At 38.2% G+C, this 288,358-nt stretch overlaps 1 protein-coding gene across 8 annotated transcripts; it reads left to right on the forward strand.

Moving 5' to 3' along the window:
* Positions 1–36,934: 36,934 nt before the first annotated feature.
* MAN2A1 (mannosidase alpha class 2A member 1) lies at positions 36,935–184,803 on the forward strand. Of its 8 annotated transcripts, none has more exons than XM_065661427.1 (23): positions 36,935–37,563; positions 47,982–48,242; positions 58,824–58,968; positions 63,474–63,645; positions 65,283–65,410; positions 66,412–66,585; positions 68,321–68,507; positions 73,279–73,456; positions 77,306–77,508; positions 83,482–83,667; positions 85,019–85,133; positions 88,070–88,137; positions 103,068–103,233; positions 105,276–105,506; positions 105,618–105,740; positions 110,982–111,096; positions 117,839–117,972; positions 119,021–119,162; positions 126,134–126,267; positions 143,940–144,134; positions 149,354–149,464; positions 150,387–150,479; positions 183,642–184,803. In XM_065661427.1, exons 1-23 carry the CDS (start codon positions 37,423–37,425, stop codon positions 183,687–183,689), a joined length of 3,450 nt encoding a protein of 1,149 aa, XP_065517499.1. In that variant the 5' UTR covers positions 36,935–37,422; the 3' UTR covers positions 183,690–184,803. The 8 variants fall into 8 exon arrangements, with proteins under 8 accessions (XP_065517499.1, XP_065517501.1, XP_065517500.1 ...); XM_065661429.1 differs by lacking the exon at positions 183,642–184,803 and adding an exon at positions 173,284–173,409; XM_065661428.1 differs by lacking the exon at positions 183,642–184,803 and adding an exon at positions 165,522–166,037.
* Positions 184,804–288,358: the final 103,555 nt, after the last annotated feature.

The following is a 288,358-nucleotide window of genomic DNA, read 5'->3' on the forward strand; positions in this document are numbered from 1 at the left end:
GAAAGCTGGAAAACATTCAAAATTTTAAGTAAGCTCTAGCTTTATGAGTATGTCCTAGTGTAATATATTCATAGAATCATAAAACAGTTAGGGTTGGAAAAGACCTCAAGATCATCTCGCTCCAACCCCCCTGCCATAGGCAGGGACACCTCACACTAAACCATCCCACACAAGGCTTCATCCGACCTGGCCTTGAACACCGCCAGGGATGGAGCACTCACAACCTCCCTGGGCAACCCATTCCAGTGCCTCACCACTCTCACAGGAAAGAATTTCCTCCTTATATCCAATCTAAATTTCCCCTGTTTTAAGTTTTAACCCATTACCTCTTGTCCTGTCACTACAGTCCCTGATGAAGAGACCCTCCCCAGCATCTCTATAGGCCCCCTTCAGATACTGGAAGGCTGCTATTAGGTCCCCACACGGCCTTCTCTTCTCCAGGATGAACAGACCCAACTTTATCAGCCTATCTTCATTCGGGAGGTGCTCCAGTCCCCTGATCATCCTCATGGCCCTCCTCTGGACTTGTTCCAGCAGTTCCATGTCCTTTTTATGTTGAGGACACCAGAACTGCACACAATGCTCCAGGTGAGGTCTCACAAGAGCAGAGTAGAGGGGCAGGATCACCTCCTTTGACCTGCTGGTCACGCTCCTTTTGATGCAGCCCAGGATACGGTTGGCTTTCTGAGCTGCGAGCGCACACTGCCGGCTCATGTTCATTTTCTCATCGACCAGCACCCCCAACTCCTTCTCTGCAGGGCCGCTCTGAATCTCTTCTTTGCCCAGTCTGTAGCCGTGCCTGGGATTGCTCTGACCCAGGTGTAGGACCTTGCACTTGGCATGGTTGAACTTCATAAGGTTGGCATCAGCCCACCTCACAAACGTGTCAAGGTCCCTCTGGATGGCATCCCTTCCCTCCAGCGTATCAACCAGACCACACAGCTTGGTGTCATCAGCAAACTTGCTGAGGGCGCACTCAATCCCATTGTCCATGTCAGCGACGAAGATGTTAAACAAGACCGGTCCCAACACCGATCCCTGAGGGACGCCACTCGTTACTGATCTCCAGCCGGACATGGAGCCATTGACCACAACTCTTTGTGTGCGGCCATCCAGCCAGTTCTTTATCCACCGAGTGGTCCATCCATCAAATTGATATCTCTCCAATTTAGAGAGAAGGATGTTGTGTGGGACAGTGTCAAACGCTTAGTTTAGCTTTATCAGTTTCAGTATTTCCAGTGCATCAAATCTGTATATGTTTTACACAAAATATCAAATATTTTTCAATCCTCATGTGTCGACAATATTTTGCTGCAGTAAACTATTTCAGGGTTTGTTTTGGTTTGGTTTTGTTTTGTTTTTTTTTTTTTTTCATTAAAAGCAGTTATTCAAAAGCCTGGAATCTGAAGAATCCAGAATTCTGTTTTTCTCTTTCCAGATGATGTATGAAAAAATAGGGTGTCTGTGCTCTCACTGCAAGGGCACTCTGCTGACTCTTGTTCAGTTTGCCCACCAGCACCTCCAGCTCTTTTTCTGCAGATCTGCTCCCTAGCCAGCCAGTCCCCTGCACATATTGTTGTATTGGGCTATTATATCCAAAGTGTAAAACTTGGTGTTTCTTTGTTGATCTTCATGAGCTTCCCTTTGGCCCTCACAACCTACAGTCTGTTTAGCAGAATACTATAGGCGACTGTATAGGAAATCAAGATAAATGACATCTGTGACAGAAGCAAACCAGGTTTGTAAAGCACAAGTTCCCCTTCATAAATCCACACCGGCTGTGCCCAGCAACTTTTCTGTCCTTCCCATGTTTTGAAATGGTTTCCAGAGTGAACTACCGCATAAGGACACCCATGTACTAAGGTGAGTTCTGACTGTCCTGTGCTTTTTCAGATTTTCCTGCTTGCCTTTAGAAGTGTTTTAACGTTTGCCTTTTCCCAGTTATTAATCCTTTTTCAATCTTTTGTTTTAAAGATGTATCAATTTCCACAATCTTTCCTTAGAATAATTTAAAATACTTTTTTTTACATTTCAGTTGGATTCCTATTATAATCCAAACACAGTTTGAAACAAACTTGGACTAAATAACTGAATGCAACTAAAAAAAAAAGAAATTCTAAATAATATTAAAATCTAATAAACATGGATGAATTGTTGAACACTTTATAGAATAATGAAAAGAAAAAATTAATAATGTTAATAAATATCTATGAAACTGTAGAATTATTTATTGAAATAATTATAGATATAAGGTGTAACAATGTTCAGCAAAGAAAGCAACTAAACAAGTGCGAAGTTTCCATGTTTTAATGATTATGTTAGTCAATGGGAATGGACAACTATTCAGGAAAAATTAGTAAAAGTACAAATGCAGAACTTGGTTAAACAAAAATTTCTTGTTTCTTGTTATCAATCTGTTTACAAGAAATAATTTCTTTTTTCTTTTTTTATTTGCCAGCTGTACTCCAAACATCTGCCCCAATCTTTTTAGCAGAATATAATTTCTCTATAGTCCTCCTTATTGCCACTTCTCATATTTGTTTCTATCTTTTCAATTCAGCATCTGCAGCTTTTTGTTGTTGTGCAGTTCAGAGTAATGCTCATGTCCCGGTTAGTATATATAATTTGGATTACATACATACAAGTAGCTCCTTTTTACCCTTCAGTGTGCATTACTCCTGTATTTATCTTCATTGAATTCCCTCTGTCATTTCCAGTCCCTGTGCCCTTTCCATGACCCCCTGGGAAAATCCTTGCGCTTGGGACTTTTTGTTTGTTTGGGGTTTTTTGTTATTTTTAATCCTAACATAGTTAATGTAATGACCTTGCTCTCTGTATACTAAACAAAACTGGCATTTAATGTAGACCTTCTTTTTATCTTTCTGTTATGATAAAGTGTACCCTTTCATATCTTTTGCTTATCTTTTTCCTTCCTAGCTTTTGCCCAAGGCAGTAATTTGTCTTCTATGTTTCTATCTCCTGACTTTCTTTAATATGTGCTTGTGAGAGACTTTGTTAATTTACTTGAAAAAAGTTAACTACATTACCTGGCTTCTTTTTTACTAATTTTTAACACATTTCTGTGGTTGCAATAGATTACCGAAAAATCTCTGCCAGTATTGGGTTAATTAGTAATGCTCCAGAAATTCTGATTCTTTTTTAAAAGTATATTAAAGCTGTTTACCTGGTGGCTATATGCTATGTACATATGCACGAGCATGATTTTTTATATCTTGAGCAGAAGACTAACTTTGCTACTACCATTAATTCATATTTATTCATATATCTGAGATTAAAATGACTCATCACTATTCCTTTGTGGAGAAATTTTGTTTGGGATCATGACCAGTCTGTGCATTTTAGCACCAGTGGTTTATGTAGGTAACGGTCTGGGAAGGGCTGTGATGGCCTGATCCGATGTCCCTACCTGTACTGAGTCTGGTCAACCTGCTGCACTAGCCTTGGTAGTGAAGGCCAGGTTGGATGAAGCCTTGGGTGGGATGGTTTAGTGTGAGATGTCCCTGCCTATGGCAGGGGGGTTGGAATTAGATGATCTTGAGGTCCTTTCCAACCCTAAGTATTCTATGATTCTATGATTCTATGACACAGAAGAATTACTTGCATAAGTGTTAATTTTTTTACAACACACTTTCAGGTTTTCTAAAATTTTTGATCTGCTGTATTTTAAATAAATTCTAAAATGTAGAGCAATACTGCTACAAAGAGTTTTAAATATAATATTGCAATAATTTATAATCAGAATCTGACATGAGCATGTTACTTGACCTGTCTAATAATTCCAGATGAATGTGGGTCCTAAATTTATACAACTTTATATTGTCAAATTGGCATAAATTTATATACATACAGAACCAGTTCTTATGTAAAAGCTCACAAAATTTTAAATAATACATAATGCCAAAGTCTTTATTATTTTTGCATCCTTTCATATAGCCAAAACTAGCTACATGTCAAAAAAGACAAAACTTTTATGGACCAGATACTCATCATTAGGATAGGCTTTTCTGTCTATAAAAATAAAATAACATGGTCTTATTTCTGCTACATCTAGGAAACAGATTGCTGGCTGTTGAGAGCTTTTTAACAAACAATGGGCATGTGAGCGATCCAGGACTCTTGTTATTGGTTAGAGTTTGTAGTAAGGATTAACGGCCTAGGTTACAGGTTACTTCAGGGCAAAGTTGTGGCTATGTATGCGGAAGTTCTGCAGGAGGGAAACAACTACCGAATGCTGAAGAAGGAACCAATCATCTGTCTTTGCATTATGTGTAGAAACCAATCATTGTAAAGCTTAAGTACGTGACCAAGCTTGGAAGCTATAAAAGGCAGTGCTCTGAAGTGAGTAAACGTCAGTTTCTGATTACATTAATCAGCGTGCTGTCCATTGATCTTCTGCAGCCGGCTGCTGTTGTTCTTCCTATGATCTGATGAGTGCTAACATGGTATCTATACTTAGAATACTAGCCTTTAAATAATCATTTTGTGAGTACACAGCACTTCAGGTAAATTGAAAACTAAATGCCAAGTGCTAATAGGCAGATATTCAGAATGGCCTTATGTGTAGTGCGTATGTCAAACTGATAACTGGCAGGGCAAAAACATAACAGCATGCATGGCCATTGAATATCAGTCATCCTCTGAAGTGCGTGGAATTTAATTGTTTCTCTCATAAGAGAGGTGTGTACCTGCCAAAAATATCAACTCTGAGATCTGCTATGATTAGAAACTCAGTAACTGGTATTTGAACCATCTACTTTATTGACTTAAAGATTTGTTTAGCGTGTGTTTGTTTTTTAATATATGTAATTTCTTTGATTCTTCTTAAATGTGGCCCGAGAAGGAGAATCAGTTATGCAAATCAGATATTTCTTTGATGTGTTTTATTCTTTTTCATATTGAATGTACCTGAAATCTCCTTTCCCTGAACATAGTATAGGCAAACAGCCACACAAGAAAAAGCCCATCTCCACAGTCTTCCCTTCATGCTTGCTTTTGTTGCCTGCCTCATGTTCATGTGCATTTGGACAATCAATATCCCTAGAAAGGGCCACTATATGTAGTTTCTAGGTGGGAGCTTATCTTTATACTGATAGTTTAATGATATCCAGAATGACATTATGACATCATGTGGGACTAAGTTTCATGCAGCTTCAGCTTGCAGCAGATGTGGTTTCACCTGAACACTACTGCCTGAATTGCTTTGGCTGTAATTCTCCCGAAGCATTCCCTATCACATGCTGTACATCTCATCAGGTTTCCCATATGACCTAGTGGTTATCACTGAATAGAAAGGCATTTTTGCTTTTTCTGCTATAATTCAATCTACCCGTATGCTGTATCCAGCTCTGTGACTGATGGTAGCAATTAACGTTTTTCTATATAAAAAAAAAGTAGCATGCCACATGACTTTATATACATTTTATGTATATGATTTTATGCTTAGACAGCTGACCTCTTGAAAAAAAAAATCCATGATTCTGTCCAGATTGGTTCCTGAAAATATAGTAAAAGGAATATATCTTTTGACCGTCATGTATGCCTTCAGCTTTACTGAATACATAGCATGCAGGGACAAATGCCAGTCAGCCTAAAGCAGGATTATTGTGACTTGCTCACTCAGTTCAAGAACACACAACAGTGAGACAGGCCAAACTAGGAACTCCTGCAGCTAGATTTACCTGTGCCTTTGTAAAGTGATAGCTGAGGAAGGAAGTACACCAAATTCCTAACTGGCGCAATTACACAAAGGAGAATAGAAACTCTGCAAGGGGGCTTGAAGGTCCCTGATCCTCATCAGTGAACTTTTTAAATAGTGCAGCATTCCCCATGCCGTTGTCTGCTAAGAATGATTTCCCCATTTCTCATTATGTATGAATGCCAATACACTGTGCAGCTCCAGTGCACAGTTGATTAATAAGGTCAGAATTAGAAACTGAGAGCTTTCCTTTTCTTAGCATCTACTGCAGTTTTACCTCAACAGGATTTTCTTTGCAGTTTTTCTATGATCTAAAAAATAGAACTTACTGGAACAGAACTTACACATTCTATCATGGGATGCCCTGAATACTGTGTGGTATTCTACAGTGTTTTACAAGTATTATATGTTAGTTTTTTAATAGGCTACATTAAAATCTCCTGAACAGCATAAAACATTTCTGCAAAATACATTACTTCTCTGAGGAGTCCTTAATTTCTGGGGTTTTTTTATTTGTTTTTTTTAATAGATAATCACTGTATATTCAGACACCATTTTGGTTTGTTTCAGAAGAATTAAGTCTTGGCTTTATCTGATTTATGAGTAAAGCTACTCAATGTCTTTCAACTGTCACAATGCTATTAAATCCAGTGTGACTGAATTTCTCTTCCATACAGTGATTAAAGCTGTGGTTTTCAATTTCAAATTATTTTAGCTGGTTACAAAATACACAACCTTCTTCCCACTACTGCAGCCAAGATTATGCATGTGCAGCTAGCTAACCCTTTATCCAACTGTATTTTTGAGTCTATTTTACAAGTGTATTACCAGGTATTCAATAGCTTTTCCAAATAGGAAATTTGCCACCTGTGCAAGGGTGGCAAATGTGGGGTTTACGTGGCAGGGGGGAGTAGGGTAGTGAGTTTTTGATTGATTGGTTGGTTTTGGGGTGTTTGTTTGGGTTTGGGTTTGTTCTGTTTTTTTGGTTTTGTGTTTTTTGGTTTTTGTTTTTTTTTTAATTCCTCCTTCTTTTCCTTGAGATAATGCGGTTTTTATTTCTGTGACATTAGCTATAGCAGCTGGTCTGACACTTCCACTTCCATCTTCAACCACCTAAGATTTTTGGTTTGGAAACCTTAATGGAAAATGAACAGAAAAGTGTATTGTTTGCCATCAGCCTGGCACATAAAAGGAAAGAAAGATATATGAAGCTTTTCAGGGTCCATTTGGACTGAAGCACTCCTGTTGGGTGTGCCAGCAACTCCTTCTGGTTTAGTTTTGTCCACAGATCTGATGGTGATGTGTTCTGTCTTGTCATCCAGGTCACTGATGAAGCTGTTGAACAATACAGATCTCAGTACAGGTGCCTGGCTAAACAGGTATTCCATCCAGATGTCAAACTATTGATTACTTGACTGTGATTCTGGTTGTCCAGAATTACAGTGCATTTAACAGTCTGTTTGTCCTGCCTATCTCAGCTCAGCTTCCAAATGAGAATGCTATGGAAAGCAGAGTACAAAGCCTTACTAATTTCAAGCTATTTTACATCCCCCACCCTCTCCTTATCCACATAGCCAGTCATTTCATTGTAGAAAGCAGTCAGGCTGATCAAGCTCAATTTTCCCTTGGAAAGTCCATATTGACTTTTTCAGATTAATTTCTTGCCATCGACAAACTAAATTCACAGGATATATGTTCTTACTTTTTTGAGAAACAGTGACTCAAGAAGACATTTGCAGATGACCAAGTCAGCTTTCAGTTTCTGGCAGATAAAAATAGAACCCACTTTGCAGTGAAAAACTGCTGTTATCAGCTGTATATCAGCTGTTCCCACAGATAAGAGTTACTACTGTAGTTTGGAAGCTGGCCATGGAGACTGGCTACTGAACCTTGCAACTGATCTTTGGGCTGTATGAGGGCACATTACATTAATAATATAGCAAAATAAGTGCTAGTCAAAGCAGTCGAATCACCACGCACTTAAAATAATAAACTGGTAGGAGTGAGCTGCAGGGACACTTTACCAAAACTGTGTCTTGCACAAAGACTGTAGCACAGCTTTGGATATAGGCCTCTGTTCAACTCCTTGAATAATTTTCTTTGCTACTTCATCTATTATGGATTTAAAGTACATAATTCGTTTTAATGCTTTCTATATGCTATAGCCACAGCTATATATTCCCTGGTTGCCTCTAAAATTAACTAGTCAAAACAGGTCATCTACAGTTTTTATTAAAGTAAAACATATGGGAACAGGAAATAGTTTTACACTATCACCATCTTACAGGCTTTCAGGTTGATATACAGTATTAGAGCAAAAGGGGCACGGTGGAGAACATATTCTGCATTATAATAGAAGAAGCCTCATGGCCTATGAGCCATCATTTTCTGTAACCTCAATGAGAATATCTCTAGATTTTCAGAATAGTGGGAGAACAGACCTCTATGCTGTTGAATAATCCAATCCAGGTTTCCAATATACTTACATCCTGTCTGCAGAATCTGACATAGATTAGTTTAGCAGAAAAAGGTAAGATAGAGCGCTGTTTCTGAAATTACACACCAAGTTAAACAAAACTCTGGGTAAAAATCCTTTCCACTGTACCTAAGTTGAAAGACACATAATATATAAATGGACCAAGAATTTTCTGGTTATCAACAGCTTCTTTTGATAATGCTAAGAAAATACTTTTCTCATTTTACCTTGTTCATATAGTTCAGTCCAAAGGCTAGTTTCATAATTATGAAGCTACAGTGGATTTAAGAAGGAGATAAGACTTCTCTTTTTTTCATTTTCCTCACCTACACAATGAAAGGGTGAAAAGATAGGACTTGCTCATTTTAAAAACCTTCATGTGAATATTAATTCCTTCAGTCTACTATCTGTATGTAATAATTTCTTTTCATTACATCAGATGAAAATGAAAACTATTAGCACATTAGATATCTATATCATTTAGATTACTTAAAGGTATCTTTCCAATCATGTACAAAATTACCTATAATATTGCTTTAATGTTAGGAGTTTTTTTGTTGGTGCTTTTTTTTTTTTTTTTTTTAAATTCCATTTCGTTTTCTGCATTCTATAATTTGTACAGATAGAGACATAACCAAAGAAAAGTTAAAAACTCTTTCTAAGAAAAGTAGAGGAGAATGGTTATCTAATAATACAAGAACACTTAAATGCAGATAAAATTTATTTTAAATTGTATAGGTGCTTAGACAAATATTATAGATCCTTCTGTAAAGCAAGAAAGTCATACTTACTATAAATTCTGTATTTGTCATAAACAAGCTGTACAACAGTTTAACCATCTAATGAGAATCAACCTTCCTTTGTGAAAGTAACTAAAAATTACTCATGAAAACAAGATAATAAGGTTCATGAAAGCAAAATTTCCTGCTTACTGATTTAAATTATGATTAAAATTACCCAAGTTCCTCCACCCTGCTTCTTTCCTTGTCAGATTCTGCTCTTGCCATTATAAGTATGGGGAGTAATAAATGCTCAAAGCAAACGGTTTTTGTCCTGGAGTAGACACATGTTGAAGACATTTTCTGCTTTCAGAAGGGAACTCTTAGAGTAAGGTAAAGGCCAGGAGTACAGAGTAGCTTGGATGTGTTACCAACTCCTGCTCTTTTTCTGTCTATGTCACTTTGGCAAACAGTTGAAAAGACACTGAGCAATGATGAAATTTCACCATTTCTTTCTGTTCTTTTCCTTTTTGCCTTTGTTCATTTCAGTCAAACTTTTTGCTGTTTATTAAGATGACTTACATTTTGGCTGACAGCTCTATCCTGCTCTTCAAAAGAAGGCTAGGTTTTCTGCTGGTATTACAGATATTCATAAAATATTTCATTCTACTATAAGGAAAATTCAAAGGCTATTTTTCTTTTCTGTTGTAAGCAGTCTACTAAACTTTCCCACTCACAAGGTGATTGGATCACTTCAAAGGAGATTATGATTGCATTTGTCAGAATTAAACTCACCTTGGATGTACTTTTCATTCCAGGTAGGTCTCAGCTTTCCCTCAGGGTAAACATATTGTCCTGACTTCTATTCAGCTAAGAGATACGGGATACAATTTTTCACCTTGCAGTGGCTAACGACTTACTGAAGAATGTAAACGGGGTAAAACAAAATGCAGACTTTTTAATAGGGGTTTTTTTGTGCAGATGCACAGCATGGTGAACAACATCTCTAGGAACTAGCAACAACAAACACATATTGCTCAGAGAGCTGGACACATTTCAGGTACTAGTAATTAATTATTCAGATGTGGGACTAAAAAGAAGCAGACATTTTCCAAAGAATGACTGAGAAGGGAAGAGTTGCAAATACCACAGACTCTGGTTAAGTGGAGACATTTGGAGATGTAGCAGGTCCCAAAAAAGCTCTGGAAAACACATTGGCTGTGATCTTCATGTCCCTAGTCTGACACATACTCCCTGCAGTCCAGTCCCAAGATATACTTGAATGAACCTTTTTCTTTGGGTCAGGTGTGCACTTTTGAAGTGAATCTCCTGTGCATCCCCACATGCTCCAGTTCATTATTCCTGGAGGGCACATGCTTTTTTTAGATGATGCTAAACCAGAAAGGTAGCCCAGGGTAGCAGCTTTGGTACTGCAAGACTATCAGGCACTAAGACCAGTGCTAGTCCGAAGTAAACCCCCTATGAAATGACGGTAGCACAGGTGCTGGGCAATGTGGCATAAGACCCTCTCCAACTTCCCCTTCCATTTCACAGTAAGGTGAAAATACCAGTGGGTATTTGATCTCAGATGACTTTTCAGAGATGTTTTACTTTTCCCCTGCATTGATTCAGTAAGTACATGTTGCAGCAGGCATTTAATTTCTCAGAGTAAACATACTATACACTATTATTAACTGTGTGCTATTTGGGCATTTTGCATTTAGCTAGCTATTTCTTTACTGGACTAGAGACTCATTGAAAACCTTCACTGTAGTTAGGGAATGGTGCTAACCCATTACATTTACTTCATACCCACTGGTTTACAATGGTTGATGTGTAACTGAGCACAAACAAAGCACAACTGTTAATCTACATCTGTGATATCATGTTGTGAGTGGTGAGAACAATTAATGTTGTCATTCCTTTCATTCTAATGTCCAGTCTTATCCTCTTCATTTGACATTTATTTACATCTACCTCACATATGGATTTAAAAAATTATAAAGTAATGTGTATTTATAGCTATTCTAACATAGCTCCTCTGTAGAGCAAAGAGAAGACTGGGAAATATTTTTCAATTTTCTTAAACATACTAAAAGTCATGATGCAAATTCTGTGTCACTGACACTCTCGGATGTCTTCACATTTACTTTTTTCTCTTAAATCAAAGGTTACCAACTACAAAAGACGACAAGTGCTGATTTAAATTTTAAGCTCTGGTTACATTAAAAATACATCACCCACCCAAATTGTCATCTACTCTTACATACAGCCATGTAGATTTCATTAGTTTGGCTACAAAATACACCAAAGAAGCACTTGTTTCTATTTGCCCTTTTCTTTTAGTGCCCAGAGGATTTCTTGGTATTTTCATTATGTCCAGTTTGTCATGTCCCTTGTGTATCTGATTAGTCAGAATGTTTTAGCTATACAGTGCTCTTAGCTGTGGATATTCATTATCAATATGTTAAACATTCGATTGTGTTGCCATTATGCATTCAGTAGACCCATAGTACAACACAAAAAGCTATTATAAAGCACATTATTCTAGATAAGTCCAACTGAGTTAGCAGTGCAGGCAGTCCTTGAATCACACCCACTCAAGTTCACTTATCTATAACATTACTTTAAATTAATGTTTAAATACAGAATGGGTATTTAGGTGGACAACCTGATGAACAACTGTTCCATTTCATTAAATCTGTACTTTCATTTGAGAAATATAGCAAAGGGAATTGCAAAATAATGATGTATATGGTTTTACTTTTTAAAAAGAATTGCTGAAACAATAAATCACTGCATCCAGTAAGAAGAGTGACATAAAACATAAAGAAAGGTACATTGATTTTTCAAGATTACAATATTATTTCTGTTCTAAATTTCAATGTTGTCATATGTTAAAAATCAAAACTGAAAAGTAGATGATTGCTTTATATTGCGATGTAATACCTTTTATGTATTTAGAAACAAATGCAACAAATATTTTTTTTTCAGTAGAGACAGTGGATAAGACTGTCCACAAACATTATGGGTTTTATCTTAATCTTCTGTTTGATTTTATTTGCTTCCACATTTTTGGTTTTCTAGAGCAATTTTCTGGCTTAAAGATAATAGATTTTGCATTGGGGTAATACAATTCAACAGCTTTGTCTCAAATTTTGTACAGAAATTTATTGAATATTATGTTAGATTTTATCTAATAGTCCTTCAGGTTTTTTTCTAGTAAACCGTTCTAGTTTCAAATGCTTTGGTTTTAATTTATATAATTAAAAAGATCTGAATATTTCATCATAATATCCACATAAAGAATGCTTAAAAAGAAGTAAAAGCAATTCTGTGAAAGTTATTCGTGCACGTTCAAAATTAAATCAAGACTGCTTATGAAGAAATCAATTTTTCATGTCTTAAGTTAAAAATCAGACATAATGCATACATCTGCTGCCATAAAATTGAAAAGTTCATGAGAATAACAGACAGACCCATGTGTGTTTCCCAAGCAGAAAACAAGTGTGGGGTCCTAATCTGAGATATTGGTGTAAATAATATTGTTTAGTTCTTTGACCAATTTATCGTCCTTAGAAGTGATTTGAAGTATAAAAATGAACACACCTGTGTACATGGATTTTACCTAAGGCTATGGCATCTAATTAGTAATATCATTAGTAGTCGAGGATCTTATTAGTAAATTTTTAAGAAACAAATATACAAGTTTTTACTCTTCATGTTATCTCTCTAGATCCAAATTTAGATTTATGTCCTTATTTATGTCAGTATCTGTATCCATATCTGTACCTAGCAATCACGCTGTGTATTTTACTGATAGTGTTAATTAGATATTTTTATTAATGAATGTTGTTCACACTTCAGAATGTATTAGGTAAAGGGAAGAAGACTAAGAAGTTCTCATTTAAGTTTCTATTTAGCATAGCTGAATTTCAGTGCAGAAAAACTATATTAAAAGTTAATTGAGTCAGAGAAATTATTTCATGCTTGTTTTACATCAGTCATTTAAATACTTTTAATTTAGGCTTATTTTAAGTCTTTCCATTTTCTATGATCAGTCATGTCTTCAGCTAGTATATGCAGAAAAAATCGGAAGTGCTGTCAGAGAATCACAGAATGGTTTGGGTTAGAATGGACCTTAAGGATCATCCAGTTCCAACCCCCCTGCCATGGGCAGGGGCATATTCCACTAGACCAGGCTGCTTCAAGCCCCATCCAGCCTGGGCTTGAACACTGTCACAGATGGGGTAGCCACAGCTTCTCTGGGCAACTTGTGCCAGAACCTCACCACTCTCACAGTAAAGAACTTCTTTCTTATATCTAACCTGAACTTCCCCTGTTTAAGTTTGAAACCATAACCCCTTGTCCTATCACTACAGTCCCTGATGAAGAGTCCCTCTAAGGCATCCTTGTAGGCACCCCCTACACATATTATCAAATATTCAAGTACTAGATTTTAATTCAAACAACAACACATGGCATATGTGGGCAATGTATATGCATACATGAAAAACAGGCAAGTCAGCCTGATTTTTTTAATATACAGTAATATAGTGACATTTTATAAAAGATGGATCATGTGATATGTTGGGTACATTCTTACTCTGTATGTCATATACCAAAATATGTTACAGTACTTAGCTAATTTACTGAGTGTGTTGATTCCTCAGCTTTAGAAATTAAAAGAGATCCTCTCTGAAATTGGCTGACCTGATAATCCTGCTGTGAAATGAAGCTTGGTTAATCAGCTGTACATCAGTCATGGAGGTGATGTCTCTGCAGGGTGGTGCTAACACCACCAGAAACTCACGCGTCCTCATGAGGTCCTTGACGATTTTTAAAAGCATAGATAGCTCTCAAACAGTGTAATGCAAATTTGCAAGCATGTATTTAGTCATGAAGTAGTTGTATGACACCACTAAAACAAAACCAATAAGCAAGAGGGATATCCACTAGAAGTACTTTTTACTTGACCATGTCTCAAGAGTACATTGATTGCATGCTGTATACACTCTCCTTTATCAGGTTGTTTTCTTCTCCAAGCAGTATTTCTTACAATAAACAGTAGTGTGAAAACATCTACTGACAGCCCCTGTTAAGCTGTGACTAAGTAATCAACCCTGCAGCCAACATTCATTTCACAGGTTTTATAAACCTGCCCAGAGTGGAAATAAGCACATGATAATAAGCTTGATAGGTGATTGACATCCTGAATAGCAGCAGAGAGGCTGGGAGGGCAAGGAAACACAGTCATAATGGGAGGCTGCAATTACTACCATGTCACTTGAACAGATGCCCTATCTGGTGGTCATAAAGCTGAGACTGAATCCTCAGATACGATAAACAGCTGCTTTGTGGAGCAGTTAGAAAAAACACCTCAATAAGAGAAGCAACATCTCAGCTGGTCCTAAGTACAAGATCTTGTTCATAACATTACTGTACGAAGTCACAGATATCACTGGGTACTGGCACTTAGTATTCCTCACAGAATCTACAAAGGCAAAAAAATCCCACACATATTTCAAAGGTGCATAAAAATGAAATCTGTTAAGAGAGGACAGACAAAAAATCTTAATGACACAGACAATTAAAACTCACTCTAAGAGAGGACAGAGGAAACATTTACCACTCCTCACAAAAAAACCCAAACATTTAAGAATCCCATAAGAAAGCCTGCAAGCCTGAACAGCAGAGAAGCAGAGGTAATGTTGTACTGAAATGCACAAAATAGAAAGAATCATGAGTTCTTTTAAGTTCAGGATAGAAACATAAAACTTGAGAAACACGCAAAACTAGTCATAGGCAGAGGGCTGGTAGACAAGATCACAGAACAAATTGGTTAAATGCACTAAACTAAACAGTAACAGATTGCGAGGATCGGCTAGTATTGACCCATCAGGTTCCAAAGGGAACACTAGGAATTGCCAGCCAGTGTAATATCTTACTAAAAACTGTCTGTATACCAGAGGACTGGTAAATAGTTAATGGGATACTAATCTAAAGATTCTAGAGGGGTCTGGGAAGCCATAGACCTGAACTGTGTTACCCATATAGGACAAAGGAGCAGAAATATTTTTAAAGAATAGAATTAATTGGCACATCAGATGTTGGCACATATCAGACACATCAAGGAAGAGTCAACCCAAATTTGTAGAGAAGTCACACCTCACACAATACTGGGGTTCTTTGAAGGAACCAAAGTTCATAAGCATGCCAAAGTCAAGCACTTAAAGGAAGTAAACTGTTATAAATAAGAAAGTCAGATTGCACACAGTTAAAATTTAGAAAACTAAAGGTCAGAATGCATGTTCAGTTTTCACACATACAGAAAAAATGTTTGGACGCCCTCCTTCATGCAACATGAGCTTATTTAAACAAAATATTGTGCAAAACAAAAATCTCCATGGCTCAAAAGTGATTAGAAAAATCTGTTATACTTAGATGTGCTTGTGGTTTGAACAAAATTTTTCTTGGTTTTAGAAATACAAATAAAAATATACTGTATCAAAAATTCCTGTCTTCACATGGATAGGACTTCTGATTTTCTGTATATATGAAGTGAGTCTATATATTTCAGGGAAGTGCAGTATATGAAGATCCCTTACCTACTGTTTATACAGCACTTAGAGGATTTAAAATACTCAATTATAAAAAGAAGAAACAAAAGCTTATAATGATCTTTCACTTAATAAGTTTATGAATTCTTTATCTGCTTCAATCAGTGCTCACCTTTACCTAGCAGTCAAACTCCAGATACAATTAAGGTCTTACCTTCCTTGAGCCATCAAAACCACCAACTACATTTTTGAATGTCTGTGAAGTCAGAAGCAGAGTCTGACTTTTCAAAAAATAATAATTTTTTCTTGAGAACTTGTACACAACTACTTCTTAAGATCACTGATATTCTATGCTCTTCAAAAGAAACAACAGAGGAAAAGTATGAACTCACGAAAAAGCAAATTAAAGCTTCAGATAATTGGCAAGGTGTTGTCAAGCAGAATCAATCCTTGTCAGCTTGAATTCACTCTTTCTTTCTCACTCTATGCCCTGAACCATATAAGGGTCAAGACTAAGGCTTGGTGAAAGAAGAAGGAGGTATTAGATACAGAAAAGTTTGGATGGATTCCATCTACAAAAGGCTGCCATCAAGCTCCTGGTATTCTTAAAGAAGATGATTTAGGCAGCACAGTCTGCATTGGTAGTTTAATGTCTCTTCCTGTACACTCACATGGTGATATGGTCATACTGGGCATCTCACAACTGTCTCTGAGGAGAGCCATGAAGATGCTCTAAGGAATGGAGCTCCTCTCCTATGGAGACAGGCTGAGAGTTGGGCTTGTTCAGCCTGGAGAAAAGAAGGCTCAGGGGAGGCTTCAGAGCAGCTTCCAGTCCCTGAAGGGGGCCCACAAGAAATCTGGAAAGGGACTTTCTACAAGGGCCTGTAGGGACAAGACAAGGGGAATGGCTTTAAACTGACAGAGGGGAGATTGAGATGAGATATCAGGAAAAAAAATCTTCCCTGTGAGGATGCTGAGGCACTGGCACAGGGTGCCCAGAGAAGCTGTGGCTGCCCCATCCCTGGCAGTGCTAAAGGCCAGGTTGGAAGGAGTTTGGAGCAGCCTGGTCTAATGGAAGGTGTCCCTGCCCACGACAAGGGGGGGTTGAACTAGATGATCTTTAAAGTCCCTTCAACCCTAACCATTCCATGATTCTATGACACATAACTGTAGCCAGCACCTGTAGACTATAGCTCTTGACTGACAGAATCCACAGGACTGATTCTTGCAACTCTGATGATTCTATCAGCCTCCAAAGGATGCTACTTCTGTCGTCACAGATTTTTGCACAGGGAGCAGCATCCAACCAAAGGAAAAAAGTGTGGACTTTCAGGCAAACTGCCTGAAATTCAAGAGATCAGGAAACAGTCTGTATTTAAGGATTAAAATGTTCTCTCCCTTCTTTTCATAGTCCATCAAGATGGAAGATCAACAATATTCAACTGTACAATAAAAAGATTAAAAAAATGGCTTTCTCACTATTTTTTTACTGAGAGGAAAATGAGTATATGAAAAGCAACACAAGTGTGGCATGCTATACTGAGAACAATGAGTTTCATGTTTTCTCACTTGTTTGAAGTGCCTGAATCAGCTGCATCAATATTTGAAACAAAAGAAATACTCTGAGCCTAAATAGGTTATTGCCTATATTTCAAGTCTCAGAAATAAGGATCTGAGGGAAAAATTTTAATCATGTTTAAAGTGATGAATATTGAAAAATGTCTAAAGCCCCTAAATTGTTTGTATAGAGTCAATATCACTCAGGCAACGCAGCACATAGAATATTTATGTGACTGTAATAGAAAATTAATCCTAAATTGATTCAACAAATTACTGCACATAAGAACAAGCTGAATAATTTAAAAAATCAATATGAATAATTTCAGTAACTGGGGAGAACCTGAAGTGTTGCACAGGTTAATGTTTATTGCACATCTATTTAGTGACAATACTGAAGCAACAGTTGTTGAATAAAAACATGAATATTAGATATTAAGTGTATGAGAGGAGGAAGGGTAAGAAAGAGAGGCAGATAGTTCCTAACTGAGAACTGTGCAATACAGTGCTAATATCTACATACACTTTTGCAGAGTTAATTTGCAAAATTAAAGACCCTAACTACTTTTCATGATACTTCTGTGCAATAAGAGAGTCATTGTAGATACAAACTTATAAATGTCTCAGTATGTAAGGTCATTTGAATTTTAAAATTATCAGCCTCAATACAAGTACTAGCATCATTCCAGTAGCAAAAATGTACAAAGACTGATTGATTGATTGACTGATTGATTCATTTAATATCTTTCATTTATTCATTTACTTCTTTTAAAACATGGCAATTACTCTTACTTCAGGATTCAACTGAAGAATGGAAAAAGGAACAGAATAAGATCCATTTTTAAAATTTATTAAAAAAAAAAAAGTGCCTTTGTTTCCTGAAAAGATAGTTATAATGCCTTGAAAAACTAATTTGAGATTGTTTTGGATTTTAGAAAAAATATGAAACCTATGGTTCAATATCATGAAATGAACTTTGCACTGTGAACTGGGTTCAAACTTCACATTAACAAATGATTGCTTCTATTTTCTAATATTATTCTAGGACTAGCAAAGGGCCGTGGGGGAAGAAGTGCTGTAACATGTACACATACTGACTGACTTAAATAATTTTGGTTGCGTTTTTTTGGTTTTTTTTTTTGTTGTTGTTGTTGTTGTTGTACTCAAACAGCTATTTCAGGGTTTTTTGTATCTCCTGAACTTAAAAGCTTAAATCTTCTCTGCACTCTCCAGAGAGAAGGGAAAATTAAGTCAAATCATCATTCCCAGTTTTCTATTATTCTGAAATTTGTATGCACTGTGGTGTTAATTTTAGGCAAAAGACAAATAATTAAGAAGTTTTATAATACTTTACTATCGAGCATGTCTTATAAATCCCTGAAAATAAAAAGAAAGGTGATCCACTGTTGTGCTTGAATTCTTTAATTATGTTACCAATGTAGTAAAAAAAGTCTATCCATATTTCCTTAAAGTGTTTAATTCTGTACCTGAGAAAAGCATCACATTCAAAAAAAATCAGAACACCACACAGAAAGGTAGAACAAAAGATAGGACTGAGAGACACCATAAACATGAATCATTTGATCTGACATGTTCCTTCTGACAAGAATAGCTAGCACTCATGTAACTCACTGTTTGATCTCAGGGCACTTTATACATGAGGGGATTTGAGGTAAAATTTATACTCAGTGAAGAATTTTTCAACATTTTTTTTAGTTTTTTTTTTTCCTCTCCTAAAGAGCTTACACCAAATAAGAGATCTACAGCCCAAACAGGCCAGTCACTTCAAGAGTGAAATGTTACATCCGTTTCCCTGGGCACCTGTCCCCTGCCTAGAAACCTTCTTCTTCCGTAGAAACATAGCTCAGTTTGGGATCCATTATAAGATGCTCCATGCACATGGTGGCACACCATGGAGCTGGCAAAGATATCCATCTTTAATAAAATTTATTGCCCTGAATGTCCACTCATTTTGACCTTTCCTCTCTGCAGCTTCTCCAATTTCCACTCAATTTTCCCTTTCAGGTCTAGCATGCAGAAAAAAAAAAAAAAAAAGAACTGTATTGAGTAGGTGGATACAGTAATTTTTTTTTTTTTTTTAATTGAAGCTTTTGATGTTATTATACAAAAGTTAAATAATTAGATTCTCCCACTGGCATGTTGTTATGAGAAGATGGCTTTCTTGCTTCAAAATCATCCTGGAAAGGACATGAATTTATTATTGCTTTACTAAGGCTAGGTTAGCAGTCAAAAAAGGAATAAAAAGAAAGAAACTCACAAACAAGACTGAAATGCACCATATGGCATTTTAAATTAACCACAATAAGGTGCCACCTGAGCAGCTTTATGAAGTGCCTCATTGTACTTCTGTTTTGTAGGACATTTTAGCTGTAAGAGAATTTCATTGCTTTTAATCTATCTTCTTAATATTCTTTTATTGCAGGTTTCTTTTTGGACATAAATGATCTTGAAGGGAGTATGCAATTTCAAATATACCTAAATTTGTCGATAATGCTAAATAGGGCTGGACCAATAAATAAAGGAGAGCCAGCCATTTGAAAATTATCAGTTTGGATAAGGCTAGGCTTGGAGGCTGATAAAGTAGCTCATTTAGACTGCATGGAGAAGTGTAAGAAAGATAATGTAACAGGGTTAGAAACAATAACAGATTATTTGGGCTAAAATAATATAAGTTTTGGAATTCAGACAATTTAAGAGAGATTGATGGTAATTAAGACTGTACTTTCACAATTTTACATGCTTACAGTCAAGTCTGTTCTGAAAACAAATGAGGAACATAGGTCAAACTCATCTTTCATGAGTGAGATTGAAGGTGATGTACAAACAGTAGACATCAGGTCTAAGAGCTTAGTTACCTGCTTTTTTTTTTCTTTTACTGGTTGAAGCAATTTCCAGACTCATTTGAAACTGAGAAATCTCCTCCAGCAATACCAAGAGACTGGTTTGCTCTCAAATCAGTGTAAAGGGCTTGAACCTGCAAAGACGGCTAAATGCCTTGATCTGGCAAAAAGAATGAATATTTTTGGTTTCCTCACCATAATTTCGGATTAGTTCCTGATTCTGCAAGACGCATGTTTAGCAGTGAGGTAAAAGAAATCTACCAAACCCAGCAATAGCTGTTATTCATGTTGTAACCCTTTGGAGTACTAGTCATGAACAGGCTCTCAATTTGCCATTCACAAAATAAGCACCTATGTCAAAGACAAACGACCTATTAAAGAATATTTTATTTACATGTGTACCTTTTGATGACAAAGAAGGTCTGAGGGTAATTTATTTGCTTAACAAACATGATGGTGTGCTGCTGCCATGCAGCCAGTTTGATGTTCCAGGTTGAAGTTACACAAGATAGTTGAAACAATTTAAAAAGGAGGAGATCCTGCTTCCTCTGCCTCCTCTTGCCCTTGCATTCCATCTCCATTCTCCCAGCCACAGGATTTCCCTCCCTGCCTTGCTTGGGCTCTGGCCCCTCTCCCAGACTGCTTCAACTCATCAGCCTTGCAGGAAAGTATTCGGTTCACCATTAGGTTTGTTTTCTCTCAGCTTAGGTAACTGAATCAGCATCACTCAGGGCTGATGACTGCTGGAGGTGGCAGAAGGCAGGTGTGGGTAAGGAAGCCTGCAGCCAGGACCAGGCTGCCGGTGAATACTCATTCCATTGCCCTGCTCCACAGAGTATAACTGTGCTCCCTGCCCGTCATCCAGCTTCCCTGGGCAAGAGTTTGTGTGCACCAAAAGAAATGGGGTTTACACAGTATCAGAGAATATATGGCAGTGCTGCATTTCCCGATAACAAAGTAGATCTTTTCTAGAAAAAGAGAGTCAACTATTAGTAACCCTGCCGGGCTGCATACAAGTCATTCTTAAATTGTCAAGTAAAACCAAACAGTTGACCCACTTCTTTCCATCTATAAAAGAAATATGAAGTCTGCCCTTCATATCTCCCAGCTTTTCATCAAAGAAAATATTTTTATATTGTCTAACTTGGGTATTTTTTAATATTAGAAATGTTCTGCATATTTTTAAATATTAGACATGTTATGTGTCAACCAATACTTCTTAATTTAATTGGAAGAGTGGCAGGGATTTAAACAAATAAAAATACAAGCTTAGTTTCACTTAAATAATACCTTTAGGTATTTTTACTTTTAGTTTATAATCAGCCATAATCTTTAAAATATTAGATGTTATTAATTCTTTTAAATAATGTGAATTAAATCCTGTCATATTTCAATTAAATCAAGAAAATGAAGTAAGTTTTTGTTTGCTTCTAGTGTGAATTGAAGACATTCTAGAATATTTTGGTTTATTCAGAGGCAATGAAATGTATTAAAAATAATACATGAAGAAAATGGATGATTATTTGGAGAGGTATAGGAATAAATCAAAATGAACTTTTTCTAAAAAGAAAAACCAAGCCAAAACCAAAATAAAAAACAAACAACAAGCAAGTGTTTTCATTATCTTTGTGTTTTCTTTTTGTATCTTATCTAACAGAATTGCTGTTTGTTTGGCTAAGATCAAAAGAATTTATGTCTAGATATTGCTCCCCCCCACCCTGCTGTAAAACATAATGAATACAACTGACAACATAAGCCTAAAAAGAGATAAAAAGATAAGTTCTATGAAGTCCAAGAAATTCCCATTTTCCAAATGATACTACACCTGAAGCACATTCAGGTTCTCATAGAGATTTACTTCATGCATGTGGTTGCCTCAAAAGTTAGCGCTAATAGTAGGTAGGAATGTACCTGCAACATTTTTTCTGTCAGGTTTTTGATGCTGGACAGCACACTAGAGGTGAGCAGGTTTTGGTGCATGTGTACAGCATTCTTTGATTCAGTCCTGAAAATAACTGACCCAGCACATCGTGTCTAAGGGAATTGGCTGTAAATCTGTACAACAGGAAGAGTCAAAGCTTTAACTCTGTTGCTTCATGGAGAAAATTGCTTTTCATCCTCAGGGCTGAGAGTAACATTTATAGCCCAACCAGTCTACCTGAAATTGCAGGAGTTTCTGCACCCACAGAGGTGGCTGATGCCCTGGGCTGGAGCAGCCCCCAGCTGCCCCTATGGCAGCCCTGCTCCCCACCTGTCCCAGAGGAGTGACCACCAGCCCTTGGGAAGCATCCCGATGCTATCTATGTGGCCAGAAGGGATGGGAGAATTTTCAGTAGTGATAGCCATAAACAGAAAGTAGAAGTAAGGAAGAGGTAAAAGGGTGAATTTTAGCAGGGTTCCATTTTCAGGATCCATTTTTTATTAGTTTTACCATGCACATTGATATTTATTAGATGAACACAGGAGACCAGGATGCAGATTTATCGTGGCAGGTGTTTATGACATGCAAATCTAAGTGAAGTCTTCTATAACTTTGTATTTTGCTTGAATGCACAACTTAGCTAAACTTACCCAATGTCACTTTCCAAGAGTGCTACAATGTCCTGTTTTGGGAGGGGGCAGAGTAGAGGAAGACTGGATCGTTGGTATGTGCGCACACACAGAGCCATATAAAAGTGCTTGCCAGGGCTGTTCTTGTTTGCTAGACAAGTATGCTTGGCTGTTTTTACAGCACCAGGTGAGCTGTAGTGGCAGGACCCTACAGCGTGCTCCAGCTGGCAGCTAAGGAGGTATCTTTCAGCAGCTGGCCCTTCTCATCCTCCCTCATTGGGAGGCAATGAGCAGAAGAGCTCTCAGACTCTCACTTGTGAAGACCCAGTTTTCATTGGTCATAGGAATCCCTGAACTGAAATTCACCTCTTGGTCTGATGATATTAGCAATGATGGCAGCAACAATTCCTCCATCCATTGCTGGTGTGATCTCACTGGAAGATGGTACCTGGTATGAGAAGAGATTCCTGAAGTGCAGTCAGTCCTTTGATTTCCATGCCTTGCTTATCATTTGGGAGAGTCTTCAGTACCTCCCTCTGAAGGTTCGGTTCACCTTCTGGAGATTCAGTTCAGCACAGCTCAGTGCAGATACTTACACTGAGCTGTGATGGGTATACAGTCTTGACCCTGAAACTTGTCATAGGCCATATGGAGTTCCTTTAGTATGTCTATGCATGCTTTGAAACTTTATCACTTCCACTCATCAGAAACTGCCCAGTAAACAGAGAACTCAGAGCTGAATATCCTTGATCTTGGCCTTAGGAATGCAAACAACCTATCTTCCCATGTCCTTCTATGGTCTACAGCCCTTGTCATATCTGTCTTTGAGAAAGTGACTGCTTTGCAGTGGACTATAAATACCAAGCTGCTAAAGCACAGCCTGCATGATGTGAAATGATAGAAGGAATGTGGGGGGCAGAGGACAGTGAAGATCAAAAATTACAAAATGGTACTGTCTTATCTGAAATACTGATAGGAAACATCCCCTGGAAGTTTCTCAATTATGCCAGCAAATTATTAGAAAGTGTATTACTAGAAATATGCTAAATCTGAGCAGAAAAAAAAATAATAGTAGTTTATTACCATAGACTACATCATCCAGCTTCTGGGAAATGTTCCTAAAAATACTGGACATGTCTCAAAGAAAGGGCAAGATAAACCCAACTGGATACTGAATGATATCAAGGGGTATAAAGCAGCTCTGCGGGTAACCTGAAGTGTAGTAATACAGGAGCCTCAGACTAATAAGTTACTTTAGTGTACTTTAGATTGCTAATACATTTATGAAAATACAGAGCAGATTAACTAAGGCTATCTTAAAATAATCTGAAATTCACAGCTTTATAATGAGATCTCTACATAAATAGGTAAAAACTAAGCACAAAACTTAAATAAGACAAGGGCTAAATCAGAGCACAGGGCTCTGGATGAAGAGGCATTCAGACTTCAGGGAAGAGGAAGAAATAGGCATTCTGCCTTTCCGAAGAACCTTCTCTCCTGCAGACTCTTTTCCCCTCAATTGAAACTTCATACTTGCGAGAGTTGGATCATGATCCAAATAAATTTGTAATAAATTCTAGAATATAATGATTTTTTTTTAATTTAAGTTGGGGTTTAATAAAGGTTTAAGTGTATTTTGTTGTCTCCTCCACATTTCATAGTATTGTAACATTTATGACAATTATAGATATAACAACAACTGTTGCTTTTGCTATACCTCAAAAAAATAAGCCACTGACAGGGAAAAGAAAGTGTTAAGCATCACTGTTCATGCACTCCTAATTGGATCCATCCTAATTTTATATGTCTTTTATTGCTTGATAAGTGTTGTTCCATGATTGTTCCATTAGGTTTAAAGAGCATTTCTCTTTCCTATACAGGAAAGAACAGGCCTAACCAGAACTGAAACTCTTATATACATGCTAGATGTCTGACTTGGCCTGCATAACTCATAGCTTGTTTAGTGATAAAGTGGGGCACAGCCAAAGAAAGAACAAGCCAACTAACGGAACAAAGATCAGAAAAAAATTCCTCTGAAAAATTCCCATGCTCTTGTTTTCATGTTGAATCAGACCCTGGAAAAAACATGTGGTACTGAAGATACATCTGACAGAATTGACTTCTAAGAGGGGAAAAAAATTCAGAATACTTTATTTTGTCCTCTACTAGGCTAATTTCTGCATGAGCAACTTGCTGATCACATCCTCATAGGACTGATGCAAAAGGACCCTAGGAATGGTCTCAGTGACCCAAGCTAGACAAATTAGTACAGCCAGCTTTGGGAGTAATGATATATACAAGAGGCTTACTCTAGTAAAATTACAGTAACTCATACTTTTAGTATCCAGTTTAATGTTCTTGATTATTTCCATATCATGAGCACTTATATTAAATATGTCACACATTTAAAAAATGACATAATTAATTCTTTAAATGGACCAGGTATTATACAAACTGCTAACATTTATAAAAACAAGAGCAAAAAATGTAGCCTTCTGTTTAAATTCACATAATAAGTATTCATTTTTTATGTTACCCATAAAAAATCCAGTGTGAAGAAAATATATTCAACATTAGCAACACTATAAGGACTGTTAGCAGGAATGTATTGTAAAGAAAACCATAGCTAAATACTTTCCTGTTTTAATTTCAGTATTCAGTGGACAAGATCAAAACAGGAAGCAAAGAGTAGTTTTCTATGTTCAGTGGATCAGTTACTCAAACACCTCTATTATTTAGCTCCGACCTATAAGATCAGGAGGGAGGTTACACCTTTCTTTTATGTCTCAGCCTGTAGAAGTCCAGCTTATTAAGAAGTACTGAATGGGCCTTTATTATCTACTTTCTTAGTAAATGGTACCTGAGAACTGAACAAACAGGAGAACAGATGGGAAAGATAAAGGCAGTTCATTAAGTATGAGCTACAAAATGTAAAAAAGTAACCCAAGTTAATGCAGTATGTAAAATATTATTTATCATGTTATAAAGTTAGTGCATCTGGATAACATCCAAAAGTCTAAACTGCAAGACAGTGCCATTTCTGTTGACCTTTTGAAGCACAGCTTAGTTTTCAGAATTCAGAGGTACAAAAACATAGCTTAATTTTCAGAATTCAGTTTTAGTTAGTTTTACAAAAAGCTGCTTAGTTTTCAGAAGCACAGCTTAGTTTTCAGAATTCAGAGGTACAAAAATTCGGAGGTACAAAGAGGTACAAAAATAGTGAATTATAGTGCTGCATCAATAGTGAATTATTGTGCTGCAGTGGAGGTAAAGGCATATTGGATTGTGGTTAGTCTCTGAATGCAAATGTGATATGGTTCATTTCTACAGCATCTCCAAACATTTCTTACTATATCAATTTCCCCAAATGACACTTTTGCTGATTCAGAACACCAACCTTTTAGAAAAATACTTATGCTAATGGATACCTCCTTGGAAATTTTCTTAGGCAATAAGTAAATAGTTAAATAAGCTTGCTTTTGACAGAAGGATTTTTATCAAGGTAAACTCGCTACCTGCTTAGGTTCGTCAGATAATACAGTTTAACTGTCATGCTCCCAGAATGAATGTTGCAAAATGTGAAGAAGCTAAGGAAAGTTGTCAATATCCTTACAGTCACGCCTTTTCCCTTCTGTCAGTATTTCCACCAGTATTTTTCACCAGCATTTTTAATACCAGTAATTTTAATACTGGTGAAAAGTTGAAAGAATATTGAAGAATCATATTCTTTTCCCCAGAGATGTTCCTTTTCCAGTGCTGCTTGGACCATACAGTTCAGTCTAAGAAATGCTTGTCTACTGTCTAGGAGGTTTTACTAGCAGACACAGTGAAGCTAGTATGGTTCTTCTGCTAGGGTGTAATCAGATCTGGCTGCCTTTCCCAGATTCATCAAGCCCTGGTAGAAAAAGACTATGGAAAAAGATACACGGCTTCAGGCAAGGGTGTCCTTGTGTCTTACAGGAGAGTATATGATGCAGTGTCCTGCGGGTTGTCTTTTCTCTGTATTTTAGTCTTGGTATAACATATAGCATGGCTCCACAATATCTGCCACACTACATCAGCAAAGTTCCAAGAAATCCATCTGTTTCTATTCTTTTTAGTGTCATTTATCTTCCTTAACATGTCTTGCTGCTAGCAACATGAATGCTGTATTGATGAGTGGAACTATCTTATACTGAAAGGGTGAGAGGTACTATTCTATTTGCAGAATGACAGCATCAGAAAAGATAATCAGCATTTTCAGAGTAAATTTCAACACTCATTTCAGCACAGGTTGTGACATGTCTCTTTGGAAGAGGGAAGGCTAAAAATGCCTTACACTTAGGACAGTTATTATTACAGAAAATATCCCTCATGCTATTGTGGCATGATCACATTTCAGAACATTTGTGAGGCCCAGAGGACATTCTAGCTCCAAGGATGATAATAAGATATTCAGTTTGCCTGCTGACTTCAAGCAATTGAAGATATGCCAATATTTTGCTATGTGGCCAAGGTAAGATTTAAAAGAATGTTTTGACAGGACATGAAATTGTATAAAGTAAAAATGTGAAAAGGTATAATTGCTTTGGAAAATGTTGACATCTGTGTGTATCTCAGGGCAAAGAAAATAGATTCCTTTTCTCTTGAACTAGAATTGTCAAGAAAATGCTACTTAAAAAGTGAAAGTATTAATATACAGTCTATGCAGTATATGTTAAAAGATCATAAGCAAAACATGGGCTGTCACAGTAATTGCTCTGACTAGGCCAATACAAGGACTGGAAGTAAGGACTGTAATCACAAAAAAACAATGTCAAGAAGTAAAAGCCAGACCAAAGGCAAGACAAGAGCATGCCCAGCATACAGTTTAGCTACCAGTTTAATATCGCAAGGCAGGTCCTGAGACATCTGGTGGGGCAGACATGAAAAAAGCTGAAGGCAGATCTGTGCAACAGTCACGATTTGTCAGTTAGGAGCCCCAACAGGGCCCCAGAAAAGGGCTGCAACATTTATGGTCCTGATGCAAAATAGCATACCGAGTAACACAGCAACAGTGGAACTAGCATGGATACGTATCACTCCTTTAGGGTTAATGGCCAGCCTTAATTTCTTACAAAATTTGGTCAGGTTATCAAGATGTGGGAGAATGGCTTCTGCCAGAATGCTATCTGCCATTTAACAGTGCACACAGAGCATAATTGCCGCTGACAGTATGTTTATTCATAGCAGTTCTTATTATTTTCTGCCAGAGTGAGATTACAAGTATACTTCTAGGAAGACCGAAAACCTGGTTTTATGTTACCTGGACAGAAGTGATTTTTTTTCTGTTTTGTCAAGCCTGCTGATATTTTGATCAATAGTGCACTCTTCACACTTAAGTCTTTCGGTCTGAAAGATGCAAGATCCTTTGAGTACTAAAGATCACTCTTTCCTACTCAGTTTTACAGTAAAACTACTTAGCAAACAACTCTGCAAACTATGTCTCATATTTGACTGCTATCAAGAATCATGTTATAATGATAGTAAATGTCCAAGTTCAAACAAAGAATTATATACAGCTATCATTTTGAGAAGAAGGTGGAGAAAGGATTTTGGAGAAAATCTGTCTGTATTCATGAAGCAGTCACTTCTGCATCACATGTACTCAAATACCTTTTTTACTGTATCCACAGACATTTCCAAACATCTAACTCTTGCTCTCAACACCATCTGCATTTACAGCTTTAACATTCTCTTCTGAAAGCACCATTTTAAGGGTGTCTTACAGTTCAGATCGGATCACTGGCCATTATCACTAACAGAAGGTACCATGGTTCCAATTTAATGTGTCAGTGGTGAATATTTAAAAAAGTACCTTAATAGGAATGTTCAAGTTTATATTGTAGCTCCTTAATCTTCGTAAATCTGGTGCACTTCATTCCTCTTTAGTTGGCTGTACTTCTGGGCTTTGCTGCCTCCCATTTCAACAAAAAAATCCTCACTCATCCTGATACAATATGTCTATAACAATGTTTTAAGATACTAGAAGATATTTTTCTAAAGCACATAACAGCATAAAAGTGAAGTGGAACAAGTACCATTACCAGAAAGCTGTCTTGGAATTTCACAGTAAGGCTTTCAATCACATTTTGTCCTGTGAAGCATAATTAAAAAATTGGACTAGTGAAGTTTCTTCTGCAGTAATAGCTGTGATGCTGGCTTGCTGGGGGAGAACTGTTTAAACTGCAGTATCATTTTGTCTGCTTAGGCACAGCTCAAATGCAAATATACTAACAGAGCTCTTACTTTATTTGACAAACAGGTTCATATTCACCAGTAAATGCTTAAGAATTATTTAGAGAACTGTATGCAAAGAGACAGATTGTGCTGAAGGAAGTCAAGTATCATTGATAGATCTTTGTAGTAATGACCAGGCTGATGATAACACTAGGAAATATAATTTGGATTCCATAGTGCTTGTGTTAAGACTTCAAGCGAGCGCGCCAACTATGATAAGTAAATTGTTTTGTTTTGTTTTAATCATAGGCAAGCTGTAAGATTACACATTTAAAATAATTCACTTCAGAAATGTAATTTAACTGTGACATTTTGTCTTACTGACCAGCGATGGGTCAAGACTGACTGTGATGCAGAAAAAGAACCTATACAGTGATAACAAAATAATGATTTAAAATAACTACTGATGATCTTTTTATCTATTCAGGTTTTCTTTTCAACTTGTTGATATTCCTTAAAATATCTCCCTTATACTACACTTGCCATTATCAATGTTAAAAAACATGGAATTGTAAAGCTATTCTAAACTATTAGAATGCATAGCTTTCTAATTGCCACATATCCTGGTATACACTATTTTGTTGTCTTATCTTTGCTAACATTTACAGATACATATTTAAATATTTCTGGATGCATATGAAGCTCTTTTTGTAACTGACAAGTTTATTTTACAAGACTAAAAATATGTCTATTCCCAAACTGTTGTTAGATGAAAAATAATGTTTCAGTTAGAAAATAGTACAAGAGTAACATGCCCTCTGCTTTGTCTAATCAAATATAAACCTTCTGTTCGGAAAAAAAAAAAAAAAAGGAATCAAGAAAAGATGATGGAACTTACTAACTTCTACTTATTTTAAGTTCCACTTATTTACAAAGAAAGCACAGTCTTTTTTTCAGAGCTTGGGAATAACAAATTGAAAACTGCTTTGGTCACAGCTCTACTCCATCTGGGGTCAAATATAGCTCAAAGGTTTTATCTTTCAAATTCTTTTTTCTTCCTTTGAAGAAAGACTAGTATTTGGTAGCTGTTGATTCATTTGGATACTGAAAGAAACCTAAGTAAGCCTAAGAGCACGAGACTCTATAGACTTGTAGATGATACTTAAGTCTGTGTTTTCAACAGTTATTGTTGTCCAGCTATTTTTTTTTTTTAATAGAAAGAGTTTAACAGCTTATTTAATTCAACAAATTAAAGGTGACTGCTCCATGCACCCAACTGTATTAAGGCTTTATCTCATCCCTGAACAGAGGTAGCAGTAATACAACTTCAGTATTTTACTCTTTCATTCTTTTATTGACAGGTAACTCTGAGAGCAGGGACAAAATATAAGTTTTCCTAAGATTTGTCAGATTTGTCTCTTTTTATTGCAAGTTGGATAGTTTCAGAACAAATATTGTACATAACTTTTCAGACACCTGGCCTAGGGTCAAGGTTAGGAACTGGTCTTTCAACTGCCAGGTAAAAAGACAAATAGTCTGTTTCTATTTCTTCTACCAGACTTTTGTGGTTTTCAAATGTGTTTTAACTAATTAATTCATTCCATTCCAGAATTCAAGCTGTTTTAAGATAGCAAGATTCACAGGACTAGTTTCACTTATTTTCACTAATTTCTATACGTTCTGGAGAGTCAGGCAAGTGATTTCTAAACTGCATAAACGCAAAAATCCTGTGTGATCAGAACAATTCTGTTGTCCAGTATAATACTCAGCTTCCTTCAACTTATTCTGGATGCCTTGTAAGATATTGTATTTCTTTCAAAGAAATAACAGAACTCCAGAAATATAATCCTATGTCCATCCATGATGACAGTCTGAATTCAAAATTCACAGTTTTCTTTCTTGGCCTTGGAAATCTTGGCTTTAGCTGCCCTGAGAGTATCTTTGCTCTGCAGAGGCAGGGTACATCAGAACAGAATTATCAATAGCTTTTCATTAGTCATAGTAAGAAAACAAATCCAGGACCCAGTAATGAATTTTAGTCTTGTGCATTTGACTGTTACACAGAATTCAGACACACCCAAAATTCAGATCATTGCACCCCTCGGTTAAACTTGTAAGTGAATTTATCTTTATTGCCAGTTAAACTGCTTTACAATTAAAGGTGTGGTTTAACATTCAGCTTGAACTAATATAAACCTATGTTGTCTTGCTTAAGCCACCAAAAGTATTTCTGCAATCAAAGAAAGAGTTGAATTCAGGAACCCAGCTGTCTCAAAACAAATTATTTTTTGTTTCCTTAGGTATCAGCTTCATTGTTTTGCCTGACTGCACTGACCATGCACCATCATGATCTTTAATGCTGCAGCACAAGATAGGTGATGTGAATTCAGGAATGCGCCAAACATTAAGACTGACTGTTAGCATTAGTGACTACTTAAGTAAACTTAAACTGTACCATTAAAGGCCTGACTTCCCACTCTGTGTGAGCTGTGATTCAGTAAATTTAATTATAACTCTTTTGAAATTATGTAAACATTGAAAGGCTAGCCCTTAAATATCAGCTAAAATATAGGTTAGCATTAGCACAGTAGAAATAAAATACACAGAAAGAAAGCAGGATGTCTTAAAAAACAGGGAAAGAGAATTGTTCAGTCAAGAAATATATTATCTAGTCAAAGATTTGCTGCCTCAGCTTAACGGTGAAATCAGTTCTGGAATAAAGCTATACTTTTCCTTGTAAGAAACTTTTTTGAAGCAGTATCCCTAACTGTTTTGTAATGACAATGAAAGAGAGGTTCTTCTTGTTAGGTGATAAGAAATTAAAAACCACTAATTCATTAGTATTTTAGATTCACCACTTTTCTTCCTCTTAAATTTAAAAAAGGTTCAGTAAATGTCACAACTCCCCCTCTATGTTATTAAGTAAATGATAGCGGTAGATCGTTTGTGGTTTCTAAAAACAGAAACTAGTATCACTTGATTTTCTAACTACAGAGAAGTTTTCAAATGTTTACCTTCTTGTTTAGTGTTTATGTAACTGAAGCAACAGCTTAAACCGACTTTGAATCCTAATAAAGATCTTGATTTAAATCAAAATTGAATCCGAAGATTACCTCTATGTACTACAAAATGCGCATATTAATTAGTGAATAGTCTGCTGTATCTGCTGTATTTGACACACATCAAAATAAAGTTTCATCTGAAGGGCAGCAATGTTTTGTTTCAGTTTTTCTGAAAGCACAGCAGGCATGAACCACTAGAACCACTACACCAACTAGAATTTTCTAGCACCTGTCTGAAGTCTCATTTGCCAGTATACACTAAGCAGGGGCTTCAAGAGCATTACCATGCATGTATGAGCATACTGGCATTTAACCACTGATCATCTTAAATTTCTGTCATTAAGTAATTCCACCTGTTGCTGAGGTCCCAGTTTTTATAGGGATCTTGTACCTGGCATGTATACATATGCATGCTCATATACTCCTTTGCAGTTGTTATACCACTCCAAAAGACAAGTTTTTGCATCTCCATTTTCTCTGTCTCTTAAGCTAGCTTTGAAATTTCTGCTATTTCCTTCTAGCAACAAAATGAACAAAACCAAAACAAACTTCTCAAGACTGATTTCCCTTCTGAAAAACAGATCTTTGTCCTAGTAATTACAAAGGCAAAGATTCATAACTGCAGCATCAATGAAGTGATGTTTGTTGACTAAGATGGTTTCCTTCTATGATGATAAGCATAAGCATGCAAATTAATCTAGCCCTTACAAATGCAAGAATAAAATGACACAGTGTGAATTTCTGAATGCAGATCAGACACCTGTATTACTTGTCATCACCACAGAGAGTGCCAATTTAGTCTTGTATCTTGCTGACATTGGCAGTGTGGTTACGGAGCAGACATGGTCATGTTGACAAGCATGTGACTGCTTGTGATGCAGTCAGCATGCTGTGAAGAAAAAGCTATAGAAGTCAATCCTCTCCTTGTTGCCTCCAGCAGAGAGGAGACTGGGAAATATCTTCTGCATCATTCACACATTTTTCCTCACAGCAGAAAGAAAGAGAAGAAAGAGCTAAGGAGCTAATTAATAATTGACTGTAGGAATGCAACATCATTAACAGACAAGCCAAGATACAATGACAGGATGTTATCACAGCTACTTAGTGATTCCTGTTTAATGGCATTTGACAGATGTCTGAGGACCAGTGGCACTGAGTCTGAGGACCAGTTGCAATATTTGATAGCACACATTTCTATCAGTGCTAGTTTCCAATCTTCTGTGCTGTGGTTGTGGAGGACACTGCATTTATTATTTAATGTTTATATGTCAAAGAACAATATTTTATCAAAAATCTCAGCACTGTTCCTTATTTAATGAGGAAAAAACAATTCTTTAATAAGAAGGCTCATGTGTCCTCTCTCTTCTGTAAGTTTTAAAGGCATATCAATCAAACATTACAGAAAAACAATGGTAACAAAGATGTTAAAGAGTCTTACAGAATTAGTAAAAATAGGCACTCATCTAGAAGACAGACATCTAATTCCTAAATGGAGAAGTTTCACAATTAGCTTAACTCCTATTTAAACCTAAATAAGGTTTCCTGAGGGGAAGATAAGCCAATAAATGCCACCACTGAGGAAAATGGTGCTTGTCCTTTATTGAATTACAACAAAGTAAAGAAAAGGGAGCAAAATGATAGGAAACTGAGTCTTATTTTTCTGTTGCCAATAGAAGAGCTTCTTCCTGCCTTTCTAATATGCTGTAACTGTAAGACACCATGTCACAAAATTTTCTTTCATGCATCTCCCACAGGAATTGCAGGGCCATCCTCACCAGAACGGTATAAATAGTGATATTTCTTTGTTTTGCTTTCTAAATTGTGCCATGAAGTAGCGTAACCAAGTAGGCAACCAAGTATAGCGCCTCTCTACATTGTAGGTCGTGTTCTGCAAGGTTCATGCAAGCTTGTTGCAACATGTTTCAGCATGTAAATATCTTCCCTTTTTTTTCCTGGGTTTTTTGGTTGGTTGGTTAGTTTTTTGGTTTTTGTGGGTCTTTTTTAGTTCAAAATCCCTTACAGTTCTTGCACAGGATATTGCTGCCCAGGAGGCCTTAGTAAGGCATCTATCTCCTTGCTGATAGAGTTGGATATGGGGCACATCAGTAAAAGCACAGAAATGAACTGGTGGAAGTTCAAAGGTACTTGACAAGGTAATGGGCATTCTCTCTGCTTTCCAATATGTAACAAAGTTCTCATCTTGTTCATTTTTTCCCCCTACATTATTGTTGATTAGGTGTCAACTCCTTCATACTGCACACATATTTACTGCAAAAGTTTCTGTTGAAGTCTCAACCAGCTGAGCAGCTGCCACTACCTCCTTCAACACCAAACAGCCCAGGCTGTTTGGCTTTTCCCAGCCAGGGAACACACTCCTCTTCCGCAGGGCATGGCTGGGACAGCTGAGACATACTGTCCATCACTTTGGGAAGTGTAATATTGTTAGCTTTGTGCAGTCACAATTAATCTTTAGCACGTGTGAGATACATGTGTGGACAGCATAAAAGCTAGCTATTTTAGGGTTTCTTAGGGAAATTTAGAAAAGCCAAAAGGGTTAGGTTTGATTAAAGAAATGTAACTAGTGAATCTGTACTCCTGTGATGATTGTTACCCTATCAATTTTTGTCTTCTGCTTTTAATAACTTATAGGCTTTTTAAAATTGGGCTGCCTGCGCAGGTTTTTGGTTGCTTTTTACAGAGCCTCACACATTAAGGACAATTTTTCACAAACTTCTTGCCAATAGTCAATTGCATCAATCAACAGAAAAAGGAATTTTTCAAAAGATGATTTGTAATATTCTTTTCATGCTTTACTTTTCATCTGAATTGAAAAGGGATGAAACGAAAAAAATAAGAACCAGAATACCATCTGAAAATACAGCACACTTTGTGCCTGCAATTTCAAAGCTTTATATTTAAAAGGCAGTAAGCAACAATAGACATATGCAAATTTTGTTGCACATTGTCAACATTTTTCCAAGAAAAGGAAAATTGCAAATATATGCTGTGATTTAATTAGTTTTTACACCAAACATTAAAAATATCCAAAAAAATATCCAATATTGTTAGGGATGTTTGCATTTGAAGCTACAGTGAGCTACCTCTTCAAATAAAGATTTAGAACTTCTGTAGAAATGAATAGTTATTTTCTGTCAACTTGGGACATGAAATAACACATTCCCATATACTCACAAACACTCTGAGGCATTGCTCCAAAGCATAGCAAAAAATTCACTACCAAATGTCCTTTTGACCATCATGGCTGCTTAGGCCATTACTGCATAATGTGAGCGCATTAGTAGATGTGCTCAGCTTCTTCCTTATAGCACACAGTTTAAAACTTGTGGATTCAAAACATGTAATGCATAAGAGCACTAGTGATGTTCCATAATAATAAGTTTTTTGCCCCTAATAAAAGTTCAGAAAGAATGAAACATGACTCTAATACATTTAATCTTTGTATGAATATAGATGATTGATATTTGACCCATTTTTTGTACTTTACAGGCTAAGTCATATGGTCAAGGTAATATTTTATAGAAATGCATCACAGCAAAACATAAGCTAAGCTTGGTTTACATTTATTTCTGTTACTAAACTTATAATGATAAAACAGACTTTCTGAAGTAGTACTAATTTTACACTTGTAAAAGGCCTTTTTAACAAGTATAACATTTGCTGCTCTGATGAAGACTTTACTGTTTACTTTTTAATATTCTTTAGATACTAATTAAAAATCTAAACTGATATTACTCTGTGACGTCTTACAACATATCTGAGACATTGCTTTTTACTTTCATGTCACTAATGCAGAACCTTATCTCCACCCATTAGTTTATTCCCCTTAAACTGTATTTGCATTTAAAGATTTGCATTTCCAAGAATGGTTTCCCAGTTGTGAATAACTCTAAGAATAACTAGGATAATACCATATTTTTTAATTAAATACTGCCTTCCTGTTATGCTTCCTAGAGATAGTATTCCCTGTATAGTCCCCACTGCTCAGATGATTTTCAACTGCTCTTTCTCATTCCTCTGTGTTAAAACTGAATTAGAGGCAGTCAGTATGTACAGCAGCGCACCACGTACGAGAGGCAGTTTCTCAGCTGTCAGCAATGCCCTCCATAGTAGCTCCTAACGTCCATCCCCAGTAACTGTAGTCCTGCAACGTCTTTCCAAGGCCGAATTAGACAAGTGAAAGTTTTTGCCCAGTGGGAGAAACGGAGGGAGAAGTTACAAATAATCAAGCCCTCAAGTAGGCTCTGTAAGATACTGGAACGAGTAGGTTCTGCAAGATAATGGGAAAAGCTCCAAAGATGGAAAATCTTTGCAATGATCTTGGCTCCTGCAACAGCCTACCGTACTTCATTGGCCAAATTTTTGTGTGTTATTACAGTCTTAACAACTTTTTTGGGGATTTCATGTGAGAAGAAAAGAAAGTAGTGATGCTAACACATACACGCTGACTTCAAGTCGTAGGGGTGTGTCTCAATGACACGCTTTAAGAAAGAAGCACACAAACAGTGGTAAAAGATGAGTTCAGCATGTGTCTAGCTCTCAGCAGCACTCAATGCATCTGAAGTAAGATATTAGGAATGACCATTTTCAAACCTGGGCAGACTCAATCTCTGAAAACTAGAAGGGGCTAAACTGCCGTGGAGCATGAGGGAAACCAAATGGCAGGACCTCTGTCAGCCTGCTACAGCCATGACTTACTCCTGCGGGCAGACACGGTGCTTCTGTGTTAGAACAGCCAGACCCAAGCTAGGGCTTGACAGCACCCAGCCACTGCATCTGATGCTGCTAGCAGAGACACAGAGCTGGCACGGAAAGGTGCGACGGCTCTTTGACACACGCCACGGGAACACTGGGCCTCACTCAGGGCCGGAGGTCTCTTCACACCTCCCTTCTCCTCTCCCCACTCCGCCGTAGGGAACGACAAGGGCCGGGAAGGCAGGCGGAAGCCCACCTCAGCCATCTCACCTCCCCCCGAGCCGCATCGTTTCCCGGCGGAGACTGTCACACACCGCCGCCAGGCGGAGCGGCGACAGCCTCGGGAAGACCGCTACGCGGCACCGCTAGACAGCAGGCTCTCTCCGCCGCCGAAAGGTACTCCTCGTCCCAGCAGCCACGACAGCAACAACCACCCCCCTCAGAACACTGCGGCTGCGCGGGCCGTTTTGGGAGGAAGGGGCTGAGGCGTGGCCGGGTGCCGATGACAAGCGTTCGGCACCGCCCCTCAGTCCGGGCGCGGGGGCGGGGCACGGCGGTCCGGTCGGCTGCGAGGCCCGGTGGTGGCGCGTGGAGGCTTGTTAGGCGCGCAGCGGTCCGCGGTGCATCAAGGACGGCAGCAGCGTGTGCGCGGGTGGGGCGGCCGCTGGAGGAGAACGGGAAGCAAGAAGGGAGCACGGAACCGGGAGCCGAGGTGCTCGGTCGGTCCCGCAGCGCTGCTGCCTCTCGCCGCCGCCAGTTCCCCGCTGGGCGTCAGCCTACCCGCGAACCTGATTCTCTGCCGGAAACTGTGCTCGTCTCTCGGCGCGGGGGCGAGGTCTCGGAGGGGCGGTGGGGGCAACTTCTCGCACTTCTCAGGAGAAGACTCGGGGCCGCTCCGTGCCGCGGGCCGCCGCAGCGGGAGAAGTTCCACCCCCTTCTCCCCCAGCTTCCAGTCCTCGAGCGCGGAGAGGCGACTGTGGCCCGGGAGCGGCTGGGGCGGGCGGGCGGCCATGGCGATGAAGCTGAGCCGGCAGTTCACGGTGTTCGGCAGCGCAGTTTTCTGCGTGGTGATCTTCTCCCTCTACCTGATGTTGGACCGCGGCCACTTCGACCACCCGAAGAGCCCGCGGCGGGAGGGCACCTTCCCGAAGGTGAGCAGGGCGTGCTATTGGCAGAGGGGAGGGCGGCAGTGCCGTCGCGGGCTCCCACAGCTCTCTACGGCTCGGTGCCGGGGCGCGGGGCTGCGGTGGGGGGGGTGACAGGGCTTCTGGGCCGGTGGGGCGGCGGGCGAGCGGTGCCGCCTCTGGGCGGCGCTGTCGCCGGCATGGCCCGGCTTGACGCGGGCTCGGGGCCCCGAGCTGGGGACTGGTGGGGATTCCGGCGCAGGAGCGGAGAGGGAGTGTGGGGCTTGCCGGTGCTGAGGTCGGGTAGGAAGTGACGGGACTTCGAGGGCAGACCTCAACGGTGGCATCAACAGGTAGACTTGGAGGAACGCTGATTTTATGTTGTGGCGTTCCCTTTTGTTAAGCCTTGCTTTGGGACTCTTAACTGGCTGATACCTGACGGCACCCTATGGTCAAACGAAGTTCTTCAGTTTTTCCTTTCCCCTCGTTGACTGCGTGGGAGAGAAATTTAAATGCTGTGTATCATGTTAGTGGGCCAATAAGGAACGTTCAACCACGATGATAATAAAATAGTTCGGAGAGCACATGGCATGCTGCGTCGAGGAGCAGAATTCTGCTGTGTGTAGGTAGCTTTTGTTTTCTTATAGTAGCAGATCACACGCACAGAATTACAGGAAGTAAAATTATGGCTTATCTGTGCTTGAACTGTGGTTATTTTGGGGGAAACTAAAGAAATGAAACTGTCTTTTTAGTACAGCAGTAAGACTTCAGGTAAATGGAAGAACTCAGCTGATACTAAAAGTTAGTTATCTCTCTGATAGAATCACTGGTTTTTTTCGTTTAAATCAAAAGTAATAGTTGCTATCCTTTTGTTAACAAAAAAGATTAAAACCTTGCTTAAATGTAAAGGAAGAATGCAGATCTGTTTTGCCTTTATTCCTTCAAGTTACAGTTCAGAGGTTAGCCGCTAGTTTTTGCAGGAGCTAACGCAATGGGAAACCAGAGCAGAAGAAGAAAGAAAAAAAGACAAGGGTGCCTGCAGCAGCTGTGCCTGTTCAGTACGTAGCTGCAGCAGGAGGGTAGTGGCATGTGTTACGTACGTAACAGCTAAGTGCTGCTTTGGTGATGTGGGCAGTATTTTATCTGAGGAAATTACTTCCTGTGTCTTTATGCTACCAGTTGGGTTTAATCCAGGTGAAGTACAGAACAGGAAAGCTTGTACATACGTGGGTAAGCATTTTTTGGGTTTTGGGGTTTTTTTTTTTTTGTTGTGTTTTTGTTTTTTGGGTTTTTTTTCCTTCTTGTGTGTGAGTATGTTTTTGGTTTTGCTTTTTGTGGCTTTTTTTTAATGTTCGATTTGGATTTGAAATACTTGAGTAAACAGGAAAGATGTGTTATACATGTTTTGTCTTCTGCTGTCAGTGTCTGCAGTTGAAATTTCTGTTTGTGTCCTCAGTGTAACACTGCTCTGTGGTGTAACACGGTTTTATCTCGTGACCAAGGGTTTAGTAGCTTAATCTGTTGTTGCACCTTTTCCTCCTATGTGATCCGATCAGCTGGAAATAGTAATTTCTCCTTCCACCCTCTTCCCTTCCCTCTGTCTTCTAGAACAGTCTGTCAGTGTTTACTCTTTTTGCCTTTTCCCTATCTAAATTTTTTTGAGGTTGCTGACTCTCACTGGAGAATTCTCTGCCTATCAGCATTGTTTTGGTCCTTCCTTATTGGGTGAACAGTTACCTTTTCCTTCTTTACTACTTTATTTTTTGAGTAAGTTATGGGTGAAATTGATTTGATTTTTGTCATTTCCTTTTGCTGCCCATAGGTTAAAAACTTTTTCCACTTTGTTACAACTGGAAACCTCTGACACCTAGCAAATGCTTTCAGAGCCCTGACAACATCAGTTTTGAGCAAACACAAAAGATGAACTGTGGAATAGAAGCCACCAAAATTTTGAAAAGAAACAGCTTTAATCTTACCTCAGTAACGTTGTGTCAGTGTAGTGTTGCCAGAACTCCCTGAAACTAGCTGGTCACAGATGTAGAAACTTCAAGATGTTTTTGTTTGTGGAAAAACTAGGGCAGCAGTAGATGGTCTATCTGTAAACTTAAGCAGTCATTCTCTTTCCTGATGAAAAAAGTCAGAACATTTTTTGCTTAGAAAAAGGAATTGAGACTTTTTCACAATTTTTTTCATTGATTCACTTCATAGCTCTTTCTGTTCTGATAGTGTTCTAATTTTTCAGCTTTTCGGTTCTTCTGTGTTGTTCTGGTAACAGCATATGTCACCTTTCATGTCTTGAAAGTTGCATATTGATTAGTTTCTTCTTCCTGACCAATGTCGCATGTTTGCAAGCATTTGTCAATCTAGGGTTCTTGTTTAATTTCTGTTAGGATTAGTGTTGGAATTTTTCGGCTGATAGTGCCTGCTGGTCTGCATTCACCTAAAGTGTTACTGTACCTAATACCAGTAGTAAGATAAATGATCAGGACTGTTGCTCCACTTTCACTTCCACTTTTTCTTCTAGACAAGCAGCTTGTCTTTACATGGTCTTGGGGTAGATTGCATCAGATTCAGTCTTGTAAACCTGTCTTCTTTCAGGTTTATCTGCCAGTATAGTCAAGAGTTGTCTTTCTGGAGCGTGCTTTCTGGTTTGAGTGTTTGGGTGGTGGTGTTCAAGGATGCCAGCAGAAATTTCTTGCAGAAATGATTTTTGGACAAGATCTCCTTCCCAAGACAGGCGAATATCCCTGGGCAGACACCTTTATGTACTTTAACCAAATATTTGTAAATAACAAATATTTGTAAATATGTAAATAACCAAATATTTGTAAATAGCTCTGTTAAACAGCACTTGTTAGCGGATGTCAACACAGATGAGGCAGTGGGGACATTGTGTCTTTTTAGGTGTTGAGTTTGCCAAAGCTGGCAAGAGTAATCAGTTTTATGGTGAATGTTATCCGCAGCTGTCCATGGTAAGGTAGCATTGTAGCAACCTCAGCTTGAGCTGAGGTAATTTATAGCTTTGCTGTCACTGGCGGTGCATTTAAATCATGGTATTAGAAGATCTGTATGTTGCCATAGAACTGAAATCTCTGTTAATTTGGGGAAGATTAGGTACCCATAAATTCATGGAGATCAAGACTTACTGGCCTCTTCTCTGTAATTCCTGCCTGTATCTTTACGGATCCTGCTTGGTTGTCAGGTGTATATTATTCTTACTATGGCCATATCACAAGCTCTGTCTTTCTCTCTGAGCCTGTTACTAGCCCTAGGATGCTTTTGTCGCAGGACAAGTCTCGGGTACAGTGTGTTCCAGTGTCCTGTTTCAGCCTAGGAACAATGTTATGACATTGTACAGGGACAAGCTCAAGGTGGAGGAATAGCCTTGAGTCCATTTTTAAATTATTATTTTACTGGTGTCAGTTGTGTAAGAGTCTTCTAGTGGAATATAGTGGAAAATGGCTGAGTATATTGGTTTTGTCAGTAATAACACTGAATTCTCTGAGAAATCTTGTGTGACTGCAGAGCAGAGGGAGGGAGGTTCAGAGTGGTGGCGAGTCCTATGCAATCTCTTGTGCAGCAGGTATTGGGTGCAAGTGGCTTGTGGGCTAAACTGATAACTAGTAATTGAGAGCTACATTCATATCAAGTCTAAAGTAGAGTGAGTCCATATGCAGCTTGCCTTGAAGAACCTTTGTTACTGCATGCAGATGAATACTGATAAGCCCATATCAATCTATGCTGTATTTTGGACCCAAATAGGGGAAAAAAATAATCATTAGCCTAACACAGCTTTCCTCAACTAATTTTGCATTGACTTATAATAGATCCATAAAACCTGTTCAATGACAGAAACTTGTGGAATATTTCTCTCAATTCTAAATTGTGCTAGTTTCACATGTGTGTGTGGTAAACATTAAAAATCCAATTTAAAAATAAATATGTGGAGGATTAATTTGTAATAGCATCTTGCTTCAGAACTGTATGGCCTTTGTGTAGAGAGTTCATTTTTTAGTGAATTTTATGCCTCAGCAAGGCAAAACAGTAACACAATGTGGCGTTGTCTGTCACTACCTGATAGGTGATGCTTTGGACATGAGCTCTTTCCTCTAGCCACTTTTGTGTAGCTTGGTTTGCCTTTTATGGGACGTATGTCCCCACTGTGTTCAAGGTTATTTCTAGAATTGCATTTTATAAACTCAAGTCTGCCATGATTCTGGTTGATAATTTGAATGGCACCAAGTGATAGCTCCTTTTTATCTTTGGTCTTTAACTTAAACTGTATTAAAAGGCAGAGCTTTTTCTAAACAACTGTTTCTTGAATAAGATCTCTTTTGTTCTCATCCTGCTCCCCCTCCCCTCCCTGCCTTTGACCATCATTATTACATGAATCTTCTCATGTGTTACCTGCTTTTATGAACAGGTAGTTGCATTGCATTGCGTTGAGGAGAGGTGATCAGGTACTGTTCTTCTAAAAGCAGCTGGCTTGTTCTTTTGTTTCCGGTGTCTTTCCAGCAAAGCATTAGTTGGCCTGGCTGTATGTGGTATTGCTAAGGCTTCTTTACTGGATTCTTTACTGGATTCATGCTTTCAAGGCATCAAATACTTCTGCACAGATGCCACAAGTAGAGATTGTTGCAGTATGGAGTGTTTTTATCTGAGCTTGCCAGTAATTTGATAGTAGTACCACCTGGCCAAAGTATGAATCATGGTAGCATGGAGCAGTCATAGCAGGCAGTTGGGACCAAATGTGTGGCAGAAACACCAGCAGTTCGCTGAATCTGTGTGTTGAACAAAGGCACCTTGTGAACGTGACTGGAGTACTTCTGAGGTACTACTTCCCCTACTGTATGGAAGCACTACTTGCAGTCAGCCCTGAGTCTCCATTAGGTGCCTGTAACTGCAGCGAATCAGCTCATGGTTGGTAGTTACCATGCCCCAGTTCTGTGCAGGGCAGACCTCAGCTCCCTCCCATGTCAGTGAGTCTGTTGACTTCCTGTTTTGAAATAGCTCCTGATAACAGTGTAAACACATTTTCCAGCTAGAATTTTGCTAGGTGCCTTGCTGTAGTGAAGTAGCTGCAGTCAGTGGCTTACATGTGCATGTTTTGTTGTGGCATGTTCTTGGTAATGAGTGTAGTTTTATGAGCTTGTTTGGGAGCTTTCAGACCTATGTTGTGTAAGAAGGAACAGGACTTCTGTTCTGCAGAAGTACTGGAAGCAGCATGATCCAGTATTTAGGAGATGTGTGTTTTACTCTAAAATGTGAGTAGTGACAGTTAAGGTTGTACATAATTTTTAAGTTGTAATTTTCTGACTTCTGATAACTGAAAAATTGTGAACTCAGTGAGTTTTAGTAGCATTCTTGAGAATTTTACAGCAGAGAAGATTGAATGTTGAGAGAAGAAACCCACAGAAAGAATAATAATTTTCCTGGTTTTGAAACACGTTGACTTTAAAAAAAAAAAAAAAAAAACCAGCCAAACAAAGCCCTGTTAACAATAACAGTGTGTTCACAATCAAAAAGCCTTTGACTGTCACAAGAATGATTTTGAGTGCAGGCTAATGAAAGCTTAGGATTTCTTCTGCTGAGCTTTTAGTACATTGTAAGGGAGGAGGAACTGTCTCTGCAAACATAATTACAGGTCAGTAACAATTCTTTGTACTTTCTAACGCTCACAGAATGTATCTGCCTTTGTTGCTTGCGCATTTTGTTCAAAGTTTTGGCTAAGCAGCAGTCAGGCAGAAGCTAATAACCCCTCCTGCTTTTGTACTTTAAATCCGGGGCAAAATGTTGAGCAACATGTATTTTTCAGAAAAATAGTACCTCTACCTATAAATGAGCTTCTGCTACCTATAGTCCATGCCTCAAACTGTATAAACTAAATGTAGAGAGGTTTCCTCGTTTGCTCTTACTTGACGTTTTCTGTGTCTGACACATGATTTTGTTATTTCAAATTTTGATTTGTTCAGGTAAAACTAAATATTAGCAGAATGCTCATACTCCTAATGCCTTGCGTCAGCTTTGTACTGCTAGCCGTTTACATAAAGATTCAGTACAAGGCAGGGAAGGGAATCAAAAGGAAATGAGCCTGAAACATATCAGCCAGAGCAGTAGTGGACATTTTTCAGATTAATTGACTTTAAACAGGGAGTATTTCTAGTTTTGTCTCCATCTCCCTTTCCTTTCTCCTTGCCTTCAGATCACTGATTGTGGTGTCAAATCAGTCCCTAGAAGCATGCCTTACGCTTACCTCTGTAAATTGCATGTAGCTTAAAGCTAGGATAACAGTATGTTAAACATTCCCATTTTTCCTGCTTCTGGTAAAGCAGAATATGGAAGTTCCATTGGCTTCTTAGAATTGGCCTCTTAGGCTACTCCATCTTTGTAGTAAACTTCCTTATGTTTTAGGAGAACAGACTTTTGTAGTTCAGCTAATTCAGAAGAATTCCAGTGTCTTCATAAAGTGAGCTAGTTTTGAATGGTACTTTAAAGGTAGGAAATTTTTGACAAGGTGGCTTACGTAATCTTCATCATCACAAATGCACATAAACCTTCCGCCCAGATTAATAAAGGCTTTAAACCTTGATTTGTCCTTTTGACTGGTGCATTGTGTATTTGACTTTTTGTTCTATGTCCTAACTTGCAGTGTAAATACATGCTGATACAGTGTGTTTAGATATTAAACTTTGATGCAACATCATATTGTGTTTTTAACTTTTACCTGCTTGCTTTTTCTGTACAGCAGGTGACCATTTAATTCTACATTTAATAGGTTCTGTTCACTATACAGTGCTTTAACGGTGAACAAAGAGAATGCTTTCTGGGCTTAACTGTATTAGTATGTTGGCATCTGTTTAGAGGTTTGTCTCAGGATTTTAGTGAAGTTAGTATGTGATTTGTGAAGATGTACCTGGAAATAGTTATTGACAAGACAGGTGCAGAAAAATTACTAAGATGACGGCCATTCAGTACAGCCAGAAAATAAGACTTTTTGAGTCCAGTTTCCTCACTGCTTATTGCAGTAACTGTATAAGCAATGATCTTAAGTTTCACATTAACTGGAGAGCTCTGTTCATTGTGGTACTCTGCTTCCTTCATCACAGCTCACTGGTGCACAAGAGCCTTGTATGCAGAACACCTGCTTATCATGTAGGTGAGAAGGAGGATAGGCTCTGGCTGGTTTTGAACTAAGCACTTGGTGGTTGTTGGCTAAGTCTGGATGCAAATAATAGAGTTCCATGTGACTGAACCTCATAAGTCTCTAATGTGAGTTTCTCTTCTGCCTGCCTGTTTCCATGAGATTTCTTCATCTGTGGGCCTGTCATACTCCCACTTTATTTGAGCTAGCTGTCTTTTTCCTGGTGAAGTGATCAGTAGTGGTCTGTTGAAAGTGCCTACATTTAAGGAATGAGTGAATGTTCAGAGAGAGCCCTTGCTACAGATCAGACTGGTGTTGGAAGCAGAGAAGGACAGGCAGAGGGCTGTGGGAAAGCAGGCTTCTTTAGAGTATGTGGGGCATGAAAGCTGCTGAATAGTTCAGACTGACTGAAACATAAGGAACTATTTATGTAGCTGGTTCATGTGGTGGTAGTGGCAGGATGCTCAGTGCAGCTAGTAGGTATGGACAGTTTTTGTTCCAAATCCAAATGGGAAGAGGGTCTGCTAATCTTCGCATGGGAAGATTTTATTCATTAAGTCCAACCCTATGTAACCATGGGGATGGTGAACAGATGCACTGCTCATGTGATGCCATTCTTCTACCAGTGCAGCTGTAGCTACTTTTGATACTGTTGGATTTGTCAGTACATTGCAGTTCTTGTAGAAATAGTTCCTTTACTGTGGAGTAACAGCACTGGTGCTTTTCAATAAAATTCTTATGTGCACATTCATCAACATACAGAAAGGCACTGCGAAGCGGAACAATAAGGTTTATACCAAAACTGTTCTAAATTTGTTAATTGGTGATTCATATAACTTTACATTGCATTTCCTTACCTTAAAACAAGTATGTAGATTAACAGAGTATCTTTTAATGATGATTGTTTAGACTAAGATGTACTTAATTGGACAGTGTACCTCCCATGTTCTGATGAGTATGAACAATGTTTAAGCCGCATACACACTTGGTAACTTTGGTGAACTGTAGTCATGTGCTTTGAAGCAGAGAATAATTTGTACAGATGGCAGCTATACTTTAGCTTCATAGGAATCTAAAGGTCAGAGCCTATACTGAGCAGCCTGAAAAACCCCAATCAGTATTAGTTTATATATGTTATTTTTAGAGTGAGTAGCATAGTAGGCGGTTAGTTTTTGGAGTAAAACATTATTATTATTTTTTTTAATGTCACAGGCATTGAAAGAGAAAATACTAATTTTACACAAATGTGTACGTGCTATCTTTAATGTAGCACTTGGAAGATTTCGTCTGATTGTTGGGGTTTTTTTTTTGTGCCACCAGGGGGCATGGGAAGACAGATTTTTTCCTTTCTAGTGTCCTATCATCTGCATATTTGTTTCCTTTTGTTTTCGGTTAATCTATTTTATAAGTTTCTAGTATTTGTCTTTAAGATATTGAGATTCTAGGATGTTGGCTCTACGTCTCAATTAGCTTAATCCGGTTTTGTTGTTAAAATACATTCATGTCCTTTGGAAAGCAACAACTGTTTATGTGTGTTGTATTTTAAAACCTGTTACTGTTTTCAGGATGTATCAATCTAAGAAAAAAACCCAAAGCAGTGGATTAGCATTTTACACAGAGCAGAAAATGAGGGGTCAAACTTACCAACAGCTTAAAAAAAAACCCCTAAAACATATCTTTTGAAGAATTACAAAGAGCTCCCATAAAGATAGAATTATGGGGATGACGATTTAGTAGAACTGAAAAAGGTTATCCTAAAGGCTATTTTATGTGTCTTAGTAAAGGGTATTCTGTTTTTCATTCCTGGAGACTTCTGGGTTTGCATAGAATTTAGAGAAAAGTGCACATCACAATTTAGAAAGGAGGCTTAATCCTTTGCAAACTACAGCCTAGCTACAGAAGTTGGAATTAACTTGGTGTTTGAGGAAAGCAGTTTGTCCCTTAAAAGGGAAATGCAAAGCCATGAAGCGAATTATTGTTAAAGGGGAAAAAATTGTATTGCTTAGAAAATAAGACATTGGTGCTAGGAAAAAGTTTTTTACTTGTAATTAAAATCATTGGTCACGGAGTAGATGCCTACTGAATCAGTTATTTGTGTTGAATTTAATGGGTAAAATGTAAATGCCTGAATCCACAGCGGGTTTCGTTGTAGTGACAACTTCCTAAGAAAAACTTAATCATATATTATGTATTTTGGGGTCTGTCCACAACTTTAATAGTACGAAGTGGCTGGTTTTTTTTTGTTATTTATCTTCTGTTATTGTTAGGTTGAAGTCATTCTGAGGAAAGAAGTAAATTAACTGTTAAGATGAAATATCCCTAAAGCCATGTTAAATAATCTGGCATTAGTGATTCTGTAGGAGCTAACACATTCATGTCTAGAAAAAAGCATACCTCAAATCATTTGGAAGGAGTGGCTAGTACATGAGAGAGCAGTGGCATTTCCAGGCATCTTACTCTGCTATGCTCCCTCCAATAGTCTAACAATACTGTGATTAGATGCTATTAAATTGCTTTGTGGTGTCTGTCTCTCCTTTTAAGTTGCTTTGGGAGATATGATGACTTCTTTCAATTCACACTGATGTTATTCTGTATCCTTCCTCTTGCAGTGAACACTAGAATCATCAAAATCCTGTTGTTTGGCAGCTGAATATGACCTTCTGACTGAAAGTGCTATTAGTTTGAGCTGTCTTTTACAGGATTGTCTTGATGTTTGTAGTAGTGCAGTTGTACGAATTACTAGTACAGCAAGGCTATTAAGGCATATTTTACCTCCAGTAAGTGTTTTTGTTAATTTCTCTCTGAATTTCACTAAGAAGCTCAGTATTTATTGAGATACTATTCTACATGTACAGGAAAAAAAAAAAAAGTCTATCCATCCTGTTAAACCCGTCATGATGCGACTTCCTCCTAAAATAAAAAATGGTGTTCTCTTTGATGTTTTGATGTGTTGACAAATGATCAGTTTTTTGCAAATCTATGAAAGATATGAAAAAAGTTGATGTTTGCATAGTTGATACTTGAAACAGCGTGACCTTTTAAGATTATCTTTGTATCAGTGATTAAATATTGTGCTGCAATTTCAAGTTCATAGGGGAAAATACAACTTTTACTGTCTTCCTGTATTCTCAAGGGAAGAGCTTTCATATGTTGGCTCAATTTTTGGTTAGTTTGTCTTTACATAAAGAATAAAGATTTGTCTTTCTGTGTGATCATCTTGCTATGTTCTTTTAGTTCTGTCAGGAATTGGTCTGAGAAACAATTAAACTTTACTGGTTTTTGTTTGTGTTTTCTTTTTTTACAGGGTCAGCTTTCAATGTTACAAGAAAAAATTGATCACTTAGAACGCCTGTTGGCAGAAAATAATGAGATTATTTCAAACATACGAGATTCTGTGATCAATTTGAGTGAATCAGTAAAGGATGGGCAAAAAAATCCAGAGGCTATAAACTTCAGTCAAGGATCTTTATCTGAGCTCTTTCCTTCTGCCTCAGCTTTGTTTGCAGTTGATTCTGAGGATTGTTTGTTCGCTTCAAAAAGTGGAAGTCATGGTTCAGGTGTACAGGTAAGCAGTATGTATTTCTCTCCTCTTCTGCTGAAGTCCTCCCTGTCACTACTTTTTAATTCTGAAAACATCTGATTACCAGTAAAAGCTTGGTACTGAGCTCCTAATCTAAGACATAATTGTTTAGGTGACTGTTGTGTTTAACAGGTGCTTTGAAACTGTTCCTTTTTAACTTTTTTAAACTGTCTAGAAACTGAATAGTGATTATGAAGACCCAATGTTCCAGAAAGTGTAAGAGTTCTTGGAAGAAAAAAACAACCCACCAAAAAACCAAACACCCCTCAAAAAAAATCCACAACAAAAAAAACCTCCTAACAAAGCAGTGATTAATTATACTCAGATTATTGTCCAGTACTGTCAGAAGTCGTCTTCAGTTTCCCCAAATTGTTCTGTAATTGATGACAGATAAATTGGAAATAGTGGATGGCCTTGATTTAAATAGGTTTTACTAGAGATATGTGTGTAGGTGGGTCTTGATGGGGAGCTATAGAATGTTCAAGAACTAATAATTTTTAAAAATATCTCAGGTAGTGTGTTTCCTTTTGAATGCCATTTCTGTATTTGAGGATTCTTGTGTGTCTGCTGTTTGTTTAGGCACTTTGGTCAGAAGGGAGGAACATATACCATGTTGACTTGTTGGCATGAACTGGAGAGGTTGAAGATTTTAAGTTCAGACACTTCAAGTCGAATTTATTTTGCGTTCTGGTGATGTTTGAAAGTTTATGGACTCTTATATATTCAGTTTTAAATGGAGTGTTTCAGGAGCACTGAGAATATGGCCTGAAGTTTGTGATCTGTACTGTTTTGGGGAGTCTTGTGGGGGTACTATAAATATTCATAGTACTCTAAAGCGATGATTAGATTTTGAAGTCCAGCTTTCTCATCCTAGAAATGCAGGTATTTCTGTTGCAGGAGACAGTGGACTCAAGTTGAGTAAGTACACACATTAGAACAATTGTAACCTCTGATGTATAATTCATAATGCCTTTAGCTCTTTAGGGATAGGCACCCCCTTAATAGATCTTAAAGAGAAAGTAGGCCTTTTTTGTCCATGTTTCTAATATTCGTTAAGACTTCTCTGCTAGAAAGTTAAAGCACGTGAAACTATGATTGCGTGTTTTCAAATTACTGGATTGTTAGCAGGTATTCTTTGTACTGTCTGGTACCGTATTATGTGCCTTTCTAGGTGCATTAGAAATAAGTTAGAGTAAATGTGAATTGTGAATTTTGGGGAAATATGTTGGCTTAAATTCTTGGGCATGTTAACCTGTTATGATTGCTTAAAATGTTCTCATGTTTAGCTTCACATTTGCAGAATGTCAGAACAGACACTTACCTACCTAATGGCAGGCTGTAGTAGCTAAACTGGTTTTGCACAATTTTCTTTACTTTTAAGAGTATATGCATGTGCCTAAAGGTAACAAATGTAGCAGGGGATATTCTTAATACTGTTCCCCTAATCACACCTTCTTTCATTGCCTTGCTATAGGAAGGGAAGGTGGGCTTGTCTCATGCTTTTCATGTCATTGCATCAGTGCCTTGTACTCTGAAGGTTATCCACAATCATCATTAAATCACGTTAATACTGCTTCTGTATACAGTTTCTCAGCCCTCAAATCTGGCCTGCATTTCAGTTATGGAATCTAAGATGTTGATTTCAGTGGAATTCTTGTAATACCAAGTTGATCTAAATTACTATATTTGAATACAGTTTTACTATTTAATACTTTGCCAAGCCTGATAAATTACCTGAGCTCGCAGAATAAGTTTTCTTCTAGGTTTTTTTTTAGTTTGTTTTTTTTATGGAGATGAAGAAATTGAATAGATAATTCAGAGCATTGTTTTTTAAAATTACATTTTAAATTCTAAACGAGCTTATAAATATTAATTACGTGATGTTCATAAATGTTAACTTAAACCCACAGATATGGACCTTACTTTTGCCATGTTTATCTTTTAAGTGGGTGTATGAGTATGAAATGAGACTAGAAAGAAGTTAGAGCTGAGACATAGTGTATAGTTGAGACACAGTGTTTGGATAAAAATCACTTTAGAGATTTTTAAGAGGCTTTACTGGATAAATCATGGGAGTTCATTATAGTCTTTATAGTCAGAAATATTACCAGGACTTGTTACTCAGAGATGTTTTTGGTTTTTTTTTTTTTTTCATAAACTGGACAAAACAAATTATTAATAATATGAAAACCAAAGGATACTTGGATAAGATAGCTAAAGGATGTTTCTCATCAAGAAAACACCACCTTTACTGGCAGTGTTCGTAAGTAGTTAGGAAATTGTAATAGAGCTGGCTGCTAAAAATAACGCTGAATTGAGAATTGATATAATTCAAATTAAATAGAAGACTAATGTGTACATTTTTGAAAAGACGAATGTGGAGCTAGGTAATTAAACCAATAAAATGAAGAACTCTGAATTAGATATGGTTATGACCTGACACTTTTCTAGGTCAGTAGTTCAAGAAGTAACTGTAATTTGTGCTCAAAGAAGACAGAATTCTCAGCAGCCATCACACTGACATGGAAGGTCTTTTAACTGATCTAGTGAGATATCTCTTTTCTTGTTCCTTCCAAATACTGAAGCATCTAATATTGTTCTTAGTAATGTTGCTCCTTTTAAAATAAGGCATGAATCACTCTTTAAAAAGGTGGCCTGATGAGGCACAAGCTATGCTTTTATTTTTCCTCTGCAGGGCCTTAAGTTTCACTGGGGTAAATATTGTGATATTTGCCCAAGAGTTGCATTACTTCAGCAGTTTAAGTCCCTTGGTATAGAGAAAGAATGATCCCATATAGAGAAAAAGACCACTGATAAGTTTTTAAATGTTTTAATTGAACAGCTTTGTAACAATATGACTGTCTTCGGAAGCAGCCATAATTAAGACAGGCAGCATCCTTTTTGATTTTCTGTTTGTCTACTATTTTTACAAAGTCCTTGCTTATAAGTATTTTATCCTTAGAAATAAAAGGAAAAATACTGGAAAGTACTTGTATTTAACCTTTTCCTAATTCCAGTAGAAGTTTGAGTCCTTTTTTTTTTTTTTTTTTTCTTTTTTCCCTTCACTGCTTTTGATTAACATTCAAATCACAAAATGTTTGAATGGTTGAGGTTGGGAGGGACCTCTGAAGGTCATCTGGTCTAACTCCTTGCTCAAGAAGGGCCACTTACCCAGTTACCCAAGACTGTTCCCAGAAGGCTTTTCAGTATCTCCAAGGATGATGATTATACAGCCTTTCTGGGCACCCTGTGTCAGTGCTCAGTCACCCTTACGTGGACAGTGTTTCCTGATGTTCAGCAGGAGCTTCTTGTGTTAAAACACAGGAAGTTTGTGCCCATTGCCTCTTGTATTGTCATTGGGCACCACTGAAAAGAACGTGGCTCCTCCTTCTCTGCACTCTTAACTTCAGCTATTTGTACATATGGATAAGATCCCTGAAAGCCTTCTCTAAGGTAAACAGTTTAAGCTTTCTCAGCCTTTCCTCATGTGAGAGCTGCTCCAGTCTCTTCATCATCTTGGTGACCCTTTGTTGGACGCTGTCCAGTGTGTCCATGTCTGTTGTACTGGGGAGCTTGGAGCTGGTCACGGAGCTGCAGGTGTGGCCTCACCAGTGTTGAGTGAAGTGGAAGGACTCTGGCCTGCTGGTAGCACTTATCCTTAATGCAGCCCAGGATGCCACTGGCTTTTTTTGCTGCAAGGGCACATTGTTGTGTGTTTTCATGCTCAGTTTGGTGTCCACCAGGATTCTGAGGTCCTGTTCTGCCAAGCTGCTTCTCAGCTGGGCAGCCCCCAGCATGTCTGGTGCCTCGGGTTGTTCCTCCCTATCTGCAGTACTTTGCTCTTTGGCTTGATGAACTGCATGAGGTTCCTCTGGACCCCTTTCTCCAGCCTGTCCAGGTTCCTCTGGATGACAGCACAGCCCTCTGGTGTACCAGCCTCTCCTCTCAGTTTGGTGTGATCTGCAGGCTTGCTGACAGTGCACTCTGCCAATCATCCAGACCATTAATGAAGATGTTAAACAGTAATGAACCCATAGCACACCACTGGTTACTAGCCTTCGCCTAGACTTCATGCCGCTGATCACTATCCTCTGGGTCTGGCTCTTCAGCTGTTTTTGGTCCATCTCATTGTCTGCTCTGTGCTGAAGGCCTTACAGAAGTTATGATAGACAATATCCATTGCTCTCCATTCATCTGCCAGGCCAGCCATTTCATTGTAGAAGTTTCTCAAGTTGGTCAAGCATGATGTGCCCTTGCTGAATCCTTGGTGACTACTCCTGATGACTTTCTTGTCCTTCATGTGCTTAGAATTGGTTTCCAGGGTAAGCTGCTCCCTCATCTTCCTAGGAATGAAGATGAAGCTGACCAGGTGTAGTTCCCTGAGTCCTCCTCCTTCTTGCCATTCTTGAAGATAATGTCATTGCTTTCCTCCAGTCCTTGGGCAATTTTCCTAAACACTGTGGTTGTTCAAAGATTCTTCAGAGTGTCCTTGGAGTGACATCTGCCAGCTCCCTCAGTACTTGTGGGTGCATCCCATCAGGGCCCATGGCCTTGCACATACGTAATGTACAGTTTAAGTATTTCCTGACCTGACCCTTTTCCTCCAAGGGCACATCTTCCTTGCTCCATACTTTTCTCCCTGGGGCCTGGGATTCCTGAAGGCCAGTAAAGACTGAGGCAAAGGAGGCATTAAGTACTTCAGCCTCTTCCTCGTCCTTTGTCACTATGTTTCTCTCTGCATCCAAAAAACTTTGGAGATTGTCATTACCTCCCCTTGCTAATATAGTTACAGAAATAGTTTTTGTCTTTCACAATCTGCCAGTAGCCAGAATAAGTTCCAGTCAGGCCCTTATGATTTTCTCCCTGCAGAACGTCATGACATCTTTGTAGTCCTCCCGAGTTGCTTGTCCTTCTTCTAAAGGTCAGAAACTTGCCTGTTTCTCCTGAGTTCCAGCCAAAGCTCTCTGTTCAGCCAGGTCAGTGGCCTTCACTGCTTGCTCATCTTTGAGCACATGGGCATGACCTGCTCTTGCACCTCCAAGATTTCCTTCTTGAAGAATGTCCATCCTTCCTGGACTCCTTTGACCTTCAGGGCTGCCTCCCAAGGGACTCTGTCAACCAGTTTCCTAACCAGGCCAAGGTCTGCCCTTTGGAAGTCCAGGGTAGCAATTCTGCTGAGCCCCCTCCTTTGCCAAGAGTTGAAAACTATCATATGGTCATTGCTATGCCCAAGACAGCTGCCAGCCATCACATCACAATCAAGTCCTTCTGTGTTTAAAAACAACAGGTCCACTGGGACATCTCCCTTGATTGGTTTACTCATCAGGTGTGCAAGGATGTTATCTTCCACACATTCCAGGAACCTCTTAGGCTGTTTCCTCTCTCTGGTATTGTGTGCCCAGCAGATATCTGGTAAGGTGAAGTCATCTGTGAGAGCAGAGTCTAGTGACTGTGAGACTTCTCCCAGCTGCTTACAGAATATTTTGTCTGCCTCTTCATCATGGTTGGGTGGTCTATAAGACTCCCACCATGATATCTGCCTTGTGGACCTTTCCCATGACTCTTGCCCATGAACACTCAACCCTTTTACCACCATTGTCATGCTTTAGACAGTAAAAGCACTCTCTAACATACAGGGCTACCCCATTGCCTCTCATTCCTTGCTGATCCCTTCTGAAGAGTTTATAGCCATCTGCTGCAGCATTCAAGTTGTGTGAGTCATCTCACCATGTTTTTGTGGTTGCAGTTGCATCATAGTTTTCCAGCTGCACAGTTGCTTCCAATTCCTCCTCTGGTTTGTTGCTTATGCTGCCATGTTATTGGTGTAGATGCACTTCAGTTGGGCTGTTGATCCTATCCCCTTTTTTGGGGAAAACTGTCACCAAAAGTTGGGAGAATAAAACTCCTTAACACCAACGTAGTATTAAGAAGCAGACACTTCCCTATTGCAGTGCTGGATGCCAGGTGGAATTTCCACAAATTGGGCACACCCAATGCCAATTTCATCATTACATTTATCTGCAAAGGTTACAAGATAGTACACTCCCAATTACAATGATTGGTTAGTAATTTACATACAATTATAATACCTTCAGTGTCATTCTCTTCTGCTACTATGCTTGTGCAGGGGAAGGGTCTTCTTGATCTGTGAACGTGTCTTTTAGAATGAAGGCAGTTTACCGCAGGTCACAATAAAAGTAGGTTTTGTTGCCAAGTTGGCTGGCTAGATTTCTACCTTGCCAGGTTGTCAAATAACTTATCCTATATACGGTAGACCCGAGGTGCTTTGGTTATGCTCTAGAGAGTAAGGACTAAGGCTGGCATGTCTCAGGGAACAGGGAGTTCAAGCAACACAATGTCTAATTCCAAGTAACACAGCAACCTGTGCTAACAAAAAGGCTAACTTCTTAAATCAAGATGTTCCTGTAGGTAACTATTTCACAATCTGTCATGGTTCAAGCCCAGCCTGTAACTCAGAACCATGCAGCCACTCGCTCACTCCGCACACTTCTTCCTCCCCCTCTATTCCCAGAGGGATGGGGAGGAGAATCAAAAGAGTCTTAACTCCCATGGTTGAGATAAGAACAGTCCATAACTAAGGTAAAACACAAAACCACTACTGCTAACAGCATTAATAATAATAAGGGAAATAACAAGGGAAGAGAATACAACCGCTCACTACCTGCCGACCGATACCCAGCCCGACCTGAGCAGCGATCTAGCCCCTCCGGGTAACTGCCCTCAGTTTATATACTGGGCATGATGTGCTGTGGTATGGAATACCTCTTTAGCTAGTCTGGGTCCGGTGTCCTGTCTCTGCTTCCTCCCAGCTTCCCCTCCTCCCTGGGAGAGCATGAGACTGAGAAAGTCCTTGGTCAGAGTAGACATTACTGAGCAGTAACTACAAACATCAGTGTTATCAGCATTGTTCCCAGGCTGAAAGTGAAAAACACAGCACTGCACCAGCTACTAAGAGGGAGAAAGATGACTGCTACTGCTGAACCCAGAACACAATCAAACACAAAATATCGAAATACTCAGTAAAACTAAAGATAATCTGCGGCAGAGCACCTAATTCCCATATGACCATTCTTAGATGCTTCCATGGTTTCTAACACATGAATAACCCTTTGCTGCTGCATGGATCTGGGTCCTCTAATTCCATTGAGATGGCCGACTGAAGGACCTTTACAGCACACCCTTAATCAAATATTGGCGTGCTGCCCTCTGTTTACCTCTAGGAAGCTTTTTTTTATCCCTTTCTCCCTTCAGATCTACAGGCAGAGCTCCATGCACACTGGCTGCTGTTTTACATAAAGGCCAATGATCCCTCCTTGTCTTCCTAGCCTGTCTTTCCTTGAGACCTTGTATCCCTCCATTGCAATTGTACAGTCATTAGAATTATCCCAGCATGTCTTCATGATACTGACAAGATCATAGGCTTTCAACTGCACACAGATCTCTAGCTCAAAATGTTTATTCCCCAGGGTATGTGGATTAGTGTTCTTCTCAGATAGATTCCCAGAAGGGGTTTGGGTGACTTCTGTAATTGTGCCTTGTTGGCACTTCCTTGCTTAAATGCAAATGATGGATGTGACCCTGAATAAGCCCCGTTTTGTTAATTATTTTTTTTTATTACTATTTTTTTAATCCTTTGATGTCACATGATGCCTGTCCCTCACTTTGTCAAAGGGCTGCTGCTAATTCTCTTCTCCTCCCTTTATTTCTAGCTAAAAGCTCTTCTTAACAGGTGAGCCATCTTGGCCTGATACCTTTGCCCCAGTTAGTGAGTTGGATCCCATCTCTCCTAAGAAGACACTGGTGCATGGTCATAGAACTTGTTGCCAACACCAGCTCCAAGGCCAATTATTGACCTATGCTATCAATGTCCTCCTCTCATACCCCTGCCACTCACTGGTGGGATTGAAGAGGACAGCATGCAGGCTTCCACGACCTTGATCACTGTCCCCAGAGCTCTGTAGTCACTTTCAATGCAGTCTGGGTTGCCCCTGGAAGCATCACTGGAAGTACAACAAGGGGTAGTAGTCAGTGAGTTGGACAGGCTTTGATAGTTCCTTTACAATATCCTGGATCCGGGCCCCTGGGAGGCAGAAAACCTCTCTAGATGATGGCTTAGGTCATTGAGCCAGTTATTTCAGACAACTCTTGATTCAGATTCCAAGATTTTTCCTGAATTGCAGTTTTCAGCTCTAGAGCTCATAAACATGGAAGCATGGTTTGAGATAACTGTAAAGTAATAGATGTTTGAGGAAAAAATTGTATGTTATGGACTGTAAAAATTAATATCTTGTGGACTGCAGAAAGTTGCTTGTGAAATTCAGGCTCCATCCATAAGAAAAACTCATAGGTAATTCTATGGATTGTTGCTTCTGAAACAGATGTTTTAATGTTTGAAATGTCAAAAGAGTTTATCAGTCTTAAGGTCAATCATTGGTAGCTGCCAAATTTACGGAGTATGTACTTAATTTTCTTCAGAAGGTTGCATTTTCCAGAAAAAATACAGTTCCTCAAAATAAAATGTTAGAAAAGCAAGAAAATATGGTATTAGGCTGATTTCAGTGTAACTCTTGCTTGGTCCCTTTTGAGCTAGGCACACTGAATGCGTATATCTTCAAGTATTTGTATTTTCTATTCAGTGTTATTGTCCAAAGATTGAAGCAATTGTGATGAAGAAGTGCTGCGATAAGAAGATCTTGTACAGGCCATAGGTATCTACTGTATGGGCATTGTAGGCCCAGCTGAGGCTGGGTTACAGTGGCTTGCATTCCCAAATAACATGACTGAATGCTCTTTCTGTTTTTAAGATGAAGGCCTCTTGTGGGTTGATCTTGCTTGGTTGTGAGATGCCAACCCAGCCAGGGTCAACCCACTGTGGTCCTTTATGGCATCTCACGTTGGGCTTGCGGAATGAGATCAGGACAGTAATTGAGAGTGGTAATGGGCAAAACATGGAGTGGACATTGTCAGAGTTAAATAATGTGGGGATTCTTTTGTTGTTGAAATGAGGTGAAGGGAGAAGAGGTGGAGTTATATTGTTTAGTAGAATTTCCACTTTTTCAGTGTTAACGTAATTTTGATTTTGCTGTGGGATTTTTTTTCTTTTTGTGGATGTAAGTGGAGTGATGGACGAAGAACCGTTATGGACAGACCACAACCCCTATACCCATGCACCATTTGGGGTAGGGGTACATAGAAAAGTTGGGAACAAAGGAGTGAAGTTGAACTGGCCTAGCAAAGGGGTGAGGAAAAGGTGTTTTAGTTTTGTCTTTGTTTCTCACTATCCAACTCTGGTTTAATTGACAATAATTTAGTGTTCCCAAATTTGGGTCTTTTTTGCCTGTGATGGTACTTGGTAAGTGATCTTCCTTTCTTTATCTTGATCCGTGAGCTTTTAGTCTTATTTTTCCCCCTGTCCTGTTGAGGAAGAGAGAGCAGCTGACTGGGGGCTTTGTAGCCAGTCAAGGACAACCCATCACAAGGCTTTTACTTCTTGAGTCATATATTTGTTTCAGATGTCTGTATGTTTTCTGAAGTTTGCTAGCAAGACAGAAGCCAGCTTACCACTAGAAGATTTTAACTCTTGTGTTCATGTAGGAAATGACTCCTATAAGCTATTTCTGTGAAGTTGAAATGTGTGTTGAAGGTTTGTCAGGTGTGCAGTTGTATTCTGACATGGGTTTAGAACTAAACTGGAGTTTAGTTTAAGTTCTTCAAACTGTAATGCCAGTAAAAGGCTTGTCCAGATAATAGTTCATGTTCATAACGTTTGCCTTCTTTCCTGAAGCAGGCCAGATCTTTACAAAAAAAGAGCTAAAAGAAAGGAGAAAAAAAAAAAAAAAGAAAAAAGAGAAAGAAAAGTGGGTATGTAAACTTTGATCTGAACTCACATGAGAAGATTGTCTTTGCAGCTATCTGGTGGTATCTGAATTTCATAGGAATGTGTTAAAGCAACTGTAAAGTTACATCTGACCTTCTTACTTGCATTGACAAGTGAAATATGTCCTCATTGTATAATTAGTGTACTGGTTCAACAGTAAATATATAAGGAGCTTTGTTATATTAATTGGCTGTAGTTCTGAACATTTCTTTCAGTTTCCTTTTGCGAATTTGACTTTTGCCTAGATCTCTCATGTTGTTATCTCTTCTTACTGCTTGCTTAGCGTTTCCACTTCATTCTCATTCCCTTATTTAGTGTACTGTGCTATTCTGTATAATTCTCTCCCTACCCTCCTGCCCCAGTGCCATTGTGAGCTGTCATAATTTTTGTGACTTAAAGGTTTTATTCCTACCATTTATGTAATCGATTTAGTATCCTAAGAGCAGGGCCTGCCAAATGCTCCTTTTCCTGCCAGCTGTGTCTTGGGTTTCATAGTTGTGATTTGAAATGTGCTCTCATTCGACAGTTTTCTATTCATTTGACACTTTTCCCCGTGCAATGAACAAGCTGATCCATTTTTAGTGAAAGCAGCTTTAGTTTGTAATAGCAGAACTGTTTTTGGGAATTTGTGTTTTACATTCTTTTCACTCTTTTTAAATTTTTCTTAGATGTTGGATGTCTACGACATTCTTCCTTTCGATAATCCAGATGGTGGTGTGTGGAAACAAGGATTCGATATCACATACAGTGAAAATGAATGGGACAGTGAACCACTTCAAGTTTTTGTTGTGCCTCACTCACATAATGACCCAGGTAGTATTTTAACTGTACTGATTTGGATATCTGGAGGCTTTTGAATTAAAAATATGTTGTCATTTCTGTTAAGATTTGGTTTTTTTTCTAAGTATGCTATGTAATATGTTAGTTTTAGGTCTAGCAAGGCAGTTAAGTAGGTTATAATTAAAGTGACATTGACTTGAAGTGACAACTGCTATAATAAAAATTATACACGTACTTATTTATTAACTGAAGTAGAACTTCAGTATTGATATTGGAAGCTAGTACAGATTTTCATTTTTCATTCTGCTGGTAACCCAGCATGCTACATTAAATATGGTCTGTTCATATTTTAACTTTTTAGACTGTCACTGATATTTAACCCTCAGCCTGTGCTAAAGAGATGTGCTTTTTGGAAGATATGAGGGTTTTGGCTGAAATGTTTTTTTACAGTTTTGTACATGCCCCTGCCCCCAACGTACAGTAAGATAACATGAAGTCTGGATTTAAACTGAAACCTAGGTTTGCTTACATAATTTGCTTTTTTCCTTCCAAGTGGTAGTTTACTGTGTAATAAATAAAATGGAGAAGCGTCACTTCATTTTGAAATGACTGTAAAATATACCAAAAAGCAGTGAATCATGCTACTATAGTATACTCCTTTATAGTACACTGACCAGGAGAAGCTAGTGAAGCTGCTTGTTACTGTGGAGATTCACAGTTTGAGTGACTTTAAACTTTACTGCTGTTTATCTCACTAACAATTTAATTTGTTCTTTGAAGTACTGTGGCTCTGAGTGAGATAAGATACGGTAGTTTGAACATAAGTGACTAATTCCGTTTATCTAAAGTCTTTGAAGAAAATGATCTTTGGAATGTGAATTGAGTGTATTGTCCAGTTGTGACAGCTAAAGCAACAAAATATGAACATAGTAATAATACTTGGAGGAAAAAATCAGACTACAGACTTTGATCTGCCTTTTTTTAGAACCATCTTTAAACCTGTACATTTATTTACTCTCTGGTTGTTCTGAAAACTTTCCTAGAAATAAGTACTCTGTACAGTCATTTTATTAATCTGAAACCATCTTAAAGAATGTACAGAACTTATAATTCTCTTGGTTCTTATTAGAAAGAGGTATGGAGTTTACCTCTCTCCCTTCTTTCTACTGACATCCTCTCTATGTCGTTTTTCTATCACTTTGAGTTCTTGGTCAATGCCTAAAAAAATGCAGCCAAACAACGAAAATCCCACCGCAAACTCCCTAAACAAATACAACCCCCATACAAACAAATAAAATACCCAAACACCCCCAATCACAAAAGAAGCAAAAAATAGCAGCCCCAAATGAAAAAAAAAAAAACCATACCCCCAAAAAATCCTTTCACCCCTGAAAAAAACCCATATGGCCAAGCCCTGCCACCCTACCACCCCGTCCAACAAAAAGTTCTGAGTCACCAGAATTACTAAACTCCTAAGACAAATGAAGCATAGATGCTGCTTTACAACAACAGGTAACCTCACCAACCTTTTCCCATGTAACTTTGTGTTATTAATTGTGGAATTTCCTGTACTTTTCCAGTAGGAATATTCTACTTGCCCAGGAAGTGTGTTTGCAATGTGTCTGTCAGTTGCTTAATTTTACATCTGAATGATATCTATTGGTTCACTTGATTCTATTTTGCACTTTCCAGCACTGTTCTGGGTCTTCTCCAAACATGGGGTTGTGGGCCATAATGAACTTAGCTTCAGAGGTGGATTTTTACTAGTACTCAGATATCTATCTTGAGGGACTCAGTCATTAAATCTATAGTAAGGTGCTTGTTCTTCCAGTTTGCTTGAAGAACTCTCTGTGGCTGCACCTTCAGTAATAATATTTGAAGAAATCTGAAGTTGCAAGAGCTGTCTCTCATCTTTCCATTGCAACTTTTTTCCTGCTTAGGTTATTTCCAAGAACTTCCCCAAAGTATTAATGGTGGTGTTACTTCACCTTTAACAGTTGAATTTCTTACTGTTGTCTAGTTTTGGTTCCTAAAGTCTTCCTCCTTAATATCTAAGTGTTTCATGTCTTTGCTACAAAATTAGATCTGTCCTTCCACCAGCAGCAATAACACAAGAAATCTGCATCTCCTCACGCGTACAATCTGCTTATCTTAAAGCTTGTTCAGACTCTTCAGTTGTTATCTAGTAGAGTTCAACTGAGATACAATCCTGGTAAATGTAAACTGTTCCATCTCCAAAGGTGCTTGTGTGAGGCTGGTTATTGGTTGGTGTTACAAAAAGTGTTACCATAGAAATTTCCTGACTTGATACTGCTTTGGTAATGGCATTTCTGGATTTTTCTGCAGTATGAAACTGCATGTTAATAAGCACTTGAAAGAAGGAAAATTTATCTGTAACAGAGATCTGAAGCTTCTTGTGTACCTAATTGTGACATTATTTCTTTTCTGCAGAGGGTTAAAGGACATGGTGAAAAGGAAATGTCTTCTGGCAAAAAAGATTAAGGCATAGTTAACCTTTAGTGTAACAATGTATGTGAAAAATATTTACCAATATATGAGGTCAGTTAAGATATATTAGCTGCAGAAGCTTTACATTCTCATTACATTTTATTTTTGTCTCATCTGAGGCTGCTCTCTCTTTAACTTTTCATGTAACCAGTTATACTAGTAAGAATCCATAGCTGAAAAGCAAAGAAACTGCCTTGAAACAGTAGCTGTAGGAAAGGACGAGATCTAAAGTTCCGTGTTCTGTTTAGGGGGATGATGTGTGTGCTGATGCTCCGAAACACTTTGTGGTGTTAAATTCTGCTAAATCTGGGTTAACTGCTTCCATATGAATTTAACCAGGACCTACAAACTTAAGGTCTCTATGCCTCACCCTTCCAGAGGAAATATATTTGCCTGCTATTGGGAAATCAGGTATGAGAATGGGTCCCCTTCACGCTTTTGATCAGTAACGCAGGTATAATTGTTGTTTTGTTGCTGGCTGTTGAAGATTTGAGCACTTCAATAACATGTCTGATGGGGGGGGATGCTCACCAGTGCAGATTAATCTCAAGCTGTGGGAAGATGTTCCATTTACACATAGCTGTGTTGTGTGAGGTTATAGCCACTGCAGATGGCATTTTTTTCTGGAGCAAATTAATGAGCAATGGTGTAACTGCTGTGCTGGCAAAGCTCTTACGTTTCCTTTCATATGCAGTTTCACGTAACTGCCTGGAGTGGATTAGGCAGCTGAACTCCAGAGGGGAGAACTGGGCTCAGGGACAACGATGCTGTCAATCAGCACAACTGGACTTGAAAGATGATATTTATATATGACGCCAGGGGTCGAAAGACACTTCTAGCATGTATTACTCTGTTGGCAGTGATGATTTTGGTAATGCCTTCTCATTATTTAAGAATTGAGACTTGTGAGCTTTGTAATATATGTGTGTGTGTACCAGATCAGAGTATTTTATTGCTGAATGTGGTCATTAAAGACCTAGTACAACCTGCACTTGAGTGGAATTGAAATAGACTAAAGTAGATCTTCCCTCCCCACCACTGGTTGTCCACCCCCAGGTTTCTACCTAAGTAAAAATAACAGTGGAAGTACATGTGCGTGTATGTCAGGTCTATGTACTACTTTTAACATTTCATCAATTATTTGTAACACTGGTAACTTTACTGTAGTAGCACTCAACCCCTTTTAATTATTTAAGACGGTCTCCATTTCTTGGAGGAAATCTGTATAGCACCATAAAGTTAATTGCAGTGCTAAGGTAAAGAAAACTGAAGCATAGAAGTTTGATGCTGTTAATACACCATGGAGTTTCAGCTTTGTTTTCTGTTGGCCAGATCTGTATATGGCTTTCAGGTGACTTACTACTTTTCTTGACATGTTTGGAGCACGTATTGTGTAGATTGTTGTCTGACCCACCAAAAAATGTAAGAACAGGTTTGTACAAAGCTGAAGCAGAAAAGTTAAATAAGTTGAATGACATCTGATAACTTTACCTTTAAAAGTTTCAAACAGTAGGGTGGTGGGGTGCTTTAAGACTTGAAAAAAGGTAAGACATTGAGGGAAGGTTTAGAGGGTGCTCTGTGTTTGTGTGTGTTGGGAATAGGGCTTGGGATGGGAAGACTGCCCGTTGTTCCTGATGTGAGAGATGGTGAAATCTAGTGGAAGTTACCATGGAAGATGAATTTGCAGATACATACATTTTTTTCAACTACTTGAGCTTAAATTAAAAAAACAACAAAAAACCAAAAAGAAACAACGACCAAAAAAAAAAAAAACCGAGCAATTTTTAAAATCTCTGTATTCTGTTGATCCAAGTAGAATGCCTGAGAATCCATAGAATCATACATTTAGGAAATAGAACATCTAAACTTTGTAAAAAGAAACTCCTTGAGAGTTTAGCACTTTGAACTGTCCACAGAATGTGAAGTTAATTTTTTTGATAAATGTGTCACTTAACTTTATCTAGGGAGTAGGAAGAAGACAGGCTAAGACTGTTGAAAGATACTTTAATTTCTTACTTTCTTTTTCTTAGGTTGGCTGAAGACTTTTGATGATTACTTCAGAGATCAGACCCAGCATATCTTAAATAATATGGTTATAAAACTGCAAGAAGACAACCGAAGGAAATTTATGTGGTCTGAGATTTCTTACTTTTCAAAATGGTGGGAAGGAATAGATAGCCAAAAAAGGGATGCCGTTAAAAGGTTTGAATACTGAACTATTTATTATCTTCAATGTGGCATGTTCTGAGACACTACAGAGGTTTCGCTTGTTGCGATGCAGAATTGCTAGGACAATTCACTAGTCAAATTCTGATTTTTTGGGTTCACTTTTTTCCAGTTACAAAATGAAATTCCATTTAGAGAAGTGAAGCCAAATTCCTGAGTTGCTGGAAAAAAAAAATTACTAAAGAGTTTCCATGTACAACTGTGAAGATGTCATTCAAATTGTAATGGAGTTGTGATTATAAACTTCATTTGAACTCATGTTCAAGTGTTGGTAATGGAGTAAAATAGTCTTTCATATTAAATATTTGACTTTTTTTTTTCTTCAGTTGTAACACAATTACAAAATTTTTGTTTTTAAATATGTGTATTTTTTATAAGCTTGCCGTTGCTTAAATTGTGAACCAGTACTTATTCTACACCCTTGCTCTTAGTTCTGTCTAAAATCACAAGTGAAAATATAATACAGAAGTAAAAGTCTTGCTTAGACATTGAGACAAGAAAGTGTTCTGGTTGGTTAAACTTGAAGGATCCAGTTAGAGGTTTTCAAAAAGCTGGGGGATTTTTTTTTTATTTCTGGGGGGTGGTGGTACGTCTATGGTTGTGATGCTTTTCTTTTTGTGCTCCTCTTTAAGATGCATAGGTTGTAGTATACATTCAGGCTGTGAGAATGTAATGGCTGCAAAGGCTAGGTAATGCTGGAAATCTTAGGTATGGCATAGAAAACTATCTGTTTAAAAATGTATGTACAATGCATGAGTGTTGTAGTACAGCTGTTGTTTTTTGAGACTAAAAGGATCTCTTGGAACACAACAAACAGTAAATGATAGTCGCTAGGAAACTGCATGCTTTCGTCAGAGGAATCAGGCAGTGGTTATACAGCTGTAAGACTTGAGTGAAGCTGCACTAGAGATTATTTTTGCTGTGTGTTGTTCATTACTCTCATGGGTATTAACTGTAATGTGACTAAACTTTGATAAGTTTACTGTATTTCTTTCTTGAATTCATTAAACATTTGTATGCTAATGTATAAGTGTTGGAATTACATATTTAACTGTAGGGACCACCTGATGGTGTCATTATGTTCACTAGCATCTTACTAGAGAGCCTGGATTATCCTGTTGTCTTTTTCAAGAAGGCATTTTAATGAGTGAGATGCTACAAAGGCTTTATAGATACAATAAACTTCAAAGCTCTGCCGGCTCACTAAAACAATAAAAATTGTAGATCAGAGACGGGAGATAATAGTAGTGCTTGAAGCGTGCAGTGTCTAGTCACCTTGCTCAGCTGGCCTTCAGTACTGTGGCACATACACTCACTTTTGTAATCTGTGCAGGAAATAGCTTTCTTTCTGATTTAAAGAAAAAAAACAAATATTATGGCACATTCAGTAGAGATCGTAGTTGCGTTGCATAGAGGCAACTGTATAATCTCACTGTTCATCTCTTCAGTCTTTCCCTGTTTGATTAAAGAAATGTAGTCCAGTGATGAAAGTAGCACAAGTGATTGAGATTTTGGCACTGTGTCTCTGAAAATGCCTATTGGGTATTCAGAAATTGATTTTTAGGAGTATTTTTCATATGCAAGATTCTGAACACAGCTTACGTATTTTTTAGGTTACTAAAAGATGGACAATTTGAAATAGTAACAGGAGGATGGGTCATGCCTGATGAAGCCTCTCCTCATTATTTTGCTTTAATTGACCAGCTGATAGAAGGACATCAATGGCTAGAGAAGAACCTCGGTATGTAACTTGATGTAGAATTTAACTGTGTTAGTACAGGAGGTCAATTAGAAAATTTGGAACATTGGCTGAACTGTTTTGGTAGCTTTGGGAGGGTGTTTTTTTGTTTGGTTGTTTGTAGAGATAATCCATTTACATAGAAAATATTTGTAGTGATTTTAATAATAAGTTAATGTCACTTCATCTAGTTATGTCAGATTATTTTGAAAAGCTGTTCTGTTAGGTTTTCCATAAGTTGCAATTCCCGTAAGCACAGATTGTCATAATTAAGAAATGGGGGAAGGGAAGGCCTAATAAAAGGGTAATGCATTCACTGCTGGGTTTTGGATGGTTTGGGGGTTTTGTTTGTTTGTTTGTTTTGTTGTTTTTTGTAGGACAGTAAAAGTGTGTCTCGTTTAACTGATTCTTCAACATAGTTCTCATGAGTTGATCGTCTTTATTTGGTAGTATGATGTTCAGTGGTATGATGTTCAGTGAAAATACTGTATTAGTCAACATAATTCTAATGATTGTCAACCAAATAGATAAGAAGAGTTAGTTCTAAAGCTGACAAAGGTTAACATTATTTAAATTACAGTGAAAATTCAACATCATCAATCCATCTCCGTGCATTCATTTTCTTTCAACTTTCTTTCCCAACTGTAATGTGTAAATTACTGAAAGTAAAAAAATCAGATGTTTCATTACTATTCCATGTAAAAATGTTTGAGACACAGCTGAAATTTTGTAACAATGCAGAGTGCTAATCTCAGGTTTTTTATGTAGTTAGACAGAATGCCTTTCCTTGAAGACTTTTCTTGATACTAATTGTTCGTCTGTTTACTTCTAGCTTGTTGATTACAAGTTTTTTGACTACAAGGGTGTGTTCTGCAGGAGGCAATACTTACCTGTATATTTTGATTTATCTTCTTGGAAATTTTATTTTTACTGCTCTTGATACAGCTTTCTTTGAGTGAAAACCAAAACTTTATTCCCTTTTTACTTTTTTCTTTTGTCAACAGGAGTAAAACCAAAGTCTGGTTGGGCAATTGATCCTTTTGGGCATTCACCAACAATGGCTTACCTTCTGAAACGCACAGGATTTTCCAATATGCTTATACAGAGAGTTCATTACTCAGTTAAAAAATATTTTGCAACACAGAAGACACTAGAATTTTTTTGGAGACAGAACTGGGGTGTGTGTTTGTCCTTCATATCAATTTATTTTGCTATTTTACACAGGTAAAATACAGAGAGAACTTGAATAAATATATGGAAATCTTTGAAATCTTTACAGAACAGGTTATTTAGAGAAGTTAGTCTAGACTTGAAAAATTTCAAATTGCACTTCTGGTAAAAAAAGTCCGGTAGGTTAATTTCTGGGGAATTTTTTTTTTTTTTGATAGCAGGGAATGTGGAAGTTAGGAATGAGGTTAAATATAAAATCTGTATTATTGCCATTATTCCTCCGATCTTCCTGTTTCTTCACTTTCATTTGTGCTTTTCTCTTTAACTTTCTTCTCCCACATTTTTTGCAAGTATATAGGAAAAAGTGAATGAGGTGGGATATTCTTGTGCCTTTTCTTACTTCTTTGTTTTAATCCTCCTATTATGTGGAAGTAAAGTGGAGGAGAAGGGACATTTCTGTTGGAGAGAGGGGAAAAAAAAAAAGTGAAGATCAAGAAATCTGTGTTCTTACTAATTAAAAAACAACATTTAAGCAGCCAGTTTTCCTCAGCTGGTGTGATGAATAACTTCCATTATTGACAGTAGGTTTTTGTGGACATGTGATATGGTCCTGTGCTTATGCTTCACAAGAAGGCTTTTCAAAATGGATCAGAGATTACTGCATATGTGTCTGGCATAATATGCAAACATAGTACCTGAGATAGACTCCTGTAGTTGAAAAGTAAATGCGTGTATTTATGGAATTTTACCTTTGCAGTAATAAGTAGTAGTAAAATAGGAGTTTTAAAACAAACCTTGTATTGGAACTGTAAAGACTTATGCTGTTAAGGTTTTGGGGAGTATTTTCATATGTTGGCATACTTAGGAGCCAGGTTCCGTGGCACATCCTACAACATTCATCAATTTTTTCAGCATAAAATTTAAGTTATTTATGCTGAAAATAGGTAATCAGCATTTAGGGGTTTCACCAATGAGTGAACTTCAGGTTCTCTTAAGTTCTATGAGAACTTAAGGTTCTCTTTAAAGTTAAATCTTGAAAGACCTTTTGAGACTTGACAAAATATGTGTAGAGCTCTACTTCTGGTGGGTTAAACTTTATGGAATGCTCTGACTGGATGGAAAAGTTAGGATTGCAAAGATGGTCTCAGAAGTGTATAGAACTCTATGTAATTCTGTGTGCAAGCACACACAATCTTGCCTACAAGAACATAGAATCATGCTTTAAAAGTTATGTGCTCAAGAAATTAAGACATTGCTGAACCAAACCAATTGAAATGTGCTAATGTGGTAATGACAGCAGGTTGATTTGTTTTCGATTTAGGCTTTGTTTTTTATTTGTTTGTTGTCTTTTTTTTTTTTTTAAATTGGTTTTGATTCACCCCGAGTTTTGTTCAGCTCTAAAATTCTGGAAATAATGAGGGTTATCTAAGTAATAAAAAACAAAACCAAGCCAAACCAAGTAACATTTTGTTCCTATCTTCCACAACCAGCTAGTGCTTGATCAGAACATTACAATCTTGGTTGTATCTGTGTGTTTTAGCTTCTCTATATGTAAGGTACATACAAAGGTAGACTCCAGCTATGGATATTCAAAGCAAGGAATTGTCTTTGCTTTTTTGATACAATTCTTGGATTAAGAACTGATTAAGAACGGATTAAGAACTGATTAAGATGGAACTGATTAAGTTCTGGCAAATCTGAGAGGGTTTATTTTAAAGGTGTGTTCTTTGTATTTAATTTCAGATTTAGGATCAAGTACAGATATCCTTTGTCATATGATGCCTTTCTATAGTTATGATGTTCCTCATACTTGTGGTCCAGATCCGAAACTCTGCTGCCAGTTTGATTTCAAACGTCTTCCTGGAGGAAGAGTAAGCTGCCCATGGAGAGTTCCGCCAGAAGCCATTCATGCTGGAAATGTTCAACACAGGTATAATTTTTACATATTCTGTGAAAGAATGCCTTAAAAAAACAAATAATCATACTGATCAAAGATGGTATCTGGCATAGCTTGGTAAACATATGCAGTTTTTAAAATAAACTTGTTGGAAAATAATGCTTATTACTTCATCTAGCGTTTACTCGTAAATTCAGAACATGACTGACAGTGAAATTTGAAGGTAGGTCGTAAGTTCAAGTTTACATTTTTACAAACCTACTTTTCCAGTTAGGGAGGAGGAAAAAAATAATAATAAAGATAGAACTGGCAAAGGCTTTTTTCCAGAAAAAGATTCTGTTCTGTAGTCCTCTTACTATCTTCACACCTACAAACCATCTCCAAGTTCAAGAATTAGAAATTTAGGTAGGTGTTAACAGTTGTTACAACTTGCTATGTATAACAAATGTATTAAGGGTAGCAGGGTGACTTTTTGGTTCTGGTCTTTATGCTGAAGTTTTGAAGTGGTGATATAACAATGATTCATGGGTTGCCTACATGTTAAGTGCATGACTTTTTTTCTAAATATGAATTTTGCCGAGCATCTGGAAAACTTCACTTTTTCAGTAAAATTCAATTACAAAATTTTATTAAAGGTAAAACCCAAATAAAATAGAATCCATCGCAATTGTCATACTTTAAGGTAGACATTTGGAATGATTATAGGAAAATGATTTTTTTTGAAAGTACAAAAATGAAGGCGACAGGAGAGCAGTAGAGCTGATAGAAGAATTATTATGACACACCCAGTGCTTGTCAAATGTGAAGGAAAGCTCTTGTGTTCAAATCAAAGTTGTAAAAAGGAAGATTTTATTTATGTATCCCAATTAGCTGAGACAAATATTTGTAGAACAGTAACAGCTTGTTTAACAAGTATCTGGAACATAAAGGCTATAAAGATAACTTAGAGAGCCTGCTCAGAATGCTTTTTAATGTTTTGGCTTTTAATTAGATCATAATTTATCCCTTCCAAGAAAAGGAATAAATCCCCTTGCACTCTCAAGAAGCTTGCACTTCCACGGTGCTTGCACTTCCAAGATGCAGCCTTTGTGTGACGATCTAAATTAGACCTTGGAAAAAATAAAAAAAGAAAAAGGGTTCTTTCACTGTGTCATACAGCATTCAAAGAAGAAGAGAAATGGGGCAATTATGTAGTAAACATGTGATCAAGTTGAAGAGATCATCTTCTCAATATGGTCTCTGAAACTTAATTCTTTTGCATGAACTTTAGGTAGATAAAAATAATTTTGGTGTCTTAACAGCTGAAATAGCAGTGTGTTAGATGATACATATGGGAGAGTTACAACTTTTGCATAGTCTTTGAGTTGGGAGCCTGGATTACTTACATTTGGAACACTGGAAGGAGCACAGGAGCTGTACTTCGAGAGTGTAGTTTAAAATAAGTCCACTAAAACACAGGAATTAGTGTTTAGCTGGAAAATGCTAAAAACGCTGCTCATCTTTTGTAAAAAGTTGGGATATTATAGGTAATGAAAAACTCTGATCTGACCTTTGTAACAACACAAGTTTTAACGCTTGTTATGATGAGATGTATGAGATTTAGAAGAAAACCTCTCTTAACATCAGAAGCTTTCCAAGGTTAAAAGTTGGTAGCACACTTAATCTCTCTTGTCTTTGAGTGCTTTGGTCTTTAAGACTGGAAAAATGTAGATCTACACTAAATTGATCTGAAAAAAACATTAAATACACACGAGCAATTTAGAGGCAAGGTTTAGATCACTAACCTTTCTTCAATGCAAAAGCTGCAACAAAATAATTGAAAGACAGATCCTGTATACTCAGCTGGGACTGTTGCTTTTGATTTCAGTACTGTTATGGTCATATATATAAATATCCTGAAACGAGATTGAATTAACAACTTAAGAGTCGTAGCTGTTGAATTTGTCATTGCCTTACCACTTTAGTTGTGAATGGCAGGAAGGAATGAAACAGCAGCCTAATTGAGAAAGCCTGTACTTGTTTAATTACATTTCATAACTGCTTAGGTTCTAACTACCGCTGTTGCATTTGCCTTGGTTTGTATCTGCATCCTTATCCATATGTTTGAATGCTGAAGTTTTGGCTTTTTGCACTAGCAACAAAAAAATGTTTGTTTTTTTTTTTTTCCCTTGAGTGGGAATGAGTTGTTTTGGTAGAGGAAGCACAGCTTTTTTGGTATACGTTTCTCTTTCCTATTCATGGAAATAGGAAAGAATCTGTACTACAAGAGATGCACTTCAGAGAAGGAGCAGAAAAGGGACTTTCCTGTTCACCCTTTACTGGTCAGGAGCCCAAGTGCACCCTTCAGCTTTTTTCTGTGTATGGTTGTCACATTGCACAGCATGCAACTGATTGCTGCATTCAGATTGCTGATGTGGTATTGATGGTTAATTTTTGTGATTACAAATGTCAAGAATACATGACCACCTGCCTAGGAAGGTGCGCATATCCACCTACTCCTTAAAATCATCTGAATAGGAAATTGCTAATCCACCAAATGGTTTTATTTTCTAGTTTTGATAATCGAGCAAAGAGTGAGTCCCTAATGCTTCATGTGCTGTGTGGGCTAAAGTAGTGGGGCTGTAATTGTCATGACCAGTCATTTTGCTGCTGCAAAATTTCTTGTGATTCCCACGGTTTGGGGTGCTGCTGCTCCTCGTCCTTTTATATAGGAAGGGGCAAAACCAGCCACATTAATTTTGATACGTTTTAGCCAAATACCTGGACTTTTTGTATTAGAAAAACCACACTGATGGTATGAAGGGGATTTCTTCATTTGCAGAAGGTCTTAAGAATTCAGTGATAATCTGAAAGCTTCCCAAAGGTGAAGAATTTTCTTGATGCTGTTACTGGCGGTGTTGATATGCTTTAGTTGTGCTGAGAGTGCAGTTAGGGTTGCTCTGAATATTCAGAACTACATAGTGCATCTTCTTTACAATTTTGGGAACTTTTGACTGCATAAACCCCCAGATTTGGTGTTTGGGTTATTGTTTGTTTGTTTGTTTTCTGTCTGGGGCTTTCTGCTAGCTCTTTCTCATTCCTGTGAGAAATAGTGATTTAGGAAGCTATTTGAGAGAAACTTAAGGGAATATGCCTGACTTGAGACATCTAATTTTTCTTCAGTGTTTTTGCAATTCAGAACTACTTTGCGATGCAGGAAGATCTGGCTGCCCTCTACAAAACATGTAATAATCCTGCAGTTATGTGTACTTTGAAGAAGGGGGGAACCACACTGATGAGTTTTTCAGTAGGTTCGCAAAGAAAATAGAGGACTTGGAAGAGAGATGTCAAAGTTAAATATCCTGTTAACTGTAACCTTTCCTGAAGTCCTGTATTTTTCAGGGGGCTCTAAAATAAAGTATGTTTCCAACCATAGGCTATCTGTGGAAAACTGAAGTAAGTCTGGCTTCTTAGAAGGTAGAGCTATACAAAGTCTTCTGTTGTGCCAGTTGTTCTGTTAGTTGTGTGGAGAGGAGGTCTTTATGTTCAAAGCAGCAACTTTTTGAAAGTAATGGAAAACATTGATTCTAGCATAAACACTTGTTAATCTGAATCTTGAATCAAACTATAGACAAAGAAGGGGTAAGCTACTGGTTGGGTCTATTCTGGTCTCCGCAAAACTATGTAGATCCTCAGCAAAAGATGCTGTACCCCCTTTCTCCCTCCAGAATGCAGTTAGACCTGTGTTAACTCAGCAATTTTATAATTCAATAAACAAATTCTAACTTGCTGTTCAAAGAAATATGGGTTTCAAATATATTGGGCTAGATTCAGTTCTCACATAAAGGTTTACCCAGAAATCCTCAAGAGTATGAGTTGGAAGGAGATTTTGCATAGACAGTCTGCTGAAAAGACTTGTAGAAGCAAAAAACTCACTGGAATTTGTAGTTTTCTGTAATTTTCTCATTAAAACTTTATTCCTGTTCCCATTTTCTTAAATGTGTTACTGTGGTTCATACTATGTACTATCTGAAGATTTTGATTGTCACTGTAGTTGGGAGAGGGAGAAATGAACATTTTCTGTAAACCAGACATCAGACTTGTAACTATTTTACCTGTCAGCGAGTTAATAGGTGCCAAAGGGTATTTTTACTGACTTTTTTTTTTTCTCTTGTGTGTGTATGTGGGTATTTTGTTTGGTTTTTTTTTTAAAGGCAAAAAGCAGAAAACGGTGGGTTTAGTTTTTCAGGACATGGCTCTATGACAGGTAAGAAGCTGGCTAAAGGGAGAACAGAGATTTTTAGCATTGCAAATAGGTTTTCTTTCTTTAAGATTAGAGTTCCTCTAAGATTAATTTATGGCCAGTTTTTCTGCCAAGGATGTGAAGATATGAAGCAAAGTATCCAAGGGAATTACCAGAGGGGATGAGAAGAGCATTCTTGTTATTGTAAGTAAGGGATGGAGAGGATTAGGATTGTTATCGAAATACAAAGCAGGTAAACATAATTTGAACTGAAGGTTAGTTTTGGCACAGGAACATACTGAGGCGGACTGCCCTACTGTTTTGAGATGGAGCTTAATAAGCTTATGGAAGGATTTAATTAGTACAGTGTTTGCAACAATATTAGGTTGAGAGTGGTGTCCCAGTGTGAGGAATCTCATCCATCTTTTTGTAACAAAATGAGATAGCAGAGTTTTTTATGTCATGTTTAGGGTCACCGTAATGCAGAGCTTGATATCTAAGAATTGTTTTGTCAAATGTTGAACTTTGTTCTAAATGGCTTTGCTTGTTTTTTGTGGGGTTTTTTTTTTTTTTCTTCTCCAGGGCTTGGATTATTTTAGATCAATACAGAAAGAAGTCAAAGCTTTTCCGTACTAAAGTTCTCTTGGCTCCACTTGGGGATGACTTCCGCTACTCTGAAAGCTCAGAATGGGATCAGCAGTACCAGAATTATCAGAAGCTATTTGATTATATGAATTCTCATCCTGAGTGGCATGTTAAGGTACATACAACACTTTTTTTAGTTTGTGGCAAAAACAGTATTCTCAGTATTTTGAGATTCTTTATGGAAAAATATGGTGTTGGTGTGTTTTTATTAAGGTTTATTTGTTTTAAGTGGTCAAGCTTCATGTATTATTTATAGGAGATTGGTTTGTCTTGGCAGATTACATTTTTTACCTTTACTGCTTCCTCTCCCTCCAAACCAGCAATTTTCCTATTAGTAATATCTGCTTGAAAACTATGAATAGTATCCAAACTAGATTATTTTTAAAAACAGCTGTTAGGTTTGATCATTTTCATGCGCTTCAGGCATTCTTATTTAAGGCTCATAGGCTTTTTTATTTAAAACTATTGTATTTTCTCATTAGAAGTTCAAACAAATTTTGTTGCTTTGCTGGGGTCTTCTTGGTTTTATGTCCCAAACAAAAAATCCTAAGAGGCAATATTGCTGGCACGTGTTGTTGAATACAATAAAATCTAAGAGCTTGACCTAGCTATATAAGGAGTGAATATACTAACACAATTATCAGATGAAATATCACTTAACATCGTTAATGATGTTTGAGTGTTAATATGCACATTCATAAATTCTGATGTGTAAGATGAGTGCTTTAGAGACTTCTTGCACTGTAGATGGTCACTGTACTCAAACATTTTTTCATGATCTTTCAGCATGGGAATAAGAAATACATAACCACAAGCTTGTTTTCTTGAGTATCACATGACAAAGCACTGTGGCTGCTTTCACATTTAGACTTTCTAAATACGTCTGGTCTCTTTCAGATATTGTGTGCATCATTTTGCCTCTCACCTTTCCTAAGACCTTTCGTCATTCCTCTTACTGCAGATTTGAGTAGTTTCTGTAGTGTGATAGTTCTTCCTGCTGACTTCTGGGCTTCTGTTCTACATAAGCTGCAACTCCAAAAGATCATCTCTCTTGTCTGAGAGCTGGATTTTTCATCTGTTTCCTATAGGGTGTGGTTGAGATGTTTATGAATGCCTGCTGTGTCTTAGTGGAGGAAGACAGACCTGGAGAGTATTCCTTTAAATCTAAAATCTGTCTTTTAAATCTAAAGCTTGTGCTAACACAAAGAATGGATATAGTGTGCAGATAGTAACTATTTATATACTAATGCAGCATACTTTCTGTAGTTTCCATTTCTGCTAACCTGGGCTAGATGATTTCTTCTCTGGGACGAAAACTGAAGGCTCTAGCTCTGAGGTCATTCTTCAAGGACAACTCCTGTCCTGAGGCATCTGAAGGATCCTTATCTGAAAGATTCTGCTCAGCCCATTGTCAAATATTCTAGGAATCTACTTCATTAGCCCTGGTTTGCCCACCTGGATTAACACCTTGGTAATCACACCAGCCCTTGAGGCCCACTTGGAAGTATTCAACCCTTTTCTGGTTCTTTATACCCAGACAAAAATATATGCAGTCCTCTGATTCAGCTCTTTCATACCTAGGGTACTTTGCTCAGAGGGATCACTGTTGACACTGGAGCATGTCTCCTTATTTGTGGAAATATGAGGTTAGGTGGAGAATTTTCACATTCTGCTGCACTTCCCCAGTGGTTTGTAACTCCACAGGCAAGTAACCTAGATTATATAAAAGAAGAGTTCACATTGCTTCCGAAGTGCTGAGATGCATAGAATATTACTACTTACACAAGGGACTGCCTGCTTTGCCTTTCTGATTCTATGAGAAATTACCCTTTCGGACAAATTTTGCTTGTTTATCTAGTAGATACCTGTTAGCATTGAGATTCACATGCCAGAAACTACTCTGTGTTCCTAAAAGTATGTGGTAGATTACTGTAAAAGATAATCTGTTTTGCTTTCAGGGTGTTTAATCTCCCATTTGGAGATCTTCTCTACATCTATTATGCATAAATTAATATGAGACTTTTTGTATGCCATTAGAAGAGTCTATCAGGTTATTTCACAGCTTTCATTCACCTGAAATTAGCATGAGTTTCCTTCAACTTTACTAGTTCCTCTGGTGAGGTTCCTCTGATGTAACCCAGGATACAGAAGGGAGGTTGCCTATGACTGATTTTTCTTGGTCCTTTGGTACTTTTTTTTCCTTTTGGATTCTGTCTTGTAGGTGTCTATAATAGTGAGGGGAAAATCCAGTTGTCCAAAGATGTAAAAGTGCCTGATAAGGCAAGTATTACCAAGGCTGAAATTTCTGTGGCAGTATGTCTCTCTCACTGCTTTACTGCCACAGTGGCAAGTTGTGCTGTTTCTACCTAACAGATACTTGGGTCTTCTGAATGATTTTGAAGAGTGAATACCATTTGGTTTGCTTTTTCAAATATTGAAATAGTGCATCTTTCTTACAGAGTAATAGTCCTTATGTTCCAAGTAATTTAAAAAAGATTTTAATAAAAGCTTATTTTCTGGTGCTGTAAATTGTAGCATGCTACTTTAAATGCTGCTTGTTAATATATATATATATATATATATATATATATATATATATATAAATGATTCAATTTTAACTTTGAAGAAGTATCTTTATTATGAGGCTATTTGTGGTAAAGTGATCTTCTGGGCTGTTCCCACTTTCATTAATTATTTTTCCACTCTTTCAAAGTCTGGTTTGCTGTGTCTGCCTTCCTTAACAGCATCTTGATGCTGGCAACATTGACATCAGTCCTCTCCCTTTTTATTTTCCTCCTGGTTTTTTTGTGCTCTTCAAGCTTGAGGTTATCACCTTTTTACCTACCTTGTTAAGGGCTTTTACTGCCTTATTTAGCTGAGCATTTTAAAAATGGACCAGATGACAATGATTGTTTTGTACTCCCCCATGTTACATCTCTAAACACAATTTCTTTGTACAAAATTTACCCACCCCCTCCGCCCCCCACTTCTGAAAGCAAATGCTAATTTCTTGATCAATAGTAATCTTGGATTAAGCATAGTTTGGAGATCTGGAGCGCTACAGAGTTAATTTTGGAAAAGCAGGATTAATTCAGCTATGCACTTATTGCATTAAAGTAAGTTTTGTACTTAGTCCAGACATCTATTTACGTAATGAGAGATTACTTACCTTATGTGTTAGAGACTTATACATAAGACATGAAAGAATGCTTTTCTTATTTATTGAAGTTCATTTGTATTTTAAATGCTGCTCTATATTAAAAAAAAAAAAAAATTTCGTATTTCATGAGTCATAAAATAGTTTGGGTTGGAAGGGACCATGAAAGTTCCTCTAGTTCCAACCCTCCTTGCCATGAGCATCTTCAACTTTATCAGGCTGCTGTGAGCTTGGTACAGTGTGACCTTGAATGTTTCCAGGTATGGGGCATCTGCCTTATCTCTCTTCAGCTTATTCCAGTGTTTTACCACCTTCGTTGTAAAACAAGTATCTTCCTTATATTAATCTACCCTCTTTTTTGTTTAAAACAATTGTCCCTTGTCCTATTGCTACAGGCCCTACTAAAAATCCTGTCCTTACCTTTCTTATAAGCCCCTTTTAATATTGAAAGGCTGCAATAAGGTCACTCCAGAGCATGTTCTTCTTCAGGCTGAACAATCCTAAGTGTCTCAGCCTTTCCTTCTCACAGGAGAGGTATTTAATCCCTCTGATCATTTTTGCAGCCTTCCTGTGGATCCTCTCCATGTCTGTCTTGTTGAAGCTGAAATGCTTTTGGAAGAGGTGTTCAGCTTATGTGGAAAATGTTTAGGGAAGCTTTAAAGGTCTTTAGGATAGGGTTTCTGCTATAATTCTGCTTGAAGACTGGCATGTTTCTGAAATGTATATGAAACAAAGCTTATTTATTCTCTTCATATGTCTAAATCAAGAAAATGGAACTATGTTATAGTTATCTTAATTTTTATTCAGGCCCAGTTTGGAACTTTATCAGATTACTTTGAAGCTCTGCGCAAAGAAAGCAATTTGGGTGAAAAGAGCAGCAATTCATTTTTCCCTGTTTTAAGTGGAGACTTCTTCACCTATGCAGACAGAGATCATCATTATTGGAGTGGATACTTTACGTCACGACCCTTCTATAAACGGCTGGATAGAGTCCTGGAATCCTACTTACGGTAAATAGTGCCATAAGTAAATTCATAGTGTATGTCTTGGCACAAGGGAGAGATGAATGCGTAAGCACTCTAAATCTGATGGAGAGATGGAAAAGTGATTTGTAAATGCACAGTTTAAGTTTACTTGTAATAAGAATAACCCCAGTGCCCCCCAGCTGTAGTTCTTGACGCAAGAATTAATTTGCGTATCTGTTTTTGGTTTTTGGTTGGTGATTTTTTTTTTTTAGTAAATTCACAGAAATACAACAATATTTTTCTGCACAAACAGATAAATTGTTCTAAAATACTATTCAAGGGATCAGCAAGTCCTGTTTTGATGAAAAATAGCAGGTAGTAGGCTTTTATTTCTGTATCAGATTTGGATAGCTGTCAGATCAATCTGTCATTACGGCTACACTGTGAAATCTTAAAGAGAGAAATATGAAGGTGGAAATTTTACAAGGGTTGTTAGAAGCAATTGAGAAGTAGTCAGGAATATTGTGTGGCAAATGATCTCAGATGGTAAGGAACTGCTCTGCTGAAAAGTCTTTGCATCTTTGAAGAAATAAATTACTGCTAAATTTTGGTAATGAAGTAGTGGTTCTTGTAGCAGCTGTAGATGAGACACATTGTAAAACCATTTTACTGTATTTTAAGGCTCCAGAAAGAAATCTGGGATGTATATACATGTATATACAGATGCTGTATGGTATAAAAGCCTGGATATTTCATCCATTGCCACAACTTTGAAACTGTTTCCAAAACATTGATTTTCCTAGGATTCATAGTAGCAAAGACATGTTTTGTCTTCTGGAAGGACACTTTAAAAGTACACTTGTTGTAGTTCTTTCAGACCTTTTTCTGTTCTATATTCTATTAATAACTTTTTGTGCTGGGGAAGAGTTTCTGCAGTGCTGAGAAATCCCTTCCTTAAGGATTTCTTTGATTTTCCTTCCCCCTTCTCTCCCCCCCTTCCATGTTTCAGTGGCTGCTGCAGCAGTGGAGAGAGCAAGAGAGGTGTGGAGGGCAGTGTTCTAGACCATGGAAAGTAGTGTTTTGGAGGCAGATAACAAGTACCTTTCAGAAGAGAAACCTCCATATCTAGCAAAGTTTGTTTGCCTTCTTCAAGTAATCAAGTCTTTCTTTGGTAATGTGGAAGCTTTACAAACTGGGTACAGGGCTACTCCGTGATCTGTAGTCTGTTTTTCTTGTATTAAAAGTGTCTTTTTCTAACCTTCTCTGCAACCAAAGAATACAGAGACCTGAGGAAATCAAGAAAATTAGTGAAGAAGAAATGAAGGCAATAGAAAGACAGAAATGTGTAAGGAGAAGTGAAATCAAGGGCCTGAGGATAAAAAAGATGTTAGGGAAAAAAAAATGTATCATAGCTTTGAAGGCATTGCATTGACCAGGAAGGAGAAGTTTCACAAATGGGAAAGCAGGGAAGAAAGAAGCCAAAGACTTATCAGGAAAGAGAAGAAAAATAAGACCGAAGCTGAGAAGAATGACAAAATGCAAGGCTAGGATCCGTTTGGCAGAAGAATATGAAAATAATATAGTAAGGAGAAGTTGACAGTACTGCCTTTGGCAGTATTTTCAACAGAAGTTTCGAATGTGTTTCCTTAATTGCCGTTTTTCTGGAATTTTTTTCTTATGTGTGAAAAACATGACTTTACTTACATTTGTAGTATTTACAACTTTACACTGTTAAAAGATTTCTTTGTGTAAGAATTTCACTTACCTTTAACTTCTCAAAATGGTGCTGCACTTACAGGTAAAGAATCTGGAAGAAAACTATAAACCTTCAGTTATATGAATGAAAACAAAACAAGCATGTTTCTAAAAATGTGTCTGGGAAGTTTTTAATCCTTCATTATCTACTATGAATAACGTAAGAAAAAAAAATTATAGATGTGTTCTTGCCAGTTTGTCTGGACTTGTGCAGAGCGTTTGACACTGTCCCACACCACATCCTTCTCTCTAAATTGGAGAGATATCAATTTGATGGATGGACAACTCGGTGGACAAAGAACTGGCTGAATGGCCGCACACAAAGAGTTGTGGTCAATGGCTCAATGTCCGGCTGGAGACCGGTAACGAGTGGTGTCCCTCAGGGATTGGTGTTGGGACCGGTCGTGTTTAACATCTTCATCGCTGACATGGACAGTGGGATTGAGTGCGCCCTCAGCAAGTTTGCCGATGACACCAAGCTGTGTGGTCCGGTTGATATGCTGTAAGGAAGGGATGCCATCCAGAGGACCTTGACACGTTTGTGAGGTGGGCTGATGCCAACCTTATGAAGTTCAACCATACCAAGTGCAAGGTCCTACACCTGGGTCGGAGCAATCCCAGGCACAGCTACAGACTGGCAGAGAAGAGTTTCACAGCGGCCCTGCAGAGGAGTTGGGGGTGCTTGTCGATGAGAAAATGAACATGAGCCAGCTTCAGTGTGTGCTCGCAGCCCAGAAAGCCAACCGTATCCTGGGCTGCATCAAAAGGAGCATGACCAGCAGGTTGAAAGAGGTGATCCTGCCCCTCTACTCTGCTCTTTTGAGACCTCACCTGGAATATTGTGTGCAGTTCTGGTGTCCTCAACATAAAAAGGACATGGAACTGCTGGAACAAGTCCAGAGGAGGGCCACGAGGATGATCAGGGGACTGGAGCACCTCCTGTATAAAGATAGGCTGATAAAGTTGGGTCTGTTCATCCTGGAGAAGAGAAGGCTGCGTGGAGACCTCATAGCAGCCTTCCAGTACTTGAAGGGGGCCTATAGGGATGCTGGGGAGGGTCTTTGTCAGGGACTGTAGTAACAGGACAAGTGTTAATGGGTTAAAACTTAAACAGGGGAAGTTTAAATTGGATATAAGGAGGAAATTCTTTCCTGTTAGGGTGGTGAGACACTGGAATGGGTTGCCCAGGGAGGTTCTGAGTGCTCCATCCCTGGCGCTGTTCAAGGCCAGGTTGGATGAAGCCTTGTGTGGGATGGTTTAGTGTGAGGTGTCCCTGCCTATGGCAGGGGGTTTGGAACTAGATGATCTTGAGGTCCTTTCCAGCCCTAACTATTCTATGATTCTATGATTTAGGGATCATTTTGCTTTCATAGACTCGGAGAACCTTTGAGGATTAGCTTTGAGAACAGCAGAGTTCAGAGTTTTGTCTTTCATTTTTTATTTTCTTTAAATTCAGAGGACATACATTATGATCATCTTTAATAACACCCTTTTCCCAACTTTGGGATTAAATTTTCCATGGTTCTTTTTTTGAGCTAACTTGTATCTATCTGTCTATCTACTGTGTATATGTAAGTGTATGTATATATATGCAGGGGAATGAACCATGAAAATGAGGTAAATATGTATGTATGTATATTCTTTACCATGAATAAATGCTTTTAAGTTCCAGCAGTATCAAGAGTAAGAAGTTCTTCATGGCTACTCAATAGCCAGGAAACATTGTTCAGCCTCAGGACCTGCTATGGCTCCTGGTCATTTAAGTAAAAAGAGTTGGTTGTTTGGGTTTCTCCTGCTTTTAAAAAAGTTTTGGGGTTGTGCATTAAGAAAGTGCAAGAAAGTTTAAGGATTTTTTAATAGATATTAACATTATTGCTGACATAATAAATTTTTAATCTTAAGTGAGAGATAGATGAATTGTTTGAAGGGTGATGAGCTCGATGACCAGAAGTTTGCTTAATGTAATAATGAAGGGTGCAAAGAACAACAGCATATTTGGGGACAAGGTAGGAATTCATTTTGTGATTTCATTCTTTACCAGTATATCAGGGAAAATTATCGTAAGTCAACAAAAAAAAATTTTTGAAGTAATTCAGGAGTAGGACAAAAGCTACAGTGGCTACAGTGATACTTCTGACTCTGCAGTTGGATAGAAAAGACCATATCTTTAGAGTTAAGAAACTCTTGGGGAAAAAAAATAATGTTTATTCAGGTTGGATATAAAGTCGACCTAAAGGTAACCTAATGTAGGCTTTGAGCAATTATTGAAGGAAATTTCAGCCTATTTGCAGTGTCCTATTCGGTAGAAATACAGTGACAAATTAAAACAAAGTTGTAACTACTTGAGGTACTCTTCTGCAACAGTTTGAAATAGAGGTGAAAAAAAAAAACCAAGGCTATATACAGGTTTTATGGAAAGATATTAGAGAAAAATGTTTAATGTTAGAGTTGAAGTGCTCTCTAACAAAATGGGTTTTTTGCTGTTTCACATCTGAGGGTCTTTCATTGCCCAGTGAATCATTACAATATTTAGAATAATATTGTAACTTGAAAAGAAAATTCTGCATCTAAGAGACTGATGTACTTAAATGGATATGTAAAACAAAATAAGTTATTTTACTGAGAGTCAAAGGAGTTCTAACTGTTCCTTATAGACAAAGTGGGTTTAAAGTAAAGCAGTATGAACTCAAAGAGTATTTACTATACAGCTTTGTTTTTATGTTATTTCTTTAGGGTTTAAGGCTTTTACATTGTTTGTAGATAATGGACTTTTTTTTTTTTTTCTGAAAAGAGGAATTGATGTGGGTTGTAGGAGAAAAATCTAGCCAGTAGTCTGGGGACTAAAATTTCACATTAAGTACACTAGTAATTAAAAGAAGGAATTGCAACTTTTAACGCCTTGATTTTTTTTGTGTAGCTTCTAAGCAGTTATCTTACCTGTAAGAGCAAAATCTCATCCTATTCCTCAAATATTGACAGTTTGAAAGTGAATTGAGCAATGAATATGTGCAGTGAAATGTACATATAAAATGGATACGTACAGTGTACCATTTAGTTTGACATACGCGATTTGCAGTTTTTATGTAATTGTCACCTGTGTGATTAAAAACGACAGAAACCAAACTGAATCCAAAGGAACTTCTCATATTAACAGCTAGTATAAATGCACAGTCTGAAAACGCAAGTTGAGTATGATTATAAAATTTGTTCCTGTACCTAGTTTTAAATTTGAACATGTGCAGACTTTGACAATATGTGTAAAAGTTAATGTGTTTTGCTTTGTTTTTTTTTATATACATGCTTAGATGCTCATTTTATAATTGTTTCAAGAACATGCGGTAATTTGCTTTCTTAGCTTTTTATAACATTAACCTATATCTTCTTGGTTTCTTTGTACGCTTGAGAAACCTTTATTAAGTTTGAAGTTTAATGAATCTGAGCCTTTTTGGACTTAACAAAAAACTGAACTGTAATGTTTTAGAAAAATGAGATAAGTAGTAAGTTAACAGATGGTTTCCTAGAGTTTCTACAGGCGTCTTTGTTATTTAGATACTCAAAATTCCTGGCAATTATAACTGTTTTTTATTTATAAAATAAATTTGGGTTGTTATAAAGCTAATGAGAACTTAATGGTAATATTTTGGTGGTAGGCTTTTGCATAAGTAGTGGGAGAGGCTCTGCAATCTGTTCAGTCTACGGGTTTTTGAATCCTGTGTTCTCATTGTTCAGGTGAAGGTATAGTGAGAAGGTGTATGAACTGCCTAAGTCTTTAGGAGAGTTTAATTTGCTTGAAGTACAAATGGCAGAATACATATTATATAGAGTGTACAGATTAATATATTTGTTTAAGATAATTACTATTTTTTTTTAATTGCTTTTTGAAATGGAAATTGTCTCATGTAAGGCAGTCTGTTGTTAATGTATTATTTTAAGGTCAGATCTGTACACCTCACACATTTGTGAAAATTATATGTTACTTTGAAATGTCATGTTTATTTTAAATCTGTGTTTTTCATCACTGAAGCCTTGCAGGAAGCTTACAAGGTATAAAGCCAGTTGATGATGAAGCATAGCAGTGATTTTAAACTGTTTGAAGCTAGAAACAGGTTAAAAAGTACAAGATTAATGTTTAAAGAACTTTTGGAACTAGGCATGAGAAAATACTTAACAAACAAAAATCAGTTTATTATTCAGATAAAATGTGTGTTACTTTTTTTGCTTTTTAAACCTATATAAATATTTGATTTTTCTCTGCAATTCCAGGGCAGCTGAAATCCTCTACTCCTTGGCTTTGGTACAGGCCAGTAAATATGAGAAAATGAGTGTATTTCCTTCAGTGGATAACTATAAATTGCTGACAGAAGCTAGGAGGAACCTTGGACTCTTTCAGCATCATGATGCTATTACAGGAACATCTAAAGACTGGGTAGTTGTGGATTATGGCACTAGGTAATTTATTATACATATGTAGAATTGAATCTTAACTTCCCTTTCTTTCATAAAAATTGAAATATTTATTCCAGAGATGCAATTTTGCTGTAGCTAGCAACATGCTCAGTACTGCAAGTGTAGTGGTGCTGTACAAAAGAAACTGATGTCATTACCTGTGTTCTTTGATTATGAAATATTTTTAATCCTCCGAATCAAAAAAATTGATGTTCAAACAATATTTCTGAATTTTCAAAAGAAGCTAGGTAGACACAATACCAAGAGTTCTTTAATAACAGGACTATTATTTTATGCAGTAGCTATTGTATAGAAAATTTTATATCTGCCTTGGCTAAAGCAATGATGAGAAGACGAGCTATTAAAGTATAAATTCCTTGGAAAATCCTACATTGATACCTAACTTTCTTCAGTGTGGGAAATCTTTTTCATGTTGCTGATCTTCTACTTAATTTGTCTGTTGTTTATTGCTGTTATATCTGGTGGGTAGTTGTTTTCTGAGCAATGACAAATTATTCTGCTAGCTACTTTGCGGAATGTCTTTGAAGAGCAGCATACATAAGTATGTATATATATGTCTGTGTACATAGATATATGCTTTAATTATGCGTTCAGAAAACTGTTACATATTGGAAAGTGAAGTACTAGTAAACTTGACTAATTGAGATAGATAATAGTTGATGGTAGAGCGTGTCCATTAAGTTATTTAGATGCCTCTAAAATACGCTTTCTTGATTTAAACTACTGTATTCATTACAAGTATTTTTAAATTCCGTAATTTTTTTCTTAATATGGCATATGTATAACCAAGGTACAAATATGTGCAATGCACTTGGTTATGAGAGAGTAAAATAAAGGCTCTATCACTTTGCAAATAAAATGACACAGCTCTGTATTTAAGAATTTGTAAACCTTGTGTTGGTTGAAGCAATGGAAGTAATGATACATTTAAATTTTTATCTTGCTTAAAGGCAGTCCTTGTGCAGCGTTCCAGGGTTTTTTTTCCCCTGGAACTATAGATACTAGAAATCAAACTACAAACTTTTGTAAGATTAGCATTTTGAAAAAGTACTTGGTATTTGAGAATATTCATTTTTTAGTGTAACAGTGGGGTGGAGATGCACCTCATTTTTGTTATGCAAGGTAGGAATATAATGAAATTCAGAATATTTCTGTATTCTGCAGTCTGGTTACCCACTGCAACTAGTTGTGCTTTATTTCATGCTCTAATGACTTAAAAAAATATATTTTTCTGTAACTCATACTTTTGAGTTCACTAATCTTTTTAAATTTTGATGTTACCGTGTTGAATAAAAACAATCAAAAACTAACTAAGACTTTAAAATATTAACAGGCTTTTCCATTCAATAATGAACTTGAAGAAAGTGATAACTGACTCTGCTCATATTCTTATCCTAAAGGATAAAAGTGCTTATAATTATGACACATCAACTCTGTTCCTGAAGATGGTGAGCTATCTTTCTTGATTTCCTCCAAACATGAAATGTGAACAATGTCTTTTCAATACAGTTTGAGTGGCCAAGGAAAAGTTAGAATAAAATTTGCTGCTAATACCTGCTCAGGAATTTGCTACTAATAAGTTTCATACTAATTGAAGATATTGAAGGAAACTTGAGTTAATACTGAAAAAAACCCAGACATCTAAATTAAATGGGCTTATTTTGTTCCACTTCGTGAATCTCGTACTAAACCCAGCTGTTCTAACATTCTTGTTCACATAGATTTGTTGGTGACTTCTGTGGCATCCATATAAGTGCATATATAATATCATCCTATAATTTGACTTTACTTACTGCTTACAAATGTAGGATGAGGAAAATTTCCATCCTGAACATAAGCCTATGATGAATTTGCAAGATGAGGTCTAGACAAGACCTTGTGATTTTTATCTTTAAAATCATTAGAAGGAGAAATGTACCAATGATAGTCAGCAACAGATGCTTGCATAACACTTTGAGACCCATTTTACAGTGAAGAGCGCCTTGGAGAAACACATTTGCTAATATGGTTTCCTTTTCAAAATTCTTAGTTTTTTCACAATAGCTCCCTGTTGAGATAGCTAAGTAGTCTTGGGAATCCTGAACTCCATACACCTGGAATAGAGAGAAAATGAGATTTTAATTTATTTGTGCATAAACATAGAAGTATCAAGGCAGGTTTTGTTATATGATTATCTCAGACTTCTGACGTAATTTACATGGCATTTATTCTGCTGGCTTAAATGTGCCAGATATGTTAAACCTTGAATTACTCTTCCAGTCATGTATATTGAAAAACCCGGTCGTGTATATTAATAGTCATGTATATTAAAAAAAAGCAAAAAGCCATAAACAAAACCCTCACCCCCACCCCCTCACCCCCCCACCCAAAAAACTTAAAACAACAGAACCCCTTTTCACCCTCCAATTTTTCAGAGGTTTTATGTCCTTAATCCTAATGTACATGTATGTGCTGCATAAATGTGCCTGTGGGTGTGTGCTATGTGGGTGTGCCACGAGTATGTAATTTTTATCCTGGCTGGATAAAAATGAACGTGCTAACAAAATGAATATGCATCTTCCTAAAGTAAGAAATTTTGAAGTTTTTCTGAATTATATAGAAGAATGTTGTGATGTTACATTTTGCTGAACTCTAATTGTTCCTGTTCTTCGTAAGATTAATACCACTGAATTGTATAAGTACCAGTTGCTGGTTAAACTGTATATTGCCTAGGAGCATACTAAGTCAAACCCATTATTACCACTGTGAAAGCAGAAATAAAAAAGAAAATTCTTTTTTCAATGAATTTTTTACCTATATGAAGCAGGGAAAAAAAAGTGATTACAAAATAGATTATAATTTATCTATGGTGATATACAGTGACTGCAGCATGTCATAAAGCTAATATTCCCACAGCACTTTGGTTATGACACCAAAGGTTTTTTATGTGTGATTTGTAGAATGCTAATAGGAGAACTTCAGGATGTTTACAAGAAACCTTTTGCAAACCATGAGCAAGTAGAAAGTTCAAAGGCGCTTTTTTTGAAATATCATTGTGGTATTTTTGTGACATCAAGAGTTGCTTGGAGATGGGCATTCGGAGTGATTTTGAGAAAGACAAATGCAGAACACTTTTAAGATTGAAAATGGCTGTTGTCTCAGGCAGTGAAAATGGCTGTTGTCTCAGGCGGTGTAGAAGAAAAAAACATGTGGTCAGAAGAGTAGAGCAAGACTTTACCAGCATTCCAGTAGATAGCTGGTAAAACCAGGAGAATATTTCCCTTCTTTAAGCCAGAAAAAAAGAAAGGTGGAAAGGAGACATGATGGAAAGATTCCAGAATGACACTGCTTGCATTACACACAAAAGCATCATGTTTTTCTGAGCTGATTAAGTGCATACTTTGTACATCTTATGGACTCTGTGTTAGTAAACAAACAAAAACTAGATTGTTTGGAAGACAGTATACTCAAAAATAGAATAAACTTAGAGATCCCGGAATGATCCAACCAATAAGATGAGATCCAACCTATAAAAGTAAAGCTATTTCACCATTGCACTATTCCTTATTTCTTCGTGTGCAGAAAAAAAACGTTAATGTAAGTGGCAATATTTGGATTGTTTTTGAGCATGTTTTTGAGTATTCTGAGGAACTGGGAGCTTTATACTTCAGTTGCAAAGTCTATGGTTGTGACCATTATATGAACCAATAAGAATATAGCAGTACGTTAACAGCTTGGCTGTTCTCTAATGTAGTAGTCACAGCAATATTGTGTCACTGCCTTTTCCCTCTTGAAGTGAGCACTGCGTCATACTGTATTTAAGAAAAGAGAAAGGTAAGAAACTAGTGAAATGTAAGAATTCATCAGTATTATGAAACAAATCTTCAAGTAGTTAATATCCCATAAAAATCATACACACATTATAAATCATGGCTTTGGAAAATTTTCTTCTATCATATAAGGTAACTATGCGATCTGACAGAAAACTGAACTCTAAATCCTTGTAATGAATATATAGGAGTCTAGAGTTTCACAGAGTAACTTTATAGCAAGGGAAAACTAATAAAAATATGATATGTATTTGCAAAATTTGAAGGAAGATAGCAATTATCATGTATGCAAAAATGAAAACATGGGGGTGATGATTTGGTACTGGTATCAAATAAGAGACATTAATGAAAGCAGATCTTTCTCAATGAATTGGTTAAATTAAGCCTTTTATTTGTCAGTCTGAAGTACTTTATGTAGTCGTTGTCCTATGTTAAGTGCTAAAATAGGTCGTAATTTATGGTATGGTTTATGGTCAGGATAGCATGGTTTTGTACATCATAAAGGTGGTATAATACACAAAGCTCATACATGTTTAAATGTATTCAAAATCAAATTCAAAGATGTTCTCTTGTAGGATGACATTCAGTCTGGCCAAGATTCTTTGCCACACAAGACAGTTATAAAGCTGACATCGCAACCAAGGTAAAAAAATTACTTTTTACTTAGTGTCTGAGATTCTTTTAGTAATGTGTGTGATTTTACTACCTGGTAGGTTTTTTATGTCATTTAATTTTTTTATGTCACTCAATTTTTTTTAACTTTTTTTAACTTGCCTCTATTACTCAGAATATAGGTAAAATTTTAAAAAAGAAAAAAGAGTAAAAAGGTAGTTTGGCATATTATGCTAATACTATTATGTCTGGTTGAAATAGGACACAGCACTTTACAGAAGATTCTCACCACAATTCAGCTGCAGCAAATAAAATGGGCTGTTTACTGTGTGCTTTTAAAGCATTGTAATATTAAATAAATTATGCTTGAGAGCAGCAATAGAAAATTCTAACTAAAATAATCACATGACTCAATACTGTGAGCAAACCTTAGTTTTAATAAGGCCTAAAAATTGCAATATATAAATGCTGGATTTTCTCTAAAATTAAGGTAGGAGATAAACTAGGACTGTTTTGTGAGCTCGAACTTTCTGTTACATAAAGAGGTCTTACTTCTTTGTTTGCAGTTCTTGAGTATTCAGTTTAAACTGACATCCTACCATGACCATTCAGTGTCCAACCTGAAATAACTTTAAAAATTCCTTAAAAGTCAACTAATCCGAATAAAGTGAATAAAATGTATGTATATGAGAGCTGCTGTGTGTGTAAGTTAAGTAATAAGAGTTGTTTTGCTTAGAGACCAGAAGACTTAAGATTCATTTAAAAAGTGAATGCTATTTTTGCTGATGTTAGTATTTAATTTCTCTAGTTCTAGCTTGTGCCAAGCTAATAAAACTGACTTGCCTAACTCATGAAGTGTCAGACTGTTTAGCACAGTTAACTTCTACTCTAAAAAATTATAATAGATTCTTTGGAAAAATATGCAAAGCTTAATCCTTTTCAGCTTTTGGGGGAAGCTGTCTTCAATCCTCTAAATTTAAATGAATAAAATGTGTTGTGTATGTTTAGTATTAATAAAGCTTTTCTCTAGAACAGTTATGCAGGCCTGCATACTACTTATTTATGTATTTTAGTAGGACTTTTTTTTCTCTTATTGGAGTTCTAGATTAATAGATTATGTTACAGTTGTTTAAAATGATAAAAAACTCAGGTGACTTGCTATGTATTTAAATAATGTCTTTTAACTTTTTCAAAATACCCTTCAGATTTCTCCACTGGGAGAGGTTTGTGTATAAATATTTGGCTGAAGGCTAGTTTTAAAGTAGACCTTCCTTGCCATTTGAGAATGGCTTTAACTTTTTTGCTTTCCTTGCCTAGTTTAGCTGTTGAATTTTTCCCTATATGCTTTCCATCCCCTGATATGACTTTTGTTTGCATCCACTGTTTCTCTTATCTCTCTGCCTAGAATGCTAAGTAAGTTTTTTCATTTTTGTTGTTCATGCACTTCAGGCATTTCCTTGGGTTTCTCTTTCCTCTAAGTCATATATAAAGTACATATACATCTCAAGCATTTTTATTTTAAAATTAGTCTAGCAGCCTTTTGCTGCTATTCTCTAAACTTACTAAAATGATAACATTGATGGATAATTGCTAATTTTAACCTGTCTGGTACTTTAAAGATTTATGGGAGATAGAATAAAGAGCAAAAAATGTGTGAGGGAGAAGGGGAAGAGAAAGTTTACAAGGGAATATTTATATTGCTGCCTGAAAATATGGTGGTTTTATTTTTTGTAATGATTTCCTGTTTGTAAACACTTCCAAAATGGTGCGTAAATGCACAGTAATTCGTGTTTCCTTTGTTAAAATTTTCATTTCAGTATCTGTCCAATTTTCTCTGATAAATATGAGCTTAGTGTTTCTAGGCTTCTAAATTTATCTCTTCTTGTAGTCTGAATATCTCCACTAGCATTATTACTATTGTGAAAAGTGGTATGTAAGCTGAGTCAGTAAATTTTGCTTAAATCTAGTATGTGACTATTATAACTGTGCATCTGAATTTTTTAGTAGCCAGTAAAGATGTGAAATGTTAATTTTAGTAAAGTATTAAACTCAGTACATTTTTCGTTAAAGATTACTGTGCTTAAAGATCAAAGTTTTAAGCTCTAACGCAGAAACTGATTTTTCATTTCAAATTTTGACTCATCAATACTGTGAAAATACTCATTCTTTCCAGAACTTTATTATTTGGTTGTCCTCTATTCATAATAATCTTTATTGTTCATGTCTGTAGCATGAAATCTTCAGGTTTCTTTCTGTTAATATATTCTAATACATCGTTATGTGGGATAGAAATTAAGTTAATGTAACTGGCAAAGTGTTACTTTTTTTTAAATTGGCTGAATATTTAGCCTTTTGTAGTTTTGCATTTACATGTCATGATTTTGAAAGAAAAAAAACCACAACAAAACGGCAAGCTTTATTGTCAATTGATTATTTTTGTAAAAGTTTGGTTCATATCACCTATAATTTTAGAGGAGAGCTACTGATGAAAAGCTCATCAGATAATGCCTTTTTTAGTATTTTCAATCAATTTTCCTATTATTTCTTATTTTACTGAGTTGATACTATCAATTTCAAATCTGACCTGTTTTTTTAACAGGAAAGTAGTTGGTAGCATGCTTTTTACTCTCTCATCCAACCTTTGTTTCTGATGTTTTTTAGTTAAGTGTTCTCTTCACTGCTTGTGAATATCATAGTCAGTGCGAAAACTGTCTGAAACTAACAGCCTGTACAGGAAAGCTAGTACAACTTGATTACATGGGGGAAAGAAGAAAAGAAGTCATTGTTCTAGTATGAAGTAGCTCCAGATTATGTAGATACTTATCTTTCAAACTGCTCCTAAGTAGGTGTCACTCTTAATATATTTGATATTGTTTCCCCCCCACTTACGCATCTTTTCTCTGTAGGGCTCTGATAACATCTTTTTAGGAATCTGTAGTTTAAAAAAAAAAAAAAGTAAAAAAGTGTTAATTCCAGGGAAATAGGAATGTAGACTATTTAGTGTCTTACTGTGACTTCGAATAACTAAGTGGTCTTACAAGTCAGACTTTGGAGTATTAGAGTTATGGTGTCTTAAATTACATACAAGCCCTTTAACTGATAATGAATTTGCATGCTTTTAAAAAAAAATGCCACTTCCATCTGCAAACCAAAGCTTTCACAATATAATATCCAAATAGATAGGGAACTACTTTTGTTGTCTTCTGAAATTGTTATTGAAGTGTGTATTGGAGACAAAGCCTGTGAGTTTGCTGTTAAATTGGATGCTGCATCATACTTCTATGACGGACATGTCCTTTGATGCCATCATTACTTCTTGGGAATAATCAGCCAGAGGTCATACTTCCCAAATGGCAAAAGATTTACACCCACGAGACTTTGTGGAGAGAGGGATGGTGAAGGGGGAAGGGTGTGGATTTGAACCTCTTGCTGTCCAGGTTAAGCTGCTGGCTGTTGATAAAGGGTATGTTGACAGTGTGAGGGGCAATATTTCCTAGCTATTTCTGTCTACAGTGTTCCTGGAAACAGCATTGTAGGGGAATGTGATACATGACCAAAAAGCTGAATTGTCTGTCTGTACCAAATTGGATTTTGTTGTAGTATTTTTTGGCATAACTTGATGAACTTAGCTACCAGATGAGATCTGAGAGTATCAGTCAGGCTTCCCCTACTTTTTTTTTTCTTTCTTCTGAACCTGGCTGGGCAGTTTCAGTACTGTGCTCCATTGCTCAGGCTTTACAAGCCTGATGTAAGGCATAACATCTGAAGATACTGTGATATTGAAAGATTTTTAAGTATCATTGATTCAAGATTTTATTTAGTGCTAAACCAACAACACTTATAATTTACCCACAGATTATTTTTGTTAGCTAATCATACAGGAATACCATAATACCCTACTTACCAGGCTACTTTACTAGCTTAGCAGACACATTTTTCAGTAGTTTAAATATTCAGGTTACCTGGGGGATTAATTCTGAGTAGGATACACTGTAATCAATGATTTCTTCGAAGATCTGCCAAAGCATTCAGCAGTTTAGGGACATCCACCTTATAAAATAGAGTTTTATTTTTCCAGATAGAGGATACAAAATTATCTGTGCTATTATCCTTACTTCAGTATCTCTGAGCAGGTTTTGGCATAAGGTTGTGATTCACAGAGTTGTGGCATAAGATATGTTCACCCTGTTAGGTCCAAAACTTGTAATCTTTTTTTAAGAAATTAAATTATGATTTAAGATTTTGCATGTTGGTTACCTTTTCATACATCACTATAATGTAGATACCAAAGCTATGTTATTAAGTTTAATGTGCAATAAAGAACAGTGGACAAAGGTTAAAATTCTTGGCAGAGAAGTGTATGTTGTTGTATTTGGTTGGAAGTTGACAGCCAGGATAACTTGCCTAAGAAAGAAACTTTGTTGGTACAGTATGCCAGAAGGGAAAGCTAATATGATGTGAAGCAATAGAATAAAGCTTCACATCAAAGGAACTGTGCCTTTCTGATCTTAGAAAGTGACTGGATTTGGGTATTGTTTTAAGATTCCCATTTGGCAACTTCAAAATTGGTGGCGGATATTTTTGCTGGGTTTTTTTGACCTGTGTTGCCTGTGTTGGTACAATCAATGTAAACAGTTGTTCTCTCCTTTAGTTAGAAGGGGAGGATGCTCTAAAAGCATTCGAGATTTTAGTAATATGCATTTTAATTACCTTTATGTTTCTTGATTTCTGAGGCATATGCATTTCTAGTTATATACTGAAACAGTTTTTAAAACAGGCATTTGAAACAAGGGTATTTTCAAGTGTCAATGAGGGGAAAAATGCTTAAAGAAAACAAGGAATAGAGTAACATTTAAAATGAGACCAAAAATACTTGTTGCAGTTCATACGTGGTTAATAAGCAAACTTTTTCCCCTGTAGAGGAAAGAAAACCAAACCTGAAACAACAAAGGCAAAGCAAAACAAATGTCAAAAAACCCCACAACCAAACAAAACCAAACAAAGTTTTAGTTTTTTATTGGATGAAACAGTGATAGCAATATGCACAACCTTGTTATATTTTTGTCAGTGAAACTGCTGTATCAGTAACTTTACTGGATATGGACAGGATTAATGGTTTAGTTTCCAAATACCCTGGATGCTTAGGCTGAATTTGGCCTATTTTTTTTTTTTTTTTTTTTTAATTACTCTGAAGTGTTAATTTCAGTGTTCTGCTGCCTGATCAGTTTACTAGAATTCAGGTGGTCTGTGACTGCCATGAGCATGTTCTGTTTGTAGTCAGCTCAAGGTCATTTTGACTAAATTGAATGGGTATTTAGAAAGCTGTTGCAAAGGCAATGAAATGCTTCGCTGACATGCAGTAACTCAGTTCTCTGAATCCTGAAACATCAGTTAATGTAAACTTGAAGTAAATATTTCAGTGACAATTATTCTAGAACAAGTGGTTACTTTAAAATTACGAAAACCAAAGGAAGGTTACGGTTGTTCTGCTTAAAGGTAGTTGCACAACTAACTTCCACCTATGTGACAAAACATGCAAATTCTCCATTGACAGTGTCTAATGGGAAAGGAAGTGAGGAGTGTGGCACATTGATTCCTACTCTTTCTGTAAGGTCACTGCAGTTTTTCAGAGATTTCCATTTTTACCATGTAAGTTTCCTGCTTCTTGTGTTAATCATATTACATGCAGGCTTATCTCTGAACTGTCTTCCGGTACTGGTGGTTTACATTTCAGTACAAGTTTTTCTGGGAACTTTGGAAACATACCAACAAGTAAGCGAAGAGAGGAGTGCCTGTTTTGATGTAAGGAATAGCTGTTTAAAACTGAACTGTTGTACATTTTTTGAGGAGTTAGAAATTTTCATTATTAATAGGAAAAAAAGCAGCTTTGATTTGCAGTTCATAGCACTCCAAAGCTTTCTGTGGAATTAATCTTTATTTTTCAAAACTCAATTTTGACTGTCATGCTTCTGAATTCAAGTTGTCCTAAAAGTTGTTACATTTCAAACTTTTAATCATTATTTTTTCAGTGCATAAAAATTTATGTAAACCAGACCTTTCAGTTATTGGTCTTTGTTGATAAACCAATGACAGCCTGTTCTAAATATTTTTGGTTACTGACTATTTTGAATTTGCAGTTGCAAAATTAAACCAGTAAATAAGTTAATACTGTTTGTAGCATTTGTAGAAACTTTGCAGCTTCTCAAAACTGTACAAATTTAGGATTTTCATTTCGGTACACAGAATATCAAGTGTTTATTGGGTTTTGCAGTACCAGCACAATCACAATCAGATTGTGAAGTTGCAAGAGATTTCTGGGTTCCTCTGAAAACACTGTTTGTAATGAAAATGCAGGAGGAAGAGATTAACTAAGCATACTTTGGAGGAGAGTTTGTTTAAAAAAAGTTAAAAAAAGCAAAGAAATAAAAAAAAAAAAAAAAAAGAAGAAAACCCACCAAGCAAGCAAACAAACAAAAAATAACCCTAAAAGTTATCATCATGAAGGATTATGCTAGTAAAAAATTGAATGCAGCTGAAAGATCTTCATTATATGCATGTACTTGTTGAAGCGGTTTTGGAAGTAGAAGGTACACATTTTCAGTATATTAGTATATTTGTATATTATTTCTTTTTTTCCAGGCACTCTCCCCTTCAGCCTCTTGGATTAGCTTTGAGGCAATACTGTAGTTAGTCCAAGGCTCTCAAGGCAAAGGCTGAAGTGGTACAGAATACATAAAGTCTTTCTGCTCTTCTGAACCAGATTTTTTTTCCCTTCTAAATGCAGATTTATAAAGCCTGCACTACAAGAGGAACAAGGAAAGGATTTTAGTGAAACTTCCTGATCCTGAAAAGTCAGGGGGCTTCAAGCCCATCTTGGACTTCAGAGCACCTCACAACTTTGTGGTAAAAGAAAAATTTAAAATAGTGCCTTTGGATTTAATCCTTTTATCCTTAATTGGAGAGTAGTATGTGCTCCAGGTTAGGGTATGTGTGCCACTACAATCCATACAAATCATAGGAAGTATGTGTATTTGGCATATGTAGTAGGTACATAACATATAAAAGTCTTGTCTTAGGTTAATGTTGGGTTTTTGTGTTTTTAGAATTTATAGTTTTTGCTGTGCTTTGTCTGTGTTTATCATGAATGCCATTTTCTTGAGGGTGTTCCGTGGTTTGTTCTTGAGAAAGCTACGCAAAGGTCCTGTTCCCTGTGAGAGCAGAGGAGTGGAATATGTGCCTGTCATCTGCATAATTCTCTGCCTTTTGCATGAGCAATGAATATTATAAAGATATATCTGTACAGTTATAGGAAGAGATTTAATAGGAATACATGTGTCCAAGTTCTCTCACCTTCACTAATGAATCAAAAGTTTGCTTTGGGTTTGTCATTAGGAATGGCATTCCTGGAGTGATTCAGAATTCTGAAATGTCAAGCTAAGATAATAGAACCTTTTTTGAGCACAGTATTTGTTTTTAATTATTTGTATGTTAATCAGAACTGGTAGCTATAACTGCTTTTAGAAAGAATATGTGATTTAAAAAATATAGCTCTATTTCTAAACTACACATTTAATTTCTTCTTCAAATGCTTGTATAGTCATAGCATTATTCTGTTTTGTTAGTGGAAACTACTGAATTATTGTGAATTTATTAATAGTATCTCTTCTTTCTTATGATGTCACAAGTTTGATTTTTATAGTGAAAAGCTGATCTGTGAATAATAGATTTTGTTCATACCTTTGTTTTTATATTTATGAAAGCAACACGAATACATATTGTGTGCTTGAGGTCTCAAGTTGAGATTAGATTCATTAAGTCTTCTGCAGGATTCTTCTTTCATAACCTGGAAAAGATGTTTAGGAAGAGGCAAAAATCTTAAGATTTTTCATGTATAATAACATTCAAGGTTAATACTCTATGTTAAATAGTTTCATGATAAGAGTTGCTGATTAGATATAAACTGGGGGGGGGGGGAATTGTTACATCTGTGACAATATTTTACAAGAAGGTCAACAAATAAATTTACAAGAAGCTCAGCAGGATGCCATGCAGAGGACCATATTAGCATAGTTTATCTTATAAGCCGAAAAATGTCTGTAGACTTTATCCAGTCAACAGAAACTATCCAGCAAACTCTGTAGACTTCATCCAGTCAGCAGAAATCCTGCTGGGAAGGTATCAGGATCTCCTTTTGGCGAGAGCTTGCTGCATTTTTTTTTTTTTTTTTTTTTTTTTTGACTATATAGAGAACTGTTTTCTTAACTTAAACTGCCCTGAATTTACATCTGGCAGTGTGTCTGAGACTGAGTGTTTTAATCACAAGGTTTGCCTCACAAAGGACTTCTCTGTTTAATTGAATGTTTAGGATTGTATACTTATGAACACTAATGGTTTCAGCATCTACTTTATCTCAGAAGACGTGAAGGTTAAAGCTGTAGCAATTATTGAAACTAAGCCTTGTAATAGAACTAGATGTGTTGATGCAGTTTAAACCACACATAATGTTCAGCTTATATTTAAAAAACTCCCCACTAACCCAAACAGGAATATTGAAGTAGGTCCCCTTTCTTTCAAAGTGGAAATCAAAAAAAGTAGTCTTGGCATCATGTTTTAATTCCAGAACTTCATTTAATTTCTAGTCAGTTTGTTGTAAATGCATTACTGCCTTCACTCAGTTAATAGACTTGCTGGTTGCCTAACTATGACTTAAATGCTCATTGATAAATATTGGATATAATGTATTATTCAACTTATCCTTAGATATCCATCTGAGCAATTTGGAGGATTTTTTGTGCGAAGTGAGGCCAAAACCAAGCAAGAAATTCTGTAGTGCAGAGCATAATATCACAACTAGTATTTTATTTGTATCAGTCATGCTAACAGAGTAGAATGTAAATAGATTATAAAATTTGAAGTCATACTGGAACAAACATTCTATATAGTGTTAGAATTTGAAACTGTCTTAGTAAACTGGAGCAAATATTTCAGTCAAAGAATTAAATGAAGCAGGCAAGTGGAAGTCTTACACACCACATGGAAAAATGTGGGGACTAACCAAATAGAAGCAGCAGAAAAAGACTAGGCATTACAGAAGATGAGATTAAGAGAGTTACTCATACAGTGTCAGAGGCAATTTTGCTTTTGGAGGGTTTAAATAGAATACAGCTGAAAGAGTGTGCTGTACTCAGAGTTATGAAGTCTTCCCCAAAACAATGATAGCTAGCTTTTTTTTTTGAGTTTTAGAAAAAAACTAATCTGCTGTCAAGGAGAGTGTCAAGATCATGAGCTTACGCATTTATTTGGCTTTTGATTAGTCTTGTTTCTAAAGGAGTATTAAGAACATAGCTTGAGATACTGGAAGTATGATTTCATGAAGAGTAGATGATTTTGAATCCCCCCCCCCCCCTTTTTTTTTTTTTTTTTTAAGAAAAAAAAGGTCAATTAAAGGACACTTGAAGTTGTATATGCACATTTATATGGCATTTATTCTCAGAACAGTTATTTTCTAGACTCTCCATCTTCAGTAATTCATAGCAGAAATGCATACAAACTTGACCAGATATGGGAAAAAGTGGATGAGGGGATCTGTACTTAAAATGTCCCTTGAATCTTACCTTTGACTAAGGGGGCCTTCACTTTCAATGTGAGAGAGCATAAGAGCTTTGAGCAGAACTAAGTAACTTGATAGAACTTTTTTTGCCCAGTGTTTTGAGTACTGTTTAGCAGGTTTTCTTAAGAAAAAGCAATTCTTATAGTTAGTTTTTGTTCAAAAATTCCTATAGCCCTCTATAGCAAGGAGAATCCTTCTGAAGTAGTGCGAGAGTATTCTTTTGTCATGCAGTTATTTTTAGTTCTGTATTAAAAATTTGAGGAAAAATAAGTGTCTATTACATGTTTTCTTGGGCTTCAATGCAAGAATCACAGAACTCTTCAAGGGAGGTTGTATATATTTGCAATGTACAAGTAAGTATTTGTTTTAAGTAGGTAGTCTTAATTCTCTGTTTGATTTATCAGTATCCCCATGAACCACCCTTGGCCTATGTAATCTCAATTCATGGAATACTTTAGGATTTTGTCTTTCTTGGGCTTTTTTGTTTGTTTGTTGGGTGGGGTCTTTTTGTTAAGGGGTGTTTGTTGGGTGGGGTCTTTTTCTCTTGCCCCTCCCCCCCCGCCCGCCATGTGATTCTGGAGAGTTTTTATTGTTTCATCATCCCAGTGAGATGACTTTGATAGAGAAATTAAGTTTTGTTAAGAATTCTAAAATTTTAGTCCATCAAAGTCCATCAACTGCCAAGATCTCAGAAAACCTTTCTAGCTGAGTTCTGGTTTCCAACACCAGTCCTTCCGAGGATTTTTTACATATGTAGAGTTATTTCTGTTCTTTTCTTTAAGGATTCAAGCATTTTAATTCTAAGTCTGTTCATGATTTTCCACTCTCTTTCACTTCCTCCCACTCCTTTCACATTTCAGAACTTTCATGCTTCTGTTTTTTCTTTTCCATTCTTCAGTGGAAGCCTGCTGATATAGTATATCATTTGGCTTCATGGTTTGTATGGTTTCTCAGTTTTGGCTGTACTTGTAGCAGTTTTGCCTTTTTCACCACTTAACTGTTTTTTAGCTTAGCCTCTGTTATATTAGGGGGGAAAAAAACTAACCAGTGCCAAAGGTGCTGTTCATGTAACTTTGTGTTGAAATTTTGCGTATGTCCAGAGGCCTGATTCTGATGAATTACAATGGAGAATGCTCTAGTCTATGAAGGTTTGTCAGTTTCTAATAAAATTGATCAGTCTGAGCTGGAGTGCCTCGAGAAATTGGTTCTCGAAGCAAACTTGAACAAAGATCATCTACTGGGCAATTAAAGCTGTTGTCCGAAGCTGTTGTGAGTGTGAGTGTTTTGAAGAAGTGGTTTTCTGAATAATCCTTTGTCATTGATGATCTTCTGACATTTACTGCTTCTGGTTTCTCACATTACTTGAATGGATTGCTTGTGAAGGCAGCATTGAGTGAGCTTTAGAAGAAAATTATAATTGTGCTGCAGGTGTTACCAGTGAATGTGTGTTTGCATCAATATGTATGTATGTCCATATATGTATGCACGTCAGCAAAACAAAAAGAATAGTGGTCTGAAGTACTGTAACTTTTCAGTTTAAGGAACAAATTTACCATAAGAAAGAAAGTATTTACAGTGAGACTAGGGGAGGGGAGCTTTTTTTCAGCTCTGGCTGAAAATGCTTCACCGAAAGCTAAATCTTAACTGCAGGACAGACTAGTTAAAATATTCTTTGACGCTTGGAGGTGCATATTTAATAGAAGGGTTTATTTATAGCATATGGTAGGTTATATAAGGAAATTTATCATGCTTGTATGAATAAAAGATACTTGTTTGAGGTTTCAAAGACCCGGAAAAGTATGGGGTAAAAAAATTCAAGGTATATCTTTCTAAGAGTATCTGAAAAATTGGTGTCAGGACTTGCTTTTCTGAAATTGCAAATATTTGCACATCAGAGATGCAAGAGCTCAGATCTGCATGTGTTTCTTATTTTTTTATGGGGCTGAGGGCATTTTACTTCTGCTTCCAATGCGCAGGTGGAATATGTGGTCTCTGGGTGAGTAAATTGGATGTGGTTTATCTGTAGTTATATTATTTCCTTTTTTTTCAATACAGTGTATGTTAAAACAGTTTCAGAATTCTTTAATCTCTTTAATGAATGACAGAAATGATAGCTGAGATTTGGCCATAATAGGGTTTCTAAAGTAAAATATTTCAGGTAACTATTCATCTGAGTTTTACCAGTAAGCATGAGAACTCCTTACCATTTATTTGGACAAAAGATGTGAGCTTTCGTAGTTTTCTTGGTGCTGTTGCCAAAGACCAGTGATCTGAATAATGAAATAAAATTTGATTACTGCAAGGCAATAATATTCATGGTTTTGCCTTAAAATCTGGAATAGAAAAGCTATAAGTGCTGTCAAGTTGCTTCTCTGTGTAATGTGACCACAGTATATTAAGCAGTTGTTCTCTGCATTTGTGGATATCATTCACTGTAATGATACAGCTTAAGTGAAGTGTAGCTTTTGTGTTTTATACAGAATTTAAAATTGTTACAGTATTTAAAGGTGGGAGTTGAATAGTACTTTAGAAGTGATGTGATTTAATTACATTAGTCAGTGCTTTTGTATAGGCACCAGCATTCTATCCTGAGTACAAATACTTCAGTCCTGCTGCATTAAAATTTGAAGGAAAATACTGCAACCTATGCAAAATTCCTGCAATTCAGGATTTCCTGATAAAAATCTGCCCTGTCATTACTAGGTTCATCTGACTGCATGGATTTGATTTCATAACTGCTATAAGAAAATACATTAATGATTAAGTTAAAATTTTATCCATAAAGAAGGTCTTTTCAATTAAGCAGAAGCGTAAAATGACCTACCCAAGTCCAGGGGAGGCTGTTACAGAGTCTTGCACAGGTTCTTAAAGATGCCGAAAGCTGACCAAGAATATGGTCTACTGTTGTGTTGTCTAGTAATCCAGGAGTCTTCAACATGAAGCAAAAAAGAGAGCATCCAAAAGTGATTTTTGTTGAGCACAGTTAGATATGCGAATATGCAAGGAAAATAGTTGTTATGCATATAAGTCATGATTTAGCAGTACTTCAGCACAGGAATCTTCCTTTAAGGTGTTAAAAGGAAAATAATTTTTACAGGTAGCACATCCTATGCATGCAGGTAATACAAAGGTTCTTGATAGAAGAAGCTAATACAGCCTCTGTTTTTAGCTTATTTAACTTAATGAGAATTTGGAATTGACCTTTCCTACTGATTGTGAGGTAGAAGGGTAGCAGTGAATTATAAAATTGAAGATGAACAGCCTCAGTTTGATGCATAAAAAAAGGGAGCCAATGAAAATGTAAGGGGAAAACTGTAGGCTGGTTAGTATTCATAAGGATTCTCAGTGTCCATAGAGTAAAACTGTATTTATTAAAATTATTGTTGGAAAAAATTAAAGGATGGGATAGCAAGAGATTAGGTGACATTTTTCAGCAGTATGGAGAAAAAAAAAAATTTTTACTTAGGTTTCTGTATTGCCTTCATATTTTAGTGGTGGATTAACTTAGTCTCTGGCTTTACACTAAAATTGTGTAGAAGTCCTCTCTTTTACAGTAGGGAGGAGTTAAATTTGTACTTTCTTATTAACTAAGCAGTTTGCTGCTGCCTGTCAGCCCTGAAATGTTGAGGTTTCGTTATTTCCAAAGTATCATAGCAGCAGTTTTGTCCACTGCCTGCCAGACTATATACCACGGAGACCTCACTCTCCTCTGGCATGTGTGTTTAGAATGGCTACCCTCAGTCAGTTTAGAGCTGTGTTGGAAAAGAGAAAAGATTAAAGGGTTTAGCTAGGCAAGTAACTTGTTAGCAGGACCTTAGTTGTACTGCAGTGCTAGGCTAAATAATGGAGCATCGAGCATTTAAGTGCATGAGTAAGGAACCTGGAAGGCTAACAGTCAGAATGTGAAATTATGGAAAGAGGTTCAACCTCAGGTGATATGTAAGTGAAAGACCTGAGTGACAGGATGAGTTTTCTAGTTTTGGTGGAAGGAGACTATTGTAAGTGAAGTAGTTTGATCTGTGAAAGTGATTGTTTAATTTAGAAGGTTAAGATGTGAGAGAAAAAGAAAGAAAAACACTGACAAACCCCATAGGAATCTGTGTAGAAAACAGAGCAGAGAATGAAGAGAATCTACTTAGAAAAAATTCCAAAAGTGTGATTTCATAAGGAAGAAATGGATATCATGGAAACTAATGAAAGATAAGATTTCATGAAGGAGTAAACTGTTTTACAGTGAGAAGATTCAAGAAAATTGAAGAGAGAATACTAGTTCAGCTGTGTATCTAAAAATTTATTAGAAATTTTAACAGGAACATTTTTCATTGGTAAAGGACAATTTTTAAGGTGAGATGGACAGAGGCAACCGTGAGGGAACAGGTGTAAATAGTGCATTATTTGAGCTTGTCATTGAGAGACAAGAAGTACAATGATAGTGTTATATGGATGCATAAGGGACAAATGTTTTAGTATAATCTTGTTTTTCTGTACCTTACAATATAGAAACCTGTAATTAAAAACAAAAAAACCAAAAGAGAAAACCTAACAAAACCCCAAACAAATGCAACAACAAAAATGCCCAAAACCAAGTGAAACCTGCTGGCTAGTAACGTTGCTCTATTTGATTTCACGGTTGATTCTTTTGGTTAGTAACATGATCTGTGTTCCAAAGGAAGAACACAGATTATATAAAAATTAGTTGTTCTATATGTACCTAATAAAAATATTTCAATGTACATGCAGAAACTTTCCATACGGAATTTTGGTAAATTTATAATTTAAATAATTTTGAATTTTCCCTTATAGCAGAGACAAACTAGTCCCTTTAAAGAATATGTATCATATATGTGCCCCTGGCAGAGGGGTTGGAACTAGGTGATCTTTTAAGGTCCATTCTGACCCAAACTATTCTATGATTCTGTGTATATACAACAGGTATTGTCCATTACTTAAGTGTTTCTCTATTATGTTAAAGGGAAGACAGCTGTGGATAAAAGTTTAATAGTTTAGCCTAAAAACTAAATTCAAAATGTCCTTAAATGTCTTGATTGTGCTTGCATTTGTTGGTAGCAATTCTGTAGTAGTTAAAATGGGAAATACATGTATTTTTAGCATAAGGTATATTCAGAATTGCTTGGAAAAATAACAGCATTAAGAAAAGAAGATCTGTCAAGAACTGATGTTAAATATCCATCGTTTCCTGGTTATGTTTTGCATATTTATTTGTTGTGATATGTACTTGTTGTTCTAACCTTGTTTTAATGATCTGTATGTAAAATTTATGTGAATAAATATTAAACCTGAAGGAGGAAATTTGTTTGCCAAAAGATAATTTGTCAAATGTGTTTTTGCAGATACCTTTTGATATATAATCCTATGGAACAAGAGCGATTTTCAGTGGTTTCAGTGAGTGTGAATTCACCCAGAGTTAAATTATTATCTCCTTTGGGAAAACCAGTTACTGTCCAGATTAATGCTGTTTGGAATGGAGCAACTACAGTATCACATGAAGCATATCAGGTATGCTACTTCAGGTAAAAAGCATTAAAGTTGTTTTTTTTGACAGACACTGTAGTTTCACAGCCGAAGAAAATGAAAAGCATAATTCAAATATTGGCAATTCTGTCCTCTGCAGATAATGCCATTCAACATAAACATACATACTTAGCATTAATGTTTCTTTTACACATCACAGAAGTTTAATAACGTTTAAAGGATCGGTTTTAGCTATGTAAAGAGAAAATATTGGATATGTGTGTTTTTCCCCCTAATTTGATAAAGCTTTTTCCTTCAGGTGGTAGTCTATACATGCAGCTATACAGAGTCTGTATGTGCTGAAGCACTCCAGCAGAAAGGTTTTCTAAGTGCAATGGCTTAAGCAGTTAGATCTGGGGTTTTTTGTGTTTGGTTTAGTGGCTTGGGTTTTTTTGTTAGTGGGTAGGTTTTTTGGTTTTTGGTGGGGTTTTTTTGTCATTGTGTCTTCCAGATGCAGAGACTGGATAGCAATCTCCATTACTCCTCTACTCATGCTAGACAGACAGCTTTTGTTGGTTTTGGTTTTAAACAAAGTTTTTGAGAATTTTTGAACCCTGCATCATTATAGAAGATTGTTCTCATTGATCACACATCAGAAACTGTACTTTAAATTCTTAGTGGCATATAGTACTGTACTACTGTAATAGTACTGTATTACTTTCAGGCTTACATTCTCAAGTCTGATTGATTTTGACCTGGGAGCCAGGTTGTACTTGTTTCAGGATAGTATTTCTGCAAAAGATAATTCAGTAAGTGTCTCTCAGTTACCTTACAAAGGGATAATTATTGTGGTTTAAATCTGGCCAGCAGCTCAGCTGCACACAGCTGCTCATTCACTGCCCCCAGTGAGATGGAGGAGAGAATTGAAAAGTAACAATGAGAAAATGTGTGTGTTGAGGTAAAGACAGTTCAACAGGTAAGGGAAAAGACACACACAAGCAAAGCAGAAAATTCATTCTCCACTTCCCATGGTCAGGCAGGAGTTCAGCCATCTCCAGGAAAGCAGGGTTTCATCATGTCTAACAGTTACTTGGGAAGACAAATGCCATCACTTCAAACATCCCCCCATTCCTTCCCTTCCCCCAGCTTTATATGCTGAGCATGATGACATATGGTATGGCATAGCCCTTAAGTCAGCTGTCTTGCCTGTGTACCTTTCCAGCTTCTTGTGTACACCCAGCCTGCTCACTGGTTTGGATGGGTTGAGGAGCAGCAAAGGCCTTGGCCTTGATGCTTCATAAGCAGTGCTCAGTGATATCTAACATACTGATATTAAAACATCACACCATATGAATTACTGTGAAAAAATGTAACTCTTAGCCAAAACCAGTACAGTAATTAACACAGTTGCCTGAAGAAGAAATAAAATTATATACCTGTACCTCAAATTTTAAGCAGACTTTGAGATTTATGTTTTATATACCTGTTCCTTCTGTGCAATTATAGCTCCTAAATAACCAAAGACTAAAATTGAGACAGATGTCTTATATTTTGCTATTTAATATTGTGGATTTTTAAATGCAACTTAAAATTCAAATAATTTTGAATTTTGTGTTATAGCAGAGAGAAACTAGTTCCTTTAAAGAATATAAATCATGTATGTGCCAATGGCAGAGGGATTGGAACTAGATGATCTTTTAAGGTTCATTCTAACCCAAAGTAGGGTCTGTGTGCACTTGATACACCGTACATGCATCTTCAGTGCACAACAAATAAGCTCAGAACTGCACATCACAGCTAACATTCTTTTTTAAAAAGCTTCAAAACCATTATTGCATTAATACAACAGTGGTCTTGATGCTAAGGAAATTAGCAATGCAGACATCTTTGTTTGCTAATTTTTATTCACATGCTTCAGCTGTTCATTTAGAATATCACTTATAATTTCATATTCATTTATGCAATATGGCAAAAATTCAGCCATCCTAAAATTACCAAAGCAAAAGGAGTTATGCTGAGCATAAATACAGTATAAAAAGTTGTCACTTTGATATTTTTAATAATGCCTTCTTATTTGCTCCCAACAGATCTCTTTTGTGGCACATCTACCACCTCTGGGGCTTGGAGTTTACCAGCTTTTGGAGGTTCAGAGTTCAGAAGCAGTTTTAGCAGACTATAATATATACATGAGGAAGAGCAGGCAGGAGAAGCCAGACAAACTTTTCAAAATAAAAGAGATGGAGAATTCTGTGGATAATATCATCTTGGAAAACAGTTACATGAAACTGTGGTTTTCTGGAATGTCTGGATTACTAGAGGTGTGTTGTATTATATTTCAAAACATATGTTTTACTTTCTAAAGAACTTTTGGTTTTATATGGGGAATCCTAAATATGTCACCTATTTCAAACATGATTCTCTGTCCTTAGAAAATAAGAACTAAAGAAGATGGTAAAAATCATCAAATGAAGGTGGAGTTTGCTTGGTATGGAACTACAAGTAACCGGGATAAAAGTGGAGCTTATCTCTTCTTACCAGATGGAGATGCCAAGGTAAATCTTCCGTTTGAAGAGAGGGTCTATAAGTTCATGCATTCATAAAGATTGGAAGAGCTGATTTCCCCAGCAACAAAACAGAGCTGTATGGCTAGAAATAATGACATCAGTTATTGAAATGATTGGCAGAACTTCATGCTTCATAATCCTACATTTGGGTAAAAAGCGAGCTTTAATTTGAAATGTACAGAATGTGTATGATTCACCAAAAAGCTAAAATAAGATGCTGCACCTGCAAGAAATCCAGAGAGATTTGACCGTTCACTATCAATAAAGTATGTTCTTTCACTTCCCCTGGAGAAAATGTATAGGACATACTTGATTCATTTCTGCATTTCTTCACTTTTCTGATTCTTAAGATTTCTTTAATTTGTGAATGAGGAGGTTGCAGTTCACAGTGTAGCACTTATTTAGCAAATATCATCAAATGTATTTTTCTACAGTAATTAAGATACTGAGTCTCAATTACAATAAATGTAAAGACAGAATTGTAAGCAACTGTTCCAGTTTGGTTGTCTAGGGTTATCAGTATTTTTAGCTGCATAATTATTGGAGGGCAACAGCATAATTCAGTTAGTTTTCAAGTTTTCCATTCAGATGTGAGTGTGTTCATACACTGACCTAATTACCATATGGACTGTACTGTACCACTTCTGGAACTGGAAGGGTGATATTTCAGAAAGCAAGTGATGAAATAGTGAACAATTTTAAGAAACTAGCTAATTTGCAGTTTATTTCTTTTGCTCAATTTCTCCTGGGGAAACTTAAGTTTGCAGGAGGCAAACTAGGAGTGTATGTCTGCCACTTCAGGAAATAAGAAAGGGTAATAACTCTTATTTTGTTGTTGTTATATATGTAAATGAGCCTGGAAGTGAACAGAATAATATCCTTTTCTCTAGCAGTGTCTCCTAGAGGCACATGTTGTGAGGTTTGTGATTCTTTCTCAAGACAGCTGTGTCTGTGCACACATGTATGTACTAGTTGCTGTGAGTAATTATGCATTAACAGACTATTAAGAGATTTTTTTTTTCCCATTTTCATCCTGCAGGATCTCTAGTGCTAGAGCTTTTCTCCCTTTTTATCTTTTCACACTTGTCTCCGTGATTGGACTTCCTTTACTGATGAGGATCTCTGCTTTGCGTAGCTAAAGCTGCTGCTACTAGCTTCAAGGAACTTTTTTCACAACAGTCCCTTTTTTAATCTGCTAGGATTACCTGTTGCCTCTGTTCCTTGATGAAGAACACATACCTGAGTTTATCTCAATTTTTGGCCTTCAAACCGAAGGAAAAGAGTGGTGCCTTTCCTCATTTTTGTAAGTGAGGTTTGGATGTTCCACTGCCCAAAAGAGAATCTCCATTCAGAGTATCCCTCTGTATCCACCTTCACATCTTCTCTCTTGAAGGGGCAGAGGGTCATCATTCAAGCACAGTATTCTTACTTTTAATGCTTTCCCTGGTTTTGCATGCCTGATACAGGAAAAGACAAGTATGCAGGCAACATTACCTGGAGGGTGCTCACAGTACTGAAGAATCAGCTGCTTTGAAGTGTCTTTTCCTTTCTTGGTGCTGCATAATTTCCTTAAGCATCACATTTGTCATTTGAAAGTCTTCTCACATATTGGTGGGGTTGCTTTTGGAGACAAAAATATTAAAATAAAAACTGTCTCTTTCTGGCCACATAATTCTTACAACACAGTTCTTGAGAACTCATAGTATTTGACCCAGCCACTCCTCCCTCCCAGTCTAATTTCAAATGCTGCCAGATGAAGGCTTATCTGTTATTCAGAAGAAACTTGAAGGTTTTGTCTTGGTTTTTGGGGTTGGTTTGGTTTTGGTTTGGTTTTTTTTTTTTTTGGTTGGTTGGTTTGGTTTGGTTTGTTGTGGTTTTTTTTTCCCACCAAAACCTCAGGCATATCAAAAGCAATTCAGTCTGTGGTAGAAAACTTTCCTCTGGGTATAGTTTATGTGACTTCTATGCCAACAGAGTGCGCTGCACTGCCAGAAATTTCCAGGCCATACTAAAATGGTTAGTAGTGCTTCACTTGACCACAAGGGGGGAGGCTTATTGCCTGTGCTTTATGCCTTTGGGCTGTAACATTCCATGACAGTTTCTGTGCCAGTAAACCTTCAAGTGAAGGCATTTCTCCAGTTATCCTGTCTCCCATGACACTTTGGCACCCAATTTGAGGCCAAGTATTTTAAGATATCCTAGGGCGCTATGGGATATTGTTTTGTTCCAAGTATTCCCTTAAAATTTCTAGCTTTGCTCTCCCACTGCACTTCTTTCAAGGTGAGGTTGTCATATTTCTCTTGAATATGATACTGAAAAATAGTTTCTGGACCCTTTGACCCATTGTTCTGTTGTTTTTGTTCTGTGTCTGAAAATACTGCTTTCTGGGCTCAACAGAACCTTCCACAGCAAGCTGCTGAATATCATACAATGAAACTCATTCCAGGGGAGGTGAAGGGAACAGACAGATCTTGCAGTAACTATTAATTTTAACCATTTATGAAGTGGACTCTTGAGACTACCACTGGATATAAGACCCAAATATTTTTATTTCTAATTTAAGGTCTGATTAAGGATCCTTCCTGCTGGGAGGCCATTTAGTCCAGGCTCCCTCTCAAAGTCAGGGTAAATACTGAATTCAGACCATGGCATTTATCAGCCAAATTTTTCAGATAGTTCTATCATTGTTCCTTCCACTGAAAAGGAAAAGCGGTTTGTGTCTGAGTAGTAAGGCGGCCTGTTTCTGCATCTTAGTCACTTTTACATCAAAAGTATTTTTGTATTTCAGGTCCAGGACTGGGATCATTTCACAGGCCTTTGTACACCTGACCAAGGATCTTTACAATAATACTAGAATAGATGCTCATTCAACGCATAAAGATGTTTTTTTTTTCTTAAAATCCTGATTCAGTGAAATGTTTTCAGTGTGGCAAACCCAGTCAGCTGTCTCATTGTAGGTTCTGAAGAAAGTGTGTCTCCAGATGACTTTCAAGAAATCACCTTCTAGGATTAGTGCTTTTCTAGGTACTAAATATGAATTAAGAGGCTTCCCTATTCTCTCAGTACCTTTTCTTTTTTTCCCCTTCAATTTTTCTGCTTGCCCAGCAATCAGGAAGCAACAGGCATCCTTGAGAACTCAAATATGCATACTATCTCCACTGTGTCAGCAAGAATTATTTAACCCCCAAAAGCATCTATTAGGCTGTGCGTTTGTAACTTCCTTCCTCAGTTGTAACTTTTCCCCATACTGTGTCTGAAATACAGGCTTACAAACTGGTTTGATACATTTCTGTCAATGCATGTGCTACTGGAATCACAAATTATGATTTTTAAAAAATAGTTTCAGACATTATCTGCAAAATGACAGGTAATTCCTATTCTCGCACCTCATCTTTCCATATCGTTCCTATATATCTTCAGCTGGGGAGCAGATCTGGCTATATGAGCTGCTTGGAGGCTCTGGTGTGTGAACTTAGCGTTTGTGGCAATATCCCAGAATCTGAGAGCTGTTAAATGTATCTCACTTCTGCTGTCTACTTTTATGGGAACAATGTATTTTGGTAGTTGTTGTCAATGTCACCATCATGTTTTATACTAATAAGTTTAATGGAATGGGGTTCCTTCATTATTATTTGTTGTTGTTGTAGAACTGTAATCCAGGTAACTTTTTTTTTTTTTTTTTTTTTTGAATAACTGCACAGCATTTTGCATTCCTTTGTCACACATCCAGCATCTCTTCATTTTGCTGGTTTGGTCCTGGATAGTTCCAGTGAAATTAACTGGATAAAACATTGCTGTAAAATCTTAAGTAGAAAAATCCCTCTCTTCCTGAAACAACCCATCTTACCGAAGTGTTAATAACTGTGATTCCTCTTCCAAACTCCTGTGCAAAGTATTAATAAAAGTCTTAATAAAGTAATTAATAAAGTATTCCTGTAGTTGATAGCTGCAGAGTTCCCTCTTGGATCTTGGGCAAAACTTTTATTTAACAGGGTTCTGTCTGAAGCTGTAGGAGTAAATATGTGAGTAGAAAAGCAAACTTACAGTCTTTGAAAGTCACTTTCAATTTCTTCTTTTTTTCATGATATTTCTTGAAATCTTCTGCATGTATATGCATACAGTTACATTGTTGAAGAAGAAGATACAATGATATGGACCTGTACTTGTTCTTCTCTGACTTTTGTCTGTGTGTGTGTGTGTAGTCTTTATTTCCTCTCTTCCTCAAGATACGTTTCATCTTTGATTTTCTTGCTGATGAAGAAAGAGCATGCTCTGTCCTGCTTCAATATTAGTACATACAGCAGGAAGACAGCCAGCCTCTAAAAGATTTCTGCTTATATCATTCCAAATGACTTGTTTTTTGAGTATTTTGTTGGGGGTTGGTTTCAGTGAAGTCCTTATTTGTTGTTGTTACCCTACAGTAGTAATAGCATGTGTTGTATTTTCTGTATTTTCAGTTTTGGCTTCGTCCATACTTAATATTTAACCCATTTTTACCTTTGTAGATATCCTTGTATTTCTATATAGTGTATGCAGTTCCATTTGGGATCAACTGTTTCAAAAAAATGTTACTGTTTGCTTATATGGCAGTCACAAAATACCATAACTACATGAGAAAATAATATTCTATGTCTCTTTGGTTTGGTTATGGATAGGTGGAATTTCTGCTAGTCTTTGAGAGACATCAGTAAGAAGCCAGTATTCCTTTTGAGGTAGCTTAATGGCTTCCAACACTACCTTCCATTCCAGGGGGGCTCCCATGGCAACTGTAGTTGCTTTTGATGAAGAAAAAACTTTCTCTTTTACGTTGAAAAGGATATGCAAACTGATCCATACGACAGTATGGAGGAATCTTTCCTCATGCAGTGTGCACACTGATGCACTAGGCTGTGAGCAAACTAAGCACACAGTTAAAACATCTGCCACAGGATATGAAACTACAGTATTTGATTACTGGTTAGCAAGTATGATTTTGCTAGCAGAAAGAGCAATCCAGATGTTTGCAAATATTAATACTTTCTTTGTCTGCAGGCCTTTTATCTATTAATCCTCATAAAATATCAGCAAGATATGTAATGAGGGTTATCCTAATTTTAGCTAAAGGAAAAGTGAGGCTCTGAAGAGAAGTTGCTGAATTTCAGGTTGTATTTTTAAATAATTTATAGTTTGTTGGCACTACTTTTATGCAAAGCTTTCTACATAATTATTATTTCCTTTTTGTTTTTCTAGCCTTACATTTTTACAGACCCACCTACCATAAGAGTTGCTCATGGAAGTATTTTCTCAGAAGTTCTATGTTTTTTCAACCATGTGACACATAGCATGCGACTGTATAAAGTCCAGGGTAAGAATTGTAATATTTTGTCTGTCTTAGTAGTTACCTTTCATCACTGCAGTCTTGGCTTTTATGTGCTAGGGAGCCCTGAACTTTACTAGGTGATCTGAGTTCTGTACATAGCTGTAAATTGTGAAAACGGCAAGAAAAGTTTAGAAATAAATCAGAGATGAGGTAGAAACTTAGTTTCTTTTATAGCTTCAAACTTACTGATGGAGGTAGAACAATATCTTCTCTGAAGTCACAAAGCATGTAAAGTTTATTTCTTAAGGACGTTAATAGTGAAGCCTGATTTACTTCACAACTGTAGGCATGCTTTAATTATTGATGAGCTTCCTCTTTATGTCTGCTTAGATCTTGTGACAGAGTCAGCACTAAACACCGGCATACAGACTTATGAGCTCAAATGAGTGTAACTTCATTTTTGTTTTTCTTGCTTTTCCTTCAATAAGGCTTGCATTTTTTTCTTTCTATACTGTTCAACAACTTATTTCCAAGAAAATTACAGAACAATAACTTTTGAAACTGCACCCTTCCAAACTTGGTGATTAAATTGGCCAGTGAAGAATGAAAGAGGGAGAAATAATGGTGCAATTATATGAAGTGATTTTCCTGAAAATTGACGTAAATGCTGAAGGGTATTGTTCTGTAATTGAAGTAGGAAACATGTATTTTTAGTTGTTCATCTATTTGGATGAAATTTTTCTGAAATACAGAAATATTGGCTTAGTATTTTCAACACTTGAAGGAACTTAAGCAAGCTTTATATTACCATTAACTTTACTGTAGTGTCAAAATTGTGTGGGTTAAAAAATCTGAATTATCATATCTAATTATTTTTCTAAGTACCTTCAAAGACAAATAATTGAGCTATAAGTACTTTGAAAGTCTCCCTTGCTCTTTTCCTTGTTCCTTTTGGGTTTTAAGCATAGCATTGCCAGTGATACCTACTTTGTAGCCACAAAACTCATGGGTGGTTTTGGGGGGTTTTTTTGGAAGTAATATTTCTTTATTTAGATGCCTCGTTTTTTATTATGCAAGTGCATGCTTTGAAGTTTGTACTTTGTATGTTTACTTATATGCCATATACTGATCAGAGTTAAATTGCTAGCTCGCCTGATGCAATAGTTCTAAATCAAGCTGTAGATCACATTCCTTATGAATACAAACCAAGATGTTACATAGTAATTTCTTGTTAAAGATCATGAGAAAATACTCAATACTAAATATGCAAAACTATTTGGGGTGTTTTTTTTATGTGACTAGTATGTAGAATGGGCTTAAATAAAAAGTACCTTGAGGTCAATATCATCGGGTTGCCAAACTGTGAAAATTTACTTTGCTATGTGAGCTTCAGTAAATTAAGCTTCTTACCAGGGAGGACTCTTGCATAAGGAGGATGTTTACTGTAGTGATGGGGAGTAAAAAGCCTGAAAAGTCTCTTTCTTTGTTTGGGTGAGGTTGATTGTTTTTGTTTTAAATGGATTTCTTTGTAGTTTTGTTTGTTTGTTTGTTTGTTTGTTTTGGTTTTTGTTGGTTGGTTGGTTTTTGGTTTGTTGGGGTTTTTTCGTTTGTTTTTGTTTGGTGGGGTTTTTGGTTTGTTTTTTTGTGTGTTTTAATTAGTTAGTAAAGTGCATGCCAGAAGTATTACACTTCCATTTCACAGTTCACAGAAAATGAGTTGTCAGTGGAAATCAGCTGCTTGCCAATTCCTGAACGAAAGCTGAACTTTCATTTTGAGTGCACTATCTAGGATTTCTGTAATCCCTTTTTTGGATAATTTTTAGTACATTATACTGTTTCGGTACTTAAACCATTACCTATTCAGTTGTTATGGTGAAGTCCTGTACCATGCTCTCAGCTTTTACAAGGAAAAATCATAGAATTATTTACATATTTTCTTTGTTTACTTTTATGGTATGTTTTTATTTTAATTTCTTTCTATGAAATGGACTTTTTCAAAGTTCAAAAACAGATGATTTTACATCATTGTTTTGCTGACGTATATTTCCTGGGATTTGTAATGGAAGTTATTTATATAGTATTACTTCAATTAAAAGAAGTTTTACTAAATATGTACAGTAACAAACCAATGGAGAAAAATACATGTGTATGTGTACACATACATTTTGTTTTTAAGTAAAGTTGTGATACTCCTATTGTAACCTACCTGCTTGCCAGAGAGTGGAAAGCTTGATTGTGTGGCTAATCCAGCTGTTGGACAGTGTTGCAGCAGGGAGGAATCAACACGACCATTGTGATCAATAAGCACGATTCGTTTATTGGGCTTCTACCTTCGGTTTATATAACAGTGAATATGCAAATACCAAGCACTTGATTGGTTCTGGCACAAAAGGCATTGCGTAAGCTCTACACTTTTGCAGCTACACCGTGCACCCCCCCACCATCCTCTCTCCCATGCACTTATCGCTTAGTGTCCTTGGCTGTGACTGGCCGCAGCATGTTGCTGTTTGCCGGTGTCCTTCAGTTCCTCATTATGTGGTGCTAGTAAGTCTGCACCATTCTCTAAACAAATGTTCTATTTCAGCTTGTTGATGGGAACATGACCTTTCTCTGTTAGCTACTTCTCCACAATTCCCCCTTTTTCTTTATGAAGGAATAAGGACTGAATCAGGAGTCGTTGTAAACAAGCAGAACAACATTGCAAAGCACAACAAAGCAACAAACCCCCTATAATTATGAGTCCTATACCAGCGAAGCAGCTTGTAAAGCAAATGTATATGCAGCTCTATGAAGCGAACCTCGATTTTCAAATAATTTGAGTAATTCAAAATCTGTACTTCTAAAATCAGCTAAATATTTCCGAAGTGCTATAAGCGGGTTACATAAAAGTTATTTTGACAGACTATACAAAAAGTCTTTGTTTCAGCCAACTCTGACGAAGATATCTTATAGACTGACAACCACCACAATACAATTCTATTGTAGGGTCACACTGATGACAAAAACTACAAGCTAGTGTCTACTGTGGTTGCCAAGTCCATTCCGAGGTTGTCGGCGGTGGCTGGTTGCAAGGCAGTGGAGTTTGACTTGCTGCGTACACACGTTGAGGCGCAGGGGCTGTAGGACCCATGATTGGGATCATCACGCGACGGGTCTTGGCGCTCCGCTGCCTGTTTCGCGACCGGTTGTGTTTGTGTTGACAGGTAGCAGCACAATGGTTGTCCATTTGACAATTAGGGCACCAAACCGAGTGGTGGCAATCTTTTCTCATGTGCCCATTTTGACCACATCTAAAACATCGAGGATCCTTGACCATACTGGTGGCTTGCAAAGGTGCCAAGGCTGCTAATAGTTGTGACTGACTTTTTTTTTTTTTTTTTTTTTTGAATTGCCTCTCCCACTGCTTTTACCGCCTTAATCAACATTGTCTGATGCCCCATAGGTACCCATGTCATACATTCTAACATCTCTTCTACAGTGGCATTTGCAGGTAACTGAACAAGTATCTCCCTTACAGCATCATTACAGTTCTGTATTGCACACTGACGCAGTAAAATACCATGCGTGTATTCTGGAGTACCTGACTTCCTCATAGCATCAGCTACCCTATCCACAAAGGTACTGAAGGGCTCGTCCTTTTTCTGTGTCACTTTCATGTAGGCAGGAGCTGCACTAGTATCTTTAATCTGAGATAGAGCTCGTAAGGCTAGTCTCATAGATTCTTTTAACAATTCTGGACCTAGCTGGACTTGAGCCTCCTTAGTGGAGAACTGCCCAATTCCCATCAGGTGTTGTAATTGCACCCCAATCAGGGGATCTCCCTGGCCTTGCTGAACTGCAACCGCCTCTTGACAGGCTTCCTGCCAATACATGTTCCATAACAACAACTGCGAAGGGGTGAGGATTAATTTCACAATACTTTTAATATCCTCGATTAGCAGCAAATCTGTTCCCCAAATATATGACAACATTTGCCTAGTGGGTTCAGACTGAATGCCTGTAGAAGAAACAGTTTGCCTTAACTGAGATAGCAATTTCCAATTTAAGGGAGACATTTCAGCATTTACTTCCTGACCTTGAGCGTTAATCTGGTACTTAACAGGAAAGGCGAGAATCTTTTCCTGCAACACTTGCAAACAATCAAAATCGTTGTTTGACAGAGCCTCTCTCTGAATAGATTTCCAATCTATCACCTGGATTCGCATTTGTCTATCCGTACTCTTCAACTTTACCTTTTCCTTACAACAATCTTGCCCCCCCTTTTTCTTTACATGTTCTTTACGGTCTTTATCAGTTGAATAAGACGGCTGTGCAGCTGAAAATACTCCACTATTCTGATAATGAGCAGCTTCCTCTTCCAGGGTCTCCTCCTCCGATGGAGTTAACCCCTCTTCCGAGGATTCTGCCGGGGGTGCGGAAGGGTCTATCTTTATATCAAGGTTGACTGTCGATGTTACGGGCGGATCAGAAATGTAATCCTTGCCAACCTGATAGTGAGTCAAACCGGCTGGAAGAGCTGGAGAAGAAAGGGCTAAAAGTTTCTCCTGAGCTGCAGCCACGACCTTCTGCTCAGCTGCATACTTATGTAGGCAATTAACAACTGTCCTCCAGTCTTTAGCACATTTTTTCGCTTGCTTGTTATCATCAATCACTCTATTCCAAAGCTCATCCCCAAACTTTCTCCATTCGGGTAGATCAAATACATCGCTAGGATCTTGGAAACAACCTAACTCTGTTGCATATTCTAACAGAGCCTTTAATCCCTTAGTTAAGTTCAATTCCTTATCCACCCCCCGCTTCTCTAAGAAGCACTTAAATAAATCATATGCTGCCTCTCTATCCATTATTACTCAATTATTACTCAACTTTTTCTCAACTCATGAGACGTTGGCGCCAGTGCAGCTCACCAGGAGGCAGACAAAATACGGGCGGCGAGCCAAGTAAAATCTTGCTCAGGCTTTCGGAACCTACGCTGCCAGCAGCGAAGCGTTCTTTGCCTTCCGAAGGCTGCATTCTTCGGAGCTTTCCCGATCCCTGCTGTCTTCCCAGCCTTTAAAGGTACCTGGGTTCCTGTTCCAATCGGTCCGCTCCCCTCCTATTCCAGCTGTCTTCTCTGCTCAATCAAGCAACAGCAAGAGGGTCCCTAGTTCGGGCACCAATTTGTTGCAGCAGGGAGGAATCATCACGACCATTGTGATCAATAAGCAGGATTCATTTATTGGGCTTCTACCTTCGGTTTATATAACAGTGAATATGCAAATACCAGGCACTTGATTGGTTCTGGCACAAAAGGCATTGCGTAAGCTCTACACTTTTGCAGCTACACTGTGCACCCCCCCACCATCCTCTCTCTCATGCACTTATCGCTTAGTGTCCTTGGCTGTGACTGGCCACAGCATGTTGCTGTTTGCCGGTGTCCTTCAGTTCCTCATTATGTGGTGCTAGTAAGTCTGCACCGTTCTCTAAACAAATGTTCTATTTCAGCTCGTTGATGGGAACATGACCTTTCTCTTGTTAGCCACTTCTTCACAGGACAGTACTTGTAAGTCTTATGGCTTCTTCAACAGTTTTGGTAAAACACTGATTTTGCAGTTTTTGCTTTAGAATCCTGTTGATTTTGAGCAGAAAATACTCTGGCTTGAGAGCTCTGTACAGTAATTTACCAATAAATGATTCTTAACCTTTTCTGCTTCTATTGGCATCTTGATTTTGATATCAGAATGATTAATATTTTCATCAGAAGCTTCGTATGTTATATTATCTTCATAATTGAAATTTTTTTTTTAATTATGTAGTAGAAAAGAGAGCTGAAAGTAAGTCATGGTTTAATCATTTTAAAATTAGGAACTAAAATATTATACCCTTGATCAATGTATTTGTGCTTTAATAGTGCTACCTTAAAATAGTTTGAAAATCTATGATTAAGAGCATCAGAAGTGAAACATATAGATCCATGTTTTCCAGATAAGGTCTTGGAAAGTAGAAGCAGTTACCTGAATTGAATGTTTTTCATTTAGCACTGTGTTATAATAGCCATTGGTAAACGTTAACATTTTAACAATTGCTGGCACTGCTGCAGTTGACATTCAGATTTTAAACATAGTTGGGTGACAAAATCACAACTCTGACTACATTTTACATACTAAATAATAATATAAAAGCTGAAGCAAGCATACACTTTCAGTATTTGTCAGTGTCCAACTGGAGAAAATCCCAGTGTCAGACCTATTTCATTCATGATCCCAAGAGTGAAATTAAGACCAAACAAGGTCAAGTACCATAATCCGTCAGTTTGTTTATTACAAAAAGACAATTATTATAAAAAGGAGTTTAGTATAAACAAGAGATAGCAACAGGACAGATCAGAAAAAAGACAGAAATGAAGAAAGAATTTAGGGTTACAGAGAGAGTCATCACTGTGCAGTGACAGCCACGACAGTCAGGAAGAGCAGTAAATGACTAGGTCTTGCTCCAGTGTATTAAGTGCTGAAGATAGAACTTAATAGTTATGTGCTCTTTCTTACTGATTTTCTGGAACCCACATTGGCTATTTTCATTAATTGCTTCTGTTCTACTTAGATGAAGGTTTCAAAATCTGTTCCATGAGTACTGAATTAGAAGTCCTGTTGTGCATAACCGAACCAGCTTCAAGTATTTGGTTAGATACAATAGAAAAGAAAAACTAGCAGGGGAAAACCACGCCACTGTGTTCTGGGAGTGCAGTCATTATATATCTGGCAATCACTTTTTAAAATTGAGAGGTTTTAAATGCGTCTTTTTTATGTAGGTTTGGAAGGCCAGTCTGTTGAAGTTTCCAATATTGTGGATATTAGAGGAGAATACAATCGTGAGCTTGCAATGAGAATTTCATCTGACATAAACAGTGAAAATAAATTCTATACTGATCTTAATGGATATCAGGTAATTATAGTCTATTAACTATAAAAGTCTTAGGGTGTCAGGTTTTGGCTGTCTTAATACTTCTGATCGTAAAGAGTTTGAGTCAAATTTAGTCTAACATTAAATTGCATTAATCATTTTAAAGGAAAGCTTTAAAAATGTGTGCATTATAAAATTTGATTTGGACAAGATAAAGTAGCAGTGTTTTCTTTCAGGAATTTTGTTAAATATTCCTTTATATCCTTTTTAACATTAGAGTTGTAAACAGCAAGTTATGACAAGCTACCATGTAGTTGCTTGTATATCTGCATGCCTTCTTTCCCCTCTGCTTTGTCTATTTAATTAGAGCCCTTCAGATAGCACAACACCAGATATGCATAAGGTCCAGCAACTCAGACCTAGTGAACAACTGATGCTGCTGTGTTGGAAATAAGTGATGTATTTTGAAGTGTAATAACTTCTCCTATTTGTAATGTGTCATGTGAAATTTAGTGTGACTATTTTCTTGTCTTGGACTCTTCAGCACATACAAAAGAAAGAAAATTTTCTTTTACTTACCTTCTTTTCTTGCTAAAAATAGTTTTGCAAATAGATAGAAAATCGTACCTGTTGGGTAAGAGAGTACTTTTTTCCACGTGGTGTGTAGTACTGCATTTTGCTGGAGACAGAAAAGTGAATATTTAAACTTGAAAATAATTTTAATACTACTATTCATTTATCATGTACTATTCAAGAATTCCACTACTGCTTTTACAAACCAACAATTTATTTTCTTCTACCTTCAATCTATTCACTGCTTGGTCTCTAGAGGAGAAAAAAAATTCTCTCATTCTTTAACTGTGATTATTCCTTTTTTCTAGGTTCTCTTCGTGAATCTAAAAGTACATTGAAGTTATCATTTCCAAAGTGGTAATTTAAGCCACAAATCTCTAAAAAGCTAAATAATATACTTGAGTGCTTTGGTGCTGGTTTTGCTTCTAAAGCAGATGGGTTAAATGTCTGAAAAGGTCTTAGAAATTTAAATGCATAAAAAGAATGTGTTTTATTTAAGTTCATGTTCATACTTCAGATCCAGCCCAGATTGACGATGAGCAAGTTACCTCTTCAAGCAAATATCTATCCTATGACTACAATGGCTTATATCCAAGATGCTGGTGTTCGTTTGACACTTCATTCAGCTCAGTCTCTAGGTGTTGCAAGCTTGAAAAATGGTAAGTATAAGATGATAGATATTATAAAAGCCTATCCTTCATGATTGTCTGAAAGAATTCATTCAGAGATTACCATACATACTAGCATTTGAGGAAATAAGTTTCTCCAACCCTGAGAAGTTTTAGAATATGTCAGTAAAGGAGGATGTAGAGGTTGTTCCCGCATGAAGTCCTGTCATTTTCAATGGAAGATCTGTCTCAAACTAGAAACAGAGGAAAGAAATTACAAAAAAGACAAAACGGGCAATAAATTTTCAGAGCCAGGTATTTTTCACTTAAGAACTCTGATGGAACTCAAGGATGAAACAGTGAAACTAAGTGCTTTGTTCTGTTTTGTACTGCTGTGGTAGCCCAGGGCTTAAGATGGATAATGTGATGCTGATCATCTGTTTTGGTTTGCTTGTTTGCTTTAAGGTATAAAGCACTAGTCTAAAGGTATATGCAGTATAGCCTAACATCCCTATAGAGGAAAACAATAGCAGCTTTTCTAAGACTAAAATTAGGGAAATAAAGGATAAAAATTACCCTGGCTACTAATCAACATGCTTCTTCTGAAGCAAAACCATGCTTTGCAAATTTAATGGAGTACTTTGAGAGAGTCGATGAATATGTTGACAAGTAAAATTAACTCATATTAAGAATTCCAAAAGGACACAGTCTTGTCCCTCAAGGCAGAGAAAGCCATCACGAATGACCTGGAGGGATGGAAAGAGTAGTCAATTGTTCAGTCTATACTGCTACCAGTATGAAGGGGCATTCAAATAAAGCTAGTAGTGGGAAAATAAGGTATGCAATGCATAATTTAAGATGTATAATTCCTTGCTGTAATATATTGTGAGTTTATATTTATATGGTTTTGAAAAACAATGAAACGAATACTTTGAAGGAAAAAAGTGTATCAGAAACTATACCAAAATGTACTTCCCAGTTTCTTTACAGAAAAATGTCATATTAGTGTTTATTCTGACGAAAGGTGACTAATGCACTAGATTAATGGAAGTATTTAGCAAGCCTAATTCATTTTAAGGCAAAGAGTTAATGCTGGCCTGTAGGCCAGGGCTTTCATGAATGCATGTTGGAAATATCAGGCTTTTGTTCCGACACCACCTTATGCAAGACCCAAACCACATTTTTTTCCATGCCTTCCACTAGGAGAAATCACATTTCCTTTAGCCTGATCTTGTGAATGAGCTTGACACCACCAAATATTTGTAGTCTCTTGCTGGGTACTGGAAACTAAATTAGTGTGCAGACACTCTGTTACCTTGTGATGGTGTCCATTAACAATCCTAGCCTCTGCATCACAGAATAATGCAACATCTGGTGTGCGTTCACAGCCCACTGTCCTGGGCTGGATCCAAAGAAGCGTGACCACCAGGTCGAAGGAGCTGATCCTCTCCCTTTACTCTGCTTTCATGAGACTACACTTCGAGTACTGTGTGCAGTTCTGATGTCCTCAGCATAAGAAGGACATGGAGCTGTTGGAGCAAGTCCAGGGGAGGTCCACGAGAATAGTAAGGGAGCTCGAGCACCTCCTGTATGAAGACAGGCTGAGAAAGTTGGGGCTGTTCAGCCTGGAGAAGAGGAGGCTGCGTGGAGACCTCATAACAGCCTTCCAGTATCTGAAGGGGGCCTGTAAGAGTGCTGGAGAGGGACTCTAGCAATAGGACAAGGGATAATGGTTTCAAACTTAAATAGGGGAAGTTCAGATGAGATATAAGGAAGAAGTTCTTTACTGTGAGGGTGGTGAGGCACTGGTGCAGATTGCCCAAAGAAGTGATAAATGCTCCATCCCTGGCAGTGTTGAAGGCCAGGCTGGACAGAGCTTTTGGTGACATGGTTTAGTGTGAGGTGTCCCTGCCCATGGCAGGGGGATTGGAACTAGATGATCTTAAGGTCGCTTTGTGTGAGCATTCATTTCAACTCAGAGGACATTAGAGGCTTTTTCCTTACTCCAGTTAAATAAAAAAGCAAAAGATGTGTCCCATACTTGGTCATGACATGAATTTCTTAATTATGTCACTCTTTGGCAAACTTAATCATGCAAGGTTAACAGTTACTTAGCAGCATCAACTGTTTACTCTTCCTCCACTAAAAAAAAAAAAAAAAAAAGAATGTATTAATCTGATTTGTTATCATTAGTAATATTTTATGAAACGACTCTGTTTACTACATTTGTTCTGTGGGAATGTTGGACTCCTTAAAGGAGAATAGAAATGAAGCTGAAGGCTCTGTGGCTACTGAAAGTCGTATGCTTCATGACACTTCTTTTGAGGGCCCTTCAGTATCTCAAAGGGATCCTGGAATAAAATTAAAAAACACTGCAGTTTAGCCAAGTGCCTTTAGTAACTGTGTGTCTCTGTGTCCAAGGCCGTCTAACTCAATGCATTACCCATCATCTGAGATTTCTATGAACAGATGGTTGTTTCTTATCTCATTCTTGGATTAGAGACAGATTCCTTACTATGGAGCACTTACTTGACTCTCAAGCTATCAGATGATCTCAGCAGTATGGAGTGGGATTTGTCACTTTGTCATCAGTCCTCAACATCAGTTTCTGAGAGACTTGATCAACACTGTAAAGTACATATGCCACAAATTATTTCTGCTTCCTACTTTCTCTCTTCCTGTTTATGGGATTGGATGTGTAATCATTTTTTAGTGTTAGATGCTGAACAATCTCTGCCTTGTAAGTTCCATCCACTTCTGCTCTAATTTCCTATTTAATGGATTATCCTCCATGCCCCAGGGAAGACCTCCAGATAGATGGGATTCACCGCTGTCATTTAGAGTTGGACTTTCCTGCAGTCTGATTGATAATTAATGGGGTAGAAGGCATTACTTACATCCTGAACCCTAATGCAATAAATTACACAATTTTTAAACCAGAAATTTATTTAAAACAATCTTTTTGTTTGGCCTTCTGTTGAATTTTTTTTTTTTGGGGGGGGGAGGGTGTGTTTGACTTTAGCAGCACTGATTAGTTTATATTTGCTGTTCACAATCCCCTTAAGAAATCACAAAGTTTTGTCAGTCTTCATTATCCTAGCTTATTAAAGAATGTTGGAAATGCAGTTAAATAGCTTTTTATTTAAATCTTCTAAGTTCTATTTGAAGACTTTGACAAAATGTTGTCATAGGTGAGTACTTCTTACTGTGGTTTTGGATTTATCATACCTGTCTGTCAACCCATATTCATACAGCAGTCCACAAAGACCATCAATTTGAGGCAGAATCCTAGCCTTATACTGTATACAGCTCAGAATGCTGTTTTGTTTCTTAATAATTTCTAGCTGACGTTTATCCTGGATACACAAAATCTGGTTTTACTTGAGGGAGGGGAAGAACAAGTATTTAGGAAAATTGGGTAAGTATTTGTAGAACAATGAAGTATGAAAGAGACCAGCTTACTAAGCAGCCTTATCTGGTAGTTTAAATTGTGCATTTCTTATTTAGGAAACAAGTACTTCAGTCTGATAGTTTTATTTAGGAAACCAGTACACTTGTTTGATGATTCAGTGTGCAAAAACCATAACAGCATTAATTACATGCCCTGAGCTTATTTTCTTCTGGAAAAGATACAGATGTCATTTGTATCTATCTAAATGGCTATTTATAGAATCATAGAATGGTTAGGGTTAGAAAGGACCTTAAGATCATCTAGTTCCAGCACCTCTGCCATGGGCAGGGACACCTCACACTAAACCATGTCACCCAAGGCTCTGTCCAACCTGCCCTTGAACACCGCAAGGGATGGAGCAGTCACAACTTCCTTGGGCAGCCCATTCCAGTGCCTCACCACCCCTACAGTAAAGAGCCTCCTCCTTATACCCAATCTAAACTTCCACTGTTTTAACCTGTTACCCCTTGTGCTATCACTATAGTCCCTAATGAAGAGCCCCTCCCCAGCATCCTTATAGGCCCCCTTTAGATACTGGAAGGCAGCTATGAGGTCTCCATGCAGCCTTTTCTTCTCCAGCCTGAACAGCCCCAACTTTCTCAGCCTGCCTTCATACGGGAGGTGCTTTAGACCCCTGATCATCCTTGTGGCCCTCCTCTGGACTTGTTCCAACAGTTCCATACCCTTTTTATGTTGAGGACACCAGAACTGCACACAATACTCCAAGTAAGGTCTCACGAGAGCAGAGTAGAGGGGCAGGACCACCTCCTTTGACCTGCTGGTCACACTCATTTTGCTGCAGCCCAGGATACAGTTGGCTTTCTCGGCTGAGAGCACACACTGCTGGCTCATGTTAAGTTTCTCATTGACCAAGTCATACGCAGGGCTGTTGTGAATGATATGATGTAATGTCGGGCTTAAAGAGCTATTCTGATTGGCAATTCTACAGTTCATTATAAACTCAGAACTTCATACTTGGTGTTCACCTCATGCAAAGCACTTTCATACTTCCACAAGTGAAAATACTCATGTGAGAAGGAGTGATTGTAAGCATTTATACTGTATTGCCTGCATGGTTTTCCTGTGTCCACAATATCCACCTGAGGGTGTTAAGAGAGCTGGCTGACATCCTTGTGAGGCTGCTCTCTGTAATCTTTGGGAAGTCATGGAGATTGGGGGACATAACAGAAGGCTGTAAGAAAGCAGATGTTGCCCCCATCTGCAAGAAGGACTCAGAGGATGATCCAGGAAATTATAGGCCCATCAGTCTTGCAACAGTCCTTGGGGAAATTATGGAGTGAATCTACCTAGGGGCTACTACAAGTCAAATGAAGCACAGGACTGAGAAAAGGCAGCACAGGTTCACTGCAGGCAAATCACGCTTGACAAAGCTGATTGCCTTCTAGGACAAAGTAACCTGCTTGGTTGATGTGGGGCTGTCGTGGTTTAAACCCACTCAGCCACACAGTTTCTACTCTGCCCCCTTTTTCTTTCCTTCCCCCCCTACCCTGCCGCGCTCCCAGAGGGATGGGGAGGAGAATTGAAAGAATGTAACTCCCACAGGTTGAGATAAGAACAGCCCAGTAACTAAGGTATAACACAAATCACTGCTGCTACCATCAATAATAATAATGATAAGAGAAATAACAGGGGAAGAGAATATACCACCCGCCGAAATGAGCCTGACTGAGAAGAGAGTGCCCTTCTGGGTAACTCCCAGTTACCTCCCGGGCATGATGTGTGTGGTATGGAATACCTCTTTGGCTAGTTTGGGTCAGGTGTCCTGTCTCTGCTTCCTCCCAGCTTCCCCTTCTCCCTGGCAGAGCATGAGACTCACAAAGTCCTTGGTCAGACTAAACGTTTGAGCAGTAACTGAAAACATTGGTGATATCAGTGCTGTTCCCAGGACAAAAGTCAAAAACACAGCACTGCACCAGCTACTAAGAAGGAGAAAAAAATGACTGCTACTGCTAAACCCAGGACAGGGGTGAGTGGTGGATATTGTCTACCTGGATTTCTTCAAGGCTTTTGGTACACTTTCTCACAGCCTCCTCCTAGAGAAGCTCTAGACAAGTGGTCAGTGCTGGCGACTGGCTGCACACTGAGGGTGGTGGTGAACTTTTCCAGCTGGTGACCTGTCACCAGTGTGGTCCACCACTGATCAATATTGGGCTCAATGCTGTTCAGTGTCTTCATGAGTGTTCTGGATGGTGGGATCAAATATACCATGGCCAAGTTTGCCACTGATACCAAAGTGAGTGGGGAAGTGGACACTTTGGAAGGGAGAACCACCCTGCAGGATGACCTGGATAGGAAGAGTGGGCTAACAAGAACCTTCTGAAGTTCAACAAGGACAAGGTTATGCACCTGGGCAAACCCAATCTAAGAGTGCAGCAAGGCTACCTGGCTGGGGTGGAGCTCTGTAGAAAGGGACCTGGGCAGGCTGGTAGACAGCCAGCACAATAGGAGTGATCAGTGTGCAGCAGTGGCAAAGCAAGCCAACAGGGTGCTGGGTTACATCAACAAGGTCTCACCAGCAGGGACAAAGCTGTCATTATCCCACTCTACTCAGCACTTGACAGGCCACACCTGGACTACTGTGCTCAGTTTTGGTCCCCGCTATACAAGAAAGACGTGGACAGTCTGGAAAGGGCCTGGAGAAGGGCCACAAACAGTTAGAAGACTGGGATGCTGTACGAGGAAAGGCTGAGAGAACTGGGTTTGTTGAGCCTGGAGGAAAGAAGTCTCAAGGGAGACCTTGTCACCATGTCCCAGTATTTAAAGGGTGGCTACAAAGAAAATGGAGACTCTCTTTTTACAACAAATCACATGGAATAGACAAGGGGTAATGGGCACAAGTTACCTGTGGGGAGGTTCCAACTTTACACAAGGCAAATTTTTTACAGTGAGAACAATCAGCCATTGGAATAATCTCCCCAAGGAAATGGTGGATTCCCCAAGAATGGACAGTTTTAAGATTCAGCTGGACAGGATGCTGGCACATCTAGGTCATGCTTTGCCAAGAAAGGTTGGACCATATGATCCTTAAGATCCCTTTCAACCTGATGTTCCATGGTTCTAATGGTCTGCGATTCCTTCTGCCTCCAACTGTGAAACAAAAACAAAAAAGGAAAAAAATGCATCTGGGAGGTGCGTTTTTTAATTGAGTATAAGATGATGATAGTTCCTCTACAGAAGATCCATACAGCTGCAGCTACTTGGGCTGATTCTTCTCTTTGATGCTTTATGTGCCAAATATTCTTGTTACAGATACTAGTTAATAGTAGTAACTTTTTGTGTAAAACTACTCTTTAGACTCTAAATAAAAATTTGCAGGACCTTCTGCTGAAAGGCTTGTGAAGACTTTTTTGAAGAATCTTAACAGCCAAAGCCCAAAGGTATTAACTGTTTTCATAATCAGTCCTAACAGTATTGATCTGCTATTACTGTTCCATATGCAAGACAAAAAATATGTGATTATTTAAGTTATATTTTAGGGTATTTTTTCTTATATTTAATATATGCTTTACGTGTTCTATTTACCAGTATAATCCTTGTATTGCTCTTTCAGGTCAGTTAGAAGTGATCATGGATCGTCGACTTATGCAGGATGACAACCGTGGCCTTGGACAAGGTGTCCAAGATAACAAGATTACAGCTAATGCTTTCCGACTTCTGCTGGAAAGAAGACATGGAACGGATGTGGTAAAATTCATTGTCTGAATTTTTCTGGCTAATTAAGATTTAAATATTTCTTTTGCAGCAGCAGTAACTCAGTGAAGGCATTATTCCATGACCAGTAGAACTAAGGAAGCATAGCTTGCAAGGGAATCTTGTCAACTTTCTTGAATATTCTCATTGTAAAGACTTCATCTTTCACAACAGGTTGCCCAGAGAGGTGGTGGCTGCTCAATCCCTGGAGACATTCAAGGCCAGGCTAGATGTGATTGTGGGCAGCCTGAGCTAGTCAAAGATGTCCTTGCTCATTGTAGGGGGTTTGACTGGATGACCTTTGGGGAGCTTTTCCAACCCAAACTATATGATTCTACTCTTCACACGAATACCTGTAGTGTCTGCTTTCCCACTCACACTTCAACACATGACTGGGGTACTGTTGCACTGTTGTTGGGGTAGTGTGTACTGTTCTTTCATTCTATTTTTGTTGTTTTTTCTTAGTGAGAAGCTTTTATAAAATTGTTATTTAGGAAGACTTCTGCTTCTTAGCAAAATCCACTGAATCTGGAGAAAGGCTGACACATTATTTCAGATGAATGGGTAGAAAGAGAAAACATCTTTATGAATACAGGTTTTGTAGGAAATAAGATTTAAGTGGAAATGTTCAGACATGTAAACCTTTTCATTTCATTCTGATTCTGCGAAAGCTGAGACCATTTTGCTGGAAGGAGATATTTCTGTACTTGCACAGATCTTAGTTTGCCTTTTTTTGCATTAGTCTTGCAAATAACTCTTTAGTTCTCTATCAGTTCTTAGCATTTTCTCCCTGCTTTTTTTCCTATAATTTTTTAGGACAAAATAAGAAGTCAATCTTCATACTAAGGCATTAGAATCATAATAACAGCATTGAGTATATGTTAAAATCATCACAAAGCTATAGATGACAGGATGTATCCTGAGCTGTTAAGGAATACTCGGATAAATTGGAATGAATTCTGTTTTATAGTGGACTTTATTAACCACTGTGAGAGGATGATAATACCAAGTTTAAAGCTGATTTCCACCACTTAATGATTGACAGTGTTTTTTTCAGGTTGTACATGTCACTATGATTTTCTAGTTTCTCATCATGTACAACACAGGCAGCATGTTAACTGCATTTATCAGTGTGGTGTTTAAGTATCTGAGCTAACTTGAAAGAAGTGTACTTGAGTTCTGCAGCAGTCTCGCTTTGACAACGAGCATTGCACGGGTTAATCTACCTTTGCAAGAAGAAACCTTCAGAGAGTTCTATACTACTTTATTAGCCAGGGTAAATTGTATTGTATTTAATTAGAATATGAAGCTGGTAAGTAAGAATTATTGGACACAGAAATTTATGCTTAAATTAGCAAATAATTTGAAACAACAGGAGAAGATCAAATCAGTGCCATGGTGCTCGCACTATATGAAGTTCTGGTATTTCTGAGAGAGCCATAAATTTACTCTCTAAAATGTATCTCTGGAAGTCTTCTAGTCCAGTTACTGGTCAGAGAAGGTCTATTTTTCTGTCAGAAGAGCAGACTTTAAAAACCATCCATCCAAAGGATTAGTCATCTGTTCAGACTGTAGCGGAGATGTGAATGGTTAGAGCATATCTGGTGCATACCTCCAGGGAAGCTTCTTGGTTACTTATTTCTAAAAGAAAACTAGCGCATGCACTCTGCAAACTAGCACAGTGCCTGGTTAAGTGGGGTTAGTCATAAGTTTAATTTCAGAATGGTGCTGCTGCTTCAAACCAAAACACATCTTTGGAAAGTAGTTTGAGGTTTCCTCAGTTATGAAAAACTGCAGCTTAAATAACTGGGGTTATCTGGTTAGTGAAACATTTACATGTGTCTTTGCATACATTTACCAGTTTGTTTGGGATACCAGCCAAACATCAGCTCCATAGAATAACAATGTCTTTGCCTTTTCATATTAAAATCTTTGTCCTTTTGCTAAATTTTTGAAAGATTCTGTGCAAGCTACTAAGAATCTTTCAAAGGAGAAGGGACAGTTAACCTGCATTGAGCCATTTTGGGTACCTGTGTTCCAGCATCTACCTTCCTTCCCCTGATCCTTCCTGATGAGCTTATAATGGTTTTAAATAACTGCAGAGTAAGCCTTTAAGGGCAGTTAGTTCTTACACATTTCTGTAGGGACTTGCAGAGGATCAAAGCTATGGGCACAGCCAAAAAGACATACTGTTAGACCAAACGATACAGTGTGCACAACCTCCATGAGACAAGTAAGGTGTTTTGGGTCAGTGGCTGAGGTGAGTAGCTCTAGAGAGGATGCCTTCAACACCGGAGCTGGGGGAGATCAGCGTCCAGGAGCCTCAGCTCGGAGCAGCGAGAGCAGCTCAGCTGACACGAGCAGGGACTCACATGGGGCGGAGCCAGGAGGAGCAGCACCATCCTTGAGTGGTTAAAAACCCAACCCAGGGAGCACGACTGATCAGGAGTAGGGCATGGCATGGCACAGCAGTTCACATGGGCAAGTGAGCGGGATGGTAAGCACTCGTCTCAAGACCAGGGTCCTGTCTGGGAGCTCTGATCTGACTGCCGCGGTGGTGGTAGTGTCCACACCAGACAGAGCCAGTGGGAGGGAAGGGTGCAGTGCAGAGCTCGGAGCGTAGAGAGTGCCTGCACTGGTCTGGTGAGGGGAGGGTGCACAATGGGCAGGGCTGCCCTTGGTGCTCCCTGGCGGAGGTCCTCCTGCAGCAGGGGCTGAGCTGCAGGACGCTGTCAATGGGATGAAAGATGTCAGGGAAGCTGAGAGCAAGCAGCACTGCTTGCTCCAGGCCCAAATTGTGCAGGGGCCTCAAGCATCCATCGTAGGTCATGCAGAAAAGGAGGGCATTAACCCGGGAAGATGGGAACTAGTAACAAAAAAAAAAAAACAAACCAACAAAACAATAAAAAAAGGAGGAAGAGGACAATTAAAAGCAAGGGGCTTCCTCTAAATCTGATGTCCCCACCCAGAACTGCTTCACTGTTCTGCAGGGGGCTAATGAGGAAGCACCCTTGCAACATGAACAACCGGCTGATGCACCGGTAAAGAAGATCACTACTGGTGCTGCCAGGAAAAAGTGGCGGGTGATAGTAGTAGGGGACTCTACTTTGAAAGGCACAGAGGCACCCATCTGTCAGCCTAACCCAGTCTTAAGGAAGTTGTGTTGCTACCAGGGGCTTGGATGAGGGGTGTTGCTGAAAGGCTGCCTGGTCTAACAAATCTCAATTACTATTACCCACTTCTAGTTATCCATGTGACTGCTACTGATACAGACAACAGTAGCCTGGAGAACGTAAAGAAGGACTACAGAGCCCTGAGAGAGGTGGTTAGGGGCTCTGGAGCTCAGACTGTCTTTTCGTCAATTCTTCAGGATATAGGGGAGGACCTTAAAAAGGCTAGGCAGGTTTGGCAGGTTAATGAATGGTTAGAAGGGTGGTGCCATAGTTAAGAGTTTGGGACTCAGTTTGGGAGGCTGGGTCTAGTGGGGGCTGGTGGAGCTGGTCTGAAGAGGAAGGGGAAGAGCAGTTTTGGTAGGAGGCTTGCCAGACTGGTCAAGAAAGCTTTAAACTAGATGTGTTGGGAGAGGGGGGCATCATTCCATCTCAGCACTCCCAGTCAGTTGCCAGCACCTATAATAAATGCTCAGCGTTGTGTGGAGGTATTTCAGCTGCACCAGCCAATGATCTGGCTTCATTTGGAGCTCAGCTCAGATGCCTCTATACAAATGCCTGTAGTATGGGAAACAAACAAGAAGAATTAGAGATGTGTGCACATCTGCAAGGGTATGATATAATAGGTATCACAGAAACATGGTGGTATAGCTCCTGTGACTGAAGTGTTGGAGGTTACAGGCTCTTTAGAAAAGACAGACCTGGCAGACAGGAAGGGGAAGTTGCTATTTATGTTAATGATAGGCTGGAGAGTATGGAACTCTGTCTGGGGCAGGTGAGCATTCAACAGAGATTTTGTGGGTCAGGGTCAGAGGGAGAACAGCTATGGGAGACATTACTGTGGGGATCTGTTATAGACCGCTTGATCAAGAGGACTCTGTGGATGAAGCGGTCTATAGACAGAAACAGCCTCACACTCGCGGGCCCTTGTCCTCATGGAGGACTTCAGCCACCCTGATTTCTGTTGGAGGGACGGTACGGCCCAGCAGAAGCAATCCAGGAGGTTCGTCAATTGTGTGGAAGACAACTTCCTTCTGCAAGTAGTAGAGGAGCCGACAAGGAGAGATGCCATGCTTGAAGTCGTGCTCACCAACAGGGAAGGGCTCGTTGGAAATGTGACACTCCAGGGCAGCCTTGTTTATAGCGATCATGAGATGGTTGAATTCAAGATCCTCAGGACAGTGAGAAGAGCGTGCAGCAAGCTCACTGCCCTGGACTTCAAGAGAGCAGACTTTGGCCTCTTCAGGAGCCTGCTTAGTAAGGTTCCATGGGATATAGCCCTAGAGGGCAAGGGGGCCCAAGACTGTTGGTTGATGTTCAAGGATCACCTGCTACAAACTCAGGAGTGTTGCATCCCAAGTCGAAGGAAGTGCAGCAGGAGGGCCAGGAGACCTCCTTGAATGGATAAGGGGCTGCTGAGGAAAATTCAAATGAAAAAAGAGGCTTATAAAAAGTGGAAGCAAGGACAGGTGGCCTGGGAAGAATACAGGGATGTTGTCTGGGAAACTACGGACCAAGTTAGGAAAGCTAAGGCCCAGTTAGAGTTAAACATAGCTAGGGATGTTAAAGATAATAGGAAGGGATTCTGTAGGTACATTGCAAGTAAAAGACAGACTAGGGACAACGTGGACCCTCTCCAGAAGCTGTCAGGAGAACTGGCTACCCTGGTTTTGGAGAAGGCTGAGGTTCTGAATGACTTCTTTGCCTGGGTCTTCAGTGGCAAAGGCTCTGACTGCACCACCCAGTTCTTAGAAGGCAGACACAGGGACTGCGAGAAGAGAAGAAGACCTGAGGCTCACTGTAGGAGAGGATCTGGTTCGAGACCATCTTAAGAACCTGAACGTGCACAAGTGCATGGGACCTGATGAAGTCCATCTTCGGGTCCTGAAGGAGCTGGCAAATAAAGTTGCCAAGCCACTGTCCATCATATTTGAAAAATCATGGCAGTTGGCTGAAGCTCTCGACAACTGGAAAAAGGGAAATATAACCCCTAGTTTCAAGAACGAGAAAGTGGATGGCCCAGGGAGCTACAGACCAGTCAGTCTCACCTCTGTGCCTGGCAGAATCTTGGAGCACATTCTCCTGGAAGGTATGCTAAGGCACATGAAAAACAACAAGGTGCTTGGTGACAGCCAGCATAGCTTCGCTAAGGGGAAATCCTGCCTGACCAATTTGGTAGCCTTCGATGAAGGGACCACAGAACTGATGGACAGGAGCAAAGCAGTTGATGTCATCTACCTGGACTTGTGCAAAGCATTCAACACTGTCCCACACAACATCCTTGTCTCTAAATTGGACAGACATCAATTTGATAGGTGGACCACTCGGTGGATAAAGAACTGGATGGATGGCCACATGCAAAGAGTTGTGGTCAATGGCTCAATGTCCTGCTGGAGACCAGTAACGAGTGGTATCCCTCAGGGATCAGTGTTGGGACTGGTCTTGTTCAACATCTTTGTCACTGACGTGGACAGTGGGATTGACTGCACCCTCAGCAAGTTTGCCAATGACACCAAGCTGTGTGGTTCGGTTGATACGCTGTAAGGAAGGGATGCCATCCAGAGGGACCTTGATGCACTCGAGAGGTGGGCTGATGCCAACCTTATGATGTTTAACTGTGCCAAGTGCAAGATCCTACACCTGGGTTGGAACAATCCCAGGCACAGCTACAGGTTGCGCAGAGAAGAGATTCAGAGTGGCCCTGCAGAGAAGGATTTGGGGGTGTTCGTCGATGAGAAACTTAGCATTAGCCTGCAGTGTGTGTTCTCAGCCAAGAAAGCCAACCATATCCTGGGCTGCAGCAAAAACAGCATGACCAACAGGTCAAAGGAGGTGATCCTGCCCCTCTACTCTGCTCTCATGAGACCTCACTTGGAGTATTGTATGCAGTTCTGGTGTCCTCAACATAAAAAGGACATGGAACTGCTGGAACAAGTCCAGAGGAGGGCCATGAGGATGATCAGGGGTCTGAAGCACCTCCCGTATGAAGGCAGGCTGAGAAAGTTGGGGCTGTTCAGGCTGGAGAAGAAAAGGCTGCGTGGAGACCTAATAGCAGCCTTCCAGTATCTGAAGGGGGCCTATAAGGATGCTGGGGATGGACTCTTCTTTAGGGACTATAGTGATAGGACAAGGGGTAACAGGTTAAAACAGGAAGTTTAGATTGTGTATAAGGAGGAAGCTCTTTACTGTAGGGGTGGTGAGACACGGGAATGGGTTGCCCAAGGAAGTTGTGAATACTCCATTCCTTGTGGTGTTCCAGGCTGGGCTGGACAAAGCCTTGGGTGACATGGTTCAGTGTGAGGTGTCCCTGCTTATGGCAGAGGCATTTGAACTTGATGATCTTAAGAACCTTTCCAACCCTAACTATTCTATGATTCAATGTTTTAAGAAAACATTATATTTTTAGTGTTACATTTGGACTTGCTCTTTGCTGTATTAAGAGTTTCCTAACATGTTTTGTTTTGAAACTATCTGAACATCAGTAGCATTTTCTGATTCATTGAACTGTTTCAGTTGTGTTGAAGTGAGGAATGGTAGTAGTCCCTTTTCTGTTCTGTTAAATATACAGACATATTTTTTAGTGTATTTTTGCTCGAAGGTTGTTGTTTAAAATAGTTTAAAAATAGCCCTGTGAGAAAAATTGTGAAGAAATTATATACAGGTTATACATGTAATCAACTGTGGTGTGACTCATACGCTGACCCTAATTTTATTCTCAGGTCTTACGTTGTTATTGACTTGAACAACCAGGGAACAGGAGCAGAGAATTTTGGTCAGTTGGTGACATCTTTGCCATTGCAAGTTTTTTGTATTCCAAAATATTGCATTCTGTCTTTTCTCAAACAGTTCTGAAGAACAGGATGTTTCCTGCTCTTTGGGAACCTTCCCATAAAAGGAGCCTGTGTGAAGTGCAGGATGTGCAGTTCTTAAAAAAATAATTAAATGTGCATCACTTTGGTGTAATTAACATGGAGCTTTTTGGCTATGACAATATCAACCAAAAGTTTCTTTTAATTTACATCTCTGAAATACTTTTCTTTCTTCCCCTACCCCACCCTGAACAGTATATTTTAGTGGCAGTCAGACTACATGGATGTCCTCTGGATAGGCAGAATTCTTAAATAATTGCTAGCATAATCAAGTAGCCTGTATTCTATTAAGTCGTTAATCCTAATATTACCTGGTTTTTTGTCTTTTGAATTCTAGCTCATCTAGCTAGTAGTAAATATGCTGATAAGTGCAAAAGGCTTCACATTTATTTATTGTGCTGAAGTGTTTTTAAGTGTCCCCCCACAGCCAGACTGGATACCACAAAAGGCGTATTCAGAATTACCATGTTTTTCATTAGGTAAGCTATGTATGTAATAAAATCTGGACAAATCACTTTACATTATACTCGCCTGATTTATTGACAGCCCTGTCCCTGAGACCTCTGTTGATGTTGTTACCTTGTTTAGGTACAATTTCTAGATGCATCTTTTTCTTCTCCTAGAATGTAACTAGTAACTTAGTTAGTAGTTGTAACTAAATCTGTTAATTTTGTCCTTTGCAAGCATTTTTTGGCTCTGCATATCTTTTCCACTAATACTGATAATATCCACTAATAATTCTCCTAATACTAATTTTTCTTTCTCCTCAGATTAAGCAAGAACTGAATTGATTTCATTTTTAAGTGAAAGGATTATTATTTAATTGAGAATGAAACTGAGTACAGTTATGACTATTTGCTTGTCAAAAGAGCAATAGTTTCCTTATATTTGAATATACAGACTTTTATTTTTGTAGTTATTGTAACTTTGTTAAAAATAAGCTTGATACCTTTTTACTTTCCAGGCCTTAGGATGTGATATTAGTATAATAATATGAATAAAATGGGATTTATAGGATGTGGTAATATGTTTATTTCATCAATGACATAGCTGGACAACAGATTCCGTGTCAGGCACACTTTCTTCTTCAGATTCCTATTTCATACTTTGCCTTGACTTGTTCAATGTATTTAAATGGATTTTAGCCTACTCTCAAGCAGAGAGCCAGGATTCAGTGGCTCAAATACCTACTATGGTTTGGGAGAGATTGTTTAGAATGATACAGACAGTTAGTAGAATCACAGATAATGTTGCAGTTGGATAACAAAATTCCTTTTATGCTACCACATACATCTACTTTTTTTCCAATTAAATATCTGTCAGTGTCCACTTTTTCTGAAAACACGTGCTTGGTGATACAGCCATTTCTGTCTGATTATTGAGTTGTATTTGCCACTTGCTATGCATATTTGTATGCATGTATATGTTTCACATACTAGCTATATGCTATACTGTGCATTGCTATGCTATGTGTAACCACACCTTAACAAGCATATTTGATGTTTCAGAAAAGCAGAAATTCAACATTGGCTTAACTACTACCATTTAGAAGCATTTTCAAGACCATGTGTGACAACCTCAGATATTCTAACACCAGTTTTAATTATGACTGCAATAGTGGACTCATCAAATATATACAGAAGCTTGAATTTCGAAGTTTTGGGGTCTTATGGAGGCAACACAAGTAAAAAAAAGAAGGGGGGATATTCCCCTCTTTTTGTGTCACACAGAACAGTGCATCTTCTTCATAGCCTTGCTACATATATGTAGTAAGGGAGGTGCACTGGTTTCATATGAAGAGAAAGTTGGCATGTTTTAGTCCTTTACAGGTTTCCTTAAAATACTACATCTAAATTAGAATTACTGCTACTATTAGATGGATGATACTCTGTTTCTTATTCTGAAAGTTTGTGTCTGCTGCTCAGGAGCAGTGTTTCCATCTTTTATTTATCTGTAAACACTATCTGCTATCAGGCCAACACTGTCCTCATTTTTATGCCAGGGAACCTTACAGCTTAATTTCTTTCAAATACTGTTTTTTCTTGACATTGGTACAAAGATATGTTGCAGAAAGGTTCTAAATAAAGACAGAGTTATCTCCAAGCATGTGATAGCTGCAGAAAGCTGTAGGGAGTGAATGTTCTCTCCAAGCATGTGATAGCTGCAGAAAGCTGTAGGGAGTGAATGTCCTCACCCTACAGCAGCCACTCATTCTAGCTGGCTTACGGCAAAGTAGGGAGTACAGAGGACCGCCTTTGATTTCTGGACTTACAGCTGTGTCTGTTTTGTGGGGGCTTTTTTTGTTTGTTTGTTTTGTTGGTTTGTTGGGGTTTTGTTTTGGGTTTGGTTTTTTGGGTTTTTTTTCAGCATGTATATATGCATAACTCTACAGTGAATCACATTGCTTTGGTTGTTTTAAATTCTCTCCGTTTGTGAGTGTCTGCCAGCCCTGTTGAGAAAGAAAATATTTTACTTCTGTAGTATGCGTGATATTCAAGCTTAGTCTCTCCACTTTCAGCCAATATAATTCACCAAAGCAGGAGGATAGACCTCTGCAAGGTGTTTCCTGAGCTTATCTGAGCTGGTGCAGTTTGAGGTCATTACCACTTTGAGGAAACTGCGAGCTCTGGCAGTAGGGCAGAATCCGTCTTAGAGGACAGAGAAGGGCTGCAAGTCCAGGGTCTTACTGTATTCTCCAATGAAATAACTCTCTAGGGATAATCATGAAACAAGGTGTTTCCATCAGCACTTCACATGACTTCCAATGCAGATAGCCTCTCTGGAGGCCAAAAATTAGGATATATCATTGTGTAGTTTCTGTCTTTATTATCAGTTTGGTGACCTACTCCCTCATCAAGGCAGAACTTCAGAAAATTTCTGATCACTATGTTCTGTCATCTTTGGGAAAAGGATAAGCTCTTATCAGTCAACAGGAAAAATCGTGTCCCTGCTACAGCTCTAGGCATTATGTTCCTCTTCCTTTCTCCTTTACCAATATAAAAAATATAAGCACTGTAAGAAGGATCAGAAGATAAGAACTAAAATTAGTGGGAGATGCTATAACCAAAGTATAAATTAATTTTATTGTTGAAAAAAAGCATTTAATACTGTATGTCTGCATTTATGATCCCTTTCATCCAACTATATTGCTGCATGTTTGTCAGCCTCAGTAATTATGGTGGTGTGCTTATGGTCAGGGGGACTAGTTAGCTACCCTGTCGTCTGCACTCTTCTGTAGACAGCGAGCAGCTGTTCTCCAAATGATCTACACGATCGCTATCATGGCATGTGATTAAAGACTGACTAAATTAAACACAAGGACCTGAGACCCACTGAAGGAAGAGTGATAGATGGATAAAGTGAAGGAACCTTAACAGGGAGGAGTGGAGCACACTGAACCGGCAGGCTGCTCCTGAGACCATGAAAGAGCGAAGAAGACTCAGCAGAAATCATTTTATGAAGACTTAAGGGCATTATTACTTAAAGAGATCCAGGACTTACAGGATTTGGAGGAGAGAGAAAATCTTGGCCTTGTTTTTTTAATATTTTTTTTAAACAAGAGGCTTGTTATGGGATGTTGTGGGACATAGGAGGGGAAAAAGAAAGATCAATGAGTAAGTAGGGAAAAATTGGGGTAAAGAGGCATAAAAGGGTTTACTTTAAGTCCTGTGCTTGACCTCCGCAGCCTATCCTGTATTCTTATTATTCTGTGTGAGTATGCAACATTTTTCTAAATCTCTCTGAACCAATAGTCATCTTCAGGTAAGACTAGGAAGCAGGTAGAAGGTCCAGGTTTACCTGGATTTGATTATCGGTAGCAGTCCCAGGTTTCCTCACCTGCAGCCGTAGTGCCAGCTAAGAATCCACAAGCAGTACAGAAATTCTGTGGTGATTTTAGAGTCACTCTGAAATAACTCATGGCTTGGTGGGTATTTTACAATGCCTCAGAAGTTTCATTTCTTCTATAATCAACCTTCAGGAACCTTTTTCAGCTAGTGTAACAGAAATGCATTTTCTGTGTAACAGCCTCCCAGTGAATTGATGGAAAATTTTCCATTCCCTGAAGTGAAGAGATAATAGTTTTTGTCAGCTAAGTTGATTCCTTCTTTGCTGGTCACTTCAATAGCTATCAAAAACCCTAAGCATTCTAGATCATGGTTCTCAATGAAGAACTTGAAACACATGGCCAAAAAATTTTATGCTTTGATGTGCAAGAATGTAACTTAACTGATGAATATTTCAGTGTTGACAAAAATACATATATGAACAATACAAGTACATCCAATCCTTATATTTTTCAGGATTTTTTTTTCCCCAAGATTTAAGGAAAGCCCAGTGCTCTAGTATAGCAGAAAATAATCTGGCATCAATATTCTTGTTTACAGGCTTTGTAAGATTTCAGGGTAGCTGCCTGTTAAGCACTCACATTTGTGGCTGTTATTTCTGATTGGAATTTATCCAGTTTTCCCTAAGAGTCTAATTCATTGTAGAGGGCCTGGTGTTTTTTATGGAGATTACTTGAAGAGTGTTCTGCTGAAGATGCTTTTGCATCTCTGAGGGACTAGGTGTTCTGACTCCCATTGCTCAGAGATCTTTCTATCAACTTACTTGACTTGCATACAAAATTCCCTCTGTGGCCACTCCCAAGTTTGAAAGCTGCTTGAAGTGATGGTCAGTGTTTTCTTTGACATGTGGTTACATCAGCATCGCAGTATAGGACACTGAAAAAGAATTAATCACCTCAGAAAATTAATCCAGTTTTCGTCAGTGACTGATTGCTGTTTGTTGCATTATGGGTGTAAACCCCATTATCTAACATCCTTCTACTTTCCTCCTCAAAAGCACTAGGAGTGTTTACAGACACACAAAAATCTAGTTCTAAACATTGACCTCACAAGAAAGATACATCCATATCTTGAGGACTTTCAGAACTTGTTAGACTTTGATTATACTTTTTGTCTTACAATATGCAACTTTGGATGAATTTAAAGGAAGCACATCTGGCTTTCACTTTGTTAGCTCACAGCCAGGCAGTCTTCCGTGTAAAGCCTGCAGCTAAGTTGAAACTGTTTACTGCTTGATGTCAGTTTCATGAATTTGACTAGTATCAGTGCCAAATAAAATCTTATCCAAGTTGGGAGCTTCAAGGCAATGTGTGCAAGAATGTAATGCAATTTGCTCACTTTCTTCTTGCTTACAGATACCTCCTTCCTCAAGTGGGGAGCATTCTACATAGTTAAGTGATGTTGTCTCCTGTTTTGTTTCTCACCTATAAGCAGGCTAGAACAGTATTACCCAACCAGTTCTTATGTAGAAGCAGGATCTCATCAAACATGCAGATGAATTATCAATCTTTATGTTGTACTTAAAGAAAAATTTCTTTCCACGTTTGTCTTCAGGAAGTTTTAGATTCTTTGGCTGACCATCTTGCTTGCTGTCAGTTGGAGATTATGATTGAGATATTTAGTAATATCACCTCCCTATGTTTTGGAGCTGCCAATGCTCTGAAGAGGTTTTTTTTACTCCACAGGTTAGATTTTTCAGTTCAGAAGCCTTCTTTGAAGAGTGCTGGCAGTTGGTTGTCTGAACCTGTGACAAAGGAACTGATAAAAATTTTTTCCTCACAATACATAAAAGGGAGTGAAAGACTTCCTTCCAAGAGTAGTATAGGTGGTTTGGTATCAGACTGTTTTTATCTGCATCCCTTGATTCAGCAGGCCCAGAATTCTGTCTGTTTTCAGGTTTTATTTGAGTGCACTGAGACACCAAGTCAGCATCCACATTTCAGCATGTTTGATCAGAGAGTTTGGATGTGGTGGGGTTTTGGAGTTATAATTAAATTTCTTTCCTAGCTAGGGCTGTACATAGCAGAGTCTAGAGGAGGAGTAAATAGTCAAGATTTGGGATTTTATATTCTTTTTGTGTCAGTTTCTTTTTCTTTCATATGGAAAAGGTTAGACTACTAGTCTGTGCTGAAGAGTTAATTGTTTCTCTGTTAGCACAACTGAACTCACAATTATCAGCTGTTCAGCTTTACTTTCTTCTCTACGGTATTTTCCATTTCTTTCTTCCATTCAATTTCTAAATGATTTCTGAAGAGTCTAATTAGTGTTTTCCCCCTCTAATTAAGGACCTAATTTCCTCAATTTAAACTCATGCCAGAAAACCCTTCCAGTCTTTTTTTAAACTGTTCCATCTTCCATTTATCAATAAAATAGCTTATTTCCAAAACAATTTCCAATATAATTTCCCTTTTTATAGACAAGGCTAGTCTTAAGACTTGTTACAGATTTTTAACCTAAGGTATACTGGAGTGTGATTTGTTTGTTTTTTCTCAAAACCGAAAAAGTTATTCACTTTACTTTCAATGACAAGGGAAGATCCTATATGAAGATTTGTTTACATCTATTGCACAGTTATTCAAGAAGTTGTATTTCAACTCAGTTTTCAATTGGATAATTGTGCACGAATGTGCTGTAAGGTAGTTAAAAAAGGCAGTGTTTGCTTTGATTAGAGCTCATTAAGCTAGCACTTAGCTATATTAGCTATAATGTTTGTAAGGCTGCCAGTGGAGCTTCATTCACACTTTGAGTGGTAAACACTGTCATTGAAGTTGAGGAAATGGTGCCATGTTTGAGAGAGCAGTACTTTAATTAGATAGAGACTGTGGGACTGCATCTTCTGACTTAGCATGAGCGGGGTACTGCTGAAAGCCACCCACACAGTGAATGTGCGTACAGAGTAACTATTTTTTCTAAATTTGTTGTCTGTATGTGCAAACCCTTCTCATCTTTCTCATTCCCCAGAGTTCCTGTTTAAATTTTGGATCACTAGATTGAGAGAGGAAAGAAGTAACCTTTCATTACTTCTTTTGTGCCTAAGAGGTAGTGGGATTTAAAGTGTCCTTTGTAGATCCTCTGTGAGAGCTTGTCTTCACAGTGTTTCCAAAACCCTGTTTCCACTGCTCTTTTGGCAGCTTTTGCCATCTGCTGTGCTCTCCATTCCCATTGCTATTGCATATTACAGTTCTTCCGTTGGTGCAGTCATCCCAAACTAACTTGTCATCCAGATGTAGGAATACAAGGTTCGAGATAAAATCTCCACCTATATCTTGGTGCAGCTTTTCAAAGTTTTGAAGTAGATAGTACTCAAGTACAATGCTATCTAAATGCTATGCCTGTGATAAAACATCTAAATACAGCATAAGACAAGTTGAATCAGCTCTGCTTCTAATATTGCCAGTGCCCTTCAAGACTGTGTTTCTCTGCAGTCCTCAGTGATATCTAGAATCTGACAACTGAGGAACCACACTGTAGTTCTACTACAGTTTATGTGAGAATTTTGGCCTATTGACCATGAATAGGAAATCGTTATCTCTTACCCACATTCTTCTTCAAAGTTTTCCATGTCTTTCCTTTGATAATTCCTGGTTTCTCAATTGCAAAATGCATTACTGCATCTTTAGTAATACCTTTAATAATACCTTTTTTTATTCACATTACTTCTATTAGCTTTTGAGAGGGTTTTGAAGGATTTAGTCCTAGGAGGTTGACCTGTCCTGTGCTATCTTTTCCTAGACAATGCTGAGGATTGATCTGATAGTTTTACCATGGTGATTTGTTTAATTTTACATCAGCCAGTATACAAACTTGCTCCCACTTTTTCTTCTACTTTTCATCTCTGGGATTTGGGCAAGATTTTGACCCATGGGTGTCATGCTTATGTTTTTGTATTTATTATGTATTTATTATGTATTCTGTATTTATTATGTATTTATTGTGGGTTTGGTATTGTTCTGTACATGTAACAGAAATTTTCAGAAAGGTCTCAAGTCCTTCTGCTCTCCCTTCATCCCCAGACTGTATTTATACCAGGGGTTGCCCCCACCCAAGTGCAGGACCTTGCACTTGGTCCCATTGAATCTCCTGAAGTTCACATGGGCCCACTTCTCGAACTTGTCCAAGTCTCTCTAGATGGCATCCCATCCCTCAGATGTGTCAACTGCACCATTCAGCTTGGTGTCATCTGCAGCCTGATGTGACCATCCAGACAATTCCTTATCCACCAACCAGTCCACCCATCAAATCAATATCTCTCCAATTTAGAGAGAAGAATGTTGTGGGGAACTGTTCAAAGGCTTTACAGAAGGCCAGATAGACCATATCCATAGCCCTTCCTTTGTCCACTGATGTAATAACTCCCATCATAGAAAGCCACTAGGTTCGACAGGCTGGATGTTTCCTAGGTGAAGCTGTGCTGGTTGTCTTGGATCACCACCTTCGTGTCCTCCATGTACCTTAGCGTAGCTCCTAGGAGGATCTGTTCTATGATCTTCTCAGGCACAGAAGTGAGCTGACAGGTCAGTAGTTCCCAGGGTCCTCTTTTCCACCCTTTTTAAAAATGAGAGTGAAATTGCCCCTTTTGCAGCCACCAGGGCCCTCTCCTGGTTGCCATGAATTCTCAAATACCATTCAGAGTGGCTTGAGAAATACATCAGCCAATTCCCTCAAGGTTCTGAGATGGATTTCAGGTCCCATAGATTTGTGTATGTTCAGGTTCCTCAAATGGTCACGAACCTGATCTTCACTTACAGCGAGAGAGACTTTACTCCCCCAGTTTGTGCCTCGCAGTTCATCCACTTGAAGAGATGTGGGGTGAGAGCCTGCCAGTAAAGCCTGAGGCAAAAATGTTGTTGGGTACCTCAGCCTTCTTGTTGTCCGTTGTTACCAGTTCACCAGTTCCAAGGGCTTTTGAAACATCTTTTATATATATATATGTATATTATAATGCTATATATTTTAAATATTATAATAAGATATTTGGCTGTTTCACGTGCAGTTTGAAAGAAATTCTGGAAGACCTTTTTTTTTTTTTCCCCCAAGTTCTCAGGTGCAAGCAGTCAACTTATTTCACAGGGAAAAAAATAATAGTAGGAAAACTGGTGATAAAATGTTTTGACTGACTCTAGCATTTCTATGGCAACAGAGTAAACTGTGTTCCTTTTGGTGTGAAACAGTGAATTTTTCTTTGAAAGAACATGTATATGTACATTTTCCCTTTGTGTAGAGCATGCATGCAGTCACTTGAACAAAAGACTTTAGCTTCAGCATGCTTAGAGCAAGCTTGCTCATACTTTAATTGGGAAAAAAAGGAAATAATGATAACGAAGTTTGCCAGTGATCTTAAACTATTCAAGGTAATAAAAAAAAAAAAATCAAGGCTAACTGAGGAATTGGAAGACTCAAGACATTAAGCAAGCAGTAAGGTGGCAGATGGAATTCGATGTAAACAAATGTAGTGAGGCACATGGAGGAGCAATCCTCTACAGCTGTCAAGTGTTACCATTTTTGGAAAGTAATTTGGAGGTCATAATAAATCTGTAAAATTATTAGCCTCAATGCTTAGGAGCTACCAAAGAGGCCAACAGTGCAGTCATTGCAAAGAGAAGCACCAAGAATAAAACAGAAATTACCATCTTGCAGCTCTGGCATAGTTTCAATTGCTACACTGTCAGATGTGTTTAAAGCTGCTGCAGAGTTATAAATAAATATTCATACATGCCTATGCACCCCAAAACCAGGAATTACTGTTATACATGTCCATTATAAGCTGTTAAATAATCCTCTCTTTAAGTATATCCCTTTTTTTATTTCCATGTTTTCAGCCTATCATGAAAAGCAAATTTTAAGATATCAGTGTTTAAGATACTCTTTTTTCAGTAAACTTTCTGCGAAGTTTTCTCTAAAAATCACCTCTTTAACCTTAAACAGTGATTTATCTGATTAAGTATGCAAGGAAAAATAAGAGCAAAATAAGTTTTCATCCATTTCTGCTGGATCTTCACTGACATCCTGTAACAGAAAACACCCTTTTAAAGTTTCTTTTATTTTCTGACTTCTAGGGACCTTTAACTAGCTGTTGTGAATATGTAGGACTTGGTCACCTCAGGTTTGTAACACAGCTTCTGTAGCCATGTAAAAGGCACTGCAAATACAAAACTTGGGAAAGCAGAAAACTTGTCAAGTCTCAGGGGAGAGTCCATTCACTTCCTTCTGGGATGACACTGAATAAGACTGCTGTAAGAAATCTTTTGCATTGTAGGCTAGGACAAAAATGCAATTTCTTTCAGCAGACAGTTTTAGAACTTAGATTTAAAAAGAAAAAGGGATGTAAGAGACACGTTGGGTGAATCTGAAGAAATAGATAAGAAATACAGGAAAGAAAATCTATGCAGAAAAGGAAGCCTGCAAAAGATTAGCTGACTGTCAAAATTCAGGTAGGTACTGAGTAGAGAGAAGCAACTTGCTGATCTGGTAGCTAGCTTCTTTCTCTAAATGACATTGTTTACACATCAAGGGCTAACATAAAAGTGAGGAATGTTGTAAAGTGAGGTATTGACTAATGATCATTTTGAAAGATGTACTAATGATCTGTAAAAACAGGACATACACCTAGTATTAGAGGAGAAATAGTGGATGATGAGAAGTTTCCAAAAGTAATTAACTAGACAGTCTTTAAATTTTTCCAGTGAATTAATCAAATCATATAGACAGTGTGTGGGTTTTGAAATTTAGACCTGGTGGTATATTGACTTGATTTTGCAAGTATTTTCTGTTGTATTTTGCAGAATCAAGAGAAGGCATCAGTCAGTTTTCCATCACTTCTTAGCCATATGACTTCTTCTTTCTTAAATCATCCTATAATTCCAATGACAACATATGCAGATTCCGGTGTCCCAGAGATGCTAAATACTTTTTCTCCACTCATGTCATCCATGCCTTGTGACATGCATATGGTCAATCTAAGGACAATCCAATCAAAGGTAAGGTCAAGCTACTATTTTTATGGGCAAACGTGATATAGCTTACTAATATAGTGTAATCAAATACTTTATTCTAGGAAAGTAATTTGGAGGGGTTATATGATATGAAAAATTGCAGCATGATGACTGTTTTTTATTAAATTTGCAAGAACTAGAGGCTTGTGTCTGAGTAACATGAAATACAGGATTTCTTTTTCACAACATAATAATAAGCATAGTGCATCATTTTTTCTGCGGAGGGGGCACGTTTCAATGTGTTCCCAAATTTTAAGAGCAGAAGGGATCATATACAGTATGATATCGTATATCATATTGGCCTCTTCTGTATTAAGAATTAAATATAATTTGTCTTTTAAATAAAGCATATGGTTTTAGATAATTCTGATTCCATTTTGCAAGGCTTAAAGAAAATCTGCCACATACTGAAATCCATAGGAGTAAATTATTTAAGCTTAAAAATATTTTGACACAATACCCATTTTAATTTTTCTGACATCAGCTTACACTCCCTGGTTCCTGTGGAAACCAGCCATAAAAAAACCCTATTCTGTGCTCAATACTTTTTTCCTTGCAAAGGAACTTACACGATTGTAACCACCATATTTCAATTTTCTTTTTAATGAACTATAAAGTAGAACTGTTTGTACATCTTGTGTAAATTCTTTTCAGTTTTTCAACACCTTTTAAAATGTGGGTGCATTAGCTATGTGATGTGTTGCAGTATCACTCACAGGTGCTGTTACACTTGGATATTTACGAACTAGTTGTCCCTTCTCCCTTAGAGTCTCCATGGTGCCTGGTAGAACTGCTCATCTCTAGTAACCTCAGATTATATTATCATAGTTCATTTTTAGTCTTAATCCTTATATTAGATTTAAAGAATCAGTTGACTTTGTCACATTTTCTCTGTTAGTAGTTCAGTCTCATGTATACTTCTTCAGCTGTGACTGTTTCTTATTTTTAATTTCAGAGTGGAATAACTCTTAGGCAGGTCTATGCCTTTGAATAGATAGAAGGAATCTTTGTATTCAATTAATCTTCATGTGAAATGTATGTTTCACATGTCACTGTAAAATCTTTTTGTTTCATGAAACAACTTGTTTGCTTCAGCATGTCAAATTTAGACCTTCAGGAACATGAGCCCTCTCCCTTATCAAGGCCTAAATTTCCTCCCCTTGTTTGTGTCATGTGCCCGTGAAACCTGTGAAGTGGAAGGCTTGTTTTACCTTTTTTTTTTTTTTTTTTTTGAGTTCAGTGTTAATACTCTCAAGTGAATTCTACAATTTTATCTGGGGTATACCAGTCCCACTATCCCAGCTGGTATAACACTGTTTGAGGTTATGATCTCTTTGCTGTCCACAACTGTGTATTTCGGTGATTACTAGGTAGACAGCTTTAATGTGTGCACTTCAAAGTGAAAGCTATCAGTAGTATATGGGAGCACTATCTTTATAGAGACAGGACAGTTCTTCCCTACAGCAGAAATGTTGCTATGCCTTGCAAATAATTTCTTGCATGCCAAACAGTCTTTTTGAATCACTCTTCACCTTCTTCTTCCTTTCTTGGTCTTCGAAGAAACTGGATAACAAGTGTCATAATTCTGGCTAATTGATGCATTGCAGTTTTTTCCAAGAATGTAGACTACTTCTCCATTGTTTTAGCTGTTGATTTTCAAGAAATTGTATCATTGCAATTTCACATAAAAGAGTACTGAATTTAAAACAGTATTAAGACTTAAGGTAGAAATCAGAATGCATGAAAACACCGTAAAGCATAAATGATTAAAAAAAGTGAGGGGTTTCCTAGTTTCCCTTTAAACTCTGTACCTCTCAGTGGAAAGAATATTGGCTGTTGTTGTAAGATTGCAAGATATGTGCTCTTGTGATGAAAGAGTCAAATGCCTGAGGAGTATAAAACTTAAAAACTGGAGCTGTATTTAAAAAATTCTTTTACCTACTGTAAATAGACTATGTCTCAAGATTTAAAAACTGAGTACATTTGTCCATTTATACTAGATGTGAATACATATTTTTGTCACATTGCTTAAATGTTTCAGTGCATGTCTCTTAGCTTACAGTAATCAGATAAAAAATATATAAATGTTTTTTCTTTCTCTTCAAAATTTTAGCAGTATTGCCATGGTATATTGCTTACTAGAAAGCCTAGCAATTTGTTTTGGTTTTTTTAACCTAGAAACCTGATGTGAGAACTGCATTTTCATTTCTCAGAGATCAAAATTAAAATAAATTTTGCCAGCTCTTCCAGGAAGTGTAGTCAGAGGTTTGATAGTAGTTAGGGAATATTTGTCATATGAAAAATGATGTGAAGATTTAGAAGGTTAAAGATGCTGTTCTTTGAAAATAGAGAAATTTATTACAGGTTTTCATTTGATTAGCATAGTCATGTTTAGAAGATGCATTTGTTGCAAACTAGGCTCATCCTTGCTCAGACATTTCTTACTTAGGTTTGTATAAACTTAGTCTAATTTACCTAGAGATGATACGAGAAGAGGCAAGTTAAAATAGATGCAGAGGCTGTAGCAACTTAGTCTTACACGTGCTACTATAGTAGCTTAGAACAGCTTAATTGATTACACATGGATGCTGTATGCATGATAAAGTTCTGGGAATTCTAAAAGGTTACCTACTATATTGTTGATCTTTATACTTACAAAAACTCTTTTTCTGAAGGCTTCATTAGTTGTTTATTACCTTTCTGTTTACAGTCTTTTGAATCTTTATAATACTGAATTTAAAATTAAGAGAGAAATATTCATGCCATCATTTGAAATGCACAAATGCATTTGTTATGCAGATTTCTACGAAGTAATTCTGCTGTAATAAGAGATACCCGTAGATACTGTAGATACCCGTTACGGGCTTGTCATTCTTAACATGAATTTACCACATAGGAAATCAGGCTTTTGCGATATGAATTTTAATATTTGACTAATCTGATGTTTAACAGACAATATTATTTTGTGTGCATAACTGTCTGCTTTTAAGTGCAACACTGTCGCATCAGTAACAATGAAAACAAAGTCAAGGCATTTCATAGCTGGAGATGGAAAATAATTTTGTCACATCATCATTGTTATTTTACTTAATGTAAATAGCGGTACTAGTGTTCCAATAAACAGGATAAGAGCTTATTCAATTATCAGTGATATTAAGTACTGTAAACTTGTTTGAATATGCTGACTGTAGAAACCATTCATTAATTAAAAATCTGATTTTAGGTGGTAAATTTTTACCAGTCAGTGTTTTACTGCAAAATGTCTCATTTCAATTCCAAATGCTGTTGAGTAAGTTTTTACTATGTTAAGTTAGGAACTTGCTTAGAAAGCACCAAGGGTTTTTTTTGCCATGTACCAAGTTTACCATTTTTTGTTTTCTGAACAAGTACTTAATATTACGAATTTGTTGTGTTATGAAGCTGTGTCATGCTGGGTTTCAAAGAAGCTGGTTCTAGCTGTTGCAGGATCTCCTTTACTAAGAAAAAAATTGTTTGGATCCAAGACCAATTAGGTTAAGACCTCTCTGGTTTGTTACACCTTCAAGAGCTAAAGCATCAGAAAGTGCCTGACGCTTGCTGGCATAGGTTTCTAAAAGGCAATAAGTACTTAATGAAGTAAACAAACTTAGCTTGTGGCATTTTTGGGAAAAAACACTAGTATGAAAACAAGTAAACCAGAAATAAATCAGAGAAAAATAGCCTGAAAACCTGGTATGGCTGTGGAGAATACCATCTTTTTTATGCCCTTATTATGTATGTGAGAGGATGGAAGAGCTGAATAATATAAAACAACAAAGAAATAATGTAATGCATTATAGAAAACAAATTTACTAAGGTAAGTGTAGTGATACAGCTACAAGACAGATGTGGAGGTGCTGGAGTATATCCAAAAAAGAGTAACTAAGAGCTGGTGGGCAGTCTGGAGAACAAGTCCTGTGTGGAGTGACTGAGGGAATTGAGAATGTTTAGTCCAAAGCAGAGAAGGCTCTGGGGGAACCTTGCAGCTTTCTACAACTACCTGAAAGGAGGTTGTAGTGAGGTGAGTATTGGTCTCTTCTCCTGAGTAACAAGTGATAGGACAAGAAGAAATGGCCTCAAGTTTTAAATTGCATAGTAGAAAATTTTTTTTCACAAAAAGGGTTGTCGAGCACTGGACCAGGCTGCCCAGGGAAGTCGTTGAGTCACCATTCCTGCAGGTATTTAAAAGACATTTAGGTGTGATGCCACAGTTTAGTGGTGGACTTGACAGTGTTAGTTTAATGGTTGAACTCAGTGATCTTATAGGTCTTTTTCAACCTAAACAATTCTATGAAGGGCATCTTGTTATATACCGCTCGTATGGTGTTAGGATGGCTTGCATGCACGTTCATCATTAATATGAAGAATTTATTTTCTGATACTCTTGCTGTACAAGAGTAGTTTTCTGCATTGTAACGTAAAAGAAAAAAAATTAAGTTTGTGCATAAACTGAAGTTACCCAGCCAGTTCTAGGCTATGGCTTTCAGTTCTGAAGTACATGTCAGAAAATGATTCTGATTTGAGGCACTTCTGTGCTATCTTTGTAACCACTTATCCTAAGTAATTTTATTGGTTTGGTCCACACTCGGAAGTTACGGTTGTGGATTACTTTAGGGTTATTCTTTCATGCCTAGTAAGGTTTAAGAGCACTTTATGTCTTAAAGAAACAACAAAAAAATTAATATTTCCTTTTTAGTGTAAAGTTTCATGTACACATTAAGCTAAATTAGATTTTGCAGGGCAGCTTTGCACAAAGAAAGCTTGATAGAACATACTCACAATGTTCTAGTTCATAGTCACATAGCTAGTTTTCGCTGGCTATTGTAATTCGCATGTGATCTCTTTGGTTTTGGCTTAGCCAGGTAGTTTTCCCGGAAGCCAATTAATAAAACTGATTACACTTAAATTCTGAGTCTGTACATGTGCATCTACTGAGCCTTGAATTCCTTGGTTAGCAAGTTACATTTGTATTTGGTAGGACTTTGTATATCTAAACTGCCTTGCTGTTTAGGTCTTTCTATGTTTGGTCTTCTAAATATTAAAAGAAATATGACAGTTTAATCTATGCTGAACATTGTTTAAAGCATAGTTGGCTCCATCTCGGTAAGGTAATGATAATTTTATGAAGTTCTAAAATGTTCTTCTAGCTCTGCTACTTTCTGACTAATCTTTTTTTTTATTTGTAGGTAGATATTGAACCATCTGATGAAGCTGCTCTGATTCTTCACAGAAAGGGATTTGACTGTAGATTTTCAAACAGAGACATGGGTCTGCTCTGTTCCACTACTCAGGGGAAGGTAAACTAACATTTTATAGGTGTTGTAGAAACACTGATAATTAAGGCAATTAATAAGTGAAGTCTAGGTAGTTACATCTCAAGAGTTACTCTTTCAGGATAATAGCTAAGTTTACATTGAAAGTGGTGTTCCATTTGATAAAGATAGGGATCTGCTGGTATGTGGGAATGACCATGTAAGCATTAACAAGTAAACCTGTAGGTTAGTTTTAATCTCATTGACTTCCTGTACTTGTTGTTTTCACAAAACATGGGTCAGTATTTTTCAAATAATTTTTAATAATGTTTTAGCACTTTACTATCTAAAAAGAGTCAAGTTACATATTCTGAAGTGTATGTTTTTACTATTATTAACATATCCACAAACCATGTGACTGTTACTTTAAAAACTTGCTTATTATAGCATGTCCTTTGTCTACCCCTGCTCACTCTACATGATCTACACCACTGCAAATGTCTTGAGTGTTTTGCAGTTGCTGTAGAATTGATGTGGTACATAAAATTATGAAATACAAATCATGCAACTTTGCACTGAGGGTTACAAATGGAGTAGGTAGTTACGAATCTGTATAAATTTTGTAATCAAATTTTGAAATTGGCTTGGGATTATCTTTTAAGCAGAAGAGGAAGCGTTGTTTCATTTAGAAACAAGATAACTTTAATCCAAGTGTATCTAATCAGTTTTTTAATATATTGATTAATTTGCTTGCTTTGAAATGTGGCAAGTAAACAGTGCCTAAGAAGATCTGATTTATTGTGTGGCATTTGAGACATGACACTTAAAAAGTTCATATTTGATGTGAGAATTGCCCTGCTGATACCTGTGAGGAGGGGTATCATTTGGATCCACGTTGGAGATTTCGAAGGTATTTTCTAAATGTAGTAATACAGTTCTCTCTTTTTTTTTTTTTTTCCCCTTCCAGATAAAGGTGCATAAACTCTTTAACAATTTCAAAGTGGAAAGTCTTACACACACATCTTTATCTTTGATGCATTCACCTCCAGATGCCAGAAATGTAAGTGAAATAAGTATGAGTTCTATGGAGATAAATACCTTCCGAATTCGGCTAAGATGAAAGCTGGCTTTAATACTCAGATAAAAAGGAATCTGCAGTTGTATCTCCTCTAAGTTTTCGTGCAATAAGAAGCACATAATTATTTTTCCAGCTTCTGGATACTGTGAGAGAACCATGCATTCTATAATTTTTTTGACCAACACAGTGAAAAGCCATGTTGCAAGCAACTTACTTTGTTCGGCTGTTTTTTGTTTCTACTTACCCCACCTCCCCTTCCATTTAATAGCAACATCAGTATAAGTTAATGCAGCAAGTGAAGAAATTTCTAAGGATGTTAACCTCTCAACAGATTAAATCTCAGGTTAAATGCTAACTAACTATGTTTCTGGTGTTTTAATTTTCGTAAAGAGGGGATTGGAATTTAAACAGCCTTCTTTGCTGATCCTTGAATTTATGTACAGATAATTCAGTGTAGAAGTCCTGGTGCAGCTTGTGAATAAAATAGAATAAAATGTTCTTACGTAGTAGCTAATGTCCAGATATTTACAATTGTTTATATAAATGACAATAATCTCAATTTATTCCACAATTAATTTCAATTTATTCAACACAAAGGGGATTATTAATTGTGGTAAATGAAAGCCTGCAGTACTTGTAATAAGTGATGGTAGATTTCATACTTCTACCATTCATCTGAGTTATGTAAATACAAAAACATGGACCTAAAAATAATTTTGCAATGGAAATGCTTAATAAAACTCCCATTTTGTTACTTGACACACTGGGATATGTGCAATTATTCCATTATCATGTATGATGAGAAATGTCAATAATTGTCATGAATACAAGGATTTTTTATAAAACTCAGATACAGTGTTCTTTGAAATGAGTTTTCTATTTCAAGGTTACCATATCAAGATAAATGTGCCTTATTTTTTGATACATCTTGTTACAATTTTGGTGTCTATGTTAATGTTTTGAGGGAATGGTAGTTTATATAATACTTAAGCTGTGTATCTCCTATTTGACAATGCTGGCCACGCTCTGATCTGCACCACGTTTGTGCTATGTTATTCTGAACGTTTTGACTATTTGAATGTATTAAAATGATGTTATAACATGAAATAGACAAAAAATAATCACTGTAAAATCTAAATTCAGCTGCTTTCTTAGAGAAATTGCAGCTTGATGGAGAGAGTTGATAGTAAGCAAGGCATAGTTGGCGAACCCATCAGAACATGTGCTTGCATATCGCAGACTGTGGTGAGCTGTTAATTCAGAATCATGTGCCTATATTTTAACATTTTTCAAATTTGCAACCTCACATTGCCAATGTTCACCTTGACTGTGTTCACATTACTGAAGAATGGAGTCTTACTTTTGCTTTGTCTTCACTTAATTCATATTCAGTGCGGAAGCCATTCAAGTGTGAAAAATATTTCCCCAAGTAGAGCTGCTGTTTACAGTTAATGTATATAAATATCCGCTCATGTATGATCCCATTTCCTAATCTTCATTTATTTTCACAACTTTCTTCTATCTCTTTCTTATGCATTACTTTTCCATACATCATTGCTTATGTTTCATACTAATGCATGAAAAGTCATCATAACTGGTAAAAAGATGTGCTATTTTCTAACTCTAATATCACAGTTATTTAATTTCATCATTGTTGTTCCACAGTGTATCAAATTATATCATGTAGCTACAGGCTATCTTAAGAGAAAACGAAAGTGAAACTTCAATTTCATGCATTGTCACAGGTTGGATCTCTGAAACTGGATAGATTTCCCTACTTAATTCAATATACTGTGTGTTTTGTAATTAATGGAATACTTGGTAGGATCTGCTGCAAGTTAATAATATAAGAACCACTAACCACAAGTGGAAAATCAGACAGATCCAGTAAACGGATGCTTTCATGCAATAAACATGTACTGTAACTTTTCTTAGCTGTAGTATTTGAAAATACTGGTTTTTGTTGGAACTGAAAGCATGGTAAGCTTGCCAGCAGAAAATTCCCATAACATTTATTTTTTTGCATCCTCGGAATTAAAATGCTTCAGAGACTTACATGTTCTGTACAAGACAGCATTCAAAGTACTATTTTAGTTTTGTTAGGCAGAAAAGTTAAATTTTGATGCAATAATATTTTAAAGTATTTTGCCTCTTAAAATTGCTTCCAAAACATGTTTCATATAGCATTCAGTCCTTTCTATTATCATCAGCTGTACAATCAAGATGCCTTCCTTAACCAGTAGATTTCATCTTTGTTCCTTTATCTTGCATTTTTTTTGTGTAACAATTAGGGATCCTTTCCTGAAATCCTTAATTAAGCCAAAACTGCAGTCAAAGTCTGATAATAAATTTTACTTTAATTGGTTCAGAATGTGACTATTTAGGGGGTTTGGGATTATTTTTAACAATTTTAAATAAATTCTTAGGCTGTATTTTTTTATATTGGATATTTCAATTAAGTTCTTGACTTTTTCTGTGCATTGACCACCTAATTTAATGATATTTTATTTTTTTTCTATTTTAAAGCTGCTGGGTTTATAACTACTGGCTAAGAGAACCAAGCATCCTTACTTTTCTCCCAGTAGGGTTTTAAAGACAATGTTGTGTAAGAAATGGGTTTAAATCTTGTAATTACTTTCCATACCAGAGTTGTACCTGTGCAGAATTTTCTTTTACATTCCTTTATCTTAGATGTCTTTGGTTTATTTGCTCATATTGTCTGAAATAAACTGATTTCAGCTGAAGGTTTTGATACTTTTCTCTTGGAAGGTTTTATATTTCATGGGGATATGTAAAATATGATCTCTAATAAAATATAATGTTATTGTGGTATGTGTTCAGTGTCATTAATGACTTAAACATAACTAATTTAAAGAAAAAAATTATAAAGGTAAAAACAACAAGGTTGATATATTGGTAGCTTTTGGGGGAATGACTGTTATCTGTAGTGAGATGAACTGATGAAAGATGCAGTCTGTTTCACAACTGATAAACAGAAAGATGCTAACTTCAGAGATGTAAACGTGTGATTGCACAGTATTGGAAGGGAATGGGCAGCTCTTCTATCACAAAAGAAATCTTGCACTGACCTAGCAGCAAATAGAAGGTGTAAACTTCTAGGATTATTTTTACTTGAATTAATCTAATTTCTCTTCTAAACATTTGAGAATAATGGGATGGAAGCTGTTCTTGTAAATTAAATTAACAAACATGCCATTAGAAAATAGTTAAAATAACAGTTCAACTGAAATTAGAAAACTTTTAAGAAAATAATATAATGCTAACACAGTATGCAGTAATTACGTATAACACAGTATGCAGTAATTACGTATGCTAACACAGTATGCAGTAATTACGTATTGAACAGGCATATATGCTTTAAAGGCTTGCTTCCCGAAGTACTGATGGAGCTTGAGCATAGTAAGTTGCAAAGACAATTAGTATAAATTTCGGTAAATGCCTGAAGCTTATTTGTTATTGGGCTGGATAGTCTTAGCTATAAATACAAAAGTATGCATATACTTTATGGAGCTTTACATAAAGCCCCATAATTTTAAAGCTGTTGTTTCAAGATAAAAGTGTATGACATCTTATCACAGCACACAACAATGTGTATGGGTCCAATTTAAAGCACCCCTTCACTTTTTTAAGGTCATCCTACTCTGGAATCCATTATCAGCGTGACCATTTGGATAGAACATATTCTGCTAATAGCAGTTACCAAAGAAGTAATCTTCTATTTTTTGAAACTAAATTAACTGTATTTACATACCTGTCCACTGTGTTTTGAAATAACAGGTGCTAAATTTCTCTGCACATCTACACTGATACAGACACAAAAATACATTGCTCAGATTTAACAGGTGGTTAGTTATATATATGACAAAATATAAAATAGAAATTGAATTTGTTGTCCTATTTTAGGATAACTATTCTGTCGTAACATGAAGAGTTTGAAACAACAAGCCAAAGGTACTAATTTTGGCTTCTAAAAAAAGGAACATAGAAAAAAATTAACACATTATCTAGAGGAAGCTTAAGTCATTGGAGAGCTTTGTGATTGTCAGTGTTCTTACTGATACAAAGTTTCTCTATCTCTTAGCATTTCTGTAAATAGTAAAATGTGGACCTGCCAGTCTTTTATATACATCTTTTATGAGCTAATTAGATATTGAAAGTCCAGATTGCATCACTAGCTTTTGTCTGCCAGAATTTCTATGTAGTATCAATAATGTGTTATTTGTTACTCTCCCAACTTGGGTAAATTATTTAGTAATACAGAGGGTTATGAGAAAATTATTAAATAAGAAAACCCCAAAACATCATGTATGTAAACTTGTGCTGTTTGAACTGTAAATACAGGGCAATCTTTAACCATGCATTTCAGAGCTTCAGGTTCTCGACATAATGTATGCTTCCTGCTATAGAGTGGCTGTTAAAGGTATATCCTTTGGCAGTCTTAAGTGATTCACATTATGGGTATCACTGAACTGGAGACTTTAATCCCAGCAATATCTGACCTGCTTTACCACCAGCGCTACTCCCTGTGCATCACACACATTCACCATACAGGAAGGCATGTACTTCTTCTCAAATCATGACCTGCAAAGTAATTTGTGGTCTTCTCAGCTGTTCTAGTTTTATTTCTGTCTCTTAGTTATTCCTTTTGTGCTGCCTTCTCCTTCCTTAGCATGCCAACCAAGCATGTAGTTAGTTGTAGGCTTCAGCATGTCCGCAGCCTTCCAGCTCTGACCAGTGTGTGCTACGGGGCAGACAGCCTGTAGCGTCAGTCAAAGCATGAGATGTGCTGGATGTGAGCGCTCAGCTGTTCAAGAATTCCATGTTTTTAATCTACAACAAGTATGCAAATGGGGTACATGCCCTGCTTGCTTGCCACAACTGCTTCACAGCACTAACCTGCTGTTCAGGAGCATATATTTTTCTTTCCCTAAAAATCCACTTCAACAGTCTTTAGTGCCATTCTCCTTTTTTCTCCACTTCCCTTTTCCGATTTCTCAAAATAAATTTATACGTAAGTGAGCTGGAATTGTGTGTGATCCAGAACCCGGAGTTCCTGATACTCATCAAGAGAGATGGGGAAGTGCTGAAAACTCTGCTCTGTCAGTGCTCTGCTTAGGTAGTGTGATAAACACGATCTCCATTTCAGGACCTGTCAGTCATCCTCAAGTTTACCTCTAACCTACCTTACGTAAGTCCTGAATGTTTTCAGAATTAATTGATCTGTCTTGATCATAGAATAGTTAGGGTTGGAAAGGACCAAGCAATAATAAATCAGAGACATTCTGATAATGCCCACTGTTGTGGCATGGAGACCCTCTTTGAGTTCCATATTTCCTAGCTGTCTTTTCCAGAAGCAGGTAGGCACAACCCTATTGATTTAACTACTGTGAATAAAGAAATCTCTAGTTTGAGTAACTATACAAATCTCAGTGAGAATGAGATGAAATCCAAAAGACTTTTTACAGCTTTTTCTTTAGAACTCAGATCTTTTTAAACCATAAGCTTCTTACTGGAAGAAAGAAAGGTTGTACATTCTCCATCCCCAGCAATACTCAAAAGCCATCCGGGAACGGTCCTGGGTAAAGGGGCCCTGCTTGAGCAGGCAGTTGGACAAGATGACCTCCAGAGGTCTCTGCAGCCACAACCATTCAGTCATTCTGTGGTGCTGCATGCCCTGCTCCTGTGAAGGGAAAGTGACTCTTCATTTGATAACCAGTACCTATACAAGATCCAGATGCGTGTTTGAAGATGTGAGGCTAAAAATGACAGCTGAAAATTGAGAGATGGAAAAACATTTACCAGAAATGGTTCTACTGGTTCACTGTGCATGACTGAACATTTCCAGGAAAAAAATGGAAAATGGCAAGATTAAAGATTAATTTGGACTTGCAGTTTAAAATGCTTAATGGAGGTAAAATACATCCTAAGTAAGCCATGCTGTCTGAATCACTTGCAGCAGGAAACTGAGAGAAATAGCTTTGCAAGCAGATGACCTTTGTTCACAAAACTCTTCGTTAAATACCTGCAGCAGTGAAAGAAAGTATCATTTTTGTTACGTATGTTTTGAATTGTTTAAAAAAGTAACCTGTTCCAAGCTAAAATAAACAATATGAGTTGAATGGAAGCAACTAATATAGGCAGTGATCTTGTCAAAAGATTGAATACAGCTGTTAGAAATGTGTAGATTCTGAATGGAGCATGCTAATAAAAGTCCTTCACCTAGATAAAGGATTAAGGTTTGCATATGAAAAGGAAGTGGTCTATTTTGACAGAGCCAGAATCAGTCCCTTTGCTTTTGCTGGTGTCTTGGTAAATGAACTCTGCTAGCTTGGCTAGCAAACATGAGAAAAAAACTATGAAAGCTCAAATGTAACTAAGGCAAACTTATTCAAATGGGTTTGGCACAAAGATCCACGATCTATTCACCTAATTGGTCTCCAAATAGACAAAATGAGTTGGTGAATTTTTATTCATCAAAAGCCTTTGGCATATGAGAAAGACGCTAATAACTGCATTGAGTTGGGTTTGAATATAGCTAATAAATGAGTATTTGCTGCTAGGAAAGTTGCATTTCAAACTGAGTTTATGAAAGTTCATCTTTTAGAGAGATGGTCTATGTGAAACTGATGATTTATGGGCTATTAGTAGCTTTCCAATACAGAATACATGAAGAGTAGCTGAAATGAGAAACTTAGGGGATTTTTAGCAGTTAAATCTCCTACAGATATGTATAAGAAGTGGATCTCTTTTCATTTTCTGAATGTTTTTGACAACTAGTAATGAGATGGTAGGTTTTGTTATTTTTAATATATAAGATATGAAACAGAACCACCTAAGTGCTAGCCAAGAGGAAAAAACAAGTACTGATTTCTTCCTTGATGATGACATACATTTGAATGGGGAGAACTAAAAACCTCTTCCAAGCTGAATTCAAGAGCAATCTTCTAAATCCAAGTAAAACGATGTTTATGGTTCACTGACTTTACAAGAGTCTGGAATGGGTGTAACTGTGATACAGATACCACCTAAGTAAACATCAGTAGCCAAAAAAATGTACAAAGAAGCATTGAGATCTCATTCCTCAGAGCTTTGTCAAAATCTGTAGGGGGTCTTTCAGCGGTCCTTGTCTTCCTCATGTTTCAATTAAAAATACAAAGGAAATAAGAAAACCCACCCTCAACATACATCTATTTCATCCAGTCTCTGAGAATATTATATCATCTCAGTCATGATTTTTAGAATTCCACTATATAAGGTCTATGTAAAGTCCAGTTCACTTTTATATTGTAAACTGTGGTCAAAGCTTGGGTTTTGCAGGGCTTTGTAGACACACTGCTTTCACATTAGCACTGCCCAAGGCTTTAAGTGGCCCAAGCCTGTTGCTATGGTGACATGTAGCAGTTTGGATGTGCAGGTCACAGGCTCACTGAGTTAGGAGGGTGGTGGCTATGTGGTAGGTGTGGAACTGTGAGTGGTCAGGGTGGGAGTTTATACAGTTCCTCTGAAAGTGAGGGCAGTCACCAATTCAACACCGCCTTACATTTGAAACAAGTTGAAAACTTGAGAATAAAAGGATTTTTATCGATTGGCAGTGATGCATGGTAACTTGGCAGAGGCATTAGGTTTAATTTTGTATTCTACGCTTGGCTTTAAAAGTAGGTACTGGCAAATGGCACTTAATTTAAATGTGAAAGAAAAAATGTTTTTGTGGTGGTAATGCCAGAGCTGTGGTAACACAAAGTAGTATCTCTTGTCTTACATAATGCCTCAAACCAAAATCTTTGAAGGCTATTGCTTGTTTGCTGAAAGATGGTACCTTGGTACATATTACAGTCTTTGAACAAGAATCAGTATGATTTCAAGTGGTCTGTGAAAACACAAGATTGTCAATATGAACAAATGTGAAGAAATGTGAATAATTAAAATAATTTATTTTAGCCACACAATCAACAAAGAGAAAACTCCATGGTGGGGAGGGAACCAACAACTGAGAATGCTCAAAGCTCAATCATTTTCCAGAAAGCCACAGGTGGAAGGAGTTTTGCTGGACTTTGCTCCTATTATACATCATCTGCTTGTGGGTTTGCCAGTTTTTCAGAACTCTTTTGTGGACTCTATAGCACCAATTTATAATCTCCTGGCCGAATTTGCTAATGAGCAAATCTGAAATTTTACTTCACCCCTTAAATCACTGCCCTTCGGGAAAATAGTAATAAATATGATATGGAAAACACTAGGTTCACTCTGGAAGATGGGATTTATGTCTGTGATCTAGTGATCAGAAGAAATACAAGTATTTCTGTTTCTACTGCTGGGAAATGGGTACAGAATAGCAGGCTTGCACAAAAAGACAGTGGGTTTTTTTAAGATTATATCATTGTTTTAAACTGTTGGACATTCTGCAGTTCTGAAAACTTCAGTCAAGGTAAGAGAGAATTTATCTGGGGGAAAAGGAAATTTGGAGTGGAAAACGTGCAGAAAATGGAACTGAGTGAGCATATAGCCAAGAGTAGCTCACTTGGAGAGCAGCAAAGTATGTTGCTTTTAACGTATCTGGCACTTTGAATTTTGTAAGAGGTCTGAAACTTCACAAATAGAAGATATTGTTTCATTTGTTTCACTCTGAGAAGAATAAACAATACAAGCCCATATCTGGGGATGCAGGGAGAGATCTCATAACTATTCTGACCCGCTCAGCAAAACAATGTGTAAGTTGAATGTAGGTCTCAAGGGTTTACCTAAATTTCTGCATTAAAATCTGATTAAGGCAGTTTTCTGTCTTCACGGCAATGCTACTAACATCTTTAATTTTTAGGTTTTAGCTGAGGAAATGCTGAAAAACTGTGTGCCTGTGAACTAAAACAACTAAGAAAGTACATTTGGAAAAAACACAGCATTCCTCAGGCCTACTTTGAAAGATGGCGTATGCTAGCAGTGAAGGCAGAAAGAGGTTGGTCTAGCTTCCATCAGGCATTTGAATATTTCATCTTGATTGAAATTCTGAGTTTCCTACTATCATCGTTAATGCCATGGAAATAGCATGTTTCGATATGCTGTTTGAAGTTATAAGAATCTTGAAAATTAGAACTGAAACCTTGGAAAGTCTGTTTATGATGTAATGGACCAGTGCATAAGGCAGAAGATGTGTTTTGACATGTTTGTGGTAGATTTTATCATAAAGCAAAGGTATTAAAAGCATCTAGTATTTTCATAAAGGAGAATACTCCATGGCAGCAACCATAGAAACTAGTGTGATACAACAATTTAGTGTCAGTAAAGACTGTGAGATTAATGCTAGAATATAGGCTGTATCAATTATTTGTATGTACGTACCTTCTGTCACAGAAGGATGGGCTGTGGCTAAAAGCTGCTGCAATGACTTTGTGAACCCAGTCTCCCATTTACAGCTGGAACAGAATCACACTTTTTCATTCATTACTTGATTTCATTAAAGCATGAGAGCATTTCACTGATCATCACCTAATGATAGTTAGAAGAGTGACTATCACCTGCATAATGCTAGAGTTTTGATATGCACCAAACCACCAGATTCCCTATAGGTGGCATTTTGGCTGGTGCTGCAAGCATAATTCTCCTGTGAGATTTGGTAGCTGAAAAGCCAGTAGATTATGGTCCAGGTTCACATCACGGTGTGGTTTCTTTCTCCACTAAAGAATTCCAACATTTGCTTATATGCAATATTGTTCCAGGTGACACACAAGTGTAGAAGTAGGCATGGCCAGCCCTGCAGAGGAGGCAGAGAAGAAGCTGGCAGTCCAACCCTTGTCAAGCAGTGAAGGACAAAGCAGTGGTGCCAGGCAGGCGTGTGCTGCTCAGGCACTGGAAAGTATATAGCTAGGTTGGGAGCTCAGTTGGCAGCAGCTTCCCACTGACTTGCTGCGGAACCAAAGATTTGGTGTTAGGCAACAGCTAGAATTAGCACAGTCAGGATGAATGGCTGGTAAGACTGTGTCATGTTAAAAATAGGAGAAAAAAATACTTTTCTTTAAGCCTAATGTGGTAATGTGTATAGTTCCTGTGGGCAAAGAAACAGATGACTCAAGAATCTCAGCTTCTAAATTAAAACACTTTCAGATTTTCTAATACTTCTTGGGTATTGAATGTGTTAAGTATTCAGCACATCATGCTTGAAAATATTTAATGTATTCTGCAAATATTGGTGGATCATAGTACAGGAATATTGGATCTGTGCTTTTCCAAAAGCTTTTTCAAATTTACATAATGTATGTAATCCTCTTTTAAAATAAAAAGAACACTGTTAAAAATCATGTACTTACTAGATTATTTAGCTAATTGACTACAGTGATATTTTTTCAATTTATATTTTTGTATACTATAGTGTACAGGTACATGTGTTCTGTTTGTTTTTTCAGTTACAGGAAAGAATTTTATTCAGGGCATACCATTCGGAAAACAGAATGTTTTCTTCAACTTTTAAGGCTGAGAAACAACTGTTCAGAATGGATGATTAAAAAAAAAATCTGAAAGATTTGATGTTTATGTAATACCTGTACATGATTCCTGAAAATTATATCTTTATATTAATTAATACACAAATCTTTTTCTCCAGATATTTTTTCCTTGCAATTTTTTTCTCCAGAAATTTTTCCTTGCAATTTATATAGATTAATATATAATTTAGAGGTGTAATGACAAACCTCCAGTTTAGACATAGAGTGTTTTCCCTTACCCCCTAGAATATAGGCAACAGGAGCATTTACATCCATTTCTCATTGCCATGACAATGGCTTTGGTCCCTTTTCTTGTGCTTAGAAGAGCTTGCTTTCTTTCTCCATGCCTGATTCTCAGTGTGCTCCTGCTCCAAATTCCTTACTTGAAGGAAGGTAAGATTAGGTTAATAAAAGACTAGCAATAAACCAGATAAGAAAGCATGTTTGATTGTAAGTATGCCTTCAAATACAATTGAGACAAAGTTGTGAATGCAGAATTTCTTAAACTGTAGGCCTACACATGGCCGAGCTTTTCTGACTATACATCTGTGCTTTTATAAAAAGGGTAATACAGTTCACTGGAGGATATGAGAATTTTGATATAATTTTCACTGTAATTTAAGATGTGTCTGGAGCCAGCACACCAAAAAGAAGTCATTTACATTCCTGAAGCTCTACTAAAGTCACTGTCCTGGTGTTGACATTTCAAACAAGAGAGAACTTTGCTATTCCAGCTCACTTTCTTCACTGTTCACTATTTAGACATCTTTGTTCAATCACACAAGCTATCAGCTACTGCAGCAACATCATCACTTCAACTGAAAAAGCAGTTCTGCAATCAGTCCCCTGCTAATTACTCCAAGGCTGCAAATGCGAGTGTCCAGAGAAGGACCACAGATGATCAGATGATCAGAGGACTGGTGCACGTCTCCTGTGAAGACAGGCTGAGAGGACTGGGCTTGTGAGCTTCTCCTGGAGAACAGAAAGCTATAGAGAGACCTTAGAGCAGATTCCAGTACCTAAAAGGGGCCTACAAGAAATCTGGAGAGGGATTTTTTCAAATGCCTGTATTGAGAGTTCAAGGGGGAATGGCTTTAAGCTGATAGAGGGGAGAGTTAAATTAGAAAAAATTCTTCACTATGAGGGTGGTGAGGCCCTGGCACAGGGTGCACAGAGAAGCTGTGGCTGCCCCATCCCTGGCAGTGCTCAAAGCCAGGTTGGATGGGGCATGGAGCAACCTTGGTCTAGTGCGAGGAGTCCCTGCCCATGGCAGGCAGGTTGGAACTGAATGACCTTCAAGGTTCTTCCAACCCAAACCATTCAGTACATTCAACACTGTTATGGTACTTTTTTATGGTAGCAAATAATAGTAATTCTTGCAGATGTGGACCACATTCGTATCTTTGCTCTTCACCAGTTATTCTACTAGCAGTCATATACTTGTTTTCCAACTTTTTAGTATCACTTGGCAAAACTTTTCGGAGAAAGTTGAACAGAGAAAACCACCTATGTAAAAAGTTCTCACCCAATTTAGGTATAAGCTATCCTCGAATGTGTTTATGAGTTTAACAAAAATAATCAGTGCTTGCAGCTATCACAACGGGATATTAGTTGTTAGATTCACAGAGAGGATACATAGTATAAAGGCAACACCATTAACCTTCTGTTCAGATCCAATAAAAAGAGGAATCTAGCTTCCTAATCCCTTAAATATTGCTGTATCTGATTTTCTAGCTGTAGAGATATAGCCAAAAGCCATAGTTTATAATAGTAAAGCCAGAAAGATCTCACGTGTTGTGATCATAACCACTTGCATTACAAGTCAGTTTTGGTTCAAAGAAAGTTGGGAGAATTTTGCACATCCATTCAGTGTTCTGCAAACATCTCTGCCATTTGCTGTATTCAAAAATGATATTTGGGGATGGCTATTTGTATTTTTGTTTCTAAAATTAAATTCGATGTAAGCTGTTATGAACCGTAGCATGGCAACATGCTGCCCCTCAAAGAAATAAAATGCTGACAGTATTGCCCTTTGGCATGAAGGTGTTCTTGGCTTTTTCTGAGTTCAGGCCATGTTTGTTTATCTCTCACAGATCCCATTCTTTCAAGATGATGTAGCCCTCCATTGCTGACTTTGCTGCATGCAATTTAAAACTGCTTGTGTGCTGACTTGAGATTGTATTGCGGTATAAGTCATTAAGCAAGTGGCCTGAGGAGAATATGTCTGTTTTTTCTTGTCCTAAAGGGGGTATACTGTGTGTTTTCTGTGAGAAGTTTCAGCTCACTTTCCAGAGGGCTCTGCCAGTTCACTATTCAAGTCAGACAGTAATGACCATAAGTTGTAAATGTTCAGTTAGTTCAACCAGTCCTTTGTGATTCTAGGATTCTCAGCCACAGATTGACAAGACTCTGAACTGGTCTTGAAATATGTATGTGGTCTTGAATTTCCTTTCTGGATTCAGACATGTATATGCCACAAGGGCTGTAGAGGTAGAAAAACTGTAACCCCCACAATTCAGTTTAGCCATCTCATAAACTTGTCTCATTATTCATTCTGCTTTCTAATGTGTACTTTTCAGTGACTTTAATTCTGCTAATCTCCTTTATGAATTACTAAATGAAATCACACTATAAAGGTGATGTAGGATTAATTTCTAGAAAAAAAACAGTATCAATCTGGCAAATTATTCTGTCACACATTAGATCCAGAGCTTACCTTAGAGCTTACATAGAGGTAATTTTAGAAACAATCAGCAATAGTTATCTAACAAGCATTCTTATGTGGATGTTAATTTATAGGAAGATAAACAAGATAACAGGAATGCCACCCTTAGAGGTAACTCTGAGGAAATTTGTTTCCCGTCAGCTACTGGTATCAGAAAGGACTTGCATTTTAAGAAAGGTTCCTCCTCTACGCCTCCAAAAAATACTATCCCTGTTGCAGTAAACAAAGTTGTTCCAGCCTGTCTGGTACCAGAAGGCCAACTATACAGAACTTGGAAAGCATTGAAGCTTTTGGAGGCTCAATTTACTCTTCTCTTATTAGAATATCCTGCTTTTTAAAGGCAGAATAGCTTATGACTCTTCAGAAATAGAAGTATATTAATGCCTCTTGTGAACCTTGGTATTTTTTCTTATTGCCTTTGTAAATAATATCCATTAATATGAAGCTGTTAGTAGTGGCTTAACTTTTTTATCAGTGCAAGTCAGAATGTTGCTTGTTGTAGATGGCAAACCACATCTGCCCCTTAGCTGGGAATACACAGTGTTTCTAGAGCTCCAGGAGAAGGGGAATAATATTGTGAACAAATGTGAGTATGCAGCACAACCATGAGAGGCAATTTTGGTGCAAATTGCTAAATCAGAGATCCAAATTTTCAAATTGTTCTACATCTAGATGAATGTTCAAAGGAGATACTTGTCTCATGAATATTTTCATGGGCTCAAGGTTTCAAAATATATAGAATTTAAAAATGTATACAAATACCTGGATGCCCTCACTTCACTTTGTCTTGTGGCTGTTGAAAATGATGAAATATGAAAAATTATGTGAGCTGGGTTGGAAATAGCAGCCTGTCTTATGATTCTGAAGAAGATTTTTAGTCAGTACCAAGGTATTAAAAACTTGGTTGTGTGATAATTGACACTGGCCAGCAAGAGAGTGATGGTGGAGCAAAGAATCATATACATTAGAAAATGAATGTAAGGTAAAATGAATATCTATGCATGTATTATACGTCATTTACCACAAGGCTCTGCTCTTTGGCAGCCCAAACATCCCTCAACTATAATTTATATTTACTGTAATTTTAGCTGGTGTGTCATGGAATGTTGTGATTTGCAGTTGTTCACCAACTAGCTAATTCAGGAAGCTACTGATTTCCAAAAGGTTGTAGACTGATGAAGTAAATATGTTTCTTATAGGTTCCTGAATGTCTGTCTCTTGGGTGGTGACAGAAACTGATAATGGGATATGAAAATATGTAAGAGATAATTCTTAGTTACCTTCTGATACCTTAGAATTACCTTCTGATAGGCTGGAGATTCACATGTTTCCTCATAGGTAAATGTGACAGAATATTGTTAATCTCTGCTGCCTAAGGGGTTTCACCAAGAAAATCCTAGTGGTCATCACTTACTCTTGTCTGATCTGGTGGTTCTCCTTGAGTTGCAGAAAAATAGTTAATTCTCTAATTCACTAAATGTTGATGACCCCTTCAACTACCATCCCTAATGTTGCTATTGAATACATTTGATCCTGGCTTCTTGGTGTGTGACTAACACCAAAAAAGTGATCTGATATGTATCAGCCTGGTATCAGCTGCCTAGATGGCTGATCTGCTTTATTCTACAGAGTATGTGTAATTTAAAGGTATCCATTTGCGCTGTGATATCCTTCAGTTCTCCTTAACTGCTTGTTTGAAACTCTCTATCATGTGTATTAAAACTGATACCACACTTTCTTTGCTTTTGTCAGGTTTTCCTAATTCTTAAGTGACATTTCTTGACATTTTTTTTTCTTTTTTTTTAGATAAGCTCAACAATGAGATCAAGCTTTTGAAGAGATGTTACATAGGAAGAACAAGTGCCTAATTTTTGCACTAAAACTCCCACATAACACTTTTTGGGGAGAATGAGGCTAACAAATGGGTTTTAAAAGCAGTAAGCCATGGCTAGTTTACTAAGGAGATACTTTAGGAATCCTCCCCAGTATGAATACGTCCATAGATGAACACTCAAAGTGAAAAAAAAAAGATACTCAGAAAACTGCTCTCTCTTTAGAGACTATATTTCTGTATAAATTGAAAACTAGAGCAGGAGGCGTGGACTGCCCTAGAATGGATAAGAATATAAAAGTCTCTGCTTAATAATTACAGTATGCTTGTGTCCTGGGTTCAGCAGTAGCAGTTATTTTTCTCCTTCTTGGTAGCTGGTGCAGCGTTGTGTTTTGACTTTTGGCCTGGGAACAGTGCTGATAACGCTGATGTTTTTAGTTGCTGCTCAAATGTTTGGGCTGGCCAAGGACTTTCTGAGCCTCACGCTCTGCCAGGGAGGAGGGAAAGCCGGGAGGAAGCAGGGACAGGACATCTGACCCAAACTAGCCAAAGAGGTATTTCATACCACAGCACGTCATGTCCAGGATGTAACGGAGAGTTACCTGGAAGGGCTGGGACTGCAGGGTGGGAGGAGGTATTGGTCGGTGCTCAGTTGGGTGGGGTTGGGCGAGCTATCGGTCGCCTGGTGTTGAGGTGTTATATTCTTTCCTCTTGTTATTTCCTTTATCATTATTATTATTGGTGGTAGCAGTAGTGATTCGTGTTATACCTTAGTTACTAAACTGTTCTTATCTCAGCCCGTGGGAGTTGCATTCTTTTCAATTCTCCTCTCCGTCCCTCCGGGAGTAGGCGGGAGGGCAAGGGCAGGTGGAGGGGGTGGGGAGGGGAGAGTATAAAAATAGGTGCAATTCATATACACAGACTAAAAGTTATAGATAAGCATTACCTCCCTTTTAGCTAAAAATAAAAAAAAATTGTAGCCTCTTTACATCACTACTAAAAAATATTTTAATGACAGTAAGTGAATCAGCAACAAAACTGCTATTACTGAGAAATAAAGGGTTCTAGTCTATTTTACATACATGATATAGCACAATATTATAGTTTAATTCTGTTGGCAAAAGATTAATAGTTGTGTAGAGTAACAGACTTCTATATTTGGAGTATATCATGACAGTCAAGCTTACCCAACTGCCCACTATTATTTGCCATAAATCTATGTAAGTTTCAAGAATAGAGGTATGACTCACAAGCCTCAGTGTAAGGAAAACAAAATACTTACAAAATGCAGATAAAAGAGATTTACTGTCACTTTTTAGCGCCTAAAAGGAAAGTTTTACTTATCCATAGAACTGCACTGGGAAACTGTGTTTCCTTTTGGTTTTGACTATTCACAATTAAAAGTTGTAAATCTGAAAAGCCTAATCTGAAACACCAGCAAATATATTTTTCTTGATTCCTCAAAGATCATCCAGGTTTGAACTCGTTTGAGTTTAGAAACAGAAAGAAGAAAGTTACATTTTCTGTGAGGCTGGAATACTTGAGAAGCACATGAAAGGTATGTAGCCTTAGAACACATTATTAGAGGCAGAGCCACATGTTGTTCTTGTTCTTCGCCAGACTTATAACAAAAGAAAAATGTAGAAAGCTGACTGACTCAAAGGAAAAGCTGTGCTAATAGAAACCTCACCTGTACACTATACATTTTATTTTGTGCTAAAACAAAAATCAACAGAAAGACAGTCTAAAAGTTATATTGATCCAAGGGCATTACTCATGCATCAGGAACATTCCTGAGTAGGATATCTGGGTAATTCGCATTTTGCTTCCCCAAAAGCCTTGTTAAGTACTTTAATTTACGTAACTTTTGGCGACAGGGGCAGTTAAGACGGTAGCACAGTATTTCTTCCCTATTATTTTTCTTGGCATGAATGTCTTCCTCTAATCTGTGAGTAGGTCATAAGACAGGGCACTATTTCCCAAGGGGCCCTTGAGAAAGCCACTGGTAGGGATCTGCAGCCCTCCCAGGATATTCACCAGCCCTCCCCCAAAATAGTCAATGTATCTGTGTCTTGCTCCCTTTCCACATGTGTATGGGCTTGTTAAGAGTAGTGGCACAGAGTGGGCCAAAAGCCAAACTCTTTTGGCAGTAGCAGCTTATCATGTAACAAAAAGAAATCCATATGGCAGTTCCTCAACCATTTTTTAAGTTCTCATATGAATTCCCAATGCTCCCTAATGTTGCGTATTTTCAGGCTGTTTAATTTCATAAATTCTGTACCTTTAGATACCTATATGTATTTTTCTGTTACCAAATAGTGGTAAAAGCCACTTTGTGGTATGCTAAGTCACAAGACTCGTATGACGCTTGAGCACGTATCTCAAGTTATCCAGCTAAACTTTAAATGACCTATTAGTAATTGCTAAGGAAAAAAATAGCTAGTAAAGTAAAAATGTCACACCCATGTTATTTAAATGAGAGGAAATTCACTTTCACATAGTTCATTATAGTTAATGAAATGATCTGCTTGCCACCATGTAGTCAATATTAGGAACTGGGAATTAAAAAACTCAAGGCTCACACCATTTGAACCATTTTCTGGGTAAACTTGTGTGAACAGAATTGAATCTCTTCCATCCTTCTCCTGGCACATAATGCTCTGTTGCGTCGTGGGGCACAAAACAAGGCTGGCACAGGAAAGAGAGGCAGATCCATCTCCACTTCATTCAGTGAAACAAGCCCATGGCATCTGTGCCTGCAAAAAAACACAATATGAATGGCTGAAGTGACTCTAGCAGGCCTGAAGGGGTTTGGATAGTGCATAGCTGGAGAAAAAAAAATTGTGCACTAGGTCTGAATTTATGCTATTTCTCAGTTGCTGTCTTAGCAGCTGTGTTATAGCTCTACATATGGTCAGCACTTTACATTAGTACTGTATATTACAATTTGCAGTCTCTTTTGTAGTGAGGATTTGATACTGTTTATATCATTACTTTTGCCTTTATCCATTCATTTTACTTTGCAGTTCCAGGAGACTTAATAGGATTTTTGTGTTGGATAGCCCTTTTACAAAAGATTTGTTGAAAATCAGTGGAAAATAAGTGCAAAAGCTGCAACTATATCCTAAGTGAGAATGTAGTTCTGACCAGTGTTTTGTAAAGTGAAATTGCCTTGGAAAATGTAGAGGTTGAAATAGGGGACTAACAAAGGGTAAATTGCATCATGTACTCTAAAACAGCCTGGAGGTGAGGTTCAGATTCATTTCAAGTAATTGTATGGCACGGGTATTGTTTTACTTGGTTAAAATATGTCGTGGTTTAAACCCAACCACAAAAGCTCGTTCACTCCCTCCCCCCGTTCTTGCCCTCCCCCTGCTCCTGGAGGGGCGGAGAGGAGAATCGAAAAGAATGCAACTCCCACGGGTTGAGATAAGAACAGTTTAGTAAGTAAGGTATAACACAAATCACTACTGCTACCACCAATAATAATAATGATAAAGGAAATAACAAGAGGAAAGAATATAACACCTCAACACCAGCCGACCAATAACTCGCCCCACTCCCTCCAGCCGAGCACCGACAGATACCTCGTCCAACCCTACCGTTCCCACCCTTCTGGGGTAACTCCCCGTTACATCCTGGGCATGACGTGCTGTGCTATGGAATACCTCTTGGGCTAGCTTGGGTCAGGTGTCCTGTCTCTGCTTCCTCCCAGCCTCCCCTCCTCCCTGGCAGAGCATGAGGCTCAGAAAGTCCTTGGCCAGACCAAACATTCGAGCAGCAACTGAAAACATCGGCGTTATCAGCACTGTTCCCAGGCCAAAAGATCAAAACACAGCACTGCACTAGCTCCTAAGAAGGATAAAAATGACTGCTGCTGCTGAACCCAGGAGAAAATATAACTGCTATAGCACATAAACATATCACAGACCTTTGTGTCTATTATTTTTGTGTGCCCTCTATAGAGAAATGATCCTCTGTTGTAGGCTTTCTATCCCTTTCTGCCAGAGCTTGGACCTTCCAACCTAAGCTATATTACGTTTAACCTATATTAATGCAACACTTGGGAACATAATTCCTAACACCATGAGGGAAAAAAATCTGCATTGCTGGAGAAAATGTTTGGTTTGTTTTGTTTAGTTTTATTTGCAGGAAATGGGGTAGAGGTCTGCTGTTTATAAATAAAATTCACTTCTGTGTACTGCTGCAGAGAAATAGAACAGGTGCCATGCAGCATTTGAAAATATCACCATTTAATGAAAGTGCAATATAAGCACCATGACTTCAACAAAATTAACTTCAAGTTCCCCGTCACCCAGAAAAAAACAAGTTCAAGATTAGTTTTGCATTAAAATACCAATTCATGGAAACTAATTGAGGAAGGGAAGACCTTGTAAATGGAAGTCATACAAAAAAGGAAGCTGATTAGTCTTTATATTAATGTTTTGTTCATGATAATTCATATTTTTGTCATTCATTTAATAAAGAATGCAAGTCCCAATCTGAAATTCATGGACTAGCAAATGGCTTTCTGCTAGAAATAAAGCACAAAAAAATCTCTGTCTGTACACATATGTATAAATACATAGAAGTGTATTGATAGGCAATACTGTGCCAGAGCCTTCTCAGCTTTGGCTGGCAGTTGTGCAGTTTGTGCTGAAAATAGTGCCTAAAAAGATGGAGGATTCTTCTGTGCATAGGTGGAGGTCTTCAAATGAGAGTGCAAGTCATAGTCAAAATATAAACTGAACATTTTGTGGGAGGAATATGTAGGAGGTTTTTCAAGCTGTATGGATTGCATCTTGGTTTAAAGAAAGAATGATCAATTTTGATTAAGGATTAACCAAACTGTAGTTCATATAGATGTCAGTAAAATGTTATTCCAGATGCTTTGACTATTATAGTGCTCATTCATCTAAGAAACAATTTAATTTTTTTTAGATTTATAATCTATATGTTCACATATTCAAAAATTTCTTCTAAGGTTTCAACAGGAAACCAGTTTAGATTCTGTTCCAATTGATAGAATTAATTTAAAAATTAGAATCCTTACTCTTAAAAAAATCACCAATATTTAGTGCAAGAAGGTAGCAAACTTTTTTTTATAGTGGAGATGTTTTACATGAAATAGCGTGCTTGCACAAAGGGAGTTTTATTAGATTGTTGAAGAGAAATTTGCTGAAAAATCCAAGTACTTCTTACAGACTAGACTGTTTTATAATTATATATGATGTATATTATATATAATACATATATTTTTATACTACCTTCTAAAGACTTCTGAACCTAATTTTAGCTGGTTTGCTTAAAGAAGTTTTCCCAGCAGATAAACTTTAATGGTTTTCTAACTCCAAAAATAAGTATGATTTAAAAGATACTGTGATATACTAAAGCAGGCAACTTGTGTTTTTTTTTTATTTTTGTTGTTGTTATTGTTTGTTTTTGTTTGGTTTGGGTTTTTTTTCTTTCTTATAGTCAATATACTGCTCATACCTGAAAGAAAACTTTGAAACTCAACCATTTCTCATATGATTGTAAAGCAGTCCTAATTGGATCCTATTTTTATAAAGACTTGGAAAGATTGGCTACTTTACCTTATGCCCTTCTATGAAAATATTTTATGAAATGGAGTTATCACTAATAAAAGTATATCAGCCAAAAATTTGAGAACAAAAAGGGAGAAATCAATTGCAAATACCAGGTTAATGGACAACTACACTTGTGATGTCAAGTAACCAAGGTTTCTCTCCAGGTTTAAATGGCTGTACACTAGATTATCTTTCTGCCACTAGACATGGGGGAATGCCACAGATTTTCAGCAGTCTATGAAAATCTCCTGCAGCTGATCAATATCCAGGGTTAGATAATTTAGAACAGTTTTGGAAAACTCTTTTTGACCAATATAGCGTACATAACCTCAGAAGCAACATAGCATTAACGTCTAAAGTTACTCCCATTCAATAACTTGCTGTTCCTCTAATAGGGCTCTGATGTGTATTTGCTGTCTTAAAATTAAGCTTTTGCCCCGATGAATACATATTAGACAGGTCATTACTATGATCATAATAATTTGCTTCCTCCAGCCCTGTGGTACTTGATGCAATATAGGCAGCCAAGAAAGATTTTGTCTCTTGCTGCTTAATTTCCTTCACCCAGTTCACTAGCTTTGTTTTGAAGGTATGTCTTGTACTGGGATCCAGAGTAGAAGTATGTAGAATCATAGAATGGTTTGTTTCAAAGGGATCTTTAAACATTGCATAATTCCAATTCCCCTGCCATGTGCAGACACATCTTTCACTGTCCATTCTGACTTTGAACACTTCCAATGATTGGGCACAGAATAGCCACAGGTTGCCTCACATTCTTTGGGCAACCTCTTCCAGTGTCTTCACCACCTTCATCATATACAATTTCTTCCTTAGATCCAAAATTAATATATTTATCCTCTTTTAATTAACTCTTTGTCCTGTCACTATGGGACCTGACAAAAACCTCTCTCCATCTCTCTTGTAAGGCGCTTCAAGTATTGAACGGCTACAATAAGCTCTACTTGGAGCCTTCTCATCTCCCTCAGCCTTTCTTCATAGCAGAGGTCTTCCAGCTGTCTGACCATTTTCATGATCTTTCACTGGACCTGCTCCAACTAGTCCATGTCTTTTCTGTGCTGGGGATAGCAGGCAAAGTACTCCAAGTGGGTCCTAAGAGCAGAGAGGCACCTCTTCCAACCTGCTGGCCACAATTCTTTTAATGTAGCCCAGGATACAATTGGTTTTCTGCAAGAGCGCATTGCTTGCTCAGGTCCACCTTTTCATCCATCAGTATGCCCAAGGCATCCTCTGCAGGGCTGATTTCAATCAGTTCATCTCCTATCTGTGTCAATACTGAGGATTGTGCCAATCCAGGTGCAGGACATCGCAATTGACCTTGTTGAACTTCAAGAGGTTCACAGTTGCTTCTTCAAAGTAGTATGAGTCTCTGGATTTGATTTGTGCTGAGAAGTGTTGATAAGACAGGGATGTTCAAAATCTTGCTGAGTAGTGTTTACATAGAGGCAAGACTTATTCTGCTTCTCACCCCACCACCAGTGAGCAGGCTCGGGGTGCACAAGCTGGGACAGGGCACAGCCAGGACAGCTGATCCTAGGTGGCCAAAGGGGATTCTTATTGTTCTCTGCAATTACAGTGAGGTGGGGGTCGGTCTCTTCTGCCAAGTACGAAGCAGTAAGACAAGAGGAAGCAGCCTCAAGCTGCACCAGAGGAGTTTTAAATTGGATATTAGGAAAAATTTCTTCACAGAGAGGGTTGTCAGGCACTGGAACAGGCTGCCCAGGGAAGTGATTGAGTCACCATCCCTGGAGGTATTTAAAAGATGTGTAGATGTGGCACGTGGAGATACAGTTTAGTGGTGTATTTGGCTGTGTTAGTTTAATGGTTGGACTTGATGATCTTAAAGGTCTTTTTCAACCTACATGATTCTATTGTACTATGATTCTATGCTATGTACACTGTAATCAGCCTGGGGAGATCACTGGCTTACAATGTTGCCTTTTTTTTTTTTTTTTTTTTTTTTTTTAACATTGATGGCATTAATTACATTTGTAGCCATAGCTAACTTAATTATGTAGGGATAATCAGGCTTCTTGCTTCAGGGTGTAAACTAATTACAACAATTACTACATCTCATGGGCGGCACTGCAAATCTGGGAAGTGTGTGTAACACTCTTCCTCTTCTTTTCAGATACCATTAACAATTAGTGTTAATCACTAATTGGACCAGAAACTGACTTCACTTGTGCTAAACAGCTTTCTTGGATGTAAATTACATGGAAGCATGATCTATTCTACTGCTGAATAAATGAAATGGTATGATCATCTGAAGAGCTTAGGTCTTTTATTTCAGGAGGTAAAAAACATAAGGTAAAAAATTTTAGAATTTTTGGTCTAGTGCTGCATAGATCTATTATCATGATTTAATTGATGACTTACCCATTTAATATCTGTTCTGAATGTGGAAATTAACATTTTTCAGTACTGAACCACGACTCTGTCAACACTTTTCTGCATAGAAATAGACTGAATGTACTCTTAACAATTTAACGTTGCAAAGTTACACACAAAGATCAAATAACGTACTTGCAGACTTCTCTAGTGTAAAAGCCCTAAAATTTTGGATAATGTTTGACTGGGGAAGAGACCTTTTCAGATTGAACAAAGAATTGTGAGAACCTGTGTTTTCTGTAGAGGCTATTTCTTGCAGAAGAGGAAACCAAGAGTGGCTTATGTCTCCAAAATTATGATGGTGACCTTTCAGTTGTCTCAAGAGGCTTTCTAGTAACTTATTTTTTTCCTGTGCTCTTTTTTGTTCTCTGACATTTAAGGGATTGACTTCTTAGGAACTGAGCCGGGTTAAATAACATACTTAAGTGCATCTTGTTTTCTGCTAGAAGTACAAGATTTCAGAAGGATGCCAAATCAGAGAGGTGAATAGCATGTGAAATGGCACAGTGATCACATTGGGGGGGAATGGTTAAAGAGTCAAAAATGGGACTGAGAGCTGCAGTTTGGGATTTTTTTGAAATCTTATAAGAGACACTAAACTTCTCCTTATATCATTGTCCTCTACTGCAAAACTAGAAGTTTGCATTTAGTAAGCTTTGTGAATTTCGGTTGTTTAGTGTTTATTAGTGTTTTGATACACATCAGTTGAAAATGGTCTGTATGCAAAAAAATCCATGTTGTTATAAAAGGCCTTAAGAAGATATTTCAAAATGTATATTAAATTTGTAATAAAATACAAAATTATGTGCCCCTCTGAGGTAAGAGAAGGATTTAGCTTCAGGAGAAGTAATGGAAATTACCAAAGTTGATTGCTGCAAGCTACCCAGCAGGTGAGATTGTTATAATTCTCAAAAAAGGTACTCAATAAATTCCATAATTCTTCCTTTTTGAAAAGTAATCACTAAGATTCTGTCTATCAAAAGTCAATATATGGTACCAATAACCTCAATATATTTTTAGTTCTTAAATGAGCTTTAACCCTGATTGCCTTGGCAAGCTTTACAAAGCAGTCCTAACAAACTAAAAGGTTAAAAAAAAATCAGCAAAGAATGATGAAGCCACAGCCTTAGCTCCAGTCACCAGCATCTTTTATATTTACCTTCAGAAGAACATGTTGAACTTCATTCTTCTACCTGGTCATAGACATTCTGCAGATTTGCCAGATCATTCAGCATTTCCATGTTTTCCCTCTGAATTATTTTGCTTATCCTCACATACGTAGATTACAAGAATATCTCCTTCAAAATCATTGTCATGCTTGCCTTCTTATGTTTGGAGACTGGACAGTAGATTCTGCCACTACTTCTATTATACCACTGGTTGAGAAAGAGAAGCAAGCAAAATGCAGTGTTATGGTTTGTGTTGATCTTTCATAGAGAATTAGACATTTGCCTTGTCTTCTGATAAATGACCCACTGGGCATTCTGACAAAAGTTTTTGAATGATTCAGGAGCCAGCGATAATGCAGGTTTGCAAGTGTGGAGGTCCTGCTCTACCTAAGTTGCTTTAGATTCTCTACAGTAAAAATACTGAGACAATTTTCTGGTTGTAAAATCCAGAATTCACAGTTGAGTGTTTTGTAAACATTTCCTAACAACCTTATTTCTTTGTTCATCTAGTGACCGTCATCTGTTACTGTGATGTTTTAGTCTCAGCTTTTGAGGTTTAGACCATATTATGTGAAAAATCCTTGGTCAGTCAGTCTGCAGAAAATATTGAAGTAGGTATGTAGAAGGACTCATAAAATCCAGGTGCTTTGTTACTGGTGTAGAAAGCAGAGGTTACTAAGATGCAGTGAGTTGCAAAAACACCTTCAGCATTCTGGGGAGGTCAGCTGCATATTACAATACATTTAGGAACTCCACTATTGCAAAGCATAGACTGCAAGGTTAAAGAGTGGAGTTCACCCATCTTACTTTTGGAGGAAAACTGATAAACTTTGCAAAATCTTAGACTTTTATGTTTCTTTTTAACATGCACTGTGCACAGATGTTAACAAGGTTGCTGTTGTCCTACAGTTCTTTCTTCATCCAGGGCTGACCAGAATTTAATTCTAGCAATTTTTAAGGGATGAAATTTTAGGCCTGGAAATGTGCATATAAATAAAAAACAGTTATTCCAGCTCCATTGTCAATGAAAGAAAAGTGATCCATGTTGTCTCTAGGGATAACTAAGTCTCATAATACATTTATTTTAAGATCTAGGAGCTATTGGAGTTAATAATAAATCACAAAACAGCTATTAGGGAGCCTTTGCCCATATCCAACAAGCTCATTAACTGCCTGTAACCTTTGTTTCTGTATTCTGCACAGGACAGCAAAACCAGTTTCTTGGAAAAACATAAAAGTTTAAAAAAAGTGTTTTGAAAAGAAAATATAACTGGCAGATATTGATTGTAAGAACGATTTGTTATATTGACTTATTTTCACCTTATAAGATAATTTTCAGAAATGCTATTTTAAAATCACTATATGAGTTACCACTTGCTCAAGAAGCTTGCATATCATCCAGAAGGAGAAATACTAAGGAGAAACTAAGGAGAGAATGATGCTGCTGTAGAGGAAGCTACATTGGTTAAAAGATTTCCACACTAAGGGCAAGGGCAACAGCAGAGCACAAGAAAGGCCTGTTATGTAGTGGCTAGTACTATGGATCTTCCAATGGGCAAGAGATGAATGGAAGTTGTGGACAGAGAAATGTGGAGCACTGAGAGGGTCAGTCATCATACTGAAGGAGAAAAAAAGGTAAAAATGGAAGAATGGGCTGAGAACAGGAAAGTCGGAGAAGGTGAATGACAGAAAGTCACAGAAATGCTAAAGGCCAGGGCACAAAAATGATACTGGTAGCTACTGTAGACAAAGACTGAAGGATGATTAGAAAGCTGAACTGCCGGAAAAGACAGCTAACTTAGAGTTGCACCTGGTGAAGACTTTTCAAATAATAGCTTTTTGGGTGGATGTGAAACCAAGACTCCTATCTATATTAAAATATGAGGGTGAGGTAATGTGCAGAGCAGGGGTGGACTGATCATTGATGTGAAGGCTCGTGTCATGGGTTTAACACACTACCACAAAAGGCAAAAAACTAGGAAGCCAAAGAGCTTAACTCCAGAAAACCTGCTAGTTGGTTAAGTACATTGGAGAGCAAATAGAGAAAAGAGGCTTTGAGACTGATGATCAAAAAAAAAGGGAGAGAAGCTGCAAAGCCATAGGTGACAGGGAGTGGAAAGAGATGAAGAAGCCCATTGCCTAAATAATTCTCTGTGTGAGGAAAATTGAAGTCATCTCCATGTCAGTGTGTGTGACACAGGGATTCCAGAATTGCAGTAGCAGAGGAGAGCAAGCTGAAAGGTTATGAATGTCTCAGTTTCTCAGAAATGGCAATTGAGAATCCATAAAGATGGAGCATTCATTACAGAAACTCAGAAAGAAAGGCAGAGGGCAGCATGTAAAATGAAAGAAGGAACTAAAGAAACGGACCTTCAAGTAGGAGGGATATGGTGACAGCAAGTGCAGATGAAATAAAAGCAGTCTGGGGACAATGCCACTCCAGATGATAAGGAAGGTCGTGTCTGGGACCTGAAGATGTTTGAAAAAGGAAACCAGAATGCAGAGGAGAAAAGGAATTGCAAACTCTGAGAGCAAAATAAAAGAAGAAAATAGAACAAATTAAGACACTGATGAGAATCATGGGTGAGCTGTGGAGAGTAACTCTGACTAGTATTTAAAAAATGCTATAAAGGCAGCATTTGTGGAATCTTATCACCTTTTCCTTAGCCTCATCCAGGAAGCTGATGCCTTGTTCCATGCTCTGAAGTCATCCCTGTCTTTCCCTTGTGACGGTATGTGCCCTGCAATTGTTTTTCAATCTTTCTTAAGTTTACCTTGGAGCACACTGCTTAAAGACCTGCATTTGTGAAACACAGAATTTATTCTTGGTCTGGTTTTTTAGGATGCAAAACTCCGTAACACAGCATTTGCAAAACAAAAACTTCGGTTTCTTATTTTAAGCTTAGTTCTTTTTTTTCACAGAAATATGTCACTTTAAGTTTTGTGGGGTATTTTTGATAGAGAATTTAAAAGACTAATGTACATCTTTGGGGATTCAGGGAAAGATAATCATTACAGGAGGGTATCAGACACTAACTTGCATATTTAGCTGTGAAATTCTGTTAAAATTTTTTTTGTACAACACATTTTTCTAGAACCCAGTGCAAACACAAGCTTCCAAGCTTTATTTTCAAGATGTAGGTTTTTCCATTTTCATTCTTTTCTTTCTTTCTTCTCATGGTGCATAGGCTTAAGCACTTCTGAGCATGTAAGAAAACAGAGTTGACTGTTCTGTATATACCACATTCAGATTGACATACTGACATCACACTGTAAATTGCTAAAGTAAAATAACTAAGACATGAAGCTATGTAAAGTGTGTTTTCTGTTAATTGTACCCATTTTTCCTGGTATTCCATTTTTGGTATCGTATCCTATTTACTATTTGCGACGAATCATTGTAATCAATAGACTGTATAATAAATGTATTGTTAAGTTGAGCATGGTAATATCACTGGCTTTGAAAGCATTGGCAGAATGATTTTGTGTAAAAAGCAGGTTTTATATCTTCAGCTGCAGGTGCTTTAAGGCAGTGGATGTCTTTTTGGTGTGTCTATGAAGACCATCAGTGCAGAGCACAGGGCCCTGGCTGCCAGCTCAGTGCATGATTGACTGCCAAAATAGCACACCACAGTGTTCATAAGGTTTGGCACCGTTTTGATCTGAAGGGACTACACAAGTTTTTTCTGAAGCTAGCTTATGCCATATTTTCCCAGAAGTTTCTGTGACCTGCTGTTTTCCATGGTACAGGCACACCCTTAGGTCTATACAAACAACATCTTTTCCTTCAATTTTTCATTTCTAAACATAGCTGGGGCTGGAAGAAGCAAGGCACAAAAATTGCTGGTGGGTGGCTAGACTATGATTTATTCATTTTTGTAACCTTGGAGCAATCTGAGATTCTTGGTTTCAAAACTCTTTTTTCCTCAGTTATCTTTGTAATTTGGCCCCTGATAATAATAAAGCTTGCCACCTGTGATCACAGTTTCTGAAAATGTTCACTTTTACAAAGACCTAGTAACTGTCTAGCAATCATAATAGCTGAGCCTGCAAAAGACAGGATCTTAAACTCCAAATGCCCAAAGTGTAGTTCTGATCTACCATTTATAAGAAGTTACACTGACATTTTGTAAGTTAAATTTCAGATGCATTATGGCTTCAGGTAGTTTTCAATCAGTGCAGCATTCTCTAAAGGATTTTATGTAACTTTTGTCATGTCAAACACTAATATTAAAGTCTTTTACCAAAAAAGAATTGCAACTCATAAGCAGCCTTAAGCCTTGGATTTCCATATGAAGAAAATTAATTAATTGGCACAGCAAATTCCCTTGTTTTGTACAGCCATTACATGTGAACAAGAGTATTAATTTTAAATACTGATTTCAGCCTCTGGATAGTATGACTTTTTAATTTCATGGTAGACTCAAAATCTTTATGAGGGGATATCCCAATTTTGGTTGTAGATGTACCACTACACAGCTTTCAGTCTACATTTTAGAAGCACAAATCTGCATTTCTATGGACTTTTTCATTAAGATTGAGAAAAAGAGGGCTTTTGAAATGTACTTTATGGGTTTCATACCTATTGTGAATGTCCCAGCCCTACATATTGAGACACACCAATCTTTAACTGTTCATATAAAAAAATTAATTAAAAATTAGAATAAATGACCCCAGTGTGAATACTGCATGATTTTCTCACTATTGTAAATGTCATTTTTTTCATATAAAATAAACTTAAAAAGAAGGCTTGAATAACACAGAAAGTTTAAAAAGCCTTTTGTTTTACAAAGGGTCTGACACAAGGCTCATTTAACAGAATGAATCTTGATTTCAATGAGGAGTAACTGAAGCTTTATGACAACATAATGCTTTGATGGTGTGATTTTTTTATGCTTATGATGAATAAGAGGTATGTACTAATGAATCACCCTCTTGAATGCTAGTGTTATATTTAAATAGAGGGTAATTATTGCCACCTTTAATGATAGATTCTGTCTCTCAAAAGACTTCAATGAACAGGTCTGGTATATTATACCAGCAATAGGAAACACAGACTAAAAACATGGTAGTCCCAGTATTATTTTGGTTTCAGTATTTTGTCTTTCATGTACCCTAAATATTTTCTACTCAACCTGTGATAAGCTCTTGTACCTCAGACTATATTTTCTCCATGGAAGACAAAGAAACCTGTGGATTCTGTCTTGAACAAAAATACTTTTGATCAAAACAAGGAAAGGTGCCTTCCCGTGAAGCAAATTGTGCAGTCTCAAGGGGAGGTTCTAGTAACATCTCTATTCTATTTCTAAAATCTGTTTTGATGGCATTGGCAGCGCTGCACTGTGTCCACCCCTCACTACTCATAAATAAGCTGCAGAAGAAGAAGACTTGAGTGCCTGGGAAGCCTGGGGCAAACACAGTATGCTCACTGTGTGCTCCCTCAGCCTGCAGTCAGTTTCAGAGGTGCACAGCTATCAAGGTTGTTCTGCTGACTGCCTTATAATGCAGGCATATAGGAGTGATGTCATGAATCAGGTCTGTAACCACGGGACACCCAGCCTGTCTCGAAACGGGCTGCTGTACACATATTGCCTTTGCTAATAGCAATTTTTTTTTTTGCTTTGCCCTCATCAGAGAGCAGGGAGAGTGCATGCAGCAATGTACGTGGTTAGGAGCTCCTTTTCTGGGGAGAGGAAGATGTGAAAGTTTCTCATGTAGCAAGTATGAAATGTCACTGTGTTAATAGAGAAGGGAAGTTCAGTGGCTGCAGACCCTATGAGGCTGAAGTGGGGCAGGTTTAGGTGTGAGGTCTGCAGTCAAGACCTTGGAAGGGAAAAGTTTCCTGTGTGGCTTGCAAGGCTCGTGTAAGTATGGGAGTGAGCAACGGGTGAACACAGAGAGACTTAGGAGCATGGGGATATGAGTTGTAAGTAAAGAGAAAATGAAAGAGGATCCACGGTATGGACAGTTGAATATAGATTGCTGGGTATGGCATCACAGCTGAGCACATCCTCTCTCTGCTGTAAAAACGGCCATCTGGAGCACTGAGATTTGTACTGTGAGTCACCATTATCGTCAAAAACATATTATTGCCTCTGAGCTGCAGGTATCTCTTTGATAAAGAAATCCAGTGGTCCTCTTTCAGGAAAAGATGATTTCACTCATCTTTATGAAAGTTCTAGAAAGAGTTACACTGTTGTCAGTTGAATTTCTATAGTCTTTCTGATCTGAGTATGAGTAATTTCCATTTTAGGCCATTAGGTCTTTGAGAGACTTGTGTACCTGCCTGCTGAAGAGTGCATAGCATCATGACCTAAACCGTATCCTGTACCATCAACCGAAACTGATCAGTATCTGCAAAGTTGAAGATCTTAAAGCTACACTTCTTAGATATCTCACTTCAAGAAAACACCATACAGCCAAATACATTCAAAAGGCAAATAATTCTTACAAGCTTCTTGCAGTGGTGACTAAGCTACAGACAGCAAAAGTGTAAAAGATATTGGAAGCCAAGATATTATGTTAGATATTATGTCTTTGGTGTCAGAAATCTAACAATGCCTCACGGGATTCTTTCCAGCTTGTGCCTAAGTGAAACTAGCAGCCCAATTTTGTTCTTATTGAAATTAATGAGAAAAGGAGCACTTCCTAAATTTGTTATTATGCAAGGGCCAGGTTTCAGTATAGTCTAGGTGGCCTGTTCTTTCAGTCTGTTGTCTTTTGACACCTTCCCTCAGAGTATCCTGACAACAGTAGCACTTCTGACAAACAAAAGCCACAGAAACACACCTTCATCTCCTCAGAATGACAATGACTCTCTATTTCAGTATTGGTCCAATCAGTTATTTAAATATGTAAAGAACTACAGTTGAGACAAAAAAAAAAAGTGCCACTGGACAATAAAATGTTAGAACATTTTTGGAACATGCAACAGAGCAACACTTATGCACATTGGAATAGACTAAACAAGTGAAATCTTTCAGTTGTTTTCTTGATGACCTTTTATTCAGGGTTTTCTAAAGTATGTAGCTTTGACTGTGAAATAAAAACTAGTCTTCCAAGAAGCACAACATCTAATTTGCAGAACGAAATTATTACGAGGTCAAGAAGTTACTGCTCTTACATGATATCTAAAGGAAAACACTGCTTTCACCTAATGCATTAGCATTTCCAGTGACAAAAGCATTCAGCTATCAGAATTGTCTCCACAAAACTTTCATACACTCTTCTAAGAATAATCATATATAGTCCAGTATAAAGGTGAAGCAAAACTATGAAGTGCCTATAACACTGATCATGATATGGATCTATGAAAGGAGAAAAATAATTATCTAGGACTTGTGTAACTAACTACCTTTTAAAATTAATTTATTTTGAATCTAAACCACTGGCAGTAATAACAAGAGGAAAGATACATTTCAGACAGATAACCATATCTGTAGCACTGAGCAGAATGGCATTTGAGGACTATACCGCAGTCCTTGAGAAAACATTCTTGGTTGATCTGACAGAGTGCCTTGTGGCTGCCCGTACTAGCGTCATTTTCCTACCTAGTTACAACCTTCTTTCCTTTATCTTCCCTACCAGTAAAAACCAGGAAAGCTCTAAGCCTGAAGGCACTCCAGCTACATCCTGGAGCATGCTGACATGAGCTGGTTGCAGAGATCCTCCCTGTAATGCTGGGTGAGCTGTGCCAGACCCAGGTTATCCAGGAGAAAGTTTGCTCTGCTGAAATGCCCTGTGCTAGAGAGATACTTGTTGGCATGCACTGAAGACTCCCAGAAAGAGGCTCATTTGCTACTTTAACATCCTGGTTAGAGTGCAGCTGGCAAGCAAGAAGCAAGATGTCCTTACATCTCTGTAAAGACACCTGTGCTTACACATTACAGACCCCACAAAGGACCTCAGCTTAAGGGGTGCTGTTGGTGATCAGCACCACCTGCCCGAGTCACAGCAACGACTGATAATGTTGTGTAAGCAAAAAAGAGAATTATATGGCAGCACTGAAAAGAATTTTTTTTAACTGCGATTTGTGTAGCTTATTCACTAACACAGCAAATCCTCTGTGGATTCTGTGCAAGCTCGTTCAGTTTACTGTACATTCACTCCATTTAAATAGATTGGTTTTGGTCTTACTTTAAAGTTGTGGTACTTATGCATGACTTGCATCTGAATGAGGTGAATGAATTAATTACTGAGCAGCTAGATCAAGTTCTGCAGCTGCTCAGCCTGGAGATCTGGTTTAAAGCATGGCCAGAGTGACTGAAAAATCCATTACTGTTCAAGGTAGTTTTAGGCTACAGAGTAACATTGCAAGTAGCATTAGAAATGCTAGATTGGAAAAGAAATTAAAATTTCTTACATACATTATCAGCACAAAAAAGATTTTCAGGAGGGTTACTCTGCAGGTAAGTAATAATAGTGTGAGAGCTGTCCCCACAGCTGCCTGACCTTGAGGGTGTTAATTTGTGATTTGATTGCAGCTGTGACACTCACAGTGAGTATTCACAACTAAGATGTCAAAGGAGCTTTACAAATTGCAGATCAGAGGACGTTTGCTGTGGCAGAGAACAAAATGGAAAGGAGAAGAGTATTCCTTTCCCCATGTTTGACATTTTAGCCAGCATTCTTTCACAGATAATCTTTCAGGTGTGCTCAGAAATTCTGAAACCTCTGTATCTTTTGTGTTAATTTTGTACAGACTATGTAAATGGTGTGAATGCAAGCTACTTTTCTCATATTGTTTAAGTATGTTTTTGACAGTCTGTTAATGGCAATGTTTCATTACTGCTAGGGACTTGACAGTCCAGCTAATTCATGTTTATCCGTTCCAGACTTCAGAGTTCATTGTACTAGTGTGTTATACACCTACACTACAGTAGCAGATGTTACTGTATTGTTAAAATGCAAGTATTGTTTTTCTTGGTAGTTTGGCAGTGGTGTTTCACAGAATCATAGGATGGATTGGATTGGATGAGACCCTAAAGATGATCCAGTTCCAACTTTATGGATATCTGCACGGATAACACTGACATACTAAATTACATAAATATTTCCGCAAGAAACACAGTCGTTTGAACAGAGACCCAGAGGACTAAAACCCTTTGTCATGAGTTTGAAAGCAATTATCTGGACAACACAAATTCTTCCATATTAGTTGGAAGAAAGTTGAAATTCCAGTCAAAAGACATCTAAGAGTACAAGCTGTGGGAGTGGAAATTATAAGGGAAAAGAATAGGGAAAGGAAATTCAAACAGAGGGAAAAGTAGAGAGATGAGGCAGTGGCTTCTGTGACAGAAACCACAGAAGAAAAGTACTGTACAATTCCTATGTTTCTGACATAAAGGCCCATACTTTGACAATATGATACCCATATAAGGTGGCTTCTCTTAATGTAAAGGCTTAGGCTGTTCTAGACAGACTGGGTGGAAAAATTCTCCTCAGTGAAACTGTTGGAAAGAGCAGAATTTTGTATGATAAAACAATTGTATAAAATAGTAGAAATTATTATGTTTGAGAAATTTATAAATTAATAGTGAGGTTTTGTATATTAGAAAATGCTGTGACTTCATGGTTTTGTATCACGGCGGTTCTAATGTTGCAATATATCACAGCTGTCTTGTACCCAATGCTACAAAAACATAGCATAACCAAATATGGTAAAAGGAGTATAAAAGGATTTAGAAAAGTATGTACTGGAGACTATACCCAAGTGGAACCTGTGTATAAGATAGCTGGAAGAGCATACCAGAAAGAAGATAAGAGGGTGCTAACGTTTACACAAGGATTGGAATATACTCAAGTGAGGGAAAGGTGAAAAGGACAACCTGAGGAAGACTTCTTACTTCATCTGAGGAAGACTCTTACTTCACCGGAACGACCACCAGACGACCACCAGACGACCACCAGAGGGGGCCGCGCAAGCGCAGAAGAGGCTGATGTCGTAATAGATGGATGTGGCAATCCCTAATGCATATGTATTAGTTAAATGTTGTAACCTATGATGAATATGTATTAACTGTGAAACTTTTAGGATATAAATTGTGGACGCGATGTGACGAGGTTGAAGCCAGATTTGGGCGAGTGCCCCTGGTTTCCCAGCGCTGCAATAAAGCACCTCGTATAGCCATTCCGGTGGTTATGTGTTTATTCTTACGCTAACAAAACCAAGGGGATGCATAAGGAACACTGTGACCTGCAATCTGCTTCTAGGTTCCTCACTGCTGATTCCCTGTAGGTGAGTGTCCTGGTTTCAGCAGTAGAAGTTGGTTTTCTCCTTCTTAGTAGCTGGTGCAGTGCTGTGGTTTTGACTTTCTGCCTGGGAATAGCACCGGTAACACCAATGTTTTTAGTTGCTGCTTAGCAATGTTCACTCTGACCAAGGACTTTGGGAGTCTTACTCTCTGCCAGGGAGGAGGGGAAGCCGGGAGGAAGTAGAGACAAGACACCTGACCCAAACTAACCAAAGAGGTATCCCATACCACAGCACATCATGCCTAGGATGTAAAACTGGGGGCAGTCACCCAGAAGGGCTAGATCACTGCCGGGGTCAGGCTGGGTATTGGTTGGTGGGTGGTGAGCGGTTGTATTCTCTTCCCTTATTATTTCCCTTATCATTATTATTATTGGTGGTAGCAGTAGTGGTTTGTGTTATACCTTAGTTATTTGCATGTTTAGTCCATTTTCAGCTTACCCACAATCCTTCAAGTAGAGACTAATTATTGCAGAGGCTTTATTGACTGACTTCCAAGGTATTTAGCATCAGTTTCATCCAGCCACAGTATGTAGCCTGCTCTGAAGCTACTGACACTGCAAACACTCAAGTCTTTATGAACTTTATATCTGTTTGTGCATTTTCTTCTCCCCCAACTTTTGTTCTTTCTGTTACTAATTATGGGGGGGGGGGTAGTGTGGAAATCTATTTTAACTTCTTTTGCCAGGTTTAAATCAACTATCCATGTCGGGTCAATTGCTGAGGTGAGTAGCTCGAGAGAGGACGCTTTCAACACCGGAGCGGGGGGAAGATCAGCGTCCAGGAGCCTCAGCTCGGAGCGGCGAGAGCCACCAAGGGAGCCCCAAGTCCTCGACAGGACCTGCCCAGGAGCCGGCAGCTCAGCTGACGCAAGCAGGGACTCACAGGGGGCGGAGCCAGGAGCAGCGGCACCAGCCCTGAGTGGTTAAAAACCTGCCCCAGGGAGTGTGAGAGACCAGGAGAGTGGCGAGGCAGTTTGTGCGAGATGGCGAGCACTCGCCGTATGACTAGGACCCGGTCTGGGAGCTCTGCTCTGGCTGCCCCGACGGTGGCCAGCGTAGGCACCCACACAGAGCCGATGAGAGGGGAGGCTGCAGTGCAGAGCTCGGGGTGTAGAGAGTGCCTGCCCTGGTCTGGTGAGGGAAAGGTGCACGATGGGCAGGGCTGCGCTCGGTGCTCCCTGGTGGAGGTCCTCCTGCAGCAGGGGCTGAGCTGCGGGATGCAAGATGTCAGGGAAGCTGAGAGGAAGCAGGACTGCTTGCTCCAGGCCCAAGCTGTGCAAGCTGGGTTAACTGTTGTCCCCACGCAGAACTGCGTTGCTGTCCTGCAGGAGGCTAATGAGGAAAAGCAGAGGGTCATAGTAGTAGGGGACTCTACTTTGAAAGGGACAGAAGCACTCGTCTGTCGACCTGACCCAGTCTCAAGGGAGGTGTGTTGCCTACCTGGAGCACGGATCAGGGATATTACAGAGAGGCTGCCTGCTCCCGTAAGTCCCACGGACTATTTCCCACTCTTAGTGATCCATGTGGGTGCTAGGGATATAGATAGTAGTAGCCTGGGGAATCATAAAGAAAGACTACAGAGCCCTGGGAGAGGTGGTTAGGGGCTCTGGAGCTCAGATAATCTTTCCGTCAATTCTCCAGGATACAGGGGAGGACATCAAAAAAGCTAGGAGGTTTAGCCAGGTTAATAAATGGTTAGAAGTGTAGTGTCATAGTCAGGGGTTTGGGTGTCTTGAACACAGGACTGAAGTTAGTAGGCCAGGTCTGCTGGGGGCTGGTGGAGCTGATCTGATAAGGGGAAGAGTAGTTTTGGTAGGAGGCTTGCCAGACTGGTCAAGGAGGCTTTAAACTAGATGTGTTGGGGGAAGGGAGCATCATTCCATCCCAACACACCCAGTCAGTTGCCAGCACCTATAATAAATGCTCGGAACAATGTAGATATATTCCAGCCGTTCCAGCCAACGAGCCATCTTAATTTGGAGCTTGGCTAAGATGCCTCTATACAAACACCTGTAGCATGGGAAACAAACAAGAGGAATTAGAGATGTGTGCACGTCTATGGGGTATGATATAATAGTCATCACAGAAACATGGTGGGATGGCTCCTATGAGTAGAGTGTTGGAATGGAAGGTTACAGGCTCTCTAGAAAAGACAGGCCCAGCAGGCGGGGAGGGGGAGTTGCCCTTTATGTTAGGGATAGGCTGGAGAGTATGGAACTCTGTCTGGGGATAGATCAGCAGTTAACAGAGCGTTTGTGGGTCAGGGTTAAAGGGAAAACAGCCGTGGGAGACATTACTGTGGGGATCTGTTACAGACTGCCTGATCAAGAGGAATCTGCAGATTAAGCACTCTACAGACAGATAGGAAAAGCCTCCAGCTCACAGGCCTTTGTTTTCATGGGAGACTTCATCCACCCTGACATCTGTTGGAACGACCGTACGGCCCAGCACAAGCAATCCAGGAGGTTCCTTGATTGTGTGGAACACAACTTCCTTCTGCAAGTAATAGAGGAGCTGGCAAGGAGAGGTGCCTCGTACTTACCAACAGTGAAGGGCTAATTGGAAATGTGATGCTCCAGGGTAGCCTTGTTTGTAGCAATCGTGAGATGGTCGAGTTCAAGATCCTCAGGACAGTGAGAAGAGCGTGCAGCAAGCTCACTGCCCTGGACTTCAAGAGAGCAGACTTTGGCCTTTTCAGGAGCCTGCTTAGTAAGGTTCCATGGGATATAGCCCTAGAGGGCAAGGGGGCCCAAGACTGTTTGTTGATACTCAAGGATCACCTGCTACAAGCTCAGGAGTGTTCCATCCCAACAGGAAGGAAGTGCAGCAGGAGGGCCAGGAGACCTCCTTGGATGGATAAGGAGCTGCTGAGGAAACTTAGAGGGGAAAAAAAGTCTTATAAAACGTGGAAGCAAGGACAGGCGGCCTGGGAAGGGTACAGGGGTGTTGTCCAAGAAACTAGGGACCAAGTTAGGAAAGTTAAGGTCCAGTTACAATTAAACTTGCCTAGGGATGTTAAGGATAACAGGAAGGGATTCTACAGGTACCTAGCAAATACAAAACAGACTAGGGACAACATAGGCCCCCTGAGGAAGCTCTCGGGAGAACTAGCTATGCAGGATTTGGAGAAGGCTGAGGTTCTGAATGACTTCTTTGCTTGGGTCTTCACTGGCAAAGGCTCTGACTGCACCACCCAAGTCTTTGAAGCCAGACGCAGGGACTGTGAGAATGAAGACCTTGGACCCACTGTAGGAGAGGATCTGGTTCGAGACCATCTTCAAAATCTGAACGTGCACAAGTCCATGGGACCAACTGAAATACATCCAAAGTCCTGAAGCAGCTGGCAAATGAAGTTGCCAAGCCACTGGCTCTCATATTTGAAAAATCATGGCAGTGAGGTGAAGTTCCTGATGACTGGAAAAAGGGAAATATAACCCCCATTTTCAAGAAGGGGAAAATGGAAGATCCGGGGAATTACCAGTCAGTCTCACCTCTGTGCCTGGCAAAATCTTGGAGCACATTCTCCTGGAAGGCATGCTAAGGCACATGATAAACAGCAAGGTGGTTGACAGCCAGCATGGCTTCACTAGGGGGAAGTCCTGCCTGACCAAATGGGTAGCCTTCGATGAAGGGACCATGGAACTGATGGACAGGAGCAGAGCAGTTATGTCATCTACCTGGACTTGTGTAAAGCATTCGGCACTGTCCCACATAACATCCTTCTCTCTAAATTGGACAGACATCAATTTGACAGGTGGACCACTCAGTGGATAAAGAACTGGCTGGATGGCCGCACACAAAAAGTTGTCAATGGCTCAATGTCCTGCTGGAGACCAGTAACAAGTGGTGTCCCACAAGGATCGGTGTTGGGACCAGTCTTGTTTAACATCTTCGTCGCTGATATGTACAGTGGGATTGAGTGTGCCCGCAGCAAGTTTGCCGATGACACCAAGCTGTGTGGTTCGGTTGCTATGCTGGAGGTAAGGAATGCCATTCAGAGGGACCTCAACATGCTTGTGAGGTGGGCTGATGCCAACCTCATGAAGTTTAACCATGACAAGTGCAAGGTCCTACACCTGGGTCGGAGTAATCCCAGGCACAGCTACAGGTTGGACAGAGAAGAGATTCAGAGCAGCCTTGCGGAGAAGGACTTGGGGGTGCCGGTCAATGAGAAAATGAACGTGAGCCTGCAGTGTGCGCTCGCAGCCCAGAAAGACAACCGTATCCTGGGCTGCATCAAAAGGAGCACGACCAGCAGGTCAAAGGGGGTGATCCTACCCCTCTACTCTGCTCTTGTGAGACCTCACCTGGAGTATTGTGTGCAGTTCTGGTGTCCTCAACATAAAAAGGACATGGAACTGCTGGAACAAGTCCAGGGGAGGGCCAGAGGATGCTCAGGGGACTGGAGCACCTCCCGTATGAAGACAGGCTGAGAAAGCTGGGGCTGTTCAGCCTGGAGAAGAGAAGGCTGCATGAAGACCTCATAGCAGCCTTCCAGTACCTGAAGGGGGCCTATAGGGATGCTGGGGAGGGTCTCTTCATTAGGGACTGTAGTGACAGGACAAGGGGTAAGGGGTTAAAACTTAAACAAGTGAAGTTTAGATTGGATATAAGGAAGAAGTTCTTTCCTGTTGGGGTGGTGAGGCACTGGAAAAGTTTGCCCAGGGAGGTTGTGAATGCTCCATCCCTGGCAGTGTTCAAGGCCAGGTTGGACGAAGCATTGGGTGGGATGGTTTAGTGTGAGTTGTCCCTGCCCATGGTAGGGGGGTTGGAACTAGATGATCTTAAGGTCCTTTTCAACCATAACTATTCTATGATTCTATGATTCTATGATCCATGTATTCTCCTTCTTTTACCTGAACAAATCTTCTTTAACTTGTGATATAATAAAAAAACAAAAAACCTAAAAAAGCAAGACCTAAGTACATTGTCCTTCTCTATGATAGGAAATATGCTTACTGTTACAGATTCGTTATCATTATTACTACTAACCAGACAGAATTTTGGGTGTTTGTTTAGGGATTAACCACACACATTTTTTTAAAAACAGGCTAAACTAGAATAAATACATCCTCCACTCTGCTGTTTTAGCAGGTTGGCTTGAGCTCTTCCAATTTTTTTTTTTATTAGTTTTTATTAAAAACTGAATTTGAATTAAATACCACAGAGACATGTGTTATGGACTTGCTGCATGTAGCTCCTGAGGACCCAGTAGGACATGGATTCTATTTTTCAAGGTGGTACATTAAAGGACCTGTCCTTATGACAAAGATATTTCAGACAAAACAGGCAAGATAAATCAGGTCAGAGAGTCAGCATAGGCACTGAGAGAAGTTACATCTTATTTTACTGGACTAAACCGGTAAAAAAGCCAGGAACAAGATAAAGTTCTTTGAGCATCTGCCCAGCTTTGCGCTTGCTGGGCTGGTGGTTTTCAGCTGTACACCCTATGTAACCACAGGATAGCCAGTGTGACCAAGTCACAGTCTTGCTAGCTTGCGCCAGCAGCTTCCAATTACTTGTTCAGAAGTGTTTCTGGGATCCCCAGTCCTGTACATCAGCAGATACATGTGCTAGTAAACACCAGGTTACAGACTCTGTGCTGATTTAATCACGAGTCACAAGATTAAGCAGCTCAAGACAGGCATTTAGAAAGCTGTTGCACCAGCTCTTGCTTGTGGCTGTGAGTGCAGGGGCTTTCCTGAGCCCTGGACCTGCCAGCTTCCCTACCTAAAGATCTCCAAAACATGCATCAGGGTGGGCTGGCAAGGCTGGATGAGACAGAGAGCTCGGAACAAACTATGCCAGGGTGATAGGAAACAAGGAGATAGGAATAACACCTGTTCGTGGTAAACTGAAGAGATGGTTAGGGAAAATAATGGTGATGTGAATCAGGGAAATAAAGAATATGTAGCAGGGAGGAGTGGATGGCGATGCATTCCTTCTTCTCTACTGGACTTGAGCACACCCGTGCTGCTATCTTGAAAATTAGGCTTGGGAATTACTGTGTTAAAACAAGCATCAATATAAACTACAGCTGAAATTTTAGGAAAGTGGGAATTTAAGCAGATGAAACCACTGTGCACTAGTCTCTGAGCAGCATCACAGGAAAAGCCACATGCTGTTCAGCACTTTTGTTCAGATCAATGCTGCCCACTTTTCCAGACAGACTGGCAGATTAATCACCAGTTTGCAATAGAGAAGTCCTACTGTGCAGTATTGAATTCCACCCTGGGAAACCTAGATTAAGATAGAATCACTTGACCACTGCTGGCTTGTGTTGTCTTTGTGCACCAGTCAAATACTACTTCTCTGACCCTTACCTGACACCTGCAACTTCCTTTCAGGTGCTAGAATGATAGGAACTATTTTGCGTCGTGTGTTGCATGAAGTAGAATGCTGCAAAGTAACCAATGACTGTAGTAATCATATGGTCAAATGGTTTACAGTTCTTTATTTGAAAGATGGGATTTCCTGACTGGTCAGAAGATAGCTAGAATTATCAATGGCTTATTATCTAAACAAAGGGGTTTATTGAGCAGGATTCCTCTGGGGACTGTCCTGAGTGGTGTGCTGGTCAATACTTTCATTACAATCTACATGAAAGCAAAATCTACATGGAAGCAAAAGCATAGTTATTTCATTTGTGAGCAGTGCCAAAACAAGAGGGACAGCAAGAACACTGAAGAATTCAAAATAATCTTCTCAAACTGGAGTCACAGCCCTTCTCAACTTCAAAAGCCACGGAATGCATGAATATTCCTTGACTGCCCAGTACAGTTTTAAGTTACAATGTCTGCCTTGGCCTTACTTATTTAATGAGAACTTACCACTTGTAAAGTCTGAGTCGTGGATGCATTTAAAGGACTGTGTTTTAATATTTACATGGTAATTTGACACGTATCTTACCAGGGTTTTACAAACGTCTCATTTTAGAAAAAAGTCATTTACAAGCTCATGAGATTAAGCCTTTAGTTGCATAGAGATGTACTAATGTGATCTGGAGTACAGTTTAAACTGGATCTGTGGCTCAGTGGAACATTTGCATATAAACCCGAAGAGAGAAATATTGACTGGATTATACCTACGTGAACGTTCCAGTTCTCTTCGCTCCCTAGACAAAAATCAAAGCAGCAATAAGATGAAACATCTTTAATGCCCTAAAGACAACTGAAAACTGACCTCATGTCACTAAATGCTGAAGAGGATATAGTTGTGGCTTAATGGTAAGAAACAGTGTGCAGTCATTTTCTCACAAATATGAAATAAATCTTTACCACATCCTCAGATTTCTTCTTTAGATCTTTTCCTGTCTTGAATAGGAAAACTCTCAAAGCTATTACAAGGAGTCTGAATTTTCTGCATTGTATCAGAGCACCAGGTTCTGTCAGGCCTGCCTGAAATGGTTATTTTTCCCAATTTTGCTGTACTTTAAAAGCTGCTTCATAGATTAGTTTATATAGTTTGGATTATTAGAAAGTCCATTTAAGTACCTCTAGCTGCAGAGCAGCTTTACATAATGTTCCAGCTCTAAGGAAGCTGCTTTATCATATCCACAAGAATACTGAGGGCAGTGGTTTAGGTACTAGATCCTAGATGTGTAGATTGCATGCCAAAAGAAAGGAGATTCCAGTCGGTTAAGGTAATCTGTCTTCTGCTCCTTGCTGGGAAAGCCTGTAGATCTGCTGCACTCAGATTCTTCACAGCCAGCTGCATGTCATCAGGAAGAACCCCTGCATGGACACATGCACCAGAAGGAAAAGATAACCAGGAGACAGGATTGTGTGGCCAAGGTCTGGGGTGGAGGGAGAAGTGTGGGATGACAACACCAGGCTGGCTTAGTTAAATACCTGTGGTTTTGAGGTGTTGGTTTATCTTCTAAACAGAGTTAACCAAGCTCTCACTGTACAAAATAAGTAAATGCACTTAGAAATTTGGGTATTTAATGCTTATTGCTCTAAATGACCCCAAAGGGAAATTAGACATTCTGTCTTCAAAGCAGGGCTTGAATAACATTATATCTGTGTAAGAACAATTAGGAGAAAAACAAAATATTGAACAGCTGCTTTTGAAGTAAGTACCATCCATCCTGTGCAGTGAATAAATCAGGGATATCTGAAAAAAATTGTATATGATTGTAAGTTTAAAGTGTGTTTTACTTTATATAATGCATTGTGGAATTGCATTAGCTTGATGCTGAAACTTGTAATCTAACACACCTTGTATACTTGGTTATGTGATGTAACAAAAGCTTTGTGTGAACTGTGATTGCCTGTTTGTACATACACATTTTCCTTTAATAATTCTCCCTCTTTTCCCCCTTTTGGTTGGTAGAAGGAGCTGCCACAACACTGTAGGATGCTTTCAGCACCTCTTGGCTAATCAGATTGTGAACATCCCTTCCTGGGGCTTACTGGAGCTTTGATAAACCTCAGGATTTTGGGTTGCTGCTCTCCCTGCAGAACAGGGTGAAATCTCCCCTTGGCAGGTATGCACAGTTTGGAGGACAGCCTGGGAGGACACTGTGACACCCAGTCACCTCACAGCGGGGGAAGACCCATTTCCTTCCCCACACAGATGTGTCCCACTGGCTCACAGGCACAGAGTTTGCTGATGCCATTTTGGGAAGGAAAATGTTGCCTCTGATCTTGCCTCTTGCGTTTCTGCAGTATTTAGCATAGCTCTGAATTTGTAGATCCCTAGGTGATGGGCATCTAAGGATCTATGGACATTTCCCCTACTTCTGCTGCCATGCTCCAACATGGACCTGCCTGTAATAATGAGCTCAGCCCATGCCAGTGACAGCGAACAGTGTGTAAAAGAACTTATAAACGGCAAACTTCAAGATCAAAGAAAGAACTCTCAAAAATGCTCAAGGAAAATAAACACAGTAGTAAAACAGGTGTATAAAAGGAATAAATTACATATTTTGTACCACTGGAGAACATTTCTGCACTTCATAATGCAGAATACAGTTGTCATGGTTTAACCCCAGAAGGCCACTGAGCGTCACACAGCTGCTCACTGCCCTTAGTGGGGTGGGAAAAAAATTATAATCCACTGGTTGAGATAGACGTTTTAATAGGTAAAGGAAAAGACACACAAACAAAGCAAACCAAGGAATTTTTTCACCACTTCCCATGGTCAGGCAAGTGTTTAGCCTTCTCCAGGAAAGCAGGGCTCCATCATAAGTGAGAGTTATCACGAAGACGTCAATGGCATCACCCTGAACCATCCCTCCATTCCTTCTTCCTCCCCCAGCTTTATATACTAATCATGACACCATATAGAATATGTCTGTGGTCGGTTGGGGTTAGCTGTCCTGGTTGTGTCCCCTCCCCAGCTTGTAGTGCCTCCCCAGCCTACTCACTGTTGGGGTGGGATGAGAAAAAGAAAACGTCTTGTCTCTGTGTAAGTGCTGCTCAGCAACTAAGAAAATACCCTTGTGTTATCAACGCTGTTTTCAGCACAAACCCAAGTCTTAGCCCTCGCTAGCTACTTTGAAGAACATTAACTATCCTAGCCAAAACCACCACAAAGGTCTATTGCCTCACAGTAATAATCAATATAAAAAAAGTTGCATGGTTTAATACAAATGTCACTTAATGGATCAAGTGCACAAATGTAACTGCTTTTACACGTTTACCAAAACAAGCATACCTGCCAGTGAACTGACTTAGTCAATGGGTCATCCTTACCTCTGCCCTTTAGAGGAAGCCAAATCAGTTCCCTACATTCACCCAGCTGCGGTAAGGGAGTATTGAGCAGGGAGCTTAATATGCAAGCAGCTTCTATTCTGGCTCTGCCTGACAGAATAAACAGGATGGTTTCAACAAGCTGGTAGTAACACTGCGTATGTCCTGTGTAATGAATTATGCAAATACTTATCTTTAAACATTAATTTGAGGTCAGTTTGGAAAAGTGCCAGTATTCTTATAGACAGTTGAGAAACTGCTCTGTGTTAAGATTAGTGATAATTTTGTTAGTTTATTATTGAACCCCATATTAAGCCATTTGATCTTGTAATTGCAAATATCAATTTTCTTACACTTTCATCACTTTTATATTTATTAAAACTGTACCAGCCTGTTCAGTTAATAATTGAGCAAACAGAAGTCTGCACTCAAGTTAAAAGCGTTATTTTATTACTTGTGTCACTGCTATCAAATAGTGGCCTGCTGCGTTCGTTATGGGGCTGAATGCCCAGAGTTTTCAGGAATGGCAGACCAAAACAATGCTGTATAGGCTGAGGCCAAGTGATGTTATGAAGATTTGACCTGAAATGGCATACTCATATGGCATATCCATATTTGGAAAAAAGGAATCCTGATTATCTCTGCTGAGATCTAATTGTGAGTAAACTGGTAGCTAAGGTGAGGTGCTTGTCAGGAAAAATGTATATATTGCCTTTGTATTTTGGCTGCTCTTAGTGAAGTGATGAGTGTTGGAAGATTACATTAAGCAGCTGAAAGTCAGAGGATATAGAGATTGCAAAGCATCTCAGTGGGCTTTCACAGTTATGTGGCATTGCACTTGAGCTAGCTCGGCCTGGAGGGCCTGCTTAGTTTGTGGTTGGACTAGCCAAACTTTTAAGAAATATGCTAGAAGACTAAAACCAGCATGAAAGAGTAATACTCATTTTTGTGCTTTTTGTGGGGACCAGCAGCTCATTGGCATTACTAGACTCAGTAATATTATCATTTGACTGGTAGCATACTTGGTATTGGCATTATGTTCTTTGCCATACTGCTTCATGGAGATCAATTAAGAACTTGGATCCAGTGCCAACCTAATCTTTGTTTAAGGCCACATTTCCTGCTTTGTGGTAGGCAGACTAGAGGTGCTGAATGTAAAGCTGTTTTGCCAGTTCTGGGGAAATATGTTATGAATGGAGTAATGTTAGGCTGTATTTATCTTACTGTGCATAGAGGTCAAAAGCATCAAATATTTCAAAGCTTAGGTAGTTCTAGTGATTTAATGGGTTGAGGAAGGAAAGGGAATATAGTCTCATCCCATACAAATCTTCTGTCAGCAAACTTCTATATGTGATGTGAGCAGGCATATATGCTAGTTATTTACTGTTGAAAAAATATTCATACAGAGTGTGCTGCTCCAGGGAACGACAAAATTGTTAGAGCACAAAATTTCTCCAAATGATAGTGGAGATCATGGGTAAGAGTTGTGCAGTCAGAACAGTTAATTTTCAATGAAGATCCTTCACAAACGTCCTGACTCCATTAAGAAGTTCAGTTTGTATGCACTTTTTTCTGGCAGAATAAATGATGAACACCTCCATTTGTGAATACACCCAAAAATAGTGTCTACTCTTAAAATTTTCCAGGTTTTTTGACTGTCAGGAGCTAACCAGCTTAGAAATGTTTAATTAATTTCGTCAAGCTTGCCAAAACTCAAGTAATTACAAATAGCACTTATTGGCTGTGTCTCTAGAATCCAGTAATATTTGCATGAAAATGTGAAAACTGAAGTGCTGTTCATTGGTACCTAAGACATGGTCCTTGTTTTGGCATTAAAAAAAACCCAAAACCACCCTGAAATTCAATAACAGGTATAATTAATTATTTTGAGGCTCTCAGAGATTCTGAATTATGAAAAGAAACACTTCAAATTATTCCAAACTATACAAAACCCTAATAAGTTTAGTTTACATTGTTTATGATGAGAAACAGAAAGGATCCTTCAGCTCTACAGTCCTCAGCCCAGAAAACACATGGACCTGTTGGAGGGTGTCAGAGAAGGCCACAAAAATAATCAGAGGGATGGAGCACCTTTTGTATGAGGAAAGGCTTAGAGTTGGGGCTGTTCAGCCTGGAGAAAACTCTGGGGAGACCTTATTGCAGCCTTTCAGTTCTTAAAAGTGGCCTATAAAAAGATGAGAGAGACTTAGCCTGTTGTAATATGATAAGGGGAAATGATTTTAAACTAAAAGAGGGGAGATTCATGCTGGGTGTGAGTTAAAAATTATTTACAATGAGGGTGGTAAAATACTGTCACTGCTCAGAGACGTGGTGGATGCACCATCCCTGGAGACATTCAAGGCCAGGCTGGATGTGATTCTGAGCAACCTCATCTAGTTGAAGGCATTCAGGCTCATTGCAGGAGGCTGGGCTAGATGACCTTAGAGGTCACTTCCAATGCAAACTATTCTGTGATTCTATGTTTATGATATATGAAATAAAAAATATATTAATGAAGAAACTGGTCAACAAACAGATATTTGGACTGATCTCAAGCCCACTTTCATGCTTTCCATTGTATCTACTTCTTTATTAGGTTTGTTTAGAGTTACTTACCGTATCACTTACAAGGGTTTATTTAACCACTTTAAACTTGGGTTTGGTTATAGCTATTCACGTGCTTTCTGATATTAGTAACACCGTATCTGTCCTTGTTCTGTGGGTCTTTTCAATACAACCTGACTGAAACTTTGAATGTCTGATGCATGTGAAGTTCTGATAAGTCAGTATTTGTTTCCATATCGAAAAAAGTTTAAACACTTGATTAATCAAAAGTCTTAATTTTAAGTTTTTAAAAAGAAGCAGTAATCTTGAAATATCAATTACCTTTGAGAAGCTGCAAGTAAAAAACATGTATATTTTAACAGAAAGTTCTGCACCTGTTCTTTCATTTCTACATTCAGTTTTGACAAACAGCAAGAGATACCAGGCATCTTATGCAGTGCTTTAATAAAAAGCCAGCTACCTTCGAGGTAGAATCATTTAGATTGAAGAATTATAGTCATTTGGACAGAAAATTTAGAAAAGCTATAATGCAAACAACAGTGCTGAAAAACTAGTTGCAGAAAAGTTGTGCTTTGTATTACAGCACAAAAAATAAAACTTGGTTTTGTGTGTGTGATTAAATAAAACACAAACAATGAAATAAATTAATGTTTTTTGCAACATTCTGCTCCTTCCTTAATAAATGACAATATTTTCATTTTTTCCTTAAGTGCTTGAGAGAAATATGGGCATAATTTGCCTATGTTCATTAAACTTCAAATTTTCAACATATGAGTATACCTCTGGAATAATTTATATTAATGTTGGTTTACCTCTGTGGAGGAAAATATATATTTGTGTAGATATTTATTTTCTGAAGCACATACTGCACTTTCTCAGATAATGATTCCCAATTTGAGAATGGTCATTCTGTATCCAGCTTTGCGTATGAAATGTGGTGCATGCTGCAAAACTGCTGATCAATATTTAATGAATATTAATTTTCAGTTGTCATCCTGGATGCACAAATCGCTTTTTTGTTAGTTTGCTAGGGTTTTTTTCCTGTATTTTTCTAAAGCACCACATCTTCACTGGCACAAATATTCAAGGAAAACAAAACAAAACAAAAAGTACTTAAATATTACAATAAAATTAATTCCAGTCTACTCAATTTCTATTATTGTGTATAACATTCAGATACATAAAGTTCACACAGGTAAAGATTTTGATATCAGTTTTGTTAGGAAACAGACAATAAAATATCTGCTCTATTTATGAGCGAAACAACATAAATTAGGTCCTAATCAGAAATCATTAGCTGCTGTGTTTACCAATAATTTTGAATAATGAATGTCTGAGGACATTGCCATTTGTTAGTGGCCAATTTGCAAAATAACAGGAACACTTGTCAAATAAATTGTGCATTATGAATCATATGATCTGTTTTGCTTGGAAAACAAAGGTTGACTTCAATAAATCTGTTCTTTGAAAACCACTGAGCTATTTCAAATTACCAGTCTACTACTTCTTCAGAGATTTCAGACCTAACATTTCTTCAATGCTGATTTTACAAAAATCAAAGGTTGTTTCACAAATTTTTTTGTTATTACAAAATAAGTATCCAGATATTGTGGAATCATCATTTAGAAGTATTTTCTAAGGAGCAATATTTTTCTTCTAGTATTAGACATTATGCAACATTTAATGGAATCGTGTTTTCATGGCTTATGTTTGAGATGATACCTTTTTGTGCTGAAATATTTTTAAAAAATATAGCGTATATGTATAATGCATAGTGCATACATTATAATTATATATGAAAATACAGAATCACAGAATCCTGTCGTGAAAGGAAGACTTGGACGACTCAATATGAGTTAACAGCAAGCTTCGTTTATTGGGCTTCTACCTTTGGTTAATATAACAGTAAATATGCAAATACTAAGCACTTGATTGGTTCTGGCACAAATAAGTCATTGCGTAAGCTCTACATTTTTGCAGCTACACTGTGCACCCCAACACCATCCTCTTTCTCATGCACTTATTGCTTAGTGTCCTTGGCTGTGATTGGTCATAGTATGTTGTTGTTTGCCGGTGTCCTTCAGTTCCTCATTATCTGGCATGAGAAGTCTGCACCATGTTCTACACAGATGTCTTGTTTCAGCTCGTTGATGGGAACGTGACCTTTTTCGACAAGCCAATCCCCCACAGAATCCCAAGGGTTGGAAGGGACCTCAAAAGATCATCTAGTCCAACCCCCCTGCAAGAGCAGGGTAACCTAAAGTACATCACACAGGAACTTGTCCAGGTGGGCCTTGAATATCTCTAACGTAGGAGACTCCGCAACCCCCCTGGGCAACCTGTTCCAGTGCTCTGTCACTCTCACAGTACGTTTTTCCTGATGTTCACATGGAACCTCCTATGCTCCAGTTTACACCCGTTGCCTTACCACTGGACATCACTGAAGAAAACCTAGCTCCATCATCCTGACACTCACCCTTTACATATTTGTAAACATTGTTGAGGTCACCCCTCAGTCTCCTCTTCTCCAAGCTAAAGAGACCCAGCTCTCTCAGCCTCTCATAAGGGAGGCTCCCTTAATCACCTTTGTGGCTCTGCACTGGACTCTTTCAAGCAATTCCCTGTCCTTCTTGAACTGAGGGGCCCAGAACTGGACACAATATTCCAGATGTGGCCTCACCAAGGCAGAATAGAGGGGGAGGAGAACCTCTCTTGACCTACTCCAGGGCACCCACCTCTTTCAAAATTGGGCCTATATTGCCTCTCGTGTTAGTTTTATCCGCTATGTATTTGAAAAAGCCCTTTCTATTGTCCTTAACCCAACTTGCAAGATTAAGTTCCAAGGAGGCCTTAGCTGTCCTAGTTGCCTCCCTACATCCTCTAACAACTGTCCTATATTCCTCCCAAGTGGTCAGCCCCTCCTTGCATAATCTGTAGACTCTCTTTTTCCACATGAGTTTGCCCAGCAATTCCTTGTTTAACCATGCTGGTCTCCTAGCTCCCTTACTTGATTTCCTACCCATTGGGACACTCTGATCCTGAGCTTGGAAGAAGTGATCCTTAAATGCTGACCAACTATCTTGAGCCCCTTTACCACCTAATACCCTTTCCCATGAAACTTCCCTTAGCAACTGATTGAAGAGGCCGAAGTTGGCCCTTTGGAAATCCAGAATTGTGGCATTGCTAGGTATTCTATTCCTCCCACACAGGATCCTAAACTTCACCATCTCATGGTCACTGCAGCCAAGGCTGCCATTGACCATCACCACTTCAACCAGACCCTCCTTGTTGGTGAGTACTAGATCCAGCAGCGCTCCTCTTCTAGTTGGTACGTCCACCATTTGCATTAAGAAGTTATCATCAATGCACTGGAGGAACCTCCTAGACTGTGAATGATTTGCTGTGTGAGTCTTCCAGCAAATATCGGGGTAGTTAAAGTCCCCCATGAGGACCAAGCTGCCTGTAGAAAGCCTCATCAACTCCTTCATCCTGATCAGGAGGTCTATAATAGACCCCCACAACTGTATCACCTGTACCAGCCAGTCCCTTAATTTGTACCCACAGACTTTCCACTTGATCCTCATCTGCCGCTGGACAGAACTCAATGCATTCTAGTCGCCCTCTCACATAAAGAGCAACTCCACCACCTCACTTTGTTGACCTATCTTTCCTAAAAAGGACATAGCCATCCATGACCACATTCCAGTCATGTGAGCTGTCCCACCATGTCTCTGTAATTGCCACCAGATCATAACCTTTAGACCGCACACAGACTTCTAACTCCTGTTTATTCCACATGCTGCGTGCATTGGTGTATAAGCATTTCAGGGAGCGAGCAGAGCATGCTAGTGGCACACTTGGGAGGCAGGAGGCCTTTTGGTCTTCATTAATACTAGAACAATGCCCCACTAGTTCAAACCCAGCTATAACCCTCTCACACTCTGAGTCTAACCTAAAGCTCTGTGAGTGAGCTCTGTTGACTCTGGCCCTGATACCTTTTTTCCCCTGAGGGACAGGGTCTAAACAACAATCCTTTCCCTCAAATGAAGCAATACATTGAGGGTCCTCCCTAGTACGTCATCCTTCAAGCCCTAGCATGTTTCTCTTGGGATTGTCCCCAACAGGCCCAGTGTCCTGGGTTTACCAGGAGCTGTTTTGCTCCTTCTTAGTAATGGGTGCAAGCTCTGTGTTTTGACTTCCAGCCTGGGCAGAGAGCTGATAACACTGATTGATTGTTTTTAATTGTTGTTAAGTGATGCTTATTCTGGCCAAGGACTTTGTGAGTTTCATGCTCTGCTGGGGATGAGGGGAGGCCGGGAGGAAGCAGAGACAGGACACCTGACCCAAACTAGCCAAAGAGGTATTCCATACCACAGCACGTCATGCCCAGGGAGGTAACTGTGAGTTACCCGGAAGGGCACAGTCTCTCTTCGGGGGGTCGAACTCGTTCGGCGGTGGTATCGTATTCTCTTGTTATTTTCTCTTATCAATATTATTATTGGTGGTAGCAGTAGTGGTTTGTGTTATACCTTAGTTACTGGGCTGTTCTTATCTCAACCCGTGGGAGTTATATACTCTTGATTCTCCTCCCCATCCCTCTGGGAGCGGGGAGGGTCGAGGGGGGGGGGTGAGTGGACGAGCTGTGTGGATTGGTTTAAACCACGACAGTTCTTTTTGGCGCCCAATGTGGGGCACGAAGGGTTGAGATAACGACAGATCTGACCGGATTAATAGTCACTCGTCACAATGCTGATTTATTGGCTCTCAAAGCTGTTCCTCTTGGTCTCACAGGTTCAGAACTCTGTACATTACTTACAGCCGGTATTTGCTGTGGTAGTGTTTTTCAAGTGTGGGGCTTGGGCTAAGGTTTTTGTCTCATTGTACTTTATTATAATGACTTGTAATACAATAGAATCATTGATCATGATATTGATCAGTCTTATGTTCCCGGTGTGGTCACCACCTTTATACTTTGGGAGGTATATAATAAAGGTGCTCAGCAATTTCACATCTTTCTTCTCCTTCTCAGGTGGTCAACCTGTGAAGGAAACATTCTTTCACCCTCCTAGCCCCCCTCTCAGACCATTTACAGCATCATTTGAGAGTTCTGAAGTTCTCGAATGGCCTTTTAATATTGTTGAGACCTGTTTGCTGATTGTGATGGGGATTTCCATGTTGGCACGCATACAGAGTGTGTTTTTATTCTCTTGATTCTCCTCCCCATCCCTCCGGGAGCAGGGAGGGTCAGGGTGGGGGGGTGAGTGGATGAGCTGTGTGGATCGGTTTAAACCACGACACCCAGTTATCTCCCCTTCCCCCTTTGTATCTAGTTTAAAGCCCTGTCAATGAGTCCTGCTAACTCCTGCCCCAAAAACCTTTTCCCCCTCTGGGACTGGTGTATCCCACCCACCACCAGCAAATCAGGTGTCTCATATAGCAGCCCATGATTAAAAAGCCAAACCCCTGCCTTTGGCACTAGTCACGTAGCCATATATTAATCTGCAGACTCTTTATCTCTTCACCCTTGCTTGTAACAGGTATGGACGCAAACACCACTTGCGCTCCAGACCCTCTAACCAACCGTTCCAGGGCCCTGAACTCTCTCTTCATAGCCCTTGCCCTCCTTGTAATAATTTCGTCACTGCCAACCTCCCTCCACACCTCCTTGTCCCTTAAGTTCACTCCTTCTATCTGATGGCAGGAGGGAAGGGGATCCACCACTTGTTCAACCACTTCCCTCTGCCCTTGCCTTAGGGTGTGTCTCCACCAATCTATTTCGCTTTCACATTCTCTGATTGCTCTCAGCCTTTCTACCTCCTCCCTCAGTTCAACCACTTGCCTGAGCAGATCATTTATTCGCCCACACCGCACACAAGTGGTGTCACTGGCTCCCTCCAATACAAGTGCCAGGCCCAGGCATTTACTGCGGTCAGAGACCTGCACAGCCGCATGTCTGCAGGAAGGCTCAGCCTGGGTACTCACGTCACTCCTCACTACAGCTTTTGATCGTGTTGTGACTATGATCTGGTTGATCGGTCCATCTATGTCTATCTGCACAAGCAAGCAGTCCTTCCTCCTCCTGAGCTCCAGGCAAGTCCTCTTGATCAGGTATAAGATCAAGGATAAGCTCTTGATTTTATCCCGCTCTCCTGCCCACGCGAACTGTCACGCAAACTGCCCCACCCTCTCTGTTCGCCACACTCCTGGTGGCTCGTGCTCCCAGGGCAGGTTTTTAACCACTCACAGCTGCCACCAAGCTTCCTGGCTCCGCCCCTGGTGAGTCAGTTCCTCGAGTGAGCTGAGCTGCCGGCTCCTGGGCAAGTCCTGTCGAGGACTTAGGCTCCCTCCTCGGTGGCTCTTGTCTCTCCGAGGTGAGGCTCCTGGACGCCGATCTCACTTTGCTCCGCTCCGGTGTGGCAGGCGTCCTCTCTCAAAGCTACTCACCCCAGCAACACAAAAAATGAATTTAATATGTAAAATATATTCTATATATGATCATATGGTATACATAGTACTTTTCAGGGTTAGTTTAGAATTTTGTCAGAATACTTTTCCCAGAGCCTACATTGCTCATATGGAAAAACCTCTGGCAAAGGTGTGAAAGGTGACCTTAACATCTTAACGTATATAAATAGATCTATACACCCCACATGGGTTTATGTCCTGGAAGTCACATATGCTGGCTCAGTGGTTTTTTTTTTAACCTGTAAGCTTGAATAACATTTCTTCTGCACTTATATAGGACTTAAACAGAAATATAAGCTGTTAGTTCAAAATAGGATGTAAAATTCCCAACTTAAGGATCTACCCTCATTTTGTAGGGTTAGTGGTCTTGAAAGATATGGGATTACATCACTATACAGTTTGTGACCTTCTTAATGTTCCCTTTCTTGCTGCATGCTTTCACATTCAAAATTATCTGTATGAATGTCTGGATGGTACATGTGGAAATCATCCACAAAAAATATTGTTCTTTTCTGACTGTCACAGACAGCAAATCCATATTAGGGGAGAGAGAATTGCCTAAAGAGTTCTCAGCAGCTTCATAATTAAGTTCATTGTAAATGATAGTTAAAATAATGGCTTATTCTACCTGAAATTTATCCGTTCCTTATATCTCCATCCAAAAGTCAAATATACTGCTGTTTTTTTTCATTCCACCCTACACTATCATTTTGTCTAAAAAAAAAGGGAAAAAAAAATCTATTAACCAATCTCAGTTACAATCATTGAAAATCCACAAAATTTATCAAAGGGTGTTTTGTTTTGGGTTTGTTTTTTTTCATGTAATCAAATAATATAAACATTTCATATTTCCTCATGAAAGTGTGCTTAAGTTGTAACCATATAAAAACATCCTGAAGTTAAACATCTTAATTTTTTATTACTCACTGCTCTTAGCTTGCAGTACCTCATTTGACATGCTTTCTTTGAAATATAGTTATATGCCTTGAAGTTATAACACAGGATCACAGAATATCTCAAGTTGAAAGGGACCTATACAGATCACCATAGTGTAACTCGTTGCTCCGTGCAGAACTACTTAAAACTAAATTTCATGGTGTCCTGGGTTTACCAGGAGCCGTTTTGCTCCTTCTTAGTAGCTGGAGCAAGCTCTGTGGGGGGTGAGTGGACGAGCTGTGTGGATCCGTTTAAACCATGACACATGGCTAAGAGTGCTGTTCAGATGCTGAAAACTTGGTGCTGTGACTACTTCCCTGAAAAGCCTGTTTCAGTGACAGACCACAATCTCAGTGAAGAGCTGTTTCCTGATGTCCTATCTGAACTGCCCCAGATGCAACTTCATTCCGTTTGCTCATGTCCCTGGTCAACTAAGCAGTCACCACCTTCATCTACTGGAATGCTAGTCCTTATAATGGAAATATCATTGCACCAAATAGCAATTAAAATTAGGTAAATTGTCTGAACCTCTTGGTCTGTTTTTAAGAAATCAGAAGTTATAATGCACCAAGATAAAAACTAATTTCTGCAGACATTTTGCAGTTGCTTACAAATCAACTTTGGGTCTGACATGGTGAGGAAAGATTAGAGAGCAGATTCATGTTCTAAGCCTGGGAGTTTTAGTTTAGAAAGGGTATTCCTAGGGCCACCTAAAGACCAGCTTCATTAGAATCTCTTTCAGATCTTAAGTAAAGTTGTATTTGACAGAAATTTGCTTTGCTGCAAGAACTATTAATTGTTCCTTCTTTTTTTATTAAATAAGCTTCTATATTCAATGAGGTAGCTAGAAATCTATTTACTAACAAATTATAAAACACCACTTACCAAACTATAGGACTAATCCTCTAGGCTGCATCAGGAGTAGAATCAGTTATGAAGTTGCAAAATCTGTCTTCTTTTGCATTGAATTAGCATAGCTATACATTTTAAATTGGTATAATGTTCCTGACATGAGCAATTTAAAACATTCTACAGATCTGACTTATTTTTCCCAGGCAAATCATGTTCATTTTCTGTAATTATTACTGCTTCCAGTAAAATCTTATTGCAGACCAATAAATAACAAAAATATAAAGTAATTTTTGATAATTAAATTAATTAAATAGTACAGGCAGGTTGAAGATCAGCATTCATTTTTCAAATTAAATTTAAAAGTCTGCAGTAGTTAGAAGACTGGCTGTTTTTACAAATAACATCATCCAGCCCTTTAGAGAGAAACACAGGCATGTTAGAATGCAGTCATTAGGCAATACATTTATTTGTGGGTGTCACTTATATTTCTGGCAGATTTGTTATCAAGTTTGGATTATGAATAGCTAGTTTTAACAAGGTGGCAGATTTTGATCTTACATCAAAGTTACACTAGATTAAATCGTCGGTCAGAATGGAGTAAACCACTGAATATGTGTCTGTTTAACTGAGAAGACCACTCATGTTTTGGTTTTTTTTTTTTTTTAAGAAAATGTGGATTTAGTAGTTTAATGTTTTACACTTCTGCAAAATAACACATTCCTTTAGTCATTAGTATTCATAAGAAACAAATATTTTTTTGCTTTCCCCACCTTCGCTATAACTGTTTTTTTTCATGATAGAATTTTCCTCTTCCTGAATAAATGGGGCAATCTGTATTGGTAGTTTACCAAGCATGTATCAAAAGAGACTGTACACTTCAAACTTAATTTTCTTTGATTTTCACAGCTTAGCATAGATATCAGTGTGGAAAAACACTCACACAGTCGTTTAAAATATGAATGTACTGCCTGTGGTTAGATCAATATTCCCAGAGGCTGGAACATTCTCTTTAATTGCTGAAAACAGACAACAAAATGCAGGAAAGGTCTGGCTAACTTCCTCGTGCAACTAAACAAGGACTGAAATTGCAGTCTCTCAGTAAGAATATTTTATGTTCACTGAGTTTTAGGCGCCAGTGTTGAATCGACCAAGGAAAATATATGTAACATGGGGGGGTGCTAACTGCCTGGCTGATTCATTTCTACAGGCTGTTAAACAACCTTCTCACAAATAGAATTTGTGGATTACCACTGATTTAAACTAAATTTGAATAATTAAATGACTCATTCATTATCTATTGATTAGAGTCTGAACGCATCGATAATCCAGGACTGACAAAAAGTAGAATTGCAAGTAAACTCTTTTCATTCTTTTAGTAATGTGTATCCATCTAGATTCAAAGTTAATAACCAGGAGCCTTCATAGTCAGGCACTGTAAAAACACGGAAAACCTCCAAATGTCCTATGGGATCCTCACCTTGGATCACAAAATGGTTTCATCTGAAAGGGTAATCTGTAGGTCCTACCTAACCAATGTAAAGCAGGGATACCTTCCAAGCTAGTATGTGTTCTCCAAGGTCTTTTCCAATTGTATTCTGAAAACCACCCAAGAATCAAAGTTTCATAACCTATCTGAGCAATGTGTGCCTGCACTTACCTGTTCTCTCTGTGGAAGAGTTTTCCCCTGGTTGGCGTTGCAACTTTGCTTCCTGTCTGTGCACCTCTGAGCAGAGTCTGCCTCTGTAACACCCTATTAGGTAGCTGATCGAACTCAGGTTCTTCTCTAGGTCAAAAAATTTGCCTTCTTCAGCCTGTTCATGCCTGAGATAACCGAAGGTACTAATAATTTAAAGCCAAAGCCGCAAAGAGTTAAAATACCCAGAGCTTACTTGGTATCTCAGTACTAAACTTTTTTAATTTTTTTTTTTTTTTTTTTTTTAAAGTATAAATATATAAACAGGGGCAGTTACTCAGAAGGGCTAGATCACTGCTCAGGAAGGGCTGGGTATCGGTCAGCGGGTGGTGAGCAGTTGTATTCTCCTCCCTTGTTATTTCCCTTATCGTTATTATTATTGGTGATAGCAGCAGTGATTTGTGTTACACCTTAGTTACTGGACTGTTCTTATCTCAACCCATGGGAGTTACATTCTTTCAATTCTCCCCCCCACCCTTCCAGGAGCAGGGAGGGGAAGGGAGGGGAGTGAGAGAGTGGCTATGGAGTTCTGAGTTGCAGGCTGGGCTTAAGCCATGACAGCCACCCCACTGCTCATGCATTTTTTCAGAACATGAACAAAAACGTTCAACAGCCACATTCACCTGTCCGTCCATTTCAAGAATTCAAGAAAAACAATTTTTGTTGTTTTTCTGCTACTTGTTTTTTATAACATTTTTTATTTGTTTATGCAAGGACCTTCCCTATAGATCAAGGGATATCCTCCCTTGATAGATCAAGGCTGTTTACCATATTAAAAGTAAGGTATTGTGACGAGTCCTTCATGGCATTCCTGTCATGGGAAACTTCATGGTTTCTTCTCCTTTGAAGATAAATGTGAAGAATTCCTTTGGCCTTAAAATTCTAAGTGAATGCACTTGACAAAGTGTGGTAAGTTAATTTTGGTTTCATCTCTATTTTCCAGGACTTTCAATTGCAGCTTCAGAATATGTACATAAGTCCATGCACAAAATAAGATTTCATTTGTTCATTAAGCTTTCATATTTCCTCTTGGATTTCTTTGGGTTCCCACTGCTCAGCGTGTTGGCTGTTTCTGTTCTTGAAGCAGTCTCATCAATTATCGCTGTTCTAACTGTAAGAATTTTTGTTTACCGAAGTCAGTTTCATGTATTCCAGTCCCTGACCTAAATATCCATTATTATTTCCAGTGCTGAACCTCACAGTGCCTCAGGCCTTTTACTGATGCCTGTGTTGGGAGTTTATAACAGAAGCTTTTGCCATATAACAGGCTTTCATTAACTGAGGGATAAAAAAACAGAAGGATGTGAATAAGCAGCTGGATATTCTGGCTGATCACAGAATAACTGTGAGCTGTCTGAAGGAAGTAGCCTTGAAAAAAGCAAGTATGATCCTAAGGTGATAGAAGAATTACTAGGAAATGGAAAAGTGTTAACTTATTAATGCTGTTGCTCAGGGCTTGGGTGAGAGGTTTTTCTTGATTTCATGTTCAGTTTTTGTTTCTTATATTAAAAGACAAATAAATTAAAGTTAGGCTGGGGTAGATAAGAGTTCTCTGGATGGCTGGGTTAGTAAAGCTCACTGTATTTAGTCTACTAATATCTGAGCATGTATGTAAAGACATAAAAGACTTAATCTTAGAGAGGAGAACTACTTATATAAAAAAACCAACAGGTAAACAGACAAGGCATTAATTTTATGTATTAAATGAAGGTGCTCCTTTTATAAAGAGCCCTTCCACTGTGGACCAAAACCCCGACTTTTTTCAAAATGCAGAATGCAGAACACTAGCTAAGTGTTATGTTTCACCAGAGGACAGCACTAGATGATCTGGGAGGTTCATTCCTAATATACATTGCAGACTTCCAGGTTTCTTCTCAGTGACTGACTTACTCACGAAAAGTACCAGCTGTAATTTACTTTTCTATTATCAAATTAAGGAATTTGAAAGAATTCGTTTTATCTAAGGCATGTACGGATGACTATTTCTAAATGCTTTCTTATCCTATTTTGTTTTCCCAAGAACTGTGAATCTTTACTGGTAGAGCTAGGTTAGTACAATGCCTGTCATCCAACCAAGTTTCTTTAATGTGATTCCCTTACAAGGCTGCATATTATCATTGCTTTTTTTCATGTTTTCAGCTAGTTTTGGTCCAGTCTGGGCAACTGTGTTTTATAGCAGATGTGCTGGGCAGTCAACATAACAAAAAAAATTAAGTAAGCCATTTTTACAACTTCAGTCAGTGGGATATATTAAGCCAACCTGTAATTGTGTAAAATGGGACAAAGCCCATTCTGATGAAAACTATAAATTTTATTGCTGGTAGTATTCCTTTATTTTATATTTCTGATTGATTACATTTCTTTACTACGTAAAATTTGCTAATTGAAGCTTGTCAGTGTTTTATAGACAGGGACTGATCTCATCCAATCTTTTACTTTAAGGGTATTTATCTTTTTGGTGATATCTTTTAAAGAAGCATTTAAAATTTTGGGGTCCTTGCCCATTGCCCATGACAGAATGCAAGATTGCTAGGGCCATTCACAGCTGATCCTCTAAGGTTTTGTTGTCTGAATACCTGGTCTAGGTTGGCAAACTCTGTGAGGATGCAGCAAAACAACTGTCATAAAAGAACTGCCCTTTTTTTTCTGAGATCTTACTCCTGGAAGATATTTGGCAGCTTATAAATAGTAACTGAATATTTGTAATAAACCTGATTTGTTATTTATTGCATGTCTTTATTTTCATCATGGGTAATTTAGGATCTTTTAGCATGAATGTAACTGCTAGTCTTTTGCAAATATAATTTATATTGAGCTTAAAGGATGGGAAGAGATAGCTGTGTTCTTGTCTCCGGATTTTTATAATGTTTCTGCTTCTGCCATATGGTAAAATTTAAATAAATAAACATGATCAAAGTATGAAAAGCACAGTATATATTCTATGCTAATCTAGTTTTCCACTAGTTAGTGAAAATACTCATTGTTCAGACATTCTTTGGCTCTGCTAGTCTGTATCTTCTTAAGTTAACATCTTCATATCACACATGGGAAAAGATATTTTGAAGGAACAGCTCTCTACACCTACATATCATTACATCACTAAACTAACATATTTTCAACAATATTTAGGTAGGAAGTATGTTTCATCTACAGCTTCATCAATACCCTCTTTTGCATCTCGCAGACCTACCTACTTCTATTATAGCCTACAAAATGACTATATTGCCATTTACCAGATTATATAGAATCTGTTTTTTCATACTAGTGATGAAAATCACCTTTATTCTGGAGCATTTAATGATAGTTACCTTGAATGAGATGAAGTCATTGAAGAGCTTACTTACTGCTATGGACCTATTTGTTATTAAAGATCCATCTCTTGAAAGTTATTACAAAGTTTGGATATGGTCATCATGTTGAAAACAGGAAAAACTACTATGCAAAATTTTTTAATGTACAATGATTAGAATTAATTTTGAATTATTATAGATTAATTATAAAAAGAAAGTACCAAACCCCAGTTTCATGACATTACTAGAGTGAGCCTTTGTGCCAGTATGATAAATACTTTTTATATGTGATTGCTGATTATTTTAGAGCTTGGCAATATACTTCATTCAGAAAATAAATAATTGTCCAACTAGGACTGAAATTCAACAAAAAGTTCTTCTGTACCTTTTTTCACAGAATTTATTATAATGAATTTCAGATTCTATATGAAAGCATAAATATTAATAAATTGTATTTAAAAATATTAAAATGGCCTATTTTAAAGTAGTTGATCATAAATTATGAAAGTAAGAATAAATAAGAATTCTCAGAGAACTTGGGGTTTACTCATACATTACATAGTCTAAATACAGGGAATTAAATATTTTATTCTTTTCATCCTTAAAATTCTCTAAAAGCTTGTATTCCAGAAAAAAAGAAATATAACTTCACCATAAGATTGTTATGCTTGTAATATATTATAAATTCATTTAGGAACTAAAATACATCTTCACCTTCTTTGTTACTTATTTTGCTTGAGAAAGGTCTCCAAGGTTAAGCTACTCATTTCTCACTGGCTTAAATCTTTCCAGATAGTTCAAAGATAAGTAGAACACAAACCTCTTTTCTTCTCAATACAAGCTGGATTTAGAGATTATTTTCCTCAGGCTCATACTGTTTTAAAATACTATACTCTTTGAGTGACTTAAAAAAAATGCAATCCTGTATAATTGCTGAAGTATTAAATATAAATAATTAATACCAGAACATTTCAAAATGGGTAATTTGTATTCAAACTATAATTAAAGGATTAAGTCCATTCTCTTCATGCAGAGTCACCAAGTTAAGATGATTTGTAGAAATCTTATGTTAGACTTGTTCAGCCTTATTTACTTTCTGTTTTTCTATGCCCAATATAAACGTGAGTACAATACAAATACATCAAGACAAATTGTGTATGGTTAACTACTCAATCAATTTTATTATGCTTGCATTATCTAGTTTGTAATTTTACCTGTAACATTGTATGACAAATAACAATTACTGATCTAATGAAGGAGAAGAATTAAAATCTATGGAAAAAGGTCTGATCAACAACAACAAAAAAATCAAATACATAATGAAGTCTGAAATGTCTTTCCTTTTTAGAAAATTTGTCTCCTTTTCCTCCTTCAGAAACCCAACATACAGATCACGTCAGTTCTCTAATCAGAGACCACTTTAGGTTTAGCATGAGGGGAGCATGCTGGAAAAGGGTCATAGCTAATCCTGCTATCTCTGCTATTTAATCAATCAAACCTTCTCTCAGTTTTGAACAAATGCTTTGCCCCCGTTATACAGAAGTTAGCTATTCTCCAGTTACCTGAATACTTAAATTGCAGATGCCTTCTGCTGAAAGTTGATGCCTGAATTCCATAAGTGAATGCATTTCATATTGTCACATGTACTACTAAGAAAGCACCAAATACTAGGCCATTTTTATTGCATGCTCCTGAGATAATAACTATATTACATTGTTTAAGCCCCTTTATGGAAGGGGAAAAACCCATGTATAACAATAAAGATGATTGTTAATATGTCAGTCAATATGACACTGTATCAAAGCCAGCTGAAATCAAGAGAAATAACGGTATAACATGGGTGAATCATAAGGGACCAGCGACACCTTGTTTCCTTTTTTCTTTAGGAGACTACATTAGAGATACGTAAACTAGTATTCCTGTTTGCATGCAAGCCTTTTATTTCTTGCTAAAGAAATGCTGAAAGTCCTTATGTACCGTTGCATTAATCTGACATTTTGTGCATAGTCCTGTGGATAGCTTTTGTCTAAAAGTCTGACCCTGTGAGGGCAGTTTATCTAGCGTGAACTGCAGATGAAAATGATTCAAGGTGCTGAAAAAAGCAAGAGGCACCCATCCATGAGCAAAAACCATTTTGGGGACTGATCCATTACTAAATGCAGCAGAGAAGGTATGTATACATGCCAGGAATGAGCTTGCCTTCTTTCTTTCTTGGTGTCATTTTTGGTTTTTTTTCCCCCTTTTTTGTTTAAATGAAATTTTGTCAAAATTTACAAGTCCTGGAGTTTTATTAATAAAAATAAAAAGTCACAATGTACTTTATCAACTTCTTAATTTTCCATTTGGCAAATAGTGCTTTTCCTTATATTCCCTACCACACAACCATCTTTCTCATGTGGCTTACAATTGTTTACTATACAAGTATAGTATACTTGTATATTGTTTATAGTATACTTGTATATGGTTTACTATACAAGTATAGTTTACTATACAACAAGTAGGTAGTGCAACAACATTCAGGTAATTATGGCAATAGCTTTCTTTTAATCTGCTATTATTGCAGATCTGTGCAGCTTGTGTATTTTGCTCATGTTACAACAAAATCAGATAGGACTACATTGCCATTGCTGAATTTAGACATATACAATTGCAGTTCTATCTTTGTTAGTACAGTACTGATCTCTAGGTATACTACAGAGCAATCAACCTGTTGTAAAATGCACTGGCCACATCAGTATTGCACTGTGCCAGTGTCCATGTGCACTCGCTTCTTACCTTTCTGAAGACTCCTGGTATTCTAAGATACACATGCGTATCGTAGGACTGAGTCACTAAATTTTTTATTAGAGGCAAGATAGTACAAAACAACTTCAGTTTGTTGGTTTTCACTCTAATCTTCGTATGAGGCTGTGATCATTGCCTCTGCCACCATGACTGAAGAGAAAGGTGTTGCTCACCTTGCAGTCATCCACACTGAGACATCAGGCTCCAGACTATGCTTTCAGTTTTAGCTCTCTACCATACGTGACGGTAAACGGCTTCAGGACAGTGACAATGGCTGCGATTATCTATGCTTGCATACTGGGCTGGGAAGTGGCTTCACAAAATTCATAGTTTTTGTGCTTAGGTTTGCTTATTTCTTCCTCTTTGCTTTTCTCACTAACTGGTTAATCACTTGCAAAATACAGTCTTTAACCTAGGCAGTCTCAGCGCCTTCCAACGATGAAGGCTCTTAGGTGTAGGCTCCTGACTACTATGCATATTGCAGCGGACACAGGAAATGCTGTTCACTGTGAAGAATCAGTGGAGGGTTTTTTTACATTTTGGGAGGGATTGTTTTCATTTTGGAGTTTCATAAATTTTGAAGCATCTTGTGCTTTTTTTTTGAGTTTTTACACGCTTTTATTTTTGTTGTTGTTTTGCAGCTTTGTCTCAAGCTGCAGACTACAAAAACAGCATTCAAGCTGTTAATTTTGAAAGCATGAAATGAAAGACTGTGAAGAGGTAATGCAACAATTCAGAAGCTTTTCAGTTTTGACATTGTGAAGTGTGGCATTTTTCAGTAGATGTGTTGTTTAGTGTATCATAAAGGTCTAAAGAGTTTAAATTTGGAAGCCTAAAAATTACCAGCCTAAGAGCAGCTAAATGGTTTCATTTTGAAGGGCTCATACCATCACCAAAATCTGTAGATTTTTTCCAGCCGTGTTTCTTCCCTGTCTCTAAGTAAGGTAAAATTATCAGCCACACTCATATTCAAGTAATTTTCTGTGTTGCCTCAGTCACAGCAGCAGGTAGAAATGTACAGATACATCCTGCCAACACAGAAAAAAAAATGAGTCTTCACTTAACTTACTAATGGCTTCTCAAGCATAGCCAAGAAAAGGTAGGAGAAATCAGAATTCTGCTGTATCTTAAAAATGGCCAGATGATCATGTGAGCATTTGCTCACATGGCTGGCAGTCCTGCTGTACCATTTGAAACATAGTTAATTAAATATTGCCATAGTTCCAAAAGCTTATTAAGACATAGCTGAATGTATTTCTTTCTCTGAATAGTTTATTCACGTTTGGGATTTTATTAACCTCTGTATTGAAATGCCGATTGTTAGAACAAGCAGGTGACTTGTTTCATGTACAGTAGGTGGGGGGTTTTGTCTTTATTTTTGTAAACCTTCAGATATTAAAATATCAAAATGTACTATTTCAAAACCAGGAAATTATTTTACTACTCTTCTTGTTTCTGCTCCTTAACAGCTCCCTGTATGTTGCTGTACAGTATCAGTATTGCCACTGCAGGACTTGCATTCATGTTGCTGGAATTCAGATTTCTCTTTTCACTGAATCTCTTTGCTTTAGTAATAGGCACAGAATTTGCATCTCCAGAAACACCTGGGGATTTTTTAGTATCCTTCACTGCACAGTCTGCTCCCTGGGGCATGCCTTTACTGCTGTAGGCCTACGCATGCAATGTAACATGCCAGAAACTCAGGAATAAAGACTGATATATAGGAAGAAACTACAGGATGACTTGTGCTCTCTAGAGGGAGGTGCCAAGCCAAGTGCATTTGCAGTATGTTAATGCTTCTTGGCAGACGTAGATACCTAGGCATACTGAGGTCTCAGAAACATGGATTTTTCAGTGATTTTTCATGGATTTTTCATTGCTGCTACTTTTGTAACTATCTGGAAGATGATTTTCCAGCTGCCTTTTCAAATGCAGATCTTTCTTCCATTTCTTATCAAGAGCAAACTAATTAACCCTCTGGGACCTGAAAACAAGGCAAACCAGATGTTATTTCTTATAACAAGATTATGTGTTTAATTCCCATATGAGTGTGTTTTATCAGATCATGACTCTGACAACCTAAAACAGCAAGAAGGAGCACTAGGGCTCATTACTGGGTTTTTGTACTGTCTGTTGCGTATATTGAGAAAGCCCACTATGTCTGTGCTTGGTGGCACCTAATATGAAATACCACCTTTGCTCCTAATAAAACACTTATTCTTCTGAGTTATCATTTTTCCTACTGTTGAACAGCATCTGCCATGAGAGTAAGAAGTATCAATGCTAGGAAACTGGGGACAATTATTTTATTACGAATTCCACTTTGTTTCACACATCTTACTCTGCTGCATGATGTCATTTTGTAGATGAACGAAGCAGCAGAATAATACCAAAAGGGAACAAGGTTGTTCAGTGCTTTAGTGCTAAAAAAAGATAGAAAACACAGTATGTACAAATGTTCTTTGCCAGGATCAGTCGCTAAAGGCATACATTGAGGGTGTGCATACTGTTGCTGGGGAAAATGATTATGAGTCTCTTACATAAAGCCATTTTCATTTTATTTTGAAACACTGCGTTCTTGTCATCTTGTTGCTTATGTCTCTCATAGCTAAAGCACTTGTGGAGCCTGGAAAAAAAAGGTTGGTTTAGAAAGAATAATGAATAAGCTACAACAGAGGAGGGCAGATTGCAGTGTGATTGAGGTTAGCTGGTACTACCTCTATTTGTTATATTCCAAAAAGATGAAGGGAGACTGAATTATAAATTTGCAGCAGTTTTATTGATAAACCAGAGTATATGAGTGTTTGGCATAAGACATGGGAGGAGGGGATCAGTAAAGGGGAATGAAGGAGAAGTTTCTGTGGTATCCATATGACAGCTAAAACTAATTTTATCCTGTGCTTTTCCAAAATTGTAATTGTTTAAGCATTTTAGATGTGTTCAAAGCTATGTATGGCAGAAATACTCAGCTAAATACATACGTACAATCTTCTCATTTATTTTTTTTTTCCTAGAAATTGAATGTATAAGGGAATGCTTTATTATCCTAAGCTCTCACATGTTGCCTGAACTCTTCACTGATACTAAATTTTCTGTATTGGCATCAGGAGTCTTGGGATGATCATTATAAAAAAACAGACGTAATTAATTGTAACAAATGAGGCTAAAATACCTTTTAGAAGAGACCTAAAATATTAGAGAAAACAGCTCTTGGTTGTCAGCTCTAATGTCGGCATAGTCTTCTCTTAAAGCTTACAGAGATGTGAGAAAGATTTGTAGAAAATGTGTAAAGATATAATTTTAGCGTACCAATCTAATAAACTACAAACAATCTACAACCTAGAAACACTGCTTTACAAAGCATAGGTAAAACTCTAAAGCTATGAAAAGCGGTGATAGATGTTTATAAAATAAAAATAAACAAAACCCCACACGCTTTAAAATAAACTTAATGATATAACTGATGACATTTGAATGCTGTTGTTGCATACCAGATTCAGAATTAGTGAAAAGTTTTCATTATTCTATTAATGAAAAGAGATGCAGTCTTCTCTCCTTCAACTCACTTGAATCATCCTTCAAATTCTGATGTGTGTACTAACAGCTTGTGTTGTCTGTAAATGGGAATACGCCATAATTTGACTGTTCTGAAAAGTGGGTACAGGAAAATCCTTACCTATCCTTAGACTCTTTGTCCAACTCTACCTTTGTTTTTTGAAGAGAGAAACAAGACCTGTTACATCTTGTTAAAAGATCTGAATTTGAATAACAGGTCCAGTCTCAGAATGTTTCATAAATGCCGTTCTCTTTTTCAGCAAAAATGTACAAGTATATGCACTTTGGATGATTATTTTTCTTCCTGTAAGAATGGTACTTAATAACATGATTGCTAGACAAAGGGACAGTAACAAAACTCACTTGCAACAGGATAGACAAAGATACACTACCATGATTTCAGAATTGATTTTAAAGAACACTATAGGAAGCTTTAATATTTGTCTTCATGTGAAGCCATAAAGGATCTCATCCACCTACAGACTTAGAAAACACAGCTGACTGAAAAGTATGCAATTATATTATATTACAGGTATCTACATTAAAGTTGTGTGGCAATGATGAACTTTAAATTCATATCTGTATCAGAGGATGTGACAGGTAGGACACAGGACACAATCAAAGTTTTCATGGATAGACAATTCCTTTCACAATTAAGTTTAACTGTAAATGCAATATTTAAATGCAAACAGATTAAGTTTGTCCCAAAATTATTTAATCTCTCCTTTTACCAATTGTTGAAAACTTGCACAATCTGTAAATGCATTCCTATATTTGCCCGTAATTGCCGTGAAAGACCTGGTGATACAACTAACTCTTCTGTGCCAGAGTTCATCTTCATACACAATAGACAATATAAGTTGCTGAGAAAACATTTTAGAACTTACCATACATTGATGTTTAAATAGCATGAATGTCACTATTCTATTAGCTTATGACGGAGCTGTACTTAGTTCATGTAGAATTGTAGAATAGTTAGGGTTGGAAAAGATCGTAAGATCATCTAGTCCAAAACCCCCTACCATGGGCAGGAACACCTCGCACTAAACCATGTTGCCCAAGGCTCTGTCCAACCTGGCCTTGAACACTGCCAGGGATGGAGCATTCACAACTTCCTTGGGCAGCCCATTCCAGTGCCTCACCACCCTTACAGTACATGCACCCTATTTCCCCTTTCTTTGGGAAACTAAGATTGATGCCTAGAATATCATGGCCAGAATTGAAGCACTGCAAATGGGTATTTTACCCAGTTTTGAAGAGAAAGTAAACCCAATTCGAAGAGAGCAGTGACTGGTATTCAAATAGTGATCTGTGGCATGCTGGTAAGTCCTCTGCATTGTTCTCACCGATTTTGGTAGTGCTAGTAATCATAGGTATGCCATACTGTAAAACGGGGATCCAAAAACAAAGCAGTACTACACTGCCAGCAACTGGTTTTAGACATTTTGAATTGAGTGATTTGCCAGACATTACCTAAGCATGCTATGTGGTAGAAGGAGGGTTAACATCCAATTTTCTGTGGCAATATTTTACAGCCTTATCTTTGACTGACAGATTTTAAGGCCAGGAGAGACCATTAGATCATCTAGTCAAACATGTCCTGTATATTACAGGACACTATATTCCTTCCAGTGGCTCCAGAATAAGTACCTTTCCTGGAAAAGTGCCTTTCTTTGATTTGAGTGCACCAAATAATGGACCATCTACCATAGATTTTGGGAGTTTGTTCAGCTGTTAATCACTTACTGTGTTAAATTTTTTATCCTATTCCTATTTTGAATTTGCCTGCTTTCATTTCTTATCTATTGGTTTATGTCTTTCTCTGCTAGATTAAAGAGCTCTTTAGTTCTTTGTGAGGGTACTTATATACTGCACTCAAGCTACCTGTCAGTATGGGGTTTTTTATAAGAGAAACAGACTAGTATTTTTAAGTCCTCTCTCACCTGAATTTTCTGCAGCTTGGAATAACTTGAGCTTCTTTTCTACATCATCTCCAATTTTTCAGTGACATTTTTTAAAAACGAACTGTGTGTAGTATGCAGAACAGGAGGCAGTTTGCCAGTTATCAATCTCATCAGTGTTATCTAGAGGCATAAAATCACCACTGCCTTTCATTAGCCCTTTCCCCTTCTTGCTCCTTTGAGGTTTGCATTAACCCACATTGTCTCTATGTTTCACTGAGAGCTAATATTTATTTATCTGTAATGTCCATGAATTTTTTTTCCAGACTTGCTCCTATCACAAAATAGTTTATCATTGTGTAGATACGTACTGCATCCTGGCAGTGAAGAGTGGAGAAGGAAACGAGTTTTCGTTGCTCTGTAAAAAAATGCATTGTGTTTCAGATTCAGGGCTAGTCTCCTTGGCCTTATCCATGTATTCTAGTTTCGTGTAGTCTTCATTGTCTTTTTCCACGCTGATATAATCTGCATCTTAAAGAGAAATATGGGGGTTTATACCACTCACCTTTAGAAACAGTCTCTGTTTAATGTTAATTCTTTATTGCCAGTTGGTTTTAAAACTAATCAATTATTCAATTATCTGTCTTTTTAAAATACGCTTGTTGTAGTATTTATAGTTACTTTGTTAAAGTGTTAATAGATGCTGAGTCAAAAGCATCATAAAAGTTATATTTGTCCAGTAAATTTACCAGCCATGATTCTGATCTCACCAAATATTGAATCTGATTTGATTTACAAGAGCTTTTTTTTTTTTCTTAGACAGAATGAATTGACCTTGATATTATTTTAATTCAAGTTTTACTTGATATAATCCATACCATCTTTTCTATGCTTTTCACTAGTGTGACATAATTACCTACAATCTCCCACTGGAGTATTAATTTCTGAATTTTGAAATATTAATTTCTGAATCCTCTAGAGCATCTTCAATATGCCAGCTGATGTAATACTAGCTAAGAAAAGTCCAGAAAACTCTTCACCCAATTCAATAAAAATGTGTGGATGAAAGTTACATAGGCTTGTTGATGTAAAACTACAGAATTCTAATATATTCTCTTTAACATTACCCTGGTTAATAGATTTAATTGAATCCCTGTAAAGTGACACTAGTAAAGCACTGTGTTTCCTTCCAGATCCTGAGCAAAAGTATTTAGTCTATCTTTTCTAAATCATTATTTACAATTTTATTATATTCTCTGTTAAAATATTCATAGTATTTTTTAATTTATTGGAGCTGTTTCTTAAAAGCTCCTTGCCTTTTTTCTCAAGTTATGTTAAGAGCTGCTTTCCCTCCACATGTCTATCTTCTCATACATTTACTATTTACTTTCCTTTCTTTTTTCTTTCCCACATTATGCATCTTCAAGTTTCTTATCACTGCTTTTATCAGACCAGCCATTCCCATTCATAGCAGTGTAATCTGCACTCTGTAAGAGAAGCTGGTCCTCTACAAGGCAGTTTTCTTCATTATACAGTTGCATTTAGCAACAGCTCTGATCCATCTGTATGCTGATACAGGATAAGGGTATGTAATGCAAAAATAAAAAAAAAAAAATGTGTTGTTTGCATAGATCACACTACTTCTGACTTCCATTTCTTGATAGGCATCTTGATAGGCAATGTTGATAGATTTCTTGAGCATTACCAAGATCAACTTTTTACTGTCAGAAAAAAGAGAAAGTGGGAAGCAAAAATAATACTAAAGCAAAAGGATAGCCCTGCTGTATTTCAGATCCTCTCTGCCAACCTCCTTGGTGACAAAACTTTAAGACTCTTCAAAGTATTAACGAGAGGACAAGGTATTTTCATAAACCCTTTCTTTGAAATAAGTAGCCTAAACTAGCCAAAGCTTACCCCTCTGTCTGTGTAAAATAGACTTCGTATGAGAATATCGAACTTATTTTAAGTTTGTAAACCAGACCTGCACACATCATGCACTTAATTTAGCCATAGAAAGTTTAATAAAAATATTCTGATTTTATTCAGAATAAGAGAATGCTGTAAAAATTGACCTAGAGGATAAAAGCCTAGTATCTCATTTATATCACTGTTCTGCTTGTAGCCTGTAAATCACTTATTGTATAGCAGTCTGCCAACATGTTGATGAGTGTTTTTATAACAAATAAAATGAAAGGCAACCTAATGTGTAAAGTTGCTGGGTTTTACAAACTGAAAGTAGTAAATTAAAAAATATCTTCTTTGGACATAAACATAATGAAATCATGAATAATATATATTGTCATATATTATCTGAATAATCATGAATATCATATATTAAATAAATAATATATGCTCATGAGATCATGAATATATTACTATATATTCATAGGCATATATTCATTATAAATTCATTAGATATTCTCTGGACAGGCTCTATATTTGGAAGAGTTTTCCTTAAAAAAGCAAATATAGCATTACAAAAATAGATTTCAAATAATTTACCATCACTATAATAGGACTGACAAATGTGCAGGCATGGTAGTTGCCGACTTTACCATTTATGCTCAATTGTACTTATGTATCTAGATACTCTAGAAAACTGTGATACATCTTTAGCCTTTCAAATAGTTCTGAATACCTGGATCGTAGACAGCTAAAACGAACATGCTGAAATATCAGACTTCACATGAAAATGCCTTTTGTGGCTTTAAAAATTTGTTATTTCAGATTTTAAAAAATGAAACAATTAATAAGAGAACAAATAACTCATGAGCCATTAAAATAAATCATCAAGGAAAATTAGGAGCTCTATGAACTATAAGAAAATATTTAACAAATCAATGTCTCTTTAATTAAACGTAGTTCTTGGCTGAGCCTTTAGATACCAATTTATGAAAATAATTGTCTTCATTTTGTCAAATTATAAAAATGTTTGTAATGAAAATTGGCCCTGGGATTTGTAGTAATATTAATGGAGATCATCCATCATCCAGACTCCCTGTTTCTTTCCGTAGGTCTCATCTACATCTCATCTGCAATCTGTCACATCGATATCTCATATACAATGACTTGATAATATGAAGATCAGTAAGATTGGAGGGTAAACCCCATGAATAGAGAAAGGGTGCCTGATATTTTAGCCAAGCTGAAGAGCAGTCAGCACAGTTTTCAGCCCTGCTGATAGACAAAGGAATTGGTGTACTTTAAGATGGCACAGGGACTCCCACTGCCACTGCAGGGAACAGGGTTTCAGAGCTATTTCTGTGTTGAGAAGACTGCATTTAAGAGCAGCCACAGCAGTTCCATTTATCTGAATTTAAAATGTTCTACACTGACATTTTCACTTTTCTGACAGATTAAATACAATTTAATCTGTAAATTTTTCACGTTTTGCAGCACTTGGTTTTTCCCAGAAAATGCTAGGTGTAGAAAATGTCCACAGTCCAGAAAAATAAAGACAGCTTGTGTTTTTGTCACAATGATAGATATACAAGAAATATTAGAATGATAACGGATAATGTGTTTCAGGGTTTGTTTGACCCTTAAAAAACTTCACTTACTCATCTGGAATTGTAACATTTTTCTATTGTTTATCCTTTGCTTTGTCAATTTCTCTTGTTTTCAATTTAAAAAAGAAACAAATAAACAAAAACACCCTCAAAAATCCCCATTAACCTTGTCACGTAATAAACTAGAGTCAAATGTTTGCACAAATGTGGATTGCTATTTTTGCCAAGTTTGCAAATGGAGAGAGAGAAAAATTTTCTTATGACTCTCTTAAAAATGTTCATTTAAGCTGTTGCATTTTGTACAAATTTTGATGTTTCAGAAATCCTGTTGCATGTAATCTTTCCTTAGGCATTTTTTGCATAATGACCTTGTTCAACACTGTAAGTCATAATATTGCTATATTCTGCTGCATTATTCTTTAAGTACTGTTTTTGCACATACATATGTCCATAATGTTATAAAAAAAAATATAGCTCTATTCAAATAAATATCAGAAATGCCTAACTGCATTCTTGTTTTTTCTAGTGACTGCCTTTTTTCTAATATGAAGCAAAATTTTACAGTATAAAAGCATGCATATTATTGCAGGTAGTCATGACAGTGATGATGGTATGACAGTGAATAAAAAGACCATGTGACAGTCAAAAGATTAAAAAAATAGAACACAGGCAAACAGAAAAAAAAGCCTTCCTGTAAGTATTTTTGTGACCATGGCCTGAAGTGAATAAAATAGATAAAATAAAGGCTAAAGCTAATTTTAGACATTTTTCTGAATTGAATGCCTGAATGAGATACTATCTACCTCAATTTTATTTCCTTTCACTCCACATAGTAATATTAACTTCAGATCAGAGACTAGTGCTGTCTTAAAGATGCAGGATATCCTCCTGATTAAAAAACCTAAACAGCCATACTGGCAAGTGGGCAGAGCAGCTCTTGACATTTCTTCTTTCAAGCCACTAACCTGGTGACTGAGGAAAGTGAGTCTCCTGACTCACTTTCAGGTCAGAAAAACTACTTTAGGAGTCTCAGGAAACCAATTCACAATATATTGTATTCTATGTGTTTGACCTTTCTCTCAGTTCTTTCAATAATTTTATCAATATTGCCCCCGTATTGATAATTCTGTACATATGCACGTAACAAAACATAGACCAAACCAGGATTTTGTGCCTAGAAATTCCAATTACGTATTATCAAGGCTGCAAAAAATGAGGAAGAAAAAAAAGTTTAACTTTGGTTTAAGTGTCTCTTTGTTTCCAGTGACATTAAACTGTACGCAGATACTATCACTCTGTCTTTTCAACTTCCTGAAGCATGAGAGGGTGACATAAACTACATGAGGAAAATGCAGGAGGGAATATTATTCTGCAGCTCAACAATAGGGCAAAAACTTCAAGGCAATTCCTACATTGCTGATGTTCCCTGGCATTCGTGGAGTAGTGGGTTATGGCCAATTAATTCATCTAATTATACTTTTTGTTCTTTTACAAGCTTGATCCCTTTTTGGGAGATTCCCTCTGCACTTCTTCTTCAAGATTCATGTTCAAGATGTCTTTGGCTTAAATAGCACCAAATATGTGAGCTCCTTACGTTATCTTAAGAATTCTCAACACTAGCTCTCCCTGCAGATGGCATTTACAGATTTTATTGTTACAGCTGTGTTTCTTCAATGGAATAAACCCTATAATTTTCATTGCGAGTTCATCCTGTAAGTTATTATTAATTCTGAATGGGGAAACACAACTCATAGAGGAGGGTAGTGCTTTTGTATTTGACAAGACTGAAGCTGAGGGCCATCTTTCGTAAGCAATGGAGGTGAAAGCTGGGAGGCAAAGGAATCATATTCTTGTAACCACTATACTGGTTTTTTTGTACTTAGTGTATTAGGTTGTGAATTGTGAAGTTGACTGGCTGTGTATATGTCTTTCTAAACTCACTCAAGTCTAGAAAAAATCAAATTTGTAGCCTTTAACCTAAACTCTAGTCATGGCAATGTAGGTTCTGGTGTTTTCAAAAAGCTTGAGAAGAGCTGGTTGTTTGCTCAGTTGATTGAATTTTCCACATCACATGCCAATCTTTAGAAAACGCTTCTTCGTCTGTTAAATCATAATGTAACCTAAAAGGACTAAACTGTAGTGCATCCCAGAAAGGCAGCTGCAAGCCTACAGCTATGTATTAAAGGGGATTCCACATCTCCTGTTATCACAGTTAATTACAGGAAAACTCTCCAGTTTCAGTTCTGTGTTTAATGTAAACCCCTTTCAAATTCTGATTTGAAAAAAGACCCTTTGAGGAAGACAATCTATAAACTCAGTGCCAAGAATTTCACTGCGTATAAAATGCTTTTTTAGCTGCCTGTATGTATGTCCTTCTCTACTATCAGTCAGTGCAGGGAGCAAGGAGACTCCTGGTGCATTTTGTCTGACTGTGGTTAGCCATCTGTCCTGGGTTCAGCAGTAGCAGTAATTTTTCTCCTTCTTTGTAGCTGGTGCAGCACTGTGTTTTGATTTTTGGCCTGGGAACAGTGCTGATAACGCCGATGTTTTTAGTTGCTTCTCAAATGTTTGGGCTGGCCAAGGACTTTCTGAGCCTCATGCTCTGCAGGAAGGAGGGAAAGCCGGCAGGAAGCAGAGACAGGACACCTGACCCAAACTAGCCGAAGAGGTACTTCATACCACAGCACGTCATGCCCAGGATGTAACGGAGAGTTACCTGGAAGGGCTAGGGCACTGCAGGGTTGGAGGAGGTATCGGTCGGTGCTCAGTCAGGTGGGGTGGGGGTGAGTTATTGGTCATCTGGTGGTGAGGTGTTGTATTCTTTCCTCTTGTTATTTCTTTTATCATTATTATTATTGGTGGTAGCAGTAGTGATCTGTGTTATACCTTAGTTACTAAACTGTTCTTATCTCAACCCGTGGGAGTTGCATTCTTTTCAATTCTCCTCTCTGTCCCTCTGGGTGTAGGGGGAGGGCAAGAAGGTGGGGAGTGAGTGAACAACTGCGTGATTTATGGATGACTTTTGTTTAAACCACGACACCATCTCTTACAAATTAGGCTTGATATATGAAACCAAATTCAGAGGAAACTGCAGAGAAGTGCAAGTGTTTTAAAGAAGGAATGTTTAGGCAATCAGATGTCATCTTATCAAGTTGCAAAGATGGTAAAGTCTCTTGTAAGAGGTTTCTAACTTGACTATGGCACAAAACTACTTTCTTTTTTTTCCTGTATTTGTTCATATATTTATATACAATACCCAAAGCATGCTTTTTCAAACATTTGCCTGAATTTGTGATGTAGAATATATGAATGAGAGCTAATTTGGAACTTAAATTATTTTTAGTAACCAAAATTAAAATTTAAAAAAAAATTTTCACAAGGGCATATTTTTCTTCCAGTTACAGTTTTGTTCAAGAAATATTGCCTCCCTTAACATAGAAAACCTTAATGATTTAGTATTCTATGTCTTCCAATGTATTGTTTAACTTTCAACAATATATCGGAAGACATCATCCAATGGAACATAGCAAGGCAAATCCCTCTTCTCCTGCTCAAAATCCCATTATTATTTACTAGTTATTTGTGCTACTTATTTTCAGAAGAATGAGCTGTGAAGAATAGCTTCAGGTAGTGAACTGATTTTATTGCTATAAGCTTAAAATAAAGAAAAAGAAGAATGCTTCAGCTTTCATAAACGACTATATTCTGCATGGACATTACTCCTGCAGATGGTAGGTAAAATCAAATATAAGTTCAAGTACGGACCTCTTTCAAGGCAATGTAATTTGAAAATCAGTATCAAATTTTTAAATTCCTGTCTTCTACTGAATACAGTGCCATCAACATCTAGTTTTGATAGCAGAAAAGAACAACTGAAGTAAAAAATAATTCAACACTAAAATGTATGTCAAATGGAAGACTCAAGACATAATAAATATGCACAAAAGGCTATATTTTGATAGAATCATAGAATGGTTTGTGTTGGAAAGGACCTCAAGTTCATTTTTTTAAGCATAAAATAATTGTAGTTCTCCAACACAAACATACATACAAGTTTCTTTTTCAAAATTTTGGTCCCTGTAAGTAAGATGTTAATTGTTAAGTAACTTAAAAAGGCAGGGAATTCTCTTACAAAATAATTTGAATTTAAATCAGTAAATAATTCCCACTGTTGAAGTTACATCATTGAGTTTCAATAATACAAAGTACATAAAGCAGTATTTTTTCCCTATATGAAAAATAACCTAATTATCTCACAAAGTACTGTTTAGCAACTAAAATAAGCATTTGCTGAAAGTAACTTTACTCATTTTTTCAGAACATTATTTGAAAGTCATAAATAACTTGGAGACAGAGCAATATAGCTAACAATATTTTCTACAGTACACTAAGATTTTTATTTTTAGACAACTTGATACACATCTTAAAAAAAAAAAATCATGCTTAGAGTAGACTGAGGAGAGGCTTTGGGGACAATAGGTACTTTCCTTCTTGTTCCTGTGTTTATTTGAATGTTTTCCTCTCACTTATCTACAAATCACCTGTCTTAATTTATTCAGGGAAGAAAGCCCTGTATTTTCCCTCACAAGTTAACCATTAGTAGTATTCCATCTGTAAATATGTCAGACTTTAAAGTCAGATAACTTATTTCTGTGTTTCGCTTGAGTTTGAAACCAGTGGAGCAATGAAAAGCTCTAAAACTCCTACCAATGAATGAAAAATCAAAAGTACATCAGACCTGTGCATGTGCAGAAATCATGCCTTTGCGGCAAAATAAACACTACTATTACTAATATTGAAATATTATTATATCTTTAAAATTTAAGTCAAAGGATTAATTACCTGAAGACAGAGTTGTTGACAGTTTTACCCTTTGCAGAAGAGAAAATAAACAGTATTCCCTCCATATGACCAATGGTTACATTGTGCGTTAAGGTTTTTCACAATTGCTGGCAGTTTATAATAACAGAAATATATCAGTAAGCAGTGAAAAGCCTCAGCTTTAAAATCTCTGATACTTCACTGGATTCAATTGTTCGTTGCCATTTACCATTAAGACTTCTGTTTTCCCATTCATATCTATAAGATTCAGAATTTCAGAAGTTTAATCACACATACTTTACATACGTGTACATGAATATATACACATATATACAAGCTATCTTTAAGATAACATATAGCTGGGCACCCATTCCATTTGACTTATCCCAGTCAAACCAGTGTCCATACACTAGCATGGTGTCCTGGTTTGGAGAGGAGTCCGTCACTTATGAATGGGAAATAGAGTAAGGGACATATATACAAATGCTTTCCCAGAATACTCTCCTAGTCTTCAGCATTTCAACTCTGAGACTTCCTAAGGTGCTGTCATGGTGTTAATAATCTGCTCTGGGCTTTTTCTTCCATAACGTTGTCAGGTTGTTTTCTGGACACATTAGCTTTTAGCATCCAAACCATTCTGAAGCAAGGAATTTCACATAGACATTACCTATTCTGCATGGTAAAAGGACCTGGTGTTACAAAAAAGGCTCAAAAGAAGGTAAGCTTCTGCTTTGGAAAGAGATGTGAAGCAGTCACAGGAATGAAAACTAGCCACAGTTTTTAATGGCTATAGCATTTTCCAGGATCAGTCAGACTTAAAGTGTGATAATCAAACAAGCTCTGTAATTGACTGACTGCAGAGCTTTGTAGTTCTTTACATTCCACTAGCAAGATTAAAACCAAGGCTTTTGTGTTGCTTCTGTATGTGTATGGCAGTGCTGCAAAATGTGAACAATGTGCAGGAAGAGTAATGCTGTAACTGCTCCTGATGTAATCCTGTGTATAGAGCTCTCCCTCACTGTAATTTCAGGTTTAGTTGTGGCTGATTCATCCACTTCGTTACCCTGCAACTATTCTGTTAAAAGAATCCGTGAAAAAACTTGTATTTGTGCAACTTCTCTTTGATGAACAAAACCTCTTTCTTTCATCTATGCTAGTTTTGTTGTTGAAAAAGATACTTCTAGACATCAAGGCCAAAAGGGCAAGTGGAAATACCTCCTATGGTCAGAATCTTTTCTGTATACATCTTTTCTGTATACATCTTTTCTGTATTTTTTTTATCAAGCTGAAGGGAAAATACATTAGGTTTTTCCACAGGTATGTTTAAAGTATGCAGAAAGTGTCAAATGGCTGCACAATGATTTAGTGCTGCTAAAATTGACAGTCAGATGAGGATCTTTCCTGACAGCTGTAGAAACCACCAGTACACTCTTTTTATTCAGCTTTACAGTACTACACTTTATTGTCAGCATTGTTGTCATAGTTGGGATGTGAGAGCCTTCTAAGTCCTGAAGAAATTAATTTGAGATATAAAACATTCTTAATAAGCTTAATGCACATTCTGAGGGTATGGGAGATAGCAGGCTTAATACTGTAAGGTGCTTTCCTCACACTGTAGGAATGGAAAGTTCTCAGCGCAGTTGAACGTCAAGTAATTAAAGGTCAGTCATGCAAGCAAAGTCATTAAAGCATTTAGATGGGGGCTGGGTAGACTAGATGCCGTTACTCACCTCTGCACCATGCTTTCATTCTTCTGCATAAAATAAATAAATAAATAAACAAATAAAAACAAATTAAAAAGCTGTATTGGAACCATATACTTTTAGTGAGTTATTATCAGTATAATTATAGCATATCTTCATACATTTTTCTTATATTTTGTACGCTTTTTCTGAAAACACACATTTATTGCTTTTGAAAATGTATCTACAGAATGTATATACAGTCTTTTACTTTCTGAATCCACTGGCACATATGCTTTTTCTATTTCACCTTTTATTTTAAATATATATAGCAGGAATTTCTTTTATAATTTTTTCTTTTGGATGAGGATTTTTGTTTTTTTAAAAAACAAAGTTTTAACAAAAAGTTAATTTAAACTTCATTATTTAGATGAATTAAAGTGATGTTTAAAACCCTAGAGGCGAACTGGTTTCATTTGATTTCTTCTGGTAGATGAGAAAAAATATGTCAGGTGTTGCAGTCTTCTGTGAAATGTATCTCATACTCTTGAGCTTACATTTTTAATGTGCTTTTGAAACTAAAATTGATTTCTCTCTTTCTTTTAAAATAAACAAAATGCATATTTTATAAGAAATGGCTTCCTTTGATTTTTTAATTGATTGATAAGCATTTACAGCTATTAATAAAAAAGTCTATATTGCTTCACACTTTTATATCTTTTAAAAGGTTTTATTAACTTAAAATGCACAAAAATTTTGTAAAAGTTTCAGAGTTAATTATTATTAAGTATTATATATATCTCAGTTTTGATCTGCTGTATGTAATGCAAACCACCAGTTCTAGTGCAGTCCAGGTATAAGCATTTGTAACATGCTTGTAATGCAAGGTAAATGCAAATAAATCACCTGCAGATGATTAGGAGAACCAGAGATAAACTTTTAAAAATATAAAAAAATATTTTATGGTTTTCTGAAATAGTATTGCTGTCTATAATCTCCTATCTGAATCTCTTTATGAATATATAAACCCTTGGACTTGTAGCTTTGTATTTGGTAATTTGGCATCATGATTAGCTTTATTGTATGTATTTTGCTGGAAGGAAGGGTATGAGTTGTTTCTTTTTTGTTCATATTAAACAGGGATTTAAGAAGTTTTGAGCATCTCCGTCTTCCCCTGCTTGGATAGTATTCCCTTGCTGGCCTAATTATTATAAAATTGCTCTTGCTAGATCAAAGGGCATGCTTTCAACACTAATAAAAATAGGGGAAAAATGTTCAAATCTAAGGTATTTTTAGTCCCACACTTTGACTGGTTTTGGGTTTGGTTGCTTTTGGTTTGTTTGGGGCTTTTTTTTTTGAGGGGGAGCGGTGGTACAAAACTGTGGTATGAAGATTCTTTTGCATTCTAGTTCAAATTTCAGATTTGACACAGATTTTTTAAAGCTTACCTGTTTTCTGTAAATATTAAGGAATGGAATATCTCTTGAGAACACCTTTTTGATTTATCTATTCCTATTCCCTATGCCCAATATAAAAATGGGAAACTTCCTCAGCTTTTAGTGTTAGTCTTCTAAAATCTTTTTGCTTTATTAATAGTTGCTTAGTCTCATAGTGAAATACATCTTCCCTACTGCAGAACACAAAAAAGACTTATTTCAGGATTTTTACCAAGGGTTTTTCATATTGTCGCTGTTTAAGCAGAGGCCGTAACTCAGAACTCAGCAGCCACTCTCTCACTCCTCCCTTTCTTCCTCCCCCTGCTCCTGGAGGGATGGGGAGGAGATCGAAAGAATGCAAATCCCACGGGTTGAGATAAGAACAGTACAGTAACTAAAGTATAACACAAACCACTACTGTGGTAAGGGAAATAATAAGGGGAGAGAATACAGTTGCTCACCACACACGTACCGATACCCAGCACTACACAAGCAGCGATCTGGGCCTTCTGAGTAACTCCCCCGTTATACACTGGGCATGACGTGATGTGGTATGGAATACCCCTTTGGCTAGTTTGGGTCTGGTCCTGTCTCTTCTTCCTTCCGTCTTCCCCTCCTCCCTGGCAAAGTCCTTGATCAGAGTAAGCATTACATGGCAACAACTGAAAACATTGGTGTTATCAGCACTGTTCCCAGGCTGAAAGTCAAAATCACAGCACTGCACCAGCTACTGAGAAGGACAAATATGACTGCTACTGATGAATTCATGACACATATTAAGTTTTATTAAGAGTAAAAGGAATATATATGTAAAAAAAAAATTCTAATTAGAGGTGGTCCAAGCAGTAGTAATATTTGAAGATACAAATGTGTTGAATTTTTTTAATTTTTACAGTTTACCAGAAGTGTCTTCAGCCATTCTGTTCATCTTACCAACATAGTTATATCTATGCTTTGCCCATAAAAACTTCAGAGTGTCTCTACTTTCTAAACCTCTTGTTTTATTATGACGTTCAGTTAGGACTCTTTTTCTGTAGATAATATTTTATGCTTTGGATGACAGTTCACTGTGTCTGTGGATCATGTGTGTTGTTTCTGTTATATTCCTGAAAACAACACCTTGGTCTTACGCAGATCCTTTCATGGTTATTCTTACCTTAGTATACAGTATATAGTATATACACTATAGTATAGCAGGGTACAAATATAAATTCACTGAAAATCAGATAAGACTCATTTAACACATACGTGCAAACATAATTTGTTCTGTTTAATTCAGACTGTACAGATGCCTAAATATTCAAGAGTTACATTAAGTGAGAAATTGCCCTCTTCTCTTCAATATTCCAGAAAAAACATTCTTTAAATATTAACCAGAATCCAATTGAAGTTGAACCAAAGACTGAATTCACAGAAGCTGAAATTTTTTAGAAGCAAACCAGTTCAGATGGGTGCATCTTGGTAGCAGCTCCTAGCTCTGATTGTGGAGAGTTATGTCCCTGGCTCACTAGACACAGAAACAATTGATACCAGTCAACAGATCAAAGGTCCCTTTCTCAGTGTTTGTCTGTGATCACAGCTGATCAGATTGCTCTGTTGTGCCTTGGAACATATGAAAATATGAAGCCAGTGCCCTTGCCTGTGCTTCTAGTTCATCTCTACAGAAGCAAAGCTATGGCTTAAGAGTTACTTTTACCTGCTCTTGTTGCAATGGATTTTATAAGGGGTAAGAATTATCATATTGCACGGTACCCTAAAACCAGTCTTCTGGTCATAATCTTCCTTTAGCATGGAATCTTTTCAACGCTTTTAGATTACCACTAAACTCTATTTCCAGTGCTTCAAGCAGAGCAATCTCCAAGGAGTATTATCTAAAACTACTTTGGTTAAGGTTTAGAATTCTGCTAAGTAAGGAAAAGCCTTTGACAACAATTTTAATTTTGCTTTGCTGTCATTTTTTATTTCCAATGTAATTTTTAATTGGAGAGAGAGAAACAGCATAAAATGTGCTAGTCTATACACTAGGAAAACTGACACTTTTTGAGGATGTGGAACTCTGCAATTGCACATCTTTTCATGTTTATCAACCAGCATACCACCGTGGAAGAAGTCATATGACTAATCATTTGGCAAGGTTTTACAGAAAACATTGTTTATGATATTTCAGACTGGGGAGGAACAAAATATCCCCTATTTCTTCCTCTGATCTGAGTAATAATATTAAAGTGCATTGTAGGCCAAAATTTTGAAAAGTAGCCTCTCCTTGTTAGAAACCCATTTGCATTCACATTTTTGAATAGTGTTGCAGGCACAACAATGCAGTTTGACTTTGAACAAAACCTGTCACATGAAAATGATACTGCTAAGAAAGTTGCATGTGCAGAGTTACAAAATGTCACAGGAATGTAATCCAGAATGGCACTTTGATTGAGATAAGCTCATGTGAATTGTTTTTGTGATGTTTACAGTAGCAGAAAGCTTTTGTAAACAGCACGGTTTTGAAAATACTTGGACAATTGTAACATAAATAAAAAAGCAACAAATTTAAAACATTAAATCTTCACATCTTTTATAAAAAGGCTGCAACTGGTGAATTTTATGGAGGAACAAAGCTGAACTCATGATGATCTTGATGTATTGTTTTCCTTTAATAAAGATATCATATTTTCTAATTTCAAAAATGCATTTCTATTCCTTTAAGCATCAAATAAGTATCAATTCACTTAATCACTGACTTTGTGTTTGTATAGCCTCTATGGCAGTGTTAGGGCAAATTAAGTCTTTCTCCTTCAAAAGCAATTTGGGGTGAAAAGTCGTTTTCTCTTTGAAAATACGGTAGAAGAAGTGTGCATAAATCAGGAACCACAGAGCTTGTTTAACCTTCTACTTCTCTGAATTTCTTCTTATTCTTATTGTTGAGCTTGTATCTATAGTGGGTTCTTTAAACTTTAAATTGCAACAAACTAATGTGTCAGGTTACCAGCAAAAATAAACTAGTTAGGTTTCTCCCAGTGACAGCAGCTTTTCAAATCGAGTTTTATCATTCATTCTGCTAGTATTTTTATCTGACTGGGGATGACATACGTGTACAGGTTTTTCTTTTTATCTCTTCTTATATTTCAAAGCTTTTTTCTGCCTCAGACCTGACATTGACAATCCTATTGTGTTTACGTTGGTGCCTCAGAGGTTTAGCGGTCTAGCACAGTAGCTGAACCTTTAGAAACTTCTTCTGTACCTCTGCAGAGACTGCTTCAGTAAGGGACACAGAGCTGTCTCTGTGAAAAGTGAGAGGCCGTTGAGATGAAACATTCCTTAGTGTTTTAATTTCTGATAGTGACAGCAGAATGTGTAAATGGCTTTCTTTTAACCACACAGTTGCCTTACAGAGATACACGTTTTTCTTAGGGTCATGTAGTGTTGGGAAGCTGTGCCAAGAAGTTAGCTAATTCCCTTTATTTCACTGTGGGTGATTTGTTTGATGAAGAGCTTGACAGGGAAGAATTTTTAAAAAATTATTTGCAAGCCTATAAATCTTAAAAGTTTTAAAATCTCGTATGACCATGTAATTTAAAAACACTTAAAGAATTATTAGATATCAAATATCAATTAATGATATATGAAACATTCACTATTTGAGTACAAACCTTGGGGCTAATAGAATGACCACAGTGACCTTGAGATTCATGACAAAGAAAATGTTTGGGGATTTTGACATATTTTAAGAACAATTTCCCATACAAGTTGCTGTGAGCTAAGCAGTCTCATTTTAAAATTAATATAGGGCCTGCTCCTTCAAATACTGCCATGAGTATCCTGCTGACCATAACAGGACTATTCAAAAAGATATGTGGTAATTGCAGGAGTGAAGACTTTGCAGGTAATGGACATGTAGCATAATCTAGAAATCAAGTAATATATGATGCAGCCTGTTCCTGAAATAAATATCTGAACATATAGGGGAAAAAAAATCCCAAAACTGTAATACATTATATTATATTTACATTTATATTTATATTTACACTTATTTACTTTTTTGGTACTTGGTAAGCCAATTCCTCCATCACATTCAAATAACTAGACCAGATGAGGAAGGCATGACAGTAATTTAACATCCTTAATTAAGAAGCACTAGACTGAATTTGTGGCTTTTTGTCACATGATTTGAGCTAGAAATTGCACATTCATCAGATATTTGAAAGTTAACAGCCAATTGTAAGAGCTCTTTAAAATTTGGGGATTTAAATTTAGCTCACTCAGTGTGCATGGATATTTTAACTTGAAAATGACCACTACATTATACACTGTATATGAGTATTAGAAACATCAGTTGCATTCTATAAAATGAAGTTAAAAAAATTGTAGGGGTTCCATAGCTTTTCCCAGACATGTTTCAGAGATTTATTTTCAACTTGTTCAAGGTGCAAAGTATGGGAAAGTTCAAGTAGATGCACCTTAAGATTCCATTAGATCAATTGTTTTACCCCACTTTGCATAAACATAGAATTCATGTTTTGAGGGGGGGGGGGGGAAAGGCAAACAAAAAAACTCCCATAAACCTGTACTTCCTGTCAGAATACCTTTTTTTTTGAATTATAAATCATGACAATCATTCAGCCAGAGCCGTGTCATAAAGGCTCATTGAAAGCTTGAGGTACAAAGTCTCTCCTGTGTGAGACTGAGTCTTGCTGAGAAAAAACTAACATAGTTCCTAATAGTTCTGCTCTGAGGTCAGTTATTTCTCTATTACTTAAGGTACCTCATGGCCTCTTGGAGCCCATGGGGAACACTCACTTGTGTTCTTTCTCTGAAGCCACGATTGTCCCTTGAAGCACATACAGCCACAGAATGTGGGACTGAGTTAATTGATTGTCAGCCTATAGTTTCTGTTCTCGTCAGCAGAGAGCATCAGCCTAACATGTAGGAAACAGTAAAAATTTACGTATTAATCTTTCATTTGCTTAGTCATCATCACTTCATAGAATTGTAGAATAGTTTTGGTTTGGAAAGGACCTTTAAGATAATCTGGTTCCAAATATCCTGCCACGGGCAGGGACACCTTCCACTAGACTTGTCATACCTACCCAGGCAGAGCTCTGTGTACCCCATCTGGTCACTGATATAGAGGGTGACACCTCCTCATTATCTCCCTGGCCTGTTCTTCCTGAAGAGCCCATATACTTCCATTCCAACACCGCAGTCATAGGGGCCATACTGCCATGTCTCTATGATGCCAACGTTATTGTAGCCCCACAGGCGTGCGCACACCTGTAATTCCTTGGTTCTCCATGCTATGTGCATTTGTCCAGAGCCATTTAAACTGGGGCTCCTATGGAGCAGATTTACAGGCTAACATTACGGGAATTCCTCTGTGCTGCTCTTCAGGTGCTCTTCTGCTCACCTGCCATAGCTCCAGGTGCTGAGCGTCTGTTGCTGGCATTGGCATAAAAATGGTGGGAGTGGGATTGATTGATGTCCCCCTCACCTCCCATTAATTACTATCTGCAGCAAGCCCTACCAGTCATGAGCTGCGTTTACCACCATAGTATTTTCTCCCATCAGAAAAATATGACTACAAAAGTTGCGATTGTTTCTTTTCAAGTAGCAAATACAGTTCTTAACTATTTCTGGTGGCAATAAGCTTCTCATCCAAATACCCTTATTTTCTATGGGGAAGAGCCTGTAAGAATGTCAAGATAAAATCTCCATGACTGTGGCAGAAGGGGAAGTTCAAACTAAATTTTTTTTCCAAAATTTTCCATTCATTGTAATGCTCCTCCCTGTTTTCTCTGGGAAATGGCTACCTTTATGTAATTCAGCTTGTTGCCACTGGCCATGCCTTCTTCAGCTTTGAGAATTCATCACACACAATGATAGAAGAGGCATTCATCAAAGCTGAGCAAAAAGAAGAGAAAATTCTAAGATTAATTCTGTTATCAGATATTCACCTGACTACAGGACAGAAGGATTTAGGAGAAAACTTTGTGGACTCCTAAGATCAGAAAAGGTGGAATGAGAAAATTTTTCAATGGTGCACTCTTATTCAAATATTATTTTACTAAACATTTTCAAGTATCTATGGCATGTGTACCTGGCCACATCTGGCCACATTTGGAGTTTATCACTCCAAAACTAGAAAACACTCAAGAATAGAGTACTGCTGTATTTGAGAACAGTGTAGGTATCAGAGCTGTGCGTACATCCCATGACTGATTTTCTCATTCCTGCCATTTAAGTTTAAAGGGAATCATCAAGGGACTCTTCTCTTGTAGGTGTAAATCACCAAATGGGTTAATAAGAGACAGTATGAGCATTTCTATTCCTGTTTAATCAGATAACAATTGTATCTTCAATGTGAGAAGCAAGGTCAGCCAGCTCCCCCGTAAGACTAGTAACTCAACTGTAAAAGTGCTCCTCCCCTATTCCACTTTACAGTAGTGTTGAAAAAAGCATTTTAGCTACTGGCATATAGTCATCCATGTATTCAAATACTGGTTTCGGCTGAAGCTGGCAACGTCAGTTTTGAACGTGTCACATCCTAGGTGAGACCAGTGACTCTGTGTCTCTCCTGCCAGGGAAGAGGATACAGAAGATGCCAGCCCTCATACCCCACTGTATGTGAATGATTCTTCTCCCCTTGGTCTTTATAGAGATGAACAATTCAGCTGATGGTATCAGTGGTTTGGACTGAGGAGGAGGGAAGCACTCAGTCCTGCTAAGGTGTAGTGATTAAGAGCAGAAGAGCTGAGCAGTCTGCTTTTACTTTTAGCACAAAATACTGCTCATTTGAAGTTAACATATCTAAATTTGTACTGAAAGGGACAGGAGCAGAAGGAGCAGCACTCACAGTTGGAATCAGCTGAGAAGTAGTTTAAGAAGCTACTACCCCTAAGCTGCAGCTTGTCGTTGCCTGCATTCTGACACTGGTGACTGAATGCCGCAGCGTGAATTGATTTTAACAGCTGTTCCCACCTCGAAGTGTGAGACCACTTTTGGTACACTCACAGTCATACTGTGAATAAGCTGCAGATCGTGACCTCAGTTGCTTGCCTGTGCAGGTGTAGCTCCAGATTCTCAGTATCACAGCCTTCTACAGCATGCAGTGCTCCTCACAACTAAAATGTAGCATGTGCCTGCTGGATATTAGTTATTCAACTACCAGTCTTGATTCCTAGGAGAAAAGCAAAAAAATAGAAGACATAAAATAATAAAATTGGAAGTGTTTGAGGAAGAAATATATCAATAAGCAAGAACTATTTTCATCTGGTGGCCTGTACCAGAACGCCACTGTAATGTCCTCTGTCCCTGCCTTCCTTTTAATCCTGATCCATAAGCTCTCAGTGGACTCCTCATTCAACAGAGGTCTTTGCACTCTTTCCACTGATGTGGTGACACTCCCTTGTCATCTCCTCAGCTCCTCCCTCTTTCCTGAAGAGGATTCTTCCACTCCAACACTTCAGTAGTAGGAGTCATTCTGCTACATCTCCGTGATGACAATAGACTGTAGTCTGTAAAGGCATGCGCAGACCTGTAACTCCTGTTCCTTGTTTCCTACCTGCACTGGCACAGAGGCATTTCATTTGGGCCACTGATGATGCTGAAGCATTGACCGGTGTGTTTGAAAGTCATTTGAGTAGCACACATTGTCATGTCAGGCTGAGCTTCTCTTCAACCAACACCACTGTCTTCATCCTCAAGGCCTCTCTTAACCCATTCTCCACCCAGCCTACATTTGCACTTAGCATTGGCCCAGCCCATGCGCAGGACCCTGCGCTTGGACTTGTTGAACTTCAGGAGGCTTCCATGGGCCCATATCTCAAGCTTGTCAAGGTCCCTCTCAATGACATCCCAGCCTTCTGACATGTCAGCTGCACTACACATCTTCTGTGATAAATTTATTACAAATGTGCTTACACTTTCCACTCAGCTACACAAGAAAAACAGATTTCAGCTATGTCACAGCATCACAATGACAGCACCTTTTTAACAGTAAAGGTGAGCTGGCTGTTAATATAATTGATGTTACTGAAAGAAGCTGCAAAACGGAAATAAAATATATGAACAGGGATTAATGCCTGAGATCATGTACAGTTTCACAATAAATTTTATTGTGTCTTGTCATAGTGCTTGATGTGAAGATGTGGCCTGTGATCCCAAAATAATCACAGTCAGTAGTGATGAGAGAAACAATCAAGAAAAATTTGATCAGTTGAGTAAAAATTTGTACATACTGAAGCATCTGAGAACTAAACACTTGAAGGTTTAAAGATAACTCTAATTCAGTATGTTAAATAATGTCAAATTTTATGTATCAAACAAGCACATTTATATTCAAAAGCCACAGATGATGAATATTCAAGAATATTCTTTCAATACTGAAGCGCAAACAGAAGAGGTTCTAAAGGATTCACAAAGATTATCAAAGACTTGAGAACCTGCCTAAAAGGACTGAAGGAGTTAATTCCTTTCTCGCTAGAGAAGAGAAGGCTAGGGGATTATCTCATCACTGTACTTCAGTGCGTAACAGATGACTACAAAGGGGGCAGAAGCTTTACCTTCACATGGACCCACGTGAAGAAGACAAGGGACAATGGATACAGTTTGCACCAGGATAGGCTTCAACTCAATATAGGAAAGAAATTTTTATGGCAAGAATAATTATATAGCAGAACAAGTATAAATAAGACAACAGGCAAAGTAAGGCATAAAAGAAAAATCCTTTTAAAGAAAAAGTAAAAACGAATTTATTTCAAATCTAGTTAAGATGCATCTAATAACATTAAAAAACCCTTAAACATAAAGATGTTAAGTTATATAAGTTATATGTTAATTTTTCTGTGACAGAAGGCAAGTGACTAGCAGTAGTTTTTCAGTGGAGGTAAATATCAGGTTGGGCATATAAAGTAGGTTCAAACATCACTGAATCAGGAATGGTATGTCAGGACAAGGGGAATAAAAGCTTCAATGTGGCCTTGCCTGTACTTGAGCCTACTTCTAATCTCACCTATATAACTTATTTAATAAATGTAAGAAATTTATTTTAACATGCTTAACATCTACTTGCACGTACTTGTAAAATTGCTCAAGACATAGAGTTGACAGTATACCTAAGCAAGCTACAGTCGCTAATAAATTTCTTCTGTATTCTAAAAAACCTGAGGGCTTTCTTAGCAGAGTCCTGTTTTTTATTATTTTTTAATAAAATGGGGTCTGTGTTTATATTGGCAAGCTATGTAGATTTCCGCAGTTCACCCCCAAGCACAGCAAAATTCTACATTTTCATCAAACAGAGCGTGACACAATGAATAGCTATTGTGTTGTTTCTTCATATAAGAGGGAATATTATTGGATCAACAGATGATGACTTAAGTGTGTATTCTCAATGGCTGAAAGTTCTTAACTGTGTCATCTAGCAAAGAAGCTATTTTGTGGTTCCTTGGAGTTCTGACATTGTCCCAGGTGACGATACAATCACTGTCTCCCAGTGTCTAAAAAAACAGTTTCCTTGATCTCTTTGCACTCAATTAGGGAGTCCATCTATCTAGTGTATATCCTGTCTCCTGAACAAAGAAGGGCTCTCACTTGCAGATATAAAGCCATTCTTGCACAACTTTAATCTCTGTTCCTAAAACAGACAGGTTAGTTTCTTCCTTTTATTCCTCTTGACAATCCTGACAGATTATCTTCTAGCTACTGAACCTCTATTTCCTTCTTTTAATTATTTTGACAAATGAGTATGAGATTCAAACACTATTTTCCCTTCAAATCTCAGTAGCTACAATATTCAGACCTGTAGATGTTCAACATATGTTTAAGGGCCCAGTATTTCAGATTGCAAGGTTGTAGTAAATAAATAATAAAAAAGAAACCCAGCTAACTTTTAGGAGTCTTGTAGAAAGCCTCAGAAAGGATTGTATATTAACAGCCATCCTCCATAATCCAAGTAAAATATCTCAGAAAAGCAAAATACCTTTAATGTGTAATTTTAAACAAGGTACGAAATCAAATATAATGGAATTGCAAAGAGTTAGTGGTTCACATTTAATGTAAGCCATAAATTCATATTGAATTAACAAAACAAAAGTGAACTACAGCACTCATAATCATTAGTAGCCATAAACTCATCCTCTGTCTATCATGAAAGGACATGGATCTTTGCATGTCTCAGGGTTTTTTTCTCAATTTTATAATTTTCAAAACTTACGAGTTTTCCTGTGAACAAATATTTATTCTCTTGACAACAGCTACTATTTCGTCATAAGATTGTGGTCATGTCAAACTTACTGTAAAAATGGAGAGTGGGTTTGTACAATCTCAGCTGAATATTACTGGTCCTAAGGGGACAGATATATTTGTACTAAACAGTGACAGGATCTCCTCAACTCAATATTGGAATACCCCATTCCCTAGACTCTGTCGTGTCTTTCTAACAGAGGGAGCCTAGGATGAGCTGAAATAATTGTTGTATGGAGGCCCAAATCCTCACTTATAAATACTTCTGATGTGGAACTTGTGGAGTAGTCTGTTCCAACCTTCAGATTCCAGCAAATACAAGCTGTGTTTTGTTTTAGAAATGTGATTTATCAAGAAAAAGACTTAGCACGTATAATATCTGTAATATATATAATTATATACATATAATAAAGTTTAACCATGACAAGTTCAAGGTCCTACACCTTGTTTGGAGCAATCCCAGGCACAGCTACAAGTTGGGCACAAAAGAGATTCAGAGCAGCCCTAAGGAGAAGGACCTGGGGCTGTTGGTCATTGGGAAAACGAACATGAGCTGGCTTCAGTGTGCGCTCACAGCTGAGAAAGCCAACCATACTCTGGAGTGCATCAAAAGCAGCATGACCAGCAGCTCGAAGGAGGTGATCCTTCCCCTCTACTCTGCTCTTGTGAGACCTCACTTGGAATATTGTGTGCAGTTCTGGTGTCCTCAACATAAAAAGGACATGGAACTGTTGGAACAAGTCCAGGGGAGGGTCACGAGAACGATCAGGGGACTGGAGCACCTCCCGTAAGAAGATAGGCTGAGAAAGTTGGGGTTGTTCAGCCTGGAGAAAAGAAGGCTGCATGCAGACCTCATAGCAGCCTTCCAGTATCTGAAGTGGGGCCTGTAAGGTTGCTTTGGGGTCTCTTCATGAGCGGCTGTAGTGACAGGACAAGGGGTAAAGGGTTCAGACTTAAACAAGGGAAGTTTGGATTGGATATGAGACAAGGGGGACACAAAATCACAAAATGGAATATATAAACCTTTAGAATCAGTTTTAAGTAATGTTAAGTTTGATGGCTTTGTAACAGTAGCAATGGAAAATCACTAAAGTGCATGATACATAGAAAAAAAGAATAGAATGCAGCTAGAGAACACACTGAGCATTCTTGTACAAGATAAATTGTTAGAGTTGACACAGTTTTAAGAAAAACAGTCTAGAAGAACAGGACACAGGAATAAGGAGTATCTGGGAATGGCAGGTGATCAGGATGGGCTAAATTAACTGATGAGTTAAATTAACTAATAAGTAGGAAGATAGGAGGATTATTATGTCTCTGGTGCTAATGAGCCAATTAAACTGATATGAGTATCTACTGTGTGTGCTCCAAAGGCTGCCAGAAGTGATGAAGACTGTTGGAAGAAGTAAATGACCCTCAGAGACGACCACCACAATTCTGTACGCATATGGGGAACTTTCTGGAAAATCACGTAATGTATGTATGCCCAGGGACTATATAAGGACTGCTTGTGTAGCAACAGAGACACACACGTTAGGAGGAGCTATCCCCCGTGTCTCCTGGCGCAGCAATAAAGAAAACCTGCTTGTTAGCTTGAAAACTTTGTGGGCAAGTTTGTTCCTGGAGTTTTCTCTGAATCATATATAATGAAGAATTTCTTTACAATGAGGGTGGTGAGGCAGTGGAATGAGTTGCCCAGGGAGGTTGTGAATGCTCCGTCACTGGCAGTGTTCAAGGCCATGCTGGATAAAGCCCTGGATGGTATCGTTTAGTGTGAGATGGCAGGGGGGTTGGAACTAGATGATCTTAAGGTCCTTTCCAACCCTAACTATTCTATGATTCTATATAAAATAATATATAATAATATGTAGTATGTAATATATATTTTATATATAATTTCTAGTATTTTATAATATATAATAATATATTTATAATCTATTATTGGGAAATCCTCAAAATTATTATCATGTCAAACATGTTCATTGTGACTATAACACTGTTTTTATTGCATATTCTTGCTTATAGTGTCTTAACCCTGGCAGTTTTGCTAGCAAAAAACTACTTTAACAATTCCTGTCTAAATCATGTCTTGTAACAAAGCTGGTTTGTAATCACCAGGTGCTCAAAAGCCATCGAGCAAAACAAAACAGACATATTTAACATTCAACTCTCTATTCAGCTGCAAACACAAAACCCCGTTCTATCAGTCCTGAAAATTACAAATTGCCACCAGGCTTCAGAGTGTAATGGTGGACAGCAGAATTAATTTAGCTTAATACTCAGAGCTTTAACTTCATAAAATCACAGAATCACAGAGAATTATTGCAGTTGGAAGGGAGATCACCTGATCCAACCTCCTTCCAAGGCAGGTCCCCCTAGAGAAGGTTACACAGGAAAGCGTCCAGGCAGGTTTTTACTGTCCCCATACAGGGAGACTCTACAACAGCGGGAGAAGCCTGTTCCAGTGCTCTGGCACCCTTAATGTAAAGAAGTTCTTCCTCATGTTGAGGAGAAATTATGTGTTTCAGTTTATGGCTATGTTAATATAAAATGGAGCCCTTATTGAGAAGAAGAAATTGGTGTCCATGGCTGAAGGCTGCACAGTATTGTCTTAACTTCATATAGGAAAATTATCACAATACTGTTATTTCAACTATTCGAAATCATACCAAAAAAGTGTAATTGAAGGTATGGAATGCTTTACTTCAAATGCGGACACAGCTAAGAATAGTCCTTCCAAAAACTTACAGTTTTCAAGATGTAATAATAATAGCTTTATAAAATGAAGAGAGAAGTAAGACAAAAGTGGAAACAATGAGCAAAAGGTTAAAGGTAAGGAAAGCATGCCTTTTTTTCATTAGACCTAGACATCATAGGTATTTTCAGGGCTGGGCAAAGGTCGTCAGCTAATTTTCAAATATAAACTAAAGAGCAAAAAGCGAGTCACCAATTTGCTTTCTACCTCCCTACATTTTGAGAGGGATTGAGACTAAATAAGGATGTTTTCTGCTGCTTTGATACCCACGAGGACTCACACACATTCTCAGTGCATTTACATGTGCAGTAAGAAGGTTCACACATCTGACAAAGTACAAAGAATCAACTTACAGCAAAACATGAGATATTGGCACTTAAACTCCGCAGCAGTAAATAACTTGGAAATACTTCAAATAAGTTAGAAAGACCTAATGTTTAAAAAAGGAGATGGATGTAAAAAATGTAACTTCAGTTTTAATGTTCCTGATTTTGTCCGGTATGAATATATTTTATGCATACATTTGACTGAGACAAAAAATATTTATATGTCTCCTTTATTGTAGTATTTGTATATTTAAGTAGGAGTGATTAAGAAATTACCAACCAGAAAGTTTTCCTAATAAAGTAGATTTTTTTTTACAAATGATAAAGAGAAGCTGTTTTATCCCAGAATCTAGAAAGTTCCTGGGTTTATTTTCCTTTTTTCTCCCTTGGTTTTTGCTGTCTGCAACAAAAATAAGTCTCAGGTTTTGAATTTCAGAAAGTTTTTCCCACTATACCTTCTCAATGCTTCCTGGGTACTTTGATATAAAAACAACCATAGAATCACAGAACCATAGAATGATAGAATAGTTCAGGTTGGAAAGGACCTTAAGATCATCTCGGTCTAACACCCCTGTCATGGGTAGGGACACCTTGCACTAAACCATGTCACCCAAGGCTCTGTTCATCCCAGCCTTGAGCGTTGCCAGGGTTGGAACATTTACCACTTCTTTGGGCAACAGATTCCAGTGCCTCACCACCCTCACAGTGAAGAACTTCTTACTTATACCTAACTTGAACTTCCTGTGTTTAAATTTATACACATTACCCTTCATCCTGCTGCTACAGTTCCTGATGAAGTGTCCCTCTCCAGCATCCTTTTAGGCCCCATTCAGATACTGGAAGGCTGCTATGAGCTCTCCACACATCAAACTTACACAAGAAAAATAAAGGAATTACGTATCAAATGTCAGTATGGAAATACCTGTTGGACAGATTCCCTAGACCATTCAGCCAGCACTAGACCCAAGACAGAAGGATGCATTTAAGCTTCAAATATACCCCTACCTGGCAGTGCAAAGACAAAGCAATTTTTGCTTCAGTCCAGCTACAAAAAAACAAGTACAAACAATGTGCAAGGTCTTGCAATTCCTCTCCTGACTGCAGTGAGGAATCTGGTGGGTTAATGCATGATTTTAAAAATATCATAACTTACAATGTCAATCTTATGATGAGAATCTTTCAATTAAATTGAAATTTCTATTAATTCTTTTATAGTTTATGAAACAGGCTTGTGGATGTTTTCTCACCATAATTCTTTTGATGTACCATAATACCTTTTCATAGTACAGGCCAAAAATTATGTCACAAATGATCCTAACAATTTGGAAATTAAAGGGAAGCTGTAATATTTTGAAATATATGTCATTTATGGTCTAATGGTAAACCAGCAGAGGGGTCCTCTCAATTCTTGTTAATCTATCTTCAGAGTAACTTAGCTTCTTCCCGCAAACAGACACCCACCTTTGTTTGCTTGAAGACCCACTGACCTTAGGCTGAACTAAGTCTAGGTGGGGATAAAGGCCAGAGTGTGTATATCTGATGAATACATCAAAAGAGCCCCTTTGTTTTAAATTTTATTGACAACATAAAAGTAACAGGCTCTGGGTAAGCAAATACTCATTCCCCATATCTCCCAATAGCCAAACACATCTCTTATTTCTTGCTTTGCAATTCTGATATTACAAACTTCCGATTTTCATCAGTTACATACATCACATACATCACTTACAAGAAGCACTCTTGCAATAGTCTGCTTCTTGGCAGCTGCCTTTTAGAGGGACACAAGTTCCTTAAATGGCTCACTGATTATCTACCTTTTTATGGTCATCTGCCACTTTTCAGATCCATTCTCTTAAATTACATGAAGCTGAAAAGTATTTGAGCATGCCATGTCCTTTTTCAATGCCATTCCACTTCCTGTTTGTGCTTAGGTGATTTCATTCCAGTTTATTTTCCATTGTCAGGTATCATGGGTAACTGAAAGCTCAGATTACAACCTAAACATAATGCAGCCAGACTCTATCATTAATTAATAGGAACCTGAAAAAAAAGTCCTCTGCTTTCTTCAGTCTGTTTCTTCCTACTGATCCACAAGATACACAAGACCAGTAAATAAAATAACACAATTTTGTTCATTTCAGAGTGGCTTTCTTCCAACCTCCACATATGTATTACAGCACAAATGAAATGATGACAGCAAGACATTGTCCCACAAATAAACAAATAAAATGGAAGCTACTATACATGTTGGAAGACATGGAGACAGATCTTTCCTAAATCTTTTCCAAATCTTTTCCACTATCTTCGTCTTTGCACAACTTGTACTTACATGGCAGAAAAGAGCAGCTCTGAGAGGTTTTGAACAAAGAACTACCAAAAAGACTTGTCCCTTTTTATTACATTCCTTCTAACAGAAGTTTCCACCAGCACTCACTGTAAAGCACAATAGGAAACCAAAATAATCTTTTATTGTTCTATGAACAACCATAATAATCTTGTTTTCCATCCTGATTGAAGACTTTTTGATTATTCCAAATAATAATACTGCAAAAACTATTTCAATAAGTTGATGTTGAATTCTGTTGAGGTGCATATCATTGCTTATTGATGGAATAAACTAATGTGGAACAAGGGGAAGACAAAGTCAATATTTATGATGAGGAAAAATGAACTGATTTTCAATGCCACAAGCCATTAATTCTCAGTCAGGAAGATATCAGCCCCCAGAAAATGTAAGTCTGAGATTTATAAATCCCATCATTTCCTTTTGGTCAAAATGCTAAGCATAACTTTAGAGGCTGTATGGATAAAATATCATATATACTCATCCATTCATAAAAAAAATATACTTTGCTATTAATTTATCCAAACCTTAGTAGCTCTCAGTCTCCTGAGAATCTCAATAATATAAATAATATCAATAATATAATAATATAAAGTTCCCTGCTTTAACCTTTTGACAGTACCATTGATGCTATTGTGTAAACAAATGAAATGAAAAAAAAGGAAAAAAAAAGCAGAATAAGATCCTACCCTACCTGTTATATTCTATATAAAGGCAAATAGTCTTTTCCATTTATTTCAAGTCATTGAAATACATTGAAATATATTGAAATGTATATGTGTTCATAGTATATAAGTATTACTTTTAGAGTTCCTTTAATTTTGACCAATTGCCAATAACTTGTCAGTATTACAGATTCCATCCACATACTTTTTAACCTTGAAACTCTAGTTATTATTTCAAAGTAGTGATTTCAAATCACAGAACCAGCTTATCAGGAACTGAAAATAGGTAGAACTCCATTGACATCACTGAAAGATTCATACCTTCGGATGATTTGTATCAAAATATGTTGTAAATAAAAGAAAAATATTTCGAATAGTATGCCATGATGATTAAGAATTTTAATTTGAAAGACTTACAAGCAAAAAGTTTTTTTAAGTGAATATCTATACTTTGTATAAAGTTAAGTTAACAGCATTCCCAGAAAGAAGGAGAAAACTCTTACTTAGTTTAAGTTCTTAAACAAGTAGAGTGCGGTCACTTTTGCAGATTTGATGCTACTTGTAGAATCACAGAAAAATTTGAGTTGAAAGGGAGATTAAAGATCATCTAATTCCAACCCTAAAACCCCCACTGAACAAAACTTGTTTTTTAAGCAACATATTTGTTTTATAAGTAGTAAACAGATTCTAGCTAGGAAATTGTACAATGCATAGGAAATGAGAATAGATCTAAGATTTTAGTGAAGTGTAAATTTCACCTGTGTGAAATTCTCTTTTTAACACTAGTTCATGAGCTGAAATAATACTAACACATAAATATGCTTCCAGATATAGAAAATATCTTTTATTAGGAGTTAGCAGGGTAACTGGAAATGCCCCATATTTTAGATTCATCTATCACTGAAATGTCAGCATTTATCGTGTCACCGTTGCAGTTTAGACAGGGACTATCAGTCACCCAAGAGACTTAAAAACTGTACCATGAGACAGTATTTGGAATATGTGACTTCTTAACAAAGGTTCAAACTTTACCAAAGGGAGGAAGAATTTATACTAGAGGGAAGAGATGTAATGGGATGTCAGAGGGGTTTATACAGATTAAACTAAAAATTAGATTGAATTGAATTTGGGTTTATATTGACCCAATTCCAATGACATTATGAAGTGCTTAAAAATGCAACGAGTTGCTTACTGGTATCAAAATACAGGCAACATTTACACAGGTGAAATGTTTTAAAGCATGAGTTTAGACAGACTTAGATAATTTCTTCAACTGCCAACACAATAATGGAACATATATATATATTATAGAATTATTATAATGGATCATGTATTATGTACACAGTATATACATAATATAGTCTATATTAAAATATTTTATTTAAATATAAGTATATAATAGTTGTATTAATTATATTAATATAATATATTGTATATTACATATTGCATATTTTTATTTAAATAGTTATATGAGTTTAGATATCAAACCTATTTTTAAATATACAAGAGGGATAATTTTGTGGTTATAAGTGCAGACGGTTAGCTCACAGGTGCAGAAGTTTGTCTTCAGTTGGATACACAAATTATCAACAATAAAAACACTGGATGAAAGGCTCCAAGTAAAACCAAATATCTTTTCCAAAAAGCCTGTTCAAAAGATTGTTTTTAATTTTACTAAAACAAAAAATAATTCATGAAACTGCCTGATTTAAAAAAAAAAAATAAAACTCTAACACATTGTAGAGGAAACTTGAAAATAAAGAACTGCTAGATATTTTAGTAAAAATTCAAATGGTCCCTGGGTGTTTTTTTGTAAACAGCTCTTAGCTCCAGCATAAATTCTTCCTCCCTTTGGTAAATTTGTAGTCTACGCAGGGGGTTTTACAGAGCCATACTATGGAAACCTATTAGGGCCAGCTACAGATTACACTAAATATGTTGAAAGAAACTAAAGCAAAATCCATCCTATCAACTCTCTTTGCTAGTAGCGACCCCCTAGAGTGCAATGTGCAGTTATTTTGTTGCAAAAGTGCCTTTTAGTATCAGCTTTTCCACTGCTCACCCGCCACCTTGGTAGACCGCTTCAAGTCAAATAACTCCCTGTGATACTGATTCTAGATTTTTAAAGGAATCTCTTTCCTTTATACTCATTTGGATTTCTTTTGTTTTATTTTACCATGAAAAGGGTATAATTGTACACAACTAGCAATCATAATTCAGTGATACAGCCATCTTTTCCAGTGACTTTTTTCCCCGTCTATTTTTTTCTGTATAAAAGCACAATGTATAGGGACTATATGCATTACCCTGATTTAAGCAAAACCTCTCTTTGCCTTAGTGGCAGCTGCAGAAAAAAGGCTCTGCAGCAGCAGAGCAAGGAAGACTTACTGTCTTAAAACAATAATAAATAAAAATAATAACAGTGAAAGCAATAGCAACAACAAAAATAATAAGTATCACAAAAGCTGGCTTAAAATTTGGTCGGAGTTTGACACAATCCTATTATCCATTTGAATAATAGATCACAGGGTCATCAGATAAAATATAACATGGCCTATTTCACTGAATTCTGTATTTCAAGTAAAATTTTGAAACATGTAGAAAACTTATTCGGGAAAAGTAGTAATGTTCAAATTTAGTATTACAAGTTTGTGTTTGTGTTAAGAGGCCAATAGCTAATATAGAGCAATGAAGAGCACTAAAGTTGCTGAAGCAAGGTTGGTAAAAAAAAAAAATGGATTTGAATAACTATGACATTCAGTGAGTGGAAAAGAAATGCCAGAGAACACGTAAAAGTTTTAGCATTTCACAGTAGAATAACCTACAGCATGGTGCCATCACCTGCATTTTGTGGAACAGGAAGTTGTGTGAACAGGAATCCTGAAGAAGTTGTGTCTGTGCTCTTGATGTCTTACTGTTTGCTGTTATTATGATATGGCTTGGCTTTGCCACTACATGTTGTTAATATGCTTCTTTGCCATGTAGGCTTCCTCACTTCACTCATTTGTGGCTCTGAGTCTTCCAACACATTCCCTCTATCAAGAGCTCTGGTATGAATCTGAAATGCAGTAAACATATAATTCTTGTTGATTGTTAAATTCATATAGTTATTACAAATAACAGATGACAGTGGTCTTCTCCAGAATATACAGAACAATTTAGCTAATAATGGAGGCAAAGAAGCAGTTTTGATCTGTGACATAAATTTGTTTCTGGGTGATGTGCTGTGAAGACGTTGCAAATGATTGAGTGCTTTTGCTGAATGGATTTTCCACCACAGAAGAAGAGATTGTTCTGGCCACAAATTTTCACAGTTATTTGCTTGAAAATTCTGTTGGATCTGGGATGTAATATCTACTCAAAACTGAAGAAACTGGGAGAGAATTCTGAAATCATCCGTAGCATTACAGCAGCTACCAGAAGGAATTATAGCTCAACAGTCCCTTCAGGAGACCTAATTTCAAAGCCCCATTTTCCTGGTAAGCGCTGTAACAAAAAAGTCCTCATTTAATTTTGAAATAGGAAAAGTTGGGTCGCCTCAGCTAAGTTAAAGATGAGAAAACAGGAAAATATTTGGCCTCTGACAAATACTTATAACTTCTAATTGTCTACAGTCATATGCCATTCTAATGTTACAGAAGAAAATTCAGAGTGTGAGATTTTTTTGCATTACTAAAACTAGATTACATAGAAATCCTGAGGTTTCCTGGGGAAACTGCAGAAGCCAAATACTGCTGTAGCCATTCACCACAAAGAGAAAGTTCCAGAGCCAGAAATCTGTGATTGGAGATAAGAAAACAAACAGACCATACCATCCTCCTCAAACCATATTGACACCATATTGACTGAAAGAGTTAAAATATTTTTGTTTGCTTTTCCAAATAATGAGAAGAAATAAGGAAGCAGTAGAGCAGCAGGTAATGCAGAAATTTGTCCTTAGTTAGTGGCTTTGTAAGTGCTCATAAAGAATAATGAAGTTAAATCATTCATCAAATCTGATACCTCACTCAGAAAAAAGCTTCTTGCTTTGAACTGACTAGTGACTTTGACTAGTGACTAGTGAGCAAACACTAGTGACAATCACTCAGTGAATATCTTGAATTTCTAGTAGGGAATTTGGTGTTTCAAAGTTAACTTTGATGCTTATAAACAAGATTGCAAAAGCATGCAGTCTGTCGGAGCTTAAGACCACTATCATTACAGCAATGAGTTTTCAAAATTTTTTAAACTTCAGGTACTCAATCCAAGATTTGTAGGGTGAATTTTGATGGACTCTGTAAGAAAATAAAGTCTCATCATTGAGATTCAGAACCTGACAAATACCTCTACTTCATCCCTGAAAGTAACTGTGATAAGGTGTATCAGGCCAGCAGCAGCATCAAGGTAAAATATGAAGACCTCTGTTAAGTGGCACTCCTGCCATGGGTAATAAAAGCAGATAACGCTGATGGCTGGCAGACTCTTTCAAAGGGTTGGTTGTTTTGATGTAATTCTGCTTAATAGTAACAAGGATAACCACTATCAACTCTACCAGAGGATGTGAGAGTTTTTCTAACATTAGATCAAATGAGGAGTTAACCTGTTCATGTCACTGTGGAAGAACTATGGTATAACTCTCTCTCCCACTCATCAGACAAACCTTTATTTATCACTCTGGTAGCCAGAGCTGAATGTCTGGGGAAGGAGAACTGCAGGATTGGAAAGGATATGGTGAACCTGTTAATCATGATTCATAGCATTACAAACGTACCCTGTTGGTATTTTCGCAGATGGATATTTATTATAATAATTGAATCAGTCAGCATGAATTCCTGCATGTTCAACTTGGCTACAGATTTTCCCTCTGCCTCAAGGCAAAGCCTGGGACACCTGCTAGTCTTTGTGTGAGAAGACAGACTGACTTCACCCAGAGTCTTGCTGTGTTGCAAAGAAAAGAAGGCAGATGATGGCAGGAAATCAGGGAATGATGCAAAGCTGCTGTGCCTTCCCTTACATAGATATTTCTAGACTTTTCCTCACAGGCTTTGAGAACACCTAGGTTGTACAGCCCTATGAAAATAAATCTTCAAATATAAGACATGAATCTCTTCAAGCCATTAAGGTATTGTGTCACCTGAAACATATGTGCTTAAGGAAGTTAGAACTACTCCCCAAGTTAAGATGCTTGAAGACCTAGATTATTAAGAAAGTGTGTGATCATGTACACACTATGTAACAGAGCAGCTAGGCATACAACTCCAGGAAATGTGGCTTCTTGTCTATTAGAACCTGAATGGATTTGAAGACCCTTTACAGCTCTGTCTCACTGTAACTGATATCTTAAAAATTAGCATTTCAAGAATTACTGACATTTTGATTAACTTCTGAAGAATTTGGCAGATGTTAGTCAGCCTAATTCTTGGATTCCTTGTGAAAAAATCAAGGTTTAACGCACACATCTGTTTTTTCTATAAGATAACTCTTCAATGTTTCTTGGAAATTATTTGCAACAAATACATATTTAATTGTTTGGTAATGAATAACAACTACTATTTACAACTGATGAAATATTGATCATAACAAAAGTTAACTGAATAATTTATTTTACTATTGAAAAAATATGAGCAGGAAAAATGTACTCTAGTAAGAGCTCTTGTTGTAGCAACTATATTGACTGTTCTTCAAAAAGAGTAGCAAAAATAATGACTGCATACACGGTTTTTGTTACTAGATAATAACTGACACTTTAGATCAGCTACATAATGAACTTCATCACCAGGCTTGGAATAATATCCAAATGAGGCCTAGGTACACAAAATTTAACAAGTCCAAGATAAATTTGGAGAATATACTAATTGTCCTGGATGATGGTGCTGAGAGCAGATCGGGAAAACCTTACAGATTTCTATGAGAGCAGATCAGGAAAACCTTACAGATTTCTATGATGCTTTACCAAAAGTCAGGTAATACCTAGAGGCTTTTGTTTGGTGTCTGAGAAATCTGGAATTACAGTTTCCCAAAAGCAAAAAACAGATGAAGAAAGCTCTTTCCAAATGTGTCAAAATGGATCTAATTTTATGTTTCAAGGAAAAGTGAGCAAGAGTCTTACTTGTAGCCGATTTCCAAGACAAAACTGAATGGGTCATTTTCACTTTCCACAGTGCCCTGAAAACAAATTCCTGAGGACTCCCAGGGGAAGATCATGTAAATTCCTGGCTTATTCCACAGCTGGTGGTGCTGACTGTGATTTTCAAATACTTGTTTTGGAGTGGGAATGCCTGGAAGGCTATTGTACTACAGACACTTTACAGCAGAAGCATCTGTTCTTTGGAGCATGAGAGGAAATAACCAATGCCTGTTGGCAACTGTAGTGGTTTAAGCCCAGCCGGCAACCTAAAACCATGCAGCCATTCTCACTCCCTACTCCTTCCTCACGGGTTGAGATAAGAACAGTCCAGTAACTAAGGTGTAACACAAAACCATTACTGCTGCAACCAAGAATAATAATGATAAGGGAAATAACAAGGGAAGAGAATACAAAACGGTCACCACTCGCTGACAGATACCCAGCCTGACGCGAGCAGCCTCCTGGGAATCTCTCTTAGTTTATATAGTGGGCATGATGCGCTGTGGTATGAAATACCTCTTTGTCTAGTTTGGGTCAGATGTCCTGTCTCTGCTTCCTGACGTCTTCCCCTCCTTCCTGGCAGAGCATGAGACTCAAAAAGTCCTTGGTCAGAGTAAATATAACTGAGCAACAACTAAAAACATTGGTGTTACCAGCGTTGTTCTCAGGCTGAAAGTCAAAACCACAGCACTGCATCAGCTACTAAGAAAAAAAATGTCTACCACTGCTGAACCCAGGACAGCAACTCAGCAACAGCTTCTGCTTCTCCAGCTCCAGGAAAAAGGGACCCTCAAGGCCAGTGGTCTGGCACTTTATGTCTCTCACTATAAGTTTACAAGAAAAGTGAAACCTGCCACTGTTGAGAACTGCTATTTTTTACATACTCTGGAAATGTTAGAATCAGATTGAATTTAGCCATTATAGGTGATGATTTATGCAAAATATTAACAGTTGACTGTTCTTGGTTTATGAGATCCTCATCTGTGGTTTTTTGTTTTTGAAAGGCAACACATGCAGTTTGATTTTCCTTGCAAAACTTTTTCTCTCAATTTTTCACACGTTTTAGAGAAATCTTTTCCTCTTTTCTTCTGGGAGACTGTCTTTTTTTTTATGTCAGATTTGAAGCCCTTTTTTACCCCTGTTCAGAAAAGAAATTATTTTGAAATTCTAAAGCAATACAGAAATAACACAAACGTAATACAGAAATGGAGATAGCAACACAGCAAAACAAGTATATTTTCACAAAAATTACTCTAGAATTGGTAGTGTTCAGAGATTATTTTTTAGCATTCTTATAGAAGACTTAAGACTTGCTAGTCATAGGTAATTTTGTTGCTTCTGACATAGGAAACAAACCCGTGAATCTGCAAGGCAGTAGATGTATGTATCCATTGTAAAACACCTTTCACTTACAGCTGAGGTCTAACTTAGGCATCATACCGTTAGCCTTCTTTACATTCTGTATAAATGAACCAACAGAACATGTGTGTGAAAAGGGGTCATTTTCTCAGTCTTTACAGGGTGTGCTAAAAGTAAACTCATCAGCATGAAGAACTGAAAAATCAAAATGGTGCAATGAAGAAGCATAAGTTCATGCTTTTCTCTTTTTCTTCAAAACTGATTAATATATAATTGGAAAACCGTCAGGCACAGACTACTGCACACAGAAAAATCAAAGCCTGTGCAATGCAACAATAAAGTTACTATTTAATCTGGATAGAGGAGAGTTTACTTTTCTGACTATAAATAAAGGGGAGCTGCCTACATGGGTGTAAGAATCAACGGCTAAAGGACTTCCAGCCTTGCTCTGCTGCTGTTCCGACCTGGCAACATAGTTTGGATCCATCACAAAAACGCTTGCTATAATTTCTCCAGAAAAAGGCCATCCAGACTGCAGAGAGCGGAAACAGATGCCTTTGCACCCTCCTGTGCAAATACACAAGAGACTGTCTCCAAAGCACAGAAGCAAGCAATGTAATTTCTGGATGGCACTTCACATTTGAGCATGCTTACATTGCTGGCTGGTATATCATTATGGTTACTCATGCCATATCTTAAACACCCCACCCACCCACCCCCCTTCTACTGAACACAGTAGTGCCCAGGCAAGCTTTCCAGGCCTAAAAAAATCAGTTCATTGATATATTTTCTATCCAGTAGTAACTTGATGGGCAATAAACTCTGAAAACATGTTTAAACTACGATTGTCAAACTTTCCCTTACAAAATCAGCAATAATGAAATAACCAAATGAAATGAAACACATAGGAAAATGTATGGAGAAATGCAAAACACTACCACTTGTATGAGACCTTGATATTTTCATGGTAGCAGTATAAACTCAGCTTAATTCTTAGCAGCAGATCAAAAGCAAAAATAGTGTTAGAAATTACTTGAGAAAAAAGAGACTAGAGCTGAAGTTATAATGAATTCTGCAGTTCATTCCATCTTGTACATTTTGAGTCTTAGAAAGTGTGTAACAACTCAAAAAAAACAGTGAAGGGTAGCAAGAGTGATCATAGATTTGGAATAATGTCTTTACAAAGAGCAACAAAGTATGCTGGAACTATCAACTTTGAAAGAAAAAACAGAGGAACAATACAACATAGATCAATTTTTTATTCTTCCAATATTCTGTTCTCATAGAAGACACTGAACAGAGCTTGCACTTTACAGGAAACAAAATAAAGGGTACAGATCTTCTACTTACAGTTAACATGAAGAACTCCTTTGTTACAAGAAACTCTAAATGTTGGTGCTTTACAGTAGGATTCAAGATTTCAAATTCATAGCAGAAAAAAACCCTTGAGAGTTATTGAATATATAGAATCTATTTCTGGAAATCCCAGTATTACACGTGATTGCAGCTGGGAAGTACATAAGGTATCACATGCTTCTTTTTAAGATTATCTGCTTTAGCGGATTGTCAAAGACACGCTGGGCTTTCAGTATATCCCAGTATAAATGTTCTCTAACGATGAAAGAGAAATATTTCCTAGGGATCTGGAGAAACTATAAGATTTATAGTAACCTGAGTAAAAATAGTAACCTGAGCTACATTCAGTGAGCAGGGATTGAGAACAAAACTGGAAAAAAGGATGTGCCTTGCAAAGATACAGTGGTAGGAGGGAGATATTTATAAATACTTTTTTATCTTTATGCTATCTTATGTAGTCTAAAAAAATGCTTATTATAATTTCTGTTGAAATAAAACCTGATCTATTACTACAAACATTCTTCTGTTCTTTTTGGAGAATTTAGTATCGAGATAAAGACTCTATCTACCCCTCTCAGAGTTTTAACTGACTTAGTCCTGTCATACCTATACGTCATGGGTGATCCTAACAATTTTACACACAAACCTTTCTTTGACTGCTGTCCTAATATGGCAATATACTATGGAACTGAAATAGGCTTAAGTGACAGATTTGTTAAAAGAGAACCACAGATTTTTTAAAATGTCAAAATAACCTTAAATATAGAAAACCTATAAGCAAGGCCTACATTTCAACAATTTTCAAAATCATAGTGATTTTGTTAATATGTTCCCTAGACTTCACTGTCACAGATTACAACTCAAGAAGAATAAAGTTTGCATTTCTGCAGAAATGTTATATCAAGCAGGGCTGAGATATTTTGACAGGTAAGATAAAACTGAATAATAAAATTAGGATCAGATTAAATGATAGAAAATGTAGAGTTATGTATTTGCAAAAATATTTACCATGCATTAAAGCTCACCATTTTAAAATAATGAGGACATTTCTGCTGTGCTTCTATGCAGCAGGGTGACCAGCGGCTGGCATACACAGAAAGTGTATTTTCAGCTATCAGGGAAAAAGCTTAACTAGAGACACTAGTTATGGTAGGCTTTCTATTTAATCTATTGAGTAAAAAGAAGGACAGATTTTTTTATAAATGCCTTTTCCCAAACTGTAGAAGGAGATGTTTGCTTTTAGGGGTTCAATAAAAATGAGTTCCACATTGTTTAATGTCAGTAAGCATTCTACAGTGGTATCTGTGACAGATTTTCTTTGGGGAAATCAGAGCCCAGTGCCTGAGAATAGCAGGATCAATAGTTGCAGTACTGTGTGAGGAGCTTTGGAGGTATTTTGAATTAAGTATCTAGGTCTGCTCTGTCATTGTACTGGTGTCTTTCATAGTTATATAATATCAGGTATGAAGTGTAGCTCAAATATTGTGGTCGCTTAACTCTATGATTAGACAAATACTAGGAATTTTATGGATTCTTATATGAACCAATGTTACTGAAAGTATTAATCTCTTGAGAGAGGACGCCTGCCACACCGGAGCGGAGAGGGGAGAGATCAGCGTCCAGGAGCCTCAACTCAGAGCGACAAGAGCCACTGAGGAGGGAGCCTCAAGTCCTCAACAGGACTTGCCCAGGACTCGGAAGCTCAGCTCCCGCGAGGGGCTGACTCACAGGGGGCGGAGCCAGGAGGAGTGGCACCAGCTGGGAGTGGCTAAAAAACCTTCCCAGGGAGCGCGGCGACCAGGAGCGCGGCGAACAGAGCCGGCAAACAGAGAGCGTCGAGGCAGAGGGTCGAGGCAGTTTGCGCGGGCAGGCGAGCGGGCAGGGGAGCGGGCAGAGAAGCGTTCCAACCGCCTCATCGAGAGGACTCGCCTGGAGTACAGGAGGGGGAAGGAGTGCTGAGAGACGTAGACGGATTGATTGACCAGATAGATCATGGTTACAACACGATCGAAAGCTGTAGTGAGTACTAATGTGGGTACCCAGACTGAGCCTTCCTGCAGACATGCAGCTGTGCAGGTCTCTGGCTGCAGCGAATGCCTGAGCCTGGCACTTGTATTGGAGGGAGCCAGTGATACTGCTTGTGTTCGCTGTGAGCAAATAAATGACCTGCTCAGGCAGGTGGCTGAACTGAGAGAGGATGTTGAAAGGTTGAGAGCCATTAGAGAGTGTGAAAGTGAAATAGATTGGTGGAACCACACCCTAAGGCAAGGGCAGAGGGAAGTGGTTCAACAAGATATGGATCCCCTTCCCTCCTACCATCAGACAGAAGGAGAGAGCTTAATGGACAAGGATGGATGGAGGGAGGTTCCTCCTCAGAGAGGTAAGCGAAAACCCTCACAATCCCTTCCTCCCTCCCAGTTGCCCTTGAATAACAGGTACGAGGTCTTGGAAATTCAGGGCCAGGTGAATGGAGATGGTGAGGCAAATCTATCTAGTGAGTCACCCAGGGCTAGTCACTCACCACATGCCTCAGAACTTCCCCAGCCAAGAAGAAAAGAAGAGTAATTGTGGTGGGTGACTCCCTTCTGAGGGGAACAGAAGGGCCCATTTGTCGACCGGATCCACCCCACAGGGAGGTCTGCTGCCTGCCTGGGGCTCGGATTAGAGCTGTTAAAAAGAAGCTCTCTGAACTGGTGCAGACTACTACTGAACTGGTGACTACTACCCACTGCTGGTTTTTCAGGTTGGCAGTGACGAAATTATTACGAGGAACATAAGGGCAATGAAGAGAGACTACAGGGCCCTGGGACGGCTGGTTAAAGGGTCTGGAGCGCAAGTGGTGTTTGCCTCCATACCTGTTGCAAGCGAGGGTGAAGGGATATATAAGAAGACTCTGCAGGTTAATGTATGGCTACGTGACTGGTGCCAAAGGCAGGGGTTTGGGTTTTTCAGTCACGGGCTGCTGTATGGGACACCTGGTTTGCTGGTGACAGGCGGGATACACCAGTCCCAGAGAAGAAAGAGGCTTTTGGGGCAGGAGTTAGCAGGGCTTATTGACAGGGCTTTAAACTAGTTATGAAGGGGGGAGGGGATTTAACTGGGCCTGTTGGGGACAAGCCCAAGAGGAACATGCTAGGGATTGAAGGATGGCGGGCTAAGGAGGACTATCAATCTCTTGTTTCACTTGTGGGAAAGGATAGCTTTTTAGACCCTGTCCCGCAGGGGAAAAAGGGTACTAGGACTGGCTCCCTGAAATGCCTGTACACCAATGCACGCAGCATGGGGAATAAACAGGAGGAATTAGAAGTCTGTGTGCAGGCTAAAGGTTATGATCTAGTGGCAATTACAGAGACATGGTGGGACAGTTCACATGACTGGAATGTGGTCATGGATAGCTATGTCCTTTTTAGGAAAGATAGGTCAGCAAAGCGAGGTGGTGGAGTTGCTCTTTACGTGAGAGAGCAACTAGAATGTATTGAGTTCTGTCCGGGGTCGGATGAGGAGCAAGTGGAATGTCTGTGGGTACGAATCAAGGGGCTGACTGGCACGGGTGATACAGTTGTGGGGGTCTATTACAGGCCTCCTGATCAGGACGAAGGAGTTGATGAGGCTTTCTACAGGCAACTGGAAGTAGCCTTGCGACTACATGCCTTAGTTGTCGTGGGGGACTTTAACTACCCCTATATTTGCTGGAAGACTCACACAGCCAGTCATTCACAGTCTAGGAGGTTCCTCGAGTGCATTGATGATAATTTCTTAATGCAAATGGTGGACGTACCAACTAGGGGAGCAGCGCTGCTAGATTTAGTACTCGCCAACAAGGAGGGTTTGGTCGAAGTGGTGACGGTCAATGGCAGCCTTGGCTGCAGTGACCATGAGATGGTGGAGTTTAGGATCCTGTGTGGGAGGAATAGAATACCTAGCAAAGCCACAGTTCTGGATTTCCGAAGGGCCAACTTTGGCCTCTTCAGTCAACTGCTAAGGGAAGTCTCATGGGAAAGTGTACTAGGCGGTAAAGGGGCTCAAGATAGTTGGTTAGCATTCAAGGACCGCTTCTTCCAAGCTCAGGATCGGAGCGTCCCAATGAGTAGGAAGTCAAGTAAGGGATCTAGGAGACCGGCGTGGTTAAACAAGGAGCTGCTGGGCAAACTCAAGTGGAAAAGGAGAATCTATGTATTATGGAAGGAGGGGCTGGCCACTTGGGAGGAATATAGGACAGTTGTTAGAGGATGTAGGGAGGCAATTAGGACAGCTAAGGCCTCCTTGGAACTCAATCTTGCTAGTCGGGTTAAAGACAATAGAAAGGGCTTCTTCAAATACATAGCAAATAAAACTAAAACAAGAGGCAATATAGGCCCACTGCTGAACGAAGTGGGTACCCTGGAGACAGAGGATATAAAGAAGGCAGAGGTGCTGAATGCCTTCTTTGCCTCTGTCTTTACTCCTGCAGACTCTCCCCGAGGGCCCCGGATTTCTATAGCCCCAGAAGGAGTCAGGACAAAGGAGGAGTTTGCTTTGGTAGATGAGGATTGGGTTAGGGATCAGCTATGCAAACTGGACATCTGTAAATCGATGGGTCCGGATGGAATGCACCCACGGGTGCTGAGGGAGCTGGCGGAGGTCATTGCTAGGCCACTTTCCATCATCTTTGGTAAGTCGTGGGAAACGGGCGAGGTGCCTGAGGATTGGCGGATGGCAAAGGTCACACCAATCTATAAGAAGGGCAAGAAGGAGGACCCGGGTAATTATAGACCGGTCAGCCTTACCTCCATCCCTGGAAAGATGATGGAACAACTTATTCTTGACTCCATCACTAGGCATATCAAGGATGAGGGGGTCATTAAGAACAGCCAACATGGTTTTATGAGGGGGAAGTCATGTATGACCAACCTTATAGCCTTCTATGAGGAAGTGACTAGGTGGAGGGATGATGGTAGAGCGGTAGATGTAGTTTTTCTTGATTTCAGTAAGGCATTTGATACTGTCTCCCACAGCATCCTCATAGATAAGCTAAGGAAGTGTGGGCTTGACGATCAAGTAGTGAGGTGGATCGAGAACTGGTTGAAAGGAAGAAGGCAGAGAGTTGTGGTCAATGGCGCAGAATCTAGCTGGAGGTGTGTGACTAGTGGAGTTCCTCAGGGGTCGGTGCTGGGACCGGTGCTGTTTAATATTTTCATCAATTACCTGGATGAGGGAACTGAGTGCACCCTCAGCAAGTTTGCTGATGACACAAAACTGGGAGGAGTGGCTGACACACCAGAGGACTGTGCTGCCATTCAGCGAGACCTGGACAGGCTGGAGAGTTGGGCGGGGAGAAACTTGATGAAATTTAACAAGGGCAAGTGTAGAGTCTTGCATCTGGGGAAGAACCCCATGTACCAGTACAGGTTGGGGGTTGACCTGCTGGAAAGTAGTGAACTGGAAAGGGACCTGGGGGTCCTGGTGGATAGGAGGATGACCATGAGCCAGCAATGTGCTCTTGTGGCCAAGAAGGCAAATGGCATCTTAGGGTGCATTAGAAAGGGAGTGGTTAGTAGGTCAAGAGAGGTTCTCCTCCCCCTCTACTCAGCCTTGGTGAGGCCGCATCTGGAATATTGCGTCCAGTTCTGGGCCCCTCTGTTCAAGAAGGACAGGGAATTGCTTGAAGGAGTCCAGCGCAGAGCCACAAAGATGATTAAGGGAGTGGAACATCTCCCTTATGAGGAGAGGCTGAGGGAGCTGGGTCTCTTTAGCTTGGAGAAGAGGAGACTGAGGGGTGACCTCATCAATGTTTACAAATATGTAAAGGGTAGGTGTCAGGATGATGGAGCTAGGCTTTTTTCAGTGATATCCAGTGATAGGACAAGGGGCAATGGGTGTAAACTGGAACATAGGAAGTTCCACGTTAACATCAGGAAGAACTTCTTTACTGTAAGAGTGACAGAGCACTGGAACAGGTTGCCCAGGGGGGTTGTGGAGTCTCCTACACTGGAGATATTCAAGGCCCGCCTGGACAAGTTCCTGTGTGATGTACTGTAGGTTACCCTGCTCCTGCAGGGGGGTTGGACTAGATGATCTTTTGAGGTCCCTTCCAACCCTTGGGATTCTGTGATTCTGTAATTATTTTATCTAAAGACAAGTGTGAGTAAATAAGTTAGAATAACACAATATTAAATATTGTATTACTGATAACTCTTGAAATAAGAATCATAGATAAAATGCTGGTATCTTCCACAGAAGCATAGGAGTATTCAAACCACTATGTACAGAATATATAGTTGGTGTCTATGGTGCAAAACAAAACAATTTAAATGTAGCAAAGGGGATGAAAAAGTGAAAGGACGAGTCACTTCAGAAGTTGGAATGAGACCTTCATATGAGAGATTTACTCTTAACTTCGGTGTATCATGACTTTTGCCCCAAATAATAAAAATACCAGATTCAGGGAAAAAACAACCTTGTTGAATCCTGAACTGGAAGCAGTTAGTCCCCCGCACCCTACCAGTCAGTGCTGGTAGATTAGCTATTATGCATAATCTTTGCTTTAAGACAGCTGAAAGAAAAGTGTCTGAAATAAAGAAGCCTCTTGGCTTTCACAGTTGTCAAGAAAATTTAAAGGATTTTCCTAATGCAGAAAGAGTTGTTTTCTCTTGAATCCTCGTCTTTGACTGGATCTTCTAACAAATTTATGCAAGTTCTGCAGGATAGTGATCTTTGTGACAGATTTGAAATGAACAGGGGTGTAACACAGTGATTGTTCAGGGATAGTAATCTCTTCAGTAAAGAATTCCCTTTGCTTTTAAGTAACGCTTTCTCTCTGTTCCTCAACAGGTACTTGCCCACAAAAAATTGAATGCAAAATCAAGTGTGTATTAATTGATGAAAATGTTTTATAACTGACATGATCATAGTCCCTATAAAGACGGCGAAGGCTAAATCCTTTGAGTGGCTTTCCATTAACTTGCAATGTGTTTGAATTTTTTATTCTCCCTTTAAGGAAAAAACAATGACTGTATTAAAGATATATTAGCTGTTCTAAAAGTAGATTACAGTTGCTCTAAATGAGTCTTTTGATAAGGTTCAGGTAACTTATTTTTAAATATTGAGATTAATTATCGCATAAAAAAGTAGCTGTAAAAATTCAGTCCAGCATCAAGCACTCTATGGGAAAGAGATTTATCGAGGGTGAACATGAAAATCCATACCTTGAAAAGTTCATTGCGCTTTAGTGTAGTAGGATGTGGAAAACTCATAATAAGAATAAAAGAAGATTGGCCATCATCTTGTATTGTGGATGTCCATGAGAATAGTTGTGAGAAATCACAGATACATAACTAGATAAGAAGTTTTATTTAAGGATATATCAGTTGCCTTGTTTACTTGTTTCTTTGTGTTCATTTTTCAAGAAAGTTCAAAGTAATAAAATTTTTAATATCCTTTCTGCCACTATCATGTCAATGATGATTAATCTACATTTTTTACAGCTCAGGGGGCTATCTCTCTCTAAAATCTGTCTTTGCAATTAAAAAGTATCTCTTTACTCCTCAAGGGCTTGTTTCTAAAATGTGTCTTTGCAAATCATAGAATCATAGAATATTTAGGGTTGGAAAGCCCTTAAGTTCCAAACCCCTGCTATGGGCAGGGACACCTCACACTAAACCATACTACGCAAGGCTTCATTGAACCTGGCCTTGAACACTGCCAGTGATGGAGCATTCACAACCTCCCTGGGCAACTCATTCCAGTGCCTCACCACCCACATTGTAAAGAAATTCTTCATTATATCCAGTCCAAACTTCCCTTGTTTAAGTCTGAACCCATTACACCTTGTCCTGTCACTACAGTCCATGACAAAAAGTCCCCCACAGAAACATTATAGGCCCCCCTTCAGATATTGGAAGGCTGCTATGAGATCTCCATGCAGCCTTCTTTTCTCCAGGCTGAACAACCCCAACTTTCTCAGCCTATCTTCTTACGGGAGATGCTTAGTCCCCTGAGCATCCTCTTGGCCCTCCCCTGGACTTGTTCCAACAGTTCCATGTCCTTTTTATGTTGAGGTCACCAGAACTGCACACAATATTCCAAGTGAGGTCTCATGAGAGCAGAGTAGAGGGGCAGGATCACCTCCTTCGAGCTGCTGGTCACGCTCCTTTTGATGCAAACTATGATATGGTTGGCTTTCTGGACTGCAGGCTCAGACTTCTGGTTTATGTTAAGTTTCTCATTCACCAACACCCCCAAGTCCTTCTCAGGGCTGCTATGAATCTCATCTTTGCCTAGCCTAGGATTGCTCCTACCGAGGTATAAGACCTTGTACTTGGCATCATCAAACTTCCTAAAGCTGGCATCAGCCCACCTCACAAGCGTGTCGAGGTCCCTCTGGATCACATTCCTTATCTCCAGCATAGCAACCAAACCACACAGCTTGGTGTCATCGGCAAACTTGCTGAAGGCACACTCAATCCCACTGTCCATGTCATCGACGAAGATTTTGAACAAGACTGGTCCCAACCTCAATCCCTGAGGGACACCACTTGTTACTGGTCTCCAGCTGGAAACTGAGCCATTGACCTCAACTATTTGGGTGCAGCCATCCAGCCAGTTCTTTATCCACTGTGTGTTCCACCTATCAAATTGATGTCTCTCCAATTTAGAGACAAGGGTGTCATGTGGGACAGCGTCAAATGCTTTACAGAAGTCCAGGTAGATGACATCAGCTGCTTTACCCCTGTCCATTTGTTTCGTAGCCCCATCATAGAAGGCTACCAAATTGGTCAGGCAGGATTTCCCCTTAGTGAAGCCATGCTGGCTGTCACTAAGCACCTTGTTGTTTTTCATGTGCTTTAGCATGCCTTCCACGAGAATCTGCTCCAAGGTATTGCCAGGCACAGAGGTGAGACTGACTGATCTGTAATTTTCTGGGCCTTCCATTTTCCCCTTCTTGAAAATGGGGGTTATATTTCCCTTTTTCCAGTCGTCTGGAACTTCACCTGACTGCCATAATTTTTCAAATGTGATATCCAGTGGCTTAGAAACTTCATTTGCTAGCTCCTTCAGGACACATGGATGCATTTCATCAGGTCCCATGGATTTGTGTGTATTCAGGTATTTAAGATGGTCTCAACACAGATCCTCTCCTAAAGTGAGCCCAGTGCCTTCATCCTCACTTTTTCTCCCTTCCAAGACTTGGGTGATGCGGTCAGATCCTTTGCCAGTGAAGACCAAGGCAAAGAAGTCATTCAGAACCTCAGCCTTCTCCAAATCCTGTGTACCCAATTCTACCAATAGCTTCCGGAGGGGGCCTATGTTGTCCCAATTCTGTTTTTTATTCTCTATGTACCTATATAATCCCTTCCTGTTATCCTTAACATCCCTAGCCAAGTTTAATTGTAACTGGGCCTTATCTTTCCTAACCTGCTCCAAACTTCCCGGAGAAGATCCCTGTATTCTTCCCAGGCCAACTGTCCTTGCTTCCAAATTTTACAAGCAGAAAGGCATAATCAAAATGTATTTCTTTTCAGATAAGGTAAAAAGTGGAAAAATATGTTTTTTTAACTCATTGGGAAAGAGTCACAGAAACTTTGTTCTTCAATTAAATAGTGCCCTCTTATTGTCCTTCATGCAGAAAGATGTTTTTCCTCTTTCCCCTACTATTCTTAGCCTTTCAGTAACTGCCAGCCTGCAAAAAGCTAGGAATTTCTGTTGCAGTACAGGAATATTACAGCACCAAAATGCAGTCCAGGCTGTTTCTTTTTATTGTCCATGAGAAACTGAAAATAAAATTTTCTTTATAATAGAAGATAATTTCTATTTTTAGTATACTGGTCATATTATCATGAATGCTTAAAAGGAAGTGAGAATTCTATGAGGCTTAGGAGGGGGTTGCTTGGTTTTTATTTTTTCTTGATGGGAAAGGATGAAAATTGTCAGTGTTTTCTAACCTTGTCAGTCTAGCCCTTTTAATCAAGCTACAAAGGCTGTAATATGTGGAAAGAATGTAAAATTAAAGCTGGCACCAAATTGACCGTAGTTTATATTAAGCACTGCTGCCAGACTGTGCCTTCTTTGACCTGGTAATTGGTTATACTTCCTGCACATTACTTTTACATTACCTCCTTAGTTTTGGTCTGTGCAACATAGCACAACTTTATCCAGTAAAAACATCTAATTGCTTATGTTTGCCTGGGATTGATTTTGTACCATCTAAAGAAGTGGTAGTTTGCACAATATATTTACTAACTAACATAAAATTGATGTAGAACGGACCTGGTTTGAGTAGATCAATTTAGGGCATAATAACCCACTGTTGAAAAGGGTAATGTAAATTCTGGCTTAAAAACTTGCAGTGAATCAGAAAGTAGATGTTGATTTATGTACCAGATTCTTCTTTCCTGTCTCCACCGGATGGATAAAATAACCTGAATCCAACCATTCCTAAACATTTATTTGGGTTTGTGGTATTTTAAGGGGGGAAAAAGATTGTCCATTGCATTTCACAAAGTGGTTTCCAGGAAAACAGTAATTCCACAACTTCAAAACTTACTAATCTTCACTAGCCCTGTAACACCACAATGCTGCAGCAATTAGGTGTCTGAGGAATACCAAAAAACTGACATTTGTAAACATGATTTTTGTAGTTACTATTATTCAAATATACCTGATACTTTATTTTGTGATAACACAATCATGCACTTTAAATAGGGGAATTGAAAAAACTGTCACTGTGAAAAGCCTCAAAAGGGCTTGATACAGCACCTGAGTGCTTTGGTACAACTTCAATATTTTGAGCCAAGTGGCATACTAAATCCAACACGATGTTTGTGGTACGTACCACCTCCACAAGTATTCTCTAATGTAAAACCACTCAAATTTCACACAGGAGGCCAAAACACCAAGTTGAGTGAATTTGGTGTTCACTCAGCTAACAAGTAAAGTGCCTCACTGAAATCATGCCGATATATTGCCAAAATCAAGCTGCTGCCATCAGAGCAAATAATGCTGTAATATTTAAGTACAGATAAAGCAAAGTGTCCTTAATATTTTGAAATTGTTAATGCATCATATATGGACATAATATTTATAATAATAAAATCTTTACACTTCTATGAAAGGGCAGTGCTGTCAGACTGTCTTGTTAATGTTACTTATAAATCTCCGTGATATTGCTCTGACTTCATAGGCTTACAAATCTAAAAAACTTGTACTGTTAATAGACAGGAATTCTTCTAAGCACCTCGATACTTATGGCGTGTGGAAGTTTCAAAACAGGACTGTGTTACATGTCTGGGTTTAGAAACCTATATTTAGTGAGCAGAGCAAAATTATAAAAACATGCTCTCAGAGTCCGACTGGAGAAAAACCTTATTGCCAGACTTTCTTTCAGCTCGTGATCCCAGGAGTCAAATTAAGACACACAGGATGTCAAGTTCAGTAGTTGGACAGTTTGTTTATTACAAATTACAAAAAGGCAGTTATTATAAAAAAAAGGAAATTATTGTAATAAAAGAGATAGTGATAGGACAGATTAGAAAAAAGGCAGAAAATGAAGCAAGATTTCAGGGTACAGAGACACAGAGAGGTAGCCACTATCGTGGATCCAGCTATGTTCTGGGGACACTAAGATCATCTAGTTCCAACCCCCTGCCATGGGTAGGATAAACTCGGAATAAACCATGTCACCCAAGGCTCTGTCCATCCCGGCCTTGAACACTGCCAGGGGTGGAACATTTGCTACATCTTTGGGCAACATGTCCCAGTGCCTCAGCACACTTTACAGTAAACAATTTCTTCCTTCAATCTATCCTGAGCTTCCCCTGTTAAAGCTTTAACCTGTTATCCCTTGTGCTACCAGCACAGTCCCTAATGAAGAGTCCCTCCCCAGCATCCTGGTAGGCCCCATTCAGATACAGGAAGGCTGCTATGAGGTGTACATGCAGCCTCCTCTTCTCCAGATTGAACAGCCCCAACTTTTCCACCTGTCCTCATATGGGAAGTTCTTCATCTCCCTGATCATCCTCTCCTGGACTTGTTCCAGGAGTTCCATGTCCAGTTGCCTGTTTTTTTCCTTAAATCTGAACATTTGCTTTGTTTTCCTTCTAGCTTTTTGTCTGCGATAATTTTATGATTTATGTATTCTCCGTGAATTTGTGTTTGTAATTGTGACCAGATGTGTTTTCTGTTTATGAATTGTTACTTTGGATGCTTCCTGATTTTCTCTGAATTCGTTTGTTGGTCTTCTCATCACTGGGTTATTATTATAGCTGGATCCCATTCCTGAAAACTTTTAATTTTAAAGTATGAGCTGAACCATAGCATCTTAATTTCCAAAAGGACATCTGCTGAGGGTACCATTTTGGTAACTGCCATCATTTTATTCATGTTGTAAATTTTAGATGATAGCGCCTTCAATTAACGATGGAATGTCATCCACACACAGCCTTGGACTAATATACATCAAATGATAAGTGGTGATGAAGTCTGACATGACTTAGTGAGGAGTGCTACATGCTTCAGCTCTGCACTGTGGAGATCTTTTTAATTATTATTTTTTTAATGTCCAGAAGCAGAGAAATACTGCAGGAAATGGAGCACTGCAATTAAACCATAGAATCATAGAATAGTTAGGGTTGGAAAGGACCTCAAGATCATCTAGTTCCAACCCCCTTACCATGGGCAGGGACACCTCACACTAAACCATCCCACACAAGGCTTCATCCAACCTGGCCTTGAACACTGCCAGGGATGGAGCACTCACAGCCTCCCTGGGCAACCGTTTCCAGTGCTTCACCACCCTAACAGGAAAGAATCCTGTCAAATACAGCAAGTTACAGAAAAGTTTTCAGTACAGATCAACATTTTTTCCATGGGTTTGTGATGAGCTACCAGACATCAACATGCATTCTTACTTGTACAAACCATAATCATAAGTTCAGTTGCTCAGGTGCACTTTCATTATGTAACTTTACTTCATATGTAATACACTGCAGCAAATTGCCACGTCTCTTGAAGAATTCTTAAATATGAAAAATGGTTGTAAAATATTTGCATGCCTGGAAAGATAATTCTTTGTCTCTAGTGTGTAACTTGGCTTACCTTTTTTTTTTGTAGTCAGTTGGCTACTTTTTTTCCTACTCACATAATAACTTTAAGACATCAGAAATTATTAGGAGTCCTTTCTTTGGAAGGACTTTCTTTCGAATGCCATGATTTTTCATGTGATGGTAACTCATGCCCAGACTGTCTCTGCTAAAACCGAAATTACAGTAGGAAAAAGTCGAAATGTTGTATACTAAAGGTGCCACTTCATCTTCTCTTAGTATCTTCTACAAGTGAGATCCTGCAGTTTTACAGGGAAGTGTTGACTAATGATTCTATGCCCTGTTTCAGTTATATCTGTTATCTGGAGACTGGTGACACCTCACATTTCTAACAACATAGATTCACTGTTTGATAATTATTACTAACCTATTCTACCTACAGCTTGAGAATCAGAGGGTCAGACTCCCATTACCCCTTTTATTAATAAACACTGTTTCAATTGTCTACAAGGCACCTTATTTCTTATACCTGGAAATTAAAACACCAACAAACACTAGTTGTTTTACTCCTTAAGAAAATTCTTTTACTTCTGCCATAATGATTTGTAGGCAAAATACCCAGTCTTGCTTCCTTTGCCAACCAGAATGTAATTACTTTACCTCACTTGTCTAACAACAAAAACATAGCCTTATGTCTAGCAATAAAAGCAGCACTATGCTTCAAGAAGCAAATGTGAGTTGGCATCTAAAGACCCTAATCCAAAAAGAGCCCTTATAATACTAAGAGCATTGAAGTAAGCTACAAATTAATATCATGGTCCCATGAATAAGCCATTTCAGATAACTAGAATTTAAAAAAAAATCCTTGAAAGTAGTATATAACAAAGTAGCAAACACAATCTTTAATAAATTCACTAACTTAATTTTAAATACTGGCATATTGATGGAGTATGATGCGTTATAGTAAATGTGTTCCTAATTTCCAGCTCTGTCTGCTGGGTTAAATAAATAACTGCTTAAGGTCACAACTAATTTAGTACTCAAGGCACAACTCTAGGACAAAATTTTCTTTGCAGAAAAGCCAGTAGGAAGAAATTCACACTTCCACACATGATGACCTTGTGCCTTTGAAATCACTGAGAATTTGGCTTCAATAGTGCCACAATGTGAACTGAGCTGCTGGTAGTGTGCACGTAAATAGGAGGTAAAATGCTTTAATTAAGGGCAGATGCACAGCTATTTGCAGAAGCCATGTTATCGCAGTGACACATAAATTATCTATTTCCTCTCAGAAAGAAGAAAGATCTGTTAATCATGGATCCTTCAGCATCACATGTAAAGAGCTTTTGTATTGCAAAGCCAAACATGATTTCTGAACTGGGTTGACAGCTTCAGCCTCCTCTTTCTAAGAGAGTCATGGCAAACAAATTAGCCAAGACTAAATCTCTTTGCCCGTTAGGGTCTTCTTCCTTGCAGGTTAGTAGTCCCTTGTCCCAGTAACTGGGCTTGGTAGTCCTTCTCTGCTGAGGGATAATGAAAATATTGCCAGGGGTCACAGTGGACTGAAACACTCATAAGGGATATAAAAAGGTATTTCTCTTTATGTAAATTAACTGTTTCGCACAAATCGGATGGGCAGTTAATTTTTCTGGCATATGGAGAAAGAAACTCCTTCTCTCCCTGTTAACATCTTGTGGATTTATATTCTTTTTTGTTTGTTTTACATGCTGCAAAGATTTCTTGAATTTCATCTATGGACACTGTATTTTTCCTTTTCATTTGTTTCTTTAGTAGTTGTGACTGTGCTTGATGCTGTCCATAATACAGAAGCTCTCCCTACTCATGAGATTTTGCTATAGATGCAGCAGATGGAAAAAGAAAGACTATTGGAATAAGAAACACTTTAACAACAGCAGCCAACCTGACTGTTGGTAGTCTCAGATCACCAGCATCTTAACAACTGTTGTTCTAGTAGGCACTGCAACAAAGGAGAATTTTAAAAGTATGCTCTGAAGAAGGAAAATAAGTTTACTTTGCACTTGTTTTCAGAAATATATTAGCATAGAGGGCAGGCACACATTTTAACAGTATAGGCAATCAAGGTTCAACACGACAAACATTCAGTTCTGAGTGAACACAGGTTTATGCAGCCATACATCTTATTTTACATTAGTCAGGTGCAATTCACAATCCATATTTTAGGAAATAGGCTCATGTCCTGTCATGTCCCAGTCAGAAAGTTTGTAGCAGCTTAAAATATATGCTGTGCTCTGGAACTGAAGGCGAGAAGTAAGGTGTCATTTGGTAGAGCAGACAGCCTGTGATACTTGCTGGGATACTATGGCTCCCAATCTTTTTTACTAAGGGCTTTTACCTTTCTTGTGTTCTTCCGTACTCTACCACATAAACTCTACGCAAAAAAATACTCACTAAGGCACTTGTATTATGGCAAATTACTCAGGTAGTTCTCACAATGAACTAAAAGTGCCTGTATTTTATTGGTGACTAAGGAATTTCTACATTTATTTTTAAGACCCTATCTTGAAAACCAGCTTACTTTGTGGATATTGAATTGTATAGCACTAACATGAATCAACTAAACTTGCTTTTGCAATATGCAGGCATATATTTTATCGTTGCATATTTGTTTAGTTTGACATTTGTGCTTCCACACATTCATACATATATATAAAGTGATAAAGAGATACATACCTACCATGAGAGATGCCATTCAGCACCCTAAGAGTCATTATGGTTCTGTGAAGAGGGAAGGAAAAGAAAAAAATAAATACATATAGTCCTTTTTATGGTGGCCTATAGACAAATACTAGAATTTGTATAACCAATTTAATTTCTCCATCAATTCCAAGTCTTTGTCAATTTTACTGTATTTTATATTTGGATAGTAACATACAGTTTCTTCTTGGGCAGCCCTTTAATACAGTTTTGCAGTCTATTATCCTGCAATTACTAATGCCTTATTATTTTGTTCATCAGCAATTATCATTGTGGAGATCAGATGCTACAAGAAGGACTTGGATACACATCCTTAATTACTAGGTCTTGCAGTAACCTCAATCTGAGCTTAGAAACACAGCTTGAAAATTCTTTATATGGTCTGTGTCTCATGGCCAAATGCCCACTGATTGCACTGAAAGGAATTTTACCCTGTGAAAACATTCAGATACGCTGCTGCTGCCTCTTGTTTAGCAGAATATCCTATTTTTCATCTCTTCCCCAGATAATGTAGCTTTGCTGTGTGACTATAATTTCACTCCAAAGCATGGTAGATTTTTGGGAAACCTTAATTTGCATTGTTTCACCAACTGCGAGGAGATGTGTTTTGCATAAGTCCCCTAAATTATCTTCCTTGTATATTCTCATGCAATCATCTTCAATATTTCATTAAACTATATTGCTTTGATTAAGATAGATAGGTAGAAGAGGGAGGTAGCTAGTAAGGTGTGAAGTTTCAGATCAATCTGGTGGGTAGCCTTGGTGACTATGTTCCTCACAGCTGTAATATGCTTCAGGGAAAACTGCAGAAAAGTAGCAATCCAAATGAAATAAAGTTCTTTAAAACCCATCCTGTTTTAAATAAGCCACAAAGTAGGTTCATTTTGCAAAGTTAATTTCGATCTAAAATGTCTTCTGCTTGAATTTCTTATCTCATAAAAGTATCTAATGAATCGCAATCGATGAGTATTTCACACTAAAACGTTAGAAGCATTCAAACAGATGAGCAATGTTACTGCTGTAGACACAGACATGGAGAGTACTGAGTTTTGATCTCTTGCATGCTATTGGCCTGTGTCTTTAAAAGCTTTTCTTAGAACTATTACAAAATGAACAAATTAGTTGCTAGTAGGGAACATTCAGTTTGAACAAACAATGGCTTTGTTTTCTGTTTGCTACTCTTTTTGTTCAGGAGGACGCTTTTTTTAATATATGTATATTTTAATATATATGGTTTCTTGGCTCTGAGATTTTATTTATTCAACATTTTTTAAAATGCAAATACCGTTTAACATATGACCAAAGGAATCAGATTTTTCTTAATTTTTTTCAACTCTGCTTCTCCCCTGCCTTAATCCAAATTAAATACATTACAGCAGTGAGTACATCCAAACTAGCTTTGCTCAGTGCATCTGTCTCTGTTGTTGCTGGAGATTCAGTAACTAGTCACTGGGTGTTTCCTGGAACAGCAGCTTACACTGGGGCAAGTTTTCTCTCACAGGTATTAGGAAAGCTTAAAGAGAGTGGACAGTTACTGCTTGAGGTCAAAAAGGCATATTTGGTTTTGACCATCAAAAGATAATATGGAGAAGGAAGAGTATGATGCCTCTTGACCTCAATTTATCTTGAGAGTAAAAGAGTATCTACAAAATTAACCCCCTGGCCATGGTCTTAATCTGCAAAACTTATTATTGTTATTGTTATTACCTTGAATTTGAACCTTGAAACTCCTCCATTAGGATGTTATATAATTTTGCAGATCCAGCTATAATCACATGTGGAGTGTGAGAGCTCCTCCAAGCTTTGGAGGAACAGAGCATGACCAGAGTACCATTGGCTTCCATCATCTCCAGTTAATGGATGAGCCACTGTCACCAGGTGTAGCAAGGAGCAGCTACAGGATCCTTACACCAATACCTGGAGCCAAGAACGCATTTTAGACCAGAAAAACAACGAGACTGACACAGCTGAGAACCGAATTATCCACCTTCAGGGGATGCAGGGGAGGAAGACAGCCTAAAAGCTAAGGTGAATGATGAATCCATGTCTGTAAAGAACACAAACCAAAGAACTGGAAAGTTGACTTTGTCAGAAAAACTGCTTTGCTTCTATATCTTTTCTCCAATATAGTTTACCCACAGAAAACTATACAGCATATTTTCAACGTATATATGTATATACATGTGCATTAGTATGTATCAATGCATACATTTATGTATTTTTCTCTATAAAAGACTCACCACAGAGAACTTGCAAATATTAAAAACATAACATTTAGCCTCATGGGTGAAAAAAGACAGGACCAAAATGCACTTGGGGAAGATAGAGATATCCTATAATATTTCAATATTTCAAGCAGATGGTAGAAAGCACTTAGACATGATGACTCTTCCTAGATGTGCTAGCATATGCTGCGGAATTGCCCATACAGAAAAGCCTTGCGCATTGCAAATCTCCCAGGAGCTATCGTGAACAAAGAACATCAATTAACATTTGCTTATTATGTGACTGTGGGTATGTAGAAATTTTCTCTTTTTCTCTTATACATTAAGGCCACAATTTAGTCTGGATGACAGATACACCAGATGAAAGTCTCAGCATTTAGGATTCTGTTATTTTCCTTTTTTATCTTTTTTTTTTTAAATAAGCATACTTTTCTTTCTCTCCATTTTGCTTTTGTTTTAGTTTAGTTTTGTTTTGTTTTTTACATTTTCTAATTATCCAAATATTTGAGGCATGTTGCTAAACTCATGTATGTAGCAGTTTTGTTGGTCTGATCTCACAGTTTTTGAGATACAGTATGTTACCCTTCATGTGGCTCTGCTAAAAAAAGCAAGAAGGATGTTCAGAGAAACGAAATCACTAGGAGAAAATAGTCACAATGATGATTTTGCTGCCTTGAAGCTCTGTGGTCCATCCTTCTGAGACACTTCTTGCAGGTAACATAATTCTTAACCCTTAGCAGTGTTCTCTGCAGGGAAAAGCTGGGTGTGAAATAAGACACTTTCATACAGTGCACATGAGTAATTAAAGGCAGAAACTGATTCTAAAATTTCCTTTAAGGCGCTGATGGAACATTGATGATACCACAGCTTCTGCAGTGAGCAATGGGATGAAGAGCTTTGACTAGCTTTGATAGAGCTTAATATTGTTTCAATACTCTATAAGGCTTGTGTTCTTTGGTGTGTCATTTTTCTGCAAGCTGCTATTTTGAGAATGTACAGCTGAACAAGAATTTTCCAGTGCAGTGAGAGTTGCACAGTCATGCAAAAAAGAAAGAATTAAAAACACCCCCCCCCAAAAAAAAAAGCACAAAAAACAGCATAAACAAAGAACAGTTGATGTAAATGGGAGAGGGAGATATTTTTTCTTCCTTTTTTTTTTTTTTTTTATTTTCTCATTCTTCCCATTTTCTCACGATAAGGAAGATCCTAATGTCACCAAAACTTTATTTCCCTCAGCTGTTCACTTCAAAAAAAAAAGAATACAACAGGAAGGCAGGCAGGCTAGTGGAGGTAAAAGCCAAAGTGGAAGCCTGCAGATTTCTTTGAAAAAGAATTATCTACTTCCATTGACGAGGAGAAACTTAGAACGCTGTGTTAATACAGTTTAACATGTTATTCATCTAATTGGATTAGCTTCTTTGCAGTGTCTAATCATTCTCAACTCTAGAAACAGTAGAAACAGTCAGGGATGAATTCTGCTGACTATTAAAAATCTGAAATTCTTTCTCTGAGCTGCCTCGTGCGCAAACACATTCCCACCTGCTAACAGGAAAGGAGCCATTAAAATATCACAAACTCCCATGCTGAGAGCAGGTTTGGGAACATCAAGGAATGCAGGCAGTGCAATAGGTCAAACACCTGTAATTTCATCTCTTTCACCTTCCATGAACCCATTAAATTACTTTGCTTCCCTGAAAAACCCCAGTGCTTTCCCAATTCGAATACATTCTTACTGTATTCTCAAATAAAGAAAAATGGTACACTTGTTACACTTGCCATGTATAATACAGGCTGGGAACTATTCCCAACATCCTTCAGAACTGAAACAAATCATGAAGAATGAGGAAACAAACTTGCACCACAAACAGCCGGATTATGCACGGGTTAAGATCTCTACTGGCGCTACAAAGAAAAAGCGGCAGGTCGTAGTAATAGGGGACTCTACTTTGAAAGGGACGGAAGCACTCGTCTGTCGGCCTGACCCCGTCTCGAGGGAGGTGTGCTGCCTACCAGGGGCACGGATCAGGGATGTTACAGAGAGGCTACATGCTCTGGTAAGTTCCACGGACTATTACCCGCTCCTGGTGATCCATGTGGGTGCTAGGGATATAGGTAGTAGTAGACTGGGGACCATAAAAAAAAGACTACAGAGCCCTGGGAGAGGTGGTTAGGGGCTCCGGTGCTCAGATAGTCTTTTTGGCAATTCTCCAAGACACAGCGGAGGACCAAGAAAAAGCTAGGAGGATTGGCCAGGTCAATAGATGGTTAAGAGGGTGGTGTCATAGTCAGGGGTTTGGGTGTCTTGAACAGAAGACTGAAGTTAGTAGGCCAGGTCTACTGGGGGCTGGTGGAGCTGCTCTGGTAAAGAAGGGGAAGAATAGTTTTGGTAGGAGGCTTGCCAGACTGGTCAAGGAGGCTTTAACCTAGATGTGTTGGGGGAGGGGGGCATCATTCCATCCCAACACACCCAGTCAGTTGCCAGCACCTATAATAAATGTTCGGTACAATGTAGATATATTCCAGCTGCTCCAGCCAATGAGCCGGCTTCAATTGGAGCTCGTCTCAGATGCCTCTATACAAACGCCCGTAGCATGGGGAACAAACAAGAGGAATTAGAGATGTGTGCACATCTACGGGGGTATGATATAATAGGCATCACAGAAACATGGGATGGCTCCTACGACTGGAGTGTTGGAATGGAAGGTTACAGGCTCTTTAGAAAGGACAGGCCTGGCAGGCGGGGAGGGGGAGTTGCCCTTTATGTTAGGGATAGGCTGGAGAGTATGGAACTCTGTCTGGGGACAGGTGAGCAGTTTACAGAGAGTTTGTGGGTCAGGGTTAAAGGGAAAACAGCCGTGGGAGACATTACTGTGGGAATCTGTTACAGGCCACCTGATCAAGGAGAACCTGTGGATGAAGCACTCTACAGACAAATAGGAAAAGCCTCACGCTCGCAGGCCCTTGTTCTCATGGGGGATTTCAACCACCCTGACATCTGTTGGAACGATGGCACTGCGCGGCACAAGCAATCCAGGAGGTTCCTTGATTGTGTGGAAGACAACTTCCTTCTGCAAGTAATAGAGGAGCCGACAAGGAGAGGTGCCATGCCTGACCTTGTGCTCACCAACAGGGAAGGGCTTGTTGAGAATGTGGTACTCCAGGGCAGCCTTGGATGCAGCGATCATGAGATGGTCAAATTTGAGATCCCCAGGACAGTGAGAAGAGCGTGTAGCAAGCTCACTGCCCTGGACTTCAAAAGAGCAGACTTTGGCCTCTTCAGGAGCCTGCTTAGTAAGGTTCCATGGCATATAGCCCTAGAGGGCAGGGGGGCCCAAGACTGCTGGTTTATATTCAAGGATCACCTGCTGCAAGCTCAGGAGTGCTGCATCCCAACTAGAAGGAAGTGCAGCAGGAGGGCCAGGAGACCTCCTTGGATGGATAAGGAGCTGCCGAGGAGAATTCAAAGGAAAAAAGAGGCTTATAAAAAATGGAAGCAAGGACAGGCGGCCAGGGTAGAGTACAGGGATGTTGTCCGGGAAGCTAGGGGCCAGGTTAGGAAGGCTAAGGCCCAGTTAGAATTAAACCTAGCCAGGGATGTTAAGGATAATAGGAAGGGATTCTACAGGTACGTAGCAAACAAAAAACAGACTAGGGACCAAATAGGCCCCCTGAGGAAGCTTTCGGGAGAACTGGCTACGCAGGATTTGGAGAAGGCTGATGAGAAAATGAACAAGAGCCGGCAGTGTGCACTCGCAGCCCAGAAAGACAACCGTATCCTGGGCTGCATCAAAAGGAGTGTGACCAGCAGGTCGAAGGAGGTGATCCTGCCCCTCTACTCTGCTCTTGTGAGACCTCACCTGGAGTATTGTGTGCAGTTCTGGTGTCCTCAACATAAAAAGGACATGGAACTGCTGGAACAAGTCTAGAGGAGGGCCACGAGGATGATCAGGGGACTGGAGCACCTCCCGTATGAAGATAGGCTGAGAAAGTTGGGGCTTTTCAGCCTGGAGAAGAGAAGGCTGCGTGGGGACCTCATAGCAGCCTTCCAGTACCTGAAGGGGGCCTATAGGGATGCTGGGGAGGGACTCTTTGTCAGGGACTGTAGTGACAGGACAAGGGGTAATGGGTTAAAACTTAAACAGGGGAAGTTTAGATTGGATATAAGGAGGAAATTCTTTCCTGTTAGGGTGGTGAGACACTGGAATGGGTTGCCCAGGGAGGTTGTGAGTGCTCCATCCCTGGCAGTGTTCAAGGCCAGGTTGGATGAAGCCTTGTGTTGGATGGTTTAGTGAGAGGTGTCCCTGTCCATGGCAGGGGGGGGTTGAACTAGATGATCTTGAGGTCCTTTCCAACCCTAACCATTCTATGATTCTATTCTATGATTCTATAAAAGTATGGTGTTGTTCTGAATACAGATAGGTTTTCTGAATTGACTATATTGGTAGCAGAACCAGCAAGCTTTGCCCTTTTTGAGCTCTAGTATGTCAGCAACTCTCTGTGTGTCAGAATTTATCTGCATTTTAATATACTAATATTTAAGGCCACCATCCACCCCCACCCCTCCCCCCAAAAAAAATCCACAGAAAATACTGGGGAGAAATATTCCTTCTAAATACATACATGAAGCAAAAGAGTCACAGGTTTGCAGCAGAAAGCATGGAGATCAGCAAGTGGCAGCAACTTACAGTTGCCTTGCACAAATCTGTAGGTAGGCTGAACAGTCTATTTCTCTGTTTCATAGTATGTGACAGCCTAAAATTATCTCTCTCCTAGTTCGATGTTAAGATTTTGAGCTAATAGTAATATTCTATTTTTCAATAATACACTGAAAGTCAGAATTATAAAAGCTTCTGTCAGTGGCTCCTTTGACTTGATTCTTTAAAATTATTGCTGTATTTGCACTGCCCTTTAAGAACAGCAGAGTGATGTGATTTTCCAAAAATGTCATACAGCAAGCAAGTAGATCTGGGATTGGAAATTATTTCTGCTTCATAGTTTAGATATCTAGCCAAAGGCACCATGTAATTTTGGAAACCTAATATTCCCCTCTTCTTCTACAGAGTAATCTGCCTGGCTGAGACCTGCCTCCCAATTTGCTAAGCATTTTGATATATCACAGGAATAGAATATAGATCTTCCTGTGTGATAGGAGATAAAGCCATGACTGACAAAAAACAGAAAAGAAAGATAGTGTCAGCTACACATTCCATGAGGAAGGATTTCACGCTTTTCTCTGTCTTTCTTTTCTTCTTGGACCTCTCTTTTCCATAGGAACAAGTTTAATCTACTTTATGCCGACACATTTCGGTGAAAGAAGAAGCTTTTTATTCCAAGTCTGAATTAAATGTGTAGAAATATTCATTATTCATCTTCAGGAAGCAAAGTAATGTCCGTGACTTTAACCTAATATATGCCTGACACCAGAGACTGGTTTCCAGCTTGATAACTCAAGGAAGTGTAAGAAGCTGGGACTGGCCCCGGGAGCCGGCAGCGGCCAAAGCAGCCTGGGAGAGCGGCCCTTGGGACCAGGCAGCAGCGGGAGCGGGGCCGGAGGCAGGGGTAGTTTAGATAATACTTCTGTTATTGGAAATCAGTCTCCATTCCAGTTTCTACACTCACAAAAACATTCATTTTGAAATTATCTCAGCTAACTGTACCTCAGCTGTTATTGAAAGAAACAGCAATTCCCTTCTGTTTGAAACACAGAGAAATCACATGAACTGTAAGAGCACTCTTTCTAATAAAAGCGTTATAAAATATTAAGTAGACAAGTCATCTTTAATATCTTTTCATGTTTCCTTACAAAACAGTAAGTAGTGGTGTTTTTTAAGGTTCACTTAAAATTCTCTAAGAGAATAATTTGCATGTGAACATGTAGCTATTAGTCATCTACCAACTTAAGCCTATACCATGCTAAAATGTCTTCTGAAAGATGCTCAACATATGTTAACTGCCAATGAAAGCATCCTGACTATAGCTGAAGTAGTGATTGATGAAAGGGAACACGTTTCTGGCTGACTGGATTAGACAGCAGTGGAGGCAACTGTGTAATCATATTTGACTTTAAAAAAAGGGTCTAGAGGATCTTTTGGTGTTTGCATATGAATTATTAAGAATCCGAGATATAAACTGACGAAGTTTTCTGTTCTTGTTCAAATTTAGAGGAACTTGGAACCTACACACCAATTTATAAAACATGCATAGTTTAAAGGTAGTGCAAATAGAATTTCCATATGTATTTGGCACATCAGCCCAGCAAGATAGTCTACCCATGCAAAAGAAGAATTAAATCAAAAGAAACAAAAACCAACCCCCCAAAACCGCTTGTGTATATAATACCATAATAATAATACCAAAAAATTTTGACTAGCTCCAACAAACTCTGTTTCTGGTCTTCTAAACGTAATCATTTGGGGGCTGATAATATTCTGAGAAGGCAGGAGTACTTTTTTCAGCAGTAAGTTATCCATTTCCAAGAAACAGCTCCATTACCCAGCTGCTTATGATTATGTATGGCTTGAGGGACAAACTAAGAAAATTTAAGTCTAGTATTCAGAAGTATGAATTTAATTACCAAGATTCTGATAGCATTATATGTTACCGGTGTCACACCAACAGAATCTGGCCAAGAACTTTAAAGAAAAATATGTAATGAGTTGAAGATGACTAATTTACTTAAAAAAATTATAAAAGATGCAGTATCAAGCCTAGTATGATCTTGACAAGTCTTTACTGAAGACCTTTAAAACCAGACCTACATCTAAAAATACTGGAAGTGACAGTTACAGTTAGTTAATTTGTCCTTCAGTCATAAAATTCTGAACTAACAGCACAGACAGCAGGATGGCCCAAAGAAGAAATAGAGAAAACAATTACAGAGTGACAGAAAATTTGTAGGCAAGGATCATGAGACAACAATTGGAAGATTAATTGGTTAAGAACAAGGTATCACACAAAACAAAAATGAGCAATATATGACATGATTTGTACACTATCTAGCCCATGTTCCTAGTGAATTATACATGGAACATATGCTGCAAAATATTTTATATCTTTCAATAAGCTATTATCACCACTAATTTAATATGCTCCAAACCTGGGAATTTAATAACTGATTTCAGCTTATAACTTCTTCATATCTGTACAGTACAAATAGGACAGCCAAAACAATTCCTAAATCAAGACAGTTTCAAATGAGAAATATTCTTCTGCACATTGACCTTTCTGAAAATAAAAATAACTGACTTGACTGTAGGTTCTAACATCTCTTTATATATAGTGTGGAACCCAGGAGAAAAAACAGCAATTGTCTCTTTCTGTTTTCATGAACAGTCACCAGAACTAATTTCAGATGGAATTAACTACTAGGCATATTACCCCACTCAAAGCATTTTATTCATATATCCCCTTACGCACCACAGGAAAAAAATGAAGTAGGCACTGTAGGAATGTAAAAGGAATGGAATGGTAGGAGAGAAAAGGCACTACGAGGTCATTAAGCATATATGAATTTCTGCCTCTCTGCAGAATTTAATTTACTGTGTGACAGTACGTAAATTTCTGATGACTAAATGAACTACAGAAAATCTGCTAGTATAACAGTTCTGTCCTTCCAAGGCCCTTAAAATTACTTGTCACAAATGAAAATGTAATTTCAGTTATCCAGGTTTGAAAATGTAACCAGTCTGCAGAACCAGAAGGCTTGTAATCTTCATTCTACCATGCAAGTTGCAATAAATAATTGTATTAATCAAATGAATTCTGTACTTCATTAGTTAAATACACCAGGTTTTTTGTCCGTTTGGCATTTCACAATAAAGGCTCTCAGCGAAAGCACTTTGGGTTTTCACATTTTTTACAGCATCAAACATAGTATCCATGCTTTACCCAATATGTTATTTTTTAACTCATTGTTCTAGCAATTGTGCATTGTACAAAAGAGAGAAAGTGCTGATGTATAAATAGCATTAGAAGTTAAAAATTTGAAAAAAGTATCTTGCAACAGTGGTAGAATACAAGTACTCTGAGGCCACTTTTGGCAAACATTCAGGGTGCTGCAGGATGAACCAAACCCAGGGCTGTGGTGCCCAATTCCTATGTTCTCATGATGGATGCTAGCCCCAGTGTATGTAAGGAATCAGGTACATACATGCAGATCTTGCCAGAATCATTTATGACAGCAGGACTTTGCACATACAATTGGGCTTTCTTTAATCTTCAATTTCTTTAATCTTAGCTGTATGAAGCAGTTTGGGAAAAAAAAAAAAAAGAAACACAGGAAATTAAGTCTTGTGACAATAAACGGCAAAACACTACAATGGCATTGCAGGAAGAGGGATTTTAGTAAGTCTGTCTTCCCCTTTTGGCAGCTTCAAACTCTAATAATATTTTCCTTCATTAAAAATAAAAAGAAGTGAATTTGTACATTGAGGTCAAGTGTGCTGTTATGAAGTTGATTTTTATAATGTTCCTTAAGCCTGACAAGTAAAATTAGTACATCTTTTTAGAAATAAGTTTCTGAAAGTAACAACAGACAGAACCATGGAATCATAGAAAAGTTAGGGTTGGAAAGGACCTTAACATCATCTAGTTCCAACTGCCCCTGCCATAGGCAGGGATACCTCGCACTAAACCGTGTCACCCAAGTCTGTGTCCAACCTGGCCTTGAACACCGCAAGGGATGGAGCACTTATAACTTCCTTGGCCAACACATTCCAATGCCTCACCACCCTTACAGTAAAGAACTTCTTCCTTATAACTAACCTGAACTTCCCCTGTTTAATTTTGAACCCATTACCCCTTGTCCTACCACTACAGTCCCTAATGAAGAGTCCCTCCCCAGTGTCCTTGTAGGCCCCCTTCAGACACTCGAAGGCTGCTATGAGGTCTACATGCAACCATCTCCAGGCTGAACAATCCCAACTTTCTCAGCCTGTCTTCAGATTGGAGGTGCTCCAGTCCCCTGATCATCCTCGTGGCCCTCTTCTAAATTTCAGCAGTTCCATGTCCTTTTTATGTTGAGGATACCAGGACTTTACACAATACTCCAAGCGAGGTCTCACAAGACATATGTTCCTTTATGATAGATGTCATAGGGGGAGATACTCAGGAGACACAGAACACTTACAGAAAAAGAAAAATTAATAGTGATATTTCTTTTGTTTCCAAAAAAGATCTCTGACAGACAAAAGAGGAGGATTTTTGAAACCCATCACAGAAAGAGTCTTAGGGGAAACAAACAAGGTTCCTAAGCTTTTGGATTAATCTGCGATAGCTGAATTTACGCAGATAATTCTGAAAAGGGTTAAAAACTACCTCTCATTTTCTGTTGGAGAAGCATAGCTCAAAACTTGCATCAGTAGCAGAATTGTGGTATTTTGTAGTACTCATTGGCCTTTCTTAGTGTGGCAGACACTGTACAAACACAGAACAACTTTATCAGAAGATGGCGATTATGACTGGAATTTTCTAGGTTTGATCCTGACCAGTAACCATGAGTCAGTCAAGCGTACAAAGATGGAAGGTGGCTTGTATGACACAGTGAAAGCTCACTTAGGAAGAGAAAAAAGACAGAATAGCTGGACAAACAAAAGAATGAAATAAGAATTACAATATAACACTCTGTAGGTACTATTGCAATTAGAGTTGATTCACTCCTCAAAGATTCGGAGTGAAGGCATCTTTCAAGAGAGATTTGTTCTGAATCTGATGCCACGTAATATTTCCCATAGTGATTTGGCTTAAGGAAAAAGGTCAGCTGCATTTTCAGGTGGTACTAAGACAGTGACGTAAGTCGTTTACAAGAAAAAAATGTGGAATGACCTTGAAAGCAAAGTGAAATAGGAAGCAGGTTTTGTGAAACAGGTAGAAATAAACAGCTGCACTGCCAAGGAATGAGTTTGCAGAAAATAATTAGCAGTTACTAACAGTCGCCTGTTCTGGTTGAGTCAAATATCATATGAAGAGACATGTACAAGCCAGTAAACATATATAATACGGGAAATTTTTCTAGCATACTTAACGATGGTAAGTTTTCAGAAACAAAAATTATCAGAAACCTAGAACAGATGCCTTCTGAGAAAAAAGCTGAAGCAACTGGGTTTGTTGAGTCTGGAAGAGGAAAGCTGATTGTTCTCAATGTATGATAGATTTAAAACAGAAAAAGCAGGTTTACACTAGGAGGAAAATATAGGTACACTACCAAAAAGAGCTTTCTAACTGTAGTAGAGATCAAGAGTAAGCAGCTTAAAATCATGTATATCAGTACCACATATAATGCTCTTGAACTATATGTAAGTGATATCCCTTTAAAATGCTTTTTCTTGTACACTGATAGGTCTCTATTGACTGGTACACAAAGTCTTTGCAAAACAGGCAGGAATTTTTATGCTCGACTTATGGTTTTGTATGCCTTTAAAATGTGTATATATAGCTTGTTTCTAATATTTAAAATAGACTCTTCTACTAAGATTTGATTGATTTTCAGACCTTTATTTATCCTTTCAATGTAGATAAACTAAAAATTGAAAGAGATTAATTTGCAAAAAATAAGAAAGTTATGTAGAAAGGTTTTTTTTTATTTTTCTTGTTTTCATTCATTATTCACTTAATTCTGGCCTGCAATGTATGAACTTACTACAGTCAAAGTGTCCATAAGTTATCATTACGAGCCAATTACATTTCATTTTTTCATGCTTGTAAATCATCATTTAGATGATTATCATCATCAATTCATCGAATCATTAATCATCGAATCATCAATTCATCAAATCAATTAGATTATACACCATATGAATGAGAATAATTCCATTGTTATTTAATTCAGAATCAAAATGTGACAACTAAAATTAAAAGTAAGAAGCATGCCAATAGGTTGTAGTAATCAGGCTGCTGATGAAACCAAAAACTTTGGTTTCAGTAATGAATAACTACAATTATAATTAGTGTATTAAGTATTTGGGAACCATCTGCTTGTGGTTCTATAATCCACTGAATTTCTGAAGTCTTTTCACTGGCTTCACTAGATGTTGCTAAAACCCTTATGTGTCCATGCTTGCTTCTGAATTTCACTCAGCGACTGAGCTAAGCAGTGTTACACATGGAGTAAGAGTTTTCTTCTCACCTAGCTCAATCTGTCCTTGAAAGCTGCGCCTACTGTTTTTTGGAAAAAGTCACTGTTACTTGGGAAATGAAAAATCAACCTGTATGTAAGTGATCCTGTGCCTGCTGCTGGTATGCTTCACTTTCTTTGACAGCTATGCTGCTATTATACTTTGAAAGAACAGCCAGAGAATACTAGTTTTAAAATGGTTAATTAAATAAAAAAAAAATGCTGGTTTTATTTTTTTTGTCTTAGCTATATCAAGCAATATCAAAGACTGTTACTGCTGGCAAATGTACTCTTAGCAATAAGAAAAAAAAAACCACCTTCCAATTATCAGAATTATTCTCCCATTTCAAAAAAATCATTGAGTTCTGTACTTTCACTGTTTCCCTGCGTGTTAATGGATTCTTTGTATTACAAGCTAGGAAAAAAAATCGTGGCTTCAGAATTAAATCTGAAAATACAATATGCGCTACAGAATAGCCATTTAAAAGCAAGTGGTATTATTCAGGCATTTTAGTGAGAATAAACTAAATAGAAGTTCAGTATTTTTTGAGTTTTGTACAAAAATCTCTCCAAATCTCTAGAAATGAAAGCTTAACTCCAAAGTCTGTTTCGTATTGATGAATTTCTTCTCACCCTGCTTTATAACATTGTCATATGTGTGAAGGTGGAAGAAATGGGTTTTTTACTTACTAGGTACTTACAATCCTTTGGCTGGCAGTATGGGAAAAGCTCAGAAAAATTTGATTCTCTTAGTTCTCCAGGATGCCTTTGTGAAACTAAAATCGCGGAATCCAAAGAAAGCCATTTTTCGTAGCTCTGAGGTAATATCACTTAAAAAATCACAGAATCACAGAATCACAGAATCCCAAGGGTTGGAAGGGACCTCAAAAGATCATCTAGTCCAACCCCCCTGCAAGAGCAGGGTAACCTACAGTACATCACACAGGAACTTGTCCAGGCGGGCCTTGAATATCTCCAGTGTAGGAGACTCCACAACCCCCCTGGGCAACCTGTTCCAGTGCTCTGTCACTCTTACAGTAAAGAAGTTCTTCCTGATGTTAACGTGGAACTTCCTGTGCTCCAGTTTACACCCATTGCCCCTTGTCCTGTCACTGGATATCACTGAAAAAAGCCTAGCTCCATCATCCTGACACCTACCCTTTACATATTTGTAAACATTGATGAGGTCACCCCTCAGTCTCCTCTTCTCCAAGCTAAAGAGACCCAGCTCCCTCAGCCTCTCCTCATAAGGGAGATGTTCCACTCCCCTAATCATCCTTGTGGCTCTGCGCTGGACTCCTTCAAGCAATTCCCTGTCCTTCTTGAACAGAGGGGCCCAGAACTGGATGCAATATTCCAGATGCGGCCTCACCAAGGCTGAGTAGAGGGGGAGGAGAACCTCTCTTGACCTACTAACCACTCCCTTTCTAATGCACCCTAAGATGCCATTTGCCTTCTTGGCCGCAAGAGCACATTGCTGGCTCATGGTCATCCTCCTATCCACCAGGACCCCCAGGTCCCTTTCCCCTTCGCTACTTTCCAGCAGGTCAACCCCCAACCTGTACTGGTACATGGGGTTGTTCTTCCCCAGATGCAAGACTCTACACTTGCCCTTGTTAAATTTCATCAAGTTTCTCCCCGCCCAACTCTCCAGCCTGTCCAGGTCTCGCTGAATGGCAGCACAGCCTTCTGGTGTGTCAGCCACTCCTCCCAGTTTTGTGTCATCAGCAAACTTGCTGATGGTGCACTCAGTTCCCTCATCCAGGTCATTGATGAAAATATTAAACAGCACCGGTCCCAGCACCGACCCCTGAGGAACTCCACTAGTCACACACCTCCAGCTAGATTCTGCGCCATTGACCACAACTCTCTGCCTTCTTCCTTTCAACCAGTTCTCGATCCACCTCACTACTTGATCGTCAAGCCCACACTTCCTTAGCTTATCTATGAGGATGCTGTGGGAGACAGTATCAAATGCCTTACTGAAATCAAGAAGAACTACATCTACCGCTCTACCATCATCCCTCCACCTAGTCACTTCCTCATAGAAGGCTATAAAGTTGGTCATACATGACTTCCCCCTCATAAAACCATGTTGGCTGTTCTTAATGACCCCCTCATCCTTGATATGCCTAGTGATGGAGTCAAGAATAAGTCGTTCCATCACCTTTCCAGGGATGGAGGTAAGGCTGACCGGTCTATAATTACCCGGGTCCTCCTTCTTGCCCTTCTTATAGATTGGTGTGACCTTTGCCATCCGCCAATCCTCAGGCACCTCGCCCGTTTCCCACGATTTACCAAAGATGATGGAAAGTGGCCTAGCAATGACCTCCGCCAGCTCCCTCAGCACCCTCAGCACCTCAGCATTCCATCCGGACCCATCGATTTACAGATGTCCAGTTTGCATAGCTGATCCCTAACCCAATCCTCATCTACCAAAGCAAACTCCTCCTTTGTCCTGACTCCTTCTGGGGCTATAGAAATCCGGGGCCCTCGGGGAGAGTCTGCAGGAGTAAAGACAGAGGCAAAGAAGGCATTCAGCACCTCTGCCTTCTTTATATCCTCTGTCTCCAGGGCACCCACTTCGTTCAGCAGTGGGCCTATATTGCCTCTTGTTTTAGTTTTATTTGCTATGTATTTGAAGAAGCCCTTTCTATTGTCTTTAACCCGACTAGCAAGATTGAGTTCCAAGGAGGCCTTAGCTGTCCTAATTGCCTCCCTACATCCTCTAACAACTGTCCTATATTCCTCCCAAGCGGCCAGCCCCTCCTTACATAATCCATAGATTCTCCTTTTCCACTTGAGTTTGCCCAGCAGCTCCTTGTTTAACCACGCCGGTCTCCTAGATCCCTTACTTGACTTCCTACTCATTGGGACGCTCCGATCCTGAGCTTGGAAGAAGCAGTCCTTGAATGCTAACCAACTATCTTGAGCCCCTTTACCACCTAGTACACTTTCCCATGAGACTTCCCTTAGCAGTTGACTGAAGAGGCCAAAGTTGGCCCTTCGGAAATCCAGAACTGTGGCTTTGCTAGGTATTCTATTCCTCCCACACAGGATCCTAAACTCCACCATCTCATGGTCACTGCAGCCAAGGCTGCCATTGACCGTCACCACTTCGACCAAACCCTCCTTGTTGGCGAGTACTAAATCTAGCAGCGCTGCTCTCCTAGTTGGTACGTCCACCATTTGCATTAAGAAATTATCATCAATGCACTCGAGGAACCTCCTAGACTGTGAATGACTGGCTGTGTGAGTCTTCCAGCAAATATCGGGGTAGTTAAAGTCCCCCACGACAACTAAGGCATGTAGTCGCAAGGCTACTTCCAGTTGCCTGTAGAAAGCCTCATCAACTCCTTCGTCCTGATCAGGAGGCCTGTAATAGACCCCCACAACTGTATCACCCGTGCCAGTCAGCCCCTTGATTCGTACCCACAGACATTCCACTGGCTCCTCATCCGACCCCGGACAGAACTCAATACATTCTAGTTGCTCTCTCACGTAAAGAGCAACTCCACCACCTCGCTTTGCTGACCTATCTTTCCTAAAAAGGACATAGCCATCCATGACCACATTCCAGTCATGTGAACTGTCCCACCATGTCTCTGTAATTGCCACTAGATCATAACCTTTAGCCTGCACACAGACTTCTAACTCCTCCTGTTTATTCCCCATGCTGCGTGCATTGGTGTACAGGCATTTCAGGGAGCCAGTCCTAGTACCCTTTTTCCCCTGCGGGACAGGGTCTAAAAAGCTATCCTTTCCCACAAGTGAAACAAGAGATTGATAGTCCTCCTTAGCCCGCCATCCTTCAATCCCTAGCATGTTCCTCTTGGGCTTGTCCCCAACAGGCCCAGTTAAATCCCCTCCCCCCTTCATAACTAGTTTAAAGCCCTGTCAATAAGCCCTGCTAACTCCTGCCCCAAAAGCCTCTTTCTTCTCTGGGACTGGTGTATCCCGCCTGTCACCAGCAAACCAGG

Source organism: Lathamus discolor, chromosome Z (assembly GCF_037157495.1).
Source record: "Lathamus discolor isolate bLatDis1 chromosome Z, bLatDis1.hap1, whole genome shotgun sequence".
Classification (NCBI taxonomy): Eukaryota; Metazoa; Chordata; class Aves; order Psittaciformes; family Psittacidae; genus Lathamus; species Lathamus discolor.

Excerpts from the sequence above, each read along its gene's own strand:
- MAN2A1 (XM_065661426.1), top strand. The coding sequence starts at position 37,423 with ATGGCGATGAAGCTGAGCCGGCAGTTCACGGTGTTCGGCAGCGCAGTT. Across the intron at positions 48,243-58,823 it reads GTCATGGTTCAGGTGTACAG|ATGTTGGATGTCTACGACAT; the intron begins GTAAGCAGTATG and ends AATTTTTCTTAG. Across the intron at positions 83,668-85,018 it reads GTTGTGGATTATGGCACTAG|GCTTTTCCATTCAATAATGA; the intron begins GTAATTTATTAT and ends AAATATTAACAG.